The sequence below is a fragment of the Cricetulus griseus genome, chromosome 2, assembly GCF_003668045.3.
Source record: "Cricetulus griseus strain 17A/GY chromosome 2, alternate assembly CriGri-PICRH-1.0, whole genome shotgun sequence".
NCBI lineage: Eukaryota > Metazoa > Chordata > Mammalia > Rodentia > Cricetidae > Cricetulus > Cricetulus griseus.
The window spans coordinates 356,390,242-356,640,982 of record NC_048595.1 but is presented as its reverse complement, the minus strand read 5'-3'; the positions used below and the strand labels follow the sequence as shown (position 1 = coordinate 356,640,982).

The following is a 250,741-nucleotide window of genomic DNA, read 5'->3' as shown; positions in this document are numbered from 1 at the left end:
ACTCTGAGCAGATTCAGCCCCAGATCAGAGAACACAGCTTAGAAAGCAGAGCACAGGATGGATGTCACCTCAGCTCCTTCTGTAGATGTCCTCAGTCAGTAGAGAAACGACCCAACTTTCCATCAGGTGGTCATTTGTCCTTCTACGGTACTGAAGAGCTCTTGTCTGGAGACAGGAGAGGGCGGTGAGCTTGTTCACTTTTGAGAGACTAGTCTGAACAACTCCTCCAAATTTCTTGAGTAACCCTGGAATCTTCAGCCCAGTGCAGCCATTCTTTATTTCATCTTTGACACCAGTGTCAAAATTATTATTTAATTTGTAGGTGTCTGGTTTAAAGATCCTTTGTTCTTCATATCTTATCAGCTAAATCCCCTTGTTAGGGCCTCGAAGGCATAGGGGACAGACTTGGGCTGCAGCTGGGTCCTGCTGTGTTTCAGACCCCACCCCCTCATGACCCCAGTCTTTCTGGCCTAACTGGAAACTAAAAGATAGGAAATATGTGCCCAACTTTGATGGTTCCACATTAATCATTGTCTATTGCTCCAAGTCACTTTTCAGCTAACAAAGCCACTGTCCTGTCTTCCAAAGGGATTTAAAAATAATAATAATTTTATTTTTAAAGTATGCAGTGTGTGTGTGTGTGTGTGTGTGTGCTATTCTAAGTACTGGCAGTGACCAAAAGAGGGTATCAGATCCTCTGGAGCTTCATGTGGTTGTGAGTTGCCTGACATGGTTCAAGGAACTGAACTCAGACCCTGTGCAAGAGCAATACAGGCTCTTAACCACTGAACCACTGCTCCGACTCCAAACTGGATTTTCTCAAAAGGTTTCAAAATGGCTAATTAAAAAGAAGTGGAGATAAAGAGATAAGGCTAAGATGCATGCTACCAACCCTGTTCACCTGAGTTTGGTCTGTGGGATCCGTGTAGAAGGCACAGATCCAGGTACATGGAATATCTTGTATGAGAGCCCGGTGTGATGATCAAGTTGATGGCCAGCTGGTGTGACTGCAAAGAACAGTGTGTTGATAGTCCCTGCTTGAACTTGCTCAGCCTAAACTGGATCAGTTTTTGGATGGCATAAAAGCAAAGCACCCTCAGTAGACAGCACCTTGAGTTTTGCATTAGCCAACAGTGTGGTACTGGGCTCTGAGGGTGGAGAACAGTCTCAACTACATCTTCCAGCCAACTATATCATCCTGAAGGAAACCACCGAGATGGTCCAGTGTGCTCTTCGTGAGCCAGAATGTGTAGTAGGCCCAGCATATAAATAAACTGAAGGAGTTTATCCACATTTAACCCTTTTATAAGCTGAGGAACTGCTGATATGTGACTTTCAGATAAGCATCAGAGGAGAAAGTGTTGACTATGCTATCAAGGTTTAGTCTGTGAGTAGGGAACTTTCTACAGAAAGTGGATTTCTTTGCTGTCACTGTTTCTCTTTGCCTTTTGACAAAGAAGTGACAGAATCAAATGCCTGTCTCCTAAGGTCCCAGGAACTCCAACTTCAGCTTCTATCACCCAAGGAAAGTCGAGGTGTCATTATCTCCAAATCCAGGTCTCAGAATCAGGCCTCCAGTCTCCTGGGGCACTTTATGTGCTAAAATTAGATCCATGGAGCATATTGAAAGAGCTATGAAAGATACATCCCACGAACAAGCCTTTAAAGTGTGCGCTTGGTTTGTCACCTGTCTGATGACTGCAGACACTGTACTTTCACTGTGATGTGTGTCACCATTAGCCAAGAATAAATGCACAGCCAGTGTTAACCAAAGGGCTAGAACATTGCAGATGCAAGGGCCTTCTGTACTGTTAAAGTGTTAGTATTAAGAGTCTATGTTGTTTATGGTTCCTGCTCTTGCAGGTCATGTCACTAAAAACTGATTCTTTCTCTCTCGGCCATCAAGCTGTCATGCTCACAGCACTTCTGATATCAACATGTAGTTTCTTATACCAGTTGTCAACATGGAACTGCTGACACTTACCCAGGGGTTAGCACTAATGCTAACCACACAGTCTCCAAGACTGCCATTTTATAGGCTAATATAAGTCCCTGGCCTGTTGTACTTCTGACTTTCCACCTGTAAACCATGGATTCCCACAACCCACCCCCCTGGATTTGACAAATTGCACGGATGGCTCTTTGAACTGGAATCCATTTCAGTTACTGTTACCAGATTATTTATTATACAGGATATTGTCAGGGACACAAATGACATTCAGGGGGAGATCCCAAACTACCCTAGATAGGAGCTTCTTATCCCATTGAGGAGTTGGTGTGTACCATCACCTTAGCAAAAAATACCATTGTCCACCAATCACAAACCTTCCCTGTACCTCCTTATTTAGTTTCTCATTGAGGTTTCAAAGGTAGATGTGTGTGAAGAAGCCATTGGCTATTGGGGAGTAACCCAATCTGTATCACTTTGTTTTCTCCAGGGGTCTGAGTGTGGCACACAGGTTCCTCCATTCCAGTCATAATGGTTGGTTCCTCTGGGTTCCTCTGGGGTTATATAGGCGATGTCACTTCATTAGCATAATCTCAGATGTTGATAGATGAAGAGATTTCCTGTGAATACAGAGCTGTACTGGTCACACTTTTATCACTCAGGAACTCCTAAGAGACAGAGATGCACTATGCTGGCCCAGAGGAGGAAGATACCACAATGCCACAGTGCCTCGCTTGTACCCCAACTCCTGCCCATTCTTTTCTAAAATGGATATCCCACTGTACTGAGCAAATCTGTCCCCCAGAGTTACCTGGATGTGGTTTTAAAGGCCTCTCTTCTTTCTCAAGGAAGATAAGATGTCCTTGAAACCAGGACCCCACAGCCTCAGCAGTTCCTTCCAAAAGCCAGTTTCCTGCTGACCCTCAAGTTCTGCAAGAATTGGCACTGGTTTGTCCTAGGCAACGTATGCTAGTCATTGGCATCTCACATACTTAGGGACTCTTCTCCCACAACAATGGTGTCCAGTAAAAAAGGAAATGACTGTGAGTTGGGTGGAAGTGCTCCTTGTCTAGAAAAGTCCATCCCAGTGTCCCATACAGCATCCTGACTGAGCACATCCCTTTCTGTGTGGTTGACACTAGTGTCAAGATCAAGCAATTGAGCACTTCCACCAAGCAGGAGGAAGAGACTCCTGAGGCCCCAAATTCCAGCTAAGGAAGGATTGATGGGAGGGTCTTTTCCACAAGGCACCTTGCCTATTAAACCAGTACTAAAAGAAGGGCTTCTCTTCAATGTCACTGATTGTGCCAACAATTACAGCTGCTTTATTCATACGTTACCTGGACTCATGTGCCTTGCCTTGCCAACCCTTTTGATCTGCTTTTTGCATTTTGTATTGCAAGACAGGTGTGAATCTTTGGGGGCAGGAACAGAGTCACTGCTTGTCTCTGAACTGTCTGCTAGACTAACATTTTGGACACTCAGTCCCCCAGTGTCAGGTACTACTTTAAAGGCTGTAGAGAACTTAGGAGGTGGAGTTTGCCCAGTGGAAATCACTAGTGGTGGTCTTTTGAAAGCTGTAGCCTGGGCCTGTTTCCAGTCCCTCTCTGCTTATTGAACTATCAGTGAATGAGGAGCCTCCACCACACCCTCCTGCCACCATAAATACTACCCCTGCCACTATAGATACCAAATGAGGCCCTGAGAGGAGGTGGGATGGGGGAGAGAGAGGAAGAGAAGGGGGGTGCAAGTGGACCGAGAGACAAGCCTCGGACCAAGTGTCCAATAGTGTGGTACCTGTACCACCAGCAAGTCTAATGTATCGGGCGAAAAGCCTGGAGATTTAAATGAGAGACAAGACATCCAGTCGTTTGTGCTTAGAGAATGTGTGCCTGTGTGTTTATTGCAGGGAGGGAGCAGCCTTATATACAGTCTTACAGCACAGTGGAAAAACCCCAGGTGTAAGAGTTGGTGTTTTCACAAGTAGCTGTTGATGCCAGTGGGGCAAGGCCGGGGCTGTAAGCCAGGACTAGAAAACAGGATGCACCTGTGGTTATAGGCTGGCAAGCAACTCACAGAAACCCTGTGTCAGAACTGGGATCACCCCACACCCCCAGGTTCCCAGGAGGAAGCGGTACTCCTGAATTGGCCTGCAGCCCTCGAGAGTTCTAGGGTTAGGATTCTGCGCTCTCACCGCTGAGAGCCGCCTTCCTGTGACTAGTCAAGTAGAGGCAGAACTCTGAACAGCTGGCGGGAGTGTTATGAACATCCATGTAAAACTTCACAAAAGCTTAAAAAGGGATTTTAGCAGAAAAAAAAAAAAAACAGAGACAAACACGACTTCTTGGTAGCAGCATTTTCAGCATTTTCTCGGATGTCTGAGACAAGCAGAGACCCAAGTGGTTCCTTTAAGAAAGGTTTCCCGACTCAGCCTAAGCAGGAAAAAACAAAAAACAAAAAACAAAAAACAAAACAAACAAACAAATAAAAAAAAACGCAGGATTCCTTTTTAAGAGGCCCAGCTAGCTCAGTTGGTAGAGATGAGACTCTTAATCTCAGGGTCTTGGGTTCCTGCCCCACGCAGCTGGCAGTGGCAGTGATCACATCTCCAATTTGGCAGCATGCTGCTTAATTGTAGCATAGACCAAGGCAGTGAGCACAGCTCTCAGAGCTGGTGGTAAACTTACCTCCACCGTCTTGGAAAGACAGCAACGAAGAAAGCTGCTGCTTTAATTTTGGCAGTGTTGTTTAACAGTTAAAAGATTGAGTGGCCAGAAAAAGGTAAAGATTTACAATAAAAACAGATGAAGAAAAACCTCTAAAGGTTTACATTGTGTTTAAAAATACATGTAGGCTTGTGAGAGAAAAAGAAACAGGAGGAAATAGAGTAACTGGGTGTGGTGGCGCATGCCTTTAATCCCAGCACTCCAGAAGCAGAGGCAGGCAGATTTCCACAGAGAAACCCTGTCTCAGGAAAAAAGAAACAAAAGGAAGTAAAGAAATAGAGTAATAAAGTAAAAAATAGCCAGATAAAGATGGAAGATACAGAGTCTGGATACTATATGCTATATTGTTGTCTTTAAATTGTTTGATTGCCGAAGAAAGAGTTACAGCTGCTAAAATACATTTGATTACAAATGCTGATAAATTAATCCAACTTACATATTTTAAAAATGCTTTAACTTCAAAATTTAAGTCTAAGGACAGGATACTTGGGGAAAGAGTTTTTGCTCTACAGAAAATGGAAAGCTGTGGATTCCTTCCAGAGTAATATGGTTTGATCAAGCAAGGCCCCCTGAAGCAGTGACCCAACTGATCCTACATCCAAAACAGCTGAGATGATGCAGTCATAGACCACTACAGCCAGCATTCCTAGATTTTCTCAGGATCCCCATGACATCCCCCCCCCCAACCAGCAGGAAGCAGTTTGGAATGAATGATGCCCAAATTCCCAAATATTGTTTATAAATGTTTGTTTTCATTTAAATGGGGTTGGTTATAAATGGTAATGTTCACAGTCAATCTCTTTTTAAAGGAAAAAAAGGGGAATAGAATATGGAGATGAATACATTGGTATGGATTTTTATTTATTGATACAAATTTAAGGTTACTTTTGTTATATGCAAATTTCTCTTGTTTAGGTATTGTGTTTATACAGATCTTTTAAAATGTAATGCATAATTAAATACAGATTATATAGTCACCTATAATAGTCAGAACTTATAATTAGGTTAGTAGGTTTTCTAGATATACGGAGATGTATTTGAGATGGATAGATATTCTTCAAACCTTTCAAAGACCTACAGAATAAATGGCATTTAAATGGTTTAGGGTTTTTCTTGACAGTGAGACACAACTGCTCCTGACACACCAATTACATCGAAGAAACTCATTATGGAGTTTGCTTTCAACATGGCAAGATTAGCCATTTGGACAAGAAACTACTCTTGCCTGGACTGTTGCTGATAAACTGGACATTCAGGACCCACAAGAAAGTGACTGCTGAACTTACAAAACAAGATGAACAGTCCTAAAGGGTTCCTGCTTCATGGAGAGTCTGCCAGATACACTGTGGCCTATGGGCTGAAGATGGATGCCCCAACGTTACAGAGGAACTTTGGGTGACTGTCCAGGTATCGAGATGTCTCTGTCAATTCTAGAGTTTATATATTATCCTTCTGTGGTCTTTGATGGGGTTGAAGACAGATAGCTATGGCTATAGTTTTCTTCAGTTATTATAAAAGATATGTTACCCTTCTTTTTATTTAGACAGAAAAGAGGAGATGATGCGGGAGGCCCTTCTGTGTATATGTTTGTCTTATTGGTTGATAAATAAAGTACTGTTGGCCAATAGGAAAGCAAGATGGGTGGGACTAGGAGTCGAGGAGGATTCTGGGAAATGTAGTAAGATAAGTCTTGTGATCCAGGCAGAAAGTGACATAGCAGGCAGACTCAGAATATAAGCAGGAAATCGCTCTCTTGCTTTTCCTCCTGCTTTCTTCTCTCTGTGGAGCCATCATGTGAGCCCAGGAAGACAGGACACCTTCTGCTGGCATCTGCCATAAGATAAGTCTTATGATTATGGTTGATAATTAAGACTGAGCTAGCAGATGAGAAATCCTAGTCTTTGGCCAAGCAGCATTTGTACCTAATATAAGTCTCTGTGTATTATTTGGGGCCCTAACATAGCATGCAGAACTCGAGAGGAACTCAGGAAGCTTGGTGTAAAGCACCCACATGGTGGCAGGGCTGGGGCGGCTTTGGAGTAAAGACTTATTGTAACAAGACCCTGTGGGGACTGGGGCCCAACACAATAGCAAGCCAAAAGGCCAAGAAAGCTCCTGGAACCAAGAGAGCACACAACCAAAATGGCTGAGTTGTATACAAATCTGAAGGGGGGCAGCAAAGCCCAGCTCCTGAGCTGGAGAGGCTTAGGGTAGGGGGTGTGGTGAGAACTGCTGGGAGGAGCCACATACTGAGTGAGACTTGTCCCAGGGTTTCTTTGAGACTTGCCACCTGCTACCACAGATGCCACCCCTGACACCACAGATGCCACCCCTGACACCATAGATATTACCCTTGACACCACATATACCACCCCTGACACCACAGCTACCACTGCTGACACCATAGATACCACCCCTGACACCACAGATACCACCCCTGACATCACAGATACCACCCCTGACACCACAGATACCACTCTGACACCACAGATCGAAAGGAAGGCTTATGAACTTCTCAGGAAGAATATGATTTGGTCCTAAGAACCCATTAACTGTTATATTTTATTTGATTCTAAGAAACGCTTCTCTTTCTGCTCCTCCTCTTCCTTTGCCAACTACTGCTTCTTGGTGTGTGTGGGTGTGTATGGAGGGGCATTCATGTATCTGTCCATGTTCAGATGCATGTATGTATGTGGATGTGAGGCTGGAGAACAGCCTCATGTGTCATTACTCAGGTGCCAGAAATGTAAAGAAGGCTGAGCCCAGTGCTGAGATGGCAAGCACATGTCACCACACTAGCCCTGGGCAGGAGTCGGAGTGGGGGCCCTCTGGAGTCACACTCAGGTCCTTGGACTTGCAAGGCAAACACCTCTCTTCCCAACCCGAGACATTCCCTTTTCTCCACATTTGAACAGGGCTAGACATGGAATGCACCTTGAAATCTTAGGTGTCTCAGACTCCACAGAGCACAGTGGCTCTGGAACGTCTTCTTGAACAGCCTCTCTGAGACTGTTGGCCTTGACTTCACAATGAGAGAACCCAGCATCCCAGACTGCTGTAAGAAAGATGGAGCTCATCACAACCGATGGAGGCTGGAGTCGTTGCAGCAGGGAGAGTCAGAAAGAGAACCTTGTCTTTACTCCTGGGCACAGCTTAGCCACAGTACTTACAGAGCACTCAACTCATAGGCAAGAGCTAGGAGGTCCCCCAAACATAACGGGCTCAGTAATTCTGTGTTGGAAACAGGTCATCTTCATGCTGACAACTGCAAAGGCTATCCTGTCCTTAACTAACTAGTAAAGACAGCCCAGAAGCCATTGGGAAGAAGTCCACAGTAAGCCTCTTAAGAACCAGGTCACAGTGTGTTGTGTTTGGATAATGTCTAATTAGACAATTACCTCCCTTGGGAGACATTGTCTCTATTATGAGTAAGCCCATCCTTGAAGATCCATTGGGAACATCTCGTAGCCTGGGTGCATTCAAGAAGGCTCACAGGGGAATTGGACCTGCTTCCCCCTGATGTCACTTCCAGTGAGAAGCTCAGCCTCCACAGAGAGACCCAAAACTCAGTGCCTTGAGTGTTCCTTTAACTCTGAACTGATTAAGGTTTCCTACAGCACGGACTATGGGATTGTGCAGTACCCTATGGGGTAGGATTTGAAAAGAAGTAAAGGGTGATGGTCTGGCACTCTTTGTCTGCTGTAAAAAGCTTGACATCAATAGTAAACCCACAGGAATAAGCTCACTTAGGGACCAGGTGTTGGGTTCTGAATGTTACTGGCTGCCAAAGAGAATCAAAGTGCCTCAGAGATGATGCTATGTTTGATTGGGAATGTCTTGTATGCCAGAAGGTAAAGGCATCCTCAGATGTAATTCTTGTCAAGGATAAAGAACCCAGGGTTGAAAAGGATCTCACTGACCTGAGATGGGAAGTTTTGAGGATAAAAAATGAATCCTAGTAGATGACTATAATACATTGCCTTTTGGGAGGGGATTGTTGGAGTAGGGATAGGGGCTGTCACAGAAGCCTTCCATGTCCCTCTTTCTCAGCTGTGTGTCTTCAGCCATCGATGATCCTGCAAAAGGCGCTTCCTTGCTCCTCACAGTCAGTAGGAGCACAGGTCACAGGCATCCACGTGGTGTCCAGCAACAGCATAAACAGGAAGCCATTGAAGAGACCCTTTAAAAATTGTGATAAGGATGCTGAAGTTAGCTCTCCACAGTGGATGACTTCTGGCAGGAGTGTAGGAGGGGAAGGACTCTGTTCTATTTTAGGGTAGGTCACTGAGAGTTTTACCATGTTCCAGTGAGTTTATAGATAATACAAATTGGACTTGGGTTTCTTTTTTTAATTATCTTTTCTGGAGGTGGTCACAAGGGTGGGGGGCAAACATGGAAGGACTGGGAAGTGAGTGTGATTGGGATGCACGACGTGAAATTCCCAAAAAAATTAATGAACATGTTGAAAAAATCCACTTTTTTAAAAAAATCATCATTCTAGACTGATTCTCAAAAGACAGGAAAAGACTTGGCTATAGTAGTATATTAAATAAATAGACTAATTTTTACATCATTTAGTAACTCTCTGTGTAATAATTTATTTAGACTAGTAGTTCTCAACCTGTGGTCTGGACTCCTTTTCGGGGTGGGGGGAGTCAAACAACCCTTTCCCAAGGGCCATATAGCAGATAACCTATATATCAGATATTTACATTACAATTCATAACAGTAGTAAAATTACAGTTACAAAGTAGCGATGAAATAATTCTATGGTTGGGGGTCACCACAATATGAGGAACTACATTAAAGGGTCACAGCATTAGGAATTGAGAACCACTGATTTAGGCAGTGATAATTAATGAATCATATGACCCCTTGAGAAGAACACTACAGGGGAGAAAGATATTCTGACGACCTCACAAGTTACTTATTAGTTCCAAAGGCAGCTCAGCCTTTACATTGAGGAAGTCTGCCAATGTTAGACACCCGGAAAACTCAGGTATCCAGGGTCCCAGGCCACGACCGCAGTCACCCCCATCACCAAGCGGATTCGAGAGCTTGCTGCAAAGGATTCGAGAGCTTGCTGCAAACTGCATGAGGCTTTATTGTAATTTAATGAGCTAACCCCATGTTAGCTCGGGTCTTTCACCCACCTGCCATGGCGGATGGCTCGCAAAAGACTCTGAGAAGCCACAGGACCGAGATCTTATAGGACAGCGTAAGGGGAGTGTCTAGGGGTACGCACAGTCTCACTATTGGTGTGCCTCCAGCCTTGGAGGGATTGCCCTGTGTTGATTGGCCAACTGGTTGTTATGGCCCATAGGCCCTCCCAGGGTGGTTGCTATGCTTTTCGTCATTGCTGTGTGCTTGTCTGTAAAGTACACCCAGGGTTGTAAAGCATAGCGCCACCAGCTAACTTCTGATTGGTTCCTTGTCACGAGGCAGGCATCTGACTTTAGAAAGTGTCCAGGACAAGGTCATACAAGCATGTGGTCAGCCGCTATGACTGCCGAAAGGGGAGCTGGTCCCTTCACCAGGACCCACCTGTCTGCATCCAGTCATGTTGGCATCACCAGCAGCAGGCAACCTGACTCGTAAGCTCCTCATCTGAAGATGCCAGGGGAAGGGCACCTCGGGACAAAAGATCCTGGAAACATTTTATCTACATCAAATCCTGATATAGCAGACAAGAATGTGCTAACTTGGTACAAACCAGAGACACCTGGGATGAGGGAACCTCTCCTTAATTGCCTGCATCAGATTGGCCTGTGATCATGTCTGTGGGGCATTTTCTTGTTTGCTAGTTGACAGAGAAGGGCCCAGCCCATCTGGGACAATGCCATCCTGGGCAGGTTGGACTGGATTGTGAAAGAAAGATAGCTGAAGCCAGTGAGCAGCATTTCTCCATGCTCTCTGCTACCATTACTGTCTCCAGGTTCCTGCCCCAGCTGCCCCAACTCCCCACAATGATGGAACATGAATTGGAAGTATAAGTCAATAAAACCTTTTCTCCCCCAAGCTGTTTTGTTCAGTGTTTTATCACAGCAACAGAAAGCAAACTAGAAGGCAGAGGAATCCAGGAAGTGGGCATTTTGTAGATTAACAGGGCTGGGTTTTCAGAGTCAAGTGGCAATACTGGCAAAGTGTATGGGGAGATAAAGAAGCCAGATCACTGTGAGAAATTTGCTTGGGTTCTCAGTTAAGACAATAGGTGCAATCAAGGTTATAGAGAGGACAATTGGGGGAATCGAGTCCAGACAGTATGCAAAATGATTTTGTTGCATTAACATTGATTCTCTTCGGTAGAATGATTCTAAGCTACTATAAAACGTTGTTGTTGTTGGTGGTGGTGGTGTGTGTGTGTGTGTGTGTGTGTGTAAGTTGATTGTGTCAGCCATGAAATGTCCACATTAATGTGGGTTTAGAACTTCTCAAAACAATTTTTAAAAAATGTTTTTCAGAAGACTGAAACAATATGAAATGGTGTAGTTTTAAAAAAAAAATTCCTTTTACTTTCTGTCCCCCCCCCAAAAAAAAGCCCCATAGGTGACAAATTTCTCCTTGGAATCAGTTGCTTAAGATTATGGCAGCGCACCTCAGCAGGGAGTATAGTGACATTGGCTTTTTGGTAACAGAATGAAATGTCTACCTTAAAAAAGAAACAAAGGTCGTTCCTTAAATTCCATTTTGCTTTTGTTTTTGTTTTGTTGTTGTTTTGTTTTTATTGAGCTTCAGCTGTGCCCAGGACTCTGGGAGAGAAGTAACACACAGGCAAAGCAACTCCCTGCCATTGATGGGTATAGAATCAAACCTGTAACTTTTACAGTGGATAATATGAGCTAAATGAACACTGGGAGGGCAAACTCTACTGCTACATATAAGGGCCATCAGGGACCCTTGTCTAAATACAGACCAATATAACTTCCATAAATCACATGAGTTTGATGAAAAGACCTTTACTATTTCCAAAAATTATAACCAAGGATTTGCAGCAGCTTATGTTTCTGAGCCAGAGTTTGAAGACTATGATAGCTGTTCTTGGTTGCCAGCCTGACTACATTTGGAATTAACTAAAACCCATGACCAAAAGCAACTTGGAAAGGAAAAGGTTTATTTCATCTTACAGTTTCTAGCCCACCATCCAGGAAATCAGAGGGGGAACCTGGAAGCAGAAACTGATGCAGAGGCCATGGTGGAGAACTTGCCTACTGGCTTGCTTCTCCTTACTTGCTTAGTTTGCTCTCTTAGACACCCCTAGGATCTCCTGCTCAGGGATGGTCCCACCCACAGTGGGCTGGGCCCTTCTAACATTAGTTGCTAATTAAATATATATATATATATATATGCCCCCATAGACTTATCTACAGGCCAATCTAAGGGAGATATTTTCCCAGTTGAAGTTCTTCTGTCATGCTGACAAAACAAACTAACCAACCAACCGAGAGTGAGAGAGAAAGAGGCAGTATTCAGTTGGGTCTACTTGATAAAGAGCTTTTGTGTTCCACAACGGGGGGGGGGGGGCAGTGTTGGGCCCTCAAGTTCTGGGCAGCCAGAAGAAGACTTTGATTTTATGAAGTGATCAGATTCACATCTTAGACAGACAGACAGACAGCCCTGTTGATGAGGTGACAGGGATGAGGCAACAAGACTGCTTACACCACTGGAGACTGGGGAGGTTGCTCAGTGTGTGAGAGCTCTTGCTGCTCAAGCATGTGCTCCTGGGTTCAAATCATGTCCCTGCATTAACAAAATACAAAGGCATGGTCACATGTGCCTGTGATCCTGGAGGTGGGGGTGGGGGAACAGGAACAAGTGGATCCTAGGAGCTCCCTTGCTAGTCAGCTTAGCCAAAGCAGTGAGCTTCAGGTTTAGCAAGAGACCCTATCTCAAGGAAATAAAGCAGAGAGCAATAGAGACAGACATCTGATACTTTCTCTGGCCTTCAAGTCCAGGCAGGCACACCTATCCTCATGTGTACCTACACCATACACACACCACACATCACACACATGCACACACACACACACTCACACTAACCTAAGCATGAGGGCTCCATGGAGATGTAGAGCTAATATGGTGTTTATGTTTTTGTGTGCATATGTGTGTATCTCCATGGAAAGGATTCTAAGAACTGGCTGATGCAGTGGGTGTGGCAAGTCTCAGACTTATGGTGTTACTGGCAGGCTGCAGTCTGGCCTGAGTCAATGCTGCTGTTTTAAGCCTAAAGGAATTCTGGAACCAGAGTTCCTTCCTTCTCAGATGAACACAAGGATTTTTTCTACATGCTTCCAGTGGATTGAATGAGACCCAACCCTATTGTGGAGGGGAAACCGTTTTACTCAAAGTCTATTGCTTGTGCTGTTGACGGCATCTGAAAACACCTTCATAGCAACAGCTAGACTAGTGTAGGGGGCCGTTTCCTACATCCTCCATTACAATAATGGTGCCTAAAGACACCAAGATGTAAATTACTTCACAGGCGCTGGGTAATCTCCATTCCTTTGATCTCTGCCTATCCCGTGGCTCATTTGGCCTGAGGAGCTGAAGCCATTCATAGGGTAACACGTCCCAGGTGGCTGGCCAGCCTTTATTAGGGATGGGTTTTCTTGGTTCAGAGTCTCCGCTCTGGTAAGCTTATGCATTAAAGCTTGTCTGCAGAAGGATCCGAGTGTCCTGCGTGTATTTCTTGCCGGCAAGAAAATACAGCGCGCGGGACAGACTAGAGTTTGGCCAAACAACTGGGCACCATACTCTAGCCAAGCAGATGCACACAATTCTCCATCAGCACAATTTGAAAGCTTGGTTACTGTCTGAGTTTTCCTTCTTGTTGCTGTGATTAAAACACCCTGGCGAAAGTAATTTAAGGGAAAAGGCTCCAAGTTATGGTGCATCACTAGGGGGAAGCCCAGCAGCAATAACTTAAGCACCCAGTCACTTTATATCTACAGTCAAAAGCAGAGAACAGTGAGCTAAGGCATGCATGCTCCTGCTCAGTTTACTTCCTCTTCTCTGATGCAATCCCCTGCCCAGGGAATGGTGTTATCCACAGTGGGCTGGTCTTTCCAACTCAATTAACATAAGACCATCACTCACAGACACCCCCACAGTGCAACCCAGTCTAAACAATCCCTCATTTCGATTCCTTTCCCAGACTATGTCCAGTTGACAATTAAGCCTAACTACTGGCCTGCTGAGATGGCTCAGTGGATAAAGATGCCTGCCATTAATCGTGGTAATTTGACTTTGATTCCTATGACCCAATCATAGAAGTAGAGAACCAGCTCCTACAGTTTGTCCTTTGACTTCCAACATATTCCAGGGCATGTGCAATCCCACATATATGCACTCACACGCACACGCACACACACAGACACACATATAGTATGAATACAATAAATATGTAAAAAACAAATGCAATTTTACAAAGAAACTAACCATCACAATTAAATTTTGTTGTCCTTACCAAGACATGGACTAGAGAAGAAAGACAAACTCAGAGAGAAACTTGAGTTTTGGAGATGTTGCATTTTAGCCAGCCATGTCCACTAGGACAGCCACTCAGGGCACATTTTGCTATTGAGTCCATTTCGCCATTTTAATGAATCCATGTGGTGTTTGGGGGTGTGTTAGTGCCTTTGGCACTAAGTGGCAGAATCTGGGTGACTTCATTTCTGTCTTTCAATTGACTGGTGCTATTGGCTGATGTGCCTTAGGCATCCTCCACATGGCATCTCCTAGCTCTTCCCTCCTTTCTTGTGGTTGGGGTTCCACCAGGTCAAGTCCTACTGTTCAAGACTTTTTTAGTCCTCTGCTTCAGTCTTATTTCCCAGTGTACTAATGACCATAGCAAATCACATAGATAAGCTCATGTATAGAAGTGGACAACACAAAACCCTGGAATTCATTGGAGTCTATTAACAGTCTTACACATATTTAGTGCAATGAAGGAGACTAAAGTGCAGCAAAAAAAAAAAAAATTGACAATTGCATTGAAAGAGTGGTAGAGTGGTCAGAAAAGTGATGACACATAGAGACATAAATAAGGTAATAAAGATAGTCATGTGACATTCAGGAGACAAGTGAATCTGGAGCATAGGAATCATAAAGCTAAGACTGGCTTTCAAATAAATACTCAAGAAACTACCGGGTCCTGTTTCAAAGAGAGAGGGGGGAAGCAAATGTTTATGTTTCTCCAGAACCTTCAACTGTTCAGCTACATACAGTTAGTGCTGCCCAGACAAACAGAACCAACCGATATGACCTGTGTATATGTATGCAACAAGAAATATTTGTATTGCTTCATCTAGTTACAAAGGCTGAGGAATCTTGCAAGCTGTTGTCTCCAAGCTGTAGACTCAGGAGAGGCAACAGTACAGGCCAAAGGTCCGAGGTCCAGAGAACAGTGATCCATACACAAAGCTGGGTGTCAAGATCTGAGCCTCAAGAGCTCTGAGGGCAGAGTACCAATGATCCTGCTCAGTCAGACAGAGTGACCTCAGCTTGTCCCTGCTTCCTGGTCTTTGCAGGCCCTCCACAGACTGGGCAGTCCACTCAGGAGAACCATCTGCTCTCCTCAGTCACCAATTCAAGTGCTAATCTCCTCTGGAAACTCCCTTCCAGACACACCCAGAAATCGTGTTTAGTCAGCTGTCTGGGCCTCTTGGGGCTCAGAGAAGCTGACACATAAAATTAACCATCACATATGAACTTGGAGAGATGGTGTGGTCTGTGGGTGCAATTATTTAAACACGGGGAGGGGAGGAAGGGATGAAATGGGAGTTGGAAGTACATAAAAAAATAAGCTATTGCAATTCTGAACTGGGAAAGGAGAAGGGAATGGGATTGAAGGAGGTGGTGGGGGTTGGAGGAGTAATCACTGGTACTATCATTCGGGTGAATGAGTTTGGAAGAGATGGAGAGATTTGAGAGATTTGGAGGATGAAAGAGGTCAAGGAACCAAGAAGCCAGGTGACAGGCAAGTCTCTATAGCAGAGCTACAAAGGCAGCAGCATCCAAGCTTCCACTCTGTGATGCCTGCGATTTAAACACTGATCAGCATCAGCTTGGGGGAGTGTGGTGGTTTTGAAGGGACCATTTCAGCAGCCATAACAGCCCAACACGCACTTGCCTGACTTTGTCTTGGTCATTAAGGTCAGATGCCTGCCCCTTTCGGCAGCCATAACAGCCGAACACGTGCTTGTCTGACCTTGCCTTGGTCACTAGAGGTTAGGTGCCTGCCTCGTGGCAAGGAACCAATCAGAAGTTAGCTGGTGGTAGTATGCTTTACGGCTCTGGGTGTGCTTTACAGAAAAGTGCACAGCAATGACGCGCAGAGCATAGCAGAGCATAGTCTGGGAGGACCCATGGGCTATAACAACCAGTTGTCCAATCAACACAGGGCAAGCCCTCCAAGCCTGGAGACACACCAATCCTGAGCCTGTGTGTACACCTAGACACTCCCCTTACGCTGCCCTATAAGATCTCTATGCAGCCACTTCCAGCTGTCTTTCTAGCCTTCCACCATGGTGGGTGGATGAGGTTAGTTCGTTTAACATGGGGTTAGCTCGTTAAACAACTATATAAAGCCTCATGCAGTTTGCATCAAGCTTTCGACTCCGCATGGTGATTGGGGTGGCCTGGGGTCCTGGGCTAAGATCCTGGAGGCCTGAGTTTCCAGGGGTCTTACAGTTTAAATGAGAAATGTTCCCAGTAGGCTCAGGTATTGAACGCTTGGTCCCCAATTGGTGGTGTGTTAATCTCAGAAGTTGAGAAAAAAACCACTACCACAGTTTAAAGCCAAATTGTAGCAAGCTGTAATTAAATACTGGCCAGGTGCATGAGCTCTGGACAGGTCTATAACCTGGGTTCCCAGAAAATGGCCCTGAGTCACATTATAGAGGGGCTTAAGAAGGCAAAACCCATAATCCACTACATATCCCACAAGGTCCAATCAGGGGTAAACATTTATCCTGATGTACTTCCTGCCTGGGGACCTCCTGCAGGGGCAACATCCAATCAGGGGCAAGCATGCATCCTGACATATTTCCTGCCTACATGTGATCAAGTACATGGGTACAGATGGGTCAAACAAACTTCTTTAGGGGAGTGAAAACATGTGACTTGTTATCTCCATAAACAATAGCTTCCCACATTTCAGGAACTATCTGTTCTTGGGCCAGGGGCTTACAGATCAGAGGCATTTTTGTTTCATGGATCACTTAGGCATAATAATTAAAACTTAAAATGTAACTTGGGCTCTCACAGAGGTGAGATGTGCTGCCTTGATGGAGGAAAGGGGTTTCCAGGGGGCAGACTTTGAGAGTTTATGGTCTTCTTCCCCTTGAAGTTCACTTCCTTTGCTTTATGTTTGCTTGGAGATGTGAGCTTTCAGCTTCCTGCTTCAGCTGCCTCATGTTTTCCCAGCCACTAGGATCGCCCCCTGGAACCCTAAGCCCAAGCACACTCTCCATAAGTCGCTTCTTTCTCGGCGTATTGAGGGAACTAGAAGTTAAACACATCCTAGACAGGCAGACAGTTGAGGCACCACAGGTGTTAAATAACTTCTGGCTTCTTCCTCACCCTTCTGACTTGAGACAAAGGTGGTGGGCTTGTTCTCTTGCCAGCAGGGCTGCTCTTCTAGCTGACTGGTCCAGGTTGGTCAGATACGTTCAAGGCAGTCCTGACCACATTTACCTGAAGCTGTGGGCCTGTCAGTGACCCTTTCTTTCTCTAAGTTGGCTGACTCAAAACTAGGGAAAGGGACATGCCCTAAGGCCATTGTAAGCAAATGTTTACCAGTAGCTGTGGCCATACCCATTTCTCTTGCTTTGTTTAAGCTGACTTACACAAAATGAGGGAAAGTGAAAGGTTCAGGCATTATGCTGGCCTGTCCCTGTTACCTGATGGAACAGGCAGTACCCTGGTCAGCCCAAGGTTCCATGGGAACTAAGTCTGCATGCTGGTGCAGAGGACCCCTTTAAAAGATAGGCCCCTGCCCATTTACGAGTTCTGTGGTCTCTGTTCCCCCGCTCTACTCTGTCTCCCACCTATGCTCTCGCTCTGTCTCTCTATGGCGACCGGCCGTGGCGATCAGCCATTTACCCTGTTCCTCTTCTTAGTCTCCCCATTCTGCCGGGCCTTATAATAAACTTATAGTCTTATGTCTCATGTCTCAGCATTTCTCTTTTCTTCTTTTTAAACAAAAGAATAACAGAAAGGGCTTGTTTCAGGTCACCAGAAGGACTTAAAACACCAAGATCTCCAGGGGTTGAACTACAATATCATAGTTCCATTCCTGCTTTATGGGGAGTCTTTTTCTGTGTGCTTTGTTCTCTCTCTCTCTCTCTCTCTCTCTCTCTCTCTCTCTCTCTCTGTGTGTGTGTGTGTGTGTGTGTGTGCATGCTTCTTTACTTTTAATAAAGTTCATTACCTGTGTCTTCCTTCTGTGTCTAAGAATTTTCCAGCCTTTTACTCAAGCACCTTAGATGGTAATATTATTTTGTCACAGCAGCACAAAAGTAACTCACACAGGGATGAAAGAATTTATTCTACTTACATTTCCAGGTCATAGTATATCGCTGAAGGGAGTCGGGGCAAGAACTCAAGGAGGAGCTTGAAGCAGACACCATGGAGAAACACTGATTGCTGACTAGCTCACTGGCTTATGCTTAATTAATACAGCCTAGACCCCTGTGTAGGAAATGTTGCGGACCACGGTGGGCTGAACTCCTGCAAGTCAACTAGAGAATCAAGACAATCCCTCCCAGACAGGTCCACATCACAACTTGATAAAGTCAATAACTCCATTGCAACTCTTTCAGATGATTCTAGGTTGTGTCAGGTTGACAGTTGGTATTAACTATAAAAGAGGCTGTAAGCCAGACACTTATGAGAAGGCAAAGTAGATGGTATGATCTGTGGTGGTTGGAATGAGTATGGACCCCATAGGCTCATGGATTTGAATGCTTAGTCACCAGGGAGTGGTGCTATTTGAAAGGATTAGGAGGTGTGGCCTTGTTGGAGGAGTCACTGGAGGTGGGCTTTGAGGTTTTCAAAAGCCCAAAGTTTTCAAAAGCTCAGTCGGCTCCTTCCTTCCGCCTGCAGATCCGGATGCAGGTCTCTCAACTACCTCTGCAGCACCACATCTGGCTGCCTGCTGCTGCCATACTCCCCGCCATGACAACGGACTAAACCTCTAAAACTGTAAGCAAGCTCCAATTAAATGCTTTTGTTTTTATAAGAGTTGCTGTTGTCCAGCAGGTGGTAGTGGCGCACGCCTTTAATCCCAGTACTCGGAGGCAGAGGGAGGAGGATCTCTGTGATTTCGAGGTCAGCCTAGTTACAAAGCAAGTTCCAGGGCAGGCTCCAAAGCCACACAGAGAAACCCTGTCTTGGAAAAAAAAAAAAAAAGAAAGAAAAGAAAAGAAAAAAAGTTGCTGTTGTTATGGTATCTCTTCACAGCAATACAACACTGACAAAGATATGGTCCAATGGAGTTTCTTTAAGGAGGATGTTCAAAAAGGGAAGAAGGAGCTGGAAACAGCCTTTGAGATAGAGAGAGCACCACATGCTCTTCCAGAGAGCCAGGTCCAATTCCCAGCACCCACAGCTGTCTGTGAGTCCAGTTCCAGGGAATCAACGGCTTCTTTCAGCCTCTATATGCACCAATCATGCATGTGGTACAAAGACATACATACAGGCAGACACTAAAAAAAGAAGGGAGAAGACACATGGTCTAGACGTACGAGGGGGAGGAGGGGTCATCTCATGCCCACCCATGAGATGGAGCTGGGAGGCAATCAATCCCCCTTCCAGATTTCCAGGAGCACGGGACTTTTCAGTTAGAGCAAGGAGAGTGGGGCAACTTAAAAAGAGGTGGAGACTGGGGGCAGGTAGGGGATGAGGTAAGAAGAACAGACACCTGAGACAAAAGAAAAGTTTTTCTGACTTTGGGGACAGGACAATTATTATTACATGGGGCCATGTTTTACAAAGCCCACATGGTCAATTATTATTACATGAGCTATGTTTTGCTTCCTCACAGATTCCTAGCCATGTTCAACACTATTAAGTTTGCCAAATAAGCACCACACAAACACTTACTTATATATATATAAGTATATATATATAACATTTACTACGTTTTGATTATAGAACTACTGCAAGAAAAAATTCCAATATATCTCATTTATCTTCAGATGCTGGTTTTCATTTCAAGTCCATTTAAAATTAGTTCAATCTCTTAGAGACATCAGAGAGGCTATGGCCATGAAATTCATCAGCATAGCTACCTAAATAAGACCGGGACAAACCAGATACCAAGGGACATGCTAACATGGAAGTGGGAAAGCTTGAGGGGCCTCAACCCGAGACAAAGAACTACCATCAACTGGGCAATACTGACGGTGAGAGAAATACCCCAGAAGGGAGATCTAGTATATCAAAGTTTGCGGGAGGGGGGGGGATGCCACCTTATCATGAATATTCCATACACCTCATAAATATTTATAAAAACTGTCTGCAGGGTAGAACCCATTGTACTGTTACCCTCTTTCAGGATGGCCCACTTGCATCTTTGTCTGGACTGCACACTTTGCTTTGCTAACTAAACTTCTGCTTAAAGAGCCTATGTTTCTTTGCTGAATTCTTCACATTGAGAAGACCAGAGCAGAGGAGAGCTGGGTGTGGTGGCACATGCCTTTAATCCCGGCCCTAGAGAGGCAGTGGCAGGTGAAGCTCCGAGATCAAGGACAGCCTGGTCTACACAGCTAGTTCCAGGGCAGCTAGGGTTACACAGAGAAACCCAGAATCAAAATCTAAATAAATAAATAAATAAATAAAATAAAAACTGAGGAGAAACCATCACACATAAGGTTGAGACCTTTATCCAATAGTTATCAAAAGGTTTGGGTAGTTCTCAGAGTCCAGTCACCCAAGTAGACCTCTTTGGGAACAGCAAGGGTAGTTAGTGGCTGTGGTGATGCAGGTTCTGCCTTCTAAGGGTACACTCTTTTCTTCAGTCAGCGGGCCCAGTTCTAAACAGTAGCTCAGACCTAGAGACTGGACAAAGAGCTGATATTTTTATGGATGGATCTAGGTAGACTTCACACAAATACTCCTTGCCCCCAGCTGGGATGGACCTCTTCCCAAACTAAGGTAAAGAAGGCTGGCACAACAGAGTGTCACTTCCAAGGCCTCTCACCCTTCCCTTCCCCCATCCTTTATGCTTCCTGCCCTGGAATTACTCTTCTCAGAGCACCAACAGTTGCTCTCCACCTCATGCTCCAGTCCCCAAGAAACCTTACTGGAAATGGTCCCAACAGACTTCTCTTACTAAGACACAATTGCTCTTTGCAGAGGACCTGAGTTCAATTCCCAGCACCCACACCAGGTGGCTCACAATGACCTGAAACTCCGTATGCAGGTGATCCAATGCCTTCATCTGGACTCTGCAGGCACCTGCACTCGTGTGCATACTCACATGCAGACAAAATATGACAACATTTTTTAAAAAGAAAAGACAAACCACTATTGTACATTTGGTAATGAGGAAGGGCCCCTCTGGTAATGAGGCCAAGATGACAAAGGATCATTTGTGTGGGATGTTGCAAGGAAAGGCTCTATTGGCTGCAGGTATCAGTTGGCAATCAGTGAACCCCACTCATGGGTGATTCCAGGCAGTGGTGTATACATGTTGAAGATTAGGAACAACTCACTTTTACAAAAATTCATTGTTCTACCAAATAACAGGAGGCTACAAAATAAAAGTACAAAATGAACGTGTCAGTCACCAGCGAACGGGACCTTGCTGTGGTCATGAAAGGGTATGTTTGCTGCCTTGGAGGAGTCTTGTAATCTCTCACTGTTTTATATCCAGCATTGAAGGATTCTCAGAGTAGGAGTTACAAGGCTTTGGCTTCCTGCCTGCATTAATACCGGTTTCTCTCTATCTGTAACCTCGATTCTGCCTGGAGGATTAGCTGCCATTGCACAGCACTTTTGTTTCTGTTGTATATGCTCATGTGAATCAGTTTACAGCCCGGCTCAGATTGTATCACAAAGCTGTTAGGGATGCCCCCATCAGAGGATGCAACACTTCTTTTAGATGTCCTCTCAGACAGTAAATGTTTTTATGACATCGTAAATGCTACCTGAATCACCCAAACAAAACTGGACCTTGCTGTGTAGACCAGCCTGGCCTCAAACTTGGAGATAGCTACCTGCCTCTGGCTCCCAAGTGCTGGGATTAAAGACATATATCACCACCTGCTAACTTTCTATCTAATTCTCTTTCTTCACTCATTCTAATAGAAGAATCCAAGACGACCAGCTGAGTGAGTAACTGCTTCACAAATTGTCTACTTTCTATCTAGCAGTATTTTTGCAAGCTTATGCTGGTCTCTTTACTATGAACAGGAAAAAGAATTCAAGTCAACTTCAACACCTTGTCTGGAGTGTGAATGATCACAGTCAGCAGTGTTGATAGATTTTCTACCCAATAACAAAGACATCTTTTCATTTATCTTTAGTAATAATTTCCTCACCTGTCCTTAAGTCCCCATCATCACCCAGCCGCAGGGCTACCAGGCCTCTAGAAACTTAGTTTCCTCCAACATGCTTCTTAGGGTCAGTTCCTTTAACACTGCTTAGTCCCAAGACCACAGACAAGCTGTTGTGACAACACTCAATGTCTAGCACTGGAAAGGGTTCCGGCTATCTTATGGTGTGAAACCAACTACCCAAACTTAAATCACTATTGATTTTGCTCATGAAACTGCAGTTTAGACTATGATTTTCCCACAGCAGGAACTAGGGTATCCTATGTTGTCAGGATGATATCCTATGGTTGAAGCTGGTGTAACAAGCAACTTCGGATGGCTAGCCTGGGGTGGGTTTGACAGCTCTTTGCTGTGTGGGTCCATATATATATATATATATATATATTATATATATATATATATGTCTAATATATATATATATTATATACATAATATATATATAATATATATATATATTATATATATTAGAATATCATTGTAAGGTATGTTACATTTGTTTGTGTTCTGGAACATTTGTTTTAATGATGCAAAGATGTCTTGCCTTCTTTTATGTTGTATTTGCTTAACTCTGTGAAGCTGTGATTCTTTGCCTGAATAAAATACTTGATGGCCTAATAAAGAGCTGAGTGGCAAATAGGGAGGCAGGAGAAAGGATAGGTGGGGCTGGCAGGCAAAGAGAATAAGTAGACGGAGAAGAAGAGAGAGGAAGGAACAAGAGAGGAGTGAGAAAAGGGGCCAGCCACACAACCAGGCATAGATTAAGAAGTAAAAGAATGATAGATAGAAACAGATAGAGAAAGGTAGAAGCCCAGAGGCAAAACATAGATGGGATAATTTAAGTTAAAAAATGCTATCAAAAAACAAGCCAGGCTAAGGCCAGGCATTTCTAAGTAAGAATAAGCCTCCCTGTAATGATTTGGGAACTGGGTGCCGGGCCCTCCAGAAGAGTAAAAGAATAAAAAACATCCAACACCAATATTTTGGCGTTGCAATGTAGGGCTAGAGTAAAAGGAAATCCAACAACATATGTATATGCACACATATATATACATAGATATACACATATGTATACATAAGCATATACTTATATATGTACGAACACATGACGATGGCAGAAGCCTCAGTTTAGTGAGACTCATGCCATCTCAGAGTATGGTAACCCAAGAGAAAAAGCAGCTAGAGGAATCACTTTTTATGACCTTGGCTTGTGAGCTGTGCAAGATCCATTTCTTTCTTTTCTTTTAAATTATAAACTGTTTGGTCTATTGCTCAGACTTCTTTATTTTTTCAATTTTTTAAATTTGAATTAGAAACAAGATGGTTTTATATGTCAATCCCAGTTCCCTCTCCCTCTCCTCCTCCCCTGTCCCCCACAACTAAAACCCTACCTATCCCATACCCTTTCTGTTCAACCGGGAGGGTGAGGCCTTCTATAGGGGGTCTTAAGAGTCTGTCATGTCATTTGGGATAGGGCCTAGGCCCACTCCATGTGTCTTGGCTCAGGGAGTCCATGTGGAATGGGCTCCCAAAGTCCACACCTATGCTAGGGACTAGTACTGATCTACTACAGGAGGCCCCATGGATTTCTGAGGTCTCCTCACTGACACCCACATTCTTGGGGTCTGGATCAGTCCCATGCTGGTTTCCCAGCTATGAGTCTGGGGACTAAGAGCTCTCCCTTGTTCAGGTCAGCTGTTTCTGTGGGTTTCACCAGCTTGATCTGTACCCTTTGCTCATCACTCCTCCTTCTCTGAAACTGGATTCCAGTTCAGTTCAGTGTTTAGCTGTGGGTGTCTGCTTCTACTTCCACCAGCTGCTGGATGAAGGCTCTAGGATGGCATATAAGTCAGTCATCAATCTCATTATCAGAGGAGGGCATTTAAGGTAGGCTCTCCTCTGTTGCTTAGATTGTTAGCTGGTGTCATCTTTGTAGATCTCCAGACATTTCCCTAGTGCCTGATTTCTCTTTAAACCTATAATGTCTCCCTCTATTATTGTATCTCTTATCTTGCTCTTCTCTATTCTTCCCCTGACTCCAACTTCCTGCTCCCTCGTGTCCTCCTCATCCCTCCTCTTCTCCCCTTCTCATTCTCCTAGCTCCCTCTACCCTCCCCCCATGCTCCCAATTTGCTCAGGAGATCATGTCCCTTTCCCCTTCTCCAGGGGAACCATGTATGTCTCTCTTAGAGTCCTCCTTGTTTTCCAGCTTCTCTGGCAGTGTGGATTTTAGGCTGGTAATCTTTTGCTCTATGTCTAAAATCCATATATGAGTGAGTACATACCATGTTTGTCTTTTTGTGACTGGGTTACCTTGCTCAGGATGTTTTTTTCTAGTTCCATCCTTTTGCCTTTGTATTTCAAGATTCCATTGTTTTTTCCCCCCCGCTGAGGAGTACTCCATTGTGTAAATGTACCACATTTTCTCTATCCATTCTTCAGTTGAGGGGCAATAAGATGCTTCCAGGTTCTGGCTATTACAAATAATGCTGCTGTGAACATCGTTGAACAGATGTCCCTGTTGTAGGAATGTGCTTCTTTTGGGTATATGCCCAAGAGTGGAATTGCTGGATCTTGTGGTAGACTGATTCCCATTTTCCTGAGGAATCGCCATACTGATTTCCAAAGTAGCTGTACGAGTTGGCACTCCCACCAACAGTGGAAGAGTGTTCCCCTTTCTCCAAATCTTCTCCAGAATAAACTGTCGTTGGTGTTTTTATTTTTAGCCATTCTGACTGGAGTAAGATGGTATCTCAGAGTTGTTTTGATTTGCATTTCCCTGATGGCTAAGGATGTTGAACACTTTCTTGTGTCTTTCAGCCATTTTAGATTCCTCTATTGAGAATTATCTATTGGTTCTGTACCCCCACTTTTTAATTGGATTGTTTGGTGTTTTGGAGACTAGCTTCTTGAGTTCTTTGTATATTTTGGAAATCACCCCTCTGTCAGATGTGGGACTGGTGAATATCTTTTCCCAGTCTGTGGGCTGCTGTTTTGTCTTACTGACTGTGTCCTTCACCTTACAGAAGCTTCTCAGTTTCAGGAGGTCCCATTTATCAATTGTCGATCTCAATGTCTGCTACTGGTGTAATGTTCAGGAAGCAGTCTCCTATACCAATTAATTCAAGGGTATTTCCCACTTTCTCTTCTAATAGGTTTAGTGTGGCGGGATTTATATTGAGGTCTTTCATCCATTTAGACTTGAGTTTTGTGCACGGCGATAGACATGGATCTATCTGCAGTCTTCTACATGCCAGCATCCAGTTACATCAGCACCATTTGTTGAAGATGCTTTCTTTATTCCATCGTATAAATTTAGCTTCTTTGTCAAAAATAAGGTGTTCATAGGTGTGTGGGTTAATATCAGGGTTTTCAACTCTATTCCATTGGTCTACCTGTCTATTTTTGTGCCAATACCAAGCTGTTTTCAGTATTATAGCTCTGTAATAGAGCTTGAAGTCAGGGATGCTGATGCTTCCAGAAGTTCCTTTATTGTACAGGGTTGTTTTGGCTATCCTGGGTCTTTTTTTCTTCCATATGAAGTTGAGAATTTTTCTTTCAAGGTCTATGAAGAATTTTGCTGGGATTCTGTTGGGGATTGCATTGAATCTATAGATTGCTTTTGGCAAGATTGCCATTTTTACTATGTTGATCCTACCTATCCATGAATATGGGAGATCCTTCTCCCATCTTCTTTAATTTCTTTCTTTAAAGACTCAAAATTCTTACAATACAGGTCTTTCACTTTTTTGGTTAGCGTTGCCCAAGGTATTTTATGTTGTTTGTGGCAATTGTAAAGGGTAATGTTTCTCTGATTTCTTTTTCCATGCATGTATCATGTGTATATATTAGGGCTACTGATTTTTTTGTTGTTGTTGTTAATTTTGTATCCTGCCACTTTGCTGAAGGTGTTTATCAGCTGTAGGAGTTCCCTGGTAGAGTTTTTGGGGTCACTCCTGTAGACAGACTATCATATCATCTGAAATTAGTGAAAGTTTGACTTCTTCCTTTCCAATTTGTATCCCATTGATCTCCTTTTGTTGTCTTAGTGCTCTAGCTAGAACTTCAAGGACAATATTGAAGAGGTATGGAGAGAGTGGACAGCCTTGTCTTCTCCCCAATTTTAGAGGAATCATGTTAAGTTTCTCTCCATTTATTTTGATGTTGGCTGTTGGCTTGCTATATATTGCTTTTAATTTTAATGTTTAGGTATATTCCTGTTGTTGTTCTTTTGTTTAGGCTGCAGCTGCTAATATAGAAAGGAACAACGAATAAGCAATCCACGTGGAGTTTATTTACCAGAGAGGGGGGAAAGGGGGGATGGGCAGTCAGCCAACCCTAGGGGAGCTGAGAGAAAGAGAGCGAGGGGTGTGGGGCAGGACCTTTTAAAGGGAAGGTTGCATATGCGCAGTAGGGCAAAGGTCGAAAGGCATGGTGGGTGAGTGAGTACCCGCTTGTTAGGGGGCGGGGTTAGGGTCATCCATGTGTTTTGTTCTTACAATCCCGGCTGTTGTTTATTATAAAAGTTAGAGAATTGGGCGTGGCAGGTTAGGGAAGTAGGGGCGAAGATGTCTTAAGGCTGCTTCCTGCTGGCCTGGGGCGTTGACCGTCTTTGGGGGGTTGGGGGTGCTGCCACGTCCTGGAGTTGATTGTTGTTTCATTGTAGTCCAGGCCACACCTAGATATGATTTAATATGTCTAATCTTTGTTTTCCCAAACTTTAAGGACTCTTATAAGTTCCAGGGAGCCGAATCAGATCCAAACAGGTCAGATTCACTCCAGGTAATATCCAACCCTTCCCCAGTCCCAATTTCCCTTCCCTTATCTTGGGACTCCTCGGGAACCCCTCCCTCATCTTACAATCTTCCCGTCAAATGACAGGACCTAAGAAAAAATTTTTTTTCTAAACTCAACCTTGTCTTCTACTCTGTCAACACCTTGCCAGGTCTAAGAGGCGCCAGGGAGTTCCATACAGCCTGGACTACAATGAAACAACCAGCTACCCCAGGACGTGGCAGCACCCAACCTTCTCGGGTCCCCCAAAGATGGTCAACGCCCCCCACGTCAGCAGGAAGCAGTCTTAAGAATTCGACGCCCTTATTCCTTAACCTGCCATGTCTAAACACCCCACCTTTTTTTAATAATAAGTAGAGGTGGGAATGAAAGGTTCAGGCATTATGCTGGCCTGCCCCTGTTACCTGGTGGAATCCACTCAGGCAATACCCTGGTCAGCCCAAGGTTCCATGGGAAAGAAGTCTGCATGCAGGTGCAGAGGACCCCTTTAAAAGATAGGCCCCTGCACCTTTACGCTCTCTCTGTCTGTCTCTCTCTCCCCCTGTCTCTCTCTCTCTCTCTCTCTCTCTCTCTCTCTCTCTCTCTCTGTCTCTCTCTCTCTCTCTGCCCCCATCTCTCTGTTCCCCGCTCTGTCTCTCTATGGCGACCGGCCATGGCGGTCAGCCATTACCCCTGTTCCTCTTCTTAGTCTACCCATTCTGCCTTATAATAAACTTATAGTCAATATGTCTGTCTCAATATTTCTCTTTTCTTCTTTTTAAACAAAAGAATAACACCTGTTATTCCTGATTTTTCCAAAACCTTTATCATGAAGGGGTGCTGGATTTTGTCAAAGTCTTTTTTTGGCATCTAGTGAGATGGTCATTTTTTTTTTCCTCAGTCTGTTTATATGGTGGATTACATTGATGGATTTTAGTATGTTGAACTATCTTTGCATCCCTGGGATGAAGCCTACTTGATCATGGTGGATGATTTTTCTGATGTGTTCTTGGATTTGATTTGCCAGTATTTTATTGAGTATTTATGCATCAATGTTCATTAGGGATATTGGTATGTAGTTCTCTTTCTTAGTTGTGTCTTTGTGTGGCTTGGGTATCAAGGTTATTGAAGCCTTCTAAAAAGAGTTTGGCAATGACCCTTCTGCTTCTTTTGTGTGGAATACTTTGAGGAGAATTGGTTTTAGCTGTTCCTTGAATTTCTGGTAGAATTCTGCACTGAAGCCATCTGGCCCTGGGCTTTTTTGATTGGGAGACTTTTGATGACTGCTTCCATTTCATTAGGGGTTATAGGTCTATTTAAGTTGCTTATCTGTTCTTGATTTAATTTTGTTAAGTGAAATCTGTCCAGAAAATTGTCCATTTCCTTTAGATTTTTGAATTTTGAGGAATATAGGTTTTCGAAGTATGACCTGATGATGATTCTTTGGATTTCCTCTGTGTCTGTTGCTATGTCCCTGAAAGACCCCGCCCCCTGTCTGGTTCTCTCTCGGTGACACTCCCGTACGCGCGCACACTCCCACACGCCTGGCGGCTGGCTCCCTCCCAAGCCGGTTCACCCAGGCGGGGGGCCCTCGACCCAGGCCCGCCCGCCTGGCGCCGCGCCCCGGGGCTGGGGCCGAGCGGGGAGAGGACGCCCCCCGCCCCCGCGCCCCCGCCCGATGGGGAACCTCCGTCCCAAGGTCAGCCATCTGGACGCGGAGGGGGGAATTGGGTCTGTTGTACCAGGTGCAGACCTTGAGAATATACTGACCTAAAATAACTCTGTACCTCATTAAATTGTCCAATAGAATCCCTGTAACTATGCTTTTCGCTTCTGCACTGTGCTTTTTAGCTATATAAGGACCCCTCTCCCTTGGCTCGGGGCTTAGCCTACCAAAAGCTAAGCCCCGGGGTACCAGCGCTACTAATAAACCCTCTTGCTCTTGCATCCAAAGTTCGTGGTTTCGCTGATTCCTGGGTGTGGGTCTCCTTCTACAAAAGTACCTCTTCTGAGGTCTTTCATCCCTATTTTCATTCCTGATTTTAATAATTTGCATGTTCATTCTCTGCTGTTTGGCAAGTTTGGATAAAGGCTTGTCTATCTTGTTGATTTTCTCAAAAAATCAACTCTTCGTTATATTGATTCTTTGTATTGTTCTCCTAGTTTCCATTTTATTGATTTCAGCCCTCAATTTGAGTATTTCCTGGTGTCTACTCGTCTGGGGTGCATTGGCTTCTTTGTGTTCTAGAGCTTTCAGTTGTGCTGTTAATTCTCTAGTATGACTATTCTCCAGTTTCTTTATGTGGGTACTTAGTGCTATGAACTTTCCTTTTAGCACTGCTTTCAAAGTGTCCCATAAGTTTGGGTATGTTGTGTCCACATTCTCATTGAATTCCAGGAAATCTTGAATTTCTTCCTTGACCCAGTTATGGTGCAATTGGGTGTTATTCAATTTCCATGAGTTTGTAAGTTTTCTGCAATTTGTGTTGTTGTTGAATTCTAACTTTAAAGCATGGTGGTCTGATAAGATACAGAGGGTTATTTTAATTTTTTTGTACCTGTTGAGGTTTGCTATATTGCCAAGTATGTGGTCGATTTTAGAGAAGGTTCCATGTGGCACTGAGAAGATAGATGGTATATTCTTTTGTATTTGGATGGAATGTTCTATAGATGGCTGTTAAACCCAATTGGGCCATAACTTCTATTGGTTCCTTTGTTTCTTTGTTAAGTTTCTGTCTGGTGTTCCTGTCTAGTGGTGAGAGAGGGGTGTTGAAGTCTCCCCCTGTAAGTGTGTGCGATTTTATTTGTGATTTGAGTTTTAGTAATGTTTCTTTTACAAAGTAGATGCCTTTGTATTTTGTCAGGAGCCAGCCCTGGTTAGATATACAAGTCCCCTTTACAGAGGCTTGGCGACCTCCAAGGTAAACCGCCAATTAGTCAAGCACCCCACCCCTTAGGTTAGTGTTCAAGATAACCACAGGAGGTTCCGGACACCTGCCCTGGCCTGAGAACAATTAACACCCATTCCTCCCCCACTTCCTCTTTCTCTGCTTCCTCCTTTCTCTTTAAAAACCCCTTGTTTACAATCAATAAAGAGACCTTGACAAGGAAAAACTGCTTGGTCTCGCTTTTCTTTCCTGCCCATTATTTTCAGGCTTAGTCCACCTTAGACCCACGAATTATCGAATTATCGGAGCCCCTCGGGCTGGGGGCAGTATTTGGGGCATAAATGTTCAGAATTGAGACTTCATCCTGATGGATTTCTCCTATGATGAGTAGGAAATGACCTCCTTCATCTCTTTTGATTGATTTTAGTTTAAAGTGTAATTTGTTGGATATTAGGATTGCTACACCAGCTTGTTTCTTGGGTCCATTTGATTGGAAAATCTTTTCCAAAACCTTAACTCTTAGGTACCATCTGTCTTTGAAGTTGAGGTGTGTTTCTTGTATGCTGCAGAAGGAGGGATTCTGTCTTCTTATCCATTCTGCTAGCCTGTGTTTTTTTATAGGTGAGTTAAGACCATTAATATTGAGGAATATTAATGACCATTGATTGTTCATACTTGTTTGTTTTGGATTTGGTGGTGGTGGTGGAATTGTGTGTTTCCACCCCATTTTTCTTTTGGCTGTTGGTAAAGTGGGATTATTTATTCCCTATATTTTTCTGGTTGTAGTTAACTTCCTTGTATTGCAGTTTTCCTTCCAGAACTTTCTGTAGGGCTGGATTAGTGGATATGTATTTTTTGAATCTGGTTTTCTAATGGAATATCTTGTTTTCTCCATCTATATTGATCGAAAGCTTTGCTGAGCATAGTAGTCTGGGCTGGCATCCATGTTCTCTTAGCTAGAATATCTATCCAGGACCTTCTGGCTTTCAGAGTTTCCATGGAAAACTCAGGTGTAATTCTGATAGGTTTGCCTTTATATGTTACTTTACCTTTTTCCTTTGCTGCTCTTAATATTCTTTTTTTTATTCTGTGTTTGGGGTTTTGATTATTATGTGTCAAGGAGACCTTTTTTGTGGTACACTCTATTTGGTGTTCTGTAAGCTTCTTGTACTTTCATTGGCATGTCTTTCTTAAGGTTGGGAAAGTTTTCTTCTATGATTTTGTTGAATATGTTTTCTGCACCTTTGAGTTGGGTTTCTTTACCTTCTTCTATACCTATTATTCTTAGGTTTGGTCTTTTCATGGTATCCCATATTTCCTGAATATTTTGTGGCAGAGGAAGCCAGGATGGAAATAGCCTCAAGCCTACCTAGTCCAGTGGATGGAGGTGGGACTGGTACCAGGGACTTGTAAGTCTGTGGGTGTGATGGATCCCTTGGAAATGGGATCCCGTGATCAGGGCAGTGGAACTCAGGATCCCTTTCATGTCTCTCTGTTCATCAGGAGTAACCACTGTGACTAACACATTCTTGTGAGAATTAGATTTCACTTTTTAAGTGAGAGGTATCAAGAATTTGCAACTTGAAGTAAAATTGCCATCTGCACAGAACTGCAAATGAATCTGGGGAAACACATTCTGCAGCTAAACTTCCTCTGTGAAGGACAACTCTGTCTAATTTATCACTGAAAAGTAAAGGAGAGGGCGATGGATTACTGGGGGATGGTTATCTGTCTGGCACAAGCAGTACTGAGAGAGAAGACAAGCGCTGGGCCATGTTTTCATGGGTAAAGGGAAAATGAATAGGGAAGAACCAAGAAAACAAGAGACAACTAGGAGGAGAGAGACACTGGAAAAGGAGACACTGTGGGTATACTGCAAGCTTCCACAAGAAGTGTGCCTAATGATAGGAAGCTGGTGATGGGATGGAGATAGATCATGCCATCTAGAGTGGATGTGGCCATACAGGAAGGCAGGGGAGAGCAGAGAATGAAAAGGAATGGAATCGAACGCAGAATAGGTTATTAAATGTGGTATATTTATCAAGAAGGAATACTCACACGAGGAGCCAGATTGGCACTCTGAGAAGCCCAGTCCTAGATGCCTCAGAGACCTGGCCTGAACCCCAAGAGAGATCCAGCGCCTCTTCTCCTTGCTCTTTATCCTGCCCCTCTACATACCAAATGGGTGTGGTCAGCAGTACAGGTATCCAGAGTCTCTCCCTACAGGAGAACATGTTTCCACTTAGTGTAGTTTGTGAGGAAGAACAAGACTTCAGAGGAACCCGGTTCTGCACTGTCAAGATACTGTGATTCGCAGTATGTGTAGTAAATGACAAAGCTGCCCACCGTTCCTCATCCTTTTGCTGAGTGACTTTGTAGCAACTTCCTGTCAGATACAGGATATATTTTCCTTTTGGATATAAAATATAACCCCCCACCTCTTGACTACCCCACAACATCACTCTTGTATAACTGAAGAAAATGTGGAAGTAGTAGCAGTCTGAAATTTTGAATCTATGTTTCCAAAGCCTTGCCTGTCTGGTTGTGTTTCTCAGACCTTGCCTGTGTAAATTGGAAGAAACATGAGATGGAAGAGAGCTCAGCCAACTCTCGTGAGGATCTAAGCATGAGAAAAACTGAGAAAAGTCCCACCAAAGTGACTTGGGAGTTTACTGAAGAGACTCGAGGTGGCCCAGCTCTCATCAAAGACCCCTAGAGCAGTGTGACTCTTTACCTGTGGGTCTCAACCTTGGGGGCCGAATGATCCTTACACAGGGGTGGCCTAGGACCGTTGGAAAAGATACTTACACTAAGATTCATAACAGTAGCAAAATTATAGTTATGAAGTAACAATGAAAAAAATTTTATGGTTGGGGTCACCACAACATGAGGAACTGTATTAAAGTGTGGCAGCATTAGGAAGGTTGAGAACCACTGGTCTAGAGGAATGAACTAAATCAACTGTTTACTTTAGCCAGTGTGAGGGTTTAACATTGATTGTCAATTTGACAGCATCTGGGCATGTCAGTGAGGGGTTTTCTTGATTAGGTTAACTGACGTGGGAAGAGCAATACTATATATATGGATGACAAAATTCCTTGGCCTGGAACACTGGACTATGTATAAAAAACAAACAAACAAACAAAAAAACAGAACAAAAACAAAACAATTAGCTGAGCAACAACATTCATCTCTCTCTGCTTACTGACTGTAGACGCCATGTGGTTAGGCCTTACACCCTAGCGCCATGCTTTTTCCCCATCATGATGGATTATACCTTCAGACTGTGAGTCAAAGTAAACCTTTTGGTCAGATGCCTTGTCACAACAATTTAAAGAGCAATGAATACAGTCATTGATTTGCCACACAGCAAAGCTCACTGTTATAGCGAGTTAAATAGTTTGACTTCTAAACCTCAGTGTCCTCCCCCTCAACTTCCATCAAGGCCTCTGTGATGAGAAACAATGAAGATGATGTGTTTGGCACTAAGCCTGACATGTATGTGAACACATCAGAAAGGGACCGTGAAATGGAGGGCACTAAGAAGGGAGAGAAAAAGAGTCACCTTAGACATCCTGGCCATGATTATCTTGTAAATTTTCTTGATGCTTGCTCCACTATTCCGGTCCATCTTCCCAGTAACTATCACAGATCTGCATCCTATTGGCTCAAAGTTCTCTTACTTTCCTCATCACACTCTTCCTTCCAGAACCCTTCAGCACATACACAGATGGCTCAGACTTTGCTCGTCACAATTATCTTCTTGCCTCTTGTGTTTAGATGTTGTATCTTCAGCTAGACTCTAAGTAGCTTAACATAATTTTGTATCCTTTGCAAATTCCACTGAAGTAGTGACGTTTTGCTCTTTTAAATCCAAACAGTAATGTAACAGTACACCCTTAATAAATTATGATTAATTAATTTGTTATGGCTGGTGTTAAAGGTTTAGGGTTTTCCTTTTTCTAACTAGGAGGTCGGAGGTCAATTAAATTTCTGCAGTGCAAAGCCATGCCATGAATCTGCAAGAGGTCAGATTTTCAGGCATTATCAATTTTCTTTTTTAAATTACCGTTTTCTTCCATGAGGTAATGAAGAGAATAACTTAGCAATAGGGACTCACCCACCAAGCAAATGCTCCGGTGTCTTGGTATTTGTAGACCCCACTTATGCATCCAACTGTTTATCAACCCTAGCGCTGTTATCACTCAAAAGGATGAGATATGTCCTTGGAAAATAAAAGCTACGAACAGGGCTGGTGATGTAGCTCATCAGTAAGGCATTCCTCTAAAACTGATGATCAGAATTGCTAGGACCCACTCCCACCCTCCCACCCCACCCAGCACCCCCACCCATGAAAGGGGAGAGAACCAATTCCCACAGACTGTCCTCTGATCTCCACACTTCTTGTGCTGTGTTCCATGTACACACACACACACACACACATACACACAGTAAAAAGGGGAATGTTGCAATGGATCCTACCCCTCCAAAATCTTTCATTTTTCCATGATAATTTAGCTGACTTCCCCATATACACTTCTCCCCCTCTCCCCCCTGACCACTCTCCCCACTCCTATGGCCTTTTCAGCTCTTATTCTGTTGCTCTTTCCAATCTTGCCAAAAGCCTCTTCCCTTTTCCATTCTTGTGGGCTACACTCTGTTTTGGTTTTTGTTCGTTTCTCTGTTCACACTCATGTGAACAGGCCACTATTCACACTCATGTCTACATATGTACACATAAATAAAAATTAGAAGCTAGGATGCGCATGTGGAAGAGAACATGTTAGGCTTATCTCTTTGGGCCTGTGTCCTATTGATTTTTTTTTTTTTTCTTTTACAAGTTTTCTTTATCTTTGTGGCTGAATAAAATTCCTGTGTGTACCTGCTGCGGTTTTGCTATCCTATCCACTCATCTGTTGGTGGACATCTAGGTTGATCCCATCTCCTTATTATTATCACTAGAGTGATAATAATAGACACAAGCAATAGGATACAGAGTTGTATAGATTAAATGTTTATAAAAATGGCCTTCTGTAACTCGATATAGTAACATCTAAAAAAGTCTAAAAAGAAATATGTAAAAGTAACCCCACCCCTCACATAGTTTTTAGAACTATTCAAATAAAGTAAACACAGCATGTTAGCTAATATCTTTTATTGTCAGAATTTGTGAGCCAACAAACACCACTTTCACATAGCTGTCCATAAGGGATAAGGCAAACTTAATTTTTCTTTGCGAATAGGCTCATCTGGCCCACCTTTATAATTTTTCTGTATAAAAATAAAAGTCCAAGTTCAGATTCTTTTTCTTCTGGCCACAAACACTGTTATCTAAAGGTGTTGTGTTCAGGCCACCATTATGAAGTAGGGACGAGATAACGTGTTCATTTTACTAACGTCTTGGCCTCAGCATCTGTGTTGGGGTCCTTTAGAGGTCTGCTTGAGGCTTCCAGGCTTTGGGGGTGCAGCAGCTCCCCCTTCCCCCATTTTCAACATGGCTATATCTGCAATCTGTCCAGAGCGGTGATATAAAACTACCCTTCAAATGAAAACAACAAAATTAACTTAACTTTTAGAAATAAATGACTCCAAAATGACTTCATATTGTTCTAAAAACAGCACTGGGGCCAGCAGTTTAAGAGTGGTTTATAAATACAGTTATCTTTGTGGGCTGGGGACCTGTTAGTAATACAGCAGTCACAGGTTGCAGCCCTTGCTACATGTAAAACGAAACTGAGTCAAAATGTCTCTTTCCAAAAATACAGCAGAGACAGGAGCATCCAGGGTTCTGCTCTGTTATTAAAACCACCTTGGAGACTATAACTCTCAACTATTAAAATATACAGACAGACTGTTTACACCATTGCACATCATCTTCCCTTTGTGTTTAATGCGCACGCAACAATGATTAAAGTGTTGAGTGTATGAACGTATGCATGCATGCATGGGCAAGCACAGACTCTTAAATGAAACAAAGCAAATTGTTAATTCACATCAGCAAGGAAGGCTGCCAGCAGCGCTCCAACTACAACACACTGTCTCCTTCTGCTCTGTCTCTCCTCCCCACTCCCTCACCTTCCCTCACAGTCAGGAAATCGGGCTGGGAGGTTAGTGCATAATCAGTGGATCGATGCCCGCTTCCAAGCTCTGCAAATTCCCCCAGAAGGGGAAAGTGCTTTCCCTCAGTAGCACAGTTAAGGTCGATTAGGGTCGATTCTGCAAGTTAAGGCACTTCTGGCTGCTTTGGTGGCATCGTGGTTTTCTCCCCTTTCCTTTTTTAAGGCAAGTATCTATGAGTACTAAAGCTTTAGAAATTGTGCAGACGGTTAAGGTTGACAGCTTAATACATGATCACTGAAGTTGATGCGGTGAAAGGAGTCCCGGAAACTCCTCCCCCTGACAAACGGGGTTCCAAAAGCCTGGGCAGCTGTGTGTTCCAAGGATTGGTCAGGACCTGGCTGGCGCTGGCCTAGGCGAGAGTGGCAATTCAGATCTGAAAGACACATGGACTTGCTCATCTTCACCTGGAGCTGCCCTGGCTGCTCACGGAGCGTGTGGTGCTGTAGCGCTTCTTCACAATCATGCTGATGTAAGCTTTCATGAGCTTAGCCACATCCACCACCTGCCAAGAAGAATGGAACCCACATGTCGTCACAAGTCTCTACCAGGGACAAGCATTTGTCATTTGTCATCCATGAGAACCAATAACTCCCAATGCTAAGCCTGGGCTCCAGACTCACAGCGAAACAAGGCCTGAGCTGACCATTCCTAGCCAGAGAGAGTGAACTGGAGCTTTTCTAAATACAGCATGCACCACTTGGTGACTCCCGGACAGAAAGCAGTGATTGTATTTAATGCATGCTGTTCGACTTTGTGAGTTAGCACACCATTAGGATTTGGACTGTTATTGTCAGGGAAAATGATAAAATTTGGAGAGCACATTGGCCTTTATAGGCTACAGTAGCTAATTCCAGTGCATTCATTTGGAAGCAGCTGAGGAAGCAGCTTGGGGGTCAGGACAGGGCTATGGCTGGCTCCCTAGATGCCCAGCCCACTTCTACTGCAAACCATTCTCCTGTGCTTGGATCTTTCACCAGTATTTTCCAACGATGCCGCCACCCCTGTCTTGGCTTCCCCTGGCCAATCTGTCCTCTCAGCCTGGGCAGTACAAAGGTGTCTTAATAGGCTTCTGTTTCTCCTCCTGCCCTTCCAATCTCACCCCATACTGATATTGGTAAGGCCACTGTTGTAATGTCTTACACCACCCCAAATTTCACGGTAGGTTCCTACCTTCCATGGGATTCTTCACAGCCACAGCCCAGCAATAGGACCTTCCCATCACAGAGTCTTGACTTCTTTCTTCTCTTTGCACACTTTCCTCAACAACCCACTAAACCACATTCTCCACCTCCCTTCCCCCCAGTACCCCAAATGTCCTCCTACCCATCATCATAGGCAGCAAACAATTCATTCCCCTTTACCACTCTTTCCTGGAGTAAAGTGTATGTATGTATGTATGTATGTATGTATGTATGTATGTATGTATGTATATATATGATTTCTTTTATTTTATGTGTTTTATTTGCATGCACGTTTGTACACCACTGTTTCATTTGCATGCATGTTTGTGCACCACAAGTGTGACTGGTGCCTGAGCAGGTCAGATGTCTGTGAGCCACCATGTGGTGCTGGGATTAAGCTAGGATCCTCTGCAAAAGCAGCAAGTGCTCTAAGTGGCTGAGTCATCTCTCCGGCCTCCAGAGTAGACAGAGTAGAGTCTGACTGCTGTGATTCTCTGTCTTAATCTCCTATTCTCTGCAAGGTGTCACAGCCAACAATGTGTTTTTGTCACCAGCTCACGTCCCTTTTCTTTCTTTCCTGACTCACTCGCAAAAGAAACAAAATTCTGTGCTGTACAGACAAGAGAACTTTGGAGCTATCTGACTTTGGCTGCAGCAGAGGAAGGGCCCACCATACTGTGCTCCATACAGGAAATCCGGAGTGAGTTCTTCAAAGGAAAAGACTTGGTCAAAGGTGGCCAGGAGATGGGGCACCACTCTCCTCTTTCACTGCGACCCTGAATGAATGATATCTGCCCTGCTGCTGCCTCTTACCTCACTGGTTTCAAAGAGCAGTTCCCGCTCATCAACCACAATCTTGTACGTGTTGGCCAGGGGTGCACCAAAAGAGAGGATGTGCTCATACTGGAATACTTCTAATGGTTTGCCCTCTCCACGCTTGTAGACTGACACAGCATCTGCACTGACGCCCAGCCAGAGTTCTTGGGGGAAGCCGCCTTCCTTGCACTGTAGGGGCAAGAGAATCAATGTGAGCAAACATTGGATAAAGAAGCCCAGAATACATCCTAGATGCTGCAAGGCAGGCACCAAGGCCAGTGATACTTACCGGCTTGGCCGGTGATACTTACAAAGTCAACATGCCAGCACAGAAACTGGAGGAATTGTACCTGAGTGCACACCTTAATTGATGTTTGACTGGGTAATTGATTTCAGGATTTTCAGAAAACCAATTGGCCAAGTCTTTCTCTGATGTTCTACTTCATAATGCCCTTTCTGCATCTTGAATTGGCTGTTCTATTAGAGGTACCTGAATCAGCCGCATAGAAGAAACCAAGGAGCACACAGGTTGGGCAACAACTGAACAGCATTGCCAGCTACCCTGGGTAAGCCAGCTCTGCTCTTCTGTTTCTAGGTCTGTCCCCATCCTGTCTGGACTGGTTTATCTAGGATCAGAGAGGTAAATGCTCCCAATCACTGTGTGTTGGTGTCTCTCCACAAGAAGTGGCAGTATGTTCATTATAAACACACTTGACTGGCCTAACTACAGACTTGCTTACAGGGAACAATGGGAGGAAAACAAGAGTCTTTGTAGGGAATAGCAACACAGGAAGGACAGATAAGAACCAGAGCATAAAGTGGTAGTGTAAATTTAGGTACAAAAAAGAATATGTATAGGCACAAAGTGCCTTACTTATAAATCGGAGCAGTGGTTCTCAACGTTCCTAATGCTTCAACCACTTAATACATACAGTTCCTCGTGTTGTGGTGACTCCCAATCATAAAATCATTTTTGTTTCTACTTCATAACTGTAATTTTCCTACCATTATGAATTGTAGTGTAAATATTTGTGTTTTCTGATGATCTTAGGCGACCCCTGTGAAAGGGTTGTTTGATCACCAAAGGGGTCGAGACCCCAGATTAAGAACTTCTGCATCAGAACAAACATAACGATACCAACCAACCTACCATACCCAGGACAACAGCAAACCAGGAGCAATTAAAGTCTTTTGGAATACGTAATTGGTATCTACATTTTTATAAAGCTTCCATTTAAAGTCATCTGAGATCATGCTAAATTGCTGCAGCTGTAAGAAATCTAGAAGTTCATGTGGACGGGTGTCAGAAGCCAGCCTAGGCGACCCCCCATGCCTAGCTAGCCGCCAGCTAATCTAGCATCCCACCCCTCAGGTTCTGGGACCTGGCCTGAGAAGCAACTAACACCTATTCCTTCCCCCACTTCCTTAGTGTTTGAGATAAACAGGAGATTCCGGATACCTGCCTGAGAGCAATTAACATTCATTCCTCCCCCCACCTCCTCTTTCTCTGCTTCCTCCTTTCTCTTTAAAAACCCCTTGTAATAATCAATAAACAGAAACCTTGACAAGAAAAACTGCTTGGCCCCGATCTTTCTTTCCCGCCCATTATTTTCAGGCTTAGTCCACCTCAGACCCACGAATTACTGGTGCCCCGAGGGCCGGGGCAGGTGGCGCCCAAACATGCAGCTCGAGGTACGGATTCTTTGCCGAACGGAGACCCTCACCCCCCAAGGAAACCTCGGTAGTGCACACCGACAAGGAAGTTCTGCTCGCTGGATTGCGATGGACGCTGGTCTGGGAAAAGTTCTCACCGCTCATGGCTCATGAGTGACTGATTCCCTGGTAAGTCCCCCCTCATTCCGTTCCATAATGATGGGCCAAATTGTCTAAGGAAGTCAAACACTTCCTTTCGGGAAAGAGGAGTTTGAGTAAAATGTAAGGACTTGATTCAGTTTTTTGCCTTTTTGTCAAAAAATGTCCATGGGTCATTTTAGAAAGCCCAGACACTCATCCCCTAACTTGGAAAAAAAAAGTCGAAAAAGGACCTTAACAGATTGCTCATAGAAAAGGGACCTGAGGCAGTTCCCTCACAAACTTTTAGTTACGGGCCTTGAGCCTCATTCACCTAAAAACCTTAAAAATTACCCTGTCTTTAGTTCAAACCCCAAACCAGAAACAAATAGTAGAAGCCTAGACTGCTCAAGTACAGGAGATTTTAGAGTTTAAAAGTTTAAAAAGGATCCTTCCTGCTTACAAAAGCCACTGCCATGATGCAGCATTTTGAGTTGCACAGGGGCTTGGGAAGACATAGGTGCGGCCTCGCATACACGCAGGCCCTCGGGAGATTCTAGGAATGTAATGGAGAACAGGAACCTCCGTGCCTACTTAGGGGCAGCTGGATAGTAAAGAATATACAGGACAAATGATTGGGATCAACGGGGAGAAACAGTTAATAGTACCAAGATGGAGAGTCTTCACTTCCTTCATTTTAAGCTGGAAATACAGAAAGGCAAATACTCAATGATAAAATTCAGCAAGAGCTAAGAAAATTGGAAATTTTAGCGAAATTGCTTACAGGAGATAAGAAATTTACAGGTTCCTTGGATCAAGGAGAATGGCTCAGGGGAACATAGGACACATGTGCCAATATCATTCAAACAGCTCTAGGAATTAATAATGGCTTATGTCCAGTATGGACCAACAGAGGCTGATAGGGAATATTGCTGTAGAAACCTCACCCCTAAGAAATTGAAAGCAGGTAACCAAGGCCTGCCGGTCAGGAGGAGGAAATCTGTTATAAAGAGCAGGCAGGGACCTAGGGAGTTAGTTCAGAATTGATTTCTAGACCTGTATGGACATTATACAAAAAGGTTAGAGATACAGGTGTTGGGAACTTTGATTGTGAAATAGCTAGCTTATGATAATGTTGGTAAGGCATGCCAGACCACACTAAGGCCTCACAGGAAGAGGACTGATGTGGCGAGTTCATTAAGAATTGTTCAGATATGGACCTAGCTTACACTCAGGGATTAGCGATGATGGCTGCCTTACAGGAAATTCGGTTAAAAATAAGTTATTCCAACACAGAAAGCAAGGCATAGGGAGAAAGAAATGCACAGAGCCTTCTAGAGGTTGTTTTGGACATATTCAGAAAGAGCACCAGGTCAGACAGAGTCCCAACAAAACAGAAAATAAGGGATCAGGCTTGTGCCCAAAATTCAGCTGCAGATTTTTCAGCGGCCCAGAGGGCATAGTCGAGCTAAGGCCAAGGTCAGCCATGGCAGCGGCCACAGTCTGCCAGCCCTCAGCCAGCGGCTTGGCGCCACCTCATGCAGCCGTTTGCGGCAGGCTAGACAAAATGGCTGCCGGGGCGGCGGACAGCCTGCCTCCTCATGGTAACTTACAGCCTTGGGAGATGCCTCCATGCTATGGATACAGCCAGACAGAAACTATTTTTGAGACTTATAGAGAAGAAAGGGCAACATATTTAAGCTTAAAATTGTTCAAATTTTGGATGCTCATATTTCAATGATTGACTATAGCTACTATGTAAGAAATTTCAATTAGGGATTTTTCTACAAACTGATCATAACCTAGGCAAAAGGAGAAATGTGAGACGTATCCAAGTTATGAATGAACGGTTTGGCCACACCTGGATGCATAATGTGATTATGAATTTATGAATGCGGACGAATGGAAATGCCTAAATTGCCTTGGATATGATTAGAAAGATATTTACTTTGCCTCGGATATTGTTTAAAAAATATCAAAATCACTTTAAATATGGTCAAAAAGAGCATCCAGTCAGTCAGTCAATGTCTTAGCAGGAAAAATTATGATTTCAGCCCTAGGAGACAGTCAATTAAAAAAGTTAGCAAAAGCTAATAGCGTTAGCTTAGAGACATGAGGAATCTATGATTCTGTAAAATTTGGCAGATGTGAGGATACAGGTCTTACTAAATTTTTGTGGTTAAAAAAGAAAATCTAAAAAATAAAAGTTAATACATGATTTTAAAAGGGGTTTATAAAAAACCTCAGGAAAGAGCCATCCTGTTAGGTTCACAGCTTGAATGTGTCTTTGCATATGCAAATTAAGACAGGTCAGCCAAGATGCAAATGAGGTCTTATCAGCTTGTCGGCTTCGAAGGTTAGATTAGAAAAGGCTACTCAGAAACTTTAAATAAATCTAAAAAATTGTTAAAGACATATGTTATATTCTAAAGAAACTAAGGCTTAATAGATAGCAATTGGAAAAGATAGTTTAAAATCTTTAAATGAGTGTTTAAAAAATTGTTATAAAATATTCATTGGTTAAGTACCTTTTTTGGGACATCTAATGATGATTTAAATCCTTTAAGTAAAATTCTACAAGGAGATAATGATCCAGATATACCCAAACAGCTAACTAAAAAGGTAGACAAGTTCTATAATTAGAGGAGGCGATTCAGCATCATCAGATATATTGACTATGCAAAACCATGGGAAGCTTATGTTCTCCCCACAAAGCATAGTCCGACTTCTGTTTTATGGCAGAAGGAGCCATTACTATGGTTGCGCCTACCCGTCCACCAGCCTAAATATTAAACCCTTATTTTAAAGCATTAGCCTACATGGTACAGAAATGCCATTTAGATTCTAAGAAGTATTTTAGGAGAAAACCAAGTATGATACATGTCTCCTACGCTAAACAACAGTTTAGCTGGTTGTTTCAGAACAATGAGTCATGGGCGATTGCCTTTGCTCAGTTTTCAGGAAGAACTGATAATCAGTTTCTAGCTCATGGACTGTTACAATTTACACTAATGCATCCTTTTGTATTTCCAAAATTGTAAAAAGCAGTCCTATAAAAATATGCTATGTTAATTTTTACCAATGGTTCTATTGGGAGAGTCACGTGCATAGATTATTAATAGAAAGAAATAGATAGAGCAGACAGCTCTGGCTTCAGCTCAAATAATCAAACTGCAAGCTGTTACAATGGTCTTTTAAATCCTGATAAATAATTCATTTAATTTGTATACTGACAGTCACTATGTATTTAAGGCTTATAATGTAACAGAAACAGTCCCATGCACAGGGTCTAGTAATAGTCAAGTCAAAATGTTATTTGAGCAAATTCAAAATGTTATTCACCTAAGAGAATGCTCATGTTTATGGGTCACACGGGGAACCTATTAAATAGGCCTTTCCTTGATTACTAGCCAAATGGAATAAATTAACTGATTAACAAAATCAATTGATTTGCCTTAAATAGAAAAAGCTTGACAGGCTTGTAACTTTCATAATAGCAAAAGTCTAAAAAGAAATTTGGCTTAACCAGAGAGACTGCTGGTCAAATCATCAAACAATGAGGAATATGTCCACAATATGGCTATGGCTAATTTAAGGGTGAATCCTTAAGGCCTGTTCCCCAACCATTTATGGTGAATGGATGTTATAAGTCACTGTTTAAGATGTTTTGCTTACATGGGAACACCAAAAGGTATAAAAACAGATAATGGGTCTGGATATACTAGCAAAGCTTTCCAGCAATTTTGTACTTAACTCCCCAGACCGGTGCTACCGGAACAGTCCATGTGGCCTAGTTCCGCCCAGTGCGCATGGACCTGCCTGCCGAGCCCGGGCTAGTGGCGGGGACGGCTGGGCCTTTGGGGACGCGGCATGCCGCTGACTTGGGGGAAGGAAACGCCTGCCTCCGCGCTTCTGTAGCAGCGGTGAGACATGAGGCTATCCCACAGCCCAGGCAGCGGTGGCTCCTGAGCCGGCTGGGATGCATGGGCCAGGCGAGGTGGCGCATGCCTGTAGTCCCAGCTACTTGGGAGGCTGAGACAGGAGGATCGCTTGAGTCCAGGAGTTCTGGGCTGTAATGTGCTATGCTGATCGGGTGTCTGCACTAAATTCGGCATCAATATGGTGATCTCCAGAGAGCGGGCGGCCACCAGGTTGCCTAAGGAGGAGGAGTTCTATACCTTGCATTATTTGTGCTAAATTTCCTCACATATGATACTATAGGAAAATCAGCCTCGGATCGCCTCTGGCATCCATCAACGACTCAAAATTATGCTCAAGCCTTATGGAAAGATCCCCTAACTCACAAATGGCTCAGACCACATCCGGTCCTCATTTGGGAAAAAGGACATGCATGTATTTTTGATACTCAGGCCAATAATGCTAGATGGTTGCCTGAATGCCTTTTAAAACTATATAATCCACCCAGGGGAAGTCCCTGAGAAGCCTTCTAATTCTGTTTAATTTTAGATAAAAGATGTTGTCTTTCTGGCTACTTTCTTGTTTATCACCTTGATTGCAGTTGCTGCTGGAAGCCCTTATCAGATCTACAACTATACCTGGATGATTGTCAACCGAGCCAGTAATGCTGCCAAAGCCTCCACAACTATTGCGACCACCCCCTTCTATTCCCCCCTGATAGTTGACTTATGTGCTTTAGCCTTAGGGGCCTCTCCAGACTAGGGAACCCCTGATCATTTTTCCCCCCAGGACCTCCCTCCTCCGCTGACCTTATTCTCTCCTTAATTAACCCTACTGTTCAGGCCCCTCATCAAGCCAACCACTCCCTTATAGAGGACTGTTAGGTCTGTTATTCTTCCACCCCTCCCCTTTATCAGGGAATTGCAGGCACTTAATACCTACCTTACCTGTTCTACTGAATTGACTACTTATATTGTCACCTCTACCTTTTCAAAAACTAACCAGATTCATAAAGTCTCAGATTGACACCATCCTCGAAAAACCGGTTTTGACCCACTACCATCGCCTAGAGGCATTAGATTCTGAGCTGCCTGATGACTATAAAACCCCCACAGTCCTAAAGGACTGGATTTTTCAGGCCTTGAACATCGAACCTCCGGATTTCCTTGGCCTTGGAGCCGTCCATGACGGGAATATATCGTGATGCCGCAAGTCAGATGCCGACCCTTCCCAATGGCTGTAGCATCCTCCATGATGGGTTTAGCGTGAGACTGACCCCCAGATGCCCACTCCAGAGCATTCCTGAGCTGCTAGCCTTATGAAGGGTCATCGGAGTGCTGGGGGCAGATGCATCTCACGTAACCTAAGACAGAGGCACTACCCCTCACTGTCATATAAATGACAATATCATAAAACATAGGGTCCTGGATATGGGTGCCCATCACGTAGCCTAAGCCAGACACTCCATTTTATTATACTTAGCAGGGGGAGATGTCAGAAGCCAGCCTTGGTGACCCCCCATGCCTAGCTAGCCACCAGCTAATCTAGCATCCCACCCCTCAGGTTCTGGGACCTGGCCTGAGAAGCAACTAACACCTATTCCTTCCCCCACTTCCTTAGTGTTTGAGATAAACAGGAGATTCCGGATACCTGCCTGAGAGCAATTAACATTCATTCCTCCCCCCACCTCCTCTTTCTCTGCTTCCTCCTTTCTCTTTAAAAACCCCTTGTAATAATCAATAAACAGAAACCTTGACAAGAAAAACTGCTTGGCCCCGATCTTTCTTTCCCGCCCATTATTTTCAGGCTTAGTCCACCTCAGACCCACGAATTACTGGAGCCCCGAGGGCCGGGGCAGACGGGGCTGGGAAACACATCCATTTGGAGGGGGAGGGAATGTCTCGGGTTTTGCAGGCTGGCCTTGCCATCACTGGCACTGACTAAACCCACCACAGCTACAAAGGAGTTGGTAGGATTTGACATGCAAGCCATTCTGACCAGGGTCCCTCTGCTCTACATCATTGGTTACATTTTCATCCAGGCAGAGTCTTAAATAAGGAAATCAGGAATTAGTACTGGGGTGAGGTGGTGGCGGATTCCACTTTCTAAGACGCTGTTCCTTCAGAAGACATCAGGAGGAACAAACAAAGCAAGTGCTAGCTCAGCGTTTGTAACCTGCTTATCTACAATCTGAAATGCTTTGGAATCTGAAACATTATTAGTGCTGACTTGAAGTACTTGGTGACTAGGACTAGGGAATGTCACTCAGTGGTAGAGTACACGCTTTGTAAGCACAAGAATGCAAAAAAGAAAAAGAAAATAATCTTCTAAAAGTTGGGTTTTGCTGCAGAGTAGTGGTGGCGAATGCCTTTAATCCCAGCACTCTGGAGGCCAAGGTGAATCTGAGGCCAGCCTGGTTTACACACAATGAGTTCCACAACAGCCAGGGCTACACAGAGAAACCTTGTCTCAAAAAAACAAAAACAACAACAAAAAGAAGTTGGATTTTGCCTTTAATCTCAGCCCTTGGAAGGTGATCTGTCAGTCTGAGGAGAGCCAGTTTTACAGAGTTAAGTTTCGGGCCAGCCAGAGTGACAGAGTGAGACATCCCCTACCTCTGGAAAAATAGCAGTGGGGAGATGGGAAGGCAGACTTTTGAAATATTTCAAAGTCTGGGTTATCAGACCAGGGATGCTCAAGAAGAAAACTATGTGTAAAGTTTAAGATTAGAAAGACTATTAATGGGAGAAATTTCCCCAAGTATTTTGGATAAGGAGTCCTTTATCTGTATGTATAAAATTTCTAAGTGTGTCTGTCAGTCTAAAATCAAGGACTTTAAAAATGTAGACTTTAATAAGTATTTTAAAAATTAGATCAATAGCTTTTATGTGTGTTTGTGTGTATGTGTGCGTGTGCGCATGCATGTGTATGCACATTATGTAACACAAGAGACATTCAAGGCCTGGCGTGGTGGCCTTGCTTGTGATGCCAGCACTTGGGAGGTGGAGAAGGGATGCAAGACCATCTTCAGCTACAGAGCAAGTTGGATGCCAGCTGGGTAGATGCTACTCTATATCAACAATAGAAATCCAGTCAGCCAGCCAACCAAACACATAAGTCATCCTGATGGTGATCCTATTACAGAAACATTTGCTACAAAGAAAGGGAGAAAAAAAACAAAACAAACAAAACCTTTGAGGGCCAGCCTTGCCTCCCAGCCTGACTTCCTCAGTTCAAGTCCTGGAGCTTCACACAGTGAAGGGACAGAACAAACTTCTGTAAGTTGACCTCTTCCACATGTGTCTCACAGACACACACACATAGACACACACATACACACACACAAATAATGAATCAAGTTAAAAACAACAAAACAAAAAAACCTTTGGGAGATGAGGTTGTTAACATTAAGATCCAGAGGGCATAGAGCCAAGAGGTCCCTCTTGTGTCATGTCGTGCCCCCTCCCCCCCAACCAGGTTCTGACACAGGGTGGTCAGGACACAGCACCTGTCTGCTCGCAATGGGACATTACAGCAGCCAGCTCTTACCTCCACGTCAAAGAGTGTTGATCCATAGCCAGGCCACTCCTTGATCAAGGCCATATACTTGGCCATGGCTTGTTCCTGGTTCATTCCCTGCAATTTCTTCCACTTGTCAATGATACTGGCTCGAGCAGAGCAGACTTCCTCCTTGATCCACATGTCCAGCATCTGCTCCTCCTCCACTTTCTGCCGAACCACCGACCCGGTCCGGAAGCTTCGCCTCAGTGTCCCCTCCAGGAAGCTGGCCCGCCTCTTCTCCAGGCGTTCATATGGGGTGAAGGTTTTGGTCGACTGACTGATGCGAGCTTTGAGTCTCTGCAGAGAGTAAACCTCCTCGAGGGGTGGAACTGAGGTGTGCAGGGTGTAATTGCCCTGCAGGTACTGGAGTCTCAGGGCAGCCAGTACTTGGAGGTTCTCTTCAGGGGCAGGATGGTGGCCATGGATGACTGCTTCATGGGCCTGAAAGGTGATTGGAGGAACTTTGGTCAGGTAACTGCTGAGTATTATAAGAGGCCCCAAGGCCAGCTCACTCCTACCTGGGGGGACTGCACCCAGCCTTCCTTTAACCTTAATTCCACCCTGGCAGAGCACAGCCTACCTCGTTCAAGTTGCATTTTACTCCAGCAAAGCACAGCCCACTGCTTCCACGCCAATCCCTCCCCTTCACAGGTATCACCCAAGGCGGGAATAACTTTTATTCCTACAGTCTCTTGGCATCGATGTGTAAATCAAGTGTGTAAGGTTTCATTCTACAGAATGAGCTGCTGGCTTTTCCTTGCTGGTAAATCTACCGCTGTGCCTAAATCTAAGGACTTGAGCAGTTCATTTATATGGCACAGCAATGGGCTTCACTCCTGCCTCAAACAAAGGAATGTTTCTCAAGAGTTCCTTTTACCTGTTCAAACATAAACGCAAACTCCACACTGTCTTTTGGCACGCTGTCTGTGTCCAGGAAGCAATAAAGTTTGAAGTAGAATTTCCATGGCGAGTCCCCCGCTTCTGACGTGGCAGCTAGCCTAAGAAAGAAGCCACAAAAGACTCAATACAGACATCCTACTGATGGTGGCAGTGGTATGGTGGGGGGAGAGATGATACAAAGGACAGTCACACAACAAAACAGCAAGACAGTATGTGTCAGAGCTCCTCAGTTCTTTAACCAGAGGAAAGTCATGTGCTTCCAGCTTGGCCCAACTTTAAGAAAACAAAGAAAAAGCCTTCAGGCAAAGCCTGCTGGTAGGGACTCACTGAGGGTCCTGGTTGAGCTGGCACCATCTAATCTATTCTTAATCCACAGATACACTATTTGCTCATTTCCTTGAATAAGTCTCAACTAAGTTTTCTTAATTTTTATTTATTTATTTATTTATTTATTTATTTTTATTTTATTTGCATTGGTATTTTGTCTGTCTGTATGTCTGTGTGAGGGTATCAGATCTTGGAGTCACAGACAGTTGTGAGCTGCCATGTGGGTGCTGGGAATTGAACTAGAGACCTTTGGAAGAGCAGATAGTGCTCTTAACTGCTTTGCCATCTCTCCAGCCCTCAAGCTTTCTTAATTTAAGTCACTGTGAGTACTCAGTGGGCCACCTCTGGACACCAGGCACCTCTTCTGAGTAGGGAATTTAAGTCAGAGACCAAGGACTCTTGGTTGAAGGGACACTTCATACTGTGGGCAGGAGAGGAACTTTCGAGACCTGGGGTGTCGGTTTGAGTCCACCAGCCTCAGCTTAAAGCTTATCAGTGATAAGTAAAAATCTAAGATCTGAGAGACAAGGAATACTGGGTCTGGAAGAGAGAAAATGGGGGTGAATGGCTGAGGATGAGTGGCGGCTGAAAGATTGAGATCATGGCTTTGTCTCCAAGTCAGGACACACAGGAGGCAGATAAGAAACAGTAAATAGATTAACACAGGTCAAATAAAACTAAAGCAAACATACAATGAGGTCAAACAGGGACTGTCAAGTGTTCTTTCGGCACTGTGAGAAGGAACTTACTTTTCAAACTTGGCCAGGACATCAGCTACGATAGTCCGGCTCTCAATGGCCTTGTCTACGTGTCCATTGTACTCAAACAAGGCAAACATGTTCCTGCTGTCCTCCATGGCAAGGCCCCGGATCAGCTTCTCCACCACCTGGAAGACGAATGAGGAGGTCCTCAGCTCAGAGGCTGTGTGCACCTCACAGACATACAACCTTGTGAACTCAGCAAGGGCTGCTGGCAGGAGAGTCTACAAAGCCTCCCAAAACTGTAGACTGTGATGACCCCGGAGCCTAACATGAACTGTTTCTCTCTTACTATCTTGGTAAAGTTAGCTCTTACTTTCTTCTTGCTCCCACCTGCCCCTCCCCTAAAAGTACTCCACCCTGGGGGTAGTAGGGGATACAAAGTTTTTGTTTTTTTTTTTTGGGGGGGGGGCAGCAAAGCCACAGCATTGGGAAATTAGACCAAATCCCTAAGCCTCATCTTTATTTGATATATTGATAACTCTCGAGAAACATCGTGTTTGTGACTGATGGTTCTTCTAGTCAAAAAGGCTCTCAAGGCTATATTTGCAATCCTACCACTACCCCGGGCATTCATTGGGCTGGATTTAAAAGTACCAGGGAAAATGTGTTCATTTGGTGTGGCATCCTCAACACCCTGAGGCCCAAGCGACTAGACACACCCTTCTCATACCATCTCCTCTCTAGCAAATCTGGAGATGAGGGGTGGGATCACGTTTCAGAGACATTGGCTTGAGTTTAACTGCGTGTCTGTCTGAATGCTGGCGGTTGGTTGCTAGCTATATTGATTTCCTTGTTTGTTGTGCAGATAGGTTGAGCATAAACACCAACGTGGTTACGCTCAGCCTGGGTGCCCCAGGTGTACGGGTAGGTGGGCATCAAGCACCCTGGCACTGTTGGCGCTCCGTACCTCCCCGGCTGTGGTGTGAGAGTTGATGGTGATCTTGCAGGAACCTCCGCCGTGGCAGTACACTGTGGACGTCATTTCCTGCCGATGGATCAGAGCCTCAATTTCATCTCGGGAAGGCACAAACTCTCTGCATTTGGTTTTCTTAAGAGATTCGAAGATAAAGAGGGCATATTTTTCCATCTCGGTCCCGGGGAACTGTTCCCGTATCCTAAGAGACAAAAGGTGAACTGTGAGTTGTAGACAGAGGCTGTGGGGAAGGTTCAGCAGCAGAGGTTGGGAGGGAGGCTGCCCCCTAGTGGTGACATGAGCAAACGTCAGTGTTTTCCCTGAAAAAGAACCACTGTTTGTGTGTAGTCAGCTCCCAGCTCCCTCTCCTGTACCACTGATAGCTAAAATGATGATGCTTCATGCTGCCTTGTTAAAAAAAAATGGCCTTGAACTGAAAGAGATCCACCTGCCTCTGCCTCCTGGTATAAAGGTTTGTGTTACTGGGCACCCTTGTCCTTTGTTTTGTTGAGCTAAGGGGGTTCACTCTGTAGCCAAGGCTGGCCTTGCACTCCTGTTCCTCCTGCCTCAGCCTTCTAAATTCTGAGATTACTGGAAAGAAATACCATGTCCACCTTTGTAAACAGTGTTTTTTTTTTTTCACAGTTAAGCCAAGTGAGATTTTTAACTGCTTCTGCCACACACAAAACAATGAGATGACAGATACACACCGCTACTCAGATCCACCCACGAAATCATTTTATTATCTAAATGTTCCATAATCTCATGCTGTCATTCTCAGAATAAAATCTGTTAAGAACTAAGTTGGGATATACATATACATACATACATATATAATATATATATAGTCTAAGTTGGGGTTTTCCTACGCACAGAGTAGTGACAATTAAATGTACCTAGCATGAATATATTAGGGTGCTACACCCATAGTGGTTTGGTTTGTGCAGCTTAAAGGGAAAAGGGACACCTAGGTCACCCTAGCTTGCTCAGGGACCTAAGTGTCTGGCTGGAGGTCCCTGCCCCTCAGTGTTCAGTGTTGGAACCCTGCCCATTATGCCACAAGCTCTGCCCGGCTTCCCCCTATCGACATCGTCCCCAGGGCTGGTGCATTACCTTTTCAGGTGGAACTTAAGGTACTTGAGGATTCCACGGCTCGGCAGGAAGGTGCAGCTGAGGCACGTGAGGATCTGCCAGCTGTAAAGGTTGCCCACACTGCCAGGATGCGGCACCTTGGTGGTCTGCTTGATGAGCTGACAGTACAGCTCGTCCCGCAGAGGCCGCAGGTCATGGCCCGTCTGCAGGATGCCCTGGATGATCGGGACCGGGTCAGACATGGACTCCAGTTGCTGGAGTGAATTGAATATCTTGATAGCTTCGTCCTGAAGGGTTGTGTAGCCTTTGTCTTTGAGCACTAGGAAAAGGAAAACATCAGCAGTCACTCGAGGGACTGGATGAAAGTGTAAAAAAGGATGGAATGATGTAGGGAACAAACAGCCACTTCCTAATACAGCGGCTGCCTGTTGCCTATGTATGCAAATCAGCCGAGCAAAGAAGGAAAAACAGAGGTGAGTGGGCTACCTTGCTCCGTTAAAACTGTAGTCTGTAAAATGCTCACTTAAAACTTGAACTCTAGGGATGGAGATACGGCTCAGGGGTTATGAGTACTGACTGCTGTTCCAGAGGTCGGGAGTTCAGTTCCCAGCAAACATATGGTAGTTCGCAACCATCTATAATGAGATCTGGTGCCCTCTTCTGGTGGGCAGCTAGAGCAACTCTCTCTCTCTCTCTCTCTCTCTCTCTCTCTCTCTCTCTCTCTCTCTCTCTCTCTCTCTCTCTCACACACACACACACACACACACACACACACAAAATCAATCAATCAAAACTTGAGCTCTAGCCTGGCAGTGGTCGTAGATGTAAGGGGCCATGGGCCCAAAAACTATGCGGCTTAAAGCCCACCTTTGTAAGCCTTTTAATGACCTTTAAGTTTGCGGCTTAAAGCCAGCTCTGTGAGCCTCTTGTAACCTGTAATTAGGCACGGTTTGGCCAAGTGGAACTGCTAACTGCTTCTGTTCCGAGAAAGGGTCTGGGGCTTTTCTGTTCGCTGTTCCAAGGAAGACCACTAGATGTTCCGGCTGACAAGAAGAATGTTCCAGTCCCAGCAAATACCTGATGTTCCTTCTATTATTCCTAATTCTATTGTTGCAGGGCTATTTAAGCCCACTCTAAGCCCCAATAAATCGAGACCTTGACATTGCACAGACGGACTCTTGTCCTTTCTCCTTTCTTTCTCTCGCCCATGACTCTTTCAGGCAGCCCCCCTTCGGAACCCTGAATGACTGGACCTGTGGGATGAGTCAGGTAGACACTTTAATCCCAGCACTCAGGAGGCAGAGACAGGCAGATCTCTGTGAGTTCAAGGCCAGTCTGGTCTATAGAGTGAGTTCTGTCTTGAAAAATCACCAAGAAAGAAAAGAAAGGAAGAGCAAGAGAGAAAGAGAGAGAGAGAGAACTTGAACTATAGCTGGACAAGTTCCTCACTTGGAATATAATCTATCGAGGACCTCTTAACCTTGATTTAATCCATTCTAACTTAAAAATACTGTAAGTCAAAAAAGCATTAACTAGGGCCAGAGAGATGGCTCAGCAGTTAAGAGCACTGAACACCATCACTTTTGCCTCACCTAGCTTAGATTTGCTTCACATGAGCTGCTGCTGGGCAACACCATGCTATGAAGCCATTTCACGATGAAGGAATGAATACACATATAATAAATTGAGCACTGTATTGAGAATTAAAGATAGAAGGGCTGAAAAGGGACACCTTCACACCGCTACAAAGTGGGGATGACTGAATGGGGACACCTTCACCCCACTGTGAAGCAGGGATGGCTGTCCGGAGACACCTTCACACCGCTGTAAAGCAGGCTCTGTATACTCTGAGTTCCGGGAGAGTGCTAGCGTCTCTGATGTCCCTTGGATCTTGACTGCAGTATCTTTCCCTGACTCTTTCCTGTCTGTGATGACCTAGGAACTCAAAGGAAGCAATGCTCCTTTCTGTGTCAGAGCTGAAGTTAGCAGGAAAAACCAAACCACAGGCTGAGGACCCCAATGGCTTTCTGAACTCACAGTTGAGATTTATGTCCCCGTAGGGAAGAGGCAGGAGCGGTGAGTGCAGGGGGTGATGTGTGTATCGAAGGATTGGGTTCCGCTTGTAAATCTGCTCCACTACGTCCGAGTTCAGGCAGTTCTCCTGGAAAGCAAAGCTGTCATTTAATGAAAGCAAGAGGCTGACTGTGGAACACTCACACTCTGCAAATCTGCCCCATGCCCCCCGCTCCCCAGGAACGTTTTCCAGTTATGGGAAACCTACTGTTGATCACATTTCCAGCCAAAGCAAATCCATTCTGCATTTGAACAAAGACCCCAAAAACACCTCATACAACTCAGTCTCTGTTTCAAGTGCACATTTCCCCACGTTATTAAAACTCCCCATCTCTGGAGACTATACACATATATACTCAAAAAATCAATCTTCATGGTTTACCATCAATCTTCAACTGTAATAATTCTTAAAAGCATTTTGTTAGACTTTATATTTTGATTCTTGAGACAGGATCCAATCTAGGCTAGCGTAGAACTCATGACAGTCCTCCTGCCTCAGCCTCCCTATTGTTGGGGTTATAGGCATGCATCACCATAGTCTGGCTTTAATTATTTTTGCTACTTTATTCTCTTTTAAAGATTTTCTTTTTAGTTCTGTGTGGGCCTGTGGAGGCCAGACAAAGGCATCATATCCCTTGGAACCAGTGTTAGAGGTGGCTGTGAACTAACCAGCATGGGTGCTGGGAATGGGTGTTGTCTACAACAGCATCGAGTGTGCTCAAACACTCCATCCTGCCAGCCTTTTGCTGTGCTCCTTCTATACTCGAAAATGACATGCCATGCTCACAGGGGACGTCCTGCTCGGGCCTCTCTGCCCTGAATTTAAGAGACTGTCCCATAGAACACATCATGTGTTGATGCTCTTCGCATGCTACTCTGGGATGTGATGGCAGCCACATCATTAAATAAACAGCAGGGCTGGGGACAGGTGCTGAATCATTCTTCCATGGTAATTTCATTCCCATGAGGAAATCTTTCCAACAACACTCCATTGCAGGCTGGAAAAGACACCAATGACTTAAATTTTCTAGTCAACTAGGGTAACTTGTCCCATTTCTTAAGAAGTGTTTTATATCTGGAAAATTTGATTTGTTCTTTGAATGTCTGGGTTTGCAACAATTAGAGAATAAATAATAGATGGCACAGCTTTGATGAGAATGTGTGGCTGATGTGTCAAAACACACACACACACACACACACACACACACACACACACACACACACCCCTCTCAAAGGAAGCTTCAAAAATATATTTTAAGGCTGCAAATGAGATTATTTGTGTATCTAGGGTCCTAGGTCTATAGGACACTTGGTTTGTTGGAGAATAATGAATATGCTATAGTTTGGTTTCAAGCTTCCAGAAAATATGCTATGCTGAAATCAGAAGGCCACTTGAATAGGAGAGGAAACTACAACTATGGATATATTAGACCCTCTCCAGCTCCACTGGGGTCCACAGGACTGTGAGGGAGGTTTGTGGTAGCTGATTAATTATTAGTTCTTTCAAGCAACATACATTTACTGAACAACTAAAAGCTTACAAGCAAGGAATAGCGTAACAACTTAATGAGATCCATGAGATTTGTTGTTTCTGGCTATTTGGCAGTAGCTGACTAGGGGGGCCCATGTGTTCTAGGTCAACCTAGGCTCTTTGTTCTCTTTCAGGTAGTGGGAATCGAACCCAGGGCACTCTACCATTGAGCCATGCCACCAGCTCTCCACTCTGGGCTCTTTGTAAATCTACTTTTGTGGCCTAGAACTGAGTAGTGAGAAATGAATTACTGTTGCTTCTAGGAGGTCCCCATCTGGGGACTCAGGTGACCCTGGGAAGGTTTAGAAGGTCCCTAACTCAGTTAACACACACTCTTCTGTCTATATAGAGAGCGCTAAATTCTAACACCTCTATGGAGACAAAACGTCTGTAATGTAAAATTTCATGTAGACTCTCAACTGAAGACTGGAAGCACTAGTGAAAACTGAGCTGGTGAAATCTTTCGGCCTAGGGAAGACTTCATGAGGGGTTCTGGGACTTCTCTTCTCACCTTAATATCTTGGATCAGCTGCTGGGTGGGCGTGTCGATTGGAGCCTTGTTATCTGTCACATTCTGAATGGCACTGGACCACCTAGTGGCCTCATTGAGTAGTTTGGTGTAGAGTCGGTAGCAGTGTTTGCGCCCATACACGGTGACATTCCAGTAGCCTGCAAGGCAGTGCAGCACACATGTCAATTTCACCCTCTGAGACCAAGGCTTAAGTCCCAAGGCTTGTACTGGAGCCCTGGTCAGTACCACGGGAAGGGAAGTCTTAATCAGTGAATTAACTCAGTAAACACTGGAGTTCTGGGCTGTGTCTGGCACCAGACATCCAGTGACAAGCGTAAAACAAGTGTCCCTGGCACTGTGGAGTTTGCAGTCAAGAGGAGACAGATACTAAAACAAGAAGCCCAGAATTAAATCCTCTAAGGAAAGCAGTCTCCCTCAAAGAAAGAGTGGGTGCAGGCAACTGCCCCATCCTAGGGATTGGCACAAAATGTGCATCTCATGCTGATGTTTCTTCCACCTCCTGCTTCTCTTTCCTTTCCTGGCCCCTCCCTTCAACAAGGAATGAGGCCAGAGACTGCACGCTCAGGCAAGATGTGTGCCGTCACCCACATCCGACACAAATGGAGTGACTGTATTTTAAAAAGCCCCAAATCACAACTAGAGACAGAAATCAAGAGAGGCAATCTTCCAGAAACTCTTATAGTAGCACAAATTAGGGGAAAGCCCAAACCAAACCTGCCTACCTGCACAGCTACTTCTTGTGCACTAGGCTAAAATCCAATGACTCTGAAGGTCTTTACATTCCCTGAAAATTAAACCATCTTTGCTATAGTTTCAAATACAAAGCATTTAGAACCAACCACAGCCAGCCTTAGGACACAGATCAAAAATGGAATTTCTTTTGGGGTGGAGGGAGCTAAAATACACTAGGCAGAAATTGCATCCCTTTGTTAAAGCAAACTCCTGAGATTTGTCATCCGGCGTTCTGAGCCTGGCTGTGCTTCACTCTGTGTGTGGCCTTAGGTACCTGTCTCCTTGAAGATCTTCTCGTCGGGGGGCACGACAGAGCACAGGCTGTTGAGGACCAGGGTACCCAGTTTCAGGGCGTTCTTCTCTGAGCTCTTGTAGTAATCCAGGGAATTGTGGGTCAGGACAAACCACCGCTTCTTCAGTTTCAGTGAGGACATCTTCGGACTGTTCTTCATTTCTTTGTGCAGCCACCCTGGAAAGGAAGGTTCAAATGACAGTCAGAAAACTCTCAAGAGGGGTTGGAGATAAAGGTCAGTAGAGGAGTGCTTCTGGGACATACTCAGCCCTAGCACTGATAAAACAAACGTGAGGTAAAACCCTAAATATCCCACCATCATTTCCATCTGTAAATCATGAAATATGGACTGCATTTTTACCTACTGGCTAGAGAATGGCCATAATCATTGATTTTCTTTTCATACTCTTCAGACCAAGTAACTTAGAGAAGCTGTTTACACAGGAGACGATTGTTCTATCACACAGCGCTTGCTGTTTAAGCATGGGAGCCTAGCTTGGAGTCCCAGTACCCATGTAAGGAGTCTGGGCAAAGTAGCTGGCACCCATTATCCTAAACATGATTCCCCGGACCTCTGTGGCCATCTAGTCCAGCCGAATTGATGGTTTAGTGAGACACCCTGACTTAGGGAGACAATGGGAATGTGGCTGGCAGTCACCTCTCACGATGAACTCCTGGCCCTCCACCCTGGTGTCGCCCTTGGATCTCTGTAGCAGTGTTATCCAGTGGTGCATTTCCTCTGGTGTGTCCGCATTGCAGTGCAGCACCCGGTTGGCCGTGATGATCACGAATGAGTTGGGTCTGAGAGAGCAGACAGGGTGAGAAACAAGTGGAGCCTCTTAAATCCAGTGTGGGCATCACCTCTGTCAGCACCGAGGCTTCACAGCCTTTCCCCTGGCAGAGGGGTCCCTGGGAGACACTGGGTGCTATTTATATTTCATACTAAGGCAAGCCTTGCTCATATTCTGTGGCATTTATGCTACACACCATTAACCTTCAAAGCTGGAGCAACACACTCACCCAGAGAAATCCTGACAGGGAAAACAGCTCTTCCCCTGGACTTTCCTTCCCCTTGACTTTCCAGAAGAAACTAGTCCCGGGAAGGCAAATTAAGGTAACCATGGGGGATTTTATTTTTTTAAATGCATCTCCAAAACCAATTTCTTCCTGCCTCTGGATATAGTCTTGGATATTTCTGTGGGCCAAATCAAATGCCAGACAGAGGTAATAGAGGAGGATTAGCAGCTAGGTGTCAGTGGAACATCTTATGTCCTTAATTATGCCTGGTACAAAAAGCTACTTGGGTCCATGTTTAAAAAAGCCACTCAACAAGTGCTCATTTCCCAGACAGGGATAAAGTGATAATGGAAACTTACTTTGCCCCTCAACTCCAGTTGTCAGTGCTCAGAATCTCTCATGGAACTGTGCACACACGAATCCCTTCATAGCTGCTGATACTATTGCATTCTGCTATTAGAATAGCAGAATAGCAGAATATCCGAATAGCAGAATACTGACTGTGAGTTCTCCTCTCTCTTGAGTTTTCTATGGTCTCTGTATCGAAACACTACCAGAGTTCAAGAAAATAGGCTTTAGCCAGACTGCCTGCCCCTGTGGCCACAGGTCCCTTAAAAACTATCACTGAGCCGAGTGGTAGGGGTGCATGCCTTTGATCTCAGCACCTGGGAGGCTCTCTTTGAGAGTTCACGGCCAGCTTGGTCTACAGAGTAAGTTTCAGGACAGGCAGGGATACACAGAGAAACCTTTTCTTAAAAAAAACCAAACCAAATCAAAATACAACAAACAGAATACCAAAACTTTAGTTGGGAAGGAAGAAAGGTAAGAAAAACAGAATAGCAGAATGCAAAGTTTTCAGTATGTGCCATCTCGTGTGGTGGTTTGAAAGAAAATGGCCCCCAAAGGGAGTGGCGTTGCTGAAGTAGGTGTGGCCTTGTTGGAGGAAATGTGTCACCGTGGAGGCGGGCTTTGAGGTCTCATATATGCTGAAGCCACCCAATGTCTCAGACCACTTCCTGTTGCCTGTAAGTCAAGAGGTAAGAACTTTCGGTTCCTTCTCTAGCACCATATCTGCAGGCATGCTGCCTTGCTTCTTGCCATGATGATAATGAAGTGAACCTCTGAACTGTAAGTATGCAACCCTAATTAGATGGTTTCCTTTAAAAGAGTTTGCTGTGACCATGGTGTCTCTTCACAGCAATAGAGACCCTGACTATGACAACCTGCCAGGCTTGCTGGGGCGGTGGGTTTGTGAAAAGAAGCAGGCTTAGTAAGGTAGAACTTGAGCAAACACAAAGTACCTGGACTAATGACTGACAGCATGGGTATAAACACTTCTAAGCCAGGCATAAAGTAGTGTAGGCTGACTTCCAGAGACAAGAGCATCTCCCAAGAGCACCAGAGTAGTTAATGAGGACCCCAGAGCTTTCACTCTGCCCTACAGACACTACATTACTATTTATTACTATTATCTTATAAGTTTTAATATGCTCATATTTACTTTCTGGCTATATTAACATGGCTGAAATCACTTTTAATTCTGACTCTGGCCTTAGAAGAACCGAGTCTGCCAAGGACCAAAAAAGGAATTTACAAATGGCAACAATAGACAGGCCATTAACCACATCAACCTGAAGGTAGTTTGCCTTTAAGGTCGAAACAGGTAAAGCAGAAATGTCAAGGACAAGGCTCGTGGTTGGATTTACATCTATTATATCTATTTTACACAAATATATCATCAAGGTCATTATTAGTTTTTAGAGAAAGGACCATTACAGACTCCATATGCTGGATGGAGTCCATTTTCCTAAGTAGCCATTTCCTTGCTGTGAGAATTTCAAGACTGTTAGGAATGGTGGCTCACACATGTGGTCCTAGAACTTGGGAGACTGAGACAAGAGGACTGTTCCAAACTTGACCCCAGCCTGGGTTAACATAGTCAGGCCCCAACTCAGAAAACCACGAAGCTATCCCAAGTAGATCTTTCAGAGAAACACCATCCTCTGCTTGTGCTGAAGTTGCATTTGAAGATGGCTTCTCATTACCCTAGCAACCCAAAGTCACCTTCTGGAAGACTTTGGATGAGGTGGTTGCTAAGGTTTCATACATAGCCTAGCAAAGGCAAGGGGTGGAGGCTCAGTGGATGTTTGGCGGCTTTGTCCTGTGTCTGCATTGGAGCTTACCTATCAGGGCTGTCTGAGGCGCATACAGAATCAATCAGTCCCACATCCAGTGTGCCCTGGAAAGGAACAAAAAGGGAGATGGTGAGGGAGGTACCAGAGCCAAATGACATCACTCCTTAAAACACTACATCATCAGTTAGCCCCTCTTGTTCTTAAACTATGTTTACTCAAGATTACTCATCCACTCTTCAACAGTGTAAATTCACTGATCCTTTGCTAATTTAACAATTACTCTGCAAAGAAGCCTTGGGTTTAGAGTTTTCTGGGCTCAGTAGTTAAGAGAGTATGGCACTCTGATAGGGGAGCAGAATTTAGTTCCCAGTACCCACACTGGGTGGCTGACAATCTCCAGGAACCAAAGCTCCAGGGGTTCTGATGCCCTCTTCTGTCCTCTGAGGGCAACTGCAGCACACATGCACAAACCTAGCCTCCTAAACACAAATTAAAAATGAACACATTAAAAAAACCAAAACTGTATTATAAAAAAAACTCTGCATAGTTAAAAAATCCCTATCTTTAATTTTCTAAAATCTCATGAAAAAAATGTTTAAATATTAAAATTTCTTTTAAGAAAATATGTTTCCTCATGAGGAAATAAAACTTTTTTGTTGTTGTTGTTGTTTTGAGACAGGGTTTCTCTGTATTGCTTTGGAGTTGTCCTGGAACTCACTCTGCAGACCAGGCTGGTCTCAAACTCACAAAGATCCACCTGCCTCTGCCTCCTGAATGCTGGGATTAAAGTCATGCACCACCAACACCCAGCTAAAACTTTATTTTTAAAAAAGGATTATATAACTTCCTGTGTGTACAAAATACAGACAAAAAAAATTTTACTCAAAATTTGTTTGAGTCTTTCAAATGTAAGTTTTCAGGTGTTTCTGTAATATCATGAAAATTGTGATTTGTTTTTAACATTTGAGGTGGAAGATGGGAAACATAGCAAAACTCACCTGCAATTTGTGGGGTTTTATCCTATGCAAAATTTTAAACATAATTTAAGATTTTTTTTTTGTTTTGTTTTGTTTTTGTTTGTTTTTCCAGACAGGGTTTCTCTGTGTAGCTTTGGAGCATATCCTAGCACTCGCTCTGGAGACCAGGCTGGCCTCGAACTCTCAGAGATCCGCCTGCCTCTGCCTCCCGAGTGCTGGGATTAAAGGCGTGTGCCACCAATGCCCGGCATAATTTTTAAATAGTCTTGTTTTTCTCCTGAATTATTATTCTTTTACTTACAAAGATTACCTAGACATATCCAGTCCCACCCTCTTGCCCAGTCTGACTTCTTTCTCATTACCACCTCTGGACACCCTGCCTCTCCCAGACAGTCGTCCACCAATCACAGCACTCTGGGAGTTTGCCAGCTCTGGACTCCCCAGCCCCTGTCAGTGTCCACTCACCACGGCATTCTGGGGGTTCGCCTGCTCATCGTGCATCTCTCTGATCTCCTGGTCTGTGGATGAGTGGACCTGGCTTAGCACACTGAACCACTGGCTGTGGGGAGAGAGGGAAAATGGTCAAGGGCGGCCAAGCTCGGAGGGACAAAACAATGCTTTTCCGTGTTTCCTGCCTACAAGACATCTCTGGGAAGCTTTGCTTGCAGTTTTGCCTGTTTCTCACAGGCAAGGTGCCATGCATATTATCATAAGCAAAGTTACCAGGATGTATCTCACATCAAGTCCCCTCACCTACCAGACCTCAGACACCACTGAGTCCTATATCCATGACCTGAGGACACTTATGAAAGGAAAAGAAGTCAGCAAGGGAGGCAAAACTGCATCAGACCAAGTGCTTAACATCTGTTTTTCTACTGGGGTACAATGGGCTTTTGGTGGCTTGCTAGGACTTCCACCCAAGTGAATAAAACCACAAGGAAGGTGGAAACCAAAGCAGGTGGCTACATCAAGAACAGAGAATTATTTATCAAAACTCTTCCATCTTCATTTCATCTGGGTTTTCTCACTTCCAGCTTATAATAATCAGAAAGACTTTGAAAAGCAAAAAGCATGTCAGTTCCAGAAAAACCTACGCAGAACAAAAGTCCTGCTAGAACCAGGAACCAGAGACATACAGAAAGAAAATGACCTGGAACATACAGACACACAGACAGCACTAACTCCGAACACACAGCATGAGAGGGAGAAGCCAAGACACCCTTCTCCTCAAGGGTATTCTTACATCTTAATAAACACATACTACTACTAAGTAGGGCACAGAAGAAAGACTTGGTATGCAATGGAATATTTAAGTGAAAAGAAAATAACATCCCCACATAAAACTAGTCATATAAATTATTCACAGCAAAAACTAAAACCTACTCCCTAAAATTCCTGAAGGAGAAACTGTTTGAAAACAAAGCAAAGCAAGACCTCATGCGACTTTGCTCCTCCCTTCTTTGACCAGAAGGTAACTTGCAGTCATAGCTCTATAGCCTCAAAAAGATCCCCTGAAACAAAGTGTGTCATACGAATCATAGACATACATACACATACACACAACACACACATAATACAAAGTACAAAATTGTCATGCTTTCAATTTCTACTGACACTCTTATAATTTACAAATTTCTTAAGAACCTTTTTTAAAAAGTGTGTTCCACTGGTCAAGGGGGAAAAGCTTTTGACTAAAACATTCCAAAAGTTAAATTCAGCAGGTTCATTCTGGCACAAAACAGAGAGAGCAGCTGGCAGATGACTGGCCTATAATTCGGCTGAGAACTTGTGGGCAGTCCCTGGACCACAGAGAGCCACATGTGGTCTCTAGGAGTCCCAGACAGAATGTTAGGGCTGTAATTTAAGGTTGGCTTGTTTTTCCAGTTTGTGCCATGATTTCTGAGTGCAGCCAGGGCTTCAGTTTGTTCCCTTGGGAAGAATCACTTTCTGGTGTCTGTCCCCTTCATGTTGCTGCCATGGGGTTGAATCAACTTGAAAACACTCAAAGGGCAGGCAGGAGGTAGTGAGTGATGGGTGTGAGAACCCAACAGAAAGCTCTGACGACTTCTGGGCTGAACACAGAGGATTGGAAGCCCCTTGCTGTCATCGAATACATTACTGCCTAGCACCGCTCAGAGCAGATGACAACCACCTCCACCAGAATCCTAGAGTCCCACAAAGGCCCAAAACGTGTCCTGGACACTGTATGACCATGTGATACGTCTCACTGAAAAGCAAATGTCACTTTTCCCTAGCTCCATCTCCTTGGTGCTCCTGGACAGAAGCTCAAGGTCCAAAGACAGGCGGCTTGCACCAGCCAATGGCTGACTCCACTTTCGCCTCACCTCAGCCAGGGATTTAAGTCCGCTCAGAAAGATCTGCAAGGGGTGGGGGCAATGCATCCATCCATTCAACAGAACCGAGCTCGTATTCTATTATAGTTTGCCTTTCTCTGTCACTGTCTGTACAGTGTAAATAATGATTACCACTGCACAGGACCGGCTGACAACCAAAGGAGTTCATACTGCCTGCAATGTGATTATGTCAGTTAATGGCCTGTCCACTGATTCCTTCAAGGTAGAGACTTTCAAGTCCTCTGCATGCCACAGCATCATCACCATTCACCGAGCAGACCATGGATGGCTAAGGCGACTGTCTGCTCTTTACATCTCTGTACAAATTCCTTCCTTCTGGAGCTCAGAAACATCCAAGGGAGGGCTGTCAGTGTTGTCTGTACCAGATGCTAGCAGCAATGAAACTCAAGTTTCTGTCCTGTCTGGCAAGTTTCCTGGCATCTGAGGCAGGAAAAATGTGAAACAGCTGTACTTGAACACATCTGCTAGGGCAAGATTCCCTAAGGGACAGGGCATACAGGGACAGGACACACATGTCCTATGCCTCTTTTAACCGTCCAGATAGAAAAACCAACTAGAAAACCAAAACCCCTTTAAAGGCAACGGGACACAAGAGTGTTCTCATGGGGCTCAAGCCTAAACTCAGGAGAGAACACAGTGAGGAGGAAGCCCACCCCACAGACCTCACCTGGCATCTTCAGGGGATTCTGCAATGAGATGGAAGGTCCTGTCAGCCATAATGATGTCGATCCCATTCTCTTTGCTTGTGTTGTCTATGATCTCCCTGCAAGACACAAAAGCAGTGAATGGAAACCAAGAAGGTAGAACTCTTAGGTATAACTGAGAAAGGCAATTTTACAAAATGAATGACGCAGTTGGAAAGTGTTGCTTTAGAAATTATATACCATGACCCCCACCCCACCCACCCTCTGTTATTCATGAGAGATTTCTTCTGAGACTAAGGGGGTACTCAAGACGGTAGAAAGTAGTAAACTTCCCATACACTATGGGATCCCCCCTATACTGTTGAGTGTCCCTGCCCAGAACACCTGAGATCAAGTGTTTTGCTTTTCTTTTCTTTTCTTTCTTTTTTTTTTTTTTTTGAGACAGGGTTTCTCCATAGCTATGGAACCTGTCCTGGAACTCACTCTGTAGACCAGGCTGGCCTCACACAGAGATCCGCCTGCCTCTGCCTCCAGAGTGCTGGGATTAAAGCCATGTGCCATCACCATGACAAGATCAAGTGGTTTACATTTCTGAATTGGACCTAACTCTAAACATGGGGAGTATTAATGTTTCATATACATATAACCTGAAGGCATCTGCTTTATGCTAAGCAGAGAGTATACTATGGGCTATGCTCCAGCTTCCTGTATGCAATTTCCACACGCCTGGATTTTGACTGTAACCCATCGAGTGAGGTCAGAGTAGAATTCTCTACATGAGGCTTCACAGCAGCAGGCAAAATCTGAAGGGTTTCAGAGTTTGGATTTTCAGATTGGGGTGCACAACTCATGCAGGCATCTGAACTGGAAAGTTTGCTTTGTAATTAGACACAGCAAGGGTGATCACTAACAGAACAGAACAATACCCCAAAACAAAGGATGGTGGCCACTCTCTCTACTTCTCTCCCTCTAAACGTGAAACTTTTCTAACTGGTGTTTTTTATCACAGGTAACTGAAATCATAAACACGAATGAAATAAGGACCAATGAATAGAGAGCATTGTCACCAGCCCTTTTATAGTGACCTCTAGGGGGAGCCAGACTCTTCTGTACTCTTAATGGGTCTGCTGTGGGGTTATGGATGGGGTGGGGAGGGAGGAGGGTGGTGGGTGTTTCCTGATGTCTCCTTGCAGGAATCTCTCATCACAGAGGACACCCAGTGACTGACACCCCATGTCTGAAGGCTAAAAAGCCTTCCTCTGCCTCCCTCTGGCCCCCGCCTCTGATCTACAATAGGAGGACACCCCGAAGGCAGCCTGGTCCCGTGTGTGAGCTCTTCCCCTCGTTGACCCGCAAGCTATGGCTTGAGGATGCCATTCCCAAGCTCCTGTGTCAGATATGTGATCAAGGTAGGTATTTACAGGCAGGGCCCTGAAGAAGGGAATAGCTGAGGCTCTACCATTTTGAACAGATTAAGGTTCTTGGGGCAGGGAATTGTTTTGTTTTGTTTTCACTAGACAGCCAGGATGGCCTCAAACTGGAAGTCTCTTGCCTCTGCCTTTACCCCCTCTGACAGCATGCATTTTGCTACTTTGCAAAGTATTTGTGGTGTCCTGGTTTTTAAGCAGTATGGGTACAGGTTATTTCCAAACATTTTTTTTTTTTTTAATGCTTAGTACCTAGGTAACTCAGAAAAACAGCTGCCCCAAGCCCCAATAATTTTCTAAAAACATTAAATTTTAACAATAATCATACCTTGACAGTCCAAAGCCTTGGTTCTAAACGGGACTATTGGCAAGAAAGGTTGTATGGAATTCAAATCTCAGTTGTTCTTCCAACTGCATGAGTATCACAGATGGAAGACAAATGATTCATTTCGAAACACACCTGTCAATCAGCTCTCCATTTAGCTGTTGGATGATAGCCAGAGTGGGAAGAAATAAAAGGGGCAAGCTGACCCACAGGAGGGCTCTCAACCGGTCACCTCACATTCACACCTTCATTTTTTCCCCAGTTTATTAAGATAGGGTCTAAGCACATAGGTCAGGCTGCCCCTAAACTCTCTAGTAGCCCAGGCTGTCCTCAAATTCAATTTTCCTACCTAACCTTCCTAGAGTTGAGTTTAGAGATGCGCATTATGCCTGGTTTTATTCAAGCCAGCTTTCTCTGCACACTCGTCGTTACATTTCCAGTGGGTGTGTGTCTAAAGGTCTATCTTCTGAGTAAAAACCAACATCTGAGTGTAATTGCAGCTACAAAAAAAAAAAAAAAAAAAAAAAAAAAAAATTGCTCTCAGAGATTAAGTCTTGTTTCCCAGTTCTTCACAATTTACCCATTAAAGGGAATTGTTGAGACTGACTGAGTAGTTATGCTAGTCCACTCCTGCACAGAACACATGGGCTGGTGAGATAGTTTAGTCTGTAAAGTACTTGCTATACAAGCTCAAGGATCTAGGTTCAAGTTCCAGAAACCATTTTAAAACTCTGGGTGTGATGGGAGGGGGTGCACAGTCCAAACCCAATTCTACTAATACACTTGGCAGCTTCTTGGTTTACTAAACACAAACCCCTCACCTTACAATGTATGCAGCAACCTGCTGGTGACTCAGGATGCCTACCCTCTTCTAAACAATGGAATAAAGGTCTCCTCTCCTTCACTACCATCAAATGTGAACAGTTTCTAGTCAACCAGACTCCAGTTATGGCTGGGTACAAGGGAAAAGGAGCCCCTCAGGCCTGAAGTAATTTGGGGTCCATGTACAGTCAAGCAAACCATGTGCTGTGAGAGATCATGTAGAGAGAATCTCCTGTTTACTACCTCATGCCTATATATAATTGGCCATGCATATGGTTACTGCATTATGGGAGGGGACACACATAGTAAAGGTTACATAACTAAAATACACCAATCAAACTAGAGAACTGCCACATTACACCCATAAGCACGGCTTATTTTTCCTTTAGATCCCATAAAAGACACCCTCATGTGGTCTGCTGTCACCTACACAGTGTATTTCTCTGTGTCTGTACTATCGCCTTGATTTTAATAGCGTTTCCTTTTCCTTGCTAGCTGTTGGTGGCGGTGGGGCAGGGAAACTAAGTGTGTTGGCACATTATAGCAATCCCAGCACTGGGGAGGCGGAGACAGCAGAGTCCCTAGGGCTTGCTGGCCAGCCAGCCTGACCTACTTGGCATGCTCTAGTGACAGACTCTATCTCTGAAAGGAAGCTTCTGAGGAATGGCATCCTACACTGATGTCTACTTTTCATATACACATACATACACCCACCTATGTACACATGCTTGCTCTCTCTCTCTCTCTGTCTCTCCCTCTCCCTCTCTCTGTCTCTCCCTCTCCCTCTCTCTCTCTCTGTCTCTCTCTCTCTCTGTCTCTCTCTCTCTCTCTTAATGAAAACATGTGCCCATCATCATAATCAAGAAGTCAAGCTGCAGGGACATACTTGGCTGTCCGGACTTCCACCGAGCCCTTGAGCTTCTCCTCACTATCGTTTTCAAAGTACATCAGCTTGGACTGACGCAGGACAAACCAGCGACGCTTCCAGTTTCTCCTGGACAGTGTGGAGGAGCCTCCGCCTTTCTTGTGCAGCCAGCCTTGCTTGAGGGCTTCCTGCTTGGAGCGGAACCACAGGAAGGTCTCATCTTTGAGGACACACCAGCGGCGCTTCCAGGAGTTCATTAAACCACCTGTTCCCCCAGGAAGGGGCAGGGAAAGGAAAGATTACAAAGTCAATCACACCAAGTGACAAAGTCCACAGCCCAGTTTGAACCTTGTCTCAGCCGACACACACGCACTCACAGACCCTTCCAGAGTGGAGGAGGGGCGTCTGGCTTCTGTTCCGTGTACAGAAGATGGTCCAGCAAGGCTATGTCATCCAAGAATGCTGTTCCTCCCTGATCTACAATACGGCTCCTCCTCAGGCTGCTGAGAAATCTCCTGCAGCGGCTCACACGGAAATAGTCAAGACTGATGATCTATCCCAGAGTGACTATAAGAGCCTTAAATAAGCAAGAAGCTTCTCTACATGTATAGTCCACAGTCTCCTCCAAGTGCCTGAGAGATATTAATCTTCCCTCACTTGGCAGATGGAGGAGCAATCACTGTCAGTTCTAGAACTCATGATGAAGTCTCAGTTCCAGAGGATATGAAACATACTGTGTTTGGGGCAACACATCTTCTCATACAAAACCAGCGTCACCTGAAAATGGATTCCAGATGGAAGGCAAAAGGCTGAGGCTGTAACTAACAGGCAGGAGCGTGTCGTGACGTGTGTCAGACTATAAAAGTCTACCTGCCTTCTTTCCTTCCATTCTTTTTTTTTTTTTAAAGATTTATTTATTTATTTATCATGTATGCAGTGCATGCCAGAAGAGGGCACCAGATCACATTACAGATGGTTGTGAGCCACCATGTGCTTGCTGGGAATTGAACTCAGAACCTCTGGAAGAGCAGCAGTCAGTGCTCTTAACCCCTGAGCCATCTCTCCAGCCCCCTTTCCTTCCATTCTTGTTTTGTGGTACTGGTGACTAACCGGGGGACTTGTGGATGCTAAGCAAGTTAGTATGTGCCACTCCTCTCTGTTCCATTTGTTAAACTTTGTTTTGAGGTAGGGTCTCACTCAGGTTTCTAGGCTGCCGTCCTGCTTCAGCCATCTGAGTAGCTGAAGAAACATTGCATGCCACCACACCCGGTGGAAAATGCCTTTTGACTTGACATGAAGTGAGAGGAATAAATAGGATGTGACTTGGTAGCCAGTATGTGACTGGCATCTTACTCCCCTCACTTGGAGACCTTCTTACAACAGTACGTGGGAGAACACAATCTACTTCTGTAGCTCACTATAAAACTGCTCATGCTATGTTCTTAACCACAACCACAGCAAGGGATACTTAACATGGAGACTTAAAGCCCAAACAACAGTGCATCTCTTCAGCCAGAAAACAAATCTAACAGGCTTTTTCCTGGAGTGAATGGACAGCCGGGATAGCCCTTCCCCTCACTGAAATACCGAGATACTCTCCCTCAGACAGAAAGTTCTCCACTCAAGTGGCTGAGGCTGTTTGTGACGAAGCCAAGACAGAGCTGTTTTCCCACAGCAAATCTGCCAAGGACTCTCACGATGAAACATTGTGATTGTTTTGATTTGTGACTTTAATCTCTCAAAACAGGCCTAGAGGAAAACTGCAGCACAAGGTTGTTCTGTTGTCTGTCGCATTATCTTTAAGTGACCAATCTTAGTCAAGTATGTTAACAGCAGTCACTGCAGCAGCCTTCTCTGTAGCTGCTCTTCTATTCAGAACATATGATTGCATGCATACGATTTCAGGGTGGCCACTTGGCATTGGATAACCCATAGGGGTGCTCTTCCCTGGAGACAACAATTTCCCCCTTCTGTGTCTACTGCTGTCAACCATGCTCAGGTCTTGTGAGAGCAACCATGTTCTTGAGGTTGCCTGCTTTGTCAGCATTCACTGAGTGCTAAGTGTCTGAAGAATTCCCTAGCATTTGTCTTTCCAAGCAGCGACATCAGACAACAGAAAAGCCTTCCCCAAACTAAACCTAGTAGTAGGAAATTTACAAATGTTTTGCAGATATGTGGCTCACAGCGAAAACAGAAATAACTGAACATGGTCATATTTTAAAAAAGGGAGCGGCAGGCAGGCAGATATGCACACATACGCGTGCACCACACACACACACACTTGTGTGTGCATGGGAAAGTGAAGAAAAGGGCTGAAATTAGCAAAATGCTTGCTGATACAGAAATCACAAAGAGAGAAAAGGCTTGCATACTCAAGGATGGCACCTATGGATGAGTGTCTGTTATCTTGTCCCAGCTCCATAATCTAGATTGCAACTCCCCACCCCCTAGGACCCTTCAAGAAACAACTGGGCTCTCTCTCCCTCTATCCATCTATATCAATCTGCCAGCAAATACGGGTGACGACTACAGTTTCTCATTACGTTGGACCCTGAGTGAGGACCCAGCACCAAACATGAGGCCCTAATTAAAACAATTCCTAAATGGCAGGTGCCTCAAGGTTTTTAATGCTTAATATTTATGTGCAGCACATTTGATATTGAATAGCAAATGGAAGAGATGCCAAAAAGTCTCCTCGTGAATTAGGTGTGGTGACTAGTTTATGCAGGCGGTATCCCCATAGCATTCAGCACAAACTTCCAGGTCTTGTGTATGGGGGTGGGGTGGGGTGGGATGGGGAGTGAGATAATCATTAGAATGGGTCCCAGTGCCTTCCAGCAGTGACCGAGTTCATATTTGCTTCATATGTGAGCAACAAAGAGGGGACAGAGCAATAGTGGGACTAAAAATGGATGCTGCATGCTTGCAAACTCTTTGCCCTATCACCCAGAACCAATTCAGGGGAGTCGAGGATACCCAAGTGGCACACCATAAGCAGGGGACATGCTTAATGACTTTTCATAGCTTTACCCCAACCCAGGCTGAGGGGGCTGCAGGCTGTACCTTTCATGTACAGAAAACTGTGGAAATAGGGCAGTGTGACGCAGCTATACACAGAGTCTCGCCGGTAGGAGAGTTCGTCGTCCGTATCAAACCTGGAGTCGAAGTCCTCTTCACTATCTTCAAACTGGACAAGGAGACAGGTAAGGCGATGGTAAGCAGAGCAATGAGAACACCCACTGAACCATTGGCACAATTGGGGAGGAGTACTCCAGGCTATTACAGTTACTGAGGCCATCCAAGGAACTCAGAATTACAGAGTACTCAAATGGATGTTCAAGCGGTGAGCTGACCTGATACCCACAATTCAAACTGACCTCAGCCCAAAGGTTCCACGCTATTAGATGCTCAAGGGTATTGTTCTAAGCGAGCCATGAGAGAGTCACTCTTAAGTTGCTGTACCGAAAGCATGGCTGAGTCTGAGAGAAACAGCATTTAATACACAACAAAAAGAAAACACATACAAAAGCTAAAAAACAAAACCAGAAAAATGGGAAAAAAAGCATTCCTCCCTTATCAATATCATAAGAAATACACTGTGTAGTATGGACTATCAAGTTACAGTCAGGAAATTATTCTATAAAGCCAGCTTAGGCTAGGTATCTATAAAAAGGCCAAGCTGAGCAGTATTTTACATGCCAGTTTTCTCATGGATGAAGGGAAGTTCTGGGCTTCACACTGACCCCGTTTTCACTAACGTAAAGAGAAAAGGGGTTTAGAACATGATTGAAATCTTTAGGGGGTCTTAATGCTACTGATGTTGAGGCACTGTGGTAGATGGTGGAACACCTGGCTCTTAGGGACAAGACGGCAGATACTCACGGAGGACTGTGCCCCTTCTGAGCTGAACCGGTACGCTCCAGAACTGTTGTAGGTTCCCACGGAACACCGGTAGTCTGGGGACCACTGGCTCCTGTAGGAGTTGGAGAAAGTCACGCTGCTGCCGGAGGTGATGGCACCATCCTCGTAATCATCCTGGTCATAGTCATAGTCGCCATCGGGGGAGGGCAGGTCCCCTTTGTTTTGGGGCATGCAGTAGGTGGACTCCCCGCTGGAGGAGTTGTGCACGCTGGCAGAGTCCTGCACAGATGCAGTGAGCAGCACTGTGCTGTCGGCACTGGGGCTAGTGGGCACCAGGGTGTAGTTCATGTACGGGTCCTCCTCTGAAGAGTCGTCGCTGGTCCGGATGCCGCTGGTTCGCTGGTCAGAGTGGCCGTGCTCACTGGGGTTGGGCGAGTCCTTGAAGGCGTCATCATCGGCCTCGAAACCCTCGTCCACCTCCTCCTCGGGGTAGGGCTGGCTGAAGTTGAAGTTCGGCTTCTCTCCACTGGCAGTCTCGGCAAGCTCATTGAGCTCGCCGGAAATCTCACTGCCCACAGACAGGGAGCGCTCAATGTTGCGGACACACTCGTCAATCTCATCGAAGTTGAGGGACTCTAGGAACTCCTGCGCCGCGCGACAGGCCTCGTCCTCCAGCCTTCGCAGCTCCTCGTCCCGCAGCTGCTGCAGCTTCTGCAGGGAGGCCTCAGTGAGGGACAGCTCCTGCCGCTCCTTCATGCGCTGCAGATCCTCGATCTCCTTCTCCAGACGGAGGATCTCCTCCACCTGCTTGTTCTCCCTCTGTTTTTCCAGTTCCTGGGTCAGGTCTGCCTCCCTCTGGCTCTTCTGCAAGGCCTCGAGTTCCTGCTGCCTCCTCGCTTCCTGCTGCCTCCTCGCTTCCTCCTCCTCCGGGGAAAGGCAGGTTTTAGAATAAGCACCTTCCTCCTTTTTCACACGCTGAACTATGGCCCAACCTAACTGACATGCTTCAGTCCTGTCCCCGACACCTCAGGATACGGCTGTGGTTAACAGGGGGCTTTTAATTGGGTGATTAAGTTAAAATGATAGGAGGTTAGTAAGCTAAACCTGCATCCAATATGAAAGGTGTCCTTATAAAAGAGGAGAGTGCCAGAGACACCTTGAAATATACTTCAAGGGCCAACTGCTGTGTAAGGGACACAGTGACGTGGCCACCGGGTCATGGAGGGGATGCCTCAGGAGAAACCACGTCTTGGAAACAGCACAGAATGTGATGACATTACCAGGACACTGTCATGGTGTTACCTTTCCACAGGGAAACCATACTGTGACCCACACTGAACTCCCGTGGCACTGTCTAAGCCCTGCGCTACGGTGATGGGGGAGATAGCAGCATCTCGCCAGCCCATCCTTCCTTCCACCTCCTACTTGGTTTGCATTCTGAATCCCAGCTTCAAAGCAGGAAGAAAGTGCACAAAGGGCCCCCATGTACCAGCGTTCCTCACCTGCTGGGCGCGGAGGAGGTCAGCTTCTCTTTGTGCTCTCTCTCTGAAAACAGAAAGGTGAAAAATCAACAACTCGGAACTTGCTTCTCAATGGGTTTAATTTTTTGCCGGTGCCGGTGCCTGTGTACTAGGCAAGCACTCTACTGCTGAGCCATGTGCTCAGCCCAAGGAAGATCTCTGCCCATTAAAAAGCAGGAAGAGGGCTGTGCCTGTAATGTACTTGCAGTGCTAGCATGACCACCCCCCCCCACCCCCCCCCGGTCAGGTCCATGCCAAGGGCCAAGCTTGGGGATATCTATTTGCAGTTCCAATGTTGGAAAAACAGAAACAAGCGGCACCATGGAGCTCACTGGTCAGTCAGCCTGCGCAAATAAGTAAGGTCCAGGTTTCAGTGATAGCAGAGAGTGACTGAGGAAGCTACCCCAACTACATCAGGCCTTCACATCCACGCACCTACATGTGTGTTTGCTCTTGTGTGTGCACATCCAACCACCCACACAAGGATGGGTGTACATATTCTGTGTATCAAAGACATATTCACAGAGCTGGGTCTTCTGAGCTGGTCTTCTGTGCTAAGAACTATTGTTTCACAGGGAGCTCTCCGGGTCCCCTGGAGATTCCTGACAGGCCAGCAAGGTTGCCGTTCCCAGTGTTCCCTCATGTTCCACCCGAGCAGGCACATACCTTTCTTCTTCCTCTCTCTTCTTCTCTTCCTCCCGCCTCTTCCTTTCCTCCTGCTCCCGTTTCTCAGCCAACAGCTGTCGGTAAACCCTGCGAGCCAGCTGTCCTCTAAGTTGTTTCTGGAAGATGATGGCTGCCTTTCTCAGATGCAAAAATCTCTTCCTCATGAGGAAGGCTCTGTAATTCTTCTGTATTGTCACCACACCACAAAGGACCTTTCTATATTGCTTTCTGCAAAAGAGATTGGCCACTCAGATAATGAGGCTGTGAGCTATTCAAATGAGCTTACATTATGACGAGACAAAAGGAGAGGACCCAGATTTGGGCCTGTGCTGTCATTATGGAGACTGGCAGGCAGAGGCGGAAATTTGTGCCCAAACAAAACAGAAGAAAAACCAAAGAATAATGACTGACAAAAGAAAATCAGAATCCTACCATTATCTTGGCTAAATAAACAACTAACCCTAACACCAACTTTGAGCAGTCTGGCACAAGCTGGGTAAACAGAGCCAAAGAAGATCCAATATATACAGCTCATGTGAAACAAAAAACAAAAAACAAAACAAAACAAAAAAACAGAATGCTACCACAATAGGACAGTCCCATGCTTCTGAAGATGGAAGGGTTTCGTGTGGCTGGCAGAGTACACCCAACCAAATGACCATGAGTCAGAGTTGGTAGCTTTTTTGGGGGGGGAGGGGTAGGAGACTAGGCTTTTCTGTTTAGTCCTTGCTATCCTGGAACTAGCTTTGCAGATCAGGCTGACCTCAAACTCATAGGGATATGCCTGCCTCTGCTTCCCGAGCGCCAGCATTAAAGACGGGTAGCACATGTATTTAATTTCAGCACTTGGGCGGCAGAGGTGGGCATATCTCAGACTTTGAGGCCAACCTGACATATACTGTGAGTTCCAAGCCAGCCATGGTTCATAGTGAGACTTGTATCACAAAACAACAACACAAAACAACTCCAAAAGAAGCAGTATCACTTTGTAAGCAACCAGAGAGGGTCTCTAGATGTAGTGATACAAGTTGAGAATTCTTCATCCCCAAACCTCAAATCTACAATTTCTTGAATGCTAATATGATGCTCACAAAATTTCAGATTCTAGTGCTGGAGAGATGCCTCAGTGGTTACAGAGCATGGGCTGCTCTTCCAGTGGCTCATAACCATCTGCAGGTAAGTGGTACAAGGACATATGTATAGGCAGCACACCAATGCATATAAAATGAAATAATGAGATTTTCAGATTCCCAGGGCTAGGAATGTAGCTCACAGGCAGAATACATGCTTAGCATGTATGAACATGTATAGGGGGAGGTCAATATTCGCACAGGGGGAAAAAAAAAACAGATTCTGGAATATTCTTGAATTTCTGTCATTCAATAGAGACTAGGCGGATATTCCAATATGAAAACTCCAGAATCTAAAACGCTTGTGAGCCCAAGTATCTTGGATAAGGGACACACTCGGGTAGCAATGCCACAAGACACAGCCAAACTCCAGCGGCTTCAGGAGGTGCAGCAGAGCCAGGCGTGAGACAGACCTCTAAGTGAGCAGCAGGAACAGGAAATGATTTACTATTTTCTGCCCAGTTCAGGCTTATTGGGTTACTGCTGTGGCAGCTTCTCCGACCTTGGGTACCTCTCCACTCCCACAGACTACCCCACAGGGGGTCACAGCCCTTCTAGAGCTTCATGGCATTCTCCTAGGTGTGCACCTTACCGTGCCAAGTAGCCTAAGATGTGAGCTCGGATCACCATGGCTGCACGGTTAATCTCCTCTTCCCGCCTTTTCTCCAGATTTTGCTCCAAGGATTCCCGAAGGAAGACCTGCCCAGGAGGGAGACATGTGTGAGAGGAAAAGAACATGGTTGTAGAAGAGGCCTCTCAAAAGCAGAGCTGTCTTTTGGGGACAGCACCTGTTTCACTCTACTGATGTCTGTTGCAAACTTCCACAATAAGGCTTTTTTGGGCCAGTGCACTCTACACAGCTCACTGGCCGCAAACCAATACACTCCAAAATGCAATAAGGGTATATGACAAGAAAAACAGAAAAGAGTAGACAGAAAGTCAAGCTCCACCTTCTGTTGTAATTACTACAGTCAATAGGCATAAAGGGGCAGTCAAATTGCCAAAGTTTCTTATGTTTCACGTCATCATGGCTAGCGCACACTGGCTCACAGACCAGCATTAGTCCTATACTGAATCTAGGTGACAAGTGACACAGAGATTGACATAGAAAGAGGAGAAACAGAGGGGCGAATCCAGGAAAGTCCTAAAATACACTTTTTGCTGTCTTGGGGGAACCAATCTTCTCTCTCTGTGCCTGCTAAGTACAAAAAAGGACTGATACCAGGGAGGCAGCTCTGGGTGCTGGAGAGATGGCCCAGAGGTTGAAGACACTTACTGTTCTTCCAGTGGACCTAATTTGGTTCCACATCAAGTGGATCAAAATTGCCCATAACTCCCAGTCCCAGGGGACCCCATATCTTCTTCTGGCCTTCACGGGCACCTTCACTCATAGGCGCACACCAAGATAGATACACATAATTAAAAACAAAATAAAATCTTTTTTTTTTTTTATAAAGGAGGGTTGAGGAAGAAATTCTGGGATCTGGGAATGTAATTCAGTGGTCATGTATGAGGTTCTGAGTTCAATTCATACGCCTCTCCCCACCCTAAAATTCCAATGCTGGTCAAATGTGGCTCTGTAGCATCAGCATTGCTAGGTTTTGAAAAGATGAAGACTTGAGGGCTCTCTCTCTCTCAGTAAAAGTACTAGCTCTCATCTGGAATAAGGGGTTAAGGGCCTCTGCTACAGCAGCATGGCAAAATGTGGGTTTTACTTTACTCCTTCATGGCTGAGGTTTTGGCAACCCAGAAGGCTTCCCGCTGTCTGCTGCATGATAGCTGCTGTGGCAACAGGAATGGCACACACATGGCACTCAAATTAGAGCTGGAAGGCCTTGGGGTTTCATTTCTGAGGTGCTGGAGTTGCCTGGTACATTCACAACACAAGGGTCTCATTTAGCCAGCATTCTTGACTGCCTGGTATGTTTGCACATGCAAGTGTGTGTACACACACGCGTGCACACACACACTCCACACGAACCATCAGGATATTAATAACAACCCACTTAGCAGTGTCTGGGAATGCTACACCTTGTGGGTATCACCAGTCCCCCGGGGAAGGCGTGGCAAATGTTCCTGTCACTGTACCTTGGTCTTCCCCAGTTGCCACTCGCTGTGTGAGGCATCATAGAGCTGCAGTAGCACACTGCACTTCCCTCGGATGTCCTCAGGCAGAGCCAGGTTCCGCATTAGCACATTATATCTGCAGTAGAGGGTGCATGGTGTTACCTTTGCTATTTGCTCTCTCCTATCCCTTGAAGAGACAGCTAGGGAGGGAGGGAGGGAAGGAGGGAGGAAGAATGGGAGAATCCATTTAGCCCCTTCTTGCCTTTTGTAAAAATCCTGAAAGGGCCTTCGGACAGCATATCCTGCCTTTCGAATCCTCACCGTCTCCAGCATCCCAGAGTAACGCAGCTGGTTTAGCACGACTGCCTGATCAAACTGGTCTGGCATCTAAACCGTGAACAATGGGATAACGTTGGATAGTTAGATGACACAGCACTAATCAGGCTATACCCCCACTGGTGTTTGAGGGAGCGTGTGAACCTAGAACCTACACAAAACATACTATAGAAAATGAATGCCATGGATTTGTCACCTACTTCCCAAGTCCCAGTCAATCCTGTTGTGCCCACCATCCTGCTTACTGTCCCCCTCATATCTTTTGCCAATTTAATACCATTAGTAAATATTTTAGCATATGCCATAGTTTAACATAACTACCATACAATTACTATATCTTGAAAGATACCAACAATCCCTTAAAATGTCAATATCAATGTTCAAACACTTGACCATGTCACAAATATACCTCAACGTTGACTTTTCACCACTTTAATAACTATTTCCAAAAGCGTACAGTGTCATGTAAATATCACTCTGTTTATTAAACTTCTATAAGGATACCAGAGAGGTATTTTTTAACTAAAAAAAATACAATAATCTGAGGAGTACACATGGATAGACCCCCCACACACACACACACACGTGGCAGGGTGGGGGTATGAAATGCCTGAGGATAAAAGAGACAAGACTCTTAATTTGATCTAGTCTGATATGATACCCCACTTATTGCAAGTTCCACCAGAAGTGAGCCCAAGGACACAGAGATGAGACAGGAAGCCAAGCCAAGACACCTCCTCTAAAGGCCGCTCTCCCGTCTGCACAGCGGCCAGCTGGCACTGACACTGGAACAATAGTTTTTCAGGGAGAAAGCAAAGCGGGTCACTTCCCACTTGCAGCTTTTGGATGGTGATTCATTCTTCTAATCTAAGCCCCTATTCCCTTTAATTAACTTGAATGCTGTTATTCTATAGAACTCTAATAAAAGAACCAAAAAAACCCAGCCATACTGTGGAAAAGGCAAAAACAAAACAAAACAACAACAACAACAAAACCCCCACAAAGTGGCTTCCTCTCCAGCCCTTAAAAAAAAAACACAATTAGTTATGAACAGAACAAAAGCAAACTTAAAGCCAGGTTATTCTGCAGCTTCAAATACTAAAATTAAAACACCACACACACACACACACACACACACACACACACACACACACACACACACACTGCAAATCCCCCTATGGAGCTGCTGCCCTCATCTCCAGCAGGCACTCTTCTCTCAAGAATGTCTTATGCAAACACTTGTGGTCAGGTTGTCTTTACTTAGCAGTATTCTAACAGAATGCAGCCAACAAATTAGAGCCAGCGGCCAGGAGAGCAGTGACTCGGATTTTCAGTCTATACATTTGAACTCTCTTTACAAAAGTAAGAAAAGCCCTGGGCTGTGAAAACCAAACCAGCCACGACACCTTATACTGTTTGGAGAATGGGAGCATGAGGGTAAGTAGCTGCTCTGGAAGCTTTTGCCTATGCTGCTTCTAGCTTTATAGACTTGAGTGAACTATTTATGAATAAAGTGTAAGGCATCTTCAATTTTTTTGTTGTTAATGAATGCAATGGAAGCAGAGAAACTTTTAACTGGCCTAATTTGAGGTTCCAAAGAGTGAGAATTAACACTCATCCTTCAGCCATCGCTGTGCCTGACCCACATTCTGGTCCTGTCACTTTTCCTCCCTCCACGTAATTCCTTAGCCGGGCACCCAAGTTATTAAAGCGTCCTAAAAGATAGGACTCCCGGGGCCTCCCCTCTGAACCCGGACAGGCACTCACCATCTTCCTGCGTCTCCGAGGGACATTCCACCTTCTGTTAGGCTCTCGGGCCAAACTTCATACGGAAAACAACTGCCACCCTGACCTTTTCCCCACAGCTAAAGACTTGGAACAATAATGAACACCATTCCTGTGCTTTAAAAAGTGCCCGGTCACCATGACAACCCTTTCCACTCCGGGCTAATTAGTGTGGTGTGGTTCTAGGATTCGACACAGCTCCGTGAGCGGAGTGAGGGACGCTGGGAGCTGTTGCTTTTTGCAGACTCCTACTGCCATTGTGTTTCTGCCCCTTCCCAGTAATTTAACCAGGGGAAGGGGGCTCTATAGGCCCATTGTCGCCCCGGGCAACCCGCCTACGGTGGTCACGAGGGGGCAACCCCGGCTTCCCATTGGTGCTTCTGTTTTCAGTGGCAACTTCCTTTTCTGGTGAATTTAACTTTCAAAGATGTCACAGCTGGAGGCTGGTCAAGGAGCATTTTCCTTTTCAAAACCTGCCTAATGCTTGCTAGTCCTCACTGGTAACCGGTTCTGGGGGCTGCCCTGCACCCCAACAAAGACTGCCTGTGGAGCACTAAAAGCCAGGTTTTGATGAGGACAAATAGACTAGATTTTTGAAAGAAGCAGTTCTAACTTCAGACAATTACAGCCCCAGCAAAATCACTCAAGTGAATAGTTATGAAATGCCTACTGTGTGTAAGAGTCTTGTGATTCAGGCTTGTAGAAGACTAACCAGTGGGGGCTAAATTTTGTTCTCAAGGTTCCTGAAATTTGGGAGGTGCCAGGTGTGTCAAAAATCACCACTGGCTGGGGAGATGGTCAGTGGGTAAATAAAAGCTGGGCACAGTGACAGTTTTGTGACCCCGATGCTGAGCAGTATAGACAGGGCAGATCTTAGGATCTGTAGTTAACCAGTCTAGCTCAAAGAGTCCCAGGTTCAGTGGAAGGCCTTGTCTCCAAAACAAGGCAGTGGCCCAATGAAGTGGCTCATTGGGTAAAGATGCTTGCATGGGGATTTGATCCTAGGGACACACACAGTAGAAGGTGAGAACTGATTCCACCCATGGGTATGCCCCTTTCATAAATGGACACATAACTGGAAGGAAAACAAGGCAGAGAGCAATAGAAGTTACCTGAAGTCAACGTCTGGCCTCCACATATACACAAAGGTGAATGCACATATACACACAGCTGCCACACACACAACCATACAACAGAAAGTCTACGCTCTCACTGTATTAAAGATCCAAATAGAAACACAAGCATGGTCTCACCCATCAAGATGTACCTACTGGTTCTTTAGTGGCACTATTGTTATGGGGGTAACTAACCACGTTCTGATTAGATTTGAGGTCTGCTCCTCAGGAAGGAATTCATGCCTGACATAGGAATGTAAAAGTCCAAGGCTGGGGAGGTCATAGGCCCTGGGAGGTGGGTCAGTATGGGTGGGTGGGCGGGGTGAGGCGGGCTACTACCATTGTTTTACTAAATGGTCACAGATGTCAAACTGCCTTCTAAATATTTGTTCTTAAGGATTAGTGTTGTTCTCAGCTTTGCTTTTTAGCAGTGATTATCAGTTAACATACACTCATAGCTGCACTCATAACCGGTCAAATAAAGAGACCTTTGGCTGCTTAGTCCTAAATGATGCACCCCCATCATCACCCTTCCAAGGCTCAGAAACAACACAAGAGCCATGGACAGGATGGGGAGGAATGCTGTTAAACGCTACCTTCTGAACGTGGCCTTGCTTCTACACGCATGATCTCACAGCAGCTGTACCTGTATCAAGCCAGTCAACATTCCCACAAGGATGTCACAAGGACTAATGAGGCCCTGTTCCTCTGCTGAGAGGCTACTACCCACAGTTGAGAGCTCCTGGAAAAGGGAGAGTCCATTTTCTTCCAGTATGTGGCCGAGGTAGGTTAGTCATGCTCCATTATAAGCTCCTACCCCTGTATGCATGCAAAATACTAACTGGACTCAAGTTTTTGGAAAGATGATACAGTGGTAGGAGAAGGGAGGAGGTGATATAAACAAGATACATTGTATGTATGTGTACGAAATTGTCAAGGTGCAAAAAGAATATTGTTTTTAAAAGACACAAAATGGGAGATAGGAAGACTGAAGAGCCACAGGCAGCACATGGACTTGAACCAGAGTTTAGGGTCATAGAGGTGGAAAGGAAGGTTAGCTGTAATGGAGAGAAGGGGCACAAACAAAGGAATGTGGGGAAAAAAAAAAAAAAAACTGCCTGCCATAGTCTGGGTTTTCATATGGGGCAGGGGTGGGGTACAGAGAGGAGACCTAGAAGGGACATAATGTTCAAGATGGAATGGTGCCAGGTGGGGGTGGCGCAGGCCTTTAGTCCCAGCACTGGGGCACCAGAGGCAGGTGGATCTCTGAGTTCAAGGCAGGTCTGGTCCCCTGAACGAGTTCCAGGACAGGCTCCAAAGCTACAGAGAAACCCTATCTCAAAAAAACAAAACAAAACAAAACAAAAAACAAAAATCAAGATAGAATGGCTATGGGGTTCGAAAGGAGAGGCTAAGTGTAGACCTTTTTGATGGGAGGATAACATTGTTGGCAAGAAAACACTAAAAACAAGGCCATCCCACTGCCACCACCGCCGCCGCCGCCGCCAGAAGGGCGGGGGTCACCTGCTAACCAGAACAAGGGGAGTGGGGCACCATCTGCAAAGAAGACTGAAAGAACCAGCCACTGATGCTGAGCTCTCTTTGAAAAGGAAGCTCCCAGGAAAGCATGTGTGATCAACAGCCCCTGCCTGCAAAACTGGCCATACCTGTGGAGACACAGGTGAGCATACGCAGGTGTGAATGCAGGGAGACCACTGAGATGAAAGGGAAGGGAAAAGAATCAGACTGCACTAAAGAAGGAAGCAGCCACACAGATAACATAACAAGTTTCCATTTATCTTTAAAGATATTGCCGAACAGTACATCTTTGTGTGTGCTCATGACTGTGAAGGTACATACATGTATGAGGAATGAATGCACATGTACATGTGAGTAAACTCAACAGGACAACCTTAAGTTATTGTGCCTCAGGCACTGTCCACCTTTTTTTTTTTGTTTTAAGATTTATTCATTTTGCTTCATGTGTAAGTGTTTTTGGTTTTTTGTTTTGGTATTTTACTCTTTTTCCTCTCTCTCTCTCTCTCTCTCTCTCTCTCTCTCTCTCTCTCTCTGCTTTTTTGAGACAGGGTTTCTCTGTGTAACAGTCTTGGATGTTCTGGAAACTCTCTTTATAGACCAGGCTGTCCTCAAACTCACTGAGATCCCCCTGCCTCTGAGTCCCAACTGCTGGGATTAAAGGAGTACGCCGCCACCACCACCCAGAGATGTATGTACATATGTGCACCGAGTGCTTGTGTGCCAATTCTCACAGAGGCCATGAAGGTGTCCGATCTCCTGGCACAGTAGTTACCAGCAGTTGTGAGCCCTCTAATATAGATTCAGGCACCTGAACGCAGGTCCTCTTGCAAGAGCAGCAAGTGCTCTTATTGCTGAGCCATCTTTCCAGCCCCTAAACCCACAGCTGAAGAACTCAAGGATACAAAGGGCTGGCTGTACATATTCTACAATGGAATATAGTTTGGCCATAAAAAGAAATGAGCTACTAACACGTTGTAATGCAATCGTGCTAAGTGAAAGATTCCATGGCAAAAGACCAGACATCCTATGATTCAATTCAGATGAAACATCTAGAAGAGGGAAATATACAGCAACAGTAAGTGGTAAATAAATCTTAAAAGGGGGAGGGCGGTGGGAGCAGGCTGGAAAGATGGCTCAGAGGTTAAGAGCACTGGCTCCTCTTCCAGAGGTCCTGAGTTCTAGTCCCAGCAACCACATGGCGGCTCACAACCATCTATAGTGGGATTTGATGCCCTCTTCTGGCATAAAGTTGACCATGAAGATAGAGCACTCATATACAGAAAATAAATGAATAAATCTTTAAAAAAAAAAAAAAAAGAAACAGGAAGTGGACGGATGAAGCAGCTTCTGACCACCCAGTGGAGTGATGTGGAAAGGGAGACTCTAAATCTTGAGACTCTCTTGTGAATGTGGTCCAAATTCAGATGTTGCCCATAGCTGCACACCTCTGAATAATTTAAAAACCAGTGACATGCATTTTCCACAAGTCAATTATATGGCGTTTGGATTGGCTGGTCACGGTGCATGCCTGTTAGTTACGTTACTTGGGAGACAGAGGCAGGAAAGTCAAATAAGCTCAAGGTCAGCCTGGTCTACATAGTGAGTTCCAGGCCAGCAAGTGTGAACTTGTCTCAACATTAAAACCCAAATCAAAAGTATGAATAAAAGGTGGGTTTATGCCTATAATCAGTAGTCTGAGCAAGGGAACTGAAGATAGAACCAGCCTGGGCTACAGTCTAAAATAAGGCCCTATCTAAAAATACAGTGTAGCAGAGAGGAAGCTGGGGATATAGGTTACTGAGCACTCGCCTGGCACTTTTAAGGCTCCAAGTTTGACCCCCAGCAATGAGAAAGTAGAAAAAGAAAGTACATTAAAGGGCCAGTGGCACTGAGGCCTTTATAAAACACCTAAGCAGTGTAGTTAAGAGAAAGTTTGCTTATTGGAGACTAGATAAAACATCCTTTAACTTATGCTTAAGGAATCAGTCAAATACAGAAAAAAAAAAAAAAAAACAGTGTAAAAAAGGAAGAAAGAAATCTTTTCTTCAAAATGAAATAAGAAGGCAAAATACCTAGACAGAAACAAATGACTGATAACAGCAAGTTATCGATTAAATAAATAGTGGGCATTAAATACATAGTGGCAAACGTTTGCCTCTGGGAATTTAAATACAAGGCATTAGATGGCCTGGCAGAGGGGCAGGGGGACCAGTGGCTTCACAGTGGAGCCATATAGACTTCTGAATCGGATAGGCCCCAAATGAGACCCAGGCATGGGTTAAGCACATCACACAACAACAGCACGTGTGTCACCTGCCTATGGTAAAGGGAAATGCCATCTGTACTTACTAAGTCAAGGAAAACTGAGTTTATTATCTGTGGACTTATTTCACCTGTCTGTCTATCATCTGCCTACTTACTTACTTATGTTCTGGGTGTGTACATGTGCTGTTCAGAGGACCACCTCAGCTGTCCTTTCTCAGGAGGTGTCTACCTTATTTTTTGAGACAGGTTCTCTCACTGAGACCTGCCGTGTACTGACTAGTCTAGACTGACTAGCCAGAAAGCCCCAGGGATCCCCCATTTCTTCTTTCCTAGTGCTGAGAATACAAGTATGCAGCATCATGCTCAGCTTTCTGAGTTGATTCTACAGACAACTCACATCTTCCTGCTACCAGCTGAGCTGTCCTAGGCTGTGCTCCTAATAGATTATAATTTATTTCCAAAATGAATCATTTCTCCCTCCTTTGGAGATAATTTATGAGATCATGTAAACATGCATTTTTAATCAGCTGAAAAGATTTATGGAAAGCCTCACCCAGACTGAGCCACAAGAGCAGCCAGCCTCTGCAGGTAGCAACAGCAGGCCAGTCCTACTTGGTCCAGCCTAGATGGAACTTAGGATTCAACTACTGAGAATTCAAAGGGCAGTGAGGCCTGGCTCTGGAGATCCAGGAGACCTCTTGAGCACACACGGTCACAGAAAGCCAAACAAAGCATTCCAGAGTAACACCAACATCTGCCCGGTGTCCTACAGTCACATACTGCCACGATCAGAGAGAATAACATCCGACTCAACTGTACACACAAGCTAGCCTTATATTTTGATAGCCTAGCTTCAAACTTAAGAAGTTAGAGATTCAATAAGAACATACCACAGGTAAGTTAGGTTAGGCTAAAACTGGAGGTCACCAACAGAGTCCTCTGACTGTGGTATTCCTGGCTCTGAACAGGCAATAAGCAAAAGCTGGCTCAGTCATACATAAGCTTTTCTATTTTTGGCTGCCATCACCACTCAAGGGCTGACAGACATTTCCACACAGCTGTTGCATACTTGCTAATTTTCACATTTTGGGGGGAAAGAAGCAGAAGTCCATTTCCCCTCCATGGATGGACAGACAGAATCCCTCCAGGGGAGAACTGAAAGCCCCAGGTGACAGACATGCCAAGTGGAGCTGTGAGTCAGCCTGGAGGTTAGAACACATGGAAATTTCCCCCTCCCTGAGGGGAGCCTCCAAAGCCACACCTATTAGGTACAGGACAGTTAGTACCAGAGCACAAGAAACCCTGTACTGAGTTTGGAACTGGGGGCTTTCTCCACTGGGTGTCTTGATGGGAAAGGGAAACCAAGGATGTAATGAAGACGAAGGCTGCAACTTCACCCTCAAGGGCCCTGAAACAGGGCTCCAATCTCCCTTTACACTGAGGACACACACCTATATTTTTTCACACTACACTTGCTTCTCAATGAGCAACTGCACTTGTTTTTGCCCCAGGTGCAGCTCACCTCCCCCACCCTAGATATTCTCAGATGCTGCTGTCCCTCACTCCGAGTGGGTCAACCCTCCTCCCCTCTGCTGTCTCCTGCATGGCACAACCCATGGGAGCCATCAGCCCATGGTGACAAAATGAAGTGTGTGATATAAGGCTGGGGGCGCGCGGGGTGGGGGTTGGGGGGCACGACCATCTGGGAAATGCTATTTTACAACTTCCAAAATACTTCACATATAACAACCATTTGCTTATCTCTACTATCTCCTCCATCCCAAGGGCCGGCAGGCAGGGTGTGTGTGTGTGTGTGTGTGTGTGTGTGTGTGTGTGTGTGTGTGTGTGTGTGTGTGTGTACTAAAGGTGGAGAAGCAGAGCCATGAAGTCATTCAGTAAGGAATTGTGACAGGTCCTGTTTACTTTTTCCTAGACTTCAGTGGTCTCTCTCTCCTTAATAGGCAAGATTAAGTGTAAAGTGACACCACATGAGTGCCACAGCCATCCTCTATGGATGGATGGCCAAGTGGACCCTCTTGTGTTCCAGTACCTGGGTTGGCTTGCATTTAGGAATGGCAATGGTAGTAAACACTGACCTAATATTAGGAGTAGGAAAAGCAGGTGCAAAACTAACAGCATTAGTGACAGCAGTAAGGATGAAAGCTAACAAGTTCCGAGGATTAGGTGCCCAGGCACCAGTTTTAAGAAATCTGTTCCAGGGCTGAAGAGATGGCTCAGAGGTTAAGAGCACTGACTGTTCTTCCAGAGGTCCTGAGTTCAATCCCCAGCAACCACATGGTAGGCTCACAACCATCCATTATGAGATCTGGTGCCCTCTTCTGGGATGCAGATATACATGGAAGCAGAATACATAATAAATGTATACATAACAAATAAAAAAGAATTCTGTTCCATAGATGCCACTGCTATCTCCATTTCACAGATGCCATTACCTGAAAGGTCACAGAGCACATGCGTGACAGAATCAGTCAGAGTGACTGCTCAGGCCCTAGGAGCTAGCCAGCCACACTTGCATTAGGTTCACAAAGGGAATGGGGTGTTCCTGCAGCACCACAGTATTCATTCTGCAACAGTAGAGTTTATTTCCTGGTATTCCTGAATGAACTTCACCACAATAGTTATTTTGGGAGTAGCCCAAAATAGAAATTCAATCTGAGGATTAAAATGTGGTTAAGACAGTGAGTTTAGTTACAGCAGGGGCTATCAAAGTATAGCCTGTTTGGATAAATAAAGTTTTATTGGAATACAGCCACACAAGGCTGGGAAGCATGGCAGCCTTAGTTCAAATCCCCAGCACCTACCTAAAAAGCTGGGGATGACCAAGTGCACCTGTAACCCCAGTGCTAAAGGGTGGGGGACCCAGGAGGCTTACTGAGCTTCCTATTCCTAGTCCCCTGTCTGGCTCCAGGCTCAGTGAGAGACTGATACAAGATAAGGCAGAGAGAGATATAGTAAGGCTACCTGATATCTTCCTGTGACCAGATTACACACCAGCACTGCACTGATCATCACACACACATACACACACACCACACATACACACACCATATAGACACACATATACACACCATATAGACACACAACCACTTACACACATCACACCACACACACACACACAGCACATATATTACACATGCACGCACACAACACCACACATACACACAATCATGTACATACACATGCACACACTACATATATATGAAACCATTTACACACACGACACCACATACACCATACACACACACACACTGCTGATTTTGGAGTTAAAGAACAAAGGCCATGTCTGGGGCTGAGGCATAGTTCAGGGGTAGGGCCCACAATCAGGATGTAGGAAGCTATATATACTATTAAAAGTCATCTTTATAAAATTAATTTTCTTCATACTTTTTGATTTTTAGATTTATTTATTTATTATGTATACAGTATTCTGTCTGCATGTATCCCTGCAGGTCAGAAGAGGGCATTAGATCTCATTACAGATGGTTGTGAGCCACCATGTGGTTGCTGGGAATTGAACTCAAGACCTCTGGAAGAGAAGAGCAGCCAGTGCTCTTAACCTCTGAGCCATTTCTCCAGCTCTAATTTTCTTCATACTTTTAAATACAGCTATTGGAAAGTGTTCAGTTCTGTACACAGCTCACACTATGCACCTACTGAAGAAATAGAGCCTGTGTTCCACAAAAGTTCACAAGGTAAAAAAAAGAACAAGCTTAAAATTATTCTCCTTGGGTTTGGTCCCAGAGAATACTTTCTGCAAGTCTAACACAGGCTTATACATTTAGATAAACTCTGAAACATACAGTCTCACCAACTGCTCCGATCTGATGAGGAGGAGGAAGGCTGGGGTAAGAACATGAACTAGCAAAAACAGTGGAGCACACTAAACACCGGGTATGAGGCATTTCCTCCAGCTTCAAACATGCCACGTGAAAGATCTTTCAAGACAAAAACAGTGTCTCAAACATAGAAGTCTTTCCATCAGTTCTGCATTTAGTGTCTAAACACAACAAAAGATTGTTGCATCATCAACTTTTCAAAACTAAACCTTTGAACACAGCGTTGTCAGTACCTACAGTGGTGGTGAGAACCATGTGCAAGCGTGTACTGAAGCCAGGCCAGATAGACCGAGATGGGGAGCACACACGGAACAGTAAGCGCTCGGGAAGACTATGCCTACCAGCCCTCCAGTGTTTGCAACTAGCCTTCCTTTCTCATTGTACCCATGGGACATTCATGTATTCAGATCTTAGCTACTATTGTGCCCCTGTCACGTACTTGTTTCCAATCCTCAAACCTCACACAGTGAACATATGGTCAGATGTTTCCCTGAGGCAGGAGAATGTAAGCCCAGCCTCCACTTCAGCTCTTCCTCCATCCTCAGTTTTCCAGCTTCCTGCTTCTATCAGACCCTGAACCTATTGTAGACTTCCTTCCCTTCTCCAGGGCTTTGTGTTGAATACTGCCCAGGGATGAGCTTCCTTCCTGCTCTCCCATCTCCACACTACAGGGTGGACTCCCTCCCCTTCCCGTTCCCAGAATACTACACAGCAAGGTGCCAGTCTTCATGCCAGCTGTAGCTCCCTCCACCAAGGCATGGAGTCTCCCCTGAAATTGCAGAAAGACAACAGTATGTTCCCATAGATCAGATAGATCCCCGGCTTGCTGAATACATGCGCGCTCGCGTCTGTCTGTCTGTCTGTCTGTCTGTCTGTCTGTCTGTCTGTCTGTGTGATTGTCATCTTCAAAGGAAAGCTACCATCTCCTTCTGCAATTAAAGTGAAAGAGCAACTATCTAACTAACCTTGAATGGATTGCCACACACAGGGATTTTCATGACCTGAAAGAAATGTCCAAGAGTCCTGTTCAGGCCAGTGGGCAAGATAGCATTTTTTACTCCATTTTATACTGAACATGGAGAGTTCCCTGCCTGAGGCCACATGACCAGTCAGTTCTAAGTCCTAGACTCTTCCTCAGAGGAAAAGCTCAGGTGGTACACTTGCCAAATGGACAGCAAGAGTTTAGGAACTTTCACAATGGCTGACACAATGGCATCATGTTTACTGTATTTCTCAAATTTGCTGACCAATAGTGAGTCAGGGCTGGTAAGCCAGCTCAGAAGGTAGAGATGCCTGCTAAGCCTGATGACTATCGGGAGTTCCATTCCCAGGACCCACATAGTGAAAACAGAGAAGGGATTCCTCTCTGCCTTGCACACCACACACAGAAAACGAATAATTTAAAAGCAACTAAACCCTGCCCTTTACCACGTAATTAGAGAAGTTCTAGTCTAGAAGTTACAGTTACCAATGCTGACACTGGGCAATGCTTGTGAGGTGCGGCTCCATTGTAGTGTGCACACATCTATCCTGCCTGCATATTACCCCCAACACCCTGAACACGGCACCAGACAACTCCTCTTTCTGTTTATCACTGCCAGGGTGATGGACAGGAAAGTGTATTGTCTTAAATCTTTCCTTGAGGTTGTGGGTGTAAAATGTCTACTCACAGGTGAGGTCACACTGCTGTTTAAAAAGTTCTCTAGCTTATACAGGAGACGAAGTGGATATTCCTTCTGTCAGTCTTTCCATCATATCTTTCCATCATGTTCTTCTCTCAGCACTGCTCTCTAGGTGGCTCATGGCCAGCCTTGCTAAGCACCACAGTAGTATGCAGGACAGCTGTTCTGAGGCAAGATCATGCCACACCAACATGCAAAAACATTTAGCAGCGCCAGATACCCACTTTCCCAGCCTCCTGCAGAGGGCGACTCAACCGCAATACCTGGTCCCAGCCCTGTAACTCAGCAGAAAAGCCAGGGATAGGTGGGCAAACCCACTTACAGAACCTCCAGGAAAGCTTTGCTTCCTAGTAATGGGAGGGCTCCCAGGGTTCATCTCTGACCCTTTCCAGGATTAATGTTTACTCTGAGAAGACACAGCCTTTGTTTTAGTCAGATGGACCTCAACAACACAATTTAAATGCTGACAAAACTGCGTGATGATGTTCTCAGAGCATGTGGCTTTGGCAGCCATCTTACAAGCCCAAGGAGTTAGAGATGCCTTAACTGGAAGCCCTGACGCTGTAAAAGCTGCAAATAAACTCTTGTTTGGAAGCCGAAACTCTAAGCACATCAAGGGCATGGGTCACTATTGGCAGTTACCATTACTGTCTGTCCTGAAGGTTTGGAATTTATGTGGAAGGAGACAGAGGGTACTGTGTGCTACACTTTTCTAGGCTGCTGGTAGACAGAAGTCTTACAAAGGGGGAGAAGGGTCTTTCAAAGAGGAAAAGTATCCCCAGTGATGAACCCTAAATGTCAAAAATATGCTCAAGGTAAGCCAATGTAGAGCACAGGTCAGCATGGCACATGGCAACACAAACCAGCACATGATGGGAAGCCAGACTGTCAAGTTCAAAGGTAGGAGCTCAGAGTCAGATAGGAGGAGGGACCAGAGTTCCCTGCCTCAGTGAGAATCACCAGGGTGGCCTCATCAGCAGTGGCTAAATGCCCAAGGTCCCTGGGGTGGGAGTCGTGGGAAAACAGTGCTCAGAGTCTAGTGTGGATGGGGGAGGAGGTTGAGGCACTGCTCCAGTAGGATACAGGTGGTTTGTGTGGGTTCAGGAATGGATGCTCTCAAACCTTGCTGAGTTACAAGGTGAGCTCATGTGCTGTGGAAGCTCAAGTGTGGGGAGGTGTGGGGGAGTCAGCAAGGAAGGCTGCTACAATCGGGGACTGAGCTGATCACTGCACATTCCAAGAGGAGCTTGGGACCTGCATGACTTTAGAGGCTTCAAGTGCACATCCAGTGGCGCACATCCAGTTTCCTCCCTGGTCCAGGAGCACACAATTTCACAGCTCATTTTTCATATGCAAACTATGCAGCAACCAGAAAAACAAACAACAACAACAAAAAAAACCTCTCCTGAAGACACTAAGAAAAGGACGGTGAGGCCAGTACGACCAAATGAAGCCAGTTCGTATGCTCCGCAGGGTTGAGGTAGTGGATTTAGATGATTAGCAGTTTTAGAAACTAAAATGGAGTGAGGAGAGTTAAACAAAGGAACCTAAGCCTCTATTAAAATGTGGGCTGGGGGCTGGAGAGATGGCTCAGAGGTTAAAGAGCACTGGCTGTTCTTTCAGAGGTTCTGAATTCAATTCCCAGCAACCACATGGCGACTCACAACCATCTATAATGAGATCTAGGGCCCTCTTCTGGCCTTCGGGCACACTTGCAAAAGGAGGCATAACACATAATGTATACATAATAAATAAATTAACCTTAAAAAAGGATGTAGGCTGGGGTGTAGTTTGGTGGTTACATGCAGGTAGAATCCTCAAGGACAGGGGCAGATCTCATTCATGGGCTACTCATGCAGGGCAGCCCCTTTACTTGGCAGGGAGATTGCAATCACATCTGGTAAAATGTATGTCACTGTTGCCCAGAAGCAGAAGAGGCAGGCCTTGCCCTGAAGGTCACCCTCCTGGGAAGCCAGGTCAGCCAATCCTCCATCTGCCCAGAGGCAGTCTTAAAGCTGAGCCACTTCTCAAGTTCCACCCCTACCACCAAGGAAAATCCAAAAGATAGTGTCCCATGAGTCTCAGAAACACACAAGAGGAGGCCAGGTGTGCTGGAACACATCTGAATTCCAGCCCTAAGCAGGAAGACTAGATTGCCGCAAGTTTAAGGCCAGCTCGGAGTAAGTAGGAAATTCCAGGGCAGTAAGCTCCCATTCAGAAAAACCAACCCCCAAAAAGAACCAGAGGAAGAGGATGGGAGAAAGGTTTATTCCAATCTGACCACAGAGCTGGAGGAGCTGACAGAAGGTCCAGCCCTCTGTATAAATCCCATCTGGGAGCCCTCGAAGAGCAGCCTTGGTTATAATCTGTTGCCTTCTTATCTAAAGAACCCAAGGCAACCTTTTCATCCTCTGAAACTAAACTCCAATCTCAATCTATTCGCCATTGTTCTACCATTTCTCCAGCCACCATACGGAGCAGGTCACAGCCCCTCTATTCAGACTCACTCTGACAAATAAATCATGCTGAGAAATACAAATTAGGAGAGCAGCTGTCTCTCTTTGCTGGCAAGGACGCCCACACCGTTCATTAGAATGCTGAATAGCTAGAGATTTCACTGGGTCACTTCTCAGGGCCCAAGGTTATGGCTTTGCAATGCAATCAGGATTCGTAGCTAGGAAAAAGGCAGGAATTAAACAGGGAACTAGCAGGTAAACATTCTTCAATGTCCAGACCCGGAATATTGTCAAACTGAGATCTGGAATTCTTGGTCTCGGTGACTATTTCCAGAGTGCTGCACTCACAGAAGATATATCTATGCTGTTGTGGCCATACAAATCATCATACAGGTGATAACCAGAATATGTATACATGTGTCCTTGCTTCTTGAGATACAGATATACCACACATACAGACACACACCCCAGAGCTAAGAAATCTAAATCATCTAAATAAAGATGAAAACAGCAATTTAGGCCTGGCGCTGGTGGTGCATGCCTTTAATCCCAGCACTCAGGAAGCAGAGGCAGGTGGATCTCTGTGAGTTCAAGGCCAGCCTGGTCTACAGAGCAAATTCCAGGACAACCTCCAAAGCCACAGAGCAACCCTGTCTCAAAAAAAACCAAAACCAAAACAAACAAACAAACAAAAACCCAGCAACTTAGAAAAAGTTGAGCCAAAAGTCTAATCACCAAACAGAGTGGTCACCTGGGAAAATAAAGATGTCCTTAGATTCACAGTGGAGCTAAAACAGTGTTGAGACATAACCCCTTGCACAGGGAACTTAATTTGAAGCAACTTAATTTGCATAAAAATGTATAACTAAGAAAAATTTCAGTAATGTGTTCACAGGTAATCCTCAGGTCCTCCCCAACATGGCTGAAGTTCATCTTCAAACCATCAATGACAGAATGAGTCCTCAGATAGCAGCTACAGGCAGGTGGCATTCACCTGTAACTGTCCCCTACAGATATTTAGAGAAGGGACCATTTTGTCACGCTGTTAGCCATGGGCTGTCTGAAGGAAGGGTGACTCTTCTCACTGGGCCAGCAACACAGTTAACTTGTTCTTTGAGATTTACAAAAGCCTTTGCCATTGGCCCCACAAGATGCAGCATTGTAACACAGTCCTGGTCTCAGGGACACAGCTTCGGAGTCACCACACAGCTGATAGGGTTTCGTGCTAGATACAGCTGGAATTTGGGTCCACAGGACAAAACCATTAAGGCCACAAGGGTAAAGTTTAAAAACCCTAGGACTCGTCATATGCTGGGGAACACTCAAAAAAAGTCCCCCCAAAAGCACTCAAGACATAATGTCTACAATGAGACCTGAACAATGAAGAGAAAAGGAAAAAAATACAAAACAGCAACAACAAAAGCTCTGTGCACCTAAACCAGCTGTGCCTCCAGGACAGCTGCTTCAGATCTTTTGAATATTCCCAAACCACCTTTTCAATCATTCAAATACCTTATAGCAACATGTTGTAACAAGAAAGAGAAGCAGACTATGAGCAGGCCGCGGGAGTGCGCTATTCAGAACAAGTGGCGATTGTACTGCAGCTGCTTCTCTTAATTGAGCACGAGAGAGGAAATGCTTTCACCCCATGGATGTTGGCAAATCTGGAGGTGATGTTGACCATGAGCTGCCGCTAGCTGGTCCCAGATTGCAGGAACAACAGGAGAGAGAGGTGAAGCCCGTTCCCTCAGGCCACAAGGCTACAAGCAAGGCTGGTCTAAGAGGCGGTCAGTGGCATAGTTTTGCGCTCGGGACCCTCTTTGTTCCTTTGATACTCCGCCCTGAGTACTAACAAGCTGTGTGAGAAGCCTGGAAATCAGAGTCAGATGACATCATGACCAGGTCCAACCAGTTTTTCCACCTCCACAGGACCTCATTTCCCTAATTTGCAAGCTACCTCAGACAGAAGACTCAAGGCTGTGTGCACCTGTGGTCCCATGTAAGCCTGGGTCTTGCTGAAATTATGTAATGCAATCCTCGAATCTAGTGACAGACCCAAATTTCAGAATGAGACCAAAAAGAAGAGAGAGAGAAAAAAGACAAAAGGAAGCTAATTTTTCTCCCCGAAAAATGATTTGTATTGGGTTCCATTGACCCCGTGGACTTTCCCATGGTGTAGCAATTTTTTTTCGTCCTCTATGCAAATATTGCAATAACTGTATCTAAGTCTAGGCTGCCTTAAAAGAAGCCAGTATCTGTACACGTCTCAAAGACTTAAAACTCCTGTTCCTTCACCTGGGTCAGGAGGTGAAATCTCAGATACCTATGCTTCATAAGCCTTACCTCACCTCATCTTTTTTTTTTCTTATTTTAAGAGAGCTTTAAAAACAACCAAGGCTACGTGTTTTCCGATGGATTTTTCACCCCATGAGGATTGGGAGCAGGGAAAAGTAGCTCTTCCATTTCCTAGAAGCAGCCGCTGAGCTCTCACTGAGTAATTCCAAAGCTAAAAGTATTCCCTTTCGAGTGCAATGCCGACTGGAGCAGCAGCTGGCAAGCTTTAATGATCAGCCACATCCTTTCAGGGGGCTGAAACTAGGGCAGCCATTCATCTGAGAGGGTGGGCAGCGCACAACCACCACACAATGGTGGCCAGTGCGTGAGTCTAAAAGCCCCCAAACATTTTCCAAGTCTGAATACTGCTTACTAAAACCAACAGCACAGATTCGATAGAAAAAGTTAATGTATGGGTGCCATCTCCCAGAGAGCAAATAATAATAAATTGATAATAGAATAAAAAAGCAATAAATAGTTCCAATACCCTCACGCAGAGGTTCATATGAAGACACTGGGGGCTACAACCTGTATCTATTGAGTAAGAACCATGACCACTGCAGAGTCTCTTACAAAGAACAGGCTAGACCACAACTACCCTCAACTGCCCAGTCCACCTGCCAGCAGGGCCGAGTGTGGTGATCTCTGCCTTAACCTGCTAAGAAAGAAAATGGTAAGGGGGTATCTTCCATGAGGCAAGTGGGTGGGGAGGGAAAGTGTGTGCAATTAAATCATGGATACATTTCACTCCAAAGAGCCAGGCTGCACAGAACTGGAAAATCCAGGCAACTGCAACCAAAAAAAAAAAAAAAAAAGTCTACAAGGTTAAGGCGACTGTGAAACCCAAACATGGAGCTTCAAGCTGGGAAGACAAGGTGGAAAGGGGGCAGGTACTCACCAGCCAGGAGCCTCAGGAGAAAGGAGCCTGGATCCAGAGGCTGGAACAGGCAGGTGGGGGCAAAGCCAAGGCCAGGCCTCCGCCTAGAGGAGCCAGTCAAGAGCCTGGCGTGGGGGTGGGGAGGCTGGTCAGAGGGCGGGAAGGAGTGGCAGTTAGTAGTTAGCGGTGCTCCTGGCCTGGGGGTGGGGTGGAGACCAGGAAGGAGGGCAGAGCAGGAAGCTTGAGGAAGCTTTCAGAAGGGTGCCAGAAAAGCTTTGATCCCACAGCCTCAGACTAGTTAAATATTCAGCAGTGTAGACAAGCTTGTTCAGGGGGAAGGCCCAGTCCAGGCCCCATGTGTCAGTCTGCCCATCTCTATCAAGTGTGTTCACGTATGTGTGTACGACTGTGTACCAAAGCAGGCAAGAAAAGGGGTTCAATTAAAAATTAATTTGCACCAGGCAAGGTGGTGCACACCTTTAATCCCAGGCAGAGGTAGGTGGATCTCTGTGAGTGACATGATAGCTCAGTTTACATGAGTTGCAGGGCTGCCAGAGCTATGTACAAAGACCATATCCAAAACGAAAACAAAAACATAAAACAAAACCAAAAAAAGTTTCAGTCTTCAGGTGGAGAGATTGTTCTGAGGTTTGAAGGAACCAGCTTCCCTTTCGGCAGCCATAACAGCCGAACATGTGCTTCTATGACCTTGACCTGGTCACTAGAAAGTCAGATGCCTGTCTCATGACAAGGAACCAATCAGAAGTTAGCTGGTGGCGCTATGCTTTACGACCCTGGGTGTGCTTTACGGACAAGCGCACAGCAATGACGTAGAGAGCATAGCAACCACCCTGGGAGGGCCTATGGGCCATAACAACCAGTTGACCAATCAACACAGGGCAAGCCCTCCAAGCCTGGAGGCACACCAATCGTGAGCCTGTGCGTACCCCTAGACACTCCCCTTACGCTGCCCTATAAAGATCTGTGCACAGCGGCTTCAAACCGTCTTTTCTAGCTGTCCGCCATGGCTGTCCGCCATGGTGGGTGGGTGAAAGACCTGAGCTAACATGGGGTTAGCTCGTTAAATTACAATAAAGCCTCGTGCAGTTTGCAGCAAGCTCTCGAATCCGCCTGGTGATTGGGGTGACCGCGAACGTGGCCTGGGACCCCGAATACTTGAGTTTTCGGGGGTCTAACAGGTTAACATACTGACTGCTCTTCCAGAGGTCCTGAGTACAATTCCCAGCAACCACATGGTGGCTCACAACCATCGATAATAAGATCTGACGCCCTCTTCTGGTGTTCAAGCATACATGCAAGCAGAACACTGTATACGTAATAAATAATATAAATCTGAAAAAACTAAGTCTTGGCTTTTAATAAAAAAATTCAATCTTCAATCTGAAAAAGTTATCACATTTTAATTTGCAGTTCTACAAATATACTATTAAGACTGTCACATCACTTCAATCCATTACTTCTTGCAAATTTCTTGTTTATGCTTTCTTGCCCCCCACCCTTTTTTGTTTGTTTGTTTTTGAGACAGGGCTTCTCTGTAGCTCTGGAACTCACTCTGTACCCCAGACCGCGAACTCACAGAAATCCACTGCCTCTGCCTCACAAGTGCTGCGGCTAAAGGCAAGTGCTACCACCACCAGGAAGCTTTCTTAATTTCTCTAAAGCATCTGTCATAGTCTTAGTAAGTTTGTAAAGGCTCTTTATATATTAAATATATTTCTTGATTTGCAGTTGGCTTCAATGAACAGCAGCTCAGCTATATGTATACACATAATATATATAGCCATAACAATGTATAAACTTGATTTAGAAAAAAGCCAAAACCTTCAAATATTTAAGAAGACAGTATCAGGCTGGAGAGATGGCTCAGAGGTAAAGAGCACTGGCTGCTCTTCCAGAGGTCCTGAGTTCAATTCCCAGAAACCAAATGGTAGCTCACAAATATCTGTAGTGAGATCTGGTGCCCTCTTCTGACATGCAGGCAGAACACTGCATACATGATAACCAAATAAATAAATCTTCAAAATAAATAAAGGTTAAAATTCTTTTAAAAAATTTGTAAAAAAAAGAAGACAGTATCTGCCCATGGAAATAAATCAACAGTGATGTCTGTAACAAGAGAAATGATACAGTACCAGAAATCTGACTTTAAAGACCACCATTGAGGGCTGGAGAAATAGCTCATTTTATAAAGCAATCCCCTTCATCCCTCTTGGGCAGGGAAGGCTCAGGTGCGTGTGCGCACACACACAGAGCCATTGGTAGAATCCTACAGTTATAGGAATGCTTCATGACATATTAGGCTGAAAAAATGCTTAGAAAGTTAAGATGATCCCAGTTTAGAGAAAATAAGTATAGCTGGGTATGGTAGCACCTATCTTTCATTCTAGCTACCTTGGAGGCCAAGGCCAAGGCCAAGGAGGACTGAAAAACTCTTTTGATGTCTGTCTAATTTACAAAGTAAGCTTAAGTTCAGTTTGGGTAACGACCCTGCCTCAAACTAAAAATATGATACAGGGACTGGAAATGTAGCTCAGATGGACAGGGTATTCAAGGTGTAAGGATTCAGGCATTACGATGGCCTGCCCCTGTCACCTGGCAGAATGCACTCAGGCAGTGCCCTGGTCAGCCCAGGGTTCTATGAACTAGTCTGCACTCGCAGGTGCAGAGGACTCCTTTAAAAGACAGACCCTGCCCACTTATGCTCTCTTTCTGCTCTTTTCCAGCTCTCTTTCCCGCTGTTTCCCTGGGGCAGACAGGACTTTTCCTGTCTCCCTCTTCTCTTCTGTCTTCTCTCTGTGTCTCTTTTCTCTTTCCTCCCCCAACCCTCCTCTTTCTAATATAACTTCTCACTTAAGCTCTGTCTGCCTGGGTTATTTGTCCCTCTACATCAGTCACCCTCATCTGCCATGGAATGTGCAATGTCCCCCACGCAGGGACAGGCACCCTTTGAGCTTTATCCTAACACAAGGTCCTGTTTAGCCCCCAGGAACAGGGATGGGGGTAATACGTATACACAGAAATGAAAACAGGATGGTCATTGGGTAGTGAAATTGTGGGTGAATAAAGAAAAAAAGTTCACCCATAACTTTCAAATATTTAGAAATCAACAAACATTTCCTTCGGACTGGTATGGATGGAGGTAAATAAATGCTGTTGGTTTGGTTCCTTACCATCCTCTGTCACATGTTTGTTAGTAGAGGGAAGAAGTTATCCTGAAAACAAGGACCACCCTTCACCCACCCCACACTGAGCAGAGTATGTGAAAAGCAGCTGAAGGAAGCTGAGGGAGACAGACATTCGACATGCCAAGGGAAGCTTGGGGGGGGGGGCTTAGAACCTGGATCCAGCCCTCCCCCTCTGTGCATCCCAAGATCCCACCCTCAGGTCTTCATCTGCTCCTGAATCAAAGGGAATGATAGATGAAGAGGTTGGCGGGCTTGGCAAGGATGAGGCTGTGGCCTGGAAAGACTGAGGATGGAGACATGGGAAGAATACTCTTTGTACAGCTGGATGAACTGGGAAGTAGTGGAGCAGTCAGGAATAGAAGTCACACACTGTTTGGGTTGCCTATGAGCATGCTAATGTGGGGCTTCATATGCTAAGAGACTGCCAAAACAAAACAAAACAAAACAAAAAAACCTGTCAGTGAAAGCCAAGTGTCTGGGGCAGGCTCCTCATGGGTGCCAGTGTGTCTCCCATCAGATGATAATATTCTGGAAGTATAGCAGGATGAGGTAAAGACCACTAGAGGACAACAGAAAGGACATGGAGCAGGTGTCCCGTTTGCAGCTGTTACTACATGAGCAGCAATCATCTTCCTTTATACAACCTCTGACCTGACGTGAGGCCCTTCAGAGAGACAAATTCTGGTCCACTGAACAGCACAACATAAGGGTAGTGAGAGATGGGAGACATAGTGGTCCAGGTGCTTTACAGGATGCCTCTCTGCACAGAGGGAGTCAGTCCTGGAGATTATCACAAGCTCATAAGGGGTTTTGATTATTTCTAGATGCCTGTTTCAACAAAAAGCAGATTTAGTTAAGTAGGTGGCAGACCTTTATGACTCAGGGCTTTCAAATGTTGCTCTGTTTAATATGAAAGACCACCTTCATATTGAAAACATTTAATCCCTCCCAGGACCCACTTAGCAACTGAATGGACATTAGCCTAACCCACCCCACCCGCTCAGTGCTGATAAAGATTAGCATTTCACTCACTCCAAGAGTTCTTTCTTAGGAGACATTTCCCTTTGTAGAATTGTAGCAAAATGTGCCTGTGCTTCCTCCTATTTCTCCAGGCTGGCAGCAAAATTCATTCATGATTGTGGGTGGTGTGTGTGTGTGTGTGTGTGTGTGTAAAGAGCTCACATTATCCAACAGATCAGTTAATTCACCTAGCTTCTCACATCTCTACACTTGGTGCAGATTTCCTTTAAAGTTTCTATATTGCACAAGGCACAGAAAATCTGTAAGACAGTAGTAATCAGCTTTTGGGGAGAAATACTTCAAATTCAAGCAAAAGACTTTAAAAAAACACTGTTTCTGCTTCAATTCATTCACAATATGTTTTCCTTTAAATACCTGGCTTATTAAAAATAGATCACACAATCAATGTCTTGGCCGACAAATGGATTAACGTCCTTCATTTTTACAAAGGGTTATTAGTATTTCAAACCCGTGTAATCCAAGCCAGCAGCTACCCGTGTGTTTAGGGACCCAACAGTTTAGTACTCAAGAAAGGACACCAGATCCACTCCTTTGCTATTTCATCATAGTTTTACACTACAGCAACCATTACAAAGCAGATGAAACTTTTAGGCAGAACCCCAAAGAAGGAAAAACAAGGCAAAGCAAAACCCTACCTTGAGGTTTCTTTCCCTGCCTTCAGGGTTTGTCCACTGCGAACAGCTGCATCGCTAGAGGAAGGGCCCAAGAGCATCTAAGCTTACAGACAATCCCTGCCCGGCTCCCTGCCTTTTATGTGGTGTCTTCGGTTGTGCTCGCTTAATTCATTCCTGATTCTACTCAAAGAAGGCCAGCCTCTTAAGGCTGGCGTGATAGGAATTGCTGATGATCCTTTTGAATGTAGGCACAAATGAACCATCATCCACACACTAGCAAATATGCAAATTCATGTCAGAGTCCAAAGAGTTTAAATTTTCAAAGAATATATATATATATATATATATATAGATAGATAGATAGATAGATAGAGAGAGAGAGAGATGCCCAAGACAAGGAACTCAGTATTTTAGCTGTGATCTTGTAAAACCCACCCAGAGAAGAACACTGTTGGCTTGAGCTGAGCTTCATTTACAGCTATTTATCCAAGTCTTTATAGAGGACAGCTGAATAGTTGCCATGACAACTTGGTAAACAGGGCTGAAGTGACCACTGAGAGGTTTGCTGGATTGTTTTGTTTGGGGAGAAGAATAGTTGCTTTAATGGTTCTTTTAACCAAACTTTCCTCCAAAGGTAAGGCTTCCTTTTCATGGATCTTTCGGTTGAGATATTCTCTAAGTAAAAAGAAAACTCTAGAAATGTATCCTTGCTGGGGGGTAGAAAGCCAGCCAGGAATATTGGAGGCAATCAGAAAAACAAAAAAAGGATTATTGAAGGTTAGTTACTGGTGTGGGCGTGTACTTTCTAGTAAGTACACAGATGAAATGGAACCACCTCTAAAGACCTCAATTTACTTACAGTTAGTTAAAAGAGCTGACAGCCTACAAAATTCTACAAAGATCCACACTTTCATTCTTCACACAATCTTTTAGACATAATACAATACCATTCATGTTTTCTTGTGTTCAATAGAGAGCTAACCCCTCAGTCAGATCATCACAAACTAATCTTACAAAATACCTCTTGAAAAAGGCATTCATTGCTATTTGAGCCATTTTGATACATTAGTGATACTGTGAAAATCAGGGTCCCCTTTTAGGGTTGTTTGCGTTTTCCAGACAGGGTTTCTCTGTGTGTCCTGGCACTGGCTCTGTAGACTAGGCCAGCCTTAAACTCATAGGGTTTAAAGGCATGCGCCACCAATGCCCGGCTCTGTTCCTTTTCTTCTCTTTCCTAAGTGTGCTTTTCCTAATGCTCTGGGCTCCACTCTTTCTCTAAAGCCCCAGGCCAGGTTAACATGGCTTTCTCTTTCTCCTCTTCCTACCCCAGACAGCAAGCTTGATCCTTGCCTGATCCAAAAACCCTGTCTCAAAAAACCAAAACATAAGAAAAGGAACAGTTATGATCTGAGTCATTCTGAAAAGTGGCAGGCTTGGGAAGCTACCAGCAGGCAGCCCTGTGAGGGAGTGCACTCATTAAAGGGAAGTTATCCCTCCTACCTCACTAGCATGGCTTCAGGTGAACCTGTCTTCCTGAAGGGTGGTCCCTTGCTCAGATAACTGGTCTGAATTCATTAATTTTTTTTTTTTTTTTTTGGTTTTTCAAGACAGGGTTTCTCTGTGTAGCTTTGGAGACTATCCTGGCACTCGCTCTGGAGACCAGGCTGGCCTCGAACGTGAGAGATCCACCTGCCTCTGCCTCCAGAGTGCTGGGATTAAAGGTGTGTGCCAACAACGCCCAGCCTGAATTCATTAATTTTAATCATGTCAGAATAAAAGCCATAAATGTTGAGTGTATTCTCCACCACAAATGTTCCTCAGACATGGATTACTTTACACAGTACTGTGCAGCTGTTTTATGTCTGTACACCCTCATGAAACACACAGCCACCCATCTATGTAGATGTCAAAACATACAGACTAGAGGCAAGAAAGTCATGACCAGTCTCTCTCTCTCTCTCTCTCTCTCTCTCTCTCTCTCTCTCTCTCTCTCTCTAATGGATTTTTATTCCCCCCATGGCTTTCGGGGCTTCTGTGCCCAGGCATTGCTGCAATTTTCCTTTCAGGCAACAGGCCAGGGTGCATCTGAATGTGCTAGTCCAGAGCGCTGGGCACAGAGGATGAATGACCCAGTGGCCCCAGGCAACAGGAGCTGAAGTGCAGGTGATTTAGGAAGGAGATGTTGTGACCAACAGAAACTAGTCCCAGTCCCAAAGGAGTTAGTTCTCTCCTTCCATCACGGGGACTCTAGGGGTCAAACTCAGGCTGTCAGGCAAGAGCATACATACATTTGCTCATCCATTCTGCTGGCCCCTTAAGAGACATTAAAAGGAGATGCCTAGAGCTGGAAAAGGGGCTTGGTAGGTAATTGTGTGTGCAGGCAGTCTCGAGTTCTGACCCCAACACTTGTTAAGAAGTTAGGCTTGGTCACAGTATGCCTGTGACCCCAAAGCTAGGAGCAGGGGGATCCAGAGTGGGAACAGGAAGATCTCTTGGGCTTTCTGGAAGCTGGCCAAGCAGGTCTATTAAGACGGTATCTCAAAAAGAATGAGATGGGGTGATGACACACAGGACACAGCATGTCTTCTGGTCTCCACAAGGGAGTGCACACCACACATACCAGCGAGTTTCCACACACACCTACACACACATGTATATACTCACACAGATGCACAAAAGAGGATAACTAGTCATGGGAAGGCAGATTGTTTCATAGTTTTGTTTTGTTTTGTTTTGTTTTGTTTTGTTTTTGAGACAGGGTTTCACTATATTGTAGCCTTGGTTGGCTGCAGATTCACAGAAATTTGCCTATTTCTGCCTCCAAGTGTTGGGATTAAAGATGTGCAGCTGTTTCATACCTTATTAATACAATCATAATCTAGAGGTGTTTGATTGGATGTCACCTAATTTGATGTCCTCTAAATCCAAACAGCCCCCACAGTGCCTGGTGTGAGTGAATTTCATCACAGCCTTTTCTACTACCTTCACAGATCATGAAGCCAATCACCCAACACCACTTGTCCCTTTAAGTGTGGTTACAACATTTTGCTACAGGGCTGGAGGAGCAGCTCAGCAGCAGGGCACTTCCCTAGCACTTGGAGGCCTTGGGTTTAATCCCCAGCACCAAGAAAGCAAAACAAAATCACTACAGATCACCCAAGTCATTTTATCCAAAAGCCTGAACACCGAGGGGCAGGGTATGTGCTGTGGTAGAGGAATGAGCTCCATCTTCTGTACTTTGCAAAGAGGTGGCAAGCAACCATTGTGTCCTTGCTATCTTTTCTTTTACCTGCAGTGACAGAAAAACTCTGCACTTCGTACTTAGGGAATCTTAGATTTGGTAAAGTAAGATATAGACAATGTTTGGACCCAACAAGTGATATACATTCCAGAAAGAATAACTCATATACTAAACTCCAATGTTTAATCTTTCTGTTTTACTCTTTGCTGTGGGTAGATCTGCCACCCATACATCCTTGTCCAGCCATGGAAGATAGGGTTCCAGAGTGCCCATACTATGCAGAGATCTCACTATGTGAGCAGGAAGCACCAACCCACAGAAGGAGAAGGGTTTGTGAAAGAGTCCTGGTGTTGCCAGGTGTTGGTGGTGCATGCCTTTAATCCCAGCACTCAGGCAGCAGAGGCAGGTGGATCTCTGTGAGTTCGAGGCCAGCCTGGTCTCCAGAGCGAGTGCCAGGATATGCTCCAAAGCTACACAGAAAAACCCTGTCTCGAAAAACCAAAAAAAAAAAAAAAAAAAAAAAAAAAAAAAAAGAAAGAGTCCTGGTGTGATTAGAAAGTTAGGGATATCAAATATGAGAAGGGGGTGTCACTTGATAGAGACAATTGAGGTGAACCGACGTGCTAATACGGCAAGACTCATCCATATTACCAATGTCATTCCATCTTAGCTTTTGTGAAGAGACAAGAAGTTTGGGAAATGGTATTATATTCTTAAAACTTGGACAGAAATGTTCTGGAATCCATTAAGCTTCTCTCTGCAAACCTAGACCCTTATCATACCAAACCTATGACAGAGTAATGAAGAATGGTAGCCAGGCATGGTGCAAGAAGCAGGCGCAGGCGTGGCTGACGCTGTGGGCAGTGGCCCCAGCTTCACCTTAGTTCCCTAGAACTGCAGGCTAGTTCTCACAGCAGGATGGCCTCCCTGATACCCATCAGTCTGCCCCTTCTTTAATTCTGTTCAGAATAGCCTTGGGCTTTTTTGAGGAATGTTAAGGGGAGACTTTTCTGATGAGATCTCACTTGTTAAAATACCAGGCAGGAAGAGATCACAGGCTGGGGGATGCCCCAGGGGAGAGAATCAGATGAGGCCCAAGCAGGCTAGCCTTCAATCCAGAAGTCTCCAGGTCTTAGGGCAGTTTTTGGCCAGCAATTGCTACACCCTAATATATCCCAACAGAAGGAATCTGAAAGGCCACATCACCATCTAAATACAACCCAGGGGCGACACCTGCCTTGTGTGACCTATGAAGTAAGGTTACTTGGGCTGTCCCAAGACCAGGGCAGGCTGCAGACAACCTCCTATTAGGACTAAGCTTTCTTAGCTTCATTGCAATTTGGCAGCAGGAAGACTGTCACCCTCCGCCTCAACACACACACACACACACACACACACACACACACACACACACACACACACACACACACACACACGGGGGGGGGGGGCAGCAAAACAACAGCATACAAGTAACAAAAGCCACAAAGTATCCCAGATTCTTCAGACTTGAAGGACTATCCGGGGGTCTAAACAACTGGTCACAGGAAACCTAGTTAGTGTGTGACTCTGAAAGTGGCTCCCTTTGATTCTAATCCAGTCCTCTAGTGGACATACTAAGTAAAAAAACAAAACAAAACAAAACAAAACAACTCTAGAATCTGTCCAAACCATCCATCACCTCCAACCTGAGGATATGGAAACACAGCCACAGATATCTGAATACACTTCCAGTCTCCCATAATGAACTGAAAGAGTATGAGGTGAGATGATTGCACCTCATCCTTCCCCTTGGTGCCCGAGGCACAGACAGCAGTTGCAAGAATCCCTGTGCAAACCTCTGGATTTATCTTCAGATTAAAGACATCTGTGAGAAATTCCAAGTGAGGGTTGGCGTTATATTTGTTATAGTACACAGTGGGCAGGAAAAGAACAAGACTCTTGGTGGAACTGAATGGATGCTAATCAGGCCATTACTTGATAGCTCCATATTCTAATTAGCATGCTTCACACTCAAAACCACACCTACAATTTAGGTCGGCGACAAGTTAGCTCTTGGGTCAGGACCTTCTTATTCAGTACCTTTCAAATGATGTGAAGATATTTTTTACGAGCCACCCCTTGGCATGTGACTAATTAGTGTCTACAGTAAGTCAGGAGAACACAAGGCCAAGAGCCAAGGTAAACAGCACCGAGCTGAGCTGGATCACTTTGTAAACCACAAAATTCAAAGTAATTGGGTACAATCAAATCTCAGTGTAGAAAAATAACAAGGAAAAAGACGTGATTTCTTCAAGCTTTTATGGTCTGAAGGAAAAATGAACTTTATGCCATCTAAAAACAAAAATCATCAAGGGCAGAATTTTTCATTCAACTTGACATTTCTATCTTTAGAAAGTCAATATCAGGGCACATTACCAGTTCACCGAATCTGGGACGCTAACACCAATAGAGCTGCCCAGGCCAGAAGGGAACAGGAATGGTTCGATTAAACTGTGGTGCACCAGAAATCCAATGGACACCCATGCTCCCAAGACTCCAACCGAGAAAAAGCTGACCGGCACAGTATGAGACGTGGCATTATTAGCCCTACTGCTCAGAAGGGAAACACTGCCCGATTAGGTCACTCCTGCCAGAACATGCAAGAACACATCTGGGACTGTATGTGGAATCTGCACAATGTCAATCAGAGCCTCGGGTCAAAAGATTGGGAGAACATGTTGGCAGCAGCTGCAAAGCTGGGAGAATAAAACCCAAGTTTTAAGGGACCAAAGGCCAGTTCAGATTTCTCATCCTCATCTTTTCTATTCTTTCACATGACAGAGTTCTAGAAATTACTATCTGGGGGAGTGGGGTAAGTCTCTCTCTAAAAAGCGTTCCTAAGAGGATTGCTTGCCAAATGAAAATTAACTCATTAACATTTTGTATGGGCCCAGGATGTAACTCGGCTGATACAGTGCTTGTCTAGCATGTATGAGGCCCTGGGTTCAATCCCCAGCACTGCAGAGAACTGGGTATGATGCACACACCTGTAATCCCAGCCTTCAGGAGGAAGAGGCAGAGGATTAGAAGTTGAAGGGCAGCCTCTGCTATACAGGAGTTTAAGGACAGAATGGAGTGCATGAGATCCCATCTCAAAAAAACAAAACAAACCCCCACACATTTGTGGCAAGTTTTCCATTTAGCTTTGAATCCAGTAACTGCACATACCTAATATCCTATTTGTCTTCGGGAAGCAGCTGCTCCTTTTAAACCTGCTTTAATTGAATCATGATATTTAAAACAATTTACCCTTAACTTATCTCCTTATAAAGTACTTAAAATAGGTGTGAAGAGATAGTTCAGTGGTCAAGAGCAATTGTTGTTCTAGCAGAGGACACATGGTCCGTTCTAGGCATCCACATGGCAGCTCACAATCATCCATAATTCCAGTTCCAGGGCATCAGATGTTATTCTTTTGTTTAAAAAGAAGAAAAGAGAAATGCTGAGACATGAGACATGTTGACTATAAGTTTATTATAAGGCCTGGCAGAAGAGGAAAGGAACAGGGATAATGGCTGACCGCCATGGCCGGTCGCCGCAGAGAAAGCACATAGGTGAGAGAGTAGAGAGGAAACAGCGAGGAAGAAGAGAGGAAGAGAGAGTAAATGGGCAGGGATCTGTCTTTTTAAAGGGGTCCTCTGCACCTGCGTACAGACTCAGTTCCCATGGAACCTTGGGCTGACAAGGGTACTGCCTGTTCCACCAGGTAACAGGGGCAGGCCAGCATAATGCCTGAACCTTTCAGCAGATGCCCTCTACTGACCTCTGAGGGCACCAGGCACTACATAGACATGCATGTAGGCAAAACATCCATACACATATAATAAGGAAATCTATATTTCTTTTAAATTTAAAAGATAAAGAACTTAAAACACATTGTTACTCAGTTTATAACTGATTAGGTGGAAGCCCCACCTCTCTCTCCCCAGACTCTGCCCCCCATCAGAAAGCCAGCTAAACAGTGGCCCCTCTCCTCAGAAAGCTTGCCAGTGGAGTGGCTCTTTCCCCAGAGATATCCCAGACCATGCCTAGTGGCTATTCAAAACCTGGCCCATAGATCTGCCTGCCACCTGTGGACATTCTGTCCGCTGCCTTCCTGAGAACCACCCGGGAGTGCTCTGCCCTGCTTATTAAATCTGGATTTATTAATTTGGTCTGATTTGGTTTATTTGCATTGGCAGAGGAAGAATCCAATTCTTAGCAATAACCTCATGGTGTTTAACAAGAAAACTGAAAAACACAAAAATAAATAGCTACAACAGAAAAACTGCACTATTTTTTTTTTCTTTTCCGCACTTTGGAGCTGGATCCAAGCATTTAAAACCAAATAGTAAAGAAAACACGTAGGCTACCAAATAGGCTTGACAATGTCTGCTTTCAAAGTAGTATTTCCTAAACACTGATGACATCACTCAAAAGCTGAACTCACAAAGGCTCAGTGGATGAAGGATCTCCCACTTTCTGGCAGGTTATGAGAACTTCATATCCGTTTCCAACCATCTATGACCAAAGAACTTTGGAGAAACCAAATCTAAGGGTAAACATTCCCAGAGGCTGTCCTTGAGGAGAGCCCAGGCTGGCCCTTCGGAAACCTTACTGTAAGGAGCCTTGTAACTAGGCAGGCAAAGGCCTGGCTGAAGAAAGTTTAGAAAGAAAGGGAGTATGGGCCCACTACTGGGCCTTGTAGATACGAGTGAGAATGTGTGGAGTGTGGCAAAGTGTGATTAGCAAGATTTAGCAGACTACTTAAGGACCAGCTCAGAACTGGGAATTTTAGAGTGTACCACGACTCTATGTCCTGGAGCTCTCCTCCACTAACCTGAAACAACCAGTCCATCAAACTGAGTGCTGCATGTTCTGAAACCCGATTCCATGACACTGGGCCCTTAGGAGACTGACAACCTGAATCCAGAGGAACAGAAGTCTCCAGCGAGAACCTGCGGGCCACAGCAGGAGAGTTACCCCCTGCTATGAGCCTATTGTCTGTGGTTCTTAGGATTGTTTGCTTATGCTTGTTAGTTACTTTGACATAAGTGTACTCAAAACCAATTCCCAGAGTTTGTCATTCCTCCCAGGTCAAAACTTGGTAAGGTCTTGAGACTCTTACCTTCTTGGTGTTGGGCTTGATGCAACGAACAAAGAAGGGATTAGAAGAGCTCAGAGTTGCCATTAAGGAATGCAGGGAGTCCTGTCAGGAGGAAAAGGACAAGTGGATTTAGTCAGCATAAAATAAAAAATAACAAACCAGAGAAACAAGAGTACTTCCACATTAAATTATCTCACCATAACACAAAACAAGGCAAAGACATCACATACATATTTAGAGTATAGAGCTTGACACACGTAGCTCAAACTTCAATCCTCTGTGGGACCTACTGGATATCTACTTGCCCAAATCTCAGTTCCCACCTCTATAAAATGGAGATGGTGGCATGTGCTCACAGGATGATGTGAGAGTGGGCACAACAATGGAGGCAAAGAGGTCGGTCTGGTGACTGGCACAGAATATGTATTTAATGGCTGAGAGCTGGCATTAGCACAACTCCTCTGTGTGAAGCCTGCACATTATGCTATAGTCCCAGTACCAGCAACACTCTGAGGAGCTCCTCCCTTCCCTCAGTCTCCAGCCACAAACACCCCCCCACATCCTGGTGAGCAACCCCTCTGGGGCGGATTTCATCAGTGTCTGCTGACTGCCACTGCCCCTTCAGTCAGGATTTTTGCTTAAGGGCAAACAGATAATTAAATGAGGGGGCTTGGTCTTCATAGGCTGTATTTCCAAATGACAGAAAACGCTTACACATTCAAAATGCTGGTGTTCCTTATTTCCCTTGAATTGGGTAACAGGCGCCACTGCTGTTTGGATATAAAATTCCAAATTCCCAGGTGTAATGGTGAATATATATATATATATATATATATATATATATATTCATATTCAAAAGACTATAGTCTTTTGAAGGAGATATGCTATTTCTTTCTTTCTTTCTTTCTTTTTTTTGTTTTTGGTTTACTCATAGAGATCCGCCTGCCTCTGCCTCCCAAGTGCCAGGGATTAAAGGTGTATACCACCATAACCTGGCAAGATGTGTTATTTCAACAGCTTAGAATTGAACAGCTTTTCCTTACTTAAAGATATATTTTCACGTATTGTCTGAAAATACATATATTAATACATTTGTATTTATACACACACACATAACTATTTTTAAAAATATTTCAATGTTCAATATAAACATTTCAAATTCTCCTGTATACAGATCTGTATATGTATGTATGAATCTCTTTTATAGATATATTAAGTGTTCCAGGTTCTTCTTGTGGCAAATCATCAGAACAATAACCTACTAAATATGTTGTTATAAACATCAATGCCCAGCCAGGCGGTGGTAGCACACGCCTTTAATTCCAGCACTCAGGAGGCAAAGGCAGGCATATTTCTGTGAGTTCAAGACCAGCCTGGTCTACAAGAGCTAGTTCCAGGATAGCCTCCAAAGCCACAGAGAAACCCTGTCTTGAAAAACCAAAAATAAATAAATAAAAACACATCAATGCCCAAATGCTTGAGCACTGGCATGCCTACACAGTCCTTCTCACCATATCTCAAAATAAAAATAAGATTTGAAGTACTGAAATCTTTTTACTTTAATGACACTGGTAACCACGAGATTGTTATGCCACAAGAAGGAAAGAATAGCACAAATTATTTTGTTAATTTAATTTATAAAATCTAAAGGAAAAGTCTAAATGTTCATGTGTATACCTTTTTGTTCTTTTTTTTTTTTTTCTAGTGCTGGAAATGGAATCAAGGTCCTCAAGCATGATTAAAAAGAAAAAGCAAGAACTCAACTACTGAACATCCCCAACCCCCCAAGATGTGCATTCACCTGTGAAGCTCTGCCTGCCTTAAAAATCGTGATGTAACAGAAACAAGGTCTAGTTTCCCCGTACACCCTGCTCCTGCCTCAGTTCTTTAGATCACAAGAATGAGAGATTCGTGCAAGCCAGTGGTGCAGACTGACCTTGAACTGTGAGCTGACTGTGGGTCGGCGGTGTTTGCTTCCACATTTCAGGGTGTCCTGGTTGTTGCGGCTTGAGACATGTTCAAAGAGGTCGTAGATGAAGTCAAACCTATGTGAAGGAAGCGCAGGACTGTGAGGCCCGCACACGGTTGTCAGGTGCCTGGTCAGTGTAATTACAGTGGATTTCCACGGTGATAATTAACATAAAACATGGAGGCCTGGAGAGCTGCCACAGCATACAGAAAATTCAGCCAATCAGTGCTTGGTGCCTGGAGGCAGCCCTAGGAACACCAGACTTCCCCAGAGGAGGGAGGAAATGGAAAGACAATGACTTGGGGTGGGGTCTCACCGGGGAACAGGCCTGTCTGGAGATCCACCTAAACTCCTCTGTGGCCTTTGCTTCCTCATCTGCATAGTGTGAATGGAGCTGCCTCCCAGGATGTCCAGGGAACAGGTTCTAGGACCTCCCACTGAAAGCAAAGCCCCAAATGTTCACTCAAGTCCCTTATTTATGACAGGGCCATGATTGCACGGAACGTACACATCTTTCCATCCACCAAACCAGGTCTAGATTATTTGCAGCAATGACACAACGGACAGTCTCCATTGTAGGTAAAGTGTCATTGTTTAGGGAATAATGGCAAGGACAAAAGTCTGCACTTGTTCAGCACAGCCACAGGCTTTTTTTCTTTTTCTTCTTTCTTTTTTCTTTTTTTGAGACAAGGTTTCTTTGTGTAGCTTTGGCTGTCCTGGAACTCACTATGTCGACCAGGCTGGCCTCAAACTTACAGAGATCCGCCTGCCTCTGCCTCCCAAGAGCTGGGATTAAAGACGTGCGCCACCACTGCCTGGCTGTTTATTCTTTTTAACAAATATTTTCAATCAATAGTTGGTTAACCCCAAGGAGGAACTGACAGACGCAGAGCTGTTGGGTTATGCCCATTTGTAGTGTTGTGAAGGTCCAATCAGACAGGAGTTGGGAGTAACGCAGACAGAGGTTCAAATCCTGCCTCTTCTACTTCCCAGCTGTATCACAAATACAAAATGCTCCATCTCTCTCTCTAAGCCTTGGATGGCTCACTGGGAACAATGGGAGTCATTTTAGAATTTGTTCTCTGATACTAAGGCAAGAATAAAATGAGGAAATGTGATCCAAGGCAAGAAGAGCAGTGTCTGCTGGGTCTTGGCCAGTACTGATCCCAACCCTATTATGCTAGTTAATTTATTAAATTGTTGCCACTACTAATAAAGCAAAAGGCTTCCCCATAACTTGTTATATTGCAAGCACAAAGGATATTATGGACTGTAAAGCTAGGAAGGTTGATGGCTTCACTGTCACCAGGAAAGGCAGAAGAGCCATCCACTACCTATGACTTCAAGGTGGAGACAGCCAAAGATGCCAAACGTGAAGGGCGAGAGCAAAAGGAAACCCCAGCCTGCAGCATCAAATTCACTACCCTTGTTCTAGCACCCCTTAATACTAGGACAGAGACACCCTGTGATCCTGGTCTGCGGCTATTCAGCCTATGAGCTCTTCACTGTGCCCACTTCAAATCCACAGGCAGCTTGCATTTAAATGTTTTAATGCTAACAGCCAAACCCACTTTGACAGGTAACATGCTGTGGCATTTTTCCAGCATCCCTGCATTTCATCTGCAAATAGAAATAGCTGATAATAGCTTAAGTGGTGCCTTTTCACATGCAAGGACAGAAACTTCAAGATCAAACGCTTCAGATATCCCTGGCTCCCTTCACTCTAGTTCATAGCTGGCTAAGTGACAGGATGACCACCTGGTATTTACACTTTGAGAAACAGCATAGCTTTTTAACAATTGTCTACTTCCTTCCTTCAATACTAAAAATTTATTTCTGTATATATTCATGCTAGATGCCCCCAAAGGTTTGGAAAGCCTACAAGAAAGGGCCTTGTCTCAAATCCTTTTCAATAAGTCACTGGACAATAGGGAACTTCCTGGCTTAATAGAGACAAATAGCAAAACTAACCATTAAAGTTTCTATATGTTTTCCTTAACTCTTGATGGTGTGCACTTACAATCCCTGAATGAATGGATACATGTATGTGTAATGTGTTTATGGTGCTGGTTGCATCAACCCTTGCTTAATTTTCTTGACATCTCACAACAACAAGAAACAGGATCCTATGAAACCAGACCTGAAATTAAAACAGCTCAGTGACTGTAGTGGGGAAAGCAGGCCGGACTGGTCAAGATTAGGTTTCTGAGTCAAATGTTCTTGATAGCTAAGCTCAACCTCTGGCTACCAGCTGAGATACTACCCTCAACAACCACTTAACTGCTCCCAGCCTCAGTTTCCTCACCTGTAACAGAAGTGATGAGAGTATCTAACTCATGGGTTTGCTGTTGTTTCTGCCTCATTAAGGGGCAGTCCTCAATACTCTATGACATGCCTTAAGTCATTGATGAGATGTTGGCTGGGGAAGAAGCAAGTGCTTCCACAACAGCAGTCTGTTCTGCATTCACAAATTACAGGCATTTGCACAAATGGTAATATGCTTGCTAATGACTTCCTGGAGGAGACCCCAGCATCCATACCTGCTTTCCCTCAGCAGGTTGAGAAGGTCATCCCTAAAGGTGTCTCTGTTCTTTTCCAGGATGCCTCGGACATCATATAGCACCTTGTTTAAAAACAAAACAAGAGAAAGTGTCACAGTCTCAATGAATTAGTTTCCTTATGATCAACTACTCTTACTCTTTCAGTACAAGACCTCAGTATGGGGCACAGACTAGACTCAAACTCAGGATCCTCCCGAGTACTGAGATCACAGGCAGATGCCACCACACCTACCTAGCAACTTCTGTCAAAGCTAGACTCATGAAAAGCAATCATTTTAACAAAGTTATGCCCAGCTTTTCAAACAACTATTTCTTGTGAGCACCAAGTGGGTAAATATCAATAAGCACCCTATTCATTTGTTTTAATTATTTCTGTTTGATCTAATGCAGCCTCTGCTGACCCCACACTTCCCTCTATTGCCAAGAATGACCTTAAATTTCTGACTGTGGATGAAACTCCCCGAAACACAACAATGTACCTGGCTTAACCGTTCTACACAGGTTAAGTGGAACATTAATGACTGTGGACAGTTTGGGGCCTACTTACAAATCATCGTGGGCTAGCTTGGCCTCTTGAATAGCTATTGTCCTCCTCTGTGTGTGACTTAATGTCCTTGTGACCATCATATGAAATGTTTTGGGATGCATTGACTCAACAGGACACTAGTTCCCACCAGCAGGAATGCTAAGGGTGGCCTCTGAGTAGCTGAGGTCTGGAGCAGAGGCTCTCGGTTTTCTTTGTTCCCATCAATGCATTTAAAGAGAGCTTGATTTATGATTTTCTCTGTTCTGTTACTGTAACATTTCTTGAAAACGTTATCACCGAGGAACACGATGTTTGGGGTAACCTACACCTGTGTTGGCTTCAGAATAAGACTTCCTCTTGCCCCTTTGAGGTGAGAGTTATATTTTGGCATGGCTATCAACTTTAACTTCTGAGCTTCCTGTTTCCCCCACCCTGAGGTTTCAGGTGTGCACCACCATGCCTGGTTTATGTGGTAATGGGCATCAAACTCAGGGTTTTCCATATTCCTAGTAAGTGCGGTGGCAAATGAGCCACAACCCCACCCTCAATAATGTCTTAGGAAGAATTACCTCTCCAGCATAGTGTTTCACTCCAAAATTGTTGATCGCAACACGGGGCTTCACATAAAAGTGGTTATTCTAATGTAAAAAAAAGAAAAGAAAAGAAAAAACAAAAGCCTTATTTTATTCATTGATTTCCTTTGACTTCTTGAAAACTCCACATTTAACACAAGGCAACAACTACAAAACGAGCCATGTACCATCAGAGTTTTGGCATATGGCAAGGGACAGACTCCTAAGCATTGCTCTCAACTGTGTCACGACAATCGGTTAAACATTTCAGGACATAAATTTGGGCACTTTCTGTCCAGCTTTCTTGAAGCTAACTTTTTTCAATATAGTTCTAGTAAATAAGGTATGAGAAAAGCTTCAATTTCAGGGACATAGAACATTAAATGCAGGAGGCACAGTACAGCCAGCAGCACTGGGCACCTCACACATATTCTTTTTTTTTTTAATCCTGTATTTATTTTTATTTTATGAGCATTGAGTGGTGTTTTGCTTGCATGTATGTCTGTATGAGGGTGTCAGAGCCTTTGGGATTGGAGTTACAGACAGTTGTGAACTGCCATGTGGGTCCTGGGAATTGAACCCTTGTCCTCTGGAAGAACAGACAAAGTTCTTAACTACTGAGCCCTCTCTCTAGCCCCCATCACACATATTCATAATGCTAAGATCTGCTGCTCAGACAAAAATGAAAGGCTGGCAAGTTTTGACATACAGCGTGTTGATTGTGTAACTTCTCCAACAAGGTGCTGTCAGTGGCTTGAGGAAAATGGCTCTCTTCGTTGATCAAGGCAAGGAGGCCAAGTTTCTGCAAGAAGGGAGACAAGGGTTGAATGAATTAAGTGTGGAATGTCTGTCTTTCAGACCACTTCAGAGCTCTGACCCAGTCAGTGCTTAATAAAAGAAACACCATTGGAATCTCTAGGGCTGAAAAATACGAATGAAATGTACAAAGAAAATCAGTGAAATTCTAGGTGTCTTCTCAAAGGGGGACTCACCGAAATGTCATGGATAATCTTTTACAACTGGCACATCTACCAGTGACTCTGACTAGGCTCTGCTGTACTTAACGTCTAAGTGAGGCCAGTTCACACACACTGTTGATTCTAAAATACTGAGTTCAATGAGACAATAGCCTGGAAGCAGCCAAGTATTTAAATCCAACCTCGAGGTGCATTCACGTCCATGTTTCCAAATGGTCCATTGTGTTCTAAACATTCACATCTTTGATGTGCAAGTTTGCACAAGTTATTTTGTTCCCATAAATATGAATCAGCCCAGCTGGACACCCTTGGGACTGCAACCATTCATTCTTGAGCTACCCATTACCTTCTCAATCAAGTCTAGGCATTCTCCATTGTCTATCCAGTCAATGTCTTCCCACACCAACCCTTCTCTGGGGGAAGAAAAAAAAGGGCCATGTGAAATCAAGATACATCTTCGTACTAATTTACTTACTGATTTAAAAGAGAAAAGATTTTGAAGGGGAATCTTGTGTGCTTACCTGCTATATTCTAGTTGTTCTAAAGAAAAAATATGTTTGTTGAAGTATTCCTGAAGCTTCTCATTTGCATAGTTGATATTGAACTGCTCAAAGTGGTTAACCTAAGGGTGGGGATACAGTGAGTGAGTTCTTCAGGGTCCTCAAGAGCACACAGAAAAACGACAAAGGGGCAAGAGAGGAGAAAGGTCTGCAGAGAAAGTGCCCCTTTGAGAAATGTGTCGAAGAGCAGCTTCCAAACAGAAGGCCCCCATCCAGGTTTCTGTAGGCGTACCTCGAAGTTTTCAAATCCAAAGATGTCAAGGATGCCGATGGACTTGAAGTCTTCTTTGCCCTTGATCCGGCTGTTGATCTTCTTAATTACCCACTCGAAGCAGCGTGCATAAAGTGCCATGGCCAAGGAGTCTCTGCTATCTACTGCCTGGAGGAGAAAAGACCGTGGTGGCAGAAAGCATAACCGGCTTGTCCCACCCCACTGGAGGACAAAGGGCTCTGGGGAAGGACTTGGTTCTCAGAGCTAAGTGGATCAGTGTCATCCAGGAACACAGGCAGCTAAAGAACGGACAGACCCATTCACCAAGAATACCTATAAACACCTGCCTTCCAAACTCAACTTCACATGTCCATTTACACAAAGGAGTCTGAATCTATATACATGAGGATTAATATATATTTTGTCAGGTTAAAAATATTAAGACCTTATAGTAAAATTATTTTCTTTTCATTTTTTAAATTTTTTACCCATAAAGGTTTTTTGTTATAGGATAACGTTTTTTATTTAGGAAAGATTAAGCCAGATGTGATAAAGCATGTCTCTCAACACAAGGGAGGCAGAGGCAAGCAGAGGCATTCAAAGCCTGCCTGGTCTACATAGGGCACGCCAGGTCTCTACTTTACACACATGAGTGCAAGGCACAAACACAAATAAATAAATCAGTCTAATACAAAAATTTAGAAGGAAGACTAGAAGGGCTAGTCAATGTAAATTGGTGCGAGGCAGTAGCAGAGGCAAAAACAATTACTACTCTGCCTCCGATGTCTTGGAGTGAAGTGAGGATAATAACCCTCGTGGCTTATTTTTACTGGACGCTTATTCTGCAGCAGCTGCTAAATAGTTACACAAAGTACTTGTTATTTTTATCTTCATAAAAGTCCTATGAATTAGAGATAACCATCCTTGACTTACAGAAGAGGGAGCTGAGGCATAGTGAACACATTTCCCAAGAACAGACAACCTTAAGGGGAAGGATCGGGACTCCAGCCTCAGATGGTCTGTATCAGATTGGAGCTCATCAGAACTATGCTGCCCTGTCACTTACAAAACAATTTCATCTGTTTCCCAGACTTGGGTATCCTTTATATTTTACCTGTGAGCCAGTCGTTTAAACGGTTCATAGTGATCACATAACGCAAAGCAAGACATGGACCAGAAACCCCAAGGACGACATCTGAGACAAGTTCCATAGCACTGAGGACAGGGGGCATACATACCTGCTGCACACTGAGAGGCGTGAGGATCTCTTCTCCCCTGAGGAACATGGATCTCTGGGTCAGAGCATCCGTGAGTTGTGTTGGGTCCAGCCCAAGTAACTCCGCAGACCTACCCAAAGCTGAGAATAAAGAAGGAGGCACAGGTGAACCCACAGTCAGTCCCTCAAACACACAAGATCCTGGACCTCAGCTTCTTGGTTGGGTTCAAATCCAACCACACACAGCAACACCAGAAAGCAGAGGATATTCCACGGCTCCTCAGGCAGAGCTGATGGGCACATCTCATTGCTAAGGTAATAACTCCCTTAGTGTTCCCAGGTTAGGAGAGGGGAAGGACCCAGTGCCTGGGCAAAGTGGTCAGTGACCATGAGATGCCAAAGACGTTCGTGACTATTCTCACTGGTGGCACTCAAGTGTGACTGGCTTTGCCACTACCATTCTCTCACCTGCATAAAAATGTTTTTAAGAAGTTACAAGACATAGGGCATCTTACCAAACTGAATTTAAAAGCAGATGCAAGCTGTTGGGGCTGGAGAATGGCTCAGCAGTTAAGAGTCCTTGCTGCTCTTGCAGAGGACCTACGTTTGATTCCCACCACCTACAGTGGGTAGGTCACAACCATTTAGCTGGGAAGAAACCTGCAGTCACACTGGTAACATACAGACCAGCAGGTGAACACATGTAGACATAAATAAAACATATAAAAATTGAAAAGGGACAGAGAATCTATCTTTTATGATGTAGGACATTTTAAGGGAAGTTGCTATGGCTGGCTGGTGGTGGCACACGCCTTTAATCCCAGCACTTAGGAGGCAAAGGCAGGTGGATCTCAATGAGTTCAAGACCAGTCTGGTCTACAAAGTGAGTTCCAGGACAGCCCAAACTGTTACACAGAGAAACCCTGTCTCAAAAAACCAAAAGAAAACAAACAAACAAACAAACAAACAAAAAGTAGCCAAAAGGTAAAATAATGGAACTCTCCTCCCTGACTTTTTTTCTGTTTGGGAAAACACAAATATATTTATTTCAGTATGCTGTCCGTATTGTATTGAGTGAATTAATACATGTGTGATATATGTTATGTTCACATGGGTGCATATGTGTGCACATATGTGCGGAGGCCACGGGCTGACACTGAGTGCCTTTCCCTGTCACTCTCTACCTTATTTTTTGAGATGGGTTTCTCACTGAAGCTGGCCTTGACTGATTTGGCCAGACAGGCTAGTCAAGGAGCTCCAGGGATTCACATGTCTCTTTCCCTCCCAGTACAGGGGTTACAGACACTCTTCCCACCCCCTGCAACTTCTCTAAGAGTAACGGGGATCAGAACCCAGCTCTTCACACTTGCAGAGCAAGCAGTTGACTGAGTCACATTCCCAGCTCAGATGATAAAGAAATGCTTTACATCCCTCAGGGCTCCTTTCTGTTGTTGGGACATAGTCTTGCTAGGTTGCCTCACTTGCTCTGAAGCCTAGGCTGACCAGCAACTCACCATCCTCCTGTATCAACCTCCTGTGTTCTGGCATCAGCCTGTACTACCATACCCAACCCCATCATCATAATTTCTAATGCTGTAGATCTGAACATGTGTTGCCCACATAAACAAAGGCTTTTTAAAGAATATATATGCCAGGTGAAGTGGCATATAATCTCAGCACTTGGGAGGAAGCGGAAGAGGCAGACGGGTTTCTGTGAGTTCAAAGTCAGCCTGGTCTACAAAGAGAGTTCCAGGACAGCTAGGGCTGTTATTCAGAGAAACCCTGTTGAGAGAGAGAGAGAGAGAGAGAGAGAGAGAGAGAGAGAAGAGAGAGAGAGAGAGAGAGAGAGAGAGAGAGAGATATATACCCTATAGATAGATAGATAGATAGATAGATAGATAGATAAATAGATAATTTTTTTCTGTAGAAGTGTTTTGCCTGCCTGTTTATCTGTGTACATTTGCATTACCCGAGGAGGCCAGAAGAGGGCACTGGATCCTCTAGAACGTGAGTTACAGACTGCAGGGACTCTCAAAAAAGCCACCAATCTCTTATCCTTCTCTAACCCTAAACAAAGGCTCTCAGGCTTCTAGGATGTTGAAAGGAACTAGGTGGGGTCAAACACTATTGACCATGGAAAGAGCTCCCAGAGAGACACTTTGATCCCAAACACACCCAGGTTCCAGTTTCTGCAACACCATTTCTTGCTCCCATCAGAAAACTTCTCAAAATACATACATACATACATACATATTTAAAAGTACCTCTACTGGCATTTTATATAGACAATCATCTCTAAGGTACTCTACCAAGAAAAAGTCGTAAGTGCAAAGGATAAATAACAGGAGGAATGCCTCCTGGCAGGGCTGGGCTATGAACCCAGCATTCTGCTTGGCAAACCAATATTCTGATATTCTGTCACTAGGCACCACAGTGGGATAACTCTAAAAACCAAGACAAAGCAGGACACTGCTTGACTAAACACTTGTCCTATGTCAAGGACTTGTTGCTCATGTTTCCACTTACTTGGCCCATTTTCCTTCTTAGAATAAGAACAGATGCCAACCCCTATTCTGGAACGTTCTATAGGCTTTGGCTCTTGCCCTGCCACTTCCTGCCATTTCCTGGCTCAGTGGCAGACATGTGGTTAGCATGGAAGAGTGGGTGAGAACATGGGTTCAGGCCCCAGCACCAAAGAGAGGGGAAATCTGTAGTTCAATCTAGGCACCCAAAACCTTGAGTTCGAGGCCAGCTTGGTCTACAGAGCTAGTTCCAGGACAGCCTCCAAAGCAATACAGAGAAACCCTGCCTCGAAAACCAAAAACAAACAAATAAACAAAAATGGCTTTGGAGGACCATGCATCAAGTTTCTAGGTCTAATCTCTTATGAGGAAAACACTGAAGGGAAGCAGGGGAGGGAGTGGAGGTAGGGGCAGGGGGGTGAGGATGGATAGATAGCTGGTTTGTCTCACCTGTTTTGAAGGAAACCTGAGCCCCTCCAGCAGTGATAAACTCTATGTTGCCCAGATGCAGTATCCCAGCCAGCAACCTCAAAACCTCCCGAACTTCTTCCTTGCTGAACTGCATGACTTCCATTGCCATCTAGAAGAAAACAAAAAACTGTTCATGACTAAGCTACATTATTAGGTATGGTTCTAAAGACAAGAAAAACAAACAAAACAAAAACCATGATGGATAACCACTGATTTCAACAATGCTGTACACTAAGAAAAATAAAAAAGAGGCAGAAATGAAGAATGCTGAGAATCCAACCAATACAGGACCACACATCTGTGATACAGACAGCCTCTTGCTTCCCTTACTAAACAAATTCCTAGGAATTACTGCCATCACAAAGTGAACAAGACACTTCTCTCTTCTAACACAAAAGCACAATGAACACTGTTTTTTTTTGTTTGTTTTGTTTTGTTTTGTTTTTTACATAAACTGCAGGCAGGGGGCTATGCCAAAAGGGAGAGCAAAGAAACGTGGGTAAGAAATGAATAATCGTTTCTCAGTCTCGAGACTTTAAAAAAAAAGTTAAGAACCAAGTCAGAAACAAGCAAATTGATTACAAAGTACCCATGCTGTGCAAAACTGAACTTTGCTCTTTTCTTTCTATGAATTTGCAGATTATTTTCTAGGCCAAAAGCCATCATGGAGGTGCATGCCTGTAATCCCAGAATTGGGGAGGCAGGAGAAGGGCAATTACTACAAATTACAGGCTAGCCTGGGTCAAGTAGCAGGACATCATCTCAAAAATCAAAAGAAAATAATGTGTTTTTGTTTTGTTTTGTTTCTCCCCTACCCTCTCAGCCAGTTTCACAAAGGTCACAGAAAGGAACATCTTCACTGAGTCATGTTAGGGGATTTTCAATCACACTGTGAGTTTGCTTTTGTGTTAATTAAATAAAATTAACCTTGGGTCAGGAGGCTGCATTAGCAACCAGTTGACAGAAAAATAATCATAGAGTACCAAAGGGCATCCTGGAGAGATAGAGAGGCACAGGAAGTAGTAGGGTAGGGTTTGGAGTGGCACAGCCTTTTCTGATTGGTGAATTGGAAGCACAAGGCTTTCGAAGATCCCAGCAAGGAGAGAACATTTCCTAATTGCGACCTAGCCGCTCTGAGGTAGCAGTTTTCACCCCAGCCTTTGAATTTCGAATCTTATTTATAAATAGAATGATAGAGATATAGTTACAGCTACCTTGAGCAGCAGCAACAGAGCCTCTGCCTGCCAGAACACTGCTAGGGAAGTAGGTTGGTAACTACTGAGTTGCAATCGCTGGCTGAAATAGCAGTAGATTAAGGCACAGTCACTGTGCTGGAGTTAAAACAACAGAACCACCTACCTACCTTGGCTCTAAAGCACTAAAAGTAAGTGAGATTTAAAAGTATATGTGAACAATAGCAGGTGGTTCCTATTAGGTGAAAAAGTACCAACACAGTTCACAAAACAAAATTATCGGGGACTGCAGAGACAGCTCAGTGGGTGAAGCGCCTGCCATGCAAACGTTGAGCCTGTCATGCAAGCACTGCATCTGCATTCAGATTCCTAGAACCCATATAAAAGCTGGATGTAGTAAAGCAATCTGCAGGTCCAGGGTGTTGGGGTGATGACAAAGGAGAATAAAGAGAATCCCTTGAACATCATGAGCCAGCAAGAGATCATCTCAAACAAGGGGTAAGTCATCGACTGACACAAGATGTTTTCTGAGCAATACGTGTGCACCATGACAGTTATGAGGCTGCACCTCATGCAAGAGTAGCATATGAAAATACAGAATGGGACAGAGTTAATATGTTCACTGTACTAATGAATTTTTAATTTCTTTCTTATCAAGTCTAACTCTAAACAGTTAAGTTAGACTTTGGTGACAGTGGCAATTGAATTAATCACAGGGAAATGTAACAACAGCTCCAGCAATTATCACCAGCATGGGCATGTGCCTTAAGAATCCAAGCAATAACCTCTATTTACTGTCTCTTGCTGTCCTTTTTATAATTGGATACCTGTGCAGGGGATCATTTCAAAAACACTTCTGTAATTCTCCTCATTTTGAAAACTTCACCTTGCTTCAGCATCCTTAGATATGAAGTTGACATATTCCCTTTGCAGTGCCATTCTAGTATAACCTCATTATGTTCCCAGTGTCTCTTCTACTCCTTGTTTTGCTGTTGTTGTTTTTTGAGAGAAGCCTGGCTTTGACCTCACTACGTAGGGAAGGATGGCCTTGAGTTTCTAATCCTCTCACCTCAGTGTCTTCATGGAAATTTAGGCAAGAACCACCACACATGGTTTACTGGGATGGAACCTGGGGCTGTGTACATGCTAGCAAAGACCACCAAATCAGCAACATTCCTAATCCTTTACCTGTTCTCTGGGTCAACAACCCCCAAGTTTTCCAAGATTGGAAGAAGAAGAATCAATTGTGTGATTCATGCAGAATAAATTTGCAGATACATAAATGTGGCCACACACCACTCAAAACCCCTGGGTCCATGCTGGAAGGTTTCTGATGTCTGGAAATCTTAGTGGTGGTCCACAACCAAGGATGATGTAAACTCAGTATTTGTGAAGAGAACAAACAGACCATCATGCATCAAAGTCTCTCACTACTTCACACACATTTCGTCAGCCACCATTCTGGTAGGCCAGATGGAGGCAGTAAAATAAATTAGTTGTTACTTCTTACTTGAAATAGCTTTTCATCTCAGTTAAAAGATTTGTGGCCAAATTTTGAAAGCTATATTAAAACTGGCTATGACACTGGCATACATTTGTAGCCTGTGGTCCATGGAAAAGCATGTGTCCTTCCTAATAATAATCATATAACCATTGAAAAGATAACATGTTCATTATGAAAACACAACACTCAGAGAATGCCATAGGATAAAATAAAATCGTAAAACAGTATCATGTAAAGTAACACTTTTGGGACATATTTTTGTTTCAATATTTTTTCTCTACTTATAATTGCTATATGTATATGATAAATAAGGGGAGGGATTCTATATATGTGTAATGCACAGTGCTGCCTCCCACCCTCCTTGTTTCTTATATAAGAAGCAAATTTTTCAATATTTCCAAAAGTTACACTTAGACATATAGACATATGTTTCACTTGCTACAAGGGGGTCTCATCTATGGTTATAATAGATTATCTTAAATGTTCCCAGTTAGTTTGAGAAGAGGAAAATCTTGCTGTTTCCAGGAAGGGTTATTTTTCCTCCTTCTCCATCCAAGTTGCACCTTTTTTTTTTTTTTTTAAACCCTCACTTAGAACTTCTAGAATAAAATGAAATGGCTAAATAATAATAGCAAAATGTCACATTTATGATCTTAGTAAAGATCAGCTAATTTTTCATTAATACTTCTAGTGAGCCTTTACTAACAAGCAGCTATAAATTGAACATTTACAGATCTACAAGGGTATCCGTGAAGAGACTGTGCAACTAGAATACATTAGTCAAGAACATTATGCTGATTTCATATATAAATTTCCCTGCCTTTTTACATGAAATATCATTTTGTCATAAGACCAAATTTCCTATGCCAACACTTGTTATTTAAATGTAACAGTAAAGCTTCAACGCAGGGATTATGAGAGACAAGCTCCTTAAAATTGACTTGGAGCCAAAACTGTTTTGTGTGAGGAATGATGCCCCAAGAGGAAGAGAGGGGAACAGCATCCAAGGTCTTCCTAAGCAATTCACCCTGGTGGCCACAGCTCTCTGGGATTGAGCAAACCTGCAGGAAGATAATCTAGCAGACTAGATAGTTGCCTATCTCCACCCACCCCACCCAGACTCATCAGGATAAGGATGAGTGCTAATCTACAGATTCAATGCAATCCCCAACACAATTCTTCACTGACCTTGAAAGAACAATTCTCAACTTTATATGGAGAAATAAAAGACCTAGGATAGCCAAAACAACCCTGTACAATAGAGGAACCTCTGGAGGCATCACCATCCCTGACTTCAAGCTCTATTACAGAGCTATAGTCCTGAAAAAAGCTTGGTATTGGCACAGAAATATACAGGTAGGCCAATGGAATAGAGTTGAAAACCCTGATATTAAGCCACATACCTACAAACACCTGATTTTTGACAAACAATCCAAATATATATGCTGGAACAAAGAGAACATCTTCAACAAATGGTGTTGGTATAACTGGATGCAAACATGTAGAAGACTACAGATAGACCCAAGCCTTTAGCCCTGCACAAAACTTAAGTCAAAATGGATCAAAGACCTCAACATAAACCCAGCCACACTGAACCTATTAGAAGATAAAGTGGGAAATACCCTTGAATTAACTGGTAAAGGAGACCGCTTCCTGAACATTACACCAGTAGCACAGACACTGAGATCAACAATTAATAAATGGGATCTCCTGAAACTGAGAAGCTTCTGTAAGGCAAAGGACACAGTCAGCAAAACAAAATGGCAGCCCACAGACTGGGAAAAAGATATTCACCAACCCCACATCTGACAGTGACAGAGGGCTGATCTCCAAAATATACAAAGAACTCAAGAAGCTAGTCTCCAAAACACCAAACAATCCAATTAAAAAGTAGGGTACAGAACTAAATAGACAATTCTCAATAGAGGAATCTAAAATGGCTGAAAGACACATAAGAAAGTATTCAACATCCTTAGCCATCAGGGAAATGCAAATCAAAACAACTCTGAGATACCATCTTACTCCTGTCAGAATGGCTAAAATCAAAAACACCAATGACAGTTTATGCTGGAGAGGATGTGGAGAAAGAGGAACACTCCTCCACTGCTGGTGGGAGTGCCAACTTGTACAGCCACTGTGGAAATCAGTATGGCGACTCCTCAAGAAAATGGGAATCAGTCTACCACAAGATCCAGCAATTCCATTCCTAGGCATATACTCAAAAGAAGCACATTCATACAACAAAGACATCTGTTCAGTGATGTTTATAGCAGCACTATTTGTAATAGCCAGAAACTGGAAGCAACCTAGATGCCCCTCAATGGAAGAATGGATAGAGAAAATGTGGTACATTTACACAATGGAGTACTACTCAGCAGAAAAAAAACAATGGAATCTTGAAATTTGCAGGAAAATGGATGGAACTCGAAGAAACCATTCTGAGCGAGGTAACCCAATCACAAAAAAACAAACATGATATGTACTCACTCATATGTGGATTTTAGAAATAAAGTAAGGGATTACCAGCTTACAATCCACACTACCAGGGAAACTGGTAAACAAGGAGGACCCTAAAAGAAACAAACTTTGTACCCTGGAGAAGGGGAAAGGGTCACGATCCCCTGAGCAAATGGAGAGCATGGGAAGAGGGGAGAGGGAGCTACGAGAATGAGAAGGGAAGAAGAGGAAGGATGCAGAGGTCATGAGGGAGCAGAAAGGTTGAGTCAGGTGAAGATTAGAAGAAAGGATATGTAGGCCGGGCGTTGGTGGCGCATGCCTTTAATTCCAGCACTCGGGAGGCAGAGGCAGGGGGATCTCTGTGAGTTCGAGGCCAACTTGGTCTCCAGAGCGAGTGCCAGGATAGGCTCCAAAGCTACACAGAGAAACCCTGTCTTGAAATACAGAAGAAGAAGAAGAAGAAGAAGAAGAAGAAGAAGAAGAAGAAGAAGAAGAAGAAGAAGAAGAAGAAGAAGAAGAAGAAAGAATATGTGATAGGTAGGGCTTTAGTTGGGGGGTGGTACGGGAGGAAGGGAGGGAGAAGGAAACTGGGATTGTCATGTAATTCAATCTTGTTTGTAATTCAAATAAAAACAATGATAAAAAAAAAGAAAATTTGTAAGCCATACCAAACATGGTCTCACATCCGTTTCACTGTCAGTTGAGGCACATTAGTCCTCTTGTTCTCCAATTGTTGGAGATTTACTCAGGGCCCTCTTCTAAGACAGTTGTTTCTCTCCTACATCAAGTGGATACTTCCAAATCTCAAGGACTTTTCCATCCTATTCTAGTTGTACAAACTCACAAGGAATGAGAATTGGATTTTACCTTTTGCAAAGAGAGGCTTTAATTAATTGTGAGCATATTTTATAGACTAATGTATTTTCTAGTTGTTGATCATCTATCTACCTACCTGCTTACCGCTGTTTCCTATTAAAATGTAAAGCTTATAAAGATGAGCTTTTTATATAAAGTGTATAACTATAGCAGAATGAAGAAAGACAGCTTAGAACATGGTTGTCTCTCAGTTCCTGTGAGGGGGGCCAGGAGCCACCCGATATAAAAACCCACAGAACCCTAATCTGGTCCTGTTTATAAAACTGTGCAGCATTTTCAGAGGGTCCATACAGTTATCCTGCACACTTGATTTATAGGCAAGGTTTTGTTATGGATCCCAGACTGGCCTTGAATTCACAAAGCATCCAAGGCTGGCCCCAAATTTGCATCAGTCATCCTGCTTCAACCTCTGCAGTGCTGGGATCACAGGCATTTGTGGATGGCCTGGGCCTCCTGCAAACTTAAACCACCTCTAGATTACCTCTAATATCAAACTCCGGGGCTTATGCTATAAAAGCAGCAGTTCTTAGATGTAACCTTTTGTCTTCTTTTTTAAAAGTATTTTCATTCTGAATTTGGTTATCTTCCATGACGTGGGACTCAGACTATGGGGGTTGACGGTTCTTAAGAAGAACAAAATCCTACTTGCCAAGACAAATCCTTTCCCTCCAAGGAATATCCAAAGAGTGATGTTTTCAGCAGGGTATAGCTCAGAGGCAGAACCTTTGCCTCGCATATGGTGAAACCCCAGGTTTGATGCCTCAAACCGAGGATAGATAGAATATCTACAGAGTTAGTGTCAGACAAAGATCAGAGACAGAGAAAGAGACACACACACACACACACACAGAGACAGAAACACAGAGTTATCACTCTGCACTGCTCTGCATATTCGTGTGGCTTTTCACAAAAAGGAAAGATGATCACATTACTGCCTTGTCTACTTTGAATTTCATTTCCCTCCTTTTGCTTTATTTATTTATTTATTTATTTACTTATTTGTTTGTTTGTTTTTTACTTTTTAGACAGGGTCTAACTCTGCATATTAGGCTGGCCTTAAACTCATGGCAATCTTTCTGTCTCAGCCTCCAAAGCATTGGCATTGTAGGCATGAGCCACATACCAAGCTTGAATCCCATTTCCAATTTCATTCCAGATTATATACATGGGATGAGGATTTACAAGTGACTGACAGACATTTTGAAATCACATGGTGTTCTTCTTTGTATGTTTCCTGTCAGAGGCTCCCAGAACTACAGAGGACACTGCCGTTGCTATTGGTTACATACCAGAACTGGATGGTGAGACCCTATTACTGCAGGTACCACACACAGAATGATCAGAGTTTCTGACCTTTGAATGGCTTACAAAGACAAGGCTAAAGTGCCTTGAAAGCAGGAAGGACCTGGCTGGTGGCTCTGTCTGGGATTTGTATACTTGTACGCCAGCTCTGTAGTGTGTGGGTAAGGACAGGCTGTTCACCAGCTCTGCAGCCTCCCAGGAGACACCATTCTAATGACCTGACAGGGTCATTAAGGGCACAGCTAAGTCCATGTGAAGTTCAGAAAAATTAGTGTAAGCATGCCTTGGTATGTATGCACAGTGCATTGGTTCACACTCCCCTGTAGGTACTACAGGCTGGGAGTGCTGAAGTCCCTTATAAACATGTGTACATGGCCGATGTATGTTCTCTATATACTTTAAATTATCTCCAAATTGCTTATAATGCCCAATACAGTATGTACACATAAATGCTATACTGTATTATTTAGGAATTGCCAACAAGAAAAAAGGCCTGACTAGATTCAGTACATTTAAAAACATTATTTTCTGCTCTGTTGACAGTTAAATACGAGACTACAAGTAGTGGGTAGACAGGGATGCATGCACTTGTGTCAGCTGTGTGTACATATGATTATGATTAAGGATGAGTCAAACCCTAAACACACTGCATCCTAAAGTTGAGGCCTCTGGCAAAGACACCAAGCCCACCGCAATATGATGGCCAGGCACACTCAGTCAGACAGCCTGTTAATAGTGTGTGGTGACCAGACCTCTTCAGTACAGTCACACTGTCCAGAGCTTGGTGGGAACTAGGAGATGCTAGTGACCATTGTTTCCATGAACCAGAGACAAGATCTGCACTGTCCACGCAACCAGAACTAGTTCCAATGATGAGACTACAGGTGACAACCCAATGGTGACCTCCTCCCATGATGAACCTGTTTCTTTTCCAAAAGAAACCCTACTTGCAACCTCAAAACTGGAGAACTGTTGCTGGGGTGTAAAGTCCGGGGTTTTGGAGGTTTTGTTTTGAGGAAAGGAAGGCACAGCAAGTCACGCACCTGTCCTGACCTGACTGATATAGCCACTTGCCACTTCCAAGAACTCCTGGGATTCCCTTCCAGCCTGGAAAACAGGCTTCACCGTGACTTACAGGGTAAAGAAATAACTATTCTCATAGTTCTTCCAAATGGAATCATGCCTGTTTTCATCACAAAAAAGATGTTTTTAAAAACAAAAATGAAAGATAAAAAAGTTAACTTACGATAACTTGTCTGAAGGATTCTTGGTCACTGATTGTCTTGTCTTCTGTACAACCAGATTGATTCAAGTAATGGTAGTTCTCTGGCAAAGATAAATACAATTCTTCTACAGGAAGACAAAGAAAGACAGAACATCATTACTCTGCTGGCCCTGGCTGATAGAAGTCAGAAGTGATCCCCGTACTTGACATACTTACATACTCACTTGAGCACGTGGGAGACTATTGTGGTTTTAGTAACTCAAATAGACACGTGATTCTACACTCCAAATGACCACACACTAAGGATATTGATAAAGCCACCTTTTAACAATCCAGGCAAAATAAAAACAGCTCACTTAAATAGGATCATAAAAAAACAAATTCATGAGGGTCTTGCTTTATTATTTTCTTTTAAAAGCCAAACATTTCAGGTTAGAAATGATTAAGTGGAAAAGGACTTGCTTAAGACACTTAAGCTCTAGGTTCACTCTCTAGTAGGAAAAAAAAAAAAGAAAAGAAAAATGAATTTTATTTAGGTATGTTTCAAAAGTACAGCCGTAGACTGGGGAGATAGCTCAGTCAAGCAGCCCAAGTTCAATGCTCAGAACACACATAAAAAGCCATGTGAGATAGTGAGCTTTTAATCCCAGGGCTTACTAGTCAACCACTACAGATTCAACAGCAAGCTCTAGGCTCAGTGGTCCTGCCTCAAAAAGTAAGGTGGAGAGCAATTGGAATACACCTGATATCAATTTCTGGCCTCTATACACAACTCACTAGTTTATACACATACACAAAAGCGCGCGCACACAGAGAGAAATAAAGCTGATTACGTCACATTATGTATTTCTTACAAATAGCCATCAAATTAAAAATGTACTAGATTACAGACAAATAGTTTGAGGTCTCTGTGCTGCTAATTTTCTCCCTTTGTTGCTTTGATCCTTGGATCAACTTGGCATCTTTTGTATTCTCACATTTCATTGAGAATTGGTGGATAGAAGTCAAGGGCATTCCCAGGGTCCCTTGTCATTCCCGGTGTGTTTGAAATGGAAACAGGCTATCCTACATCACTCACCTCTTTCTCCCTGTCCCAGCCCTGCCAGCAGTGCATAGAATATGTGATAATTCCTCTCCCCAGGATTCTGCCTCACTACACGGTTCTGTGGAGAGAAGCAAAATTTCTATTAAAAATGTTGTCACCACTTAATACAAAGCAATCTCTAAATACTGTCACTATAGGGAAACTGTAACTTGAATCACAGTTACTTACTTTTTCTAATAAATCTTCATGTGAAAAGTAAGGCAAGTCAAGGAAGAAAACAGACACGGCAGGAGGTTAGTCTTGACTTTGGCTTATGGCTCCCCAATCTTGGCTCCCTGATCTGCTGACATGGCTGCCACTGGTGCCAAAAGACATCAAACAAAGCAAAGCCCACCCCACCTAAACTCAGCTCCAATGATATGGTGCCTGAGTAGGTGCCAAATGAAGGGACTGGCTTCAAGCAAACAGCTAATGCTTGATGGCTGCTGCAGTGTTGACATGGTTTGCATGCAGCCCCAAAGGGCCATGTATAGAGTCCTTGGTCTATGGTAGAACCCTGACACAAGGTAGGGTCCAATGCGAGGCGGCTAGGTCAAGGTTACTAAGGGTATGTCAATGTTGATCACATAGGCATGACAGTTTCTTGAGGACAGTCAAGAATGGAGTTCAGCCATCCTGGTTCTCTCTTCCTCTTACTTCCTGTCATGTGATTTCTCATACATGCTCCCTCTATGACACCATCCATCATGCTACAATGGAGCTAGAGGGCTTGTACCAGAGTCTCAATAAATTACTGACCTTGGACTTTCAGCCCCCCAAACTGTGAACTAAGATAAAGTTATCAAAAAGGAAAAAAAAAAAAAAGGCAAAAAAGCTCTTTTCTCTATAAGTACACATTCAAGCATTCAGCAACAGAAAATACATGATGAATCTAGACTATAGGCATAACATGAGATATTTCGAAAGAAAAAAAATGGTCATTTATCTTTGAGAATAATTATTAAACAGGACAAATGCACTAATACTAAAGGAAAAACAAGCTTGAACTGGAGTTAAAGAGCACTCCGTGTTCTTGTGGAGCCTTTACGACAAGCAAGCCAAGTGTCCACTGATAGGGCCAAGTACAAATACAAATGTGAAACGAAACAGGATACAATCTACAATTCTTCCACCCTGGATATTTCCCTTCTGGCAGATGTTCAGTTGAACAAATTTCCCAAAGCGACTGGAATTGTTGTTGTATACTGTCTTCGCGTTGCCAAATGCTTCCATTATGGGGCTGTGAACAGAGGGAGGATAGTAGAGCATTAGCCAGGGCGAATGCTAAAACAGACAAATGCAAGAACTTTGTGCCCACAGGGCCCAGCCTCACTCTGTTTATTTAAAGAGGGGCCTGTTTTTCTAAACACTGGCTAACACAGGCTTTTCTTAAACATCCCCTTTAAGGAGAATAAGGAAGATAGCTGCGCTGTGAGAGGATGCCACACAGCTAAGGGGACCACACGGCTCAGCTCTGCGCACATGAACTTGGTTGATACAGCCCAGGAGTTGCACAGAAGAGCCCATGCTCACATCTAGGAGCTGGACACTTCACAGGTTTGCTGCATGGCCTGCAGGTAATTTACTTAACATCCTGGATGAACTTCAACTGTAAAATGGAGTCAGGATAGACCAAGTGTGTAACAGAAAGTTCTGTGAAGGACCAGATAATGCTTTAGGCTTTGCAGAGCATGTGGTCCCTGCTGATATCACTCAGTGTGCTAGGCTATAGGTTGGTGACCTTGGGGCAGTTCTTTGCATCTGGGGTTTGTAATGTCTCTACCACCTTATAAGGCACAAATCAGATACCAAGTCAGTTGTCTGTAGACGATACCCAGCCAAGCAACTCTCTGTCACAGTTCCAAGGATCACAGGTGGGTACTGCTTATCTGTCCTGGGTGAGGCTGTGAAAAGGCACTCTGCCCACATGGACAGCACTTTCCTCAGTTTGAATGCTAAGCCCACCGTACATGGCAAGCAGGTTAGTATGCATTGGAGCCCTTGGCAGCCAGGCAGCTGGAGTCAGGCTGCTTCTCAAAACCTTGTGGTTTCACCCTGAATGGCCCAACAGGGAAGGAAGGTCCATGAACTGTTTCTGCCAAAGCAGGTGTTGCTGAAGGTTCCAGAAAGTGCTGGCTATAGGTTAAGACTCATTCTTTTTTGGGAGGTGTCGGCCGACGGGTTGGGAGGTGAGACAAAGGCTCACTATGTCACCCTGGCTAGCCTGGAACTCTGTGTAAGCCCAGTGGGCCTTGAATTCACAGAGATCTGCCTGCCTCTGCCTCTGCAGTGCTGGGATGAAAGGCTTGCGGCTGAGATTTCTTGAAGAATCCTAACAGACAAGCCAGGAAGAGTAACATAATGACGAATTTTAGCTATTCCATTCCAGAAGAAAAGCAAATACCATCGCTTGGAAGGAAGAAGAGCAGGGAGATACCTGCTTTGGAGGATGGCTTGCTCAACACAGGACGTCTTCTCCTGCAAGGATAACTCCAAAGAATGCTGGCTGATGACAGAGAGGAACTTGAGGATCAGTTTGGTGCTTTCTGTTTTCCCAGCCCCACTTTCACCACTGAAAGACAAAACACAACACATTTTCGTTTCTAAACAAAGACACATGTTCTTGAAACAATTAACTTCGTCAAAGGCACTGCATTCCTTAAAACAAATCACCATTAACAACAGGAAAAATGGAGGTCAAAATCCCTGTTGCCAGGCCAGGAAGAAGGCTCAGTGTCTGAGGGTGCTTGCCACCAAGCTTGATGACCTGACTTCACTCTTTTGAACACACAAAGAGGTGACAGACTCTCACACATCTGTCTGTTACAGTATATGCATGACTTACTCTGACACTCAAATAATAAATGCAATTTTTAACTTTTTTTTTTTGGTTTTTTGAAACAGGGTTTCTCTGTGTATCTTTGTAAACTAGGCTGGCCTTGAACTCTGCCTCCTGAGTGCTGGGATTAAAGGTGTGTGCCATCACTGCCCAGTTAATAAACCCAGTTTTAAAACTGCCTGTTGCTAAAGAACTTGAATTGAAGAGAAGCAGACATTCTGTCCCCTGCAGGTCGGTCCAGTTCTGGCCTCCCACATGCTCCTCTTATGTTAGATTTGGGAGATAGATGGTGCCTTTCAAATAAGGGAAGCGTGGCATGTAAAGAATCTTATTTTGTCTTGTTCCCAGGCACATCCCTAGTGCTCCAGCAGCACCTGCTCCCGTGGCTGCTGGTGGGTAGGTGGGATTAATGAATGGGCAGCACTTTTGTGGGAAACAATGCGGGCAAGTGAACTTAAAAATGAAGCCACATGACCATCCTCCTGGCGATTCTGCAAAGAAAAGGAGGCAAGAGCAGCGGGCATGGGTCAGAACTGAACAGTAAGGTGTTCTGTGCTTGTTGTGCAGTAGGAACAGCTAAGGGAAGGTGAACAAAGCATTTGAGACAGAGGGACCAATGGGAGAAGCAAAGGACATCTTAGTTGTGACTTAAGAGTCTGGCAAACATCAGACCCACAGAGAAAACATTAGGATTCTGGGTAAGATAACAATGAAGCAGAAGCATAGAAGCCAGGTGAGGTGGTACCAGAAGACACAGCCCATGGCTGATGAGTCCATTAATGTCACCTTAAAGAGCAAAAGCCCTTGAGAGAATTCTCTAGAAGGCCTGCAGGGTGCCTTCAGCAGGATCATCGATAGCTATCTCCTTCAGGCATAGCTGTTACCTAGCCTGTGGTTGCTCAGACCCTGTGCACACATGCTACAACTGGAGATGGGATGGAAAAGCATGGGAGAGATCCACCTGAGCCCAGTCTAGTTTGTGTAAAGCCCTGTGTCCAGCAAGTACCACGGGAGAGGATAGAAGAAGCAAGCAGCAAAACTTACGAGGAAAGTATGGCCAGACAGACGCCAGATGTTGGGAAGTGCTCGGTGGAAGACTGACAGGAGTCCCTGACAAAGTCCTGGGCAGTGCCAAGGTCTGGGCAGTCTAAGGACAGTCAAGTGCTGCTGGAAGCGTGGTGAATGATTGAGCATTTAATAAAAAGAGGAAATGACTAAACTGAGAAAACACCCTAAAGCCAAGCCGTCTTGAGCATTCAGGGACTATCTGCTGGTCCAGCTCCACCACAGGCCCCTCATCCTCTTTGTAAGTAAGCATCAGGGTTGAACATAGGAGATATCATCATTCCAAACTTTAACAAAAAGCATCATAGCAATGGGTCTGAGGGGTCCCAGCAAGGTCTCCACACAAAACAGAGGCAAGGAGAAATATGCTCTTTCTGCAGAGAGCAAATACCCACAAACCCACCCCTACCAGATCAAAAAGCAAAACCCAAGGAAACCAGAAACAAGACTACTCGGGCCAGCTGAATCGAACAACCTAGAATCTGTCCTGCTTAGTGGTGCATGAGATAATCCAGGGTGTGAGTTAAGCCAGTTTGGGCTAAGTTATCTTTTATTGGCAATGGGAACTATCCTGATTTGGGGCTTCACAGTCCTCTCACATACCTGGCCCGGGCACAGCCCAGTGCTCAGTGCAAGGAGGCACCTAAGTTATACAAGACTTGGGAGATCACAAGCTGGGGGAGAAAGGTCCAACGAAACAGCCAAAGAACTCCTCCTGTCTTAACAGGTACACCCTGAACTGATGGAATTTCTAAAACCAAAAAGTGAAACTGAGGGTGTTTCTCAGTAGAGGACGTAGCTCAGTAGGAAGAGTGAAACCGAGGGTGTAGGTAGAGTGCTTGCCCAGCATGCAAAAAAAAAAAACCCTGGGTTTGATTCCCAGCACCATATAAAATGGTTGTACATGCCTGCAATCCTAGCACTCAGGAGGTGGAGGCAGGAGGATCAGAAGTTCAAACTCATCCTTGCCAAGGTTGATGGCTACATGAGACCCTGGCTACAAGCACACAAACAAAAGCCAAGAGAAACTAATGGGGAAATTCTGTGAATAAAATAGACCAGGTTCCTTAAACCCAAGTTTTTCCTCTGTCACAGAGCTCTGTGTCTGTGTGTGTGTGTGTGTGTGTGTGTGTGTGTGTGTGTGTGTGTGTGTGCGTGCATGTGCAAACGTGTGGAGCTCCTGGGACTCAGTAAGTGCCAAAGAGGCTCAGGAATCATCTGGGCACCATCGATCTTACCATACCCCAGCCTGATGACCTGGATGCTGCCAACAGTTTCCATATCTGTCAAAACTCACCCAACTGTATACTTCAGATTAGCACTTGACTCAAAAAGAACAAACAAACTTCCAGAACAGAGAGTGATTTCCAGACCCCAGGCCTGGGAGACAGCAGCTGGAGAACTGCCACTGAGGAAGGTACAAGGAGGAACATATTTTGGAGAGGAAATGATGAGTATTCAGAACCCAACCCTGGAGGTACCCATGAGAAATGAGGGTACCATACCTGAGGCCTTGGAGAAATTGCTGGGGTGGAATTGCAGGGAGGGGTTGGGGGACCAAAGAAACCCTGAAGAGAAAAAAAAGTTGAAGGAGGGATGATCTCCAAAGCCACAGAGAAACCCTGTCTCGAAACCTAGCCCACCCAAAAAGAGAAACAATAGGGTCAGAGAAGGAGAAGCCCCACATGGACCATGTTTCAAAAAAGAGCAAGACTGCTCTAGGGGAAACTGGGGTGACTCAATTTTCATCCCCACCCCAACCTGTAACTCACTAGAGCTTCTTGAGTGATTATGCCAAGTTATCATAAAGGAGATACCAAAGAACCAGGGGCAGTGGGGCTTAAAGATGCTAGAAGCAATGTGCTCTGGAAAGAAAGCAGGGAGCGAGCCAGACACCTGCAGGAGGGTTTATCAGCGTACACACACTCTCCATGCACGGGGAGGCTGGTCTGTTAGCAAAGCACACTGGTGCTGGCTGGCAGTGTGCTAGATCCACACATGTATCGACTACCTCTGGTCCTTACATCTTATCTTCCTACCCTCCCATCAGCTTGCATGCTGAGTTTGCTTTCACTACAAGTGCAGGACAGGGCTGAGATGCTCAGTCCCTAGTGAGCTGATCACAGAACCAAAAATGGAAGCTCTTTGGCCCCATTGAATCTGCTGACCAAGCATGCCCTTCCTATGACTCAAATTCCAAAACCACACAATTTTCTCAAAATATAAATCAGGTCAAACCTAGTTTCTATCATTTCCTAGCTGGAAGCTGAGAAGCATCTTAGTGTCTAAAGGATTTAAGTCCAATGGTCCCAGGAAATTAACCAGCCCTGACATCATGCCTGCAGCAGGCAGTACCGCTCTGTTGGAATAGAGACTAAAGTTCAAATCTCAGTAGCCACTTGCTCACCAGGTCCAAGCCTCATCTTCTCCACAGAAAAGTTTCTCCAAGCTCCTCTGGGACCTATAAAGAGGGGCACTTTCTTCATGGATTTCAGTCCACTTCATCTTCTTCATTCAGGCCTGTCATCTGCTTCTTAATTTGAGTCACAACCCATGTCCGGTGCCACACGGTCCCTTTCTAACCCAACACACAAATTTGACTCAACATCCAGCAGGACACGTTTCAAGAAACAAAGGTATGTCCATTAAAAGGTAAAGTCAAAGCAGGTTTTAAAGAGATTGAAGGGACAGTTCAGCAGGTAAGAGCACATAGTGCTCTTGCAGAGTACCCTGGTTAGGTTCCCAACACTCACATCTGACAGCTCACACCACCATGTAACTCCAGATACAGGGAGCCAATGCCTTCTGGCGTCCTTAGTTACCGGCACACATCTGCAGCACGTTAACTCATTCGGGTACAGCATATACACATACATTTGCTAAAAATCAACTCTTTTAAACATGTAGTTTAAGGAGCTGGAGAGATGGCTCAGAGGTTAAAAGCACTGGCTGCTCCTCCCAAGGTCCTGAGTTCAATTCACAGCCATCTCTAATGAGATCTGGTGCCCTCTTCAGGCCTGCAGGCATACATGCAGGTGGAACATTGTATACGTAATAAATAAATACATGATTTTTTTAAAATGTAGTTCAAGAACAGCACAGGTTTGAAATGGAAACCAATGGGGTACAGCCTGAAGCCTAAAGGCCTGATACAGACTGGAAGCCTAAACACCTGGCATTGTCACAGCCAGCTGGAGATGCCAGCCAAGGCTGAACCATAAGACCCTGTCTACTTCCAAACAGGCTTTTTTTTTTTTTTTTTTTTTTTTTTGGTATTTACTTGATAATGTGGAGAGCTCGGAATCGAATATTCTCATTTTAATGTCAATAGCAGGAAAGAATGTTGTAGACGAGAAAGACACACTGTATCCACTAGGGGGCAGAGCAGGCCTGAGAACCCAACAGAAGCCCGTGCCACCAACTTAGCTTTAAAATTTTACGTTCTCTTAATTCCCATGCCTCCCCTAAAAAGAGGAGGAGGAGGAGGAGGAAGAGAAGGAGGAGGAGGAGGAGAGGGAGGAGGAGGAGGAGGAGGAGGAGGAGGAGGAGGAGGAGGAGGAGGAGGAGGAGGAGAGGGAGGAAGTCACTCCCTGCCTGCGACTGTGGAGTGCTGGGATTAAAGCCGTGCATAATGAGAACTTTCTGTTTGATGCTCCTCCCCCAGCCTGTGGATAAGAGCACCACTGTCTGCTGCTTCACCGCACCTGCATGATGACCGCACTGATTTCCACTTTCCCCCGAAACTGCTCTGGTCTAGCAAGTGCTGTATCAGTCATGTTCTCATCTGCTACCACCCACCAAAGCAGCAAACCAAGCATTTATCAGTAGCAAGTATATCAGCACCCAACTGTGAAGCACGATTAGTTATTATGGTATGTTCTGCTTCCTGCTAATCTTATAACAGTATGCTCATATGCTAAAATAAAGACTTTAAATTCTCACTTTAATATTTCTAGAGTTGGGTATGGTAGTGCACACCTTTAATCCCAGTGCTCAGGAAACAGGGGCAGGTGGATCTCTGTGAGTTTGAGGACAGCCTGGTCTACAGAGCAAGTTCCAAAACAGCCAGGGCGACATAATGAGAACCCGTCTAAAAAAAAAAAAAAGAAAGAAAGAAAGAAAGAAAGGAAGGAAGGAAGGAAGAAAGAAAGAAAGAAAGAAAAATCTAGAAGTTACCTTAAAAAAATTCAATCAAGCTGCATATTTCTTTGTTTCCTCCCTCCCTCCCTCCCTCCCTCCCTCCCTCCCCCCTCCTTCCTCCCCTCCCTCCCTCCCCTTATTTATTTGGATTTTTTGAGACAGGATTTCTCTGTGTAGCCCTAGTTGTCCTAGAACTCACTCTGTAGACCAGGCTGGCCTTGAACTCAGAGATCCGCCTGCCTCTGCTGCCAAAGTGCTGGGATTAAAGGCGTGTGCCATTACCATACAGCCCGTAGCACTATTCTAAGCACTCAGTAGACTGAGATTTAAAGCAAGCCTGGGCTGCATGAATGACATTTGTGCATCCTGAGTTCAAGGCCAGCCTGGGCTACATGCACAGACCCTGATTTACAGGGGCAAAACAAAAAATGGCAATCTCCCATGGCGCTTGAGTCACAAGTCAAGTTACTTTATTAGGCATCCTATCTGTAAATCGATTTCTGTACAAAGTGGGGAGCTTCACTCTGATTAACTTTGAATTAGCATGATCCCTGTTGGCATTACTGACTACTCTGACAGTTCTGCCCAAGTTATTTCCCTAGCCTTGCATGTTAGTAGTGCTACAGTGATCAAGAGAACAGAGTCCATCTCCCCACCTGCTTTGGGGGAGGGGAAATTGGTTCAGTCATTCATGTACACGCAATTTCCACTTGTTCAAAAAGGAGGGAATCTTTCAACAAGTATAATAGGCAGATCTTGCAGTTTGAAAACTGTGTGGCACCTGCAATGGTCATTTTAGAGTGGCCACATCAAAGCCTGCAGAAGGGTTCCAGGTTCCATACCGTCAAGGCTGGCACAGTGAACAACACACCATAATCCTGTGAAAACATGCTAGCCATTATTTGACAGTATGAACATGTCTCAAATCTCTCCAGGCACACTCTCCATTCCCTTGCCTGGGGTGTGTGGAAGGCCCTTCCCCCCACAGGAATAATTTCTCTGATCTGGGGAGAGGAGAGGAGTTAGGGTATGCTCTGCTCAGCCTCTGATCCAATCTTCACCATCTGGGAATTGGTCTCCCATAGTGATGAATTCCACCCATTACCTGGCTGCATCCATGACCAGGTGGTCTGTCTGTGTAACATGGGGCCACGTTTTTGGCAAACTTGATTGGCCTGGAGTCTAAAACTGACATACGGCTCTCCATCTGTCTTCTGTATCTTACTTTCATGAAACTAGAAATCCTGGGGGTGTCTATCTACTGTCCTCTCCCAAACTCACAACCTCCTTTCCACTTCCTTTCCTCTTGAAATAATATAATTGTTTTGTCACAAGTTGGGGCTAGGAAGCCATGTAAAACAGCTGTCAAAATCATTCACAACCGCAGTTCTGTGGACTGTCACTCCTCGGTAACAGTCATGTCCTATGAATGGATGCCTGGAGGGACAAATGAATGGAAGGCTTTGATACTCCATGGAAACCTCACATCTGTGCTGGACGTCATCCAGGCCACGCTTATCACCCTTGGAACAGGCTCCCAGTACAGACAATAAGTTCCGATAGGATGCCAACGGGATGTATTTGCAGGGGGCCGATTTGTATTCATTAATGATAAAATTCAAGAAAATTATAAAAATGTATTTCAGTTCCTTTTAAAATGTGGTTCTTAGTGGGAAAGGTTTCTATGGTGGGGGGAATCCTGGCTCTTTATTTTCTCAACAAGTGAGAGCTGGGTATGTTGGTTGAGGCACATACGTAATCCCAGTACCCCTGAGGATGAGTCAGAGGAGATGCTGTGAGTTTGAGACCATTGTGAGCCACACAATAAAATCCTGTCTCACAGATAACCAAAGACATAAATTTAAACCAACCAACTTATAAATGAGTGAGACTTGGCTCAAACAGGCATGTCATATCTAACACAAAATTATTTTAAATAAACATGTCCTTGAAGCATTCTCTCAATATATGCATAGGAGCTCTCTTTCTCTCTTTCTCCATCTAATTCACAAGTAAACTTTAGGGCAGTGGCTGTCAACCTTCCTAATGTTGCAACCTCTAACACAGTTCCTTATGCTATGGTGACCCCCAATCATAATTTTTTTTGTTGCTACTTCATAACTGTGATTTTGCTACTGTTAAGAATTGTAATGTAAATATCTGTGTTTTCTAATGGTCTTAGAAAACCCTGTACAAAGGTCAGTCATCCCAAAAGGGGATAAAAACCTACAGGTTGAGAACCACTGGTTTGGGGGCATCCCATCACACACACACACACACACACACACACACACACACACACACACACAAAAAAAAAAAAAAAAAAAAAAAAAAAAAAAAAACCTCTTAAAATCAGGATACTGTTATCTATTATCTAGGGTGATTTCTACCATAATAGAGAGAGAAAAAAAAAAAGAAGTTTTGTTCAAACATTCAAGCATCATGACCAGCATCAAATACGAAATTGTCACCATCTATCTTTAAATAAACAGCCTGACAACACTGCATCTGCAAAATAGTCTGAAGAATAATTCAAGAAAATTGGGAGGAAGGAAAAGAAAATGGGAATGAATAAATGTCAGAACAAATGAATGAATGGAGGGCCAATGTGGGGCAAAATGCCATCCGTGTGTGTTTTCTGAGCGCCCTCAGCAGGAGCTAGGTGGCTGGAGAGAGCCTATCCCTCCAGTGGCTCTGGCAGGTTTGTGCCGGGCTGGGGACAAGCGGCCAGGCAGGCCCTTGCAGCTCTCTGCTGCTGGCTCAGGCTCACCTGATGAGGACGCATTGGTTGTCATGGCGCTTCCACAGGCATCGATAGCACTCGTTGGCGATGGCGAAAATGTGCGGAGGGAGCTCGCCCAGATGGCACTTGCTGTACTGCTCCATGGTGGCGCGCTCGTACAGGCCGGCGATGGGCTGATAGGGGTTCACTGAGGCGATGATGGAGCCGATGTAAGTCTGCAATCAGAGGGGGAGGGACCAGGCAGCGTTACCCGGGCAGTGATCCAGGCTCTGACTCGCACCTCGCCCGTTGTGCACTCTGCACTCTGCACAGGGACCTGGACCGATGCAGAGAAATGATCGACTCACAGGGTCTCAGCGCTCATTGTCCACGCCGTCCCTAAACCCTAATCTTGTCACTGTGCAGATGCATTGAGCCGGTTCAGAGCGAATGAGGATGGGCGATGAGCCCAGGCCAAATCCCTGTTCCCAGGTGACCTCCCCGATTCCAATCCTTCCCTGGCACAAAGCCCGGTTAGTTCCGGTTCCCTTCCTCCACCAGTGGCTGCTATGAAACAGGTGACAAAGGCAGAAAATAGAAAAAAGTGCTGGGGGTGGAGGGGAGAGGGCATGGGTACTAATGAATAAGCAGTTAGAGTGTGGGGAAACTTGTAGAGACCCATTGCTGTGGACCCCACGGCGCACAGCACTGGGGCTGTCTGTTGAAACAGTTAAAAATCACCCCAATGGCCAATCCCACCTTAATTTCCAGCAGTCACTCCCCCCAACCCCCCCACCCCCACTCTCTTGTCCTGGAACTCCCTCAGTAGACCAGGCTGGCCTCGAACTCAAGACATCTGCTTGTCTTTGCCTCCTGAGTGGTGGGATTAAAAGCACGTGCCACCACCACCTATGCAGCCACAGGTTTTCAAGGATGACTGACTGACTGGGAAATGCCTCATGAAAGCCATCAAACCTGTCAGGAGCATCTGTGCCTGGAAGCAGCACCTTTCTGGGCCAATATCTGGGCAGAATTACTCAGCAACCTCCGACCCCGACCCCCGGCCCCAAAGCAGCACAACATAAGCCCCTCACCACAGCTTAAAGCCATGGGTCCCCTCCACAAGGACCTCCACTCACTCCTGTTTCAGCATCTAGGTTCCCGTCTTCCAGACTGACGCAAGGCCAAGGCAGTGAGTCAACACACTGGGAAGGAGCATCCTACAGGCACCCCCTGCCTCCTATGGAGCACACCTGCTGAGGCTTTGCAAGGCCAATGTGCCCCTCTCCATTTTCCCATGTGTTGAAGCCCTGGCCCACAGTGCCTAAAAATAGCACTGTGCTTGTAGACCAGACCTCTAAAGAATGACTGATGTAAACTCAGGTTCCTAGATGCATCTGAATCCAATTCTGCCCTGTGTCTTCATAAGAAATGGGCAGCTGGGCACATTCAGAGAGCCCAGGGATGCAGGCTGGTAGAAAAAACATAAGAAGAACCAATCGCTAGGGCTGACCACTTTGTTCTAGACCCCTGGGCTTTGGCACTGTGAAGTATGTGTTGGGGTTTTGAAGTATGTGTTGGGGTTTTGTTATGGCAGCCCAGGCACGCCATAAACAGGCCTAACCCCTTTAGTATTCACAACGACCATAGGAAATATGTAGCCCCACTACACCTATTTTTTTTTTTTTTTCACTCAAGGAAACTGAGCCATGAGGAGAAAATTTTGACAACAGCAACTGAATCAGTTTGTGGTGGAGGAAGAATCCAGGCAAGGTAATACTAGAACCTTCTGTTACCACTTGGATAAAGTACAGTGATCCTACGGCAGGGTGGGTTGGTGGGGGCAGCAGAGGTAGACAGAAACTCCAAACATCCTAAGAACATCTGTGTCTCATTATAATAATTTGTAGTGGTTTACATTCACAGTAACTGCCAAGAACACCAGGCAGAGTCATGTATGTTCAGTGCAACTTTTCAAATGTGAGAAAGTCTAGATGGGGGAAATGATGTGAACGACAAAGAGGTTAAAAACATAAATGGCATCACCATGGCAATTGCACTCTTAGGTTTAAAACCAGCAAGAATGGAAAGTAGATACTAAAACATTTGCAAACCCACATTAGCAGCAGCATTATTCATATACTCCCAGGGTATGAAACCGAAATGCCCACCTTCAGATTAACTAGTGGGAAAGCTGTGGCCCAGCCACACAACAGAATAAATAGTCTTTAGGCACGAAAAAGGAATGCAGTGCTTACATATGCTATATCAGTGTAGAGGGTCTGAAAGTATACCAACTTAGAAACCCCAGACACTTCCAGAATAGGCAAAAGCAAAGAAAGAGGAAGACGGATGCTGAAAAGCAGTGAGGTAGCAGAACTCCCTGTGGGTGGCGGTGGCTAAGCAGCACCGGGTTTCCTTTTTGGGTGATAAAAATATTCAGGGACTAGATTGAAGTGTGGGTTGTTCAACATCATGGGTACATTAGAGCTCACTGGTCTGTAGACTTAACATGATAAATTTTATGTTAAATACAGTTCACCTCCATCAGACAAATTAATGTTATTTTGTAAGTAAATGTACACGTCTTTGGAAATACGGATGCCCTAGAAAGTCCACTTCTCTATCACATCTCTGTAGGGAAAATTGAGCCAGGAAGGGAAAGAGAAGCCACTCCTCCCCCTGGGGAAGGAGGATCTGGTCTGGTCCCTTCTCTTTTGTTAGCTCTCTTTGGGGGAGACACTTAGGGCTCTGAGTGCTTGGTCCCTGCCTCCGTCAGTCTGTCCCCTTTCCAGCCTTTCTGTGTCGTTTTTAATTCTGTTAAATATCAACCAAAAGCATTCTTTTTTTTTTTTTCTCACTGTGAGATACTTTTTCACTCACAATAACAGAGGTCAATGGTCAATGCCATCATTCTTTAGAAAGCCTAATAGGAGGCCGGGCGTTGGTGGCACATGCCTTTAATCCCAGCACTTGGGAGGCAGAGGCAGGTGGATCTCTGTGAGTTCGAGGTCAGCCTGGTCTCCAGAGCGAGTGCCAGGATAGGCTCCAAAGCTACACAGAGAAACCCTGTCTTGAAAAAACAAAAAAAAAAAAAAAAAAAAAAAAAAAAAGCTTAATAGGCCAATGGAGGAGCAACCACTTGTCATCAACATAGCAGCTGAGATGGGCACATGAGCTGGGACTGGACAGGTAGAATATGATAGACACAGATACTGCATTAAGTAGATTACCACATTTGATTCACTTAATTTGGTGTAAGGTTGTATTCGTATCATCAGTGAGACTATATTTTTCTTAAATGATACATCATGTCTTGGTTATTCTGCATGGCTATTCATAATATTTGTATGGTGTTGCAAAATTCTGAGTTGCTTACTCTTCCTTCTTCCTTCCCTCCCCCTCCCTCATTTCCTCCTATGCCAGAAGTTGATGCCAGGTAATTTCCTCAATTGCTCTATATCTTATATTTACTTTTAAAAAGTGTGTGTGTGTGTGTGTGTGTGTGTGTGTGTGTGTGTGTGTGTGGTGTGTGTGTTGTTGTTGCTGCTGGTGGGGGGCACTGCTTGTGAAGGTTAAGAGCAGCAAGTGCTCTTAACCACTGCATGATTCTCCATCCCTCTGTCTTATTTTTGAGACCAGATCTGTTATTGAATCTTGAGCTCATTGGTTCAGCTAGACTGGTCAGCAATGAGCTCCAGGAATTCGCCTCCCTTTGCCCCAGAAGTAGGGTTAAGACAACTCCCTCTGCACCCAGATTTTTATGTTGGTGCTGGGGATCTGAACTTGAGACCTCTTCCTCACAGAGCAGCACTTCCATCTTCCCATCTTCACCTTTGTTTCTAAAATTCTTTCTTTTTTGGGGGGAGGTGGGGTGGGGTTTGAGACAGGGTTTCTCCGTGGCTTTGAGGCTGTCCTAGAACTAGCTCTTGTAGACCAGGCTGGTCTCAAACTCACAGAGATCATCTGCCTCTGCCTCCTGAGTGCTAGGACTAAAGCTGTAGCCATCACCGCCTGGCTGTTTCTAAAACTCTGAAAACTATCAGCCATTCTACATCCTTTTTTCTGCAAGCTTGCTTTAAAACGAAGTGTTTATTTCTGCTACAGTCCTGAAGCCATGTTTCCCTTTTATGACAGGGGAGCCTTTAAATCACACAACATCCTTTGGGATATGGCTCATTCTGACTGCATGGATGACACCATGGAATGGCCTTCGTTAGCAATAAAAAAAGACAGAGCAGCCAAAGTGGCCTTGCCACTTGTTTCTTTTTTGCAGTAATTGGGCTTGGCCAATGAAACAGTTTTCAGTGATCAGGCTGGCAACTGTGCTGGTTCTGATTACACAGAGCCTTAAAGTCCAGGTCCACATGCTGTCCCCACCCAATGACAGTGCTTCCTGGGATCAAAGGAAGCTGGGTACTTCTGGCAACAGCTGTTCTGTTTGAAGGCAGTTCACAGAGATTGAAAATTTGCAGTGTGTCTCAGTGGCCACACTTGCTAAACTTTCTGAAAAGCACTATGGTCCCTTTCCCCATTGATGTGGCCACTACCACCCAGGGCTACTATTTACAACTAGCCCATGACCTGAAGTCATTAACATCATTCTGGAAACATCTAAAGGCTCCCTCATGAAGCCACCCCTTTTCAGGAGGGAGGAAGCTGTGGATGCCAGCCATCATCTTCACTAAGGTTCTCTAGCACCCATGATTCAGGCAGAAGACAAAGCCATTCAAGCTGGTGTAATTGGAAGGAAAAGACTAACGGCTAATGTCCAAAACAGCTCTACTGACTGTACACATCTCCTAAAACCATTCTGACCTTTCCATCTGTCTCTTGGGACACAGGGAGGGTACACTGCTCAGTTACCACTGACTTAGTGAGTGGCCAGGAAAAAGCAGGGTCTCTTATTCTTACAGAACATTGAGAATTTCAAATTCACATAAACATGGCTGAGAGATATAACTCTTGCCCCAAAGCCTCGATTTCCCACATCTGGAAGGAAACATCTGAATGCTACGGCATGTATCCTTGTGTCCTGAAACATGGGTTAGTAGCTGATTTAACCTCTTCCTGAGGAGTTTTGCTCTCACTCAAGCTCTGAGTCCACAGACATGATGCCCCCAGCGGACAAGGTGGATGGGACCTGCCAATCTATGCTGTAATCATCCCAGGCCCTTGAGGTCAATCCTGCCAGCGGACCCCCATGATGACACTGGAGAACAGTGCCATAGGTGGTGGCCTGTGGAATGAAAGGCTACCAGCAGGATGACTGTGGGGACCGTAAATGGGCTGCCAACAAAAGGGAGCTTTGTCGAAGAGTCTATCTAGTTAAAGGATGATAGCAAGTTAAGCTCTTCTCTTACCTTTCATTTTAGATAGAAGACAATGTAACGATTGAAATAGGGGTTTTCAAAATGATTTGCATTTCAGTATGTTTACAACTTCTCACCTTTTGTAGCTGGAGACCTAACTCAAATGCAGAGCCTTGCTTAGCATGTATTAAGTCCTGAGTTTGATCTCCAGTGCCACAAACATCACCCACCTTTGTACATTCTGAATAAAACTATTAGTGCCTTAGAGGCTGGCCACTAAAGACATGTGCTGGCCTTTCACACTCCAGGCACTTTTATAGCTTTCACCCAGCCCGGCAGTTGAATTTTCCTGCCCTAATAAGGTTTGAGACACATCGCCCTGTTGGGTAATGACAGCAAATGGAGCTGTTCCTCATTGAGCCGGGGGATGTAGTTCAGCGGTAGGGCACTTGCTTGACATGTTAGAGGGTTGGGTTTGATCCCCAGGTAAGAAAAAACAAATGTCTCCTTTACATTACCCCTTTCTGTGTGCACGGTAGATACAGCTCTTTCAACACGAGTATGAGAGTTTTACTATTTCCACTTATCATTATCTATACTATACTACTACTTTAACATATTCTGAGCACCTTTTCCCTTGTCATAGCAAGTTTTGCTCTTTTTCTTTTTCAAGATACAAGTTCTCTTATAGCTCAGGCTGGCCTTATTCTCCCATCTTAGCTTCCCGAGTGCTAGGATGACAGGCGTGTGGCACCATGCCAACCTTCTTTGTTACAAAATCTTAGATGACAACTAAGCCTACTTACAGTTTTTCCAAAACAACTTTAGCTGCCATTTCATGATCCTATAGGCTCATATACTTGTATGCTTAGTCTTTAGTTGTTGAACTGTTTAGACGGAATAGGGGGTGTGGCCTTGTTGGAGTAGGCATGTCCTTACCTGAGGAGGTGTGTTACTGGGCTTTGAGGTTTCAGAAGCTCACAACAGGCCCAGTCTCAGTCTGTTTCTCTGTCTGTCTGTCTGTCTGTCTGTCTGTCTGTCTGTCTGTCTGTCTGTCTTCATCTTGAAATTCTCTCCTAACTCCATCCCTCCCCCACCTCTCTGCCTGTTGCCTGCAGATTAGGATATTGGGGCACTTCTCCAGCAGCATGCTTGCCTACCTACACCACACTCCCTGCCATGAAGACAATGGACTAATCCCCTGAAGCTGTAAGCAAGCCCCAATCAGATGCCTTCTAGGGTTGCCTTGGTTGTGGCGTCTTTTCATAGCAACAGAACAGTAACTATGATTCCAGGCAAAGAGGGTTATATGCATATAATCAGCCCTTAGTTGCTAAACAAGACCCTTCCATGTAGGCAGGCAGAGGCCACCACTTGGACATCTTTTGTCCGACAATGGACAACGCATACAGGAAGACATGCCTCTACAATTCCTTGGTGGGTGAGTAGGTAAGGAAGGGAATCAAGTTTTGACATATTAACAGCAATTACAGCCAACTACAAAGCTCAGCTCAGCCCTGTCCCTGTGTGGTACGCTCTGTTTAATGTACACCTAGAATCCATCCACAATACTGCCTTGCTCAGGGTCTACCATACTTTGATTCAATTTCTACAAGTCCTTCCTCCATAATTCCCCATGTCTCTCCCTCCATCCCATCTCTGAAAAATCCACATAACAGCCCAAGTCCTACCCAACTACATAACACTTGGGTCATGGAATGGCTTCATATACAAGAGAGGCTTCATAGTGTTCACTCTCTGTTAGTGCATTGGCTGATGTCAGTGTAGCGACTAGACCTCCTGGATCATTTCTCAGACATCATCCCTACCATTCGGTGATACCTGACTACATTCTCAGAACAATGGCTTCAGTCCACAGAAGGGACCTTACTGGTAGACTTTGACCGTCTGTGCCAATGCAGGAGCCAAAGCACACTTCTGAACCTCAGGATGCAAGGATATGCTGAAATAACCACCACAGTGCTGGTTCACAATAGTCTACCCAAATAATAACAAGTTACAGTGTTTGAAACCTAGCCAAAATAAGGATACCACCCTTTGCAAAACTGGTTTTGTCTCAGAAACACAGGCTGTGCTTTTAGAGGGTCAGTAAATAATGAGAGAAATGCAACAGCAGCTAACTACAACGGCAGGTGGAGGGAGAAGAGACTGGCATCTGATTTCAAGTAGAGTGGAAGGCACAGCACCGTAAGAGATCCTAACAGCTGTAAAGCAGCATTAGTTGCAGGCTTTGATCATTCTGCACTCTATAAAAAGGTATCATTACAGCTCCAAAAATGGCGGTGATGACTCTGCAGCTTAAGGCTGGACACACGCAGATGCCAGCCTCTCTCCATGTTGGATTCCAAATTCCACAATACTAAACAACACAGTCATTTTTATGGCTGTTCTGAAATAGAAAACACATCCTATTTTGAAGCATGTAAACTTTTCTTGCCAGAAAAGTCCCACATAACTCACCCTGAAAAACATACTTCCGTGCCCATTTTAATAATTTGTAACAGCCACTGCGCATGCTGCCTAAAAATGCTAAGAGAAACTCATTGTTTTGTCAACACCAAATCTATCAATTCAGGGCTGGCAAAAAAAAAAAAAAATGGACCTATGTCTAACCCATCAAAAACTTAATTTGATTTCACAGTATATGTGTATATCAAAACACCATGTTGGATATCTTAATAACGTGTTTGTTTCTATTTTCCAGTCATGTTTATAACTTCACGGCCTTTTGACTGAGATCAAGAGGAGTTACTGTTTTTGTCAGTTTAATATCAGATGCACCCTTGATCTAAGAATGTATCATAAGTGTATTTTTTATTTTTTTTATTTTATTAGCTCAAATTAGGAACAAGCTTGCTTCAAATGCCAATCCCTTCTCCCTCTCCCTCTACTCCCCCCCAACATCCCACCTGCCCCTAGCCATCCCCCCTCCACTCCCCAGGCAGGGTAAGGCCTTCAAAAGGGGCTCCCCAAAGTCTACCACATCATCTTGGGCCAGGCCTAGGCCCTTCCCCATGTGTCCAGGCCAAGAGAGCATCCCTTCACAAGGGATGGGCTCTCAAAATCCCTTCTTTTTTTTTTAAGACCTTACACATTTAATACAGTACGTTACCCCTGTACAAATGGAAAAAAATTAAGTTCAACATTTCTAGACCAATATGGCTGTTAATTTTTGTACAATGCCAACTCAACACGGTAAACTGGGATACTTTTTTCCAAAGTTGACAGCACAGCTAAAGTTTCCAAAAATTCAAATTATATATATATATATATATATATATATATATATATATATATATATATTTATATAAAAAGACCAATAATGGCAGTATGTTATGCATCAATAGCAGCAATAGCTTTTCCAGGTTCTGCAGTCATTTGAACAAAATGGTAGAGACATCCAGCACCCTCCATTTAAAAAAAAAGAAGTAAAAAACAAAATCCCAGAAAACCAGCACAGTTCTGTTACTCTTGTGGTACCTGGCACCATTTTTTTTTTTTTTAATTAGCTTCTCAATCATCATCCTATGTATACAGTATTCTCTCTGCATGTATCCCTGCAGGCCAGAAGAGGGCACCAGATCTCATTAGAGATGGTTGTGAGCCACCATGTGGTTGCTGGGAATTGAACTCAGGACCTCTGGAAGAACAGCCAGTGTTCTTAACCACTGAGCCATCTCTCCAAACACTTATTAAGTGTATTTTTAGAGGAGGGAAATGGACTAGCTTGTTATGTCCACTCCACATGTTGGCTTGGTCTTGTAGTACCTCTAGGAATGATGTGCCCTACCTTACATTAAAGTCAAGTATAATTTAAAAATCTTGTATGACCCATAGGCTTTAGATGCACTGAGTTACAGACATGGAGGGAGCCATACTACTGGTGGCATGTCCCTCAGTAGAACAGCTGATCTAGACAGCATGGTCTGGAGATGTCCAAACACCGGGTCCTCAGCCCTAGGGCTGCGTTCTCTGATACCTGGCTTAACAACTCTAGACCAAGATTCTGATCAGCTGTAGCATGGTCCCCTCTGCCACTATATATGAGTACTATCTGGAAGTGCTCTGTGACCCAGAGGTGTTTACTGTTGCCATGGCTAACAACCCTCTTCACCTATGGTCCTGCAAAGCTAGACAGAGATCAAGGAGGCTGAAATGCACAGGGAAACTGGTTATCTACAGTTTGTGCTGTGGATGATTTTCCTGAAGGGAAAAGCTGTTCAGAAGTGGAAATCACTGATTGCAGATCTGTTTCCCACCCACCATGTCCCTCTCTCCCCTTGCAGTCATCCCAGCTCAATATGGCTGGTGGTTGGAATATGGAAAGTGGTTCACTTTGCAAATCTTTACCTTGCACTAACTTCAGCTTGAGACCCATATACTCAATGGACTACCAGACCTCTTCCCGTGGATGCCCGGCAAATGGCTCAAATCCAACTCGGACGAGACTAACCTCTCCTGAGCACTTGTCTCCTCCCATAGAACCACACCTTGACAATGGCACCAGACCTGCGAAATTGGCAGTCCAGTGATCTTATAGAAAGTCAGACTTTTAAAGCCAACAAGATGGCTCAGGAAAAAAGGCACTTGCCGCCAAACCTAATGACCTGTGTTCGATCCCCAGGACCATGGTGGACTCCTCCAAGCTGTCCTCTGCCTTCCACGTGTGCACCATGGCATGCACATGAATGAATGCAAACACACTCATACAGAGAGAGAGAGAGAGAGAAAGAGAGAGAGAGAGAGAGGGACAGGGACAGGGAGACGGAGAGGGAGAGGGAGAGGGAGAGGGAGAGGGAGAGGGAGAGGGAGAGTTATAAAGTCATATTTTTTTATTAAAGAAATAAAATTCATACATTTTTAAAAAGTGAATTCAGCCTTCCTGACAGCCAACGTGACTAAAGAATCAAAGTCTGCTTCTCTGACTCTCTACAACTAAGACATCATCATTTTCCAGTGGGTTTTCTGGTCAGCTCTCCTCCCCAGGTCTGTGGCCTCCTACTATTAGCCAAAATTTTGTCACCAGAGTTTCCCCAAAACTCATGTCTATTTTTGCCATCCTTTTCAAGAGTCAAAATGAAGTTCATTAACTCACACATCTTCTCTCAGGCACCTTGCTGAGCAGCAATGGGCAGCCTCTGTTCCAGTGTTTTGAATGGCCTGCGCTGGATAAACACATCAAGCTATTTCACTCTTCATAGACACTCAAATGTAGCCACAAGAGCCGCTTTCCTCCTCAGCCAAATGTCCCCACAAGTGCCCCAAACTCGTGCAGCTCACTTCTTGGCCTAAGAATACTCTGCCGCCTCTTCCTCCCAATGCTCATCCACTGGTCTCAGGTTTTCAGCACACTCACTGCCTTCCTGAGTTGCAGTCAATGGCTTGCTAATGTCTGTCCTCACCCATCAATTAACTGCCTTCCACTTATGCAATCTGTCAACAAATAGTTACTGTGAACAAGAGGAGTTCTGCAACCCTGGAGCCCAGCACAGAGCCTGACACTCAGGCAGGGCTAAATCGATATGGACATACTGAGGACACACATCACAAACACCCCCCTCAACATACCCAGGCTTCCATTCTGCCCAGGGTGCTCTTTGCTCGGCCCTTCTATGTAAGGAAACCATTTGCCATGGTCTGGTTACACAAAATGAAGACACTTTTACACAAATGTTAAACAAAGTCAAATGTTAAACATTCAAGTGTTTTCAAAAGATGCCAACATCACAAGAGCTGGAGCTCAGCAGCTAGGTTTGAAATTTTCAGTGTCTCCATTTCCTCTGAATGGATTTGTTTCAAGTTCTCTTCCCGTTAAAAGGAAGCTGAACCAAAGGTGAGACAGGGTGTGTGTGGGAACATAGCAAAAACATAGGTCCGGACCGAAGCCTTAGCTGCTGCCATGGTGTGCGGATGTGGATAGTGGTGACTCCAGGGCACAGTTGGGTAAATTTTATGAATACACAGAACCAGCCAGATGGTTACAATTACATCTTGGCAACACAAATCTTGATTTCAAGTAGGGGAAAAAAAAAAAAAAAAAAACAGCCAGCAAACAAGAACCTCCTCACAAACCACACCACACAGCTGTTCCTGGTGTGCACCACATGCCAAATCAGGCTAACTGTTCAAGCTCTAGGCCCTCCTGAAATTTGTGACAAGCAGAGACTTTTGATACTGGCTCTGACAGTAGACTGAAAGGTCTACTTTGGGAAGACTCGGCCTGTGGAAATGAAACACAAAGTTTGACTATGGTGGCCTCAAACAGCAATCTCCATGACAGGACATTCCCATCGCCACATCACCCATCGTTTTTCCACAGTTGAGCACCACTCACCGCAGCTAAAATCAACAGGTCACTAACTGGTTAGGATCTTTCTTTTTGTTTTTTGTTTTTGTTTTTCCAAGACAGGGTTTCTCTGTGACTTTGGTGCCTGTCCTGGAACTAGCTCTTGTAGACCAGGCTGGTCTCAAGAGATCTGCCTACCTCTACCTCCTGAGTGCTGGGATTAAAGGCATGTGGCACCATCGCCCGTCCCTCATTAGGACCTTTCTGTTAGCACATTTTTCTTCTCAGAAGAAAGCTTCAAGAGTAACTCCAGAACAGTGCACACCTTTACATATTGGGGCCGAAATTCCACCTAACCAGAAAGGGCTATTTTTGAAAGAGCTAAAAATAAATGAGCTGTAGGGCATCTCCCCTGCTCACAGAGCATGTATCTTTAGACACAGTTTGACTCTTCCACCACCTCCTTTGATTCTAATATCTGCTGCTGTTTGTTCAGCAAGACCAACAAACTAACGGAAGAGGTGGGCGGAGCACGAAACGGCCAACTCTGGGACCCTCCTCAACACCATAAATGCTGGTTCCCTAAGGCTCCAGTGATGTGGTCTGGAGCCGTTCCTCAGTTGCTGGGAGAGGAGTCTCCACCACAAAACTAACTCAGAACTGACAGACGCTATAATGGAGGGAATGTGTGTCTCCTCCATCTGGCAGAAAGCAAAGCTGCCACACTGCCGAGCCTGGCAGTCTCCACCCGCTCTTGGACACAGCTTACTGCCAGAAGCATGGGAACCCCATCCCGCCCCAGTCAACACTGTTCAGATGCTAAACAATCTGAGATGATCCAGGCTCCAGGGATGACTAGGACAGGCCTCCAAAACCCACAAATCCTTTCTAGTCTCTGGGGGCAGCTGCCAGGACTGCTGGTGTCATGTTGTCTGTCCTGCCATCGCACTCCTCAAGCTGGGAATCCTTCCTTTCTCCTGCTTCTTACCTGAGGCCTTACTTCCATCTCTATACTGGTCTCAAATCCCCATCTCTTCAGGGCTGAATTATTCGAACACTCTTGGCTGGCAGATCAGATCCTTATCAACTGTCCAGGGAAAGTCTCTTTTCATCAACTTTTAAGAGGTAATGCTGACTCTATCCATCAACTGAACACTTTTCAGACCAGCATGATGGCAGGAGAGGGTTCCCAGTCTTGACACTTGAGACAAGTTGGGCCAGATAATACCTTGTAGTAGAGGCTGTCCTATTGGTCAGCAGGAAACATTCAGTAGCCTTAGTAGTTAGAGATCATTAGCATTCCTCAACTTACCTATAATAATTAAGAGCATCTTCAGATACTGCCAGATATCCCAGAGAGACAGCTATTCAGTTGAAAACAAATGCTTTAGGGTTTTCTAACCTTGGATGTCTATCTCAGCTAATTTCCCAGCAAACTCCTGGTTCTATAGCCATGATGGTCAACTTTCTCCCAGTTTAGTGAGGCCCTCATATACAACCAAACTTCATCACCTTTGTGTGAGGCTTATCAGTTTTCATCAGGAGGTGGGAAGGGATGAGGCCAAGGAGGGGAGGCCCTCCTCAGACCCCTACCCATACTCCCACCTAAGGATCATCAGTGAAGACAAGGAAACATATGTCAAGGCAGCCCAAAGTGGAAGTCTGGGCCACAGCAAGGAGCTTCAGTGAAGGACAGGTGAGGATGGGAAGGAAGAAGAGGTGAGGCCCCCAACACAGAAGAGTCTGGGGTTCCAGGAAGAGAATCCAGTATTAGGGTCTAAAGCAGGGCTTTCACATGGGCAATGTCTGGAGGAATGGAGCAGCTTTGGTGGTGGGGGGGTGTAATGGATCTAAACATGCCAGTGGCAGAACAGAGCCCTGGGGCCTACAGATACCACCAGAGAACAGTGTTCAGCTTCTCTTTTCCCAGGGCAAGCCCTGGGCAGGGATACGCCCTCCCACAGGAGGAGTTAAGGGACATGAGTCATGTTTGGGGGCTCTGGGAGCAGGGTCCAAATGAAGATGGTGTAACTCTCGCATCCATCTCCTGACCCTCAGTGAGAGTTGGTCTTCAATTGCTCAGTGTGTATGTATGCTGTCAGCTAGCCCTGGGTTTCCTTCCTGCTGAACTGCAGTCTGAGGCCAGGGACATGCTCTAAACATCTTCCCAATGCCCCTGAATGTGGTGCCAAGTTCCAGGCTGGAGTTTTCTAAATAAAATCCTGTCCATATGAGATGAATAAGTTGGATGAGAAAATACAACAGTGAAAGTTTCCGAAGCTTTCGATTATTCTATTTCAAAACAGCTCTGGCAAAAGGAGGGCTATGATATATGACCTTTACGAAAACAAATTATAAGAAAGGGAAATTCTGGAAGATTATGTGAGCCATGTGGAGCTGGAGGGGCTTGTGAAGAAACCCCTGGCTCAGTTCTCATTGGCCTAGTCTCAAACCTTTTTTTCTTAAAAAGATACCCTCTACCTCTTTCCACAGTGGATGGTAAATGCTAGGAACAACAAGTTTTCTTTGGATGAAGTCCCTGTGAGCAGAGAGCAGCAGACTTCTTTGCTGGAGGTGGTCCTTCCTACTTCCAGCTTGTTGACTCAGAGCAGAAAGCCACAGCAGGACATCTGCATGAGTGGGGCCTAGTACCCTTTCAATAATGGGAGGCAGGACACCAGTTCCTGCCCAAAGACACAGACCCACACTCACCCCTAGAAACTTGTGATGATTATAAATGTCCACAGAGATGGGACTCCATAGGTATGGCTGCGAATGTGGCTACAGACATCACCAAGTGGCCCTGTCTATTTGATTTGTATTAATTAATATTGTGTGTGTGTGTGTGTGTGTGTGTGTGTGTGTGTGTGTGTGTGTTTATGCATGCACACGGGCAGGGGCATATACTCATGTGTGTATGGACATGAGGAGGCCAGAAGTTGATGTCAGCTCCCTTCCAAAATCACTATTCACTCCGTCTTTGAGAACCTAGCACTGACTCAGTTGGGCTGCTTGCTGATCATCGCTCCTTGGGGATCCACCTGTCTGCTCTCCCACCCAGCACTGATGTTAAGAGTTGCACGCAGGCTTTTCTTGACTCCCTGGTTCTAATCTAATCATGAGACTTAAAATGTGTCACCCATCCCCAGAAAGAGAGAGAGAGAGAGAGAGAGAGAGAGAGAGAGAGAGAGAGAGTGTAACCATTTGCCCAGAGGAGAGGCATGAAGCCACAGAAGGGTCTATAAGTGACAAACTATGGAAACAGGGAATGTGGATGGCTCTAGAAGCTGGGAATTCCTTCAGATGTCAGTCAGGAATAAAGAACGCACTAAATCTACAACTGCACGTGACTGACTTCTGCCAGCAAGGGGAAGGAACAGGAAACGAATACCCCTAAAGTCCCCAGAAAACAGGCCAGCCTGGCAGACACCTTCATGTCAGCTTGTGAGACAGCTTTTACCCATCATGCCTACGTGCTGTAACTAGATAAACTAGCTGCTTTGATTGAGCATAGTTATGGCATTGTGTTACGTCAGAAAAAGAACATTAAGACAACACCCTTAGCAAAAGTCAAAGAATTCCCCCTAAGGGTGCTAAAATTTAAACAGGCATTGTGCAGAGCTGGGACACAGGACAAGTAGTGGTTTTTTTGACAGTGAGCAGCCTGATTCTACTGGAGGACTTCACAGGGACTGTACCTCCTGCAAACAGTACAGCAATGACAAAGTCACCGTGTGTCCTTTACAGGCAATAACACAGCCAAGCACCTCTTGGAACGATAGCTCATTGGGGTGTAACTTACTAATTTTAATGGCAAGTTCAATCTAAAATTCATGTACTTTTTCCTCAAAAGAGATGGAAAAGAACTCCACCTGAGAAAAAAGGACCAAGACCTTATTCCAGGATTTATTGGGCAATTTAACTATCAGGTGTAACATTATTGTCATGAAAAGAGAAAAGAGGGTGAAAAAGGGCTCTGCTTTTAAAAGCCCTGGGATAAGTTTGCTTCTCCCAACTGACCTATTTTCTTTTCTATTGAAAATGTGTAATAAGAACATCCATCTATTTTCTTATGACAGAAGAGCGTGAGTCCAGAGATAACTGCAAGAGGCATATTACAATAAAGAATTTTTCAAAAGCCAAGCTTACTGTTCTAGAATCAGCTAGAATACAGTATTTGTAATGTGCATGGCATTTACCTCTTAAATGTTGATTGATTGCACACTTACTAGGCATCTGGCAGCATCCTTGGGTCAAACAAGACAACATAAGTCATTAAAAAAAACCTAGCAAGTACATGACAGATTTGAGTGTTAAAAATGAAAACACAGGGCAATGGTTAACATGCATGCCTGTCAACTTACTGTTGACACAAAAGGATAAATGTATGCCTCCAGCATGTGTGAAATGCAAATGATGTAGCCACTTTTATACAAACTTGCATAAATGCCACCTTTTCTAAGGGACATATGGAGAACACTGCAATCTGAAGACTTGCGGTCAGCAATCTCCATGGACAGGAGGCTGAGATGCAGTTGTGTTCCTCTATGCAGGACTGCCTGAGAGCATGAAGCAAACAGCATGTCAACCTGACAAAAATGACACCTTCACAGTGCAAAAGATGTTAAACAAACATTCCCTTCTTCACACTAAAGAAAATTAGCATTAAATCCACATGTCTAGTTGCTCTTCTATCTCACCCCTTCCTCCACCTAAGCATGGACAATGAAGACTACACATGCTTCTGTTAGCACCATTCAAAGATCAAAACCATTGCAATAAATCATTAAAATAAAAATGTTACAATAATCAGAATTCCAAAAATATTGGCAACGTTAAACATAAGCCCTATGGCACAAAAATTACTGTAAGTCCAAGAATTTCAATAGTATCATTATATTAGTTTTCAAAAGAAAAGTATATGACATTGAACTTGACACACAAAAAAGTACAAGCAGTTGTTCCCGTTTTTACTTTTTAAAAACTTGCTAACAGACAGAAAGACAGAAAAAGGGATGACTCACATAGGGCAATTACTCTTGACTGGTAGGATAAAGTCTGTATTCCAATTTCAAAAGGTTATTACAGAAATGGGTTTCTTAAGGTTTGTTTTATTTTCAATTATGTGTATATGCATGGGTCTGTGTTTGAGTATGTGTGCATGTGGGTGCAGGTGCCCTCAGAGTCCAGAAGAGGGCGTCGATCCTCGTAAGACTGGAGTTATAGGCAGCCATGTAAGCTGACTGACGTGCTAGGAGCTGAAATCCCGTCCTCTCAGAGACCAGGATGTGCTTCTACCTGGTGCACCATCTCTGCAGCCTAAAGATGAATTGTAAATATTACTTTTCCCTCCTTATATTACGTATTACTTATAAAATAGGTTTAATCGCATTGCATGAAAGCAGTGAGGAAAAATGTTCATGAAGGCTTTATATCTGAGTTTCTCCATTAAAAACAGTGACTAGTAAGGAAGCCTGCAACTTAGAAAGGTAAATGTCCATGATGACAAATGTCACCCCAGGATGGACCCTAGAGGCAGAAATGGCCACAAAAAAATCCATGAAACCAGGGAAAGTCAAAAGAAAGACAAAGAAGCTGTGATGGAGGTACTGGCATGTCCTTAGTTGAGGAGGGCAAAGGACCCTATGTGATTTCTTTGCATAAAAGAACGTTTAGCAACAAGACACAATGTGCATCCCCACAAGAAGCATGAGGGTGAGCCCCTCCCACTACAGAGGGCCCCTGGACAGGAAGTTGAGGAGAACCTGTTTTTTTTCTCAAGTTTCTAACTTGGCAAAACTTTAGAAAACATAGTTTTCCAGAAATTAATGAGAAGCATTCAAAGGGCAGAAAATAGTCTTTTGGTGGTATAGAGAGTGGTGGGGATGGATGCCAGGGTTCACAAAAGTCAGGCAAGCACACTGGGCTATACCTCTTACTCTGAGGAACTGCAGGTGGAACTTACATATATTTGATTCCTCTTGTATCGCTGGTATAAGTTGTACATGATGGAACCTCCATGGAGTTCGCTCAGGGAGGCCATGTCATCCACGCCATCCTCATTCATGGGGTGCATAGTGGTCACCTTTTGGTGGGTGATTGTGCTCTGCTTGTAGGTGAACACCTGAGGGTAGGAAGGGATTGAACTCTTTAGTCATCAGTAGATGCTTCTTCATAAGTGTCCAGACTGGTAAAACAATCTCAGCACATTCTAAATTTTAGAAATGCATTTTTTTCATTTTCTTTATGCCATCTATACATATTCTTTTGACAGTTGCTAGTAAACTTTAGAAGACACCATATGTCAAGTATCGATCATCCTTTGGGGCTCCCATAAACTTTAAATTCATAATTCACTCCTCTACACAGTTCTTTAATGGATATAAATCAGGGAACTGACTCTGGGCTGGAGAGATGGCTCAGTGGTTAAGAGCCCTGTTGTTGTTGCAGAGGACCCACGTTCGGTTCCCAGAACCCACACAGACACTTCCAACCATCCATAACTCTACTTCCAGATGGTCTGATGCCCTCTTCTGAACTCCAAGGGTACCAGGCTCAAGGTGATACACATACGTATAGGCAGGCAAAACACTCACATAAAAACATAAATCTAAAAACATTTTTTTCAAGACAAGGTTTCTCTGCATAATCCTGGCTGTCCTGGAACTCATTCTGTAGACCAGGCTGGCCCCAAATTCACAGGGATCTGCCTTCCTCTGCCTTCCAAGTGATAGCCGCCACCACAGCCCCACAAAACAATTTTTAAAAAATGCTTCTTTCTTCTTCTTCTTCTTCTTCTTCTTCTTCTTCTTCTTCTTCTTCTTCTTCTTCTTCTTCTTCTTCTTCTTCTTCTTCTTCTTTCAGGAACTTGTTCTCCCTATAGTTTTACTCTGGATCATCTAGTGGCTTCAAAGATTCACAGAAAAGTTCTTTGATTAAAGTGAGATAATAAGTTATACTGACTAAGTGTTAACCAAGTAAATATTCCATCTGCTACAAGACTGCCATACACCATTACATCAATATTTAGAAAATGTAACCTTCTCCATCATGACATATAACATACATTTGTTCTTTGTTTATCAGATGATCTACCTTATACTTCCAAACAAGAGTGAGGAGTGATACACTGTGTGTGTGTGTGTGTGTGTGTGTGTGTGTGTGTGTGTGTGTGTGTGTGTGTGTGTGTGTATGTGTGTATCAGCATGTACGTCAAGTGACACTGGACACTGATACTATGTGGCTTATTAGAGGGATCAGCAAATATTTCTGAAGCTATTTGGTGTTCTTTTACTGTAAGAAACCTCAGAATTAAACAAAGCAAGTTATACTGTTTGTTGACCAAGTTCAACTGGATTTACACATAAATGCACACATAAAAGTGATTTGTACTGTGGAGTCCATGCCTTCATTTATGCATCCATAGTTTGGGTATGTTTTTGCAGTACAGGAAATCAAACCCAAGGTCTAGCAAGTGCTCTATCACTACTTTCTCAACCCCTACTAGAGTATAGTTAATAGTTGTTAAACCATGGAAGCTTCCTTTAAGTAAAACAAAATGGTCATTAGTTTTTTTAAAGACTCTAAATAACGTGAGAAACTTATAGCCTCCACACATACATTTCACAAACCCATTTCTGCCAAGTTTGAAGATGTTTTTGATTTGGGATTTTAAATTTAATATCAACCAGCTGTCTACATTACAATGAATGGTACATTCTTACAAAAGAATAACATACTGAGAACTACGGAGATGCCAATCCAATGGTTTTGAAAGAAAAGACATGTTTTATTTTTCTAGAGAAAAAAAAATAAACTTCAATAGTGGTACTTATGCCAGATGTACCACAAAAGTAGGTCCAAACCAGCCCTGAGAAACTTCCCCAGGCCAGTATAGGGACACACCCTTTCCCCTTAAGGAAGAACCACTCTTCCCCAGATGCTGCTTGGGAGACATTCACCTGACCAGTTCCTTACCTCAGATGGTGGAGGGGTCCACCCTACCACACCATGAGCTGGACAGAGACCTGGGGGTGCTAAGGGAGAAGAGATGGGTGTGCCACATCCAGGAACACAACTATGAGGGTAACAGTACAGGACATTCCAGAAACAGAAACACATGCCTGAGTGGTATCCACCAAGGGAGAAAATTCAAGGAACATGGGCCAGCAATGGATGTAGCCTTGGGGTAACCTAGAAAAGCCCTCTGCCCTTCGCTAGCTTGCTTCCCTCGTCGATGCCAATGAAGGTAAATGTTCCAGAAATACCCCAGGTGACAGGGAGCTCCACAGAGAGGGCTGATTAGGGTGCAAGGCATATCAATTGGACAAAAAGTAGCTGGGCCCTTTATTTATTTATTTATTTATTTATTTATTTATTTTTATTTTTTGGTTTTTCGAGACAGGGTTTCTCTGTGTAGCTTTAGAACCTATCCTGGTATTCACTCTGGAGACCAGGCTGGCCTCGAACTCACAGAGATCCGCCTGCCTCTGCCTTCCGAGTGCTGGGATTAAAGGCGTTTGCCACCAACGCCCGGCACTAGGCCCTTTATTTTTAAGCTTAAAACAGTACAAATGTAGCATGGAACACCTCTTCCCAAGTTTTTGGGGCTGTTTTTAGAGGGCAGAATAATAACAGATTTCTTTTACTGATGTCCTTAGGAGACATCAGCCACAAAGCCTACCTTTTCCAACTGAAGAGAATTAAAAAAAAAAAAAAAAATCCTACCATGATCAACACACAGGACATAGGATGCCATGAATCATGGCAACTTCATCTCCCAATAGCCTGGGATTTCTTTTAGAGTGGCAGATCTCAGTTTTCCTCCTAAGGGTCATTTGACAACGTCTGGAAACACTTGTGCTTATCACAGCTTGGGGGGAGAAGAGGAACAGGGAAGAGGCCAGGAAATGCTGTGAACACACAAGCTACAATCCAGCCTAAACACCAAGGCAGATAGGCACCTGGATGTGTCTATGCAGACACCCAAGAAAACTGATGACAGGAAGCCAGAGCCAATGCAAAAAAGGTTTTGAGATATGGTTATTCTATGCAGTCCTGGCTGTCCTGGAACTCACTATGTAGACCAGACTGGCCTCACACAGAGACCCACCTGTCTCTGCCTCATGATTGCTGGTATGCGCCACCAAGCCCAGCCAAAAAATAAATGCTTTTTCAAAACCACCAAAGAAAAGCTGGAGAGACAGCTCAGCCAACAAGGGCACTTGATGCACATGTGCGTATGGCATGTGTGCCCAGGGAAGCTGGAAGAGGGCATCAGATCACCTGGAATTAGAGGCAGTTATGATCTGACTGATGTGGGTAATGAGAATCGAGCTCAAATCTTCTGGAAGAGCAGAAGTACTATTAATCATTAGGCCATCTCTCCAGCCACCCTCAAGTTTCTGTTTTACATTTTTGAGACAAGGTGTCACTATGTAGCTCTGGCAGGCCCGGTCACAAACCAGGTTGGTTGTGAATTCAGATATCTACCTGCCTCCGCCTCCCGAGTGCTAAAGACTTGTACCTTTTCTTGTTTGTTTGTTTTGTGTTTTTTGAGACAGGGTTTCTCTGTGCAGCCCTGGCTGTCTTGAAACTTGCTGTGTAGACCAGGCTGGTCTCGAACTCAGAGATCCACCTCTGTCTCCCAAGTGCTAGGATTAAATAAAGGCATATACCACCACTGCTTGGCACAGAGGATTGTACCTTTAATCAAGTTATTTTTAATCTCAGAATAAAGTAGATATCGCATGAACATGGCCGCCCATGCTTACGTGGAAGTTTTCATAGTAGAGAGTGATAAACAGATTCCTTTCATTGCAAACAATAAGGATCTCATCATTATTGTCACCACCAACCACCACCATCATCATCATCACCACCACCACCACCATCATCATCATCATCATCATCATCATCTTCATCATCATCATCATCATGCTGGTGGGTTTGGACAATGAAAGGAATCTGTTTATCACTCTCTACTATGAAAACTTCCACATAAGCATGGTGAGGAGGGGATCTGAATTTAGAAAATGTCTCTATCAGACTGGACTATAGGAAAGTCTGTGGGGTATTTTCTTAATTAATGACTGATGTGACAGTGCCCAGTACACTGTGGGTGGTGCCAGCCCTGGGGTGCATAAGAAAGCAGACTGAGCAAGCAAGGAGAAGCAAGCTAGCAGGCAGCACTCCACCATTGTCTCAGCATCAGTTTCTACCTCTAGGTTCCTACTCTAATCTCCCCGGATGAGGTCTATCCTGAGAATATGACAGTGACTTAAAACAGTGCTTTCCAGAACTAATAATCCACTGAGAGATAGGAAAATTAAGCAGGCAACGTAAACACATGAGCAGCTGTAACGGAGCATTTCCCAGTATGGGAAGGAACCCCGTGAAGCAGACGGTGGACAAGGGGCCAGAAGACACCAGTGAGAGGTCTGGCATAAGGCAGCCCTAAAGTTGAATGAGGTGAGGTAGGTAGGGATCAGGGATAGAGAACTGAGCTATGAAGAGCCCTTATGCCCTGCCACAGTGGTTGGCTTAGGACCTGCAGTGACTGAGAGCGAACTGAAGTGTCATGGAAGGAATAAACACTAGCCTACCTACTTACTCTGTGAGTTCAAGGTCACCTGGTCTACAGAGTGAGTTCCAGGATAGCCAAGGCTACACAAGAAATACCTCCTCAAAAAACAACAATAAAAAGAATGACAGAGACCACTTCTGTGGAAATGAGACAGAAGACAAATTTTACTACAAAATAACATCCGATGAAACCATTCTATAATCTTCACAGGAAAGCAATTTCCTTAATCCCTTCTAGACTAGACATGATCAACATAAACACCGCTGCCCCTCTGCCCCCATCCTTCTAGCCACAATTCACACACCACCCTAATTATCCATGGGGACACACACAGCACGCAAGTCAGGAGGCTGCTGCTGGCTCTGAAACCTTTCTGATGATGGTCTGCAGACACAGATGGACAAGATCAGGAGTCTGAGAAGTCACTAACAGCCAGGAGGCTAGTCTGTGAGCAATACACCTGCAGCTGGAGAGGCAGGGCCACGTGGTAACTTGTGTGTTTGTCCATCAGAAGGCCATATGCTCACCTGTACCCTCTTAAACTTAGGAGTGAACCCATACAGAACAGTTAGAATGAACAGTGATCCTCCACCCATATCAACATATTTACATTTTAGGGAAAGCCAGACCAGCAAACTGAATTTATACACAAGGTTAGATAAATGGAAGATAATGACTACATCTTTTTGAGTTGCACAAATAAGACATCAGTATGCACTTACCAAGCACACCAGCCAGATCAGGGTAACTGCTGAATCTACCACCCCAAACTGTCCCCATTTCTTTGTGCCAATGATATTAAAAGTCCCTTCTATTCACTACTTTGAAATACACAATTAATCATAATTTCCCTCCTGTGCCATGGAATTACCAGTTATTCCCCCCACTGATTGTGTTCCTGTGCCTGTGGATCACCTTTGGTACCCTGACCCCCACTTCTCTCAAGGACTGAGCTACACTACTTGACACTCATGGAGGGAGGAAAGTGCTAATAATTTCTAAAGGGAATCTACAGGGCAAAGAATCAGCCATGAATCATTATAAAGTTTTCTTGTTGTTTATATTGCCATGCAGGCCAACTGTCAAGAAAGGGGGTGTGTGCAGCCCCCCAAGGCGAGTTTCCTCACACTGAAGAACTGAGTGTGATGGAAAACATGGCTGTATGACAATGCTTCCCTTATTACAGAACTATACTAAAAACAAACCCGTGGTGCAACTGTACTCCACACCCACACACTACAATACTAAGTTTACAGTTTAAAAGCACACACACTCAAGAGCCACCTGGACACTGACTCTAGATAAATGAAAAGTTCTGTTCATGCAAAAAAAAAAAAAAAAAAAAAAAAAAAACCTCACATACAAATGTTCACAGCAGCTCTATTCATGATAGCCGAAGCTGAAAAAAATGGCAGCCCGGGAATATTTTTACTGTGTGACTCTACTTCTCTTGTACTCTTGAAATGACAGCATTCCACAGCATGAAAACCAGACTGGGGCTTCAAGAGTTTAAGGAGGGACAGCAGGAGGGCAGTGAGTGGCAGGAAAGGGCAAGTGAGGGGATGGGGGGATGGAGGCCTTGACCCAGAGAAAGCCCTGGTATACCTCCAGGTCTCCATGCCCTGCTGTGCTCAGTACCAGGGGGTCAGTTCAGTTCTCCTCTGGGGAGGAGACTAGCCAAATGGTTCCTGAGAGCTTTCTCTGTAATTGCTAACAAATGAGTGTGCATGTAAACTTACATCAAAACAAAAAGTTTAATTATAAAGAGGCTAAATCTGGTTGTGGCACACACACCCATAAACCCAGATCCCAAAGCACACCCTGAGCTCCTCTGCGCTCATGTGTATGTACACTCTTACTCCCTTCTCAGTGTTGGGTGTGTGTGTGTGGGGGGACACGACCTGAGCTCCTCTGTGCCCAAATATATGTACTTCCCTACTCTTTACTCAGGGATGACTCCTTTGCTGTCCCCCCTCCCCAACTCCTCAAGCCAGAAACCTGATGACCTAAATCCTTACCAGCCACCATTGTCTACTTTGCGAGCCTGGGGACAGGAGAACTGACCCTACCAGCACCCATCTGTCACCCCCAACATATGTGTATCTATGTAAAATACATACATATATATGTATATCCATAAAGTCCATAAAGCTTTGTGCTGTGTTTTTAGTGGCATTTTACCAATAGTTTAGCATCCTATTTCTACCCAATAATCCAAGTGTATTTTCAGAGGCAGCTTTGGTTGGTATTGCCCCTACTGCAATCTTTTCTCCTTATGAAACTGGGGCTGTTCAAGTGTGAGCCAGAGGGACTTTGGTTGTACTGAACCCTACAGGAGCTTTGGTGGCTGAGCAGTGATCACTTTCATCTCCAGTCTCACAGTCATCTGTGCCACAGGGGTCACCAGAAACCTGAACTCTGGTGTAAGAATAGAGGAGTCAGGGTCCTGGGCACCCCAGGAAGCAAAGGGTTGACCAAGTGACTGATCTAAGGGATGTAATCTGATGGCCACTATTCCCAGGCTGTAGTTCCTTCACAGCCTGCTCCAAGTTAAAGCCTCAATTCTTTAACGTGGCTCCACTCCAACCCCCTCTAAGGCCATCTCCAGCTAAAGCAAAGTAACTGTCTCTTTGAAATGGGACTTTGGACTTTCCTTTCCGGCCAGGCCCCGCCTAGCTATTCATCCTCCATCCCTGACAGGTCCAACACCCAGAGAAGCCTCTTGTGACACTCACCACCCAAGTGTCACTTCTCACCTTTCTTATCTCTGCCTAGTAAAGGAGATGACAAGGCAAAGGATGACAATCCAGGGCTGCCTAAGGGGGTGGGGGGGTGGGATGGGGCAAGATGGGGGGTGGGATGGTGGCCACAGCAGTTAGCCCTACCCCCTGCTGGACCCAAAACTCTGACCGGAATGCTTGGGAACACCCTAGCTCCTCAGTGCTTCATCCAGCAACACACGGGTTTCTTAGTAACTGCCTAACTGCCAGCTAAGGGGAAGAACACTAGCTGCCTATCACTGGTCCTGTGATCATTCGATGAGGATGGCATTTGAGGTCCAAACCTGACTCCTGAGGCTGAGCTGTGGATCATTCTTCAGCCACTGCTTGCCTTGAAATTGTCTTAAGCTGGGAAACAGGGCAGAGGCTGGAGAATGACTAGGGGGGTTGGGTAGGGTTAAGAGCACTAGATGCTTTTGTAGAAGAATCAAGATCAGTTTTTGCTCTCCTCACTGGGTGAATCACAGCCACCTGGAACTCCAGTTCCGGGTGATCTGATGCCCTCTCTGGCCACCAAGGGCACCCACACACAGAGAGACACATAAAAGAAATCTGTCAAAAAATGAAGACAGCGATGTGGCTGCTCAGTAATTAAGTGAAAAGGGCATATCTGATTCCACATAGAGCCCAGGTTTTGTTTTTTTATTGGATTTATTTTTATTTTATGAGCATTGGTGTTTTGCCTGTATATGTGTCTATGTGAAGGTGTCAGATTCCCTGGAGCTGCCATGTGGGTGCTAAGGACTGAACCCAGGTCCTCTGGAAGAGGAACCAGTGCTCTTAACTGTTGAGCCATCTCTCCAGCCAGCCCCGAGCCTGAGTTTTAAGCAGTCAAAATCACTTTTTTGAGTACTAGTTTAAGCACTATGCTTTTCCCCATGCTGCCCTTGTCAAAGAAGTATGTTTCCAAGTGGCAAGGAAGAGACAACACGAATGGCATGCAATAACCCAGACGAAGAAAAGAGTGAGATTGATTCCAGATTCCAGACAAAACCCACACGGCATTTTTGGCTGTTTTGTTTGTTAAAATATGTACAGAGGGGGGCCACAGGTTCACTTGGCTCAAACTTATGGCACAAAAACTAAAAGCTAGCAAGACCAGAAACAAAGTGCAAGAGCTTGAAACTTGCGAGAATTCTCTTCCCACAATGTCCCCATGAACTGGTCTTGTCCCACTGTCCAGGGAATTTATAGAAAGATCAGGAGAACACTACTGGACCCACTGGAAAGAGTGGGGGGTAGGAGAGAGGCCATTAAAGTGAAGTCCTCTTAAAAATAGAAACATTTAATAAAAGAAGAAAAATGAAGTTGGGCATGATTGTGCATGCCTTAATCCCAGCACTTGGGAGGCAGAGGCAGGTGTATTTCTGAGTTTGAGGCCAGCCTGGTTTACATGGAAAGTTCCAGGACAGCCAGGGCTACACAGAGAAACCCTGTTTTGGCAAACAAAAACAAAAGAAAGAAAGATTAATACCACGAGCAGAGACAGTTTTCCTGGTATTTGCAGCATGAGCAATGTAAGAGGGTTGAAAAGAGACTGTTCATGGGAGGAGTGGAGCTCAACTTTACTCCCAGCACTCGGAGGCAGAGGCAGGTGGATCTCTGTGGGTTTGAGGCCAGTCTGGCCGACAGAGTGTGTTCCAGGACAGCTAGAGCTACATAGACCTGTTTCAAAAAAAAAAAAAAAAAAAAAAAAAAAAAAAGAAAGGAAAGAAGGAAGAAACAAAAGACTTTCACTTCAGCAGGGAATCCCTGTTTGTAAAGCAAAGATGAATTGTAGTGGTGCACACCTTTAATTCTAGCACCGAGGAGGCAGAGGCAGGCAATGTCTGTAAATGTCTATGGAAACAAAGATGGAAAACCCCTGTGCATTCTGTACTGGGAATATGGTTGAAAGACTAAGAGCTGGAGTATCTGGTCAAAGAACTTAGAGGAAATCTAATGCCTAGCCTTCATCAGAGCTGAGTTTAAAAGGGATAGGCATGGCTGTGCTTATCAATATTATCTTTCTTTACACAGCTTCCATCCCCACTGGGTTTCCTTCCTTTCTGGTGGTACCTTTATAGCTGCGCATCTTCACATTGTAAAGAAAGGGTCAAAATGCTGTATAGAAGCAATGGTGTGTCCTTTCATTGGTTCACAGGCCCAGTGAGCATCCCCCTCCCCAACTCTGTTGCAAACACAGCGAGCTATAAATGCACCTGCTCCCCTGCTTCCTTTGTCGTCTGTATAGGCAATGAATGTTCTGTCCCCACTCCTCTGCCTTCATTTCACAGAGATGAAGACAAAGATCAACCCGGGAGCCTCGGACCATACCCACACAAGAGAATGTGTCCAGATGGAGACGAGGAAAGACTGACAACAAAAATGCACCCGATGATGAGGAAATTAAAAACCCACTGAACTATAAATTTTAGTAGGTAAGTTCTATGAAATAAATAGACTTTATATCAAAATAATACTTACTTAAGGGGGGAACTAGAGATGGGATAGGCAGTTAGGACAAAACAGACACAAGTGGGGCCAAGCAAAAGATGATGAGCAGACTTGTCCAGATGAGAACAGAAAGGGTTAAATGCTGCTTTGACACTCTCCAGGCAGGTCTACCAGTAAGCAATGGAAAGAGCCCATCTATCCAACTGTTGAATATTTTGCCCTGTGCTTCAATGGGAGCAACACTGGATTCCTTCTACACTCAAAAGGCCTCTTGAAAAGAATCAATATTTTTAGTCTCATGGCTAGAAGCATGGCTGCTATTGGCACACTATAACACATCAAACCCATAGAGACATACATGTCCTCAACATGGGTGCTAACATCACAAGTAGAGGGCAATAAGAAGCAAGATGTAGATCCATACTTTAAATGAATAGTCTCCACCAAATGTCAAGTCAATAGATGAGAGACAGCAACTCAAAATAAGGATTTAAGTATTCAATGCCACTTACATAATCCCAAAGACTGCTTCAGAAAAAGAAAACAGTCAACCATCATGCACAGTTTCATGTGATTTCAATGCTGAAGTTGTTAAAACCTTACTTACTATATGGGAGAGCTGAGGTGTTGTAGAAAACTATTTTGTGAGTTGAGCTAAGCCCACTAAGATGGACATAGCATTTCTGTACAAGGGTCAGAACAAGTTACTAGCTAAGTGACAATTCTGTGGAGTAGGCTGAAATTCCATGGAAGATTTTCTAGACTTTCAAAATCTGAAACATCTTTTACTTAAGAACACCAAAATCTGTCTGCATGAATGTAATACCCTGTAAACTATGCACGGACTTGCATCAGGCAGCCAAGCTAGAGATAAACTTTCATTTGCAAACGTTTAACTTTTGCCATTTCTCCCAGATGGAAAAGGCAGGCATGGCTCACAGGCTCTAGACCATCAAATGAAACGGGCTTAATGGGCAAGACACCAATAACTAAGTTAGGGTCCTCAACAATGGAAGCTGACTTCCACGCCAACTTTTCCCATGCAGTTTCCCATTAACAAGCTTTGTCAGTGTGTCTAATACAAAGTCTAGGATCCCTTTGTCTTGGCCTTATTATCCCTGACTCCAGAGAGCTAAAGACTTGGAGATTTTTTTTCTTTTAAACTTAGACTACCTTAAGCTCCCCACACTAGGGAACACCCGTGATCTTTGCTAAGATCCAGACAGTATCTGATCGCTAGGCAAAAAGGACATAATCATAAAGACATGAGAATAACCTTGGTGGGAGGAAGGAGGAATGGGCATTGCATGAGAAGCAGAAGAAGTGTGTTCTTGCTTCACAGCCTACAGTAAAGCTTACGACAGATCACTTCATAGAAAACATTCTGCACATAATAGCACATATTAGACAGCATGCCCCTGGGCTTATCCAAAACCAAATAACTGTAATTTCTGAATCTTGTGACGGGGGTTAGGTCATCTTCTGGCCCCAACTTTGCTAAAAGCTCTTTTGTCTAGTGTGTTGACTCCATACCCTGTACCCAACACTGTGCAAAGAGCCGAGGAGACAAATACATGGGAAGTGGTAAGATGGATGCATCAAAAGCAGGAGCAGCAACAAACACTGGTGACTAAAGTGTCCACCACCACAAGGCAAAGATCTGGGCTCCAGGCAGACAGACAGACTCTACAGGGAGTCCGTTGTTCCTTGTTCTCGCTCCTGTTGCAGCCCTGTCACTAGGGGAATGCCCGACAAGTCTACACTACTAGACCTGCCCTTCCAGGACCTCAAGGGTAGCAGGAGTACTGCCCCTTCCTGGCTCACAAAAGTTGCCTTCATGCCAGTGCTCATACCACGCAGGGCTGAGGACCTCCCATCACCGGCTGCCACTGAGATGAGATGCCCACTGACCGCCAGACCCTGGCTACGGATCCAAACACCACCAACGGGCATAGCCATACGAGTCCTGCTTTACACTGATTCTGCTTGCCCTGCTTATGCACTGAGCCCAGGCCACACAGTCCCCAGCACACCCCCTGACAAGCCTGCCAGCCAGCTGGAACCACCCCCAGCTAACAGTCCAGCACTGATCTTCCACAGGCTCCATCTTGAAGTGTGCACCTCACCTGCTTTTGCATCCAAAACCATGGCTTAGTCTGATGTGTGTGTGCGCACATAAACTATCTACATGTGCACAGAGACACAGAAACTATGGTAACTCTCATCCATATAACTTGCCAAGTACCTATGTTACATTTGGCAATCAGCCCTCCGGGAAGGTGCTGTTCATATGTCAGTTTTATAAATGAATTATATGAGGGCCATCTACTTTAAGTCACTTGCCCAAGGTAACATATGTGGCAGGCAGGAAAAAGGACAACAGTTATGGATGGGGGCATGTCAACCTGAGGGCCACTGGGCTGTATCTGGAGATGTTTTCCCATTTTAAAATGGATCTTTACCTGCTGGGCTCCATAAGGTCCTAGACATCTATTGATTTATTTTGTGTATTTATATGTCACTTGTGTACATGTGCCGAAAGAGTCCTGAAGAGAGTGTTGGATCCCCTGGACCTGGAATTACAGGAAGCTGTGAGCCATCTGAGGTAAGTGCTGACACCTGGCGCTGTCCCCTGCTGAGCTGTCCCCAGCCTTCTTTGTCTAAATTATTAACTGATTCTGAGACGATCACTCTGGCCAACCTATTACCAAAAGTCTAGTTAAAATCAAACAGGATTTTATAACCGCATTAAGGAGTGCAGAGCATATCAAATACCAAGTCACGAGGTGAAGCAGTCATGGGAAATGGAAAGTTAATGTTTCACCGAGAAGCTTCTGGGCCCTCTAACGTTTATTAATAGAATCAAATTACCTTGCAGGAGTTAACCTGGGAAGGCTAAGTGAGGACATCAACAAATACTAATTATACAATTACATAAGAGCCTCAAACACTGAACCTGTGTTACTTCATTTTAATGTAACCCAACAAACACCAAAGTGGGCATGGGTGGGGACTCCCTACTCACCCAGCAAATCTGGCTAACTACAACCAGCTCACTTTCCCACCACTGTGCCCCAAATAATCCTGGAGAACTTGTTATCCTCCCATCCACCTTTTTTTCCCCTTTGAATTGGGTCTTTATCCATGCAGAGTTGATCAATTGGTTTCAAGAGTTTTGTTTTTAAGGATTTGGTTTATTTATCTAATATGTATGTGAGTGCCAACATGTATGTCTGTGCATATGTGTGCAAGTATGCATGGAGGCCAGAAGAGGGTGTTAGATGGATCGACAGCCTGGAGCTGAAGTTACAGGCAGTTGTGAGCTGCCTGATGTGGGTGCTACAAACTGAACTTGGGTCCTCTGCAAGAACAGCAAGTGCTCTTAAGTGCTAAGCCATTTCTCCGGTGCTGGGTTAGGACCATTTCACAGAAATCAAAGTAAAGCGTATATAAGACTGCTGGATCTATGCCAGACATTAACACAGATGTTCCTTTTCTGGGAACTTCAGTAAAGTAAGCAAGCCAGAGATCAGTGATCCTGAAAGTAAAGGGGAAGCTGTGATGTAGGATTTATTTCTTTTCCATTGCCCAAGAATGTAGCTACCTAGCTGTCTCCTTTACTTATAGTCATAAACACAAAGGGAAATGTGGGAGATGAATGGTTATAAAAGCAATTGTGGTTCGAAGGAAAGAATATTTTTAAATGAACCAAGAAAACTCACTCGACTTAACATTTTATGACTTAAATTCAACTGCCAGAACTTAATATCTGGCTGCTGTTTTGAAAAGTGCAGGGGGTGGAGGGTGGGGATGGAGGGAGGGGGGCTTGTAACAGCCTAGAACATAAAACTGGCATAAACTGGTGTCTCATTTGTATGCAACCACTCATTCTGAGTTTCACCTTGTGTACTATGTTTTGCCTTTAAGGTTATATAACTGAAATTGTGTAAGTTTTCACAGCAATAAATGAACAGAATTTATATCATGCAAAGAAACAACTCATTATTATTATTATTATCATTCTTGTTATTATTTATTTTTATTTTATGTGCATTGCTGTTTTGCCATGGGTGTTGGGTCCCCTGGAACTGGAGTTACTATAGACAGTTGTGAGCTGCCATGTGGGTGCTGAGAATTGAACTTGGGCTCTCTGGAAGAGTAGTCAGTACTCTTAACTGCTGAACCATCTCTCCAGCCCCAGGCAATAATTCTTAAATCAAATTGTCCAGACTTTCACAGAATTTCCAGAATTTCACAGAACAGTTAAAAAATAAAAGGATTTCTGTTCAACTTCTTACATTGCCTCTAAAATATAAAGACTACTCAGATTTTATTCAAACAAAGGATTTTTTTCTATTTATTTGCTTATCTGTGACTGACTTTAATTGTAATGATAACTCTTTCCACCAGTGGCCTGAGTTCTGCTGCCAGGTTAGGGCCCCCAAATAACACACAGGGTCTTATATTATCTACAATGCTGCTGGCTAATGACTAGGATTTCTTACTTGCTAGCTCAGTCTTAATTATCAATCATAACTACTAATCTATATATTTTTATAAGGACTTATCTTACTGAGGTCCTCTTCCTGGGATCACATGGCGACTCCCTCCTACAATTCCCAGAATCCTCCTTCTTTCCTAGTCCCGCCTAACTTGCTTCCCTGTTGACCAACAGTGTATTATTTATCAACCAATAAGACAAACATATACACAGAAGGACTGAAGGAATTCCCCATCATTTAATTATCTCAGTAAAAACAATAACTGATGATTTAACATGAACTGTTAATGAGTCTGGAGAGACATCTCAGTCAGTAAAATGCCTGCTGTGGAAGAATGAGGATATGACTGGATCTATAGCACCTGGGTAAAAACTGGTACTGGCAGTATGCATGTATGCTGGGAGTGGGGAATACTGGAAAATTCCCTGGAGTCACTGGCCAGCCAGTGTAGCCAATCAGTGAGCTCCAGGTTTAGAGAGAGACTGTCTCAAAAGGGGAGATGAAGAGATACAAGGAGACCCCCCAATTATGGATCCCTACCCCCCATACTCTCTCACACACACACACATACACACACCTACACACACACACACCCCTACACACACACATAAACAAAAATAAAAAATATATATTTGATAACATGATCATCTTTAAGCAAAGGAGTGAGATAATTTAAAGTAGACACTTCCCTGAGACACTTTGTTCAGATAGCTAATAGAAACCTCCTAGTGAATTATCTGCAGAATTTCCTTGTCCTGAACCCTGACAGATTTTCAGTGGTCAACTGTAAGATGACAGAGTTACTCAAACAGCTTTATTACTTCCATCTGAAAGACTGTCCTGCTATTGGGGTGTACTGAAAAATTCTCTGGAGTCACTGGCCAGCCAGTGTAGCCAATCAGTGAACTCCAGGTTTAGAGAGAGACTGTCTTACTGTTCTTTGGTAAGTAAAACGATAGCAGTGGTTATTAAATGCCCTGGTGTAACAAAATAAAAGATGGGACCAGACTATGTTGTTCTCCTAGAAATTCTGGATGCAGGAATCCAAAATGCTGGAACCACTGGGTGACAGCACCCAGGTGTGAAGGAACATCAAATGCCAAGTGGTAAGAACTGTAAGACCAACCAGGATCTGGAAGACATTTCCTTCACGCCACCATTAAAACTCACCCTCAAGTCATTCGAGGGTGACAATCATTGCTGGGTGTGAGACAAAATGTTCTAGAATGGACCTGCCAAGTCCCTTTCATTCCATCTCTCCCACACCCTAGCACAAACCCAACACCTGGCTCCATGGAGTCTACGGCCATAAATAGATAAATTAAATAAAAAATAAATAAATTCTCCCAGATCTTGGTCATCAAGAAAAAGCACCATCCTCCTTGCGTTAGCTTCTAATGCTTGTATCACCTTGGCTCTCTGTCCTTAAAAGTAGCCCAGAGAAGCCACAGAAGTCACAGCTGAGGCATCAGTGTGACTGGTACTGAAAAGCCAGCTAGATCATGGTTACTGCATTTGCCTATAGGTGATGGACAAGTGTTGAGCATTCACACCAGGCACAGCCTCCCACTCTCACACACGCCTTCCTTATTTCTCTAGTCAGCCTGGAAAGTGTAACTTTCATATTCTGGACAACAAACATACAAGCCCCATAGAAAACAAGCTGGTGTCATTTGATTATCACTGATGACAGAAACATAAACAGCCACCACAAAGAAGGAAGCACAGCATAGGGGTGGATCAAGAAGTTCCCAAAGTGAGCAGCGTTAATGAGTATTAATTCACGATCATAAGAATGCATCTTTCTTTTGCTATCCAAGAAGCATGATCGAAAAAGACCTGAACACATTTCTTTGCTATAGACACTAAGAGAAAATGCAATTGTTAATTTTTTGTTTGTTTGCTTCTTTGTTTTTCAAGACAGGGTTTCTCTGTATAAAAATCCTGGCTGTCCTGGAACTTGCTTTGTAGATTAGGCTGCCTCCATCTCACAGAGATCCGCCAGCCTCTCAGTTCTTAATCTCTTAAAACATCAATAACAACAACCCATGCCTCCCCTGAGTCTCCCAACAGCACTCAGGGCTTGTGGTTTCTTTGAAACACTAGTGCCTGCAGATGCTGTCAGTGAAACCTCTGGAGGTTGGTTGTTGTTTTTACTTTTTAGGGTTTTTTTTTTTTTTTCCTTTTAGACATAGCATTCTAGATGTATAGTCCAAATTGGCCTCGAACTCAGGATCCTTCTGTCTCAGCCTCTTGAGTGATAGGATTTCTAGATATAAGCCACCACATCCAGCCTACATCTTGGAATGGATCCTTAGCAGTGATGGACAGAAGAACCAATCAATGAAGCCAGTGTCCATATCAGCACCACCCCTGGCACTGCAGGTCCCAGATGCCACCATTGCTCATTAAGTCCTAAGGGAATAGACCATGGGTGGCTCTTTAGTTCTGCTGAATACATCATAGGAATTTAGGAATACCACGAAGGAAGGCAAAAGTAACACTACAGAGAAAAGCACCAATTAAATCTGTATTTGGATCATTTAAAAGTATTTTGCCCGAGGAGGGGTGGTTCACATGAATGCCAGGTCAAACTGAACATCATTTATGATAAAGTTCTTGTCTGTGCAGTCTCAAAATACTTGGCCTATAAAAGCATGTGTTAGCACAGAAAAGTACAGCGGAGTTAGAAGCACATACCTAGACATTGCAGGAATTTGTGCCTGGAAGAGAAAACATTCGCTCACAGACTTTCCTCCATATAGCATTAATATCAAAATACTTCACCAGTTGGCATTCTTTTCTTACATACACTAAACCAATGTCTAGTAGCACAATTCAGACATACAATAAAACATCTGGCCAAAAGACCAATTAACAATGAATTTGGAGGAACATCCAAATGGCATTAAGTATGTACTTATTTCAGAAGATACTTGTTCACAAAATATTTGAACTGTTAAACTCAGTCATGAAAAAAAAAATCTATTTTGTTCTTTCCTGATTTGTTTTGAAACCTTTTCAGCATTTCAAAGCAGCTGAAATATATGCCAAACCATACAAAAGAAATTAAGATGGCAGGCTAAGCACATCTGCTTTGACCCAAAAAACAAAGGCTCTCTTGCTGTTTTAGAGGCAGCATAATAAAGGCCCAGAAATCCAGATGGCTTAGATTTTCTTTACCCAGAGTAACTGAGGAGGCTGACATTTCAACTGTTTACTCAGTGTGTCTGATCCTAATGGCCACTTTAGATACAGAATTTCTGTAAGACAAAAAAAAAAAAAAAAAAAAAGGAATGCTTTTAGGCAAGCAAGAAGTTAATTGGCCTACATTAGCATCCCTGGAGTTGTCCTTCATCCCACCTAGCCCAACATCAGTGGGGAAAATGCCTTCATCAACTCCCACCACATGTGCACAAAGCTATTTCTTATTTATGCTGCTTCACACATTAAATCCAACCTGTCAACTTCTAGCTGCTCACATAGTTTTTGTTTTTGTTTTTTCTTAAAAAAAAAAAAAAGAATTCCTGAAGGAATTATTTGTTGGTTTACAGAAGTGAGACCTGAAACAGACACTGGCAGGGAGAAACAGAGGAGGAGGGCCAAGCATAGGTAAATTTGATTGATGCACCAAATCCCGGGGCCTAAGACGACCACCTGACAAAGTGAGTGTGGGAGGGTGGAGGGCAAAGTTTCCTCTGCCTTTTAAGTTGCCTTTGGTAAAACCATAGCTAGCATGAGACCTCCTTTGTACAGGAGGAGGCCTATTTCACCCGTAGGAACTGAAGTCTTTCAGGAAAGAATGGAAATGTGGTCACTAACTTCTGGGGATTTTGTTGTAGGTTTTCCTCAGCTTTATTTTACATTCCTTGAAAAAAGTTATGATCACACCCAGAGAAGTGGCCTCGGGGACACCACCCCATCTAGCTAGGCCAGATGATGCAAAAGAAAAAGGAAATCAACAGATGCCTACAAGTGACACGAAAACTCAACCGGCAGATCATGTGATTGGTGAACACATGATTGCTGTGAGGCTCCAATGAGCTGCTACCAGAGAATGGGGCTGTAGAGACTCTGGAATCCCTTCCACACAAACATTTCATTACAACCGACCAGCCACCCTTTGACACTACTCAAGCCTGAGACCCCGTACTTGGTGTTTGTAATAAATATAGAGGCATCCAGATGTTCCTCGTGTATGTGCTGGCTGTGTGTACATGTGCATGTGGAGGCCTGAGGCCGATAGTGGAGTCATCCTCCATCTCTCCTCCAGTTATTCTCTCCATCAAACCCAGAACTTCCACTACAGCTATTCCCCTCCACCTTCCTAAACTGTAGTTACAGGTGGGCTGCCATGCCCACTTAGCATTCACATAGCTCTGGGATCTAAATCCTAGTGCTTGTGCTTTAGCCAGGCCCTGGAGACTAGATTTTTAAAAAATCACTATACTATTAGTAAATTAATGCAAAGCAACATGCAGAGATCATTGTGTATCTCTGTGTGAAGGTTTGAATAAGAACAGGCTCCACAGGCTCATGTATTTGGACGCCTGGTCCTCAGTTTACGGTATGATGTGGAGATGTCACAGGGAGGTTGTGAAGCTATATGTCTTTTTTTTCTGTTTTTTTGTTTGTTTGTTTGTTTGTTTTTGTTGTTGTTGTTGTTGTTGTTTTAGACAAGGTTTCTCTGTATAAAATCCCTGTCTGTCCTGTAACTCACTCTGTAAAGCAGGCTGGCCTCAAACTCACAGAGATCCACTTGGCTCTGTGAGTGCTGGGATTAAAGTCGTGCACCACCACTGCCCAGCAGGTAGGGGTTGACTTTGAGTGTTCATAGGCTCACTCCACTTCTGTTCCCTCTCTTCCTACTTAATGGTTGCCGATAAGGACGTGAGCTCTTAACTTCCTGCTCCTGTCACCACACCTGACACTTACTGCTGCCCTTCCCTGCCCTGTCAATCCAAATAAACTTCCTCTGTAGGCTGCCTTGGTCCTGTGTTTTATCATAGCAACAGAAAAGTAACCAACACACCCAGCAGGTCAAGGAGAAAGCCACTCTCCCCTGCAGAAGAGCTACAAGAGGCAACCTCTCCTGTTTGGACTGAAGAGGCAGGGAAGGGTCCCTGTCATCCCTTGTTGTACTATCTACACCATTTGCCAGGACAGGAAGGAAGCCAGCTGCTCATTCTCAGAGGTTGTCACACCATTTGCTGCCGACAGGTTCTGTCCACCGCACTTGAGATCCTGAGCATCAGTCTTTTTGGGGAGCTAGCCCCTCTTCTCAGGGTAACACCCCTCTTCCCCGGGGTAACGCCTCTCTTCTCAGAGTAATGTCCCTTTTCCCAGTGATATTTTCCCCCAAGTGATAACATTCACAGCAAGCCTTTTCAACAAACCACCTAGCTCTCCTGCTCATTTGCCAGGCTTCTTCCACAGAACCCACTTTCTAGGTCTTACTGGTCTACCAGCTGCCTTCAAAATAGGAGAAAATGTTGCCATTTTCAAGTATGAGATCATATATTGCACTTGGGGGGCACAGCTGCAAGTTCAAGGACAGCCTAGTCAGAGATAGTGAGTTCCAGGCCAGCCAGGGCTACACAGTGAGGCTGTCTCAAAAACAAAAACAAAACAAAAATCAAAGCATAACACAAGAAAAGACTATACAAGGTTCCTAAGAGAAATCTAAACTTATTTTTAAAACATGTTAATACTTCTCTTACTACTCTTTTGACTACAACAGTGATCATGTCAAACTTGCCTTTAAAATGTTAAAATATGTGACCTGCAATGAACGCTACAGGAACCGGACGTATATGGATAATCATTCTCTCCCCCCCCTTTTTTTTTTGTCCTGTCTTCTGAAGTTTAAAAGACTGCTTAATGTGTGACATTTCTATACAACAGGATACTATTCAACCATAAAAGGAGTGAAGTTACTAGTATACACTCCAGCACGGATGAGCCTGGAAAATATTAAGCCAAGTGAAAGAAGCCAGACACAAAGGATTGCATATTTTGTGACTTTCTGTATATGAAATCCCCAGAGGGTCGGAGCTATAGAAAGAGGCTTCCTGGGACTGAGAGATGACCTGGGATGGCAACAGGAGGAATGATATCTCCCTCCCTCTCTCTCTCTTTCTCCCTCTCCCTCTCCATAATAAAAATTATAAGTTTTTCTATTGGTGAATTATATGGGAAGTGAGTCATATTTCAGTAAAATTCTTAAGTTAAAAAAAAGGAAAGAAAAGAACTAGGGAGATAGCCGAGCAGGTAAGAGTGTGTAAGTCTGAGCATGAATCCCTAGAAATTAGATAAAAAGCCAGGTGTAGTCACACATGCCTGCAACCCAAGGCTGTGTGAGACAGAGACAGGAGGATCATTGGGGCTTGCTGGCCACCAGCCTAGATTCAGGTTCAATGAGGGACCCAGAGAATAAGGTGACACAGCAGGACAGACTATCATTCTCTGGCCTCCCTGTGCACATGAACATGTGCACCTGCACACATACAAGCACACATACATGCACACATACCACACATCCACATGGACAGGTCTCCCTTATACAAAGATTAAAAACAAATAATAACTGTTCCTTTCCATTTCAGACCATAGCTCAAATTTGGGACCATTATTAATGAGTTGAATCCTAGGTGCTAAAATGTGGCTTTAGCCACTTGTGCACCTTTTTCTAAAAGCAACATCTGCAAGCTATTTTAGGATCTCTGTCTGAGCCAGCAACGAGCCGATAATGCATAGCCTGAGCGTGCCTTTCCTGGGGCTGTAGGGGCTTCTTTTCTCTGTGGTGTTTACATCTCTGCAAAGAATGTTCCAAACGGGGCACCGGAAATATGCTGCAAGTTTTAGACGCTGACATCCAAGCTCACTAGCTCCCTCCAGCAAATGTCAGCCAGGGTCCATTACTATTTTCCAAGTTAAGTACTTCTGGGGTAGAAAAAGAGACAAATAAGAATAATGTTTAAAATGAGCATTGTTCAAGTTTTCATGATAAGTACATTTTATGAATATTTTAAATGAGGTATGTTCAAATACATTTGGTGGAGGTGTTGCTCGCATTGAAGCATTGGCAAGGTCAATCTCCCTGGTAACATGGCTGGAGACGGAAATTGGGTTAATTGGACAGGATTTGCCCTCTACAAAGGCAAACTGGCAGCACTTCTAGGAGGCGTGGTCCCCTTTGAGTTCTTTGTTAAGAAAGTTTCCTGAAACAGGACAGCATATGTTTCAACCCATTGTCATAGGAGTGACTGTCTGGGCTCAGCCGGTTTACATCTGTCATTAGCTCTATTTACAAGAGCAAAAGCAGATGCTTGAAGCAAAAGACCATGAACTCTGCCTCGGCAGAAAGATGGACGGATTTCAGAAGAGAGAATCATTCCAGGAGGCTGAAATACTTGCTCAATTCTCAAGGGTGAGCTACTCTGTTACCCCTCTGGAAGGCTCAGAAATGGCATTAATTATTGCAAAATCACTCCACGAACCATTTGGCACAAACTAACAGCAGCTCCTTTACAGCTTCAGCCCCTAAAATGAAGCTTCTGCATTTGAACCTCTAACACAGGCTACTTGCTGAACTTACAAATGCAAGGCTGAAGTTTTATGTGAGATTGCACAAGCCTGCTCTAACATCTTTCGTATAAAAAACCCTCTGGGGTTACTCATTTTTAGCTCAGAAACCCACTTGGCATAATCAAAATCATCTAACACAACAACTGTGGTGCAACTTCATCTTAAACAAGCTTGTGAAAAATGTATACCCAAGGATATTTTAAAACCAAATTCCAAAGAAAGTCCTCTTTGAAAGGAGCCATTTCTTGGAAAACAATATGGTGGTTTCTCAGAAAACTGGAAATCAATCTGCCTTAAGACCCAGCAATACCACTCTTGGGCATATACCCAAAGGATGCTCTATCCTATTGCAAGGGCACTTGCTCAACTATGATCATGGCTGATTTACTTGTAATATCCAGAACCTGGAAACAGCCTAGATGTCCCTAAACTGAAGAATGGATAAAGAAAATGTGGTACATTTACACAACAGAGTATACTTAGCTGTTAAAAACAATGACATCGGGAAAATTGAAGGCAAATAGATGAAACTAGGAAAAAAAAAATCATCATCCTGAGTGAGGTAACCCAGACCCAGAAAGACATAGTATGTACTCACTCATGGATGGATATTAACTGTAAAGGACAACTATGCTACAATCCACAGACCTAGAGAGGCTGGGTAATGAGGAGGGTGGAGTGGGGTAATGCATGGATCTCCTTGTTGGACTTGGGCATGGATGGATATGGAAACTTGAGGGACTGGGATGAGGGATGGGCGGAGGGGGACGGTGCTCTAAGAGATGACTGGAAAGGGGATGACTAAGCCGGGTAGAAGCCTGATACAAGGGAAATGTCCACAAGTTTAAAGGATGGCCCCAGCTAAGACTCCTGGCAGCAGTGGATACATAACTGGTGTAAGGATACAGGCATTATGCAGGCCTGCCTCCTGTCACTTAGCAGCATGCACACAGGCAGCGCCCTGGTCAGCCTAGGGTCCTAGGGCTGCTGTGGTGCAAAGGTTCCTTGAAGAGGAAAACTCCACCCACTTCCACGCTCTCTTTCCCACTGTCCTCAGAAGAGCCCCCCCCCCCACAGCGCTCGCTCTCTGTCTTTGTCTCTCTGTCTCTGTCCCCCCTCCCCCTGTTTCCCTTCCCTTTTTAATAAAACTTCCCACTTAAGCTCTGTCTGCCTGGTGTGTTTGTTCCTCTTCACAGTCCCACCTCGTGCCCGTGCCCGTGCATATTACAGCAACCTAACTGGCCATTCTTTGTGATTGGACTGGTGACTACTCTGGTTGACATCAGAGAGCCTTCATCCAGTGACTAAGAGACCCATGGCCAAACATGGGAGGCCTGACCCTTTCTGAGCATTTACAGGGTAAGTGTGGATTGAAGGGGGAGGGGAGAGGAGGCTGTAGTTGGGATGCAAAATAAATAGAGCAATTTTCTCAGACTGTCTTAAAGGTATTAGTGAATCACTCAAAGCAAATCAAGGGGGGTGGCTGGCTCTGATGCTATGGTGGGGAACTCTTTTTTTTTTTTTTTTTTTTTTTTTCTTCAAGACAGGGTTTCTTTGTGGCTTTGGAAGCTGTCCTGGAGCTCTTGTAGACCAGGGTGGTCTGGAACTCACAGAGATCCGCCTGTCTCTGCCTCCTGAGTGCTGGGATTAAAGGCGTGCATCACCACCATCCGGCTATGGTGGGGAACTCTTGACCTAAGGCAGGGTGGGGTGAGTGGGTGGGAATTGGTCTTGTTCATCAAGATCCGGAGCTCTGAGGGTAGCTGGGCCTTGGATAGAATAATAGATGGAATAAGCCCCACTCTGGAGGTGGGCGGACTCTGGGTGTCTTTACATTTCCCCTCTGGGGCTTCCTTTCTCTCACATATTCTCACTGCCTTTACTGCTCTTCGGCAACAGCTGCTATGAAGGACGAGTCAAGTGCACCAGGGTGGATAGAGTGGTACACACCTGGAACCCTGGAACGCAACCCCTGAGAGGATATGACTTGACCATGGAGAACCCGAGGCCGGCTTGGGCTCCATTGCCTTAAAATCAACAGCGCAAAGCCAAAGAGCCTATCTGACAGAAAGCTGCTCTGACAGCAGCTTCCAAAAGAGGAACTGTCTCCTTATCAGGTTTTAGCATCTCATTTGGAAAACAGGACTATGAGGTAGCCTCATGCAGCGATCAGTGAGCTAACTAACTACTGAACTGCTTGTAAATAATAATAAGCCCAGGGGGTCAAGGTTTATGCAGCAGCTCGTGGGTGTGTAAAGTACAACTGGCCTGTTTCTGTAAATACTTCAAGAAGGCATAAATCTTCCTTGGAAATGTGTGGCTGGAATTCATACTGCACAGGCTTCTCCCACTTTTGCTATTACTGGGAATGGCTCTCCACCCATCCCTGGGGTATGGGGGGAGGCTACAGACCCTGGCCGGTATTAACATTAAAAACTGATCACTAGACCTCATGGGTCTCTGCCCCAGCGCTGTTTAAGAGCGGCTCCTTTGGAGCTGTTAGCAGCTGAAGAGGGGCTTGACCTGTGAGAGTGACCACCTGTGTTTTCAAAGAACACGATTTGGTGGGAAGATGATGCCAGTCACTTTTATTTAGAACGTGGATTTGAGAAAGAAAAGAGAAGGGGGTGGGGGTGGTACCAAAGCCATACTGTGCCATGCTCTACAAATGTTTTTTCAAAGCGTGGCTTCTAGGTCCACAGTACCCATGGCTCCTGGGACCTGTCAGAAAGTGAGTGTTCAAGTGCCACTAGCTACTTGCTGAATCAGAGACTATCAGTGGAGGCCCTGGACCCAGTGGGCGTACATCTTCCCGTGAAATTCTGATTCTCAATGTTGAGAGCACTAGGTCAGAGGAACGGGGAGTTCTTTGTTCGATTGACTGATTAAATTTTATGTGATGTGTGTGTGCAGGAGCCCCACAGCTCATATACGTAGGTCAGAGGACAACTTTTAAGAATGGGTTCTCTCCTACTGTGTGGGTTACAGGGATCAAATTTGGGTTGTCCAGCTTGGTATCAGGGCCTTTAATCACTCAGCCTTGTCCCCAGACCAAGGAACATCAGTTTTGCCTCACACCACCTTTTCTCGCTTGGCCAAGGCATTTTCCCTCAAAAGAATACAAAGAAAGTTGGCAGCCTCAGAATGGCTGGATGTGCTAGTAGCCTATTAGAGTTCACAGGTTGGCTCAGGCTGGTTGGCAGTATTGGTTTCAAATTCCTGGCTTCCCATGCAGGGAGGCCGGCCACTGGGAATAGCCCAGTGGACCAGAATCTCATTTTGATAGATCACTCTCTCTAGCGATTCCAATGCGTTCCAGGGTGAGAAGCACTGGAAGGCCCCTGCAGCCAAATATCATTGAATCAGAGGCAACTGTAAAACATGGTCATCTAGATGAGGCTGGCAAAGGTTTTCTGCAATGACCCAGGGGGCCAATGCTTCAGTGAGGCTCTGCCCCAGCCCTTGCAGTCCACAAGCCAAGGAGTGGCCAGCATCCTGTTCCAATATATCTGTATTAAGCCTCAATTCCACATAATTGCATGACATTAAATACTCTTCCTTGACTTCTTCCAAGCATTCAAAAATCTGAAAGATATTCTCAACTTCTAGTCTGTTCAAAGTGGGGGTGTGCATGAGGGCTGCTGCTCCTGGGAGCAATTATGCAAGCATTAAGTTCAGTAATGCTGTGTTACTGGCATACGTCACTTTAGTCACTTTAGTACTAACAGCTGTGTTCAAAAAAGCTAGATGCCACAGTTGTAAAAACTCAAGATTTAATTTGTGTACAATAACATATACAACCTTGATGGCCATATAAGCAGATAGACTAAGTTTCCAGGGACTTTAGGAAGGTCAGTCCCTCAGAAGTGACCATCAGTTTGATTTCTGAGATGTTCGTTACATTGACAAAGGCAGCACTATTGGATAGTTTAGAATAAAGGCTCAAGTTTGATGTAGTAAAGTGTTCTTTTTGTTGTTATTTTGTTTTGGTTTTTGAGACTTGTGGCTTTGGAGCCTGTCCTGGAAGTCGCTCTGCAGACCAGGCTGGCCTCGAACTCACAGTGATCCGCCTGCCTCTGCCTCCTGAGTGAGTGCCAGGATAGGCTCTAAAGCTACACAGAGAAACCCTGTCTCGAAAAACCAAAAAAGTATTTCTTATTGTGCTAGAAGCTGAAATATAAACATGCAGGTGGTGGCTGCTCCCACACAGGGTGAGGGCTGCTCTCTGTGTAATAGACAGGGCTTCCTTCCTGTATCCTAATGCAGAGGGAGAGACAAGGAAGGAAGTTCATGTGGGCCTCAATCCTAGGGACACTAATTCCTGTTTAGGACTCCTAAGGGCCTCAGCTCCAGAAATCATCACACTGGAGGTTAGAATCTCAACACTGGAACCACAGGAATAAGGCCCTGTTAGAAGGCATTGCCCTCCCTCATCTACAAGCCCCCAAAAGCTCTTCTTTGCCGGGGCCTCACCCTTTCATCCAGCCCAGACTTCTCCCTCTCTCTTTGAGACAAACCATGGGAAAACTGCTCTCAGGGACATCAGTATAACTCGCCTGCCTACCACTAATAGCCAGATAAGTACAGTTCAGTTGAGAATCGAGGGAACACAGGAGATGTCCAAGAATGGGTATTGTAACACCAACTGCAACAAAGAGTTAACTCCTGCCAATGGACTGATCTCAAAGGGTGAAAAAGATGGGACTGGAGAAATAGTTCAGAGCATTCACTGCTCTCACACAGGATCTGGGTTCCATCCCCAGCATCCACTTGGCTGCTCGCAATCATTTGTAACTTCAGTTCCAGGGATATGATGACTTCTTCTGGTGTCTTCGGGCACCACATACACAGGAATATACATGCAGGCAAACATGAACATTACGGAGAGAGAGAAGAGGATAGGGGATATCATGAGCAAGCAGAAGCCACATTAGGACTGGCAGCTGTGGGTGGCAGCTCCACCACCATTGCAGGCATGTGTGCACTCCTAGACCTAGGGAAGGTCAGTTTCCTTATCCTTAACACATGTTGTGTGTGACGGTCAGTGTTAACCATCAGTTTACAGAATCTAGAATCACCAGGAGACTCTGGGCATAGTTGTGGAGGGTTGTCCTGATTGCATAACCGAGGCAGCTTTAGACTCATCCACTGTGGGTGGTAACATTTCCTGGCTGCGATCCTGGACTGGACAGAGAAAGGGAATGGAGTAGAGGCATGCATTATTCTGTTTCGTCACTGTGGATGCAAGGTAAACTAACCACTTCAGGTTTGGACAGCCCTGATAGATGACTACCCCTTGAACTGTGATATAAGCCCTTTCTCTCTTAAGTTGCTTTTGTGTCAGAGTATTTTATCACAGCAAAAGGAGAGGAAACAAGAGAGCTGGTCATCACCTACCCTGTAGGGTGCTTTTGAGAGGTGAACAGCATGAACAGATCAGAACACACCACTGTGGTCCTGGCAAGCAGACATTGCTAAGTAAAATCATTGACTTCCTTGCACCCACACGAAATGCCAATCCTGACAAGGCCTTATCCTTAGCAACCATGAGAAGTACACAGCTTAGAATAGGTGGTTCCTTTGCTTCCTGCTGCTACCTGCAGGAGGGGAGGCAATCAAAGAAAGAATGGGACCCTCTCCAGTCACCACTGAGGCATCCTTGGATGGAACTCTGAAGATGGTTAGAGCCAGAATCCCGCAATAGAGAATTAGCATCACCCAGCCTTCTGGTGCATTATAGATTCCAGAACAGGTCTTTGTGGATAGACTGGATAATCAATTAGCCATGGACACCACGAGTCTTTGGAAAATCTTGTTCCAAATAACAGGCTTATAAATTAATTTCTGGAATGGAATGCAACTCATTCGAAAACAGATAACCTCCTGAATTTAACCAAGTTTTTCTACTTACTCTACTGAAACCCCACACAGCATTAAATGATGCTGTGTCTAATTCCCATAAATAATTTCTGAGTTTGATTATGAACCAAATAAGGCCATCTCGTACATTTCTCACAAGCTGATATGCATAACAATGGTATATTGCTTATTTAAATATCCATATACAAAGAGTGGGTTTGATTTGGTTGGTTTCCTGTTGTGTTTCCATCAGTCCTAAATTACTGCTTGGTCTAAGCTGCATCTATTATCATTTGACTGATGATTTCAACATCCATGGGTACCAAGAATACAAGACAATACCCCAGTGACTTTCGAATATGAGCAACTTAATTTCCTAAGTGAGCCCCCAAACTGAACACAACGATGGAGTTCATCGTCAGCAGACATCATCTCTCTTTCTCTTTGTGCCTAATCACTAGCTCTGCAAGGTCAGGAAACTCTGGTCACAGGAAAGAGCTGTGAGTACCACAGACCTCCCCAGGAATAAGAAGACCAGCTACTGGGAGCGTAGACTGAATCCTAGAAGTCAGCAAAGGTGAGCTGTAAAGGTTACAGGAATGTGTGAGCCCAGATAAAAAGGCCAAGCCCTAGGGTTAGGGAGAAGAGGTGTATTCAGTGGGTCTATAAAGGAAAAGCAGGTCACAGTGTCAGGAAAACCAAAGCCCTGACCCCAGGTAGAGGCCATCTGCTCTCTCTTTAATGTGTGTATATTTTACTCAGTCTTCACTGAAACCAGTAAATGCTCCTATCAGAGACCTTATCGCCTTCTTTACCACTAAGAGGCCAGGTAGAGGGGGTCCAGATGCTCAGACAAAAGGAGATAGGCTGTGAGGTCAAAAGCCTTTTTCTAGAAGACAAGGACCGGAAGAAGTAAATGGGATTCCAAATCTACTTAATGTAAATTCAGTTCAGTGAACGGGAAAGCAATCCCAGAAATCAGGGAAGCCTACCAAGTGGAAATCGACAAGGCGGCTGGAAGGATGCTGTGCCCTTGGCAAGCTAGGACCTCTCCAACACTGGACACTCCCCGTATTCCCTGGCACAATAGCATGGCTGAAAGTGTTTGTCACTGGAAAGGGCTCTCGTTTCAACATGGCTGCTCAAGTTTATAAAGCAGTAACCCTCTACTGTGGGATAATCCTTCTGTATGCTCTGAAGATGTATTCCTCAAATTGGTTAATAAAGAAGCTGGCCTATAGCCAGGCTGAATAAGGCTGGGCGGGAAAGCCAACCAGAGATACAGGGAGGAAGGAAGGCAGAGCTGAAAGAGATGCTAGCCAGCGGCCAGAGGAATAAGCTGTGCTAGAGAACAGGTAAAGCCATGAAGCCACGTGACAAAATACAGATTAATAGAAATGGGTTAATTTAAGTTATGAGAGCTAGTTAGTAATAAGCCTGAGCTATAGATCAAATATTTTGTAATTAATATAAGCTTTTGTGTGATTATTTGGGACTGTGCAGTCAGGACAAAAGAAAAGCTCTGGATCCATTTACAACCCTCAGGTTCTATTCTTTCAGACTTTGAAAGAAAGATTTAGAAAAAATTCAAATCCCACTAAGTATCACCCCTCCTAGAAATGAAAAATATAGCTTATATGTTTCTAGAGTTTATCCAATGAAATAATTCCCTCAAGAGAAGACTTCCTGCCATACTGTTATCTAATTCTGACCCTCTGAATGCATGTGTGTGGTTTACAAACTTCTTGGGTAGAATTTACATGGTGAACTCCTCCCCACCCTATGATTCCTGTATATGTTGCTCTTGCTCCTGCTATCCATAGTCCTTTAAAACTGAGAACATTGGGCTGGTGAGATGGCTCAGCCGATAAAGACTACCTGAGTTTGATCCCCAGAACTGGTAATGTGGGAAAGAGAGAACTAATTCCTGTAAGATGTAATTCCTTCTGACTTACACACACACACATACCCTAGTACTTGAAAGGTTAAAGCAAGAGACCACTTGATTAAGAGCTCAGGGGTTGCAGATCTGACTAGGGAAAAGATGCTTGCACTGGAGTTCAGATTCTCAGCATGCATGCAGAAAGTCTAGTGCAAAGGCACCCTGTGAGTTCTCCGGGGAGGCAGAGACAGGCAGACCCTGGGCACTTGCTGGTCAGCTTAGCCAATAACTATGCCAATAGCTCCTGGCTCAATGAGAGCACTTGTCTCAAAAAGTGCTAAGGTGGAGAGCAGTTGAGGAAGATGCCTAATTTTGACCTCTGGCCTAGACACACATCCACAAGGCAGATTCAGTGACAAAGAAAAAGCACAAACCACCACAACAAAAACCAACAACAGACCACAACTTCTTTATTAAAATATCACAATAACAGATCTAACGGAGTATACAACATTCTAATGACTTGCTTGGCTTTATGCTAATTATAAGCAGAACATCATTCTTTCATTCCAGATTTTCTGAGTATATCTACAGGCCAGGCTCTATCCCCAGGGTCTGGGGGATGTAACAACCACAAGTGTCCAGCCTTTTGGAGAGGAGGGTGAGATTCGTACCTGGGCTGCTGTCAGGAGGAACTGATTCAGATGGAGGAGTCTGACAGGCTCACATGGGTATGCTTCTCCTGGAAGGTGGGCAGAAACAGCTCTGAAGGAACCAGACTCCCAGGAGGACAAGGGACAGCACAGGCTTAGCCTTCTCAAGGGTTCTATTCTAACTTATAATGAGGGAGTTTCCATATAGCGCTAAGCATCTGAGCGAACACACACGTTTTTTCTGGAACAAAAAGTACTAATAAACCAGCAAAACCTTTTGTTTTCCTATATTCGGAGAGCAAAAACTAACGGAAACATTTAACTCAAAAACTGATGGAAACATTTAACTCCATCTCTGAGCCACAGGAGGCCAAACTAAATTCCTGGAAGACATCTAGAGAGTCCGTGTCACATGGTACTCGCAGAAAAAACTCACAAAACAGAACCAAAAACAAAGCTCAAGACCAAGTAAGTAGAATGAACTGTCTTAAGTCCCACAGGAGTTGGGTCTCTAGAGAACAGACCTCTGGCTCCATGGCTGCAGCTTCACATGCATCTCAAGGATGGGCATTTCCAGGATATAACAGCACAATGTGGGGGAAAAACAGAGATGTGGTGGGGCACACTTGTAATCCAGGTACTGGACAGGTAGAGACACAGCGCCATGGAGTCACTGGCCTGCCTGCTGAGACTATGTGGGAATTACTAACCAACAAGAGACCTTGCCTCAAAAGTCTCTCTCTCTCTCTCTCTCTCTCTCTCTCTCTCTCTCTCTCTCTCTCACACACACACACACACACACACACAATTTTAAGACTATATAAAAGCCAGGGGCCGGGCCGTAATGGTGCACGCCCCTAATCCCAGCACTTGGGAGGTAGAGGCAGGCGGATCTCTGTGAGTTTGAGACCAGCCTGGTCTACAAGAGCTATTTCCAGGACAGCCTCCAAAGCCACAGAGAAACTCTGTCTCAAAAAACAAAACAAAACAAAACAAAAAGCCAGGGACTTGCACCTGAGCTAGATGAAATCTCTAGACCCTTGCCTCTTCGTCAGCATTTGGATTTTTAGAATCATGCCATCCTAATGACACACAATTTAACAGTTTTACTTTGATAGCATGGATGTTGTTCCTAAACTCCATTCCTTCCATCTTCATAAATCATGCTATTTCCTGGCAAGCCTCCCTTCTGCCCCACAATTCAATAGCCAGCACTTCTCGGGCTATCTGGAGAGGGGGTGCACTGGATGCCACTCCCTACTTTGCGTCTCAGCAGTACAAGGAGTTGGTCCCTGACATCTCATTCTCTGAAGCTGCAGACTCCACCAAGACAGCTGTGTGGTTGGACAGTGGGCCTAGCATGTGAAGATAGGCATGAAGCCTCCTGGCTGTCGAAGGCATGGGTGTTCCTGTGCTTCAGAGATGACAACTCAGCTTAAGTGTCCAAAACCTGCACAGTCCCTTCTGACTACTGACCACTAGGATTAAAGCCACTGAGTTCTAGCTGTCCAGTCCCAGAGACTTGCAGGGCTAGCTGTGACAGATGACATTCTGTGGGCTGCCCTGCTGCTTGGGCCCAGCCTTCCACAGGCCTGGGGGAATCTCTCCAGGAGACAGGAGCATGCACAGGTACTTCACTGAGGAGCAGGAGTGAAGAGGTCAAAAGCTACCCATGTTCACAACATGTTCAGAGGACACAGGACATTTATAAATGAGTGGAAGACAAAAGAGTTTCAGGAGGGCCTGGAGAGATGGCTCAGCGGTTAGGAGCACCAATTGCTCTTCCAAAGGATACTGGTTCAATTCCCAGCACCCATATGGCAGCTCACAACTGTCTATAACTCCAGTTTTAGGGGCTCCAACACCTTCACACAGACATACATGCAGGCAAAGCACTAATGCTCATAAAATAAAAATCAATTAATTAAAGAGTTTGGGGGGTGGAGCAACAAAAAAGTAGCTAGGGAAAAAAGAAAGCAAAAAAAAAAATCTTAAAAAGTCACTACACTAATTAGCTCATTCCTAGGTTGCACACAGAATTAGGCTCATAGCATTAACTATACAGCAGTGCAATCTAGGAGGTCAAACAGTTAGGTTAGAGCTGGCCTTAATGGGAGGTGTGATTATTAGGAATTAGTGTGACTGGAAGAAGTCTTTGTCAGGGTAGAGACAAGGCAAAGACCCTAATGGCTTTCCCTGGTGGTGTAATAAAGTGAGAATGGCCTTTTAAACTCAATCTAATTATGCTTGTTGGAAATCAACAGAAAAGGAGATGAAAGAGGGCACTGACTTGTAGATTTTGGGTAATTATATTCCCCGCCAGTAAATATCTTAGAAGACCCAGGATAAAGAGAGTGCAGGCAGAAAAGCATTGTAATCCTTGCACACGGTAAGTAATAGCCTTGATGAAGTTGACTGAAGTAAATTAAACAACAAACAACCCCTTAAACTACAATTAGTAAGTTGATAACACTGTAGGATATCTCAGAGCAATGAAATCAGACATTCTCTAGACAAGGATAATACAGTATTTCCAACTCCCTTAGTGAAAAATCTAATTGAGAATGTAGTACTCATTTCTACACTTCCCAGGAGGGTGACTGTCTGTACACTTCATGCATGTTCTAGAAGACACAGAGCCCAGTGCGAGCTCGCACCCTCTCAGGGGATGATCTCGGCTACATCTGCACTCTGCAGAAACAGAAATGGTGACATGTTATGTAATCTCCTTTTACAAAACTGTCCAGAGAGTGCTGTCCAAGAACCCCAAGGTGGTGTAAAAGAAATGCCCCTGCCACCTATGTTCGGGCCTTTTGAATACTTGTTGGTGATGCCATTTAGGGGACATGATGGAACCTTTGGGAGAGCACTGGAGTAAGCATGTCACTGGGGGCCAGCTTTGAGAATTTACACCCTCCCCCACCTGCAAATGGCTCTGTTCTGTGTTTGTGGTTGAAGGTGTGAGCACTAGGCTACAGGATATGTGCTGCTTCACCAGCCTCTGTTGGTTCTTGGCCCAAGCCTGAATCCCTTCTTTGAGCCCTTTGAGTCGTGCCTTGCTTTTCCCACACTGGGAACCCTGCAATTCCTACATAAATTGCCATGCTAATTATACGTGTTATATTTGGAGTGACAGACTGGATAACATAAATCATATAGTCAGCAACCAACTGAAGATTTAGAGGTCAGGATTCTGTGTTGTCTTTTTAATTTAGGTGCACATTATTCTGGTTTAGTCCTTGCTAAGCCCGAGCTCTATAAATACTGTTAAGAGTGACATTCCACTATCTAGCCACTGAGAGCCATCGCCTACCCACCAGGGCCAGCAGAGGATTCACGTGGCACAGGCTGTGACCACAATTCACAGCCACAGCACTGAAAGTCAGAGTTGTCCCAAATGAGTTGGGACTAGAAACAAGACAGGAAAGACAGGTTGCTAAGTGGAAGAAGCTAGACAGTGCCACTCACATGAAGTAGTTATCAAAATCAAAGATGAAAGAAGTAAAGCTACTCACCAAAGACCAGGGACAGAAAGGAGTGTGTGTGTGTGTGTGTGTGTGTGTGTGTGTGTGTGTGTGTGTGTGTGTGTGTGTGTGTGTGTGTTTAGGGACATCTAGAGTGCCAGTATTGTGAAAACAAAGGTTCTGAACATAGGCCACAGAATGTGAAGCTATGTAACTACTGGAGTGTACAATGGAGAGCAGATAGGATGCCTTCAAAGGCTGTCACATGCTTTATTTTTATTTATGTGTTTCTGTATGTGTGCACACCATGTGTGTGGGGGTGCTCAGGGGCCAGAAGAGGGCGCTGGATTTCCTGGAACTGGAGTTACATACAGGTGGTGGCAAGCCACCTTACATGAATCCAGGGACCCAAATTCCAGCCAGTGTTCTTCACCACTGACCATCTTTCCATCCCAGGTTACCTGTTTTCATCATGATTTTATTTTAACTTAAAAAAAAAAAGATTTGGAATCAAAATGAAACTGAACAAAAAAAGGATGGTAATAACATTTATTTTATATAAGTTTCATCAACATAATTACACTAATGGCATGCTGTTTAAATACCATTTTCCCTTTTTACATCCTCTGGAGAAGAGCGTACAGGACTTGAAAGCAACTGAGCACTAATGGGGAAAGTTGGAGGAGAAGCAAGACAGCAATGGAGAGGCAGACAGCAATGGACAGACAGACAGTAATGGAGAGACAGCAATGGACAGCTAGACAGCAATGGACAGACAGACAGTAATGGAGAGACAGACAGCAATGGAGAGGAGACAGCAATAGAGAGACAGACAGCAATGGACAGACAGACAGTAATGGAGAGAGCAATGGAGAGACAGACAGCAATGGACAGACAGACAGTAATGGAGAGACAGCAATGGACAGCTAGACAGCAATGGACAGACAGACAGTAATGGAGAGACAGACAGCAATGGAGAGGAGACAGCAATGGAGAGACAGACAGCAATGGACAGACAGACAGTAATGGAGAGACAGCAATGGAGAGACAGACAGCAATGGACAGCTAGACAGCAATGGACAGACAGACAGTAATGGAGAGACAGACAGCAATGGAGAGACAGAAAAGCACTGACCAGTACTGTTGGGTAAAGCTAACATTTCGGAGGTGCCCCTTCCTTCCTTAGTTCCTGGCTGACAGATCACACGATATTACCAGATGCTCTCGGGGAGGCAACTAAACTGGGCAACAGCAATGCCCATGCTGCAGACGGCCTTTAGATGCCTGGTATCTTTGCCGAATTCCCAGACCCCCAGATCTACCTGGTAAACAATGAGAGTTGGTCTGAGACTTCAAATGAGGGAGCAACAAGACTGGAAAGCAGTCCAGTGTCGTGACTGCTTACAAACCAGGATTCGAGAAAGGTTTGCCAAGTGGGCCATCCCTGTGAAGTTTAGACTGACTGGGCACCCCTTCCACCTCAGACCACAGAGAACTAACCTTCAACACAACTGTCAAGCCAAATGGCTGCTGTTACTTCATGTTTCAAATCTGTGTGGAGCAGATGAAGTCCTGAGGGAATGTGTACTGGTGACCTGAGCACAGCCACATCAAGGACCCCAATACCTCCTACCCATGGCTCAGGAGAATGGAGATGCCTTCCTTCACTAGGTCCCAGTTCGGATGCTGACAATGTGTGCATGAAGTATCAAACATAGCTTCCTGCTGAAGGATGACTGCAGCCTGAGACCACTCCCCTAACAAGATCCACCTACCCAGATTAGCCAACCTGCCTCCTAAGTCAATGCTGAGTTTCCTGGATTCTACAGGTGCATCTCCATCAGAGCCCATGGACCGTGTCCATCCCAGCTTTTCTGTATGTGTGTCTGTCTTCCTTCATTCCCCATCACTGCAGTCATGGTGATCCTTAAGCCATGCAGGTCAGGGCTCTGAGAGTGACCAGAACACCAGTACCCTAGACTCTTGACAAGCATGCCACTACTTCAATCTGTTGTAAACTATAGGCTGAATGCTAGCGCATGCCCACTATCCCAATACATACATTCGAATCGTAACCCTAGTTAATGCCCAGGATACGGGCATCAGTAGGTGGGGCCTTAGTGCAGTGAGGGTGGAGTCCTCAGGATGAGATTATTGCCCCTATAAAAGAGATGCAAGAGCACTGCCTTGGGCCTCACACAGCCTGAAGACACAACAAACCATACCATTGTGAACCAGGAAGTAGAATCCTCCCCATACACTGAACCAGCTGGGGCCTTGACCTTGAACCTTTTAGTCTCAATAACTGTGAAAAGAGGATGCTGCTGTTTTTAAAAGCAGCTGTCTGTGGTGTCTGGTCTTGCCAAATGACCACACAGATGATACTATGGAAGTTTAAGGGTATCAAGAGTCAAGGACAAGAAAAGCAATCATTAAACATCAATCCTTTGAGGTTTGCTCATAGATTCTACCAGGATGTCCCATCTTTTAACCTGGCAACACGATGGCATCTGTAAAGTGCATGTTCAGGAACCATGCAGTCAAGTTAGAAACAATCCCATAACAGTGTAGGCTAAAATCTCATATTGCGCTGGGCTGCATTCCAACTTGAGGTGGAAAAGGGACCAGGAAGGAAAGTCAGCAACTGCTGTGTCCTTCTACCCCAAACTAGTTGGGACTCTCCCTTTGCAAGGACAGTGTCATACCCATCATACGCACTGCACACGTTCTGAATGCCATGCCCTCCTGGGTTCTGATTTATCACTTAGGAAAATTAACAAGAGTCAGTCTGTATATGTTTGTGTGTGTAGAGGAGCCGAAAGTGCCCATGGGTGAAGCAGAGTGGAGTGTACACTTCAGCAAGCAATGGGGACTTGTTCTCACCTGCCCATAGTCTGTCTGGAAGACCACGACGCCTTCTGCACAGGAATTTACAGTACTTGGAAAATGCTGGCCATTTTCTCTCAGCCAGACCCGTGTTCCCTGGAAAGAAAACAAAATTGAATTATGAATTCAAATGGTATTCTGTCACAAATCACGCTCTCAAAATCACCACAACTCCTATAGAGCTCTAAAAAGCCAGTGTAGGACCTGGAGAGAGGGCTCAACACAGAAGAGCACTGGCTGCTCTTTCAGAGGACCCAGGTTCAATTCCCTGCACTCAGGTGGCAGCTCACAACCTTTTGTTCCAGAGAATTTCATACCTTCTTTTGGCCTCTGTAGGCACCAGACACATGATGCACAGACTGATATGTAAGCTAAACACCCATAAACATAAAATAAATAAATAAATAATAAATAAATAGCATTTTAAAACTAATCTGTGTGAAAAGCAAATATCTTTCTCATGCAAGCAAAGTGATCTTTGAGAGCTTATCTACAGCCTTCTTCCATCCCTGGGTGTGACAAGTCCCACCAGGCAGACAAAGCAAAGAGGACAGCATCCCATGTCCCTACGGTGCACATGACACACCTGATGACCTCATTTGGTTTCTGGCACTCAGAAGGCAGGAATTACCATCACCTCTGCATAACAGAAGGAGAAACTGAGGTTTGCAGATAAGTACCTTGCCCAGCACGCTAAAAGTTGAACCTGGAGAGTAGGCGTTGGGGGATACACTTCTGTCCAGGTCACTATCTCAGTGTGATCTGGTGCCTCCCACCTTTCCAGGTCATGCTTCACATGTGTGTGTGCCTAAGGAACATTAGCCCACTTCACTAGCACTATTTGTAGTAAGATTCACAAGTTAACAGGAATCTTCTAAAAGAAGGACGAAACTGCCCAGTAAACTTAGTCTTTGGTGTGAGCTTTGCTAGGAACTAGACACCTAAAAGGCTGCAGCAAAAAACGACTATAGCTTCTAGAGCTTATGTTTTAACACTGGACATGTTTCTTTTTTAAACTGATCTCACTTCCATTTTTTATTGACCTGCCAAACAAATGACCAGTAGACAAATCAGTGCCCCAGAGAGGCCATAAATTACCCCTTCCAATTTCTACTTTTTTTTGTTTTAATTGCATTCTATTTTTAATTACATGCATATGTGCAGAGTGGTGTGCACTTGGGTCCAAGTACCCTAAAAGGCTGGGAGGAGGGGTCAGCTCCCCTGGAGCTGTAGTTACAGGGAAGGTTGTGAGCCTCCTCAAGTGGGTGCTGGGAACTGAACTTGGGCCCTCTAAAGAATAGTGTATGCTTGTAACCACTGAGCTGTCTCGTCAGCCCCCAACTGTTCAAATTTCTAAGGCTACAACCTTTCCACTTCACACTGGTGCTATTTGTCTCCTTAAAATAAATTGGACATGTGTGAGATGAAACCAAAAGAATCACCATTTAGGGAGTAGAACGGGGGCCAATGGGAATGAAGGAAGAAAGGGGGGAGGTCCGTGAGCTGGGGTGGGGACTTTGTATATTAAACTAAAAAATTAATTAAGAAAAAACCCTCCCCCATAAAAGAAACAACTCTATTACTCTGGTAAAAAAAAATAAAAAAATCATATACCAAATCCATTCAGAAATCATCCATCAGCAATTAAAATATAACAAAGGGATCACTTTAAATGGGAAGTCATACATTTAACATACATATAACTATTTTCTCTCTCTCATTCCTAAAAAGGGAAATCTGGAGGATGTTTGACATATTTCTTCCCTTTACACAGATGAGACCTTATTTAATATCTACCAGCCATGACCAAAGCCTTTGCTGCAAACACTGTTTTCAGGGCCCCAGGTAGTTCAGCTTGGCTTGTCAAGCTAAATGAGGGGTCCCAGCGAGAGTGGGTCATATGTTCAGGAGATTCAAGCATTTTTGAGATCAAGGTGGCCAGAAGACATAAGAGTGACAAAAGTCCCTTCCCCACTCCCGGACACACTTCATTCCCCAGTGAGCTTTTGACAGCCAGGACCCAGGGGAAGACCCTGTCTATGTAAGGCCCTCCATCTTGCTGCATATCTTGGCAGTTTTTAGTCATTTGTTCCATCCATAGTTCATTAGCCATTGCCCACACGGGACTGGAATCTTCCATAAAAAGGTGGAAAATGGCACCAAACACCAATATGAAGTGTCCTACTTATATCCTAGGCCTAGGCCTATTTAAAGAACATTATGTGCCAACTGGACCAAGTTCCTTTTCCTTGCAGGCCTGTCATGTCCCTTTGACTCCCTGCTTTGGTCTGAGACACTGGGAACACATGGAAAGTATGACACTAGGGCTGTCAGTCCTGATTTCTTTATTAGCAAACAGCTGCTTCCAAAGAGAACATTTACTTCAGACATCCGCTAAGACGGTTCTCTCAAATGTCACTTCATACATACCCTAACCGCAAAATTCTAGGAAAGGGCTTCCAAGTGCCTGAATGCCTTTATTCATTCTTTCTAATTTGTGCATTACAGACTGTAGTGCTTGAAAGATTTGAAAGTCCTCCAAACATGCATGCACATATACATACATGTACGTATACACACATGCACACACATATACGTGCAATATAGACATGTACACACATGCACATAAACATAGATATGTACACGTATTCACACACACATTCATGCACACAGATGAACGAACACACACAATTTTGACTTCACTAAGGTTAAAATATGAAACAATAATTAATTTTCATATTCATCCCAGAACCACAACTGGGTGCCATGACTCTCACCTGCATTTACTTTCAACAAAAAGAAACTCACAGGTTCACTTTGTCTATTAACTTTGTCTATTTAGTAAAAATGAAGAATCGTATTATAAATGACCAAATTAATATCAATTTAGCTCAGGGGATAGGGGAGATAATTTGGTAAAGTGCTTGCCATGAAAGCCAGACAGCCTGAGTTCAGAGCCCTGGAAAGCATGTAAAAAGCCAGGCACAGTGGCATACAACTTTAAGCCCAGTGCTGGGGCAGAGGTGACAGCAAGTGGAAACAGGAAGATCCCTGGGGCTTGTTGACCAGCTACTGTAAAGTAATTGATGAGCTTTAGGTTCAGGGAGAGACTGTCTTAGAAAACAAAGTGGAGAGTGGTTGGGGGAGACACCCAGCGCTGACCAGTGGCCTCTACACACACGCATGCATGCACTCATGCACTCACTCACGCTCACTTGCATGGTTGCACACACTCACATATATGCACATACAGCCCAGGGTTAATATAAATTTCCTGAGACCACAAGGAACACAACTTCGATTCTGTATGCAGTTTCTTAGCCGTAAAGTCTCGTCTCAGGTCTCTCTACCTCCTCTAGAAGCTCCCCACGGCTTTGTTGACACTGGCTCTCTGCTACCTGATCAAACACACAGCTTGCCTGTGTCCAAAGGTCTTTTTCAGTAGGTGTGAAGGGCTGCTGATAAGGAACCTTTAGGAGATTTCAAACCCAGAGTCTGCCAGTTTCCCCAAGTCTGTACCAAGCAGTTATCTGCCACCGGGAAGAGAGAAAATACACTCAAAACACTCTTTGTTCTTGGAAAATGTATAAACCCAGGCCTTTCACAGAATCTGCACTGCAAACTAAAACTATGAAATGGATATTCTTGTGCAGATCCATCCTGGTGGTTTCCCCGGAGTCCCCAATTGTTCTGCTTCCATTGCACCAGAGAAGGACACATATGCCCAGGTCTACAAGAGGCCACCCACAAGCACTTGGATTTAATAAGTTCACAAGCGGACATTTACCAGACCATCCAAATCTGAGCGGGGAAGGAAACTTTGCCCACCATATGTAAACTATTATAGTCTGACATTGTTAAATAAGGCTGATAATTTAATACACAATACAGGCAACCTACCATATGGAGAAAGCTCACAATTTGAGTAAAAATTGCTTTTATAAGCAAGCAGAACATGTTGAATCCTAACATACACATTTTATTAAAACTCAGACACGTTTTCCTCTTTAAAATCTGAGATGGATATTTGAGCGTTAAATTTAACAGCTAAAGGCTTTTGAGAATATAATACTCAGTAAGGTTTGTGCAACACAAAGCACTTGCATATAACTGCACATCTCCTTTGATCTTCAGAAGAACTCTGTAGAAGGGCAAGAGACACAATCCCTTTCTTCAAAAGTGGGGTTGATAGGAATTCCATTTTCAGTGGCCAGTGATTACCAAGAGAGAATTAAAAAAAACACTCTGCCAAATGTTGGTGAAGATGCAGAGAAACCAGAGTACTGGAAAGTACATCCTCTTTGTATGGTAGTTGGGCAACGTCTTAAAAACAAAAGCAAATAATCCAGGCCTCTAGACACACCTGTGAGTGGTTCTCTTGATTGGGTTCCGGAATATGGAAGTCCCACCTAAAGAAAGATGGCATCATGCTCTCGGCTTGGGTCCTAGACTGTATAAATAGTGTAATGAGTATTCATTATTCTTAGCTTCCTGGCTGCAGATACAATATAGCCAGCTGCCTCAAGCTCCTTCTGCCACGCCTTCCCCCCCCCATGATGGACTGTGACCTTGAACTGTGAGCCAAAGTAAACCCTTCCTTCCCCACAGTTGGTCTTATTGGGTATTTTATCACAGCAACAGGAAATGTGACTCAGACAAAGCCTTGTGTGTATTTACAGCAGTATTATTTATAACAACTAAATATGGAAAACAACTCAGACACCTATCAATTAGTACAGGGACAGAGAAAACATGGCAAATTAATATATGACCCCTCTATAGTAAGGAAAAAAAATCCCTGATATGTTCAATGGCTTCTCCAGTAAGGGTGGGTTTCAGAAACATTGTGGGGAGAGAAAGAGGCCAAACAAAAAGAATTGCGTATGGTAGGCTTCCATGTCACAGAATTTCTGGAAAGGGCAAATCACACACAGAAGGTACCTGGACTGTGCACAATTGCACAGATATGCCACAGATCGCTCAACTGTGCATCTATCTGCCTGCAGCATTTCAAATAATTCAAGATGTTTAAAACAATCAATTTACCAGCTTGAATACTTCCTACTGGCACTCAAATATTCCTAACCTCCCTGAGAAGGAAAAAACAAAAAACAAAAAACCAAGTGCATCTCTACAATTAAGCAATAGAGGAATCGAGACACACACCAAAAAGAAAATCCATAATGATTCAGTATAAAGACCATATGTTACACATTGAAACTCTTAAAACCTCATATTGAATTCATTTAGTCCCTACTCTGTGTTAACAAAGCCTGGGGCAGGCGAACCTAGGCCACTACCTGAGGTGTGCTCAAACCAAAGTCCCACCCAAGCCTGAGTGCAGTGTACAGTCACTACGCCACCAGCCCAAGGCTGAGTGGGGCCTGCTCAGTCACTACCCCACTGGAAAATGGATTTGTTTTTGTTTTTTTTGTTTTTCCAGAAAGGGTTTCTCTGTATTGTTTTGGAAGCTATCCTGGAACTCACTCTAGAGACCAGGCTGGCCTCAAACTCATAGAGATCTGCCTGCTTCTGCCTCCTGAGTGCTGGGACTAAAGGCATGCACCACCAATGCTGGCTGGAAAATGGATCTTAACCCTGGCCCACTGCCTGAGGGGCTGCAGTTGCTCCTCCCAAGGCAATGACTTTTATCAGGACCTACCTGGTCATACTCACTCATTATTCACTGTCTCCATGCCACCTTTGGGGCAAGATGAGGTAATAGCACAAAGCTTAAAATAATGAAAGTCTTTTGCCCCCAAATTCTTTTTTTTAAGATTTTATTTATTTATTATGTATACAATATTCTGCTTCCATGTATCTCTGCACACAAGAAGAGGGCACCAGATCTCATAATGGATAGTTGTGAGTCACCATGTGGTTGCTGGGAATTGAACTCAGGACCTTAGGAAGAGCAGTCGGTGCTCTTAACCTCTGAGCCATCTCTCCAGCCCTGCCCCCAAATTCTTAATCCCTGAAGAAGATGGTACCATCAAGATTTGGCCTACTGCTGTCCTTTAAAATCTCTCTCTCTCTCTCTCTCTCTCCCCTTCCCCCCCCAGCCCGTGTGTGTGTGTGTGTGTGTGTGTGTGTGTGTGTGTGTGTGTGTGTGTGTGTGTATGTGTGTTTCCAAATAGGGTTTCTTTACACAGAGAACTCACTCTGTAGACCAGACTGGCCTCAAACTCGCAGAGATCTGCCTGACTCTGCCTGCCAAGTGCTTGGATTAAAGGTGTGCACCATCACACCCAACTCTATTTCTCTTGACTTTAAAAGTTACTTTTAAAATGTTCCAGAAAGGAATAAATTTAACATTTGTTCTAACCACAGATGTACTCCACAGAGAACACATTAAGCCTACAGCACACACGTGGGTCTCAAAGCCAGGCCAGGGAGGCTGTACCTGCACTCTCACCTGGCTAGGTTAAGGTACCCAGATGAGGATTCTCTAGCAACTTCCAAGACACAACAGCAATTGGTTTCTGATGTGTGGTGTGCTTTTGTTCTTTTTCCTTAAAGAACTCAGAAGAGAATGTTTGCCTGCCATCCACAAAATCTGGATGCCCTGGTACCACATCAAATGGGTGTGGTGGCTCGTAATGCTGCAGTGATCTGAATGACATGTTCCACACAAGTCTCCGGCATGTGAACACTTGTTCCCCAATTAGTAGTGCTTGGGGAGGATTAGGAGGTGTGGCCTTGCTGGAGAAAAGTACATCGCTTCTGAGCTGTCAGAAAGACTTGTCATCCCCTGTCTTTGTTCCCCTTTGTGGATAGAGATGTGAGCTCTCGTCCGCAACTACAATGTCGTGCTAGGCCCGATACAGCCGTGCTTCCTGTTACACCACTCTGCCCATGGAACACTAAGCTCCAAGTAAACTCTTACTGATAAGTTGTTTGGACGTGATGTTTTATCCAAAAAAGAAAAGTAAGTAACAGAAACACCGTAACTCCACTGCTAGAGATGTGAAGGAAGGAGAAGGGCGAGAAGTTCCAGGTCATCCTCGGCCACACAGAGTTCCAGGCCTACCTCAGATACACTAGCCCCTGTCACCCCATCCTACCCCCAAATACTCAGGATTCACGTGACTTTAGAATGGATATGATAAATTAATATGAATATTCAAATCTATGAACAGTTCAGGGACCAAAGTTTTCCCATTTTTGCTTGCAACAGCCTGGCTTACAGGGTGCAGAAGACTGGCTGGTGGCAGCGGGCAGGGTCCTTGTTCCTAATGAACAAGGATTTGGATAAATGCATTGTAGTACTACGGCTCTAAACAACACACTCTCTCATGGGTTACAGTCCCATCCTCGCACACATACCAGGAGAGATTCCTTTTGAACATAGCAAGTGGTTTTTGTTTGTGGTTTTTTTTTCTCACACCCACATCAAGGGACACATAACTTTCACAACACCAACTTTCCACTACAGAGTCCTCACTGTCGGCACTACTTATATCTTGAACTAGATAATTCTTCGTTGATAAGGAGCTGTCCTAGTTGAGAAATAATTCTAGAGTCACAACTTTACAGCCATGGTGAAACTTTGAGTTTTATCAGCTCTCTGCTCTTGACCTAGTTCACTGAAAGTGGACTCTGTTGTCTCAAGTCTACGGAACGCAACTATCTCCCGAAGCAGAAACGAGGTAAAGCACGCCTGGAGCAGATCCAATTTCCGGTAGCATTAAAGCAGGGTGCACACAACAGGGAATGCTCTGCTGAAGTGTAATCCAACATGTGACAAACACAGGGGGAAGGCATGGGGGGGCTGGGCAACTGTTTGGTGGGTACCTAGGGGATGCTCTGCTTTCCCGATGCTCTCCTCACCATGCGCTCTGCTGATGTGGAGCTTGGCTTGGGTTTGATTTTAATGGAGATCCACCTGGTAATATCTGTAGAAGGATGGCTGGGACTGCACAGACATAACACATCCAAGGCAGTCTTTAACCTCAGGTGCTAAAATCTCTGCCCCCGCCCTTCAAGACAGGTTTTCACTGTGTAGCTCTGGCTGTCCTGGAACTCCCTCTGCAGACAGGCTGGCCTTGAACTCAAAGAAATCCACCCGCTTTGGCTGGGATAAAAGGCGTGCACCACCACCACCCAGCCTAATTCAATTCTCAAATGCTAGCAAACCCCAGTGTGAAACCCAGAAAGCCCAGGCTTGGCTCTAGCAAGAATGAAGAGTGGAGCAAAGGGTGTAAGTATTCATCCCAAATGAGCATGGAAAAAAAAAATACACCATAGGGCCAGGAGTCAAGGCCTGGAAGTTCAAGAGGACATTCCCGTGGCCACCTCCTTGTCCCTGGAGAAGGCCATGCTCTGCACTAGCGGGAACCTAGAAACAGAATAAAATGTACTGCAAATACTCTCCTCAAAGTACTCCTGGGCCTGGACATGCAGGTGTCCAACAGCAGCAGTGGCCTTCACACGGGATACCCCCAGCATCCTTCAGAAAGCTCGTGGAGGTGCAGTCCCACAAAAGCCCCTCCTGATTCACTTCCTTTTCTAAGGGCTGCAGGGACTGAACCTGGGGCTGGTAATTATTTGTGAAAAATTGACTCAGATTCAAAGTGGAAAAGTCTCAATGTGGCCCAAGGATGTTCTAGCTCTGAGTGACACATGGATGGCTTTTGACTCAACCCCAGGGAAGGATCAAAGTCAAGGATCATGCCAAGGTAGTGTCCCATACTCACTGCTGTAGAGAAAACTGCAATAAAGAGAGGGTCTTGAGGGAGAACTTTAGGAGCCTATGGCTGCTATTGTTGGAAATAAGTGGTTTAAGAATCCCAAATCTGCAGTGTTTTTTTTTTTTTTTTTTTTTTTTTTTTGTTGTTGTTGTTGTTGGTGGTGGTGGTGGTGGATGCAGAGCAATGACAGAAGTTTGTTTTCTATTTAGGTAACAGCTATTTACAGAACATGGAGAAACACCACTGGTACTCGCCTGGAAGTTTCACCCCACTGGCTAGCATTCCTTGTGTTGCAAGGAGCTGTCACATACTAGGGGAGGAGAAGTCTCACCAATCTCATCTAACTTCAAACTCTGTGAGGCACAATAACAACCCCCCTGCAGGACATATCCACTGGTACCTTAGTGGCCTGAATGTTATAGGAATAATCAACCAACCACTTTCTGCTTGGATTTAAGACCCACTTCATGATATGGTACCTGACACTGTTAATACCACCAATAAATAGACATGAGACAGGTCACAGACCCAGGGGGTAAACATATTACTATCATTCTGTGAAATGAACATAGCAATAAAAATACTCTCAATGATATATTACTGTGCCCATAGATCAGCCCTCATCTGAGGTGCCTCTTCTTGTGTCAAGTAAGAACTAACATAGAGATCCACAACTGGACAAAATGGAGAGTGAGAGACTTTTAACAGCTTACCCCTAAATGGGATGACTATATTACACTCATCAAGGTTAAGGAATTTACACAGTAGAGGGGGCAGAAATATATATGAGCCAGAGGTTGTGGATGACTTCAAGGAAACAGTGTTTTCCAGATTCAATGGAGCAGATGCACATGAGAATTCAGAGACTGGCAGCATGCTCAAAAGCTGTACAAATTCAAGCCAGAGAAAATCCCCACATGGAAAGGGGGCGATCGGCACAAAGTCCTACTCCTAATCAGGAAGCTATTCCAAATTGATGGCTGCTGGGATAGGGGGAAAAATCAGTTTTCTCCAATATGGTGTGATACTAAGTATATCAACCACACTTCAGGGAAGGCTCCATGCTCAGAAGTTAACACAAATCATACTCCATGTTTTGGTGTGTGTATGTGTGTGTGTTTTAAAGAGAGAGAGAGAACATGAGGTTGGTGGGCAGGGAGGTGAGGGAGGGTACGAGAGGAGTTGGGGGAGGAAAAATAATATAATCAAAATATACTATATGAAATTCTCAAAGAATATATAAAAACATTTTTGGTTGTGAACCTAGCCTTTAACAGCTGAGCCATCTTTCCAGCCCATAAAAACATTTTAAAAATGACTTCATAGACATAATCCCACTCCTTTTCCCCCAAACTATGCTAGAGGTGTTGGTAACTTTCCAGGCTAGCCCACAGAAATGCTTAATAGCATGGTTACACTACTACACAGTAAATTCTTTGCGCTCATGCGTGCATGTGTGTTTGTGTGTGTACATGCAGGCATGCATGTAACACATGTGCCCTGGGGAAGTCAGAGGGCAACTCACAAGAAGTTGATTTTTTTCTTCTACTGTGTGTGACCAGAGAATAAAACGCATGTCCTCAGGCTTGGCAGGAAGCACCTTCACAGGGAACAGACATTTCTCTAAAAAGTCAGCTATATCAGCTGACCATACCATTCCTAACCCGATACCCCAGAGGGCAGTGTTCCACAAACAACCGGGAAACCCACCTAAAAACCAAGGTATGGGGCCCTAGAGAAACTGCCCAGTGGGTAAGTACTTGCCACACAATATGAGAACCTGAGTTTGAATTCCTAGAACTCGGGTAAACAGGGCCACAGTACTGCACATATGTAATGCCAGTGCTCTCATGGTGGGGTTTATATGGTATATTTCCAGGTAATATTCCATCACGGAGAGAAGTCAGGGCAAAAGCTTGAGGGTGGAACCCGGAGCAGAAACCATGGAGGAAGGCTGTTGACTGGCTCTCTTTCTGGCTTAGATCCAGTTGTGGGTGAGTGCTGTTTACAGTGGGCTGTACCCTCTCGTAATCAATCACCATTCTGATAATCCCTCAGAGACACTGTCTATAGGCCAATCTGACTGAGGCAACTCTGGATCGACATTCCCTCTTCCCAGGTGACTAACTCTAGGTTACATCCGGCTGGCAAAAAGTTAGCCAGCGCCCACAGAACAGTTGACAGTTACTCAGGTCTGCTTGCACTCATTAGCACACAAGTTCTCTCTGCCCCAAGGCTGGTCCATCCATTCGTCCGAGCTCTCTCTAGCACACATGGATCAGGTGATATTCCCGTCTTGCCACTACTATGCCCATCGTGACGAGCTCTATCACCACCATCAGAAAAAGTCACTTTCATAAAGATGGCAATAGACAATACATGAACTGAAGCAGGTGGGAAAGGAGGGGGTGGGAAAGAAAACAGTAGAAGGTCTATTATTACCAACAAAGTACCCTATACTCCTCAGTGTTCCCCGGGGAATGATACAAAGACTCACTGGCTTCCCACACTCCCAATCAAAATCAAAACCACAAAAAAGGAGGCCGCCTGGCAAGGTGTCTAGTCTGGAGTGTGTAAGGCTGATTCTTCCCATGGCCAAGTCAGCCCTGCTTTTTGTATGTTATTTCCCTCACCTTCTTAACAATTCCTTAAAATAACCGTCCAGGTACTCTTTTGAACTATAGAGACAAAATAAATGCTGAAAGAAATCACACTTGTCCAAATTACCAAGCCTGCCCCCAAACGAGCAGAAAAATGACAGTGCAAGGAGCAAGGAGCAAAGATGGAGAGCAAACCACCCCAACTTCTCTGTAAGCTATGCACGGACACACCTGTGATTCTCCCCTCCATTGGAAGCTGGCCTACCTTCCCACAAGCCTAGCCTTCCTTCCTGGAAACCTTTCCCCGCTAGGAGTCAAGAACTAGGGAAGATCTGGCAGGACATATATTGCCTCTACTGAACAGGACAGGGATACATATCACCAGCACCTTCCCACTGCAGCCTCTGCTCTCAATGAATAGTTACATAAGGACATGACCATGTGATCCAGACACTGAAGAGAAGTGGGTAGACAGGATGAGGGCACGTGGACCTTTTAAATTGTATAAAGCTGTTCCAAGGGCTGGAGAGATGACTCACCAGCCAAGATCACTTGTTACTCTTACAAGGGTACCCAATTCTGTTCCCAACTTCACCTCCTGGAGATCCAGATGCCTTCGGGCCTCTGCAGGCACCCCCATTCAAACTTGCATACTTACCCAGAGATGCACAGGGAAAAGTAAGTTTTTAAAGACAAGCAAACAAAACAATTCCAGTTCCATAAACTCTATAGAATTAGGGGAACCTCCCCTTTAAGGGAACAATGTTCCAGACTTAGGGGAAGCAGCCACCTACAAAGGCAGTGCAGACCCTATGAATCTGTGCAACAGTAGGCAGTCCTGGTCCATGTGGACAATCTTGTGGATCATGGTGACAGACGGTCTGTGCCTTATTTCATAATTCACAGGCCTTTCCCACTCTTGACAAGAACGTTTTTTCCTCCCAAAAGAACTACAAATAAACAAAACAGATAAGAGCATCTTAATGAAATCCGGGTTGTGTCCTGGCTCCCATCTGCCTTCAGAAAAAAAATATACAAACTTACTAAGAACAGGGGCTTGTTGTTACTTCATAAAAGTGAATGACCCCGAAGCACAGTGGGAAGCAAGGGCACCGAGAACAGCTCCCTCTCACTCCAGTTTTCTACATTAATAAACATCTTTCCAGAATTCTCCTGAGCTTCAAAAACAGTTAATGTTTGTCATGAAATCATTATTCCTGGATTACAAGTCCATAAAAGATTATGGACTTGAACTTAAACAAAAAACAACCCCAAATGATGCAACCACTGGGGGAAAATTTGTGAGGCCCTCAAAAGTGAAACATGAAATTTCCATATTGCTCAGGAATCCAATTCTAGGCACACACCCTAAAAGAGTGCCCACAGAAGCTCATCCCAATGTTCAGGGCAGCACTGTTTATGACATCTGAAAAGAGAAGCAAAGTCAGTGGAATAGATTTTTTTTTTTTAATGTGGTATATCCATGAGTGAAAACTTACTCAGCAATGAAGAACTGACGGCGTGGGTGAGCTTTGAAAGCATGATGGTAAGTGAAAGGTTCTGGTCACAGAGAAACACACACTGTACATGCTATGGTAGCCAGAACACAACCAGCATTGCTTTAAAACAATCCATACAGACAAAATGCAGACTGATGGTTGCCTGGGACACGGGTGGGAACGACATTTGAGAGGCACAGTACTTCGTTTTTCGAATGTACAAAATCTTCCAAAATAGATGATGGTGATGGCTGTCCCGTCTCATGCAGATTTTAAAAGCCACGGAATTTCTACTTCAAATGTGCAAAACATGGTATGTGGATTGTATCTCGAATCATAACAACAATGAAAATGAAGGGGGCAGGGAAGGAGGCAGGCAGAAAGATGCACAAGGAGGCAGGAAGGGAGAGAGGGTGGGGAGGTGAGAATGACTATGGAGAAAAACTGGCAGCCTCCTGTGTGACCTAAGCTATTTTCTGCCCTGAGATAGCCTTTGCGATAACGGAACCTAACCTTCTGAAGACATCTGGGAAGCAATTCACACATGTAGCTAAGGACGAGTATTAATCACTTCGGGACACTACAAAACAAGGGAACGGTTGGCTAGTGCGGTGTGTGGCTCAAATTCCCAGAAGTATGTTTGTAGGTATCTGGTCTGCAGACCTGAAACCGATGACACACCCCTTTGGGTGTGGCTTCAGCAGACAAACGGAAAGAGAAGAGCTTGAGGTGTGGCCTTCCTTTGCGCGCTCTTTCTGGTAGGTTCGGAGGATCCGGTAAGAACAGTGAAACGCTCCAGCGGTTCTTTGTATTTTTCTAACAAACCCATTTATCATTTATCTTGGGTCTAGTGATATAATTACATCCTCACCTTCACATGTTCATGGGAGAGAGCTCGTGAGTTGCATGCAGTTCTGCTGGCTTCTTCTACCCAACAAGGCAATACCTATATTCGGGTCCTGCGCTTGGCACCTTCTTGAGTCACACCCAGATGGCTTTAAGCAGTCACCCTGCTTTAATTTAACCACTTTCTAAAAGCCTTGCTAAGGACGTACAGGCCTCATTTACCTAACCACACACCCCAACTTTCCCTCCAAACCACTAAAACTACAACTTCACCTGCTGCCAGCTATGAGGCATTTAAAAATAACTTAGTCATTTAAAAATAATCCATCAGGAAAGGGGGGGGGCAGCCCAGCAGGGAGCAACAAACACCTACATGACATCAGTGTCTGCCTTTGTTCCTCTTGGTGCCGACCAAGGTTTTAGTTAAATAAATGTATTTCATTTCAGCCTGAATGAAAATCCAACCTCATTTCTTTCTCTATTTCTTCCTCTCTTTGGTTTCCTGAGATTTGGAAATCCTGTGACACTCCTGTTTAAGTAGGCTGGAGCTGGGGCCTGTGTGATGATTCAGCTCATAAAGGTGATTGATTGCCAGAAAGCCTGACAACTGGAGTTCAAACCCCAGGACCAGTAGAAGAGAACAGACTCCCATAAACTCCCTTCTGGCTTCCACCCCTGTGCTGTGCCACGTGGGAGCCTGTACACACATAAAGAAAACAATTAAATATTAAATATTCTTTAAATCTTTAAAACTTAATAAAACAAAAAGGAGGAGTTATGTGGTTAGCATGTGCTAGCTGAGTAGTAACATGTTCTGCATGTGAAAGATGCTGGTTCTTCCCCCCAGTACCAAACTACAACAGAAAACACCCTGCCAGCCCACTCCTGGGCATGGAGATAGGAGACTACAGTGGTCTGAACTGAAATGGCCCCCAGAGACTCATGTGTTTGGATGCTTGGCTCATATGGAGTGGCACTATTACAAGGTGTGGCCTTGTTGGAGTAGGTGTGTCACTGGGTGGGGGGGGGCTTTGAAGTTTTAAATGCTCAAGCTATGTCCAGTGCATAGTCTCTTCTGCTGCCTGTGGATCAAAATGTAGAACTCTCAAAACTGCCTGCCACCGTGTCCTGCCATGATGATAATGGACTAGACCTCTGAAACTGTAAGCTGGCTCCAGGCAAATGTTTTCCTTTATAAGAGTTGCTGTGGTCATGGTGTCTCTTCACAGCAACAGCAACCCTAATGGTTGGTCCTGTTCAGGGCCAACCATTCTCATGGACAGGGCCTCTCCACCAGCTGGTGAACACTCAGAGCAAGGACTGGGATCATGTGACACCACCAATTCACAAGCCAGCAAAACGGGAGGGGGGGACCCATAGGCATGATGTTCCGTCAAAGTAAATGGGTCACTTAAAAGAAGTAACAAAGACAATACAATTAGTTCCTGTTTATGCCACCCCCCTACCCCCACACACACCCTCTGTCACAACAGCACTGAGAATCACGGGGCCATTGATGCTACTACAATCTATTTAGATTTCATCAGTTTTCCCAGTACCCTTTTCCTCCTCAGAGCCTCCTCCAGAACATTGTGTCTAGCGCCGTGCCTCCAAGGTTCAGTTTCCCGGGCCTTCCTTGTTTGATGGCCTTGACAGTTTTGAGGACCACTGGTCAGGTGCTTGTGGAATGTCCTTCAGTTAGCGACACTAGGGAGTGTTGTGGTTAGACTGCAGTGCAGCCTTGGTGACCTGAATGTATTCCCTAAGTTCCAAATGCTGGAAACTTGGTCCCCACCTGGATAAGCAGGTGAACAAATATAGAAGTGGCTTTGATATGGAGCTCTCTAAAAGCCTCGCTCTGTCTCCCGAGATGACCTCAGTCAGGTCATGAAGAATTGAGAGGCCCTCACCAACCATCCTGCTGGACTTACCTTCAGAACTTTGAGCTAAATGAACTTTGTTCTTTACGATTACCTTGTCTGGGGTTCTTTATTTTAGCAATAGGAAACAGACTGGGACCATGGGTTTTCAATGATGACTCAGTCCTGAACGGCATGTCAAACTGTCTTGAAGGACCCTGCCTTTACCACAACCTCACCCTGAGTCCCTGCATATATCCAGGTCCAGGAGCTCTTCTTTTATTTATTTATTTATTTTTAATTTTTGGTCAGCATCAGAAATGGGGAAATAAATACAATCAACCTCCTAGGAGCCATGGGGCTAAAATAAGCAGCCTAAGAAAGCATATGAGCGAACAATTAGAGAGATTTTGTTCAGTGGAGAGGGGACTGAGGCATTCCAATGAGATGAATTTAAACTTCATGCCACAAGAAATAATTTGGGAAATGTATTCAGAGTACTAGGGTCTTCCATGTGTATGACAGAGAGAGACAGAGACACACACAGACAGACAGACAGACAGGAACAAGGAGGCAATCTGCCAGGAGCAGGTTCTGGGGACTGAGTGGACCAACTCCCTATGGGTAAGTGGAAGCCTGGAGCTGAAAGGTCTAATTTTCTCCAAAGTGTCAACCTAGGCTGAGACACCCTGTAAACTGGCTTACACAGCTCCCCTTAATCACCATCCATAAACTATTAACAGCACCACACAGCTCAACAATGGAGGCATTCACCTTTGTCTAGCCCAGGAACAAACAGTCTAAGACGCCTGACCGGCCCAGCTCTGGAAGCGACTAAGGACACAAATCACCCCTGTTGCCAACGCAATGTGGACAAAATGACTTCTACCAACAATACCATACACTTGTTCTTTTTCACATTGCATTTACAAGACACAGCACACATGCACAGAGTAGCCACATCATCTTGAAGGATGGGGTTTGCTTCCGTCTCAGTTTCAGTATTTCTCAGTCACACTTGGATAATACCTGCAAGGTCACCAGCTGAATTAGTATGTTCAGAGGCTGAGGCTTAGTCAAGACAACACTGAGCCCAACATAGAGACTAAGCCAAGCCAGGTGAGCTGCATCTGAGGCCTGTCAAACAAAGCCCACAGTGTCCCTACCAGAACAGGCATGAGAGGCTCTGAGTCCTGAGCATAAGGAAAGACAGTTCTTCCTAGCTCCTACAGTCCTCTTCAGCCTTGTTCTTAGGCCCCCCAGGACTCCAGGCTCTGTGCCAGCATTTCTCAACCTGTGGGTAGCATATTAGATATCCTGAATATCAGATAATTATAATTCATAACAGTACCAAAATTACAGTTATGAAGTAACAATGAAATAATTTTATGTTGAGGGTCACCACAACTTAGGAACTGTATTCAAGGGCTGCAGCATTAGGAAGATTAAGAACCACTGCTCTATGTGGACCCAAATGATCCTAATCCAAAACAAAGGCCCCCCAACTTCCCTATCTCATCCAGGAAGCTGCTCACCACCTGATGACCCAGTGTAAGAAAGAACAATGGGCTACACCTAGGACACAGTTGGTGCCACACAGATGGACCGTATGTCACCCAGGCTGAACTCTAGAAACCCCAACTTTCATAAACCATGGCAGTAACAACTGAGCTCTTGGGACCACCATCACTCAAACACACTACCCTGTACCTAGGCAGCTTGACTTGGCTGGAAGAAAGGACACAGGTGAGGAAGTGTGCAAAGAGCTCCAAAAGGTCAGGATGCTATTCCTGATGCTCACTGAAAGTGGGAGTCCCAGCTGCTGACCTCTTCACGTGGAAGAGCTGCTCTCTCCTCTCTGAAAAGTTGAGCCCTGTCTTCCGTCCACAGGCAGGACTGGAAAAACTACAAGCAAAGTCAGCTAGTGACTCAGGCCACAATCACCAGCAGCCAGCAAACTTTCCAGCAGCTCATAGGATGGAGGTTTTCATGCTCGCCTTCCCGGCATAGTCAAACTGCCGGTAGAATCTTCAGTGTAAGGCCTGGGTGGGTCATCAGGGTTCAGCCAGTGACTGGGGTTCCTCTAGCTGGAATGAGGCGGGGTCTTCCAGTTGGTGACTGAATAAGCGCTCCTTTCCCTTAGGATATGCAAATTCACCAATTCAGTGACTATTTTAGTAAGAGTTTATTGCTGTGATGAAACATCATGACTAAAAGCAATTTGGGGAGGAAAGGGTTTGTTTGGCTTACATATCCTGAATCATTGAGGAGAGACAAAAGCAGAAACCTGGAGGCAGGAGCTGAAGCAGAGGCCAAGGAGGAGCTGCTCACTAACTTGCTCCCATGATTGCTCAGCCTGCTTTTTTCATAGAACCCAGAGGACTAATTTAGGATGGTACCACCCAAATTGATAAGGGCCTTCCCTTATCAATCACTAATTAAGAAAATGCTCTACAGGCTTGCCTACACCTTAGTCTTAGAGATGTGTTCTCTCAGTTCTCTGCCCTGAGATGGCTATGGCTTGTGTAAAGTTGACATAGAACTAACCAGCACAGTGGCCCTCAAACCGGGTCTGACTGGGAAAACAACACAAGAAGCAAACGGCAGCTTTCAGCTTAAACACAGACCACAGGGTACAAAGCCACGATGTGGAACAGTTGGTCCTAGAGGGAAAAGCCTCAGCGCTAGGAACGAAGGAACATAAATGTTCTGTCCACAGGATGGAACTCCCTGCTCCTGAGGGATTTACTATGAAACCGTAGTGTACACCTCCAGTTATAATTTGCCTCTATAATGAATACTCGCTGCAATCCACGTTCTTCCTTTGGAATTATTGAGTTGAAAGGTCAGTGTAAAATATGTTATTTAAAATGTATTTTAGAAGTTCCCACAGAGGCACATGTGTAACCAAACAGCTTGCCAAGCTATGGTTTTCATGTGTCCAAAGTCCCTGCCCTGGAAACTGAAGTCCCTAGTGCAACAGTTTTGAGACATTGGGCCTCTAGGAGGTGTTAGGTCCCAAGGGCTGGGCCTCATGAATGGATTAATGGCCTTAAGTAGGGAGTAGGTAAGTTATCACAAGTGAGGGCTCCAGACAGAAGAAGGTGGGGTTTGGCTCCCTTCTACCTCTTTTCACAGAGGAAATAAATCTTCCTTTAAATGGCTAGGCAGACCCAGCCCCAAAAGAACTAAGAAACTAAGTCTACTGTTCGCAAGAAAATGCCCTTCATTAATGTGATTTAGGGACTTTGCACTGCACAGACACAGAGAGAATACCATCCCATCCCACTCTACAGCATCAGCAGCTGCCTTCAGCATCTCTCTACTGGGACTCAAATCTGTGAGGCCCATACCTCATCTAATCAATTGCTGAGGAACCTAAATTCCACACAATGCTGTTCCCTCTCCTTCCAGACAGCAAGCTGGAGGGTCCCTTCAATGCCTTTGTTTTCCATACAAATATCTCAAAGGTTTGTCAACAAACAACAAGCATCTCCACACATCTCCACATCCTGCTTGTAGGCTACACGACAAATCTTCTTCTGGGAGACCTGTGAAGGAAGAAGTTCCAGCCTCATTTTTTAACAACAGAGCCAATAGGGTACAAACTTCTCATTTCCTGGAAAAGAAAAAAAGCTGGGCTGGAGAGATGGCTCAGCAGTTAGTTAAGAGCACTGGCTGCTTTTCCAGAGGAGCAGCATTCAGTTCCCTAACCCACAAGGCAGCTCACAACTGTCTGTAAATACGATTCCAATGCCTTCTTCAGGCTTTCATGGTTACCAGGCACACATATAATTCACGTATATACAAGCTGGCAAACACATACATAATATAAAACTAAACAAATAAATCTTAATGAAGATCGTCCTTAAAGGACGATAAGGAGTTTGTTGGTGGTGGTGGTGGTGATGATGGTGGTGGTGGCAGCGGCGGCGGGTTTTGCCAGGGCTTGGGATATAAAGTGCTAACAGTGAAAGCATAGGCCTGGATCCCCAGGGCTCGGTGAAAAAGCCAGGCATGAGGAAGAAGGCTGCAATCTTACTTCTAGAAAGACAGACAGGAGGATCTCTGGGTCTCACTGACCAGGCAGTCTAGCCAACTGTAGGCCTCCACGGTCAGTGAGAGATTCTGCTGGAGGAGGAAGAGGAAAAGGGAGGGGAAGGGGAAAAAGGAAGAGGAGGAAGGGGAGAAGAAGGGGGGGCAGAGAAGCAACTGAGGAAGACACTTACGACTAAATTCTGGCCTCCACATGCATACTTCCTCATGTGAATATTCACTACACACTCCAAATGACTAAATTTAAATTCTAAAGAATGCAGGTACATCAGAGAAAAACAGGCCATGGCAAATTCTGCCCAGGCAGCTAACACAGAATTCAGCAGAATTCAGAGCCGTCATCGCCAACTCACCAAATGTGCATGAGCCAGTATAGACTGACAAGGTCTGCAGGCTCTAATAGGGAATTCTGGAGAAAGCTGGCCTGCAGAGGCCACATCCACACCCTCCTGTCAGCAGCCACAGATGGGAGATAAGAGGACATTCTGGGACACACTGCTGGCAGGCAAGGAAGTGAAATCCCCCAGGAGCCTGTGCAGGGCAGCAGCAGGAAAACAGCAGGAGCTCATCCCTGACTCAGAGAAAGAGTTTTCAGGAGCTTCTTCCCGAAGTGGCGGCCAGTTCCTTAGGAACCCTCATCTGCACCTTAGGTTCACAGCTGGGGCCATGAACATAATTTTTAAATAGGAGTTACATAAAAAAAAAGTGCTGGAGAAATGATTCAGTTGGCAAACCTCAGCACCCATTATTATTATTTTTTTTCGAGACAGGGTTTAAGAAACCAGGTATGTTGGTGGCACTGGTGAGGCAGACACAAGAAATCCCTCTTTGGGGCTTTATTTAGGTAGCCAGACTAGTCAAGTTGACATGCTCCAGGTAAAAACTGAGAGATGCTGTCTCAAAATTAAAAATCAAACAAAATACTAACAAGATGGAGAGCAACTGAGGAAGATACCCAAGGTTGGCCTCTTGTCATCACATGCTTGAACACACACACAAACAAGCACAGAGAGACAGACGGAGAGAAATGTAGACACATACCATTAACCCAATTGTTCTGGTTAAGTTTTTGTCAACTTGACACAGACCAGGATCATCAATGAGGCACTGCAATTGAGAAAATGCCTCCAATCAAATTGGCCCTTAAGCAAGTTTGCGGGGCATTTTCTTGATGGGGGGAGGGGCAGCTCACTGTGGGTGTCACTCCTGTGTAGGTAATCTTCCGTGGTATAAGAAAGGCTGAGCAAGAGAATAAACCATTAAGCAGTATCCCTCCATGTTCCCTGCATCACTTCCTGCCTCCAGGTTCCTGCCTTGAGTTCCTGCCCTGTAACCTGTGATCGACTATACCCTGTAAGCTGATGTAAATCCTTTCCTCCCCAAGTTGCTTTTGGTCTTAGTGCTTATCATAGTAATAAAAAGAAAACTAAGGCACCGATCAACCCAAATCATTATAGTTCCAGGATGCCATCAACATAATAATAATAATAATAAAGGCACACTCCCGTCTCACACTCATTCTTAAAATGTGGTATATTACACCCACATATCTTAATTTGGAATATCCACAGTTCGAGTGCTCAAGAGCCACACATGGCTAGTGGCTGAAGGACTTGACCGTGCAAGTCTAGACTCCAGCTAGACCTGTAATTGTGAGCAAGAGTGGTGTGTGAACAAAGACAAAGAACAGACATTTGTCTGTTTCTTTCTGTTTGTCTGTCCCCATTTGGGGAAAAATGTACAAAACCCGCCACTGACAATGGGCATTAATTTCGTATCAATTGCTTCTGTGTCACCTGCCCCACCCTGGCCTGATTTTCCTCACCATTCACTACGAGGGATAAGCAGAAAAACCTTCTTCTTTCCTTCTGGAATAAAAAGGGGTTAGGTAAATCAGAATTGTGGACTAAAGTGAATTCTCCACGCCAGGCATGGAACATAACCAATCCTCCACAGAGAAACTTAGCATTTACATTGCCTGTGACATTACTGACAAAACAAACAGAGGAAGAAAAGCATGTGTTTGCTACAGTAAAAACTCACAGCAATTTCCACAGCAGCGTGTTTTCTCAACTCTTGAACTCTTAATTACACAGGTAACCGGTAGTTCGAGCTAACACTAGACAGTTCCACAGTGGGCGGCCGATGTGTGCTTCCACCTCAGAACTGGCCTTTCCTCCTCCATCAGGCACAGGGTTTTAAATGTGATGGGGGAAGGAGCAAAAACAATTTGTGGACTTACTGGTGCCCTGCGGTAAGTGTGTCTTGATAGCAGTTTCCACGGGTTAGACTCTGCAATGTGTCCAAGAAAAAGGAAAATAACCCACTCTGGAACCTAGAATACCAGTGACCTGGAGGCTGGGTACACAACATCTCATACATTACCCTCACCTTCAAAACTGACAGGGAGGCAAGCAGCTGAGACAAACTCAGCTTTTGGAAAGCCACAGGAACGGACCAGCTAGTGACAAGAGTCCCAGGCAGTTCAACTGCTCTCAACATCTCAAGTCCAGTTCCCCAGCCCCATGCCACACTGGTCCCTCCTGGCTGAGAATTCTTTTAAAGCTTTAAATTTTTTTTTTTTCATTGTAAAAGAAACTCCCTTCTTGGGGCATCATCCAACAGACCAACAGCCATGATCTGGCCTTCTTCTCGGGCACCCTCCTCTTCTCTTTCTTTAGGTCTCACCCAGGCTGAGGGTCACTCACTCTAGCCCACACCAAGCCTCTGCATGCTGCTGAGCTCACATGTCAATGGACCTGTCAGCCTGGCACCAGCATATCTCCTCCATCCCTGGAGGCCCTCCCACCAGCGAGGCTACCTGACTCAGTCAGAGTTGCTGTGGTGGTTTGAATGAGAATGGTCCACAAAGCTCCTTCTCTAGCTGATGGAACTGTTTGAGAATGATCAGGAGCAGTAGCCTTGTTGGAGGGGGATATCACGGGGAGGGTTTTATGGTTTCAAAAGCCCACAGGCCATTCCCAAGTAGGCTTCTCTTCCCTGTGCTTGTGGATCATCTGTAAGCTCTCGGCCATTTCTCCAATGCCATGCCTACCTCCCTACTGCCATGCTCCACACCATGTTGGTCATGGCTTCTACTCCTCTAGCTCTGGAACCATGAGTTCCCATATTAAACAATTTCTTTTATCGGTTGCCTTGGTCATGGTGTTTTGTCACAGAAAGAGAAAGTCACTAAGACAATTGCCTCCTGCACTTGTGTTCCCTGATGGTGAAAATCAGTCCACAAATTAATAAATGAACACCATAGCTGACTACTGGACCACCACTGCTTATTCATCCCTCCTGGCTCAGTGTGATGCCTGGCACCAGGAAGGCACAGATGGGAAAGGAAAGGAGGATTTGGAGCAAAGAGCCAAGAACACAGCGGACCTAACTCCACCCATATTGCCACATGGCCAGAAGATTGACTTTTGCCAGCCACACCCGATCCTCAATGAACTCAATCTTTGTGTTCAACTCTCCTTCCCAACATGTAAACAGATGAGAACAGTCACCTGTTTCTAAAGTTCACATCTCTAGACACCAGTAATAAAAAGTGATAGGGGCACCCTCAGGTTCTCTGCCAATGCCCATGGTTTTTCAGGAGTTCTCTGCCTGCACAGTCGGGAGCCAAGCACAACACCTGAATCACTCAACACCTGAATCACTCATGTGCTGTCCCATGGTAGAGCAGATGTCTGACAGAGTCAGGGCTTTAAGTATTCCCACCCCACTTCTGCTTTCCCGAACCAGACCATCATGACGCCACATTTTCCATATGGGCATGGGCTCTCTAAAAGTGACTGATCTGAGGAGTTAGTTGTTTGCTTTTTCAGGCCACATGGAGGCATGTAGGGCATCCAGAGCCCCGATCTGGTATTCTGTTTCTTTCATGTGTCCCAAGGTCTGTTCTTACCTTTTAACAAATTCTCTTTACCTGGAAAACCACCACCTAAAATTCCAAAACCAAAACATGTTCATTCATTCTACAAATATTTACCTAATTCTCGTGACCAGCCAGACACTGTACCACAGCCAAGAAGGGCACAGGATTCAACGGCAATGATATGGCATTGCTGCCCAGGATTCAATTCCCCACTGGCTGGGTGACTACGGAGAATGGCAGTAAGTACAAGCACACAAAATAACCACGGGCTGCCCACTTCTCTTCCACTAACTTCGTTAATTCTTACCACACCTGGTGAGTCACTCTATACTCCCATTTTACAGATGTGGGAAACAAGGCTGAGATGTTCAAAAACTTGTCCAAGGGCCCAGGGCTAACAGGTGGTAGAACAGGTTTAGGGTTCCTTTTCTTTCTTACTTTTTTTCAAATGGATTTATTGATGTGTAATTTACATACCATAAAATTAATGGTGCTCAGGCAGGTATATACACAATACCCCTCCACTGGCTCACTGTCCCCTAGCTTACCTGAAACACTGGTTCACAAAACAGAGGAATAAGCTGTTTTCTGGAGAGATGATGATGACCTGGGAGCTAACCGTCACACACTTGGCACCAAAGCCTCTACAAGAAACACCTCCATATATTCACTGTGCAGACACAGCCTCCTACATATGTCTGGTCACATTCTGAAAGCTTACTGTTTCAACTGAAGGCACTAATCTTCCTGTCCTTGAAGCCTTCCTTTCCCAAGCCATTGCTACAGTGGAAGCCTGTCCTTGGAGCCAGGCCTCTCACCCTCCTCCTCACAGGCCCCTATCAATAAGACAGAGTAGCAGTTGAGCAGAGTGAAGAAGAAACCAAAGGAATCTTCACCCAACCATGAGGCCAGCTGCTCTCCTGTAACCAGAGCTGCCCTACGAAACCCAAGTCTTGACTTGTCATAGGCCATGTCAAACTCCCATGGTCTGCCAAACAAAAACATATTCCCCTTAGATGCAACCCATGTTCAAACATATCTCACAGATCTCACGAATCCAATGGCACGAAATGGTTTGTAGTTTGCTTTAGAAAGTAAACTGGCCGGGCAGTGTGGCACATGCCTTTGATCCCAGCACTCTGTGAGTTCGAGATCAGCCTGGTCTACAAGAGCTAGTTCCAGGACAGCCTCCAAAGTCACAGAGAAACCCTGTCTAAAACACACACACAAAAAAAAAAAAAAAAGAAAAAGAAAGAAAGTAAATTCTGTTTATGTTGGAACCAAGAAATTTAGCTCCTGATTTCAAAGACACTGGTTATCTGGGTGGAATTATCTTGTGCGCTGCCCACATGCAGACAATATAGGAATGACAGTGACAGCTTGAGGAGTTTAAAACTCATTATAACCCAGCAACCATGGAGTCCACCTTCCCGTCCATGTGAGACACAAAAACAAGATGAAAGAGTATCACAAGATTAGGCTGGGCCCATCATCAGGTCCCTATTCAGAAACAAGAGATTACTCAGCTCCACAAAGGTGACAATGTCACATGAACACAGCCAATCACAGGCTCTGAAGGCATGACAAGGTGAGCCCTAATGAGTGGCGCATTTAAGAACAATGGGGGTGAATACAAGGGCCACCCCTCTAAACTGCACAATGGAAGGGGACACAGCAGGTTCTCCTAGGACTAAATGAATTCGAGCCTGAGTCCAGGAGTGTCTACTGCTATAGATACACGGGGTGAGGGAACACTTTGCAGTGCCTGTCGGTCTCTTGTAGCCTTACCAGCCGTCCTGTACTCGCTGGATAGCACTGGCTTCTGGTTGAGCCAAACAAAAGTGTCTACAAGTACTGTCCTGATGGGAATTCATTCCTCCGAGTCCCAACAATCAAAAGAGAAGAAGGCTGCTGCTTCATGCCCACCAACATCCCTCTTTAAATCATTAACTCCCCAGGGCTAGGGCCATCATGGCCCTAAACACCTTCCTATTGTCAGTCCAGACCTCTTCTCTCCATCTTGAACTCTCCACCATCCCTGGCTTGGTGAGTTGGGAAAGGGCCCTAATGTACAACGCACCTTCATATCCAGAGGAACTGGAGACTCCGCTCTCAGTCCTTTGCAGAACACATCTCCTGGCTCCTCTGTTTTTTCTTCAAGCCCCCAGCTAATTCACAGATGTTCAAGAAAGCGGAGGGATGCCATCATTTCAGACAACCCTCTTGTCTCTGCTCTTTATTGACTATCAAGTGACACAGCAGGATTCAAAGCAGATGCACATGTCCCTGTGCCCAGCCCCTGTCACCATGCGCTACTATGTCTCAAATGACAGGAAGAGACTGAGCCAGCCAAGGAATCCATAAAGAGTGGGATGTCCAAGAAGCCCAAAGGAGATACAGAAAGACAGAGTATCAGTGAGGAACAAAGGGAAGGTCAGAGAGGGCCACACTAAGAGGTCACTGTTAGAATGACCTGCTGAAAATGCTACCTGGGGAGACAATTCCATTCATCCCTAAAAGAGCTTTTATGCTACCATATCCAAAAGTGCCAGTTTGCATTATGACACTTACATAAAATGACAGAGACATCTTTTAAAATGCATGGAATTCACAACTTCAATGAGGAAGATGGCAAGCACCCTGTTTCTGGTCTAGATTTTCAATTTAACTGTCATGGGAAACTGGGAAGTCTCTGCTGTGGTGTTTCCATGTGGGAGCTCTGGGGAAGGAAGTGAGGGGGGAAGGAGGTGAGGACGAGGGGAGGAAAACCAAGGATGAGGGAAGCACAGATCTACACAACTTCCTGTTCTTGAACCTTTGGTTTTACTGAGAAGTGGAAGCTGAAAATCTATCTCTTCAGCTGGGAAAATGGCTCAGTCGGCAAAGTGGTTAAGCACAAGCACCCCAGTTCTATTCCCAGAGCTCTTTTTTTAAAAAAGGAAAAATTTCACCCTGTGCTTGCAATCCAAAGGCCAGGAAGGGGGAGACAGGCAGGTGCCTGAGGTTCAGCAAGCAGCTGCCGGCATAGTCAAACGGCAAAAGAGCCAGAGACCCAGGCTCAATTTTTTTTTAAATTTTATTTTAAAATGTAGATGGAGCCTAAGGAATTACACCCGAGGCTGTCATCTGGCATCCACACATATACATAGAAGCAGAGATCGGCAAGCGGCACAGGCACACACACAAAATGCATTTCTACTATCTTTGATAGAAAGAATGGAACAGTGAAGCCAATAGAAATGACTTCTTAGTCTTCTCTCTCGCTATGTCAAGAAATCTTCTACTCTTATCAACTGGATGCACTTAAGGTGAATACTGAAATCACCTTGGAACCAGGGGCCACGGTCCTTGTTAAGTCACACGTGGAGGCTGGGCCTCGGGCTCCTGCGCATGCAGTCACTATGAGCCTCTGATGTGGAGGTGACAGTCTCTGACTGCTTTGGTTGCTGTCTCTGAAATTACTCCAAAGCTCCCATCTCTAGAAAACAGAGGGAGGTCACAAACTCTTACAATAGGAAAATACAGCATTCCCCTACCCGCTGCAAACAAAGCTGTCTGGTTTCAATCCATGAATTACCTGAGTGAAACGTTAATGACTCAAAGATCCAGACAATATGGGGATCCATCCAAAACCTCAGAAAAGCATCCAGATCTGGTACAGCAGAGTGCACAAGTCCAGGAACAGACTACAACTGAGTCAAGAACTGGCCGCACTACTCCTATCTTCTATACAAAATGAAGTGTCACTTTTCACAACCTAGGAAGTGCAAACTCTAGCCAGATACTGTTTGGCCCATTCACTAAAGACCAACACTTTCTGTCCTATGTGTTAAAGTTACACAGTTTGGGAGATTTCCTCTTCTTGACTCTTAGAAAGCCTGGCGACAACAAGCCTGAATTCCCCCAGGTCTGTTTGCCACAGTCCCCACTGCTCCCTAACACACACAGCCTACCTCATCTCACCCTCCCTCCTGGGCTGCTGGTTCAGCTTGTGTGGGCCAGGGCTTGTCCCTTTTTATCCAATGCTTTGCATAGTCTGGGTCTCACTTCAGGTTTTTAAAAAGGCATTGTTTTGTGTATAATGCCTCCATTCACGGTAAAGTTTTGAAGGGAAGTGTTTCAGTTATTTAATGGGCCTGTCAAGTGTTGCTTTTAATTAAACTTGGCTCGAATCAAAAGGAAAGTGGGTACGAATGTGGGCCAATCTTGGGTGCAGGACAGTGAGTCATACCTTAATGCTGACCAAATGGCAGGATAAACGCCATTTCAAAAGTCTGTATTAGAGCCAGCCAAGTAAGTATTCTATTTATAGTGCCAAGGGTTAAAGCTTCCAGACGCCTTTCATCGGCCACCCTGCCCCCACCATGTGCACGTGTGCATGAACACACACACACACACACACACACACACACACACACACACACCCTCCTAAATATATAATTTCAGCCTGCAGCAAGTCAAGCTTTTTCCGTTAGTTTGGTTTTGATGATTCCTGAGCTATAGGCACACTCTTTGGCCACCTGCCAACCACACAAGGAAATTCTGTTTATTCCTCAAATAAACAGGGGGTAAGGGGAGTGCCTCCCTCACTTGGGCTTTTATAGAGTTGTCCAGAAGAGAGCTTACACTTCTCAGAGCACTTCCTTCTTAACTGGTGAACATCAGAGCCAAATGGAAACCATTTCTGTCTTGCCCATTAAGAAGCAAACCATTTCACATTTAGGATGTACAGGGGCTAAAACTTTCAGAGAAACACACAAAGCTATGCAAATTCTCTTGAAATGGTTGCCAATTTATCTTAAAATCTAAATGGGGAGGGATGCTAAGCAGTGGGTAAGCAAAGGGTCCTAAGTTCACATCACCAGTACCTACACAAAAGCTGGGTGTAGTAAATGGTTCATGCCTGTAACCCCAGCACTGGGAAGGCTGTGATTGGGATCCTGGCTCAGTGACACTGTAACCCCAGCACTGGGAAGGCTGTGATTGGGATCCTGGCTCAGTGACACTGTAACCCCAGCACTGGGAAGGCTGTGATTGGGATCCTGGCTCAGTGACACAGTAACCCCAGCACTGGGAAGAGTGATGGGGGATGACAAGCCACTCTAGCAGAAACAATGAGCTCAGGATTAATAAGATGCCCTGTCCCAATAAACAAGGTACAGAGAGCACCAGAGGAAGACATCTGCTTTTGATCTCTAACCTCCATATGCAATCATATGAACAAGTGAGTCTTGTCCATATATACGCAAATACACATATGCATGCACACACATACACTACACTCATACATACTCATGCATGCACACACAGGGGGAAAAATTAGCAAAATCTTGAGTATGCATCCCTTGGAACTGCGGAGGGGATCCAGGCCTGCTGGACAGGAACAGACTGTGAACACTTCAAATTGCAGCTACTTGCTCCTCCCTGTGCAGCCAGCCACCTGAAAGTCACAGCTGTGAAATGCATTCCAAGTTTTACCCTAGACTGGACACTCTTTCCTTTGAAGTTCATGAGTAAAGTTATCTTTCTGAAAAATTGCACCACAGGCTGTACTCTCAGCTGAAGACCAACAGGAACTCATGGCACCATTGAGACTCCAGGCTGGTAACAGACTGCAGAAGGCCAGAGCCTGGGGTGCCAGGAAACACGGTGTAGCATAGAACAGTACCCACCTTGGGCAGTGAGCCAACTCTGAAGGAGTGGACAGGTGTGCAACATGGCACTGGGGTGCAGACACAGACCCCGATCTCCCCTGCAAATTGCAGCTGTGAGGACAGGTGTGTAGTAAAGTTTGGGTGCACATCAGAAAAGAACTGGGGTTCCAAATACCATAGACAAAGCAAAGTATAGCTCCACAGTGGGAAAGCACAGAGATAAAGTCTGGAAACAGCTGCTGAAGTGGCACAAAACAGGACAGGCTAAGGGCTGGGAATGGCTCAGCTGGTAATGTGCTCACCGTGCAAGCACGAGTGCTTGTGTCCAGGGAGCAGCAGCACATCTGTAGTCCCAGCTCTTGGGGGGTGGGAGGGACGACTCAGAGCCTGCTGAGTCTCTGGAGCCTGCTGGCCAGCCCACCTAGCCAGTTGGTAGGCTTAGATTCAGTAAGAGACCCTATCTCACAAGACATGGTGGAGAGCAAGAGAAGGCACTCCACCTAGACCTCTTGCCTCCACATATGTGTACACATGTGAACATGTACACACATAACACACACATACATACACACACAAATGAAATAAAATCCTCAAAAAAAAAAAAAAAAAACACGACTACTGAAGGAGAGCAACCGTACAACTAAATGACCCCGGTGATAGCTGGCACCTTTGACAGGATTCTCGTTACTTGACCAGACCAGACAGCACACAGCACTCTCAGTGATCTTCCCAGGGGAAGATCACTGGGATCTTCCCAGGAAGAAAGGACCCAGCAACAGTGACTTCCACTGCAAAATGGTTCAGAAAACCTAAGGAATGCCAGTTACTGACGGCAGAGACCTAATGTTCCAGCGGGGTCTAGGGGGCTGAACCATGTATTGAAGGTGAGGTTCTTGCTAAAGTCCCAATGGGCAGATAGGTAAAGAACATCGTACATTGCCTGACTTGTTGGCAGCAGAGGCTGACTAAGTCTACCCACTGCCGAGCTGAGTCTTCTGCTCCCACCTGCCAGCTCATGTGACCCCAAGGACTCCCATGAGATTCCCCCAGAACACCTACAAAGCCTGTGGAGCCATTCCTAGGACAACCTGATATCCAATATGTGTAGGTCCCTAGGAGACAGCTGCCTGCTAACAGGCAAATCAACGTATCCCAGAACCATCATCTCTTAGGACTGGTGAAGTCTGAAATGTGTACCACTACGATCTGCACACCTGCTCTCTATGCTGAGTCCACTATTTCTGTCTTGCCTGTTTGTAAATAAAGAAATCCTAGACAAAACACAGACTTAGCTGGAGCCAAAGCCATGGAAATAACCTTGAACTAAACTCAGTAGCTCCTAGAACATAAGAAAAGGCCCCAAACAGTACAGGTCCTTGGGACTGGCAATCTGGTTGGTCGTGAGAACTCAAAGAAATGAACACATAGAGGCTCTGTAGGAGCCAAGGGACTAGACATTGTCAGAGCGGCATGATCTGACAAAGAACTTAAACTCTCGAACACACAGGTTGTTGAGCTCCACGTGGGACAAACAATGGTGCCCGACATGCAGAAGGCTCTGCAAGACACTGTATATAGAGGACTTCGAATGCAGAATGGCACCAAACAGACCCTCCTGGATGGCCTCTATTTTGACTGCTGTTATTTATTAAGAGGTGGTTTCTATATAAACTTGATGGACTTTGCAAAGCACATCAATTCATCGATAGAATGAGCTTGGTATCCTCCCTCCCCCATCATGCAGAAACTGCAATAGGTGAGAATCCCCCCAAGCCTCTACTGCCTCCTTAGCCTCCAAGTCCACCAGAGGTCCGTCAGTACCAGTAAACCACACAGACTTCCATCAGCAAAGGCTGTAATGAGCCACGATCTCTGAAGTGAAGCAATCACAGACCATACACACGCCACTTCTTATCACTAACCTGGATTAACACAGCTAGCAAATAAATACCTGGGGCATGTTTGTTTCAGGTTGAATTGTGTGGTCCCGAGTGTTAAGTCTCAGCTTGGGTGAAGATGTCCTGGCTGAAAAAACTCCACCAGAGGCTCGTGTGTTTGAACACATGTGTGTTTGAACCCTTAGCTGTTGGTGTTGTTTGGAAAGGTCCCAGGAGCCTTTAGAGGTGTCACTATAGGACGTATGTCACTGGGACTGGGCTTTAAGGTTTGGTGTCCTAGCCACCTCTGCTCTCCCAGTGTGGACATAATGTGATCAGCCAGCTTCCTGCAGCCTGCCTGCATTAGTGTAACAAGCTCTATCCCACTGGAACTGTGTCAAAAATCACCCCTTTCTCCATTAAAATGTTTTTGTTGGGGTGTTTTATCACAGCAACAGAAAAGAAACTAATACACTATATAAACAATATACAAAACGTGTGATTCTCAAGTTTATGTAAAAAGATATCTCATTTGTAGCACTTCCAAAGTCAATAAATATCAGAGTAGGGGGCTGGAGAGACTGCTCAGTGGTTAAGAGCACTTGCTTCCTTCCAGAAGACCAGGGTTCAGTTCCCAGGGGCCATGTCAGGTGGCTCAAGCTCCAGGAGATCTGATGCCCTCTTTTGGCCTCCACAAGCACATGCAGACACATGTACACACACACACACACACACACACACACACACACACACACACACACACACACACAGAGTCTTTTTAAAAAACATAAGGTTAAATTAATGTTCTATTAGCCTTCTCCTAGTGGAGAGGAACCAGGCAGAGATAAGCAGAGAAAGAACTCCCACTGAGCCACAAATTAAACCAGGGATCTGAAGAGGCTCCAACTTAAATCCTCTCCTGCCTGAAGATTTGATGAAAGCAGTTGAGGGTGTGAACTTGGGAATCATCTTCCACTTATTTTCAGCGAACAGAAGTGTTGCCAACAGAGTCAGATGCCTTTCCGAGTGATTCATTACTGGGGCTGGCAATAAAAACATCATGCTTCAGGGCTGGAGAGATGGAAGAGCACTGACTGCTCTTCCAGAGGTCCTGAGTTCAATTCCCAGCAACCACATGGTGGCTTACAACCATCCGTTATCAGATCTGGTGTGCAGATATACATGGAAGCAGAATGTTGTATACATAATAAATAAATAAAATCTTAAAAAAAAAACATCATGCTTGGTGAAAATGAACCAGGAGGAAAAAAAAATCACACACTTACTCATCAAAACTGAGAGAAGTGGAAGAGCAAAAGTGTAGAGCTTGCCGACCAGGTTTACTGGCTGCATTCAAATTGCCTGCCTCGTGCATGGTCAGGATTGCTAGCCCCCCGAGTGTTTGGTGATTAACTACAGTAAGCAAACAGCAAGGGGGAAAAAGCCAAAGGAATGGGGCTCACCGATGCCACCCTGTTAGCCTTTGTTCACCCCAGAAAACGCTTGCCAGATTGGTGATGACCTGTGCCCAAATCTGTTCTCAGGATCCAGATGAAAATAATTTCATAAATATCATGAGAAACAGTTTGGGAACAAAGGGAATTAAAATATCCATAGATCTAGAAATACAGCAAGTCAAGAAATATATAGATATTGAAGTGAATGAAGGTCCCAAAATATGGGAAATTGCTTCATCAGGAGGCTTGAGAGAAAGAGAAAGAGAGAGAGAGAGAGAGAGAGAGAGAGAGAGAGAGAGAGAGAGAGAGAGAGAGGCAGGGCCTTAGGGAACATTTGGACAAGCAAGTGTACAATGTTGTGTTGCCCTGTAGAGTCTGGGATGCTTTGAACATATGGAGTTCTTACCCACCATGTACCATCGGTCCTTTCCCACATCTGTACCGACAATCATGATCGTCTTCATATTGACAAATTCCTCAGGGAACTGCTCCAGAATGACAACTGCTATTATCCATAAAAACACATATCTGAGACTGAGCAAAAGACCCAACCTAGCCTAAGGTTGGCTAGACGGAGGCTAAGCTTTACAAAACGTTGGCTAAAAAAAATATCACATCTCGACTGAAATAGTCCTGTTTTGTTTAGTTTTCTGGTAGAAGCTGTGTGAACAGGCAGTTAAGGTACTTGATTGGAAGCTAGTTGTCAAGCCTCCTCCCAAACCTCCCAGCTCTTACCCCAGCCACGAAGGCAATTGCTGGGGAGCAGAGCTAAGCAGTCGCCCAGGACAGAGGAGGGCTGGATAAGGAGCTGCTGCCGCTGTGGTTGCCAAGGTTGGCAAGGCCTGTCTGGGCTCAACAAGCTGCTCCCACTTGTGAAGGACCATCCTGGATGGCAACAATCACCAGTTCGACCCTGCCATCTTCCCCAAGGCTATAGGAGCTGCCAATCAAGCAGCCAGTTCTTGGGATGGTTAGCCAGCCAATCTTGGCTGCTTTAAAGCCTTTGGAGGTGCTGGGGGAGAGTTCAGTCCAGCTGTAGACACTCAAGAGACTTCAATGGTTTCCTTTCTGTTGCTGTTCTTCTTTTCTTTTCTGGCAACTGTTGGGGGTTGAATTTGGGGCCTCAGACATAAAGACAAGCTGTCCATTATTGAGTTATAGTCCCAGCCACTCAAAAGTTTCAGACTAACCTCGGAGGCCTGGAAGAGACTTGCAGTTGGAATGAAATAGTTGCACAAAGAGGAAGAGCTTAACAGCAGCTGGAGGATCCAAAAGGCTTCCAAAGAAGAGAGACCAAGAGCAATGTAAGTCATGAGAGTTGAGAGATGGAAGAGAGCAGACACTATGGGAGACTGTGAATCCTCAAAGGCATCCGAGAGGAAATATGCACACACTGGTCAGAACAGGACATCAGGTATTCCTGCATGGCTTCCCGCTTTATTGCCTTGGGATAGCATTTCTCACTGAGCCAGAAGCTAGGCTGCCTAGCCAGAGAGAGCTCTTGGGCTCCCATCTGTCTCTACCTGACAATACTGGTGGTACAGGAACACACAGCCATGCCTGTCTTTTGATGTAGGTGCTGGGGCTGTGAACACTGATCCTCACATTTGCACACTCTTACCCACTAAGCCAGCTCCCTAGCCCCTATTTCTTTTTAAATGGTAAACTCTGCACTCCTTAAGACAAACACTTCCCAGGCATCATGACCTTCACCGAGGCTCACCTTCAAGAAGCTTACTTAAACATATGCCATTTGTTATTTTTTTTAAATCCACATTGGTAAAAGCAGGATCATTTTCCAAAATGGTTTTCTTCAAACGGTCACTAAATTTCCTTAAATCAACTTTTAATCCAGCGCCCTGGTGAGGAAAAAGGGAACAGACTCAAGGCCCCAAGATGGAGAGGCAGCTGCATGTCACGTCCATAACTAAGCCAACCAGAAGCATCAGGACAGAAGACCAAAGCAACATTTACAAACTGCACACTGACTCAAACAACAACAAACAAAAACAACACAAAACAAAACAACCCCCCCCCCAGCTCCCACACGGCCTCACCCACAGGGGCTCTGCAGCTTACTAGAAATACACAAATAAAAGCCCAGGAAAAAATGATTTTAAAGTCAGTGTGACTGAGCCATCTGTGGATGTTCCCTAGAAACACATAAAACTTGTACTCTAACTACTTTTTGATCATGCCTCTGAAGAGAATCGCTATGTTTATCTGTCACCAACGCCTCCATCACCGGAGCAACCAGCAAGTCTATACTGTCGCTCTGGTTCATGGCACAGCTCCCATTCCTCATTCCCGTTGGTGGCCAATAAGTTCTTCTGAAGTAGCCTCACATGACCGGTGGCTCTGGGCAGAGAAGCACACACATTCTTGACGATGTCCACAGATAATTCACTTTCCACCCGGAGGAATCTTTGAAGAATTTAGGATGCACAGACCCAGGCTCCATTCTGAGAGATAACTTATCTTGCTACAGCATCTCACCAGCACACATCAGCTCCAAAGCTTCGTTTGCATCAGGCTCAGGTGCTGGAGGGTTTTTAAGAAACTCTGAAGACAATAAAAGCCTGAGTGATGTTTCTGACCCCATCATATGACAGTGGATCCAAGGCACACAACATGGCTGTCTGTGGTGAGGAATGAAACAGACATCTCGAAATTTCAAAGACAACATGAAAATAAAAACAAAGTCACACTCTACTGAAAGCCCTCTTAACTCCTTAAAAGGACTTGTCTATTTCAAAGCACACATTATCTCAAAATGTATACAAACCACACACACATAGCCTGAGGCCCATTTGGGCCAAGTTAAAACCGTTTTTTGTTCCCTATTGTTGTCAGTACTGATGGCTTGTGGTTTCACATTTTAATGGTAAAATAGTGAAAAAGGGTAACTTGAGAGAGAGGGCAGCTGTACATTTTATCCTTTACAAATGCAGAGTACTGGATTTGTTTACGGCCCAAAATATTTAATGCCAAAACCCAAACCTCATTTTATAAGTAAGGGTATATTCCACCTGATGCTTTCTTTTTCTTCATCTCTTGAGGGAAAAAGTAATAATGAAGCTGGGGATGTAGCTTAGCTCATAGAGTGCCTGCCCAGCATTTAAAAAATCCTACCATGGAGCCACATATCCCAGGTGGCTACACAGCCAAAATAGCAGCACTTGGGAGGTGGAGGCAGGGCAATCAGGAATTCAAAATCATCATCCAAAGTTACACACAAATTTGAGGCCATCCGGGCGGGGGGTGGGTGGGGATCCTGGCTTTTAAATATTTTATAGATAAAAAGGGTCCTCTGGCCTGTGCAAGACAGCCCTGACCACACATGGTTTTTAACCTACCACACAGAAAGTCCACTTAACAAATCTGCCCCGAGGCCAGAGGGAAATTGTTACAGCTGAAAAAGCTTCATCAAGGAGAGAAACAGGAGACTTTCAGTGGGTCTCCAAGTCTGAAGGGAACTGATACCAAATTTACAGTCTGTGCCCTGAAGCTGAACTTGGCACCAGATTTCGAGACCATCCCTGACTTACAGGCACCTTTAGTGCCGAAGACATTATGGCAGTCAAAACAGGATCCCGATGACCCCATCCTACCAAGACAAGTGTGTGGGAAACAGCAGGGAGGTGCTTTCTGAATCTTATCTTCTCAGAGACACACAAGCAGCACGAGGCGCTGCCTACTGAAGATTCCGGATCTTTACAACAAGCGGTGAGATATGAGAAAAGTCCTGGGTGGCACAGCTTTGGTGAGAGAGTTCACTACCAGTAGCTGTGACTACCTCAAGCCAGGAACCAGGAATACACATGTGCATATACACATGAGCACTGTGCTGGCTAACTTTATGTCAACTAGACACAAGTTGTGGGTGAGGGGGCTCAATTGTGAAAAGCCTTCATAAAACCAGGCTATACACAAGCCTATAGGGCATTTTCTTAATTAGTGACTGATAAGTGACATCACTGCCCATTGCGGGTGGTACCATTCCTGGGGTGGTACTTCTGGGCTTTGAGTTTGAGCACCATGGATTTTGTTGTCCAAGGAGTTAGGTAGTCCTAGAACCAATTTCTCATACATCCCAAGGGAAAACTGAATGTATTTTACACTTAACTGTATAGACTTAAATAAAAGTCCTCATCTCTTTACACTGGGGTGATACCAGCTCACCTACCTGCTGCTCAGACACAAAACTCGCACACACACTCACTCGCACACACGTAGAACAAACAAGAACAGGTACATGCTCTTCATACAAATCAGAGGTAACCCAGATAGAAGATTAGTATGTGGGGAAATCCTTTGCCTCGACTTTGGCATTCAACTTTGGTGGTGAGAGCAGAATACAGGGTGTTCCCTGGGGCTCGGGCCAATCTCTCTGCATAGTGTAATTACAAGGGGAAGGAAGCAAGATGAGGGGGTCTCAATGGAGGCGGCGCAGCAAGCTGACTCAAGAACATGCGGAAAGGATGCAAGCAGGTCAGGTTCCCCAGACAGGACTGAGAAACACAGGGACAGTCCCATCCAGTGAAGTCGGTGGCCCTTACTGAGGCAATGAAAAGTTTTAGAGATCACTCTCTTATGTGATTGTCTCACCTCCAAGTTTTTGTTTTGTCTTCTGCACCAAATACAGCTCGTCTCAAAGCATGGTCCAGAAGCAGTAGAAAAAGACCCTATTCAGTAAGAATTTCTAGGGACACTGCTCCCCCAGTTTCCACAGTGGGCTCCCTCATCAGCCATTCCTCCTACAAGACTCAGGATGAGAGCAACACGAAGACTCCACAGAGCCCTTGTCCACATGTCCCCTTATACAGTATCTCACTCACAAGCTGTGACAAGGTTACCAGTGGGGCACACATTGCTGGAAGCCATCGCTCCCAGCACAGTAGCAAGTCCTTAGATGGAGATTGTCAGTCACATACTCTAGTTTTTCTTGCCATGCCATTTCACCAGGGCAATGCCCTCACTGCCATCAGAACCACGACTGATCCCAACGAGGTTTGGATGCCTTGTTTAAAGAAAGCCCTTTCTGTCTCCATCTTCCTGTGGCAGTGATAGGGGGCAGAAATGTCTTGACCCCTTTTGTTCTGGGTCCCGCAATGTATGCAAGCTTCAGCGTCCATTTGCTTAACTGTCAATTGAACTGGGGTGTTCTCAGGCTATGACACTGACAGAAAAGGAGCACAGTCCCAACAGCCTGGCCACACTGATTCGTTGTATTTCACGATGCACCTGTCTCAGTTGAAGAGACTCATGCTAGGGATTTCTACAATGTAAAATGATGACCAAGAACTCTAGTAGAAAAATCAATGTCAAAGTTTTTGAGGAGATCCAGGGCCAGAGAGACGACTCAGTGGGTACAAGAGCTTGCTGTACAAGCCTGATGGCCCAAATCAAGGGAGAAGACGAGAACTGACACCGTAGAGATGCCCTTTGACCTCTACATTTGCACCATGGGAGGTGGAGGCAGGAAGATCAGGATTCAAGGTCACCTGGCTACATAGCAAGGTAGTCAGTTCAGTGTCAGCCTAGGCAATGAGGAGAGACTCTGTCTCAGGACAAGACAAAAAAAGGTTATATCCTGTTGTGTCTGGATTCATTTACATCACAATCTTGGGTGATGAAATAAATTATAGGGAAGGAAGATGGGAGGTTGAAGGAAAATAAGGAGGAGATGATAAGGAGTACCCAGGGACTGTCAGAACAGTTCTCATGGTGACACTGTGGGCGGTGAAGCACTCACTACACTCTGGGAAACATAACTGAGAGCCACATGTAGAGATGTGTGCACACAGGAGTGAGAGTCTATGAGACCCGGGAAACCAAAGCAAGGTCTCCAGACTATACTGATTTCAGTTCTGAGACTGAACTATTATTGCTTTGGTGCTGAACTACTGTTTTGATACTGAAATATTGTTATGTAAAAGGTCAGCACCAGGGAAACTGAGTGACAGGAAGAGGAAGGGCCTCCTGTACACCCAGGCATTTTATAAAAAAGTGTTTTTGCAACAACAGGGCCTGAACCCAGAGCCTGACACGGCTGAACAAGCATTCTGCCGAGAGCTACGCTCCTAGCCGGTTGGGCAGATTCTAAACCTATACTTCATTACTTTTTAAAGAAATCAGAATAAAACTCCAAAACACACAAGGACAGGACCTGGGATGCGACTTATTTACCAGCACACTGGGATTTTTGAGAAAATCGTGACCCTTTTTTTTTTTTTTTTATGCAGAGAACAACTGTTAGTTAATTACTCAGCGTAAGCACTATTTCCCTAATGCTGAGGGATAGGACATAAGTAAAAGAGCACTTGGTGAAGGGACCCGTGGGAGAGCCTGAAGAAGCCTGAGGCAGAGGGTCCAGCTGTACAGGAATTTGATATATGACTCAAATGTCAAGTGACGGTTGCAAATGTGCACACACATACTGACACATGAGGGCGAATCCGGAGCCCACACAGAATCAACTACAGCACTGATAAAGGTCTGGTTGCTCCACATCACCCAAAGCCATGAGAAGCCATTAGGAAAGAGAAGAGCTGGAGAAGGCCGAAAGCACACTACCGCAGTTCATCTGCAACAGAACAGAAAGGATATAGAGCCATGGTGCCTTGATGCCAGCTTACACCGGCTGATATCCGGAAACATTTGTTGTCACAGCCAGGGAGTTGGTGATACTGATACCCAGTAACTGAGAGGTCAGCAATGAGGCTAAAAACCCTACTATATATGGGACAACCCCCACACACACCCCCACCAACAACAATGTCAACAGTGCCAGGGTTGGCAAGATGTGAAAAGTAGTACACTTGAATTCACCCAGCAATTTGAGCCTGGAAACTACTAGAGGGCAAGTGACCTTGCTGGCCCTTAGCTCTGGCCTCTACCAGTAAATCTAATGAAAGACAAAAGAGATATAGAATCCAGCAGTCTGGTTTGGCTTCTGAGAACTGCTAGCTCACCATATGCACAAGTGGGTTTTAAAAGCATCGCCTCTCTTATGCAGTAATAAATTAAGGGCCAGTCTCAAGGTGAGGACAAGGACAGGTGTCTTCTACCTTCACCCTGCTAAGTCCCCTGCGGTCACATCTGGAGAACAAAGTGTGGGTGAAAATAAACAAGAGGCAAGTTTTAGGAGAGGACAATGGCAGCTCTGTTAGGGAGGTAGGAAGTCTTAACACTTTGATTTCCGAGTCAGTGGGAAGACTTTCTGAGTTAATAAATAATGAACTTAAACATACCTAGATCTCCCAACACATGAATGCGTGCATGCGCACACGGACGCTCGCGCGCGTGCGCGCGCGCGCACACACACACACACACACACACACACACACACACACACACACACACACACACGCACCCTTATTGTGTGTTCATTAAGTCCCCTAATTAAAATAGCAATCACAGACCAACTATGGTAAAGGAAAGGAAATTAAAAGAAGACTATATAAGTCATTCCTCAAACAAATACCCAGAAAAGGTATCTCTTGGTTCCTGTGAAACTTTGACCTCAAACGCACACAAGCATGCCCAGATAGAGAGGAGGGTATGTCAGCAGCCTTGCTGGTAATCGGTCAAGAAAAACTGAAGAGCCAGCTGTGGCAGCACAAATCCATGATCCGGTGCTAACTTCCCCCACCAAGTTGTGCATTTCACTGATTCTAATGAGGAGCTACAAAAGCACACCCACCCCCCGGCTCATAAATACATCATGCCAGTGGCTCATCGGTGCCTCCCACAAGGTGAACTGACACTTTCCGTCAAGCTTATGCAATCAGAGGAGTCCGAGTAAACTTGTGCATTTGCTTTGATCACACACATCCGTGCCTGTGAAATTTCATCTCGAAGAAGTAATCAGACAAGCGTTCAATGGGCTAGGTACCAAAATAAGGTTCAGGTGCTGTTATGGCAGCAAACAGCTAGCAACATCCTGAAAAGAGTCGTGGGATTGATACATCTGCTAAAAGAATGGACAGTGCTACTACAGTTAGACCAGACACCTAGAAAGTCTCCCTCAACTGTGGACTCCTGAGTGTTGTGCGTATCACAAAACAAACAATATCAAGGAAATGAACATCTTGGTCTCTGCTGGAAAATAATATTAATTTTGACTCCCTACTAATAGCATTTACTTGGTGTGTAGTCTCACTGGCAATATCATGGAACTTTCCCAAGAACTCACAATAGAATTTAGCCATTCCATTTTAAGCCTCATTTCTTAATAATTTGAAACCAAACTTTGCCTCTGTGGGAAAGGAACTACACATGAAACACACAAAAAAGTGGCATTTTTCTTTTTGATACCTTAGAAATCACAACGCGGGGGGGGCATTTGCATGGGCCTGTAAGATGGCTCTCAGTGGGAAAAGGTGCCTGTGGCCAAGCGTGTCCACCTGAGTTCAATTCCTGGGACCCACATGGTGGAATGAGAATCAACTTTCACAAATTGTCCCGACCTCTAACATGTGCACATCAGCACTTGCGCAGCCACACTCAAATAAATAAAATGTTTTAGGAGGTCAGGAGATTGTGCAGCAGTCAGGAGCGATTGCTGTGCTTACAGAGGAACCAAGTAGGCTCCCAGCACCCATGTCACCCAGCTCACAAATGATTATAATTCCAGCTCCAGGGGACCCAGAACCTTCTTCTGGCCTCTGTGAGCAGCCACATGTAATGTCACATACATAGAGACATAGACCACACGTGAAAAATAAAGGCAAAAGCGGGAGATGGAATGCACTGGTATAAAGGAAGTGGAAGACAGAGGAGAGGGAGTGTAGGGGGCGGGATAAATAACACCAAAGACCTTCTGAGAGTGATACATGGAAAGCCACTACCCAAGAAGTTTTACATACATAAACAAGAAGAGTTTATACGGAGTTCTCCTATAGCAGGGAAACTATGCCCCTACCATCAGAGCAGCGGTTCTCAACCTGTGGGTCGCAACCCTCCCACAGGGGTCACATATCAGAAATTTTTCATGCGGGAAAATAATGATCACTCCAGCAACTGTCAGAAACTGTGAAACAAATGACCTTACCTTTTCTTTTAATAAACCAGACCCTTCTGGGATGCCTAGGTACCCAGTGCCTAACATGATCTTGCAGCTCTCCTAAGGTGGGGATGGGTACCTTCAGAAACTGTCTTTTAAAGGGACACAGATGCACTTGTCTTCCCTATGTAAAAAGCAAGGCAAGTTAAAAAAAACTGAAATGCTGATTAGCATTCTCCATGGAGTCTTCAATGTTTCTAGGGTGAAACCCACTTGTTACCCAACTCAGAAGTGACTTAGTAAGAGCCTAGGAAAGATAAAGTGATTTTAAGACAAAGGGAACCAAGAGACAGAAATGACAGATGCATGGGGCTTTCAGTGTCTCTGGAAGGACTGATTCTGAAATAATACTGTAATGTGTCCACTTTTTAGCTGCATGACACTAGGCCAATTACTTAACCTCTCTCTCTGCCTTATTTTCTTCATCCATGGAGTATACGTACACAATGAATGAGCTGTACTTACAGGGCTATGTGAATTAAATGAGCGCACAAATGTCAACAGCTCAACAACATGCCTAGTACATGGTAAGTCTCGAACAAACAGTGCCTGTCTTAGTATTATCTTCAAAAAAAAAACTGTAAAATGTTAGAAACATCTCCCCTCAACTCTCTCTTTGTCCTAAAACAAAACAATATATATATATATATATATATATATATATATAAAATCTGCTCTTTAGATGAAACTACCTACTATTCAAAGGTCAACTCCCACCCTCGAGGACTTGAGGACTTTCCTTTCTATGTACACGATGCAGCAGAATGTATTTATATGTAAGATATCTAACTTGTCGTGGTTCAGCTCACTCATTTGAGAAGGGGGAAGTCATGTAAAGTATACAAAGCCACTAGTTGACAAATCCCTCCAAAGATCAAAAGGAGAGAAAACAGGCTCAAGGTAGAGAGTGGGAGGTGGCTGTGGTCGTGACTGCTGGAGTGGGCAGGCAGGACAGCCATCCAAACTTTACACAAAGCAGCAAGTATCAGGTGAGAGCTGCAGGGCTGCACACAGGGCAGCAAGCTAAGAGCTGCAGGGCTGCACACAGGGCAGAGAGCTAAGAGCTGCAGGGCTGCACACAGGGCAGAGAGCTAAGAGCTGCAGGGTTGCACACAGGGAAGAGATTTAAGAGCTGCAGCACTCTGCACACAGGGCAGAGGGCTAAGACCTGCAGGGCTGCAGTGCTGCATACAGGACAGACAGCAAGCAGAAGGTAAGAACTCAATGTGGTGCAAATCTGGAAGAGGGTCGCAAGGTCAGACGGCTTGACAACCAGCTGGAGAACTGCACCTCACCCTAGAAGGGCTGTAAGAACAGGCTATCATCCATATGGAATTCTGGAAGTGCAGAATTTCCAAGAAGTTTCCAGCTTTAAAGGGGGGGAAAATCAAAGCAAATCAATGCAACCAGTCAGGAAACAATCTGGATTACATCTCTCAAGCCTTCCTTGCAACCATGTGTACCTGAATTTACTCACCACCAGAGGCGGCCTCCGCCTCCTCCTCCTCCTTCCCCTCCTCCTCCTCCTCCTCCTCTTTTCTTCTCCACCGTTTCCTCCTACACAGAGGCATCTCATGCACCAGGCTGGCCTCAGACTTCCTATGAAGTTGAGGATGACCTTAGGCTCCTGACTTTCCTGTGGCACCTCCTGAGTGGACTGCAGGCATATGCCACTACTTCCTGTTCTAAGTGTCCTGGCGACCTAACTCAGGCAGGGACTCTCCCAACTCAGCTACGTCCTCAACCTCTCTTATGACTTCTAAGTATAGCTCTGATCACTGACCTTTTAATATCCACCACCTACCACATGTAGTACTTTGTAAACCTTACCTCACATATGCCTAACTTCCAAGCAAGACAGACACTAGAAGCCCCAGAAGGCCTGCTGACCACAGGGATCTCCCAAGTGCTTTGAACCCATGGATGGTTCAGGCTGGAAGGATGCTAGAAATGTGAGGCTTTTGCTGGCCCCTACATGGCTCTTGCACAGCCAGAGGAAATGGTACCAAGCCTCACACAGACTTCACTGGAGACTTGTTCTTCCAAGTCCCCTGCAAATTTGCAACATAATTTTATGTATCAGTCACTCTGGAGCCAAAGTTTTGAAAGGCATTAAAAAGGTACTGCAACCCCACTAGTCCCGAGAGCGGATGAGCACGGTCAAAGTTCGTATGCTCAAGGGTGAAGCCACTTAAAGAGGTTAGATCTGGAAAAGCAAACATTACCCTGTATCTTCACCACTCCAGTTAAACACCGAAGGCCTGGCACAAACCAGTTTCCGCCTGATTCTGAGAGATGTAAGAACATCAGGCCGCATGACATGGGGGAGGCAGGCTTTCCTGGCCTCCTCTGGACAGTACTCTGGGCTAGAACAACTGTCTACTTGCAGCTGTTCCTACAGCTTTGCTGTCCCGGACATGGGGTGGGGGAGACTTGACAACAGAAATTCTTCTGGACTACGCAGACAAGGCAAGAAACTTTAATCTCCTTACAAATCAAGTCTAAGGGGACCCAGCCAATGTCATCAAGTGATGTTACAGACCTCAAGATTTGGTGGGACAAAGGTCCTAAGCACCTCTCCTGCATATTAGGAACTGCTGAGGTGTGGAGCAGATGACAGAAAATATCAATGTGTTGATTTTCTCGTAACAGGAAATGCCACTAGCTCTCTCACAAACACAAAGACTACACTTGTCAGAAGGAAGGAAGAAATAAGTGGGGGTGGGTGGTTGGGGGTCTATTTCTAGCTTAGAATGTTTTCTGAATGACTCCAGGTAACAACTAAAATTATGGTCCCAAGTTAAACAGGAGCGTGTATGTGTGTGACTGTGTGTGTATGTGTGTGTAAATGTGTGTATGTCTATGGTGTGTGTGTGTGTGTAGTGTGTTAAGGCTCAAACTCAGTACCTCTACCACTAAACTATACCTATAGACCTCCTCTGATCATCATTGGGGCTAACTTCTTCTAAGCCATATTGAACCAGACTATAAAAATAGGTTTATCTAGCAAATTTTCATTAATGAGCTGTCTCTTGAAACATTAATGCCTGCTTTCCATATTAATATTTATGTCTATGCAACTTCTACATACTCATTACAAAAAAAATCAATGTGTCTATTTATGTCTTGCTGTTAATCCACACAAAGTCTTATACTTGTACAGCCATTATGCCACAGCTATGCCTAAAATAGAAAGCAGAGAGGTCAGCTCTTTTGGAAATGGTCGATGCCCCATTGTATTCCTCTTGGTTCTGGGGACAGGAACACAGAGCCCACAGAAAACCTCAAAATTTTTACACAACAGTCTTGCCATTTTGCAGCTGAACCTTTGCTATTTACTGTTTTGGGAGTTATTGTTGTTATTGTTGTTTGATTGGTTTGTTTGTTGTGTGTGTGTGTGTGTGTGTGTGTGTGTGTGTGTGTGTGTATTTTATTGCATGTAATTACTTCTGGCTGCAGACATACCTAAACTTTTTAATAACTTTGCAAGAAATGCTGAAAAAATGCAAGCTTTCCTATGCGTGAGCACACGCAATTAGCTCAGGAGAAGCCATAAAAACTTAATGAAGGCCATGAAGAAACTGAAACTTGACTGGGGAGTTTGGCACGCTCCGTTTCACCAATCCTGGAGCGAATTTTGAAGGCAGCAGTGTCAGCTGATTGGCACAAGCCCTGCAAGCTTCCCTGGCCACTGGCCTCTAGCAGGACGCCTGATCCCAGTTAAACTAGGCAAGTGCAGACAAGAAGCACACACAGGAATTAGGACCGTGAGGCAACTGCTTCACTCAGAGCAGCCAAGCTGGGTGTAGTTTTGTGGCTGTAGTGCTATCAGGAACAGCTGCATACATTCTGGGGTGTCACAAGTTGAGAGGAAGGCTGCAAGCATTGAGTGTGAGAATGCCAGAGATGCTGTTCTCTGTGCTACAGGCGAGCACAGACAGCCCCTCCAGCAAAAAGGTGCCTGGCCCACAAGGTCAAAGGTACCCAATTTGCAAAGACCTAGTCCAGGTCTGAGCGGCAGCCAGGATTCACAAATTCTCCCTACTTCCTTGTTATCTGCCTCACACAGTTTATTTATTTATTTATTTTAGTTGCTAGTTTGAGCTTACAATTGTTGGCTAACAAGCAACAAGTCATTGTCTCTAAATCACAGGGAAAAGTTAGCAAAGAAGTGAAGAAGCTCCATAAGCTGGCTGCCCTTGGTCACTATATCATTTCTGTACTTTCTAGTCTGACAGGACAGTGAAACACCTTTACCAAACAGTTAACAAACCGGTGTTCTAAGGCATTAAAGTAAAAGGGTCTATGTTAGGAGTGTGTCTCCAATCATGAGACACCACTGTGTAGCTTTTTCAATGCCCTACTGCTTTGTGTGTTTGTGGTGGGGGGGGGCAGAACTCTGGTGGCTGACTAAGTCACCAGGATAACATAAACACACAAGCAAATAAAAAAAAATAACACCCAGAAATACCAGCCATCAAAGAGACAGGGCTGTGTGTGGATCCAATAACATGTTCTTCAACCTTGGGCTAGCTGACTTACTAATCTTTGGGTTAAGATTCTTCTCTAGAAATAGGAAAAATGAAATAGGTAACCAGTTTAAAAAGAAACAACTTCAATGTTATTCCACGGTCGTTCCGAGTCATGGAGATCTACTCACAAAGAACCAAGGTAAAAAAGGAGCCCTTGAAGTTGCTTAAAAGTTCCCTAACGTGGAGACTGGAACTGCTGTGACATGCTATCATGAAGTTTCAACCACTTGCACTAGGGGGCAGAATTCTACCCAAGGGGAGACCTTGAACTCCTCAGGTTCTCAGGCTTAGGGAGGGAGCCTTGTCGCCCCTCAACAAGTACACACAAATTTTCCAAAACACCACCAAGTTAAGAACTGTTTGCCTTAGACACAGAACCTCAGTTTTCTTATAGATAAAAGCCCAGTCTAGCGGTCATTTACTGTTGCAGAACAACTCCTCTAAGTTCCAGTGACTTCTACAGGCACGAATCAAAAGACCATGAATTAGGAAATGCCATGGGGGGTGGGGTGCCACAATTTTCTATATATTTCTCTTCTTCCTAAGTGACGGATGATTAATTTCTTTCCAGGCTGCCTTTTCAGGGCGAAAGCGACAACCTCTTTGGAAAAAGTCAGTTCGAACATAACACAATACATCACTGTGGCCATTCTAAGTGGCTGCCTAAGAATACAGTAAGTGAACGTCAGACCTTGAAACACTATAGCCAATTAAGTCTGATAAGCAAGTTAGCTAAAGCGGAGGCAAACTCTCACCACTCTGATTTGCTGGAAGATTCCACGACTGTCCCGGATTCACAAAACATCTCCCTGGCTTTCAGCGAAAATCACATCAGTCTCCCTCAAGTCAGCTAAGTTTACTCCGAGCCACTTCAAACCTCTAAACTTATACAGAATTTATTAAATAAACACAACCAAGAAAGGAATCGTGCCAAGAAACCAGAGCGGCTCTCCATCCCAGGGGAAAAGGGAACTTTCAAGTCTCGTCTCAAGTAACTGTGGTGTCCCGCCCTCAAAGACCCTAAAACCGGCATCGGTTTCATCTTCTAAAATAACCTTTGTTTGCCCTAAACGAATTTTATTTAAACTTGAATTCAAGATCTGCCAAAGAATGGCATTAAATACGGGATCTTTCGGTCTCGCGCTCTGCTATTTCCCACAGCCCTGTCGGAGCGCCGCTCGCAGAGCACGAACCCGGGACTTGAAGGCCCGACGAGGCAGAGCGAGCATTGCAACGTTGACTGGACTCTGCCGGCCCGGTTCACACTTGGTTCGCCCGCTCCTCTGGAAGCCACTGCCTCCTGCACAGGAAGCCCGCACATTCGGCAAAGGAAGTCCCAGACCTTTCTTGGAGAAAGGCACGTCCCGGCTGCGCCTTTTACCGCCTTTCCTGCACCCGGGCCGCCGCGGCCCGCAGCTCTCCCCCGCCCGGCGCCCGGGGACTCACCTGGCGCGGAGTGTCAGCCAGCCAGCCACCCACGCCCGGGGACATGCGAGAGCAGGACAAACCCAAACCTGCCTAGGCTTACTCATCCGAGATTCGGGGCCGGCGGAGGGAGTGGGGTTTCAGCAGACTCCCACAAAGTTTCCCCTCCCGGGACGCGCAGGCGCCGGGGCGAGCGCGGGTCGCCCGTCCCGGCATCGGTCTCTTCCGAGTCCTCCCCGCCACTCACCTCGGGGAAGAAGCAGTCCATTGTTCCGGTGCCCGCACCTTCGCGGCGCGGCTGCGGTCGCGGAAGTCAGCGCGGCGGCGGCGGCGGCAGGTCCCAGGAAGCCACGCGTGTCAGTCACGGCGCGCCTCGGGGCGACTGCACCCGCCGCGGAGCCGCCGCGCTGCCATGCCCCGGTCGCCGCTGCTCCTCAGCACCTTTTGTCCGCGTCCCGGACCTCCTCTGTCCCAGCTGCAGCCTTTGTCTCTCCTTCCTCCAAGTTCCTCACTTCTGGGCGAAGTGCTCGCGGGCGGAGAACAGCTGTTGGCACATTCTTCCCGGGCTGGGGGAGGGCGGCAAGGGGCTGGCGACTCGCCTGCTTCCCTCCGCGCTCCGCCGGGGGCGCTCGGTGAGAGCGGGGGCACTGCGGATCACCGGCGCGCCAACAACGGTGAGCGCTCCGGCCCCAGGCGCAGCCGGCTCCTGCCAGCTCCTGGGCTCGCTTACCCCGGTGCTCCGCCCGCCCTGCCCGCAAGCCCCGCCCCCGCCCCAGAACCACGCCTCCATGGGTAGAACCACGCCTACTCTGGAACCTGCCCCGCCCCCCGGGAGCTCCTCCTACAACCTGCCGGGTCTGAGGGCCTGTTCTCCACTACATACAGACCCCGCCTACTCGGGTGCCTGGTCACGCCCATCGTAGCCCAGTCCATAGCCTGCTCAGGCTTCCCATAGGCCGCTCCCTCTCCCAATTTCCACCAGACCACGCCCACCGGATGCTCGGCCACGCCCACAGGAGCCCCGCCTTCAGCGTTCCTCGTGAGCGGCCGGCAAGCCAGCCCCGGCTACCACCTAGACCCAGTTTGAATCCTTGGCAACTCTGCGCTTCTCCCGGATCTTCTCACCACCTGCCTAGGCTCCTTTAGAAGATCCGACTCGTTCCTCTGGCCATAGAGACTAGATAGTTACAGGGGATGGGAGAGGGGCCCGAGGGCGGTGAGTGTCAGCCGCTCCAGGAACCTGCTGCTCCACACGGATCTCATCAGTTCGGCTCTGCCGGTGAGCTAGCGACCCCTGCACAGGAAGCGGAAAACTGAGACGAATCCCAGCTTCTGCAAGCCGCCTTTCCGTGTCGAGTTTCTCTGCTCCAAGTCGGGATAGAAGAAGTTTTTTGTGATAGCTGCCTGGAAATGTTTTGTACACTGGAAAGGGAACGTGTCCTATAGCAACTTACAAATGTACCCCTGGGCGTAAAGAAAACGGCAGATGGAAGGAAGAGGGATGGATGTTCTCTTCCACCGGGAGTCAGTCCTGGTGTGACCACCGAGGGAACTCCTCCAGTTTTAGTGTGGCCAGGAAATCTGGGGATCTGTGGCACAGACTGGAATTCCTAAACATCTGCTTTCCTAACAAGAATCCAGATGGCCCTCCTAAGGTGATACTTGGCCCAGTAGGGAAAGAACGCCAACATCTCTGAGGGAGTTTCCTTCTATAGCAGTTTAGCAGGGCCAGGCCATCCAAACACCAGATCCACGAACCCTTTGAACTGACAGGCTGGGTGTTGCCAGATTCAGGAGCCTGCGAGTTGGTGACTGACAAACTGGAAACAACAGTGAATTGGTTACAGAAGTCTTTACTGACTGCTAGCAGCTCAAGAAGACTCCTTCCCGGAGAGTCTTTCTGGGACACGATACAGCCCTCCTCATCCCCAGCTACACACCCCACCTGGTTAGGTACCCGCTTCTTGGGTTTGTTCCAGATGTTGGAAGACCAGTCTCATTATGACTTTTTCTTGGTGTTCTATCCACCTCCAATTGAGAGAGTGGGAGCTTTTGGAGGAAGAGTCAAGGTGTAACCTAATTTATGATACACATGCTGTGCTGTGCTGTGTGATTGGTTTCTTCCACAGGTTTACAAGAGGATGAAGGAAAGTTAAGATGGAACCAGGATAATTGTCAACAGTTCTCAATATCAAGCAAAGCATTTGGCCAAAGGAGTCCTGCCACCAACTTTGTACAGATATAGCAGCTAAGCAATTAAGCCATTATGACATTAATCTCCACACATCTCTGCAAGAGAAATGACTTAGGGAGCTTGTTGGAGTGTGTGGGTGTGGCTTGGTTCCCAGCATTAGTCCTGCTCCAGACTTGTTGGGCAACCTTGTCTCTGGCCTTTCAGAAGTCACGATCCAAGGCAATACTGGCTAATCAGCTGAAACAGATGTGCTATGCTAATACAACTGTAGGTAACAGAGGAGCCTGGGGCTACCAAACTGCATGGGCACTAAGTACTTTTCCTTCCCTTTTTGCAAATTTAAAATAAAAAACCTAAAGTCTGTTAATTTTTATTTAAGACAGAATCTCAAGTATCCCAAGATATTCCAGAATTCTCTGTGTAGCTTGAGAAGACCTAGAATATCTGATTCTCTTACCTCTATCTACCAAGTTTGGGGCCCCATGTCCCACTCTACCAACTGAGTCATAGCCCCAACCTCAGTTTTTGAAACGAAGCAGTTCAGGCCCATCTCAAACTCAGAATCCTCCTGCCTCAGGCTTCCTGAGCATGTGGGATAACAGGCATGGTCCAACACACTAGGCTTGGTTTGTTGTTTTTAAAGGGCTGTTGTGTTTGTTATTATAATGTAAAGTAACAATAAAGAACTACATGTTAAAATAACTGCATGGTCAAAAATGAAAACTATAGTAAATAAAGTGGTATTGTTTATTTCTTTTTTCAATAGGAAATATTGAGTTATTACATTTGTTTCTGCATTTATTCTGATCTAACATTTTATTTTGGTTGAACAATGATAATCTAGTCTCATGTATACATTTTTATGTATTTTACTATTCTTTCATGTACATATGAAATATTCTTTATACTATATCAGAACAATAAGTACTGCAAAGTATTTATGCAATCATTTTATTTCTTTAAAAAATGTTTAACACTTAGGGCAACATTATAAAAGAGAAACAAAACACAAATGGAACAATAGCCTGGTCCTGAATCCCTGAGGTAGAGTGGGTACCTGGGAATCTGCAATTTAATAAACGCACAGGTAGCCTACCTGAGGCTTGAGAATCCTTGCAGAGTTGGTCAGATTTTCTGTCTGTGTGCATACTCTCAAGAAGGTGGAAAGATAAACCTTAGCAGTAAGACTGTTTGCAGAACAAATAGTGAAGTTATTCTAAGTATTCCGAGCAGGCTACACAACCTCCAAGCCTTAGGGATGGAATAGGTTCCTTGAGGGGCAGTGTTGATTCACAAGGTCTCAGACAAGCCTGACAGAGAAAGGAAGGCACTTTAAGTCAATAGATTTCTAAGAATATCTACTCAAGCTACTTTTCCTGTTTGGTTGGTTGGTTTCTTTAAATTTGAGTTGTTAAAACTTCCTCTTGGGGCTGTACTACTGACTGGACAAAGCTAAAGGTCAACCCCTGCCTCTGTCAAGTGACAAAGTCACAAGGATGTTAAATCTGAGCCAAGCTTTGCTCTCAGCTCTCCTACACAGAACTCACAGATATTATGCAGGGTTATTAACGTGCAAAATCAAACACCTCTAAGGCAGAAGTGAAGCTTTCTTATTTATTGGCAAATATTAATCCATAACTGACTTTATCAACTGGATCATTTTCCCTAGCTCAAGCTATGTATGTCCATGTCTGAGTTGAGTAATATAATCCTGCCCGGTTTGTTCTCCACTATGTGTTTCCAATTGCGATGTGTTGTCTTAATTGTCTTCATACATTCAAATGGAGTTCTGTTGTTGTTAGTTCTCTTGCCGCTGATGCTTATCTTGATGCCTGTGCAGGTGGAGTGGTTCCACTATCTTTATTTTTATTAAATACCCAGTGCTTAATTGCTCCATGGTAATGCTTTAATTACTAGTTAGAGAAAGGGAAAGTTCTGGAGGGTTTTTTCACACAAATTAGAAGTTAATAACTGACACAATTTAAGACTCTTTTCATGCTTACCTAAATAGCAGGCCATCCTTTCGGTTCACATACAGAACAGAGTACTTAAATTTTCAATTTTTTTTGTCTCTTTGAAAAAAGAATTGAAAATTAAAATGGTAACTTTATTTTTTTTTTATGTGTAGGGTGTTTTACCTGCATATACATCTGTGCGTGCTTGTTTCCTGTGGATTCTATTTTCATGCCTGGTCTGGTCCTGTTGAGTATAATACATCATATAATAATCTTGGAAAGTCTATAGGGTTTCCTTCTTGATTTTGTTCTGTCTCCATGCTTCCTCCTTATTCCATTACTCCAAAATGGCTGCAGGCTGACTTTCCAAACTATATCATCTCTCACCTCTGTTATCTCTCACCTTTTCCAAACATCAAGCTCTCACTTGTTCCTTTCTTATACTTCCAATCTTGCCTGCTCTTTCCCCAAGCCAACAAATACAATTGTGTCTACTCTGAAAACATTTGTTCCTTAGCCCAATTATTCCCTGAACCACTAGACTGTCTTCAGATTCCTTGCTATGGTTGGATATGGTTCCTTCTTTCCAAAGGTTCCAGTGTTGGAGGCTTGGTCCATAATGGATGGAATTGAGAAGTGGTAGAACCTGAAAATGTAGCTCAGCTGGCAGAATGCTTGTCTAGCACATATGAAGCCCTGCATTTGAGCCTCAGGGTCCTGTAAACCAAGGCTTACTTCCTGTTGCTGTGGCCAAATACCGTAACCAAGGCAACTTACAGAAGGAAGGGTTTATTGGCACTTAGAGTTCCACAGGGTAAGAGTCCCAGCACCAACCAGGGACCATGTGTTCAAACACCTGAGCCTCCAGGGACATTTCTCATCCACTACACAGACACACACAATGACAACTGTTGTGTTACAGTGATGGCATCTACAGCCTCAAGTATTTAAGCACTTGGTCCCCAGTTGGCAGTGCTGTTTGGGAAAGTACACACTAGTAATTCTGGGACTCAGTAAGTGGAGGCAGGAAAATCAGAAGTTCAAGATCACCCTTGGCTATATAACAAGTCAAAGGTCAACAAGAAACAATTCGTTGTAGAGGCTCCACTGTTGATAGGAATTAATGCCTACTCCTGAAAGTAGTTTTTATAAAGTGGGGCTACCCCACCTGCTCAGTGTCTTTACACACTCTTGCTTTCCATACTGCTTTTCTCACCATACACCAGGGTAATACTCTTCGGATGTTTCAAGCCCTAGAATCATCAACCGAGCAAAGTTCTTCCTTTACGCGTTACCCAGCCTCCGATGTTCTATTACAGTAAGGCAGAAGGGACATAGTCCTCTATCGTCTGTGTTTGTACACTATCTGGCAAGCTGTCAACACTTTAGTCTTCTGTGAGCTCATGTTTGTCCTCTGCCCCTGTTTTAAAATCTCATCCTCTTTGATGTGCCCTTCTTTTGAAATTCTCTAGCCTCTTAATTTCAGGGCCAACTTCTAACTGTGCAACCTGTAGAGTTAGCTGCAGTGTCCTGTCCTTTGATGTAGCTATCTTAAAGTGCTTGAGAATTTCTTTTTTAAACAAAGTGCCCTGCTCTTAATCTGGCACTAAGCCCTACATACTGTGTGCCCAGTCCTTCATAACTCTTGCAACACTGCATTTTTCTGCACTCTTATCTCTTGGACTTCTCTCTCTTATGTCATTATAGCCAGGGGTGCTGGGGATGGAACAGAGGGCCCCAAGCATGCATGCTGGACAAATGTGCCCACCTCTTTCTGGCCCTTTTGCGAGCATTTCTCCCTCTCCTCTCCAAAACTGGGTCAACTCCAAGAATACAGTTCTTCCCTACTTGTAACTAATTCCAATTCTCATCACTTCTACTACCATTCCTTTCTAAACCATGCCTGCCCATGCTGACACCACAGCTTAAGCTTTAAAATGGCTCAGGTTTCTTTTCACATGTTCTGCCCCAAAGGGAAGCTTCTTCCCTTTCCCCATCACCTTCTGCCAACTTCCTCGTGTTTGTTAAAGCAGGAGTCACAGTGAAGGGAGGTCACACATCCTTTAGGCCTGCCCTGCAGCAATCGACGTTCATATCCATGTACTGAGAGCATCCTACCTTTGGAATCTTGTTCAGTGAAGAATTCCCAAACCACCCTTACCCCGAATACATGGTTTTTATTCTACTGATGGCTATACTCACAGAAGGAAGGCTTAATCAAGGAATCTACTCCCAAAGGTTAGGGTAACCACCCAGAGCATGGTGGAGGCAGTGACCATATGCATCATCCCTTCTGTAATGTATCTTCAACCAAAAATCTGTCTTATATGGGCCCCATACATCCGAAAAGAAGGCTTGAGGAGCTGCATCAGAAAAGCACAGGTATGGCCACCCCTGTGTGAAATGTGATGACCCCTGACACCTATCACTGAATGGAAGCAAGAACTCCTTAGAATTAAGGAAGGGCCTTATTTCCTCTCATAAGGTTGCCTGGAAATACCATCATTTATTTTTGCTTCTTGAACGAGTTGAGACTATCTCTGGATTTTTTCCTCTGGAAGTTTCCGTGAAGAGTGCCTCTGTTGGGTGTCAGGGTGGGAATTCAGAAAACCGCACCGAGTCGTTTCTAGAAGGATGTCCAGAGCTGAGCTGTTGAAATAGTGAAAAATCTGGACACAACTTAACCACCTCTCAGAGGGCTTATGTACACAGTGGCAAATGCACACAGCAGCATACCCTTTGGGGATAGTTACTAATTCTCAATAAGAAGCCACCCAAACTAAGGGCTGAATACCACTGTGGGCTTGTTCACACAGCTTTGTGGTGTGACTTGACCCCTGCTGTGGCTGGTACCAGTTCAGTCTCAAGGAGGCTGTAGTCAAATGGTTGGTAATCCAAAGTGGTCCCTGCATGGGAGGGGATTTACTGGAGCACTTGGAACACCTTCTCTATCTCTGCTCCCTCCCCCTCCTCCCCCCTCTCTCCTTCTTCTCCCTCTCCTCCTCCTTCTCGCTTTCCCTCTTCCTCTCCCTCTTTCTCCCTCTCCCTTCCCCTCCCTCCCTCCCTCCACCCCTACCTTCCCATGAAATGACAGGCTTGCGATTTCATTAGGATGCACAGAAATCTTCTTTTTCTTTCTTCCTTTTCTTTTTCTTTTTCTGAGGCAAGCTACCTCTATTATGTGGCTCTGGCTGCCCTGGAATTTGCTTTGTAGACAGACTGGCCTCTGTTTTGGAGTGCTGGGATTAAAGGTATATACCACCATGCCCAGCCTGGAAGACTTTTTGAGAAGTGGCTCAGAAGTTAAATGATTTTTGTAGCAATCTTGCTGGTGAACCTGTAACGGTGGCCACACCCCTTTAGGTGTGGCTTCAGGCAGCAGAAAGAGGGAAGTTTGAGGTGTGGCTTCTTTTTGGTTTTTTTTTTCTTGGGCCAGCTGATCTGTTAGGAAGGGCAGAGAAGCACTCCAGCAGTTCATTGTATTTATCTGTGTGTTTCCCAATAAATACCCATTTATCATTTATCTTGGGTCTAGTGAAATCTTTACACTTATGCCTTCAGATGTTAACCATGTGTAAGTAGTCAGACACTGAACTGGGGCCAACAGAGACTCTAAGCTCTCTTAACAGAAGAGTGTGCAAAGAGTCTGTGACCAAATTTGATGAGGAGAGGAGTGTGATCATCTGTTGTCAATATGACCATGTAGTTGAGGGAAAAGAAAAAAGAAAAAAAAACCAATGCAAAAAGGAGGAAAATTTTATCTTGGCTCATTGTTTCAGAGCTATCAATCAGACCATGGTCATTGACTGCATTGCTGTGGGGCATCTGACAAAACAAACATCATGTCCCAGAGGGTATGATGGGACAAAGCTATTCACCTCAGAGTGGCCAGGAAACAAAGAGGGGGGAAGGCACAGACCAGGAACAAGAAGTATCCTTCCTGGGGCCTGAGCACACAGCTCAGTTGAGAGAGTGCTTGCCTAATTTACAGAAGACCAGGTTCATAAGTGTCCAACTTAGTGGAATTTAATATATTTATAATCTCATGCAAACACAGCCACAGTGTAGCTCTGGAGTGTTTTTCTGTAACCCCCCCCCCCCCCCCCCCCCCCGCCAAACCCATATATAGCACTCTAATTTGCGTATACCCTCAGTCTCCAGATACCACAGATTTACTTTCTATTTGGATTTACCTGCTCTGGATATAAGTGTATAAGTGCAAACAGACAACAGAGTTTTATTTTGTTTTGTTTTGTTTTGAGACAGGGTCTCATTTTGTAGCCCAATCTGGCTTGAGACTCATTATGAAGACCAGGCTGGCTTTAACTCACAGAGATTCTCCTGTCTCTGCCTCTGTCTCTGCTGAAATTAAAGACCTGAACCACCATGTACCTGCCTTTGTAGAAATATTTAATTCATATGATTTAGCAGCTAAAACAATAAAATTGTTGGATATGAATAAATAAAAGTTATAAAATAAGGCTTCATTTATCTGTTATAAAGGGGTTTTGTTTGCTTGTTTGTTTGATAAAGAAACTTGAAACATATATGTTTATTTTTCATCACAGACAAAAGCCTGGAAGGCTGGACTGTTCTAGAAGGCCCCTAGGGGCATTGCATCCCAGGCCTTTCGGACCTGTTCCAATATGGCCTTGCCTCTCTGTTCCTGGGATAACATTAAGCAGCAGGAAAAACACCAAGAGCACAAAGCATGGATTCTAAAGGAAGATTCTAGATCCTTCACGTCTTCCCTTCTCATTTTTTTATTAGCAGAACTCAGTTAATCAGTAGCAAGGAAAACAAAAAACATCATATTTATTTTGTGTTGTTTTCCTTCATTAAAAAAAAAGACATTACTTAAAAGAAAGAATAGCAAGACATTACAGAGCATCTGTGTGTGCTCCCTGTAATAAATTAAGTTGGTAACAAACTTTGAATGAAAGGACAAAAGTGACTAGTGGTCTTGTTTCTAGATGACAGTGATAAGGACAACTAGATTTGTTCTCTATCCTCTTCTGCAATTTCCTGTTCTTTGAGTGATGCCTGTAAAAGTCACAAGGACAGTGCTATTTAGAAGAATAAAGCTCATATTTCCTCTGTAGAATAACTATACACATTTCTCTCCCTTTTTCTTTGTTTAAGAAAACACTTACTTTGTGACTCTG

General features: G+C 44.8%; 1 protein-coding gene and 1 pseudogene across 6 annotated transcripts; one reads left to right on the top strand and one right to left on the bottom strand.

Annotated features, from left to right (window-relative positions):
- Positions 1–35,028: 35,028 nt before the first annotated feature.
- Myo10 (myosin X) lies at positions 35,029–242,164 on the bottom strand. Of its 6 annotated transcripts, XM_027400039.2 has the most exons (42): positions 211,301–211,540; positions 210,640–210,767; positions 193,977–194,075; positions 157,311–157,469; positions 139,775–139,962; positions 131,398–131,532; positions 130,076–130,200; positions 129,150–129,163; positions 128,955–129,039; positions 127,898–128,001; positions 119,299–119,428; positions 116,349–116,467; positions 115,132–115,278; positions 114,861–114,961; positions 114,686–114,752; positions 114,072–114,164; positions 113,360–113,428; positions 112,244–112,326; positions 109,671–109,779; positions 107,756–107,836; positions 76,524–76,648; positions 76,283–76,397; positions 74,787–74,893; positions 73,065–73,292; positions 72,381–72,423; positions 70,900–71,802; positions 70,081–70,204; positions 67,039–67,282; positions 63,602–63,697; positions 61,025–61,118; positions 59,631–59,686; positions 57,089–57,231; positions 56,413–56,607; positions 55,386–55,543; positions 53,308–53,431; positions 51,292–51,589; positions 50,173–50,380; positions 49,254–49,390; positions 48,155–48,275; positions 47,266–47,718; positions 38,005–38,196; positions 35,029–36,512 (listed from the first exon to the last, which is right to left on the bottom strand). In XM_027400039.2, exons 2-42 carry the CDS (start codon positions 210,649–210,651, stop codon positions 36,411–36,413), a joined length of 6,186 nt encoding a protein of 2,061 aa, XP_027255840.1. In that variant the 5' UTR covers positions 210,652–210,767; positions 211,301–211,540; the 3' UTR covers positions 35,029–36,410. The 6 variants fall into 6 exon arrangements, with proteins under 6 accessions (XP_027255840.1, XP_027255838.1, XP_027255839.1 ...); XM_027400037.2 differs by lacking the exons at positions 210,640–210,767; positions 211,301–211,540 and adding an exon at positions 241,675–242,164; XM_027400038.2 differs by lacking the exons at positions 210,640–210,767; positions 211,301–211,540 and adding an exon at positions 241,675–242,164 and having other exon boundaries at positions 70,900–71,799.
- On the top strand, positions 147,772–147,882 carry LOC113833957 (annotated as a pseudogene).
- Positions 242,165–250,741: the final 8,577 nt, after the last annotated feature.

Excerpts from the sequence above, each read along its gene's own strand:
- Myo10 (XM_027400037.2), bottom strand. The coding sequence starts at position 241,695 with ATGGACTGCTTCTTCCCCGAG. Across the intron at positions 112,327-113,359 it reads TGAAACACTATGCTGGAGAG|GTGCTATATGATGTCCGAGG; the intron begins GTAATTCTTCCT and ends TTTTTAAACAAG. Across the intron at positions 76,649-107,755 it reads TCAAGCCCAACACCAAGAAG|ATGCCAGACCAGTTTGATCA; the intron begins GTAAGAGTCTCA and ends TTCACGGTTTAG.